General features: G+C 39.8%; 1 protein-coding gene across 5 annotated transcripts; it reads left to right on the top strand.

Annotated features, from left to right (window-relative positions):
• Positions 1-75174: 75174 nt before the first annotated feature.
• On the top strand, positions 75175-178847 carry SNX13 (sorting nexin 13). Of its 5 annotated transcripts, none has more exons than XM_059712487.1 (26): positions 75175-76223; positions 98190-98302; positions 101620-101722; positions 105002-105091; positions 106701-106822; positions 124885-125006; positions 125097-125198; positions 126669-126757; positions 128089-128172; positions 129461-129599; positions 130712-130800; positions 136150-136249; positions 137089-137282; positions 140691-140795; positions 141688-141820; positions 147399-147436; positions 151121-151190; positions 155239-155378; positions 159209-159316; positions 159752-159862; positions 167133-167294; positions 168420-168491; positions 170599-170744; positions 170991-171059; positions 172761-172873; positions 175317-178847. In XM_059712487.1, the coding sequence occupies exons 1-26, from the start codon at positions 75657-75659 to the stop codon at positions 175562-175564; spliced, it is 3429 nt and encodes a 1142-aa protein (XP_059568470.1). In that variant the 5' UTR covers positions 75175-75656; the 3' UTR covers positions 175565-178847. The 5 variants fall into 5 exon arrangements, with proteins under 5 accessions (XP_059568470.1, XP_059568469.1, XP_059568471.1 ...); XM_059712486.1 differs by having other exon boundaries at positions 155206-155378; XM_059712488.1 differs by lacking the exon at positions 167133-167294 and having other exon boundaries at positions 155206-155378.
• The last annotated feature ends 109511 nt before the right edge of the window (positions 178848-288358 follow it).

Genomic DNA, 288358 nt, shown 5'->3' with positions numbered 1-288358 from the left:
GATACTGGGGAAAAGATTAATAGAATCATGAAGTTAGAAATCACAGAATTCTACGTCTTTGTTTTGACAGAGGAGATCAGAATAAGGAAGAAATTGTTGGAACTGAAAAGATGAACTGGTGGGTGAGAACTGCAGTTCCCATTATATATACAGTTTACATGTATAAATATATCCTTGCTGCTATTTGTAATATCCAAAATCACATGATATTAGTCAGAAGAAACCATCACTATCAAATAATACTGCTTCTAAAGTTTGCATACTATAAGACAAAGACTTACTAGGTTAAGTGAACATGCCTGGAACTGCCAGTTACTTAAAGAAGGAAGACCAGGAAGAAAGAATCCAAGTATTCTGAAACCCATGTCAGTAATTTCATGTGGCATCATGTTATGGGAGACTTTAAAAAAAAAAATGTATTGATTTCAGAGAGGAAAAAAAAAAAATAGAAACATCAATGATGAGAGAGAATCACTGATAGGCTGCCTCCTGCATGCCTCCCACTGGGGATGGAGCCCTCAGCCTGGGCATGCGCCCTGACTGGGAATCAAGCCATGACCTCCTGGTTCATAGGTGGGTGTTCAACCACTGAGCCACGCCAGCTGAGCATGGGAGACTTTTAAGTGAGTTACCACATTAACTCCTCAGGAAAACTCTTCTATACAGTACCTGAAGTAGTACATTTCATAAATATGAAGTGTGGCTTCCATAAATCAATGAAAAAAAAAGATGTATTTAAGTTAAATTATTAGTCATAGTGATAGGAATAGAAGAATTTTGCCAGCTAATGATCATGTATCTGGGTGAATGATACAATTTATAAAAATTAGAAAATTTCAGGGTTAGAATAAACCTTAACCAATCTATACACACTGACTGGAACTACCATCTAGCCTACCCATAGGAAGATGGCAATAAGTCCAAGCCTCAAATTTCTATGCTTTTGGACTCATAAACTAAGCTGATTTATAAAAACAAAAGTCATTTTCTGAGAACTTTTATAACCCAGAAACCAAGCTAGCCCTTTATTTAAAATCTCATAATAACCTATGAAGAAGGTATTATTAGTAGCCCCATTTTACTGATGGGATCATTGAGTTGGGAGAAGTCAAGTAGGTTGTATACATTAACGTTACTTATAGGAGATCAGACTTCAATCTGCTTATATCCTCCTCCTTCCCATCTTATATGAGATCAGACTTTAATCTGCTTATATGCTCCTCATTCATATGTTATACAATACTGTGGTCTAGCTAGTCCAGCAAGGGGCATCATAGGCAGCCACAAAGGCCCGGGGGTCAGACTGCCTGGGTTAGATCTAGATCTAGCCTTTACTACATACTAACTGAGTGACTCTGGGAAAACTATTCAACCTCTCTGTGCCTGCCGTTTGCTTCCCTGTAAAGTGGCAGTGGGATTTTGGTGAAGAAGTCTAAGTATTTGGCATATAGCAAGGACTCAATAAATGCTAGCTGTTATTACCAAGGGCCAATTCAAACTACAGTAGCTCTCCTGGATGTGCTGGGCACAACAAAATCAATTCATTAACTCTACCATCCTTAATTTCCCTGCCCGCAGGCTCTCCGTCCGGTAGGAGAAAGGCAATCCCACTTACTGTGCTTCTCAAAGAAGTCATCTTTTTCTCCCTGAGGTGAGCAGGCTCAGACCTCCCTCCATGCCAGAACGTGCGTGGAGCCATCCTCCTCTGCTGCTCCCAGGGGTCATCAGTATAACTTTATAAACAAACAAAAAAGAAGAGATAAATATTTGAAGACAGTAATGAAATTGTAAAGTTGTGAAACAAATCAATGTGCATTGTAAGACACTCTAATCAAGAAATGTATTGTTTAAAGCAGCGGTTCTCAGAAGAGGCTAGGCATCAGCCTGAAAAGCTCTCAGGGTTCAGGTTAGAGTTAGGGTGACTCAGAACCAATTACATCCGGATCCCAGGCATGGGATGGTGATGAGACATCAGCTTTTTGTTTTTGTTTTTTAAACTCCCTGACGGATTCTAATGAGAAGCCAATGTTGAGAATTACTGGTTTAATGCTACCAAGTAAAAAACATGTCCTAGGTTGAGTCTGGAAAATGTATTTTCAGAAAACAACCCTGATGACACTGATGATTAGCCAGTGTCATCCGGTTTAGAACATGTAACACCCCAATAAAATAACTGAGGGCCTATTTTTACGGTTATGGAGTCTGAGAAGTTGCCAATGGAGCATTCTGATAGATAAATACTTGGTAATAGTTTGAATTCCAGATCTTGAAATTGGAAATAGATTCCTAAAATCTCTCTATTTACTAATCTATAAACAACATATAAGAGTTGGAGGTTTAAGGTGAAATTTAAATGTGCATGAAACATTTCCATTATATACTTAAAGCATAACCCTTAACACTGAACCAAAATAGCATGTCTGTTACCTACCAGGAACTCTTTTCATATGCAAATTGTATGAAACTCAGCCTTTATAATACAGAAGAGACAGCACAAAAGTCACAGCTATGTAGCAACCAAGCAAAAAACAGTGCTGATTTATGAAACTTCACAGACTTTGAAATAGAAACAAAGCACTAAATATTCATGAAATCTTATACAGTGCTTACCACATAAGTTACATCTCAGTGATTTGTATAAATGTATATGGAAAAATAATAATCTGAGCATATCCAAACATATGGAACCTTTCAAGTGTTAAGTTCACTAATTTTTGGTCTCATTTTATTTTGAGTCATAAATAAATTATGAATATGCTGTAAAAGGTTGGCCGTAATCTAAACCTTTCAAAGAAAAGTAAACAAAGATTTCATCAGCAAAATAAGAGAGTAACTATGGAAGGAAGGATTTAATAACAATCCTCTCTGATTGCAATGTTTTTAAGAAGTGGTAAAGCTCTTTAAAGACACCAAGATAAGTGAAATAAGTAAATAAAATTTTGTCATTAAACAAAGCAACATCATAACCTATCATGCAAACAGAGTTAAAATAAGAAACAATCTGGGCCATGTACCTTTTATATTAATCATAAACTCAAAGAAATAATCTGATAGCTAATACAATAATCAAGGGACTCTTAAATTTCACTGAGTTACCTTGCCAGTTTTGGTTCCAGTTTCATAACATAATTATCCCAATTGTATTTAACTATACTAATGGCAGATGCAGTCTTTAAACATAAACCTTGGTCTACAATCCACGTTTAAAGTGGAAAGATGAAAAGCATATCACTGGTGAAATCCAACAATTCAATCCAAGATTTACTTATTTATTTCAGAACAGTGGCTTTTTAAAAATTATACAATCCAATTAATTGCTAAAAATTCATTCTTTATCCTCTTTACACTTTTTTTTGGTGTGTTTTGTTTTTGTCCTTCAATTTATAATAAGCCATAATTAACTCCAAGTAGCTGTGGAATATAGTGCTGTTCTTTAACAATTGTTAACTTGTTTAATTAGAAAAAAATACAATTTTTTTCTTGTATGAAGGGAAGATATTGGTTTTCAAATGGCCTTAGTTTACCTGTGACACAGATAAATGCTCAGAGATAATGTATCACCTCCATTGAAATGCTTTTACTGTTCCTAAAAAAGCAAGTGTGATACTGGGATGTATAAATAGTAGTTGACACAGCCAGTAGAATACTACACTGGTCAGACCCAATAGGAGCACAAGTTGTTTAAATTCAGAGATTTAAGACAGAGAGATGGAGAACAATAAAAAAGATCAAAGGACTTAAAAATAGAACCTATAATGAAGGCCTTGACAAAATGAGATTACTTGGTAGAGGAATTTTTAAATAATGGTTCTCAAGTATATGAAGAGGGTGATATCAGCTGCTTTCCATTTTTACTGAAGAATAAATAAGTGAGAAAGAGATTAAACTTCAGGAGAGTAGACGTAAGAGAATTTCCTAAATGAGTTATGTATTTTTTAAAAAGCAAATTATCAAAAGGACCTGTAAGATTTCTTTCTCTGGAGATATTATAAAAAAAGCATATATTTCCTTGTTCAAAATGTTTCAGCAATGTCTTGCTGGGAGCAATAGTCTACTATCATAGAATCTCAGGATAGGACGATGGTGTTTTCTAATGTCCATTTATTGCTATAAAATATACTGAAAGTTGAGAAAATGTATAGTTATAAGAATTAAACATTGAAATATTCAAAAGATTTTATGATCTGTTATTAAGAGCTGCTTAATCCCTGTAAGATAAACTAAGAAAAATGAGGAAGCAATCCTCTTTTGGCTAACTAGTAATTTTCCACATGGCCTTATGCCTAAACTCTTTCTGACGGGCCTCGTTCTACACTTATATGTGGAGAGAGCCTGCTGTCTCAAGGACGCTTTAAGATGTCAGTGCCTTCCCGACTCCCACTTGGCCTGACGTCAGGAGTCTTTGGGTGAAGACTCCCGCTACTTCAAGGAGTCCAAGGGAATGATGCACTCTCTGGGGCAGGCATACTTTCAGCATGTGACCATCTCATCACGGCTCGCTCTACAGCACACGCAACCATCTCCCCATTCTACTTCACTGCTATTGCCCCTTCAGGAGGAAGGTATAGGGAGAATAAAGAACCTGGAGCAGGACTCTTTGCAGACATGATTCTGCTACCACTTTTTTTTTTTCTGCTACCACTTTTTAAAAATTTCATCACCTACCTGTATCCTATCTACATGAATAACCAAGATTTATAAAGTACATGTGATATACATAAAATACATAAAGTACTGTTTACTAATGGTTTATATTCATTCTGCTTATTAAATCCTCACAATCCCCAGAGGTTGGTAGTACTGTTACTGTCATCCATTGTATAGCTAAGGAAACATTGATCAAAATGAATATGCTAAGTGATTTGCCTAAAGTCACTCATATAGTAAGCTATTGAGCCAGGATTTGAACCCAGCCTGGCATCAGAGTCTGTGTGCAAATCCATAACATCAAACTACCTTCTGCAGTTGGATTAACCTTACAGAAAATCAGGCACCAACTAATGCCATCCTACTCCTCATACTTGGAAGTACCATTAATCACTATTTTTCTAGTCCCCAAGCACAGAGCAGAACACTCCAGAGTTAGTGAAAATAAAATATTTCTTTAAAAATACATAATTTTCAAGAAATAACATAATAGCTTATTGTCATAAATTCATTTATTCACTGGCAAAACCTTTTTTGTATGTCTACAAAAGGAAGAAAACAGATTGACGCTAATAAGCTGTTTCTTGCCTTTCATTGTTGTTTATCTGAAATGAGAGCTCATGAATTGAATTGATAAGAAGTAAATTAACATATAAGGATATGAAGCAGAATGTATTTATACAAAAATTGACTGTTGGCAAAGTAAACTGCTAAAGTGAATAACAATCACAAGAACATTTTTAAAGACAAATTACTAGGTAGTATATAGAATATATACTCATTATGTGTATGTAGTCTCTCTTATCACTAACCTTAAGTTTATCATAAATATAAGTGTGTAACCTTGATATCAGAGGTCCTAGCTGACATGGGAAAACCAGGTGGGAACTGTAAATGACTATAATAGCACAGGCTTATACTAGCTAATTCAAAAAATAAGCCCTGTCTCAAAATGTCAAACTACTGGTTTCTGTTAACTTATACAAGATCCTACAGATGCGCCCCGTCCAGGCTCTTCGTCAGCCACTGTGCACACTAGTCTTGCTGGGATGACTTCTCCCAGGGACAGGTGTTCTCTGCCAGTGGCAGTGGCTGCTTGCTGCTTCCACCATTCTGCCCTCAGGGAGGGGATGTGAGCTCATCCTAAATTCTTGATAAAGAGCTATGACGAGGAATAATTAGCTTAAGTTTCAGTTTTCTAGACTTCATGGGTCGAGGGTAATGGAATTTAAGGCCCAGGGCCTATCCAAGGTGAAGAGTATCATAGGAGACCTTCTACTCATTAAATTGGGACCCCAGAGCTCTCCATCTTCAGAATACTAATGGTGAAGCAGAAGTAAACCAGTCTGCACAGTCCATAATAGGGAGGGATGACTAATTGGTGAGCATAGCAGAGAAAAATAGTGTGAGAAAGGGGGATGAAAGGGTTGGGGGGGACACCCTGAGTCTCGACCTTAGGCTACCTTTGCATGGTTCTGCCGTCTGGGGTTATATCACCCAGATGGGCCAGGGAAACTTAAGCACATGTAAGGTGGTCCCAGACTAACAGCCATTCTGTAGAGGAGTCAGAAACAAATTATCTCTGGAAGAAAAACAACTTACAATTGAGGCTTCAGAGAATTTCCTCAAATAAAATTGCATATAACATGAGGGCACATAAACATAAGCAACCACAAAAGAAAAACTCATCATAAGCAAGAACAATGAACAACAGATACCGATTCCAAGAACTTCAGACATTGGAATTGCCAGATAGAGCTTATAAAATAGCTATTATACTATGTTTTAAAAAATAGGTTGAAAAAAAAAACATGTTTGGAGATATCTTCAGAGAACAATGAATGAACTCTAAAAATTGTCTCAGACAGATTGAAAGGAGACTAGACAAAATGTCTACAAATGAAAAATACAAGAACTAAAATGAAAAACTCAAAGATATGCACACCTATTAGAATGGCCTACATCTAGAACACACCAAATGCAGTGAGGATGTGGAGCAACAGTGACTTTCATACATTGCCGGTGGAAATACAAATTGGTCCAGGCACTCTGGCAGACAGTTTGAAGGTTTCTTACAAAACTAAATTTACTCTTACACTATGATCCAATAATCACACTCTTTAGTATTCATCTAGAGGTGAAAATTTATGTCCACACAAAGACCTGTACACAGATGTTTATAACAGCTTTATTTACAATTGCCGAAGCTTGGAAGCAACCAAGGTGTCCTTCACTGGGTGAATAGATACATAAACTCTGGTCCATCCAGACAATGGAATATTATTGAACACTGAAAAGAAATGAGGTATCAAGCCATGAAAAGACATGAGACAACCTTAAATCATATTAAGTGAAAGGAGTCTATCTGAAAAGGCTACAAGCTGTATGATTCCAATGATATGACATTCCAGAAAAGGCAAAACTATGGAGACACTAAAAAGATCAATGGTTGCCAGTGGTGAGAGAAGGGAGGAGAAATGAAAAGGCAGAGCACAGAGGATTTATAGCGTAGTGGAAATACTCTGTATGTTATTCTAATGATGGATACATGTCACTATCCATTTGTCCAAACCCATGGAATGTACACCAAGAGTGAAACTTAAGATATACTGTGGACTTTAGATCATTACAACATCAATGTAGTTAATCTCTGGTAAAAAAAAAAAAAAAAATACCACTGTGGTTGGTAATGTTGATAATGTTGATAATAGGGAGGGTATGCATGTGTGGGGGCAGGGGCTATATGGGGAATCTCTGTACCTTCCTCTCAATTTTATTGTAAACCTAACACTGCTCTAAAAGAATAGTTATTCAAAAACCCTCAATCACTGTTTTTATGACACAGTAGATCCAGATGAAAAGACAATAAAGGAAGCTGCAGGATAGGTCAGAAAAATGCAACGTAAAAAAAATGATTTTTTAAAAGAAACTATGAAATGGAGATTCATGGAAAATAGAATGAGAAGTATATTTTAAGTTTCATCAGAGTTCCAGTAGGAGGAAAGAGAATTTGACAGAGGCAATATTTGAAGAGATAATTAATGAGAATTTTTTTTCTAACTGATGAAAAACAACAATCCACAGATTGAAGAAGTCAAATGAATCTCAAGCATGTAATTACTTTAGACAATTCCAGACCTCAGCATATAACACTGAATTTGAATCAGAAGAAAAGGAGGAAGAAAAGAAGGAAGGAGGAAGGAAGGAAGGAAGGAAGGAAGGAAGGAAGGAAGGAAGGAAGGAAGGAAGGAAGGAAGGAAAGAAGGAAGGCGATAAAAAGCAGCTAGAGCAGTGGTTCCCAACCTTTTTTTGGCCATGCCCCACCTAAGCATCTCTAAAATCCGGATGCCCCCCCCCACCATGTCATATAATTCTTATTATTCAAAAGGTGAACTCCTATTCACATGGAGGAAACTTAAAAGGCCATTAACTTGGTCTAAGCAAGCTTCCAAAGAACAGGGCATCCATGAAAGAGGAAAATAAAAGAATGAAAGGACAGTTGAAGTACTGAGGAAGAAATCACTAAGAAATTATTTAAAAAATAATAATAATATGAAATGATATGAAAAATAGCAAACAAAGTTTCAAAACATGTACCAGAGAACTGAAATGCATACTTATGTCACAATATACATTTATATACTGTAAATGAGGCCCCTAGAACCATAAGAAATGCAAAAAAAATCACTGTTCATAACTCATTCTCCAATTGCCCCCCTTTAAAAATCAAATTGCCCCTGTAGGGCATGTGCCCCTCATTGGGAACTACTGAGCTAGAGGAAGAAAATACATTATCTTCAAAGGAATAACTTCAAAGGAGGCTGAGATCTAAACAGCAACAATGGAATCCAAAGAGAGAGAAAATGATGGCCTCAATGGGCTGAGAGAAAATAACTGACCACCTGGAATTGCATACCTAGTAAAAATACATGTAAGAATGAGAATGAAATTAAGATATCAGACCAAAAGAAAAAAAATAGTTTTTCCCTGGCAGTATCCTGAACATTTGTGAGGATATATGTGTATAGTTCCTAAAGGGTGATGTAAGATTTAAAAGCAATATTAATACATAGAAAAGAAGAATATTAAGAGAAAAGTTCTAGAAGCAAAATAAAATATGTCACATTATAAGGAATAGTGAAATATGTAGAAGCAAAATAAATCAACTCTACTTTTTATCTTCGCAAAGGGCAAAATAAATACTGGTTATATAATCTAGTGGTTCTCAAAAGTGTGGTCTCAGGAACGGCAGCATCAGCATTACCTGGTGTCATGATGAAACAAAGTGTGGTGCCCTACCCAGACCTACTGATCAGCAACTGGAGGGAGATGAGGCTCAGGAATCTAGATTCTAACACTCTCTCCTGCTGATTCTGATGCCCTTGAAGTTTGAGAGCCACTAACCCGTTCCAAACCACACTACACTCAGTTTTTACTTATGTGAATGAACAGATGGTCTTAATATTTATCATGAGGGTTAAATTAATAGTCACAATTGAAGGGAAAAGAATAAAATGTCTTTAAAATAGGTTTGAATAGCATAAGTGGAGCTTGTATTTTGTCAAAATATAATTAACATGAGTATCTTTTCAGTAATTTCATGCAACTAATATTCTACATGAGAAAGGAAAGATCCATTATCAAAACTGTTTTAAAATATTGCACATAAACACTAGGGAGATATTTTCTTATTTGCAATCTAGAAACCTCTCCATATATTGATTCCTCTGTCACTGTATTGATTCAGCGCATGTAATCTCATTGTTATTCTAAGATTATTATTTCATACTAAGATTTTTAAGTTCACCAGAAAATTAAAAATACAATTCCAAAGTGTGCTTCAAAAATGAGTCTACAGAATTAAAGTTGCATTTCTGAACCACAAAATTTTCTTCCTTTTTCCCCCTATTTGTTTCACTCAGCTTTATTTACCTAATCACTGTCTTCACATCTATTGTATAAAGGACAGGTCTCCAACAAAAAGCTCAGTAAAAACACGCAGTAGTCAACTTCAATTATAAGCAATCTCCAAACAAGCTTTAAAGCATTCGTACCGATGTAAAGCTCCGTGGGAAATGGTTTTCTCAAAGAATTGTGGATGATGATTATGAACAATAAGTGAGGGGAGGTGATATTACAATAACGATCTGGAACTGTGAGTCCAATGAGTAAGATTAAAGGCACAAAGAAACTCTTCCTAATAAACAAGCAGATAACTGCTGGAAAGAAAAATATGTTCCTTGTTGGAAATTAACTGCCAAACATTCTCAACCTACACAAAGCTGTCATAAAGGACATCTAAATCTTTCCTTGTTTATAAAGTGTGTTGTGACAAGATGTGACAGTTTATCAAAGAACTATAATTGCCATCTAAACATCTAGCATTTTGTCAACTGCAAGTATGTTTAGGAAAGCATTTATTTTACTTAAAATACTACAACCATTTTTCTGCACTTTCTGAAAGAATTGACTGAATGTCTTTTCTCCTAAGCTGATCAAGCTGCATCAGGGCTCTTTTTGAATTATTATGCCAGACTTGTGAAGGGTAAAAGAATCATCAGTAAAGCAAGAAACTATTACCAAGGTAATACATATATTCTGGGTATTGATTCAAAGGACCTTCAAAATACAAAAATTCCCACAAATCTGGAGAAATTACATTTAAATATGCTTGCCTTGGGAGGAGAAAGATAAGGCATTTTCTCTAGATCACAATTTTTATTTTCAGAGTAATTTATGAAGAAACAATGTCTTAAGCTCTGTCCCAGTTGCTCAGTTGGGTACAGTGTTGTGCAGATACAGGAAGGAAGGAAGGAAGGAAGGAAGGAAGGAAGGGAGGAAGGGAGGAAGGGAGGAAGGGAAGGGAAGGGAAGGGAAGGGAAGGGAAGGGAAGGGAAGGGAAGGGAAGGGAAGGGAAGGGAAGGGAAGGGAAGGGGAAGGGGAAAGAAGGGGAGGGGAAAGAAAGTCTTAGAGAGAATGTGTTGTTCTAGGCATCATTCCTACCTGTAGCTTTTGCCAGAAACAGCCAATGATGAGATAGATGTCTCACAACCTACAGAGACCCGAGTAAACAGTAGCTAAGTCTCCTTTAAATAGATCCATGTAGCAGAAATGTCAGAGTAATAAAGATATTTCCACGACCCTACTAATGCTCCATTTCTTTCCAGAAATAATTGTCTAAAGTAAGAGAATTTTCCAACCTCAGGTTTGGGGTTTTGTTCTTTTTGTAGTTAGTTGTTTGATGAAAGAGTAAACATTTTCTGCAAAAATTTCGGCACAACTTTTTAATTGTTCCTTCATTCTGATAAACCTCAAAGAAAAGACCTATTAGTGGGACAGTGAGAAAATCCCTGTTTGAAAATTCAGGAATCCCATATTCTAGTCCATATTCTGCCTCCAATTAGCGGTTAGATCCTAGGCAAGTTGCTTCATTTATCTGGGCCTCAGTTCCCTGTCTGTGAATTGGGATGTTAGACTGGTGGTCTCCAAGGCCATTTTCATCTTGAACATTTTATGATTCTAGACAAATCCTTGAAACTATGAGATGTTGAAACAGTGAGAGCTTGAAGCAAAAATAGCAGCAAGACAAAAACTTCTCCTACTTAACACCTCAAGGAAAATGCAACCAACTATGGGTTTTTAATGTTTACATTAGTATTCAGTCCTATTTAGGTAATATTAAGTCTATTTAAAAGTCTGTTTTGTTTTTCTTAAACTTTAAGAATGTGTGACACATTGAGAACACTAAGAGAAAAATCACTTTAATTGAAGCTGCAAGTACTTTTTAGTGCTGCTAAATTAAGCCACAGTATTTTCTTTAAAAATCACTGTATTGCCCAGCCGGTGTTGCCCAGTGGTTGAGCATCAAGCTATAAACCAGGAAGTCAGGGTTCAATTTCTGGTTGTGCACATGCCTGGGTTTGGGGCTCAATCCCCAGTTGGGATCATGCAGGAGACAGCTGATCAATTACTATCTCTTATCATTGATATTTCTCTCTCTCCTTCTCCCTTCCTCTCTCTGATATCAATAAAAAATGTATTTAAAAGAAAAATCACTGTATGTGGTCTGGCTAGGGATAAGAAGTATGTGGTATTGGTGGGTCTGTTGATTTTACGATAGGAAAGAACATGAATGAAGGATTATGGACAGAAATGAGCTGGCAGGCACTGTCGACCATGAAGAGTCTGAAATGAGGAGACAAGCATGTTGATGTTGGGGAAAGATGTGATTGGATCAGCTGCAGGACATTTTGATGTAGTTTTTTTGACACAGCCGCTTGTTTAGCTTTGTAAGAATAGCACATTCTGTATATACAACACTTATTTTTCTGCAAAGTAATATTTTACAGACATTACCAAATCTTACCATTTTTCTTGCCTACTCCAGTCCTGAGCTTATCCTATCCATGAACCCAACCCAGTGGAGTATCTTTTCTGGCCCAGCCATTACCCATATCAATAGTGCATGCTTTCAAGTGGTAGTAGTTGCCAATACCATACCTCAGGAGGATGAGGTGAAATATTGCTCTAAAACACAGGCAGTTGGCATCTCCATGACCTTTGTAGAAGCCATCAGGAGAACTCACAATGGGGAATCTGTTTCCTACCATGTCCCTTTATAATAGAATAACTTCAGGGTTATTCTATTTTAAAATAAAATAAGAAAAAAATTCAAATATAACCTTCCCATTGTTTTCCTTTGATATTTGATTAAAAGTTCACCAGTGTGGCTTTCTACATCCCACATCAGGTATATTCTAGTTTATTTTTAATTGGGGGAAAACACATTGAGAATAATCACTGGGATTTCTTATCTGGGTTGTCTCAGTGATTGAGCGTTGACCTATGAACCATAAGGCTACAGTTCAATTCTTGGTCAGGGCACATGCCTGGGTTTCAAGCTCAATCCCCAGTAGGGGGCATGCAGGAGGCAGCCAATCAATGATTCTCTCTCATCACTGATGTTTCTGTCTCTCTCCCTCTCCCTTCCACTCTGAGATAAATAAAAATAGACTTTTTAAAAAATAAATAATATTCAAATTGCTGTCAAACTTCTCATTTGATCTCCCAGGTAATAAGCAAAATGAAACAATATTTTTGCCTTTCTAAAGGAATATTATTTTTAACCTAGATTTCTGTGCCTAGCCAAATTATTGTTTAGAGGGCAAAAATAAGACATTTTTATATATTAAAGGACTCAGAAATGATCACCATGAATGCTTTCTGAAAGTATCACTTCAAGATGCTGAAAATGAAAATGCGTACAACCAGAAAGAATATGTGGAATAGGAGATAATAGTGAGCAAAGAAAGAAGTGAAACTGACAGAAAAATAGTTTTTTGTGGTTATTGTAAAAGTTATCACAGTCTATAAGATAAAATTCACATAGGAATTGAACCACAATGTAAAGCAAATCATTTAAAAATCTGTAAGTAAATACAGATGATATCCACAGAGCATGGGAGGTTAGGAGAGGTTAAGGATATGAAAGATTTTATCTAATTTGGGTGAAAACTTATTGACAGCAATGATTGGCATTATAGAAAAACCTGAGTTAAAATAAAAACAAGCAAGAGAAGAAAATAATGGGACAAATTATTGCTAAACTAGACAGAAAAAAAAATGACATAGGCAAAACCAAACAGATCAAGCTGGAGATAGGAAATAAATGAGGAAGAAAACATTTGGTATATGCATTTGGTATTTTCTATTTACTATGTTTTCTTAATATTATTGCAATTAAAGTCAAAATGTTAGGTTAATCTTATAAAAGACATTATTATATTGGGTAGCAAAAATATCTAATGATATGCTGTTTACAGGAGACATATCTAAAACAAAAATTTGGATATAAAGGGATGATGAAAAATATACCAAGTAAGTGCTGACAAAGAGAGACTAGGAGTGATACTTAGAGTCAAAGTAAAATGGAATGTGTTTTGTTGATTAATCTCCCCCTCCCCTCAATAAGGTGCAACCATTATGAATCTTTATGTATCTATCAACTCAATTGAAATTCAAAAAGAAAAACAAAACAGTGAAAAGGTAGGGAGAAATGTATAATCTATATTAACAGAGGAAAATTTGAACAAAATGTTCTCCTAAATAGTCAAAAGATATAGGATTAAGTAACTCCCTAATCACAATTTAATAACTGTATGTGGAAATTAACAAATAATTCGTCTTTTCCCAGAATGAATTAAAACATTTATAAATATTAACAATAGGTCACAAAACACTTCATAAATTTTTAAAAAGGAATTTATATAGACCATATATGTATAGTAACATAGAATCACTAGTCATCTTGAAAAAATATAACACTAAAATACAAATAGAATGAAGTTTGCTTGACCTGATCGAGAAAATGCACTAGAGACATACAAAGATATACTTAATGATAAAACATTGAGAACCATTAAAATCAGACAGACTTCTACACCAGTGGAATAATGCAAGAAAAAGAAGAAAGGTAGCAATGCTGGGGGTGGGGTGGGGGGGAGGCTAAACTGTCATTTGCATATGTCACGATTGTTAACAAAAAAATCCAGCAATCAAAAGGAAAACTGACCCACAAGAGGTCAGTAAAGTGACTGCATGTAAGGTAAATAAAATAGTTGTCTTTCCTAAACACCAAAACATAATTTAAAAATATAATTTTTAAAAGTTTCCACAACTACAGCAATTAACTTTACAAAATAACCAGTAACAAACTATAGGACTTGTATGATAAAAATTTACTAAAGTATATAAAAACTACCTAAATATATTATGAACCAGAATAGGAAAAACAATATGAGAGTTTCCCCAAATCATCTATTCAGTATAAGCTCAATGAAAACACTGATAGAACTTTTTAATTTTAAAATTTATTTATGAAAACTTGTCAAGTTTTTCTTAAAGTTCATTTGGGAAAATAAGTCATCAAAAATATTCAAGCTCTTTCCCAGCTGGCATGGCTCAGTGGTTGAGCGTTGACTTATAAACCAAGAGGTCACAGTTTGATTCCCCATTAGGGGACGTGCCCGGTTTGCTGGCCCAATCTCCAGGTGGGACATACAGGAGGCAGCCAATCAATGAATCGCTCTCTTTCTCCCTCTCCCTTCTTCTCTGAAATCAATAAAAATATTTTAAAAAATATATTCAAGCTCTTTCTGAAAATTTCTTTAAATTATATGTGAAAAAGTGTCAGTAATTAAAACATATTGATGGACACATAAATGGACACATAAATTAATACTGCAGAATTTAGATTCCTGAAACAGACCCATGTGTACTTACGGGAATTTGGTACACACATACCCTTCTTATTGGAAGGACTGTGTTACTGTAAAAAGGAGCATAACTGAATCAATTCTATAGGAGAATCACTATTACCAAGTCCCTATGGAGATGCTTTCCGGATATCCTGCCTTGGCAGCCACGCCTGCAATCTACTTAGAGCCTCTGAAATGAGGACAAGACTCCTGCCATGGCTTTTTTCTAAGTATCTTCATACAATTGTATGGTCAATCCAGGTCATTGTGATGCTTATGATGAGCTTCTTGATGTTAATTGTCCCTTGTCAATATCTAGCTTCCTGATGATCTTAACTTTCTGCTTTCTTGGTTATATCCTAAAAGGCAACTTCATCCTCTTCAAATGTTCATTTCAAGGCCTATTTTAACACTAACACTTTGTTTATATGAAGTGTAGCTCATATTAATATTTCCACTCATTTAACCAGCCATTGTTGGGCAAACTGTTCTCCATTATGTAAAATAAGGGAAAAAGAGGCTACAGCATCTTTTAAATAACACATGCTGCAGAAAATATTCATCTCATAGTTAGCTAAGTAGCATATTCCCAAACTGAAAGCTATTGTATACTTATGCTTACTAGCTGAGAGTTGTTGTGTACAGTGGATCTCAGTACATACCAGCTCCTGTTGGCTGAGAGTTCACAACAGTACTTGGAGGTTGAAGAGGGGGAAATATACATAAAGAGAATTACCAAAGTGACATTAAGTCAAGTATGCATATATTTGATAAAACTGCTATGTCACTATATAAATAATGCACTGGTCCACTAATAATGCTAGATAACTAATGATTGGGAAACCAGTTTTTTTCTTTTCCTTAAATAATGCACAAAAATACATTTGAAAAGACACTTCTCCAAAGTGGACATACAGATGGCCAAGAGACATGAAAAATGCTCAAAGTCACTGATCAGCAGAGAAATGCAAATTAAAACAACAATGAGGTATCACCTCACATCTGTCAGAATGGCTACCATCAACAAATAATCATATGACAAGTGCTGGTAAGGATGTGGAGAAAAGGGAACACTCGTGCATTGCTGGTGGGAATGCAGACTGGTGCAGCCACTATGGAAGACAGTATGGAGTTTCCTCAAAAATATTAAATATGGAATTGCCATTTGACTCAGTGATCCCACTTCTAGGAATATATCCTAAGAAACCAGAAACACCAATCAGAAAGAATATATGCACCCCTATGTTCATAGCAGCACAATTTACCATAGCTAAGATCAGGAACCAGCCCAAGTGCCCATCAGTGGGTAAAAAAAAGCTGTGGTACATTTATACCATGGAATACTATGCAGCAGTAAAAAAAAAAAAAAATGGATCTCTTACCCTTTGAGACAACATGGAAGGACCTACCTGGAGAAACATACATCTCAATATCCATTCTCTTTCTTCTCTTCCATAAACTCCTGATGTCTGCATCATGCTTTACAATGTTGCCTTCTCTTATTAGGTTAGTTTGGATGGTCCTTAAGGATTGAAAGTATTTTATATATTTTTTTGTATCTTCAAGATGCCTTATATAATACTTAGTATATACTAAGCAGTTGGTTCTTATGCTTTGGTTAATTATTATAACTTGATATAAACCTTACCTGATAATGAATAAATCTAGCAATAGCTAAGTAAGTATGTGTCTTAAATACCAACCTAAGGATTTTAAAATGTATTCAGAAAAGCAATGGGGAGCGATGGTAGCATTTTCAGTGTATGTTCAGGAGGTGGCTGATGCAGTGAAAGGCATACTTTCTGAAGAGACAGCAGCAACATTGTGCAAAGTGAACTGGACTGGAAAGAGCCTGCACCTGCGAGACCAAATGTGTCTCTGTGAGTTCCATTTTGAGAAATTATGCCTATCTGATATTTTTAAAGATTTATAGTAAACAAAGAAGCCTTCATTGTCCTAATCCCTAGCACACATGCGAGGGATATTTACTGGAATTCAGTCTGAGTATAAATTTCTAAATGTAACACTGACAGCATCTCTTATCAGATGACATGATTAATGATGTTTTCTTCAGAGTTGCTCCAGTTAGTGCTTATAAAGATGCTTCCCAGCTCCTAATGCTATTTCAAAGATACAGTCAGATGATTACACTTATGAGCACCCTGCAAGGATCAGGAAAGATAAGGCAGTGATTGAATGGCTTTAAGGAATATGTTTTATCCAGGTTTAATTATTATGCAACTAGTGACTTTCTTCTTTCTTTTTATTCTTAGCATTCTGTTTTTTTCTTTCTGGGAAAGCCATTATTTTCCATGCCCCGATTCCATTGAAGATGCTATGTGATGACTTTCATAACTCATTGCTTATAGCTAGGAAAGGGATCCTCCCTTTTACAAATTAAAGAGTCTCTGGTTGTCAGATGGGCAATAAGTAGTGTCTGCTTCACAGTCTTAAAATTGTGCTTTCTCTTTCCCCCCTTGCTTACCAACAGGCTCTTTCACTTAATAGCCCTACAACTTAACAGAGGATTAGAGGCACCAGCCCTGAGAGGGTCTCCGGGAATGACATCCCATGTGGGAGAACTACCAGGACAAAAGCTTTGAGGTGAGACTTTGCACTTGTTAGAGCAACAGAAAGACTAGTGTGGATGGAGTAGAGTGAGTGAAAGGAAAAGCAAAATGAGATTAAGTCAGCAATTTGGCTCAGTGGTTGACCTTTGACCTATGAACCATGCAGTCACAGTTCAATTCTGGTCATGGCACATGCCCAGGTTGCAGGCTGGATCCCCAGTAGGGGGTGTGCCAGAGAGAGCTGATCAATGATTCTCATCATTGATGTTTTTCTCTCTCTCTCCCTCTCCCTTCCCCTCTGAAATCAATAAAATATATATATATATTTTAAAAGTCAGCAATTTGGGCAGAGCCAGATGAGGTAGGTAGGCTGTCAAGTGCTGTGAATTTCTCTGACCACCGGTTCATCAAATTGATCCATTGTTTGCCCCTGGCCTATATGGACTCAAATCTCTACTAAAAAGATTATACCTTAAAGCATCACTGCTTAATAAGTTAATGTTTGTCCTTCACAGGGACTTTCAGAGCACAAAGGCAACTTGAATATTCCCAAATTTGCCAGATCATAAAATACCTGGCCTCCCACTGTTAGCATCCTGAATCTCCAGAAGAGGCCCAGGGAATAGTATTTTTAAATAATAAGCCTAACTGATTCTTACAAACAGGCCAGCTTAGGAAACACTAAGCCCCAAAAGTGAGATTAAAGAGAGAATTTTGAGTGTGGAAGGCAGTTTTGAGCAGTTGCATCCCAAATCACATACTATTTTACTAATAATTGTGACAGCTCTTGCCAACACATGGCACATGTGCTGCTGTCTCCTCTCCCATGACCATGGACGTGGTCTCTAATGGATCCCAAGGCTGCTTCCTGCATGGGCTCAGTTTCTTCTCCACACAGAGATCCAGGCAGCCACTACCAATTGATAAGACGTAGGAGATGAAACTTATCTGCCATCCCTCCTGTGGGGTCATCCGTACACCAGGGGCCTTCCCAAGCTGATTTTTCTTCTGAGCAATACTGAATTATTACATAGGAAAATATATTTGTGTTTGGGGATTGATATGTAGGGTTTTATGGAGTCAGTGTTATACGGGGCAGAGTGGAGGGGCACAAAAGTAGGTTTATAGTCATTCATATAAAAAATAATTGCAATAATTATTAAATAATAATATAAGAATAAACTATTTCATGTACTTAGAACCATAAACTTGTATATTTCCCCACCCTGTATATTGAAATAGATTTCATAACTGCAGCACTATCTGAAAAAAAATGGATTTCAAAATTTCTTTGATAAAAGCTTATGCATACAGACATTTCTAAAGTATGTGACCGTGAAAACGAAAGCAAGCTTTAGAATTAGGAATTTTAATCCTAGCTGGGCTGCTTACCCAGTTAATATATATACCCAGTTAATACATATCTTTGACACTTTCATTCCTCATTTCCATAATGGAGACAAAATGTCACACACAGTTGCTATGATTCAATGTGAATATATGTGAAACAGCTAGAACAGTTTTGGTTACATGGTGTGTACATGAAATAAAGCCTACATTTCCTCTTCTTCTTTTGCAATAAAAATCTCCCTCTATTAATAGACATGCTTATAAGACTTTTTCCTGTGTTCCTCTACTTGGTAACAGATTTGGATAGTATAATGTGGAAATTTGAAAAAGTACTCTAAAATTTTATTTATTCAAAGTTTGATAACTAATATATATTCAGACAAGCAAAATCTTCAATTAGTCTTTTTTTTTACATGTATGGGGGTATGTCCTAGACATGTAAGAAACCAAGGAATCATAGTTAAATGGGACCCCCACCACAGTTAATATAATATACTGAATTCCTACAGTCATATGATAAGAAAAAAAGTTCAAATTAGGGACTTGTTTGCAAAAATCTGCATACTGGAATTAATAAAGACTTATTTAAAACTGTACTTAATACTTCTTCAGTAGAGTAATGATTATGAGTTATGGACAATCTTCAATTATTGAAGTAATTTATGCTATGTGCATTATACTCCCATGATAAGTTAGTAAAGTTAAGCTACTTTAAGAGAAATAAATTTAAGAAAAGTTTATTCCCAAGAAATATTCTACATAGCTCAAATAATCAGAAATCTAAATGAATCAGAACAATTCAATACCTGAACAAGGTAGTTATTCATCATTTTATTGAAGTTGAATATAAATGGCTCTCAAGTTTTCCCAACTTCTCTGTTTCTTCTGCCCCTCAGGCATGTGTACTTTTTCAAAGCGTATTAGGCTAAAGTTTCAAAAAGTTCAATTACAGGCTTTTACTACATGTATTATCACATCAGTTCAAGGGTCAATCAGTGTATGTCTCCTATCTGTCCTTCCTCAGCTACTCTCACAGCGGTTTGCTAGTTTCTGAACCAGTCCTAACAATATCAGAATCAAAAGCTTGAGTCTGGCCCTGACCAGTTTGGCTCAGTGGATAGAGTGTCGGCCTGCAGACTGAAAGGTCCCAGGTTCGATTCTGGTCAAGGGCATGTACCTTGGTTGCGGACACATCCCCAGTAGGGGGTGTGCAGGAGGCAGCTGGTCCCATGTTTCTCTCTCATCGATGTTTCTAACTCTCTATCCCTCTCCCTTCCTCTCTGTAAAATATCAATAAAATATATTTTAAAAAAAGCTTGAGTCTGCAATCTGGTATAAGTTTCGAATTATTTGCAGCAATTCAACAGCTACGCACAATGATTGTAGCTGGGCTACACACAGGGCTCCCACATTCCTGCGTCTTTTTCTTTACCATCAATGTAGTGCAGCCCAAGGTGTGCTATATGAAGACCAGGCCTCAGGTTTGAACAACAAACATTTACTTTTCACAGTTTTGGAAGCTGAGCAGTCCAAGATCAAGGTGCTAGGGAGAGCATGCTTCCTGGTTTGCAGCCTTTGTGCTGCATCCTCACACTGTTTTTCCTCCTCTTGTTATAAGGATGTTAGGCCCATCATGAAGGTCCCACCCTTATGACCTAATCTAAGCCTAATTAGCTCCCAAAGGCCTCATCTCCTGGTACTATCACACTGAAGGTTAGGGTTTCAATGTATGAATTTTGAGGGAGACACATTCAGCCCACAGCATAATCATTTTCATATAAACAATAGAAACAGAGGATGATGGTCTGTGGCCAGCATTGGGGGGCAGGAGGAAGCTGAGGGAGGGTAAGCTCAAGCTGAGAGCCTGGTAGGAAGCTCAGTTTAACAGAAAAAATATATATATTTCTTCCTCTGAGGCCAACAGGGACAATAACCTAGCTATAATAGTTTTAAGAAAGTGAAGGTAAGAAGCCATTTAAGAATTAGTTGACCAAAAGGTAAGTAAATTGATCTAGCTAAAAGTTTATAAAAATACATGGATATTAGAATGATCTATACAAAAGTTTAGACAACTCAGATTTATTTAAATGAATAAAAACAAAATGTTAATTTATGGATATAATTCGGTAGGCTAATTAGTCATGCAGTACAGCATTGCCCTTCGACAGTTTATTTCCATCAGCAGAATTAATCACAGCAGAGCAGATGTAGTAGGGACAATCCAAGGTTAAAACAAATGATACAAAATAATGAACTAGAGCACAAGATGATAACCTGGAGAAAGTCATGATTTATTATTCTGCCAGAGCCTTCTGTGGATTGTGCAGCCACTTTATGCAAGCCTGTCTCCCTTTTAAGCAGATATCTCTGATTGTAGCGATCTTTTACTTTGCATTAATTTTATCTGCCTTTGAAGGTAATGTAACTGTGATAACAGCCAATTAGTTTTGCACCATCGAGAAGCACAATGAAATGTGACTTAAGAAAACAAAGATAAAATTAACTGTCTAAATGAGACTACAAGGCAATCTCATCTTTGCTATTTTCTTATAGGGCTGGAGCGCCATAGGTTCAGCATCATAAACTGAAGGACAACTATAAGGATATTTGAGTTGTTTCAAAGACATGCTGTAAGGAACACGATTCTTCCAGAGGAACATTAACTGGTAACTTAATGCTAACTTTCCAGGGGACTTGAGATGTCTATGCACAGATCACATTACAGACAAACACAAATGTCAGGGTGGCGCTATGGGAAACCAAATCCCTTTTAAACTTTATGTTTAGGATTTTGATTATGAAATAAAATGAGCAAGACGGTCTTCAATTGAACATCATCTGGCTTTATTACACCATCATCGTTGTTCCCCTATTGTTTTATTACCCAGGAAAATTACAGTATTTGAAATGCAGAGATATGGCAAAAAGGAAAATCTTTGGTGGCGTTAAACTTTTGCATGTCCTTTGTGTTTTTTAGCTTATGTTTCTGGTAGGAAATGGATGCAAATAACGGTGAAATAATACAAACTCATTATATTGTTCTAGGTTTTATGTATTTGTCATAAAAACAATAAATTTTATTGATAAAAGTTATTTTAGGGAGGTTAGAAAATTAATAACTAAAGTTTTATTTTTTAAGTCAAGAAACTGGCATACATAGGTCAATGAAACAGAATAGAGAACCCAGAAATAAACCCACACCTATATGGTCAATTAATTTATGATGAAAGTGACAAGAATAAACAATGGGGGAAAGGTAGTCTCTTCAATAAATGATATTGGGAAAACTGGATAGTCACATGCAAAAGAATGAAACTAGACTCCCATCTTCCACCATACACAAAAATTAATTCACAGTGAATTAAAGACTTGAATGTAAGACCTGAAACCAAAAAACTCCTAGGAGAAAACATAGGCGGGAGGAACCTTGAGATCAGTCTTGGCTATAATATTTTGGATCTGACTAAAAGCAAAGGCAACGAAGACAAAAATAAATAAGTGGAACCACATCAAACTAAAAAGCTTTTTGCACAGTAAAAGAAACTATCAACAAATGAAAAGGCAACCTACTGAATAGGAGAAAATATTTGCAAGTCATATATCTGAAAGGGGGTTAATATCCACAATATATAAACAATCATATAACTCTGTAACCAAAAAAAAAATCCAACTTAAAAAAATTTGCCAGTGTTCTTTAAAATAGTGAAAATGTGACAAATCCTTAAAGTATATACATTGAGAAAATTCAGCGTGAGGGAAAAAGTAGGTTTACAGCTGTAAGTATGCAAAACCCAGAGTTTATTCTTATACTTTGTTTATTAATTATTGTATTATTTTCCATACAAACAACTATAAACTTGTTTTTGTCCCTCCCTGTATTCGTTAAATAGTGCATCCATTCAAGGACACTCTGCACAAGCCCTGGTTCCCAAGCTTGTCTGCAATTTAGAATCATCTGGGGATGTTTTAAAAATTCTAAAGCCCAGGTCACATTCCACACCAATTAAATCATAATTTCTGGGAATGAGATTATGATATTTTTAAGTTCCCCAATTGCAATGTTATTTGGAAACCATTGCATTAAGGTGATATGAAAAATATTTATTATCATGAAAGAATGTTCACAATATATTGCTTTGTCAAAAAAACAACAAGATGCAAAACAGCTGTGTTCTACAGAACACCACTAACTTGTATTCTGTTAGCAAGGCCGATCATCTCACTGAAGGGACAGCCTCATTGTCACCTTCGTCACTTTGGTCTGGTGACACGCTCCACCGTTACCAAATCTGATTGGACCAAAACTAAGCTGCTGACCTAAAGGAAGACAGTCTGTGAGTGGGCCAGAAGCTCAGGTTTGCTTGGCATCAAAATCTCTGACCAAGCAGATAAAAGCTGGGCAATCAGAATCTTGTTCTAAGGAAACTGCAATTGTGAATTTTGAAGGAATCAGGCGCTAAAATTGAAATTCAAGGGAAATAAAAAAGGTTTTGAGGCAGAGAAGGAGCCAAGAGAAAGCTAAAACAATGGAAAGGTTGAAAACATTAGTAAACAAATGCTGTGAAGTAGTCAGACACACTGATGGGTCAGCAAGAGGAGGGAGGGGAGATAGTTTGAAAAGACATGCAAAATGGGGAAAGACCAAGAGAGTACCTGATATGCGGTACCTGACCCACTTGTTGAGGGTCTCCAGCACTTTCTTGGATTCAAGACTCACCTGGGCCAGGCTCCATGAGACCTAGTAGAATCCCAAAGATAATTGTCAAGGTAAGTGCTGTCATGGTGAGGAAAGTCTCTAAGAAGTTCCTAGGAGAAAAGAAGCTAAAGACTCCAAGGACCAAGAAGGCAAACACCACAGCAGAAACCAAAGAAGCAGGAATTGGTCAAATCCATGAAGAATAAACAGATACGGTGACATCTCTACAAGGCAGGGTCTGTGAAATTTAGACCAATTTCCTGGCAAGAAGCTGGATTTCAGAGCAGCTCCTTCATGGGGGTCTTTGTACCTGGCACTTGGAAATTTTTGAATTCTAATTTGCAACTATGTTAAGCCTGGACTTTAAAGAATAAATGCAATAAAATTTATTTCTCGAGCACTATGCTTCATAAAAGAGGGCACTTGAGTGCTAATCCCAATTACTATGTTACGACTACCTGTGCAGGTGACATGGGGAGAATCCTTTCCCTTTCTGGGCATCTCAGCTTTCCACCTATCATCAGGTAATCCAGTGAGTTTCCACCAGCCATAAACTGTGATGATTTTATTATTATGTAACTTAATCTAGGATTTTAGAATTCCCTCTCTCTGAGTAACCGTCTAAAAAACAAGTATGTTTTAATATTAATCACTTGGCAATGTATTTAGGCAAATGTTTTGCCAATGATGTCCAACTAAAGGTTCAGTAATTGAAGTCATTTAACATGGAATGTCAGTATTGACAGTTTTAAGAAAATCAATTTCCAGGTCTTTATATTTTAAGTGACTTTTTCCTAAACCTGAGAATGTGCCTGTGGTCAAAGTATCATATCTATTTTCCCTTTCTACCTTTACTTTCCCTACTGCCTTTTTCCACTTTATCAAAGAAAAAAAAGCCAAGAACACCTCTTGCCCATTGTGAACTTAGGAAGGTTGCATTTCCCTAGATGTAAAGACTATGGGATGGCAAACAAAGGGCAGTTCAAAATTTTGATGTCTCTGAAGCTTCCTTTAATCATTAAGACACGTTTTGGGTTTCTGTTGCTTTTTTTTAAGATTTCAAGGAAGAGGGGATAAAATATTCTGTTTTAACTTTCTATGAGTGTTTGAAGTTCGAGTGGAGATAAGTTTGTGAGATTTTATTATTTTTTAGCATATTCTCAGACTCATAGAAGAAATATTTTCATTAACATTTGCTGAAATATTATTGATACTGTAAGTTCACATGTGTCTTCTTTTTGAGCAGGTCTCCTGCCCACCGTCACACGTCAACAACTTTTCTGCTTATTTTTTTCTTTCTCGCTACATACTTATGTGATTTGGACTAACTTTAAAGGGAGTGTTGTAGGTTCTTCTGCAAATAATGCACTTAGAAACAATCATTAGAAAATTTCACGTAGCTGTCCACTTCTTAGTGACCTTTCAGTTAACTTGCACTAAAACTCGTCTCATTTTAGAAATAAGGCATACTTATCCATAGACATACCCTTTATTTAAAAACTGCATCTATCATATTAATAAATGCATTTCTGTTAAATCTACTTTAGTGGATAACAATAATTTATTAAAAATATAATGTATTCAGGTTTCTTTGATCAATTAATATTAAATATAATCACAACTCAATCCAAAAAAAATTTATTTAACACTAAGAGCTTTGTGGTAACAGACAATAAATGAGTTTTCAGATGTCATATTATGTATATATTTTGTTTCAGAAAGCTAGAAAGGTATAATCAAAACATAAAGACTTTAACCAAAAAAATCAGTGAGGTAAGTGTAAGGGGAATAAGGAGGAAAAGGAACAATGTATACTTTCTGACAAAAGAACTTATTGATGTGTCTTTTAAATATACAATTGTGGGTATCAAATCACTATGGAATTAGATTCCAGTATCTATATTTAAGAGCACTGTAATAGTTTTAATTTAAAATGTTAATATTTAAATATTGTAGAAATGGCACATTTGGTAACTATTAAACCCATAATGAAAATTTTAAATGTTGATTTTAAATAAGCAATTGGTCAACAATAAAGATTTTAAAAAAAGAGAGAGAGAGAGAAAGAAAATAATAAAATGAGCAATTGAGTATCTAAAATTTTCAAAATGTTTATAAGGAGTAATAAAATGAGACATTGAAGATTTATAAAAGATACACTTATATTTAGTCTTTAATATTTTATGCCTCTACAGATAGTCTTATTGAAGTCATGAAAACATTCAAAATATATTGCTTGCTAAATGACAGTCATAATATGATACATTTCAATTTTTAAAAATGTGTTTTTATTGATTTCAGAGAGAAAGGGAGAGGGGAAAAGAGACAAAAACATCAATGATGAGAGAGAACCATTTATAGGCTGCCTCCTGTATGCCCCACACTGTGGATGGAGCCTGCCGCCAGGGTAGGTACCCTGACTGGGAATCAAACCATTATCTCCTGGTTCATAGATCAATGCTAATCTATAGGGCCACATTGGCCAGGCCGATACATCGCAATTTTTAAAATCTACAAATGTCATTAATTTTAGCATGTTCTGTTAATTATTGGAAATATATTCATTAGACTATAATATTAATATTAAACATGAAAATATTAATAATGGTTATCTCTGGATGGTGCAATTATGAGTGATTTTTATTTTCCTTTTAGTATATCTGTTATATACTGAGCACATATTATTTACATTATAAGAAAAAATTATTTAAAACAGTAAAGTGTATTCTTTGATCTGGACATTAACCGCTTTTCTAAGCAAAAATAAAAAGAATAACAAAAACAAAAATCGCTGCAGAATTCGATTCTCTGATAGTAATTCTGAAGCTTTAGCTACAACAAATGCTAAAGTAAAACCTTGTTTCTTGATCCTAAATTCAGCTGTCTTTATCCAGGATTCTCAGGACATTAATTCTGAACAAGGAGTGCAGAATCAGGCCCCCTAATAGCAACGGTACTACATCACTAAAAATGTGCTGGATAAGTCTTTGTAAAAAGGCCAATCAGCAGAAAACACATTCTATAAAGGCACCTCCTGCGTGGTCGTGAATTATCCTTGCCTTAACTGAAAAAATATAGGAAAGAAAGAACACAGAAATAGTAGTCAACTTACATTCTACATTAAGTTTGAATTATTATTCTTCAAGGAGTTCTGAGGCAGCTTGGTGTGTATTAAATCTCAAACAAGTTACAGGTTTTTGGAACCGAACAGTAATTGGTTTGTAAAACTGGCTTAAGCATTTCCATCTGCACACATAAAATTTTGATTAATTTTCTTCCTAGCTATGTGGTGAGGCATAGCAATGTATTTTGACATTGAGCTCTTATCCACATTTAGAAGACTGAAACGTCATTATACTTTCTGTGAAGACATTTCTAGATAAGAATAGACTATACAAAAATAGTACCAGGTGATACTTGGCTGATAGTCAAATGGAGCTCCACTTTGTCTATAAATAAAATTTTCAAAGAACTCAATTCTACAAACACTTGAATGAACATTTTGGTTGTGTTAGTTTCATCTTGCATGTTTCAGAAATATTCTAACCAGAAGATATCCTGATAACCCTATGTCAATACACAGCTCTTCCCTCAACTCCAAGGTTTCTTCTTAATTTAAGACGTAGAAAACAAAGTTTTGCAGGGAGTATAAATAAGAACACTCTAATAAGCAAAGAATGATTATACTTAATCTAGCTCAGTGGGTTAGTGAAATAGAACTTTGAATGCCAAATGGGATATTAAGGCAAGACCCTCATGTCTTGAATCTACACTTATTTCAAATGTACAACTTATGGCAATTCTATAGATAATATCTAAATATTTAAGAAAGAGAATACTTGAGTTTTATGGGATGGGAGCTTTACTCCCTAAAAGTGGGGCTTTAGTTGAAATAGAAGCAGCTTAAAGTGATGGACAATTCTAGTGCACTTGGATTTGAAATGAGGTTCCTGGAGAAAAGAAACTGTTCTAAAGTTTGAACTGCCCACCAAATCAATCCTGACCTACAAAAACAAAATATTTCATTTTAATATGAGATGAATTTGTCTAAGATATTACTATTATTTATTAACATATAATTATTTTTAATATTTTTTATTTATTTCAGAGCGGAGAGACAGAGAGATAGAAACATCAATGAGAAAGAAACATCGATCAGCTGCCTCCTGCACACATCTCTCTTGGGGGTGGAGCCCACAACCTGGGCTTGTGCCCTGACTGGGAATTGACTTGTGACCTCCTGGTTCATGGGACAACACTCAATCAACTGAGCCACACCAGCCTGGTGAAAATTACTCATAAAATCAGATTTTTGTGCTAGATTTTGCTCTCTCTTCTATGCTTCTCCATCATACTCTCATCCTGTAATTGCTCACACAGTGCCCTTGCAAAAACTTGTCTAATTTATTTAGAGACCAGACTAACATAATTCCACGATTACTTCCAATGAGGTGTTAGAAACAGTAGAGTTGAACACTAGAACTTGAACACCAGTGCTAGTACTACCTGGATGTTTCACATTTCAGACAAGTTACCTAAACACCTAAAACTTTTGTTTCATCATTTAAGTGGAAATAGTAATGTTCATCTCACTTTGGTGCAAGGAATAAATGAGGTAATATAGGAAAACAAATTTTCCACCATCTCTGATGCATACTAGTTCCTTTCTCAAGAAGTGTTCTGTTACACTGTACCCTACTGTACCACCTGTTGGGTTATATTTATTGAAAATCAGCCACAGCAGAATCTCTATAGACATCAGAATTATGTGAAAACAATATTCTTCTGGTCATGAAGTCCAGTGGATAAATTGGTGCATTTGTTTAATAATTTGGTCAATGTTGTTTACTCTAAACTTTTTAATTGCCTTTGGACTTCAGTTAGCACATTGTTGTAACATTAAATTAAGAATATAATGCTTAAGAACTTCAGTGTTAAACAAATGCATTTTGATTTGACTAAAAGTCCAAAGACAAATGGTGAAAAAAGAACTCACTGCTATGGATAGATTTACTTTTAGTGAATGTTAAATTATTGAAAGCTCACTGCAAGGGGAAATGTATTAATAAAAATCTTCTTGCAAATGTAGGATTAACCACAAAGCAATTAATGGAAAGTGAATGTCATTCATGTGGAAGAAAGTATTAAGTAGTCATTCAAAACTGTAGTGACCTTTGTTTCCCCAGGCATTGACAAATTTGGAAGCAATCAAAGCTTAGGCCATAATCACATTAGTAATTGGGTCCAGTTGTCATACAGAATTTTTCTGGGGACTCCAAGTTCTCTTTTCCTGGTGGAGCTATTAAAAAATATATTAATAGTGCCAGTCAATTAGTCTATGTAATGCTACTCTGAAAACTTTCATGGATATTAAAAAAAGGGCAAGTTAATTAGAATAAAAAGAAACAACTACTGGTTTTCTTCATCAAGTCCCATCTGTTAAAAATTCATACTTACATCATCCTTTCACTGATAAAAGCACAGACAAATAATTGGGAACAGAAGGGAGATTTACAATGGCTTTTCCTACTGGGAAGGTTCTAGCTCAATTCTCCTCTAACTGGAACACTGAGTAGATGAAAGCTTAGTGTAGTAAAATCTCTACTTATGTAGTTCAGCATCACCATGGAAACATCTCCCCCTCAGTGAAATAATGAGATGGTAATGAAAACAGCTGCCACATACTGCACCTAGACACAAGCAGAGGCTGTTACTCATGCCAAAAAGTGAGTGACAGGAGGGTCCAATAGGCAAGGAGTGGGATGGGCAAGGAGGAAGAAGAAAGCCATCAGTGGGTCTTATGAAAAAGTTGGGAAGAACTGCATAAAGTTCTAATACTGAAACTCAGTATTTGAGTATCGCAGATTTTGGTACTGAATTTGTGGCATTCCCATGGCAGAGACACTGGAGTATGGAAAGTGAGTTGTGATCATCTGTGTTCAACCTGATGTTTTACACATAACAAATAAAGCTCAAAATATGTAGCTTGACCATTAAGGGTTCAATATTCTGCTGAATTCTAAGGCACAGTGTAAAACAGGAACAATATCAAGGTGCTTGTTGGGGGCATGAAAGGATATGATGCCCTCCACTAAAGAGCTCTCAAGTGATTAGAAATTATACCCTCCTCCTCCAAGATGACCTGGGCTCACCAACTTCAAGATTAAGAGCAGAAATAGGTTGAAACTGGTTAATAGATTTGGATACATAGAGCAAAGAGACAAATGAGAAACTGTTTTGTGTGTGTGGGGGGGGGGGGTGAAATCACATTAAAAGGCATGAATCCAAAAAGTTGGGGCCAAGAATGAGAAATGAAGAATATAACAACAAGGAAAAAGAAAAAAATACATATATAACTTATATTGTGTTTATCACATATATGCATATATACATACATATATGTATATAAGCAATTGGTCTAAAAATTCTCCTTAAGAAGAAAGCCACTTTTGTTGAATGAATTTGTTTGATTAGCCCTGGGAGGCTGGGTCTTCAGAACTGCCAATATAGCTGGTTACTAAAAGTGACCAGAAAATCATGGATCTTGACCAAAATTTCATCAAGAGATAGAATGAAAACTTGTCCAAGAAAAAAAAAAAACATTTCCAAGGAGAATGGGAGACAAAGATAAATGTTTTTATTACTATACTATATAAGCTATACTTTTTTGATGCAATAGTTTTACCTGGTAACTTGCTGCATATATGGGATAAGGGAAAGGAAGCTGTTACCAAAGGAGAAATAGTCATGAAGAAGGAAAATAAGGAGTTTAATTCAGATGAAGCAAGAGTATCAGAGTTTTCAAACACTTGTTGGTGATGAAAATCTCCATTTATTTTTTCAATGCATCCATTTATTAATTGAATAAAACTTTAACAAATTCCTATTAGTGCCTCCACTGTGCTAAGCATGGAAGGTAAGTGGGTAAAGCAGTAAACAAGATAGACGTGGTCTCTGCCCTCATGGGTCTCCCAATCACGAGAGTTGAGACCAGAGGCATAAGCTATTCTTCCATGAAGCTTGGCTATGAAAGGGAAAAATAGAAGTACCTAGAAGGAATGATCAGGTTAATCTTTTTTTTTTTTTTTTGAGAAAGCTTTGACCATGCTTATATACCCTATGAGGTAATTGCTAGAGGGAGAAGTTAAAATACAAAGAAGGATTAAATGATAAAGTAAAACCTAGAAGAAGACAGAAGGATCTAGATTTGATCTTCTCACATAAATACTGGGTGAAAGATGGTGGTAGATACTGGAGTAAGGGGAAGGAGTTATAGTTGCTTCAGTAGGTCAGCATGTACTCTGCAATGGTGTAGAAAGTAAGAATGATTGCTGAAAAGAGCTGGAGGGCAGGAGTCCTAAAGAGTCTCTTTTTTTCTTTTTCTTTTTCTTTTTCTTTTCTTTTTAATCCTCGATGTGATGAACCTGGACCAGGGCCTGGGCCAGGGATGAGCCTGCAACCAAGGTATGAGCCAAACCGGCTACATACCTAGAGGGTCTTTAGGAGAGAACAGTAACACTTAGAATAGCCTGTTGAGAAGTATGCAGAGCCGCCTAGTGGTTAAAATGCATTGTTCTGGAAACAGAGAGGAATTGATCTGAACTGGCTCTTCTATCTACTAACTGACTGGGAGCAAATGGTTTAATGTCTCCAGTCCTAAATATCTTCCCTGTAATATGAGATCAATAACAGTACTTGTCATGGTGTAATTGTGAAAATTAAATAAGATGATGCTTGTAAAATGCCTATCACGAGTGTTCAATAAATATTAGCTTGTATTTATTAATATTAAGACAAGTAAAAGGGTTGACAGATTAATAGAGCTCTGGAGAGAATGTATATTGACATATAACATTTTGAAAAGGATTTTCATGTGGTATTGAAGTTGGAATATATTTGAAATGGCCTCATTCTCTACAGTTAGGCAATATTTTAGAGCTCTCATTTGCAGCCTGGATATAACAGGAGGAAAAAACTAAGACAAATTGTACAGTTGATACAGAATTGAGAATTTGCATGCAGGATTGGCAAAAGAACTTTTAAGGGTGTTAGTGAGAGAAGATTTGTCATCTATGTGAGGTACCTTGTCTGTAGAGAAACAAGTTTAGTGGGAAGAAGTTGGATAAAAGTGAAGATATTAAGTGAATATATGTATCCTTGGGTTGAAGGGAGGTAGAGAAAAAATTAGAAGAAGTAATCTAAGTGTTGAAGAAAGAAATTGGTTGGTGGGAATGGAGAGTAGCAACTCATGAGAGCCCTGACAGAAGCAGTGTGCCTTTGAAAGCAGGTAGGGCTGGTTGCAAGTCCAAATGTGGTCAATAAAACCCACATCATGAGATCAATTTCCTAGTTCCTCTATACTTTCTGTCTCCTATTCCACTGGAATTCAAGCAACTTCCTGAGATGGCTCAGGGTCCTTCTCTTTGGTCATCCATTATTGGATCCTACTCTCCCCATTGTGAGAACCCCCTAACATAAGGGGTTCTGTGAGTGTCCTCTCTTGGGACCCTACTATATTCATTGCTCTGCCCCTCAGGTGCTAATCAAACCATTCATTTCAGACCCCCTCTGTATCCCTGTCTTATTCTTCATTAATAGCTTCCCTATCAATAGGACTTTCTGCTTTCTTCTACCGCAATCTAACTGCTGTAGTGCCCCCAGCTGCCACAAGAGAGCATGCTCAGTGGCTAGTGCAATGTCTCCTGACTGACCTTGGTTGAGATAGACAGGAAGAATACCAAAATTTTCATCCTTATATGTATCAGTGAGAAAACCTCTGCTGGTAACAGGAATGGAGGATAAAGGACACTAGCCATTAATGTATCACTTTGGCAGTTGTTGGTAGGTTTAAATTTTGAGGTCATTACTTAAATGTGCAGAAATGATGGTGGAAATCTTGTACTTTTGCCATTCCCATATCTTAAAATGGAATGTCTTTCAGGCATTAGTAAAAAAAAAAAAAAAAATTAGTTTCCCTTCTGTTCTTCCTCCTCTTCAGTCTTCCCTTCCCTCTCCGCTACGTAAACTAAGTTCCCAGGGGATTTATGTATCACCCTGGTGTATCTGTGTGAGAGGGCGAGGATAGGCATATCTGTGCTGTCTCTTGTCCCACCTGGTCTTCAGGCACCGTAACATGACATGTTCTGGGATTTAGCCACCCATACTAGGCTGTGGGGTATCATGAGCTGGAATGTGCTACTGATACATGTAATGCCTATCATGGTGCCTGGTCACAAGATCCTATGCGTTTGTAGGTTTTCTTCATTTCAGGCCTCTTTCAGCCCCTGGGCCTCTCAGCAATTCTATGTGCCTCTTGAGAACTGAAGGACACTCAGCTATTTTCCCCTCCCTTGCTGGAATGTGTGGGCCTCTCTGAGTGTGCCTTCAGGCTCTGCCGCCCAGACACCTCCTCCAGAGGTGTTCATCAGAGTCCTACAGCACCGAGGCTCCTGCAAAGCTTCTCTAAGGGGCCTGTGTCCTTCTTCACTATTCTCCTTGAATCCCTACTCAACCTATTTGAGTTTTCTAGCTAAAGAAGGATCTGAATCTTAGTCATGTCTTTTATACCCTCTTGATAGCTGGCTGAAATTTTTATCTCTTTTCATAGTGGTGAGAAAGGTGCCCTGACATTCGGTAATAAATTCTTCCCATTTTACAGTTTGTAGCATAAACCATCAATTTCAAACCACAAATTATGATTTATTTATATGTTATAAATAAATTTATTTTTATTTAAATTACATAGAATTAAACAGTATAGAAAAGTAATAAGGATAACTATTGTTTTGTAAAACTTCTGTTGTGTGTGTGTGTTTGTGTGTGTATGTGTGTGTTTATTGGATCAAGATGTAAAACATATTTCTGTGAATTATTATTAAAAAAAAATTTGAAAATCTCAGGTATAAACTCTTCTCAGTTCTACAAACTCTGACTTTGGGGGCCTAAAATATTTTTCTCCTTCAAATTCTTTGGCTCTTGCAAATCAAAGTGCTTTGACCTATTATTTGTCTTTGCCATAAAATTTCAGAATAAGTATTAGCTCTTTATTCCAGATTCTGTTATATCTTCCTCTGAGGCAATGAATAGCACTAGAGTTTGGGTAATGATGCTTATGAAAAGAAGAAAAGGAGGGGAAAAAGAAACCTGAGGCTGAAATTTAAAATATTTCTATTGTATAGTCTCAGAATGCATGCCGACTTCCCAAGTGGATGGAAATAAAGAATTCATGCAATTCCATGTAAACGAAGGGATGGTCTTTTTACACAATAACTATCTAACATTTATTGAACATCTAACATGTCAGGGATGGGAACACAGGGCTTAACCAGAAATTTCTGCTCACATCCTAGGGCGGACAAAAATAATTAATAATTTAATGCAACACGCTAAAGATACACAGAGGAAGAATGTCAAATTTCAGAATTTTAGAATGTCTACTCCATTTAAGCTCTGAAGATAAAAAGATGTTTTCCAGCCCTGGCCGGCGTAGCTCAGTGGTTGAGCATAGCCCTATGAACCAGGAGGTCATGGTTCAATTCCTGGTCAGGGCACATGCCTAGGTTTCGGGCCAAGTGTGGGGTGTGCAAGAGGCTGCCAATTGATGATTCTCTCTCATCATTGATGATTCTATCTCTCTATCTCTCTCCCTTCTTCTCTGAAATCAATAAAAAAATTGTTTTAAAGAGAGATGTTTTCCAAGCAAAGAACGGGAGGAAGAACAGCAAACCTAATGCACAATGCATGTTCTGGGTGACTAGGAAGAAGGTACAAGGCAGAAGTGTAATGAGATCAGGCTGGACACAAAGATTGAGGCCAGGCTGATAAAACAGGTTCCTAACTCAGTCCTGGAATAGCATTCATTTTTAATTTTACTGTTATGTGCCACGCTCAGGAATTTGTACTTAACTTTGTAGGCAGATGGGAGCCAGAAAGTTTTAAGCAAATATGTGATGCAGCAATGATTTTAGAAAGATAAGTCATTGGAGAAATGTTGCAACATGAAGAAAGTTGGTAGAATCAAAAAGAGCATGGTTACCAACGGGTAGTAGAGATTGAGGCAGTAAAGGGCATTCCAAATTCTCCTAGCTTACATAAGTGTGTGGATGCTGGTAGTGGTGCCTGAGATAAGAGAAAGAGCAAACTTGAGAAACACGGGACCACAATGCAGTGGCATAACAATAGACCTGGCCCAGGGGGAGGTGAGTGGGGAGGGGGGTGACTATAAAGGTCAACAGATTAAGGGAATTTACTCTAATGTGGGCTTCCAGGAATGGAGAACTGACAATAAAATGTATGCTTGTCACAAATACATTCCTTTTCATGAGTTTGATGACATCTCTGGCTGCATTACAATGGAGCAGAGTGGGAGAATATGTAACCTGGATATACTGTAGTCGGGCATGTGATGAGGTGACAAATCCAGTTGAAGGCTGAAGAAGTCTGTGGCACCCGGAGTGGATAGAGACAGGTAGTAGGTGGTAGTAGAGGCAAACCCATGGCAATGGGAATATCTATTGTGATCTTAGGAAAGGAGTCCAATGGCAACCAAGCATACTGCTATAGAATTCAGGGAAGGGAAATATCTGGGAATCCTAGCAGGCAGACAACTATTGGGGGAATGTCTGCCAGCAAGTGACTCATTCACTGGGTGAGGGATAAGGAGAGATAGCTAGTGCTTGAGAGGGACACCAACAAGGCAAGGGACGACAGACCTATGGGAAATGGATTTCTACATGGGTATTAAGTAGGGACCCATTTAGAGAAATAAAAACCAGGTTCAAGTACAAGGTGCTGGGTGTAGTTTTGCAAATGGGTCTTAGAAACAAGATAGAAGCCTGTTACCAGCTGATAAGGAAAACCATAGAGAGAGTTGCTGACAGAATACTGAATTCAAAAGTGTCAGCCAGTGTTTCTCCACCTGGTTTGTACTTTATAATCACTTGGGAGAAGTTAAAACAAATATCTTTGCCTACCACCCAACCTAAACCAATTAAAATCAGAATCTCTGGAGTGGAGATTGGGCATTAGAGATTGGGCACAAAAGTGTTCCAATCCAAAGTTGAGAAACATTAGTCAGGGTTCTAAACCTTGGCTGTCCATTATAATCAACAGGGTAGAGTTAAAAAATATTCTGAAGCCAGGTTCTATCCCAATAGAGTCTAATTTCATGAATCTGTTGTTTGGCTTGGACATCAGAACTCTAAAAAGGTCCCTAGATTATTCTAATGTGCAGCCAAGGCGGAGATTCAAGGTCTAGAACCACACTGTTCAATATGGTAGCCCCTAACCACATGTGGCTATTTATAAAGCACACGAAATGTCATTGGTCTGAATTGAGATATGAGTGTAGCATACTCACTGGATTTTAAAGACTTCCTATGAAAATAATAATGTAAACTATTGATTAAGCATTTTATAATTACATGTTGAAATGTCAATTTTTTGATATATTGGGGTAAATACAATTACTTTTTGTTCCTTTTTAAAATGTGGCTAACATAACTCAAAAACATAATGGCTCACATTATATTTCCATTGGACAGTGCTGGTCTAGAACTTCTTACATGTTTCCAGCCTGAAGTCCAAGTAGTCCAAGAACTGCAATTCAACTTAGCCTGGAGTAGACATGTTATGGGAGGCAAAGGGCCTGTGATCAAAAGTAGCTTTTCCTTATACAACCCCGGTTTAGTCATAAAATAAAGGAACATCAGAGCTAAAGGAACATTGAAAGTCATCCAGTTTAACTCCATAATTTTACAGTAGGAATTAACACACAAAAAAAAACACAATAATTCAAACGAATTCAATCAGATTCGTTTCCCCACACTACCTAAAGGAAGGCGGTGGGGGAGGAAACTTGAGTTTGGACTCCAGTAGGGGAGATAAGGTAACTGGGAACAGTGGATGCCCTAGAATAGCATGGGCCTTAGGTCCTGTAAAGGGCACTTAGAGCAGGAAGAAGACATAGCGAATCTGGACTAGTAGTAGATAGTGAAAAGAAAAGATACTAAAAGGGAAGCAGGAAGCATTTTATTTTAAAAATGTGCCTGTTTCCAAGGAAACCAGGGAAAGAAAACTAGACTTCCTGTTTTGCAGTTCCCATAAGTCTGACTAATACGATGGTATTAAAGTTTAGTAATAATGAAAGTTAAATAGGCTTTTAAAATTTAAGAATTGCCCATGTATAACACTGAGTGCTAAATGGAAAATTCCTCACAGAACTTAGCTATACACAGCATCTGGGTTTTCTAAATGGTAGCACATGGAATAAATCTGAACAGAACTAAGCATACAATGCACTCAGAGGGCGATAGCTTTATAGCTTGGAGTTCTTGCAACTTTGATGGCTAACAGACTTAAGTTGGATACTTTGGGCAACAAGAAGAGTGTTCATTTCCCTTCCATATACCAGAGTCTGCCCTGATGGGCAGCTCAGAGAATCAAGAAAGTAAAATGGAGAGAAACCAAGATGATGGCATAGGTAAACACCAGAGATTGCTGCCTTGCACAACCACTTCAAAAATACAACTAAAAGATGAAACAGACATCACCCAGAACCACAGGAAGGCTGGCTGAGGGGAAATTTTACAACTAGAAGGAAAGAGAAAAGCATACCGAGACTCAGAGGAGGCGCAGTGCGAAAGTAAAATACTAAGGTGCAGAGGTGCATGCAGAGCGGGCTGGCGGCTGAGGGCACGGTTGTCTTTTTCAATCGGGAGGGAGTCTCAGGCTCTGAGCTCCAGTTCCGGGTGAGTCTCTAGGGACCCAGACTCATATGGGAGAAGCAGGACTGTCTGGCAGCAGTCGGAACTCAAGGGCAGCTTTCTCTCCGAGGGGCTTGCAGCGATTACCGGGACATTGAGAAGCAAAGCCTCTGAGGGCAAGACTGAGAGCAGCCATAACTTGCTAGCCCCGCCCTGTTGATCCCCTGGGACCCGCCCCGCCCAAGCCCTGCAGGGAGGCTTTTGCTGGATAGCCTCAGGCAAAGGCTAGATTAGCACCTCCCTAGAGATCCAGGAGCCAGGAAGCCCAGAGGTCAGAGTGGGACCATCCAGTTTGCAGCTCCGTGGAAACATAAAGGACACACTCAGGGGGCAGACTCAGTGAGCACCAAAGCCCCATTGAAGCAAGTCTTGCCCCAGAGGGATGTCTCCACCACAGAAGTTCTCCCACTGCAGACACAGCTGATTCTCACAGCCAATTGGCCTGGAGGCCAATTCCTCCCAGTGATACCTACAACAATCAAGGCTTAACTACAGCAAGACTGTGCACAAAGCCCACAAGGGGGTGCACCAAGAGTGTCCTCCTCAGGTAATTGGGGAGGCTGAACCACTGGGCCCTAGAGGACACTTAGCACAGAAAACCACTGTATCAACACAGGGAAGCATAAAAAATGCAGAGACAAAGAAAAAGGACACAAATGACAGAAATGGAGGAAAACAAACTACTGGATATAGAGTTCAAAACCACACTTTTAAGGTCTTTCAATAATTTTCTAGAAACTGCCGATAAACTTAATGAGATCTACAAGAAATCTAATGAGACCCTCGATGTTGTGATAAAGAACCAACTAGAAATTAAGCATACACTGACTGAAATAAAGAATATTATACAGACTCCCAACAGCAGACTAGAGGATTGCAAGAATCAAGTCAACGATTTGAAATACAAAGAAGCAAAAAACACCCAACCAGAAAAGCAAAATAAATAAAAAATACGAAGATAGCGTAAGGAGCCTCTGGGACAGCTTCAAGCGCACCAACATCCGAATTATAGGGGTGCCAGAAGAAGAGAGAGACCAAGATATTGAAAACCTATTTGAAGAAATAATGACAGAAAACTTCCCCTACCTGGTGAAAGAAATAGACTTACAAGTCCAGGAAGCGCAGAGAACCCCAAACAAAAGGAATCCAAAGAGGACCACACCAAGACACATCATAATTAAAATGCCAAGAGCAAAAGACAAAGAGAGAATCTTAAAAGCAGCAAGAGAAAGAAACTCAGTTACCTACAAGGGAGTACCCATACGAATGTCAGCTGATTTCTCAACAGAAACTTTGCAGGCCAGAAGGGAGTGGCAAGAAATATTCAAAGTGATGAATGCCAAGAATCTACAACCAAGATTACTTTATGCAGCAAAGCTATCATTCAGAATTGAATGCCAGATAAAGAGCTTCACAGATAAGAAAAAGCTAAAGGAGTTCATCACCACCAAACCAGTATTATATGAAATGCTAAAAGGTATCCTTTAAGAAGAGGAAGAAGAAGAAAAAGGAAAGATACAAATTTTGAACAACAAATACACATCTATCAACAAGTGAATCTGAAAATCAAGTGAATAATCTGATAAACAGAATGAACTGGCGATTATAATAGAATCAGGGGCATAGAAAGGGAGTGGACTGACTATTCTTTGGCGGGAAAGGGGTGTGGGGGATGCGGGAAGAGACTGGACAAAAATCGTGCACCTATGGATGAGGACAGTGGGTGGGGAGTGAGGGAGGAGGGTGGGGTGGGAACTGAGTGGAGGGGAGTTATGGGGGGGGGGGGAAGAGGAACAAATGTAATAATCTGAACAATAAAGATTTAATTAAAAAAAGTAGAATGCACCTAGAAGTCCGAACCTGATTAGTAACTTTGTGACAGCCAAGTATTTCTTTTTTCTTTTTTATTTCTTTTTTAATTGATTTCAGAGAGGCAGAGAGAGGTAGAGAGAGATAGAAACATCAATGATGAGAATCATTGATCAGCTGCCTCCTGCACGCCCCCTACTTGGGATTGAGCCCGCAAGCAGGGCATGTGCTCTGACCTGGAATCCAATCATGACCTCCTGGTTCATAGGTCTATGCTCAAACACTGAGCCACACCAGCTCAGTATTTCTTAAATAAATTGTTTCATGTACCTTGAGAAAGGTTCCTCTTTCTCCTATCACTTCCTTCTATGAGATTGTTATTACTCAAAACCATTCTTCTTTAAGGTGAAGCATTCTATTTTGGGGTACAAAAATAGAAACTCAGTAGTGTGGTAAAAAGAAACTCTAGCCAATATAAAGAAATAATTTGGAATTGATAGTCTTCTCTAAATGTATTCTTGGCTCACATATACATGCTCACAAATAATATTTGCAAGATCCAAATTTGACTGAAAATTTTGACAGTAAGAGAAAAGTCTAAGATTACAAGATCAATGTGTTCAATCATTAGGTTTGTAGATGTATAGGTTCTCACTTATATCTTGGGAGCTTTATTCTTCCCAGCTTATAAACCAAGATCCGCTGCCCAGAACTTCACATATTAAGCTGCTTTCTGACTGAGTTCCAGAAATGGCTCTTCCTTTAGTGCAGTTCATTTAAAACCCTTAGGCTTACTATATTCACTTTTTTTCATTTTATAGCAGTAGTTCCATCTGATTCAAATGAGCCAACTGCCCCTTTTCAAATACAAACACTTTATAGCCTCCAAATTATAGATCTGTGAGTTTAACAGTTTTTTCTTCTCAAATGTAAACTGATTTCTTTCTTGATTAAAAAACAAGTCTGTGATTCTCAGAGTTTATTAAGAACTAGAATTGAGGAAGAAAAAAAGCAACTGGAAGAGGCACTGAAGAGGCTTTTGTGACTTTTGTAGACTTTTAGCATCACTAAACCTCACAAACACCCCAGGAAGATGTGACAGTTATGGAATCTGCTGTGTGCCAAATTCCTAGCAGGGCTTTTACTAGTACAGCTCCTGCTTCATAAGAAGTTACTAGTTTTAGAAATGCTTATAATTCATACAAGTCTAACTTATTAAAATAATATTGACTCACATGGGCAGTATGTTTTAGTAACATTTCAAAGCAATTCTTTAGTAAAACAATATCACTTTTACTGTGATTATTACTGGAACTCCTGGTTTTTAACTACATACATGGTCACCCAAAATAAAGACTACATTTCTCAGCTACCCAATGTAAATAATAGTATGGGCACTAAATAAGCTCTATTCAGTGGGATAAAAGTGGAAGTGATGAGCACAACTTTCAGGAAGCATTACTAACGTGAGAGACTATAATTGATAAATTGTTACTCCCCAGAAGGTATGTCCACCTGGAAACTGTAAGTGTGGCCTTCTTTGGAAAAAGGCTCTTTAAGGATGTAATTAAGTGAAGGGTCCTCAGACAAGATCATCCTGGATTGAAGGTGACATTTAAATCCAATGACAAGTGTCCTTATAAGAGAAAGGCAAAGGCCTTCTGTGACCTAAAGACACACAGAGAAAATGGTAATCAGAAGACAGAGTGGAGATTGGAGTTATGCAGCCCCAAGCCAAGGAATCCTTGGAGCCATCAGAAGCTAGAAGAGGCAAGGACGGATTCCCAAGTATCCCTGAAGGAAGCAGAGCCCAATCCAAACCTTGATTTCAGATTTCTGGTCTCCAAAACTGTGAGAGAATATATATATTTCTGTTGTTTTAAGCCACCAGTTTGGTGGGAATTTGTTAAAGCAGTCTCAAGAAACTAATACAGAGGGTACACCATTCTTCTTTCCCTTCCCCTTTCCTGCTGACTGGTCATGAAGGCTGAAATCCGCCAAAGCAACAGGAGGCCAAAAATAAGCCTTGAAAATGAAAGCCAGGCACAGCAGAGTAACCCTGCCAGAAGCATGGGTACTGACCACCTCTAGATTTCTTAAAATGGAAGTATCTTCTTTAAGCCCTTGCTATTTTGAGTTTCTCTGTTACTCACATCTAAACCTAATACTAACCGATACCTCTTGTATATTTATTTTGTGTGGCTCCCAGAGAGCCAACCTGATATGCGGTCCATCTCTGCATTCACTTTAGGTGTTTATGTTAGTGTCTTGCATATTATAGCCACTCAATCAATATTTGTTGGATTAATGGGTGGATTCAATATTAAATCTTCCTATCAGTTTACAGAAAATTAAACTTCTGAATTTAATTGAAACCTAATAAATTCTAAGTTTTAGTGATAAAGCCTGCTCTATAGTGAGAGGCACATAAATGAAGTCAAAGAAATTAGTAGGTTGTGGCTATTTTTGAGAAAAAGTAAGAGACAGAGGTATAACTTATTTTTAAGTTTCCATAGCTTTTTAGTCCTACTCCCTCTTCCTATTATTGCCCAAACGAACAGCCCTTTTCTCACAATAGTGTGTCTGTGTGTTTTTAAGGACATGCTTTAAACCTCATGTGAAACATGATAAAAAGGTCGAAATAATGACCCATAGAATGAGAACTAGAAAGTAAAATTCAACAATCTTCTACCCAAATCACAATCTGATAATGGAATACAAAAATCAAATTATAGTGCATGGGACCTTTACAAGATATGTCTTAATTCCTCCAAAGCCACCATCTTCCATTGGTGGTAGGAAAGAGTGGAAGGGAGTATTTGAGGAAGCTTCTTCTACTCCAAGTACTATTAGTGACAAATTGACACAACCTGTCACTGGCCTCAGAGAGAAAGGAACAACAAGGAGAATGACCTACATTTCTTCTTCTTTTAATTTATAATTGACAGTCCCAATGCTTCCAATAATTAGGTAGGGTTAGGTTTGTAAACTTCAAATACATGCCCACGCAGGTAGTTGGAGTGGAGCAATGACAATAAGCTTACCAATGATGACATTTATATTTGGTATTAACACAAGTCTAATATACATGATTTCCAGGTTCTTGTCGCCAAAATATTTATAGAGTAATCTCTTTTCATTTCACTTCCCTATATTTAAATATCACTTTGGTTCTCAATGCCCCATCGTAAAGTGTATATAAAATCAAGTCCAGATAAATTCAAGCTAAATATTAAATGTTACTTGCAATGACTGGGCCAAGAAAAGAACAGATGACTAATATGCTCATACCTTTTCCTTATGCATGTATTTATTCATCTGATATTAGTGGATATGTCACTCTTCCTTATTCCTGGATTACAAAGTTAATTCAAATATGAATCTATCTTTTAAAAAGTTTATATTCTCGTGGAGAGATTAATAGTTGTCCCCTATATTATCTTCTTTCTCCTCTAATAATATAATCCCTATATTTAAAGAAAATAGGCATGTGGCCATGTGGAATAAATGTTGCATTTTAGCTGGCCTGGTTGGTAGATGTGGATGTGTAATTCAAATCTGGCTAATGGAATATAGGTGCAAGCGGTATAAACAACTTTCAGAAAGGGTCTTCAAAGTGCAAAGATAGTACTTGTCTCTCCCTTCTTCATTCAGCTAGTTAAATTGCCCCAGGTTGAGCAACCATCTTGGACCATGAGGGTGGAGCCATGTGTCAAGGAAGGAAGAGCAACAACATAGAAGAACCAAGGTTAGTGACACTATGAAGCACTGACATAGCTCTTAGGTACCTCCTTCTGGACTTTATTTGTTTAAACTCTTATTATTTTGAATAATTTGTTAATTTTAAAGTACATGGAGCTGAGCTTAATCCTCATTAATGCTGGAATATAAAATGCTTATAGCACATGGAAATGGCCATACAGAGAGAGAAGTAAAATGTTGACGTTACTTAGAAAAGGGAGGAATCAAAAAGGCTATATAGAGACAGTTGTACTTGAAATGCATAGGATGTGGTATATGGAAATGAGGTGGGGAAAGTGCATCACAAGGTAAGGTGTGAAAGGCAGCCTAGAGCCAGAGTGTATTGAGCTTTGCTTAATAAGCTAATGGGGAGTCATCAAAGTTTTTGTATATGATCAGTGCTTTTCTTTGGGATGATTATTGACAGGTCATATAAGGATGGAACATATTCAGCCCTTGATAATGAGAATACCTGGTTATGCTAGGATAGTACTTTCTAACCTCTTTCATGTAAGAGTATACATAGAAGTAATAATATTTGTATGGTGTCCCATGTTAAATGGGTGAGGCTGTTGACTGCTGAGGACCCCATGCACAGATGTTCTAGGCCCCACCTGGCAGCCCTGACACCTTCTAGGATCAATTTGTCAGCATACCTATTGCCTATTTTCTCTATGGCATTCCAATTACAAAGCTCTGCCATAGGGATGTTGTATTTAGACATATTTTTATATGACTAATTTAGAAATGGAACTTAGTAAAAAAAAAAGATTACATTCTATTATTAGGGTTGGTACCTTTGATTTCTACATAAACCCTGAAGATCATTCAATAAAATGAGAATGGAAATGGTGATGACATTACAATGCATATTTCTCTCTTCATCCACATATAATATATATATATATACATATATATATACACACACACATACACACATATGTGTGTGTTATATATTATATATGTGTGTGTGTATATATTATATATATGTGTGTGTGTGAATATTATATTTACACATATACAGTATATATTAAGGAGAAATGCAGAAACCACTTCAGTTTTGCCAAATATATTTTATATAATCATTTTTATAAGCAATTAGAGACATGGAAATTGTTCATTTTCCCACTTCAGTAGCTAATAGCCTCCTCACCCCCTACGCCCATGCCATATGGCTTTTTCCGATGTTCCTTTTATAGGTAGAGAGTATGGAGACAGGGCTAGCCCAGGAGCCAAAGGTATGCAACGCCATAAATAAAAGCTCTATATGAGTTTGTCACATTGAGCAGTCTCTTTGCAATTCTAGTTGATACCCTTTAGTAATTAAAAATAGGAATAGTAATAATAAGAATACACACATAACTAATATTCATGTATGCCAGGTAGCAGTTACTGTGTGCAAACATTATCTTATTTCATGCTCACAACAACACAGATGGGTACTATTATCCTCATTTTAAAGAAAATCTAATTTTAGGATAAAGTTTAAATCCTTATCCATTTTCTCTTGCTAGGGCTAAAAAATGAGAGCACTATGAAGTGTGGCAAATTATTTGAGTGGGGTGTGACTGGAGTTTTCTGCATAGATTTTTGTTAGGGCCCTTACAAATATAAAACAAAACTCATACAGATGTATTTAGGAGAGTGGATGGGGAGAAGCACAGTTTTTAATTGGGCAGCCTTAACATTTTGGTCCTTGACAACCCAATTGAACTGTAGCTCTGGCTGTTTCCATCAATGAGATGCAAAGAAACACAGATATGAGTCATTTTCCTTTTTGTAGAATACATTTTTTCTTATATAAATCAATACTGTTAAACAATTTTAGAAAATCCAGGATCTTGAACATCCTTGATATTTCTGAAAATTATTCATGAAAAAATTATTCACACTAAATTCTATTCTGCATGATAGAAACACAACCTTGTCATAGAACTGTAGCATGATATGAGGATTATAGTTTTAAAAATTGGTTAAAACATTCATCTTTATTCTTTTTACTTCATCCAATCAACTTAATGAAACCAAGGATGACAAGATACATGGAAAACCTGCATCTCAAGCTATGATTTTATTCCTAAAATCAAATCTATTTTTAACAGCTATTGAGAGCCATGGACTACTCTTTACACAAATTATGTATTCGTGGAAAAACTGTGAATGAATCTACTGCTTAATAAATGAACGTAAGTGATGGAGTAAACTGCCACCTAGAGTTGAGATTTTAATTCAGTTCAAAATACTTTATAGAAATGATTCTATTAATCTCAGATCTTTTAATGTCTCAATATTACATGTACACAGAAGTCCTTTACTTGTGAAAGTTAATGTCTCTATATATTTGGGAGTTGTGCCCAAGAAAAGGAGTAATATTTTTATGAGGAAAATACAAGGCTACCAGAAGTAAAATATGTTGATGTTCATTGGATATAGTTATTTAAAAAATGAGTCTTTGGGAAAATATATTTAACAGATTAACACAGGTTAGTGCTTCAAAAACAAAAAAGTCAAATTATTTAGAATGTTATGTTATAAATTCCTGGAACAAAAATATATTCAGGCCAACTCTTCCATTCATAACCTATTTGATTTCCTACTTCACTTACAGCCACACTGGGAGCCAAAGACTTCTATTGTTCACAAAGATCACTGTCAAAATCTGAGTGAACTATTCAGATTTAAATATGACAGTTATTTGTTCTGAGGTCTGGAAAGCTGATATTTTCACTTCCTTAACTAGGTTGCTCTAAAATCGTACCCTTGTCAGAAACCCTGAAATTAACATAGATGCCATAATAGAACCTATGCAGTGTCAGTTGTGAATAGCACATTCTCATCCTAAATTTCTACCTGCCCACAGTGTGAAAAAGACTTCTACATCCTAACCACTCATGTGTAGCATGGATGAAGCTGTAAGTCTATGTATGTCTCACGGTGAGTATGGGATTTCTGGGTGAGGAAGAGAGTGCCTATGAGATAAGGGTTTAGAAATAAGGTATATAACTCTTTGCCAACACAACTCTGTGATTGTAGGTCTATCACATGACTACTCTCATTTTTCAACCCTAGCCATGTAACTGATTTATCTTGAAGTCTCTTGGTGCATGGAAAAATAGATTGTTGACTCTTTTCTGCCTCATATAATGTCCTACTTTTTTCTCCTACTCCAATACTTCCTCATTCTTATTTTCCCCACCCACTTTCCCAACACACATTTTTTAAAAATATTTTTTTATTGATTTTAGAGAGGAAGGGAGAAGGAGAGAGAGATAGAAACAGCAATGATGAGAGATAATCATTGACCAGCTGCCTCCTGCACACCCACACTGGGGATCAAGCCCACAACCCGGGCATGTGCCCTGACAGGGAATTGAGCCGTGATCTCCTGGTTTATAGGTCGACACTCAACCACTGAGCCATGTTGGCTGGGCCCAACACACATTTATTATCCTCATTTTTATCCATAAAATTTTCTTTCAACACACCTTTCCTTTCCATTTCCATTATTTTTTGTGTGACTTTCATGGCCCATTCCCCTGAGGACAACTTTGTGTTTGAACCTACCTATTTCTTAGAGCTTCCCTCTCTCCTCTAAGCTTTCGCCGGGGTCTTTGCATCTCTGTTTCCTCCAGGAAGCTCTTGCCTCCCCTGCTTCTACAATCAGCTACAGAGGGGGCTAGAGAGGTTTCCTTCCCACTCCCTAGCAACTTCTGTTATTGTTAAACTGAAATTCTTTTCTCATGTCTTAACATTTCCACCTTAATCCTTTGGTTCAACGTGCCTACAAGTCCCTCTGCGCTTTCTCTTTTCTCTTTTTTTCTCTTGCTTCCACTAAGCTGTTGTCATCTACTTTAGAGAATGTCAGTGCTTGAGCTCCAGTTCAATCATAATATTAGCATTTTGCCATTTATGTTGAAACATCTTGCAGCATGAATTGAACACTCCCTGTGCGAAGGGCATTATTCTATGTCCTTTGCGGTATTTATTACTTCTTGTTTTCAAAAAGCTCCATAAACTAGGTATTGTTATTGTTTCAATTTTGCAAATAAGGAAACTTACACATCAGAGGTCTAAGTCACTTGCCCATGGGAACACAGGCAACAAGTAGTAAAGCTGGAATTTGAACCCCAAAAGGTTAGGCTGCAGAGTTTACAGACTGAGTCACTAGGCTCTGCTGCTTCCACACCTCAGCACTTAGCCCTTCTTCCTGTTTCCACTGCGCTCGAATCTCAAAAGGCATCAGAAAACCTAGATTTAGGTTGCTTTGAGAAGAGGCTGAGAAAGTCAGCTCACTTCAGATTGCTACAAGGGATTTTAATCAGATTGGGATTTGACTTCAGGCTCTATCACCTGTGTGGTTTTGTGTGGTTATTTGACCTTTCAAGTTCATCTTGTGTGAAATGGAAATTTAGATAACTGTCGTTAGCCTGTGTTATGATTCTAAAACACGAAGTTAAGTCTCTTTCTTTTTGCCCCCTTTCTAGTCCCAGTCATGTCTCTTCCCATCCACTGCTGTCTTTTGGCTGGCTGCTAGCGAAACTGACAAAGATCTGGGGCTCCAGACCTTATCTTTCCCCTCTGATCTCTCCTAATTGTTCACTCTTGTAATTTTTGACTCATGTCAACATCTGCTAAATTCCAGACTTTAAAGGAAAATAAAATTTGCCCTAGCCAGTTTGGCTCAGTGTATAGAGCATCGGCCTGTGGACTGAAGGGTCCAGGGTTCGATTCCCAGTCAAGGGAACATACCTCGGTTGCAGGCTCCATCCCCAGCCCTGATCCAGGGCCCTGTGTGGGAGGCACTTTGTTCCAGCACCTTGCTCCTGGAACAACAAGGAATCCTCTTGCCCTGGGGTCTTCACACTGACTATTCTTCTTAGCTGGAAAGATCTTGCCACTGGATACCGGCATGGCTAGCTCCCTTACTTCTGTCCCATCTTTTTTCAAATGTCATCCTTTTCAAAGAAGCCTACTCTGACCATCTCATTTAAAATGCTGCCCCTCCCCCAGCGTCCTCCCTTCCTTGCTTCAGTTTTTTTCTTAATGGCACTTACACCTTCTAACATAAATTCTTACTGTTTTACTTATTGTCTGTCTTCCTTCCACTAGAATGTAAATTCCATGAGGTCAGGATTTCTCTGTTTTGTTCTATGATATTTCCTCAGCACCTATTCTTCAAGAATAGTGCAGTGGCACATAGTAGACAATAAATAGTTCTCTTTTTTAATATAATTTTTACTGTTGATAGTATACAGATGTCTCCCATTTTCCCCCTTTTAACCTCTCTCCTGCCAGCCCTCATTCCCACCCCCACCCCCACCAGGTCTTCACCACCCTATTGCCTGTGTCCATGGGCTATGCATATAAGTATATAAGTTCTCTGGTTTATCTCTTCTTGTGCCCCTAAATATTTCTTAAATGAATGGATGAATCACTTCCTAAAAGACCCCAAAAGGAAAAGGCCTAATTAAAACTAATTTTTAAAAAATCCTTGATATTCAAAGATTAACTTTTTGAATTGCTCATTGTATGTTCTTATCTTGCAATTATGGGAAAATTACTTTTATTGTCACTAAGAATGCTGGAGAGAAGTTTATGTCATTTGTTAGCTATACACCTTATAGACTGCATATATTTTCAGTGGTGGTAATAGGAGTGGGAGATAATAGAGATAAAATATATTAAAAGCAAACCTATTTTAAGCACGCATCAAAGTGAATTTGCTAGCAAGGGAAGCAACAAAGTGAATAAGAGATGTCATTTCAGAGAGTTATGGAGATTTAGGAGTTACATAGTTGGGAAAGAATGCTTACAGAAGCAGCTAGCTTTTTTAAAAAGTAAGCACCTAATTTGGTACAGATTGCAGTTTTATTCTATGTGGTCTTAAAAACATCATATCAGTTATAGAGGAAACCTGAGGCAGGCTGATCTGAGATGCTGGATTCTTTGGCTGTCAATCAGAAATGTAAAACAAAACAAAACAATTCATCTTAAGAAACACATGATAAGGACACAAGTGTGTCTATCATTTCAAAAGGTTTGATTCTCCAACAGTGTGTCCAATCTGTCCACTTAACACAGGAAAGGATGACAAAATAGGTCAGGGGCAGCAGATAGAGAATCGGCCTGTGGACTGAAAGGTCCCAGGTTTGATTCCAGCCAAGGGCATGTACCTCGGTTGCAGGCTCAATCCCCAGCCCTGTTGGGGTGCATGTGGGAGGCAACCGATGTGTCTCTCTCACATTGATGTTTCTCTCTCTCTCTGTCTCTCCGCCTCCCGTCCACTCTCTCTAAAAATCAATAGAAAAATATCCTTGGGTGAGGAGTAACTAAAAAATAAAATTCACTAGAAATAATAAGTAAACCCCTAGAGAAGAGAGTATATTTTCTGTAGGAAATAAGTGATAAATCGATGCAGGGTGACTAGAAGAATTTTCATAGTTCTCATAAAATCATACCATTGAGACAACTATTTAGTGTACACAATGGTAATGTTAAGCAATATACACAAAAATTCTACCATTTATCAGTATACACAGTATATATGTGTGTAGATATATATATGTCATAAATTTTTTAAATATTAGATAAACTAATGCAAGTCAAATGATTAGCATAGGGCCAGGTACATAGTAAGTGCTTAATAAATATTAGGGATTGTTTTCATTACTGTCCTATAAGTGAATTTATCACCGAATATTAAAAGCCTGACTAATATTCTATTCTGCTTTTATTATTGTATATCTTCAGATTGATGTGATACTACTCTCTTACCACTAATTATAATTTATTTGAGGTTTGATCTATATTATTTTTTTATGGTGTACTTTGAATGAGGCTCTCAGAATATATGCTGTCAGGGTAAACTTAAAGCAATATCAATATTGCTTTAAAAATGTAAATCAGCACCAAAAGACTTCTAGTTTCCTATATTTTCTCCTGAAATTTGGTAGGGCAAGAAATTCTGTGACACAGCCTTGATGATCTCAGGGAAAAATTCTAGCCAATGTGTGTGACCGTATCAAACCTTGATTAATGGGCATAGAAATTCAGGATGTAAAGCCAGAAGCAAGGGGTTTATTAAAATGGGATACCTCAGATTGTATATTTTTTTCTCTGGGAAGAAAAGTTATTGAATATCAGATAAATACAGAGTGGTTTGTTTAAAAAAAAAAAGATGATAAGAATATTTCCATACATTGATACATCTGAGAACACTGAAAATATATATGCTCTAAGGGGGTACATGTTCAATGTGTTCAAAAAACAAAAATATGTTTTCCTAGGGGATTATTTTGGTGTGTATTTTTGCTTAACGTCATATCCTAACATAGGCAAAGAAGAAACCTGGGAAGTGGTCTGGTCAGTAAAATGGGCCTATGGCACCGAAACCGGTTTGGCTCAGTGGATAGAGCGTCAGCCTGTGGACTGGGGGGTCCCGGGTTCGGTTCCGGTCAGGGGCATGTGCCTGGGTTGCGGGCACATCCCCAGTGGGAGATGTGCGGGAGGCGGCTGATCGATGTTTCTCTCTCATCGATGTTTCTGGCTCTCTGTCTCTCTCCCTTCCTCTCTGTAAAAAATCAATAAAATATATTTTTTTAAAAAAATGGGCCTATGGCAGTTTCTGGTTCTGTCTGAGTTCTGAGAAGTGACATCAAAAAAGGTGGGCAGAAGTTTTAGGAGCAGTTGTACATCAAAAAGTACATACCCACATTGTTCTGGAGGAAAATAACCAGAAATCCCCCATGATCTTGATGGAAGCTGAATTGGAAAGTAAGTGGAACAACTAAGTATTGTCAACAAAAGTGATGGGCGGGGGGTGGGGGCAGGTGCGGGGAGGAGGAAAATGCAGATTAAATTTTCCATATAGTTTGCCTTCTACAGTAACTGTTTTTATTAATCTAGTCACATACACAAAAGTTTTGGTGACACCTTAATGGCATTGTTTTGCCCATGAGACCTACAGGGAAATTGTAGGTGTCATAAGAAGATGTAGAGAAACAGCGTTCCGAGCCATGAGTACTCAGGAATATGGCTAGAGCCAGAGCCACCACGGTTACTGAGTGACCCTGGCCACGTTAGTAAACTATGTGACTGCATTTCCTTATCTGTAGGACAGGTATAGTAATAAATCTATTGCATAATACTGTCCAGAGAATTTAAAAAGATAATCATTGGAAAAGCACTTTGAACAGTCTAGAAGATAGTCTTTGCCCATTGGGTATGACTAGTAGTGATCATCAACATCATTGGCATTTACATTTTAAAATGGGCCATTTGAGTACATGTCCCTGGGAGCCTCTTCCAATGATGGTCACTTTTAAAATATTCTTGCCCAGGCATAGCTAGTTTGGCTGAGTGGATAGAGCATCAGCCTGCGGTCGGAAGAGTACCAGGTTCAGTTCTGGTCAAGGGCATGTACCTCCGTTGTAGGCTCTTTCTCAGCCTGGGCCCTGGTGGGGGCTCATGTAGAAGGCAACTAATCGATGTGTTTCTCTCACATGGATATTTCTCTCTGTCTTTCCCTCTCTCTTCCACTCTCTCTAAAAATCAATGGAAAAAATATCCTTGGGTGAGGATTTTAAAAAGAAGGAAAGAAAATGTTCTTGCCCAGCTGATGTGGCTCAGTGGTTGAACATTGACCTATGAACCAGGAAGTCAGGGTTCGATTCCCAGTCAGGGCACATGCTTGAGTTGCAGGCTTGATCCCCAGTAGGGGGCAGGCAGGAGTCAGCCAATTTATAAGATGATTCTTTTTCATCATTGATGCTTCTATATCTCTATCAATTTCTCTCTGAAATCAAGAAAATATGTATTTTTTAAAATAAGAAAAGAAAATGTTCCCATCTTCTGTGAAATGTTTCAACCTTGTCATGGAAGGATCACAACTTTACCATTTTCTTTAGTGCAAGATCATGAAACACATAGCAGTAGAGAGTCTCTTAGTACTAGTGAAAGGGAGCCGACAAGTATTTTCTTCTTTACACATATTTCAGTCTAAAGATTTAAATGTCATTCTGCTTTTGTCAGCACAGCTCCCCAGGAAGTTCTACTAGTTCTTCATGTTTGAGAAGGGCTTGATATTTTCAAAGCAACTTCAAATATTAAACAACATCCTTATGAAGCAAGTCAGTACCTTCATCTTTCAGAGGAAGTAAACAGGACACGGTGAGGTGAAATAATAATTTGCCTTTGGTCATGAACTAGCTCATCATTTGAATGGACTTCCTGTCAGTGAACTAGCCTGTGGTTCAATCTGATAGGTCAAGTTATAACAAACAAAATAGTAAAATACTAATTTGTATGCTGCTATATTTAGTGAGTCATCAGTGCTTCCTGTCTCATGAATCTGAACTTTGCCTCTCATGTTCTCCCTACCTGAGGTGACCCTCCTTCCCTTGCCTCCTTATTTTTCTAGCTAATTGCTACTTATGTTTTATAACTTAGTTCACAAACCTCCTCTAAGAAGCCATTCCTGCCGTGCTGTCTGCTTTAGAGTCTCCTGTTCATTGTTCCTATAGCACTCTGGATCCCTATTATGGTACTAACTATACTCTATTGTAACAATGAGCTGTATGAGGAAAATTTTTTTCCTCCTTTCGTTTTTGTATTCTCTAGCATAATACCTAACACATGGTATTTGCTAACAAACATTTAAAATATATATATTATTATATAAATACTAGAGGCCCAGTGCACAAAAATTTGTGCAGTCGGGGGGAGGGGAGGCCCCTCAGCCTGGCCTGTGCCCTCTCACAGTCTGGGACCCCTCGGGAGATAATGACCTGCTGGCTTAGGTCTGCTCCCGGGTGGCAGAGGGCAAGCCCAATCCCTAGGTGCAGCCCCTGGTCAGGCTCAGAGCAGGGCCAATTGGGGAGTTGGGGCACCGCCCCCTGTCATGCACAGAGCAGGGCGGATGGGGAGGTTGCGATGCCACCCCCTGTCACGCACAGAGCAGGGCCAATCAGGGGGTTGGGGCGCTGCCCCCTGTCACGCACAGAGCAGGGACCATCAGGGGGTTTGGGGCTCCATACCCTGTCACGCATAGAGCAGGGCCCATCAGGGGGTTGGGGAGCTCCCCCCTGTCACGCACAGAGAAGGGCGGATCAGGGGATTGGGGCGCTGCCCTCCATCACCTACAGAGCAGGGCCAATCAGGGGGTTGGGGCACCGCCACTCTCACACTCAGGGCAGGGCCGATGGGGAGGTTATGGCTCTACCCTGTCACACACAGAGCAGGGCCCATGGCGGGGAGGGGGTTGGGGCGCTGCACCCTGCCACACACAGAGCCGCAGGGCAATTGGGGTTGGGGAGCTCCCCCCTATCAGGCACAGAGCAGGGCTGATCAGGGGGTTGGGGCACCTTCCTCTGTCATGAACAGAGCAGGGCGGATAGGGAGGTTGTGGCCCCGCCCCGTCACACACAGAGCCACAGGGCGATCAGGGGGTTTGGGCGCTGCCCCCTGTCACACTGATCCCAGTGCCAGGAGGCCTCTCAGCTCCACTGATCCTGGTGCTGGGAGGCATATTACCCTTTTCCTATATAGGATAGAGGCCTGGTGCATGGGTGGGGGCCGGCTGGTTTGCCCTGAAGGGTGTCCTGGATCAGGGTGGGGGTCCCCACTGGGGTGCCTGGCCAGCCTGGGTGAGGGGATGATGGCTGTTTGCAGCTGGTCACACACCCTTCAGGGTGGGTGTCCCCACTGGGGTGCCTGGCCAGTCTGGGTGAGGGCCTGAGGGCTGTTTTCAGGCTGGAGAGTGACTGAAGCTCCCAACTGCTCCTTTTTTTCTTTTTTCTTTTTTTATTCTGGGCCAGATTTAGCTCTGGCTCCAGCTCTGAGGCCTCTGCTGCTGAAAGCAGGTATCTGGTTTGTTTGGGTTCTATAATCGAAACACTGTATCAACTCTAGCTCTGAGATCCTGGCGGACTGAAAGCAGGTTTCTGGGGTTTTGTTTAGCTTCTATATTTGTAAGAATGTTTCAAACTGCAAGCTCAGAGGCTGGCAAGGCAGGCGGGGAACGTTGGATTCCTCCGTCACTGAAGCAAGCATGCCTCATGTTAACTTCAAGCTGCCTGGCTGCCGGCCACCATCTAGCCTGGCAGTTAATTTGCATATCTTGCTGATTAGCCAATGGGAAGGGTAGTGGATGTACGCTAATTACCATGTTTCTCTTTTATTGGATAGGATATGTATATTATTGAGTTCAGAGAGAAAGAAGAGGGAGAGAGAGAAATATCAATGATGACAGAAAATCATTGATCTGCTGCCTCCTACACGGCCCATACTGGGGATCAAGCCTGCAACCCAGGCATGTGTCCTGACCATTGAATCACGACTTCCTGGTTCATAGGTCAATGCTCAACCACTGAGCAATGCTGGTCAAGCTACACTAATTTTTTAAATATTCTGTACCTACCCCAAACCAACTCTGAGAACAATGTTTCCTCTTGGTCCCCATTGACTTCATTATTTTTAATTTCTCAGCTAATTTCAGATTTAGAGGATAGTAGAAAAGATGGTCCAAATGCTTGTGGTCGGGGCTAGGAGTGGAACTTTTGGAAAAAGAAGAGATGAAATTTTAAAACTAAAATGGACTGTAGAGTTTTAAAAATTAGACATATATTGGGGTAAACTTTGGCCTCGTATGTACTTCAGCTTGACCTGGTGCAGCATTTGCATGTCTTTCTCCTCCTTGCAGGCTCTCTCTCTCTCTGTCTCTTTGGTCTGGGGCATCTTCAATTTTGAAGTTACTCATTAATCAGAAAAGATAGAGAGATCAATATGAGAAGAGAAAACACAAAGGTGGTGGCCTAGGACTAATTCTAGATGTATTTCAGGAGGGACTAGTAAAGAGGATGTTTCTAGCTTACTGACCTCTGTCGATTAAAATGGAATACAAACGAGAGTCCCAGGGCACAGGCTCTTTCCGGAGCGTGGGTTATTAATTTAGCCGGGCTGTTAACTTGCAGGAACTAACTTGCAAATAAGAAAGAGGTGGAAGAAGCAATCCATTGGAGGACAATTCAACAGGTGCCTAGCAGAAATGCTGTCGGCTGTGGAAGATGCCACATTGTCTTTCTTCTGGATACGACAATGTTATTGATGAGTTTTTGCCTTTTATTTTCAGCTTTTTATATGTAGGGCAAAACTTATGCAGTTATCTAAGTAATTTGTGTGAAATAGGAAATTGTATTTGATCATTACTCTTCTGAAATATAACATTAACTTCCTAAACATTCGGAACTCTGTTCATAATTTATTTTTTGATAGTTTCTCTACACTTCACAGGGTATGTGTATTAAGCATGTCAATGGACTGTGAATATCATCTGCTCATAATTTTCTCCCTGATAGTATAAAGGTGAAAATATCCTAACTCTTTACTGGAGCTATGTATGGGTGAGTGTGTGGTGTTTTATATGCTCCTTAGTACCTATAAGTCTTTGGCGAGGAATTGTTACATGGATCTATTGGTTATATATTTTTGCTTTTTCAACTCCATCTCCATGTCACTTAGGATAAGTGCCAAGCTCAGTTTTACAGCATTTTGTTTAGTTTGGGATAAAGTTACTATTTTTGATGTCAGGGTAAGACATCAAAATTAAAATGAAATGAAATGATATTGATAAGTACATGATAAAGAATAACAAGTCACATAGTTCTTATCCCAAACTAGATTTCTTTGCATCTAACTTTTTCTTCTTGATGCTGAACACCTAGAGCAATGTTAATTTGCACTTCTATTATAGTGAGCTATCATCATGAAAATCTGAGGGTTTTTTTTCCTAAACATCCAGGGACCAATTTTTAATCTTACTGTACCCAAACCTTTCTTTAAGCTATATATGAAAGGATAGAAAAATATTTCTGTTTGGTGATCAGGGTCTTCATAGCTTCCTGTGTCATGCTTATCTATCAATCTATGTGTACACATGTTTGGATAATATTATAGCCAGTAGCATAAGACGTATTTGTGAAGATGATATATAGACAAAAATATGGATTCCAAAAATGTGAGCTAGCCTTAAAGGTCACACCAGCCCACCTACCCATTAAACAGGTATAATCTCCGGCAGCATTAGGACTAAGAATAGAATTTCCTTCTGTGCATCATTCTCAACTGGTAACTTGATGGTTTATATTATTTAGAGAAGCAACAATAAAGTCCAAGTAAAAGTGAAGTCTAACTGTTGTAAATTTGATCTCTTTAGCTCCTAAACTCTCATTACTAGACTTACCAATTAACCTGACATCTTAGTCTAATTGTATTCAGTATAAGCCTTAAATTGTTTATTCACTTCAACCCTGACAGGATATTTATATTTTCTATTGACTGTGAGTATAAGTGGGCTGTTGTTGTTTTTTTAGAAACTTAAATATACCACATCTTATTTTTTAAAGTAATTTATTTTCTAAAGTAATTTATTTTGACTGTATTACTTTATTCTGTCCATTATATTTTAAGTGATATTTAAATAATTTATTTTTGGTGCAATAGGTACAATCAACCAAAACTTTCAGAAAATATTGCTTCAGTTCAGTAAGCAGAACCTGCACAACCTTCTGTTTCATGCTTATCCAAGCAATAAATTACTTTTTAGACAAAAATCATCCTCTGAAATTGCTTTAGCTTTTTCTGAAGTAAAAGGTATTGAATGCATAGTATTGGGAACACTTTATTTTGCTTTTTATCAAGTAAAATTATGTTTCATGTGATAGCTAACATCACAAGAGAATAAGATGGGTTGCCTATATTTCACGGTCCTCTCATTCCTATGAGTCCAGTTTTAATTTGTCCCAATAAAGATTCCTCCTGCCTTATAACTTAATGCACTGACCTTTTAACATAGAATCATTTTGCATTTTAATCTTAAAACATCTGAGATGTATTCATCAAATTTGAATTTAATGCCTGGTATTATTTCCTTGAAAGTTATTCCTAAAGATAGATTCCTTTTAAGGTTTTGATAAAATATAAATACTTGCTTCTTATTAGATGTTCATCTTCCTTGAAGTTTTATAAGTCAAGTGAGTAACAAATGCTTCCCATTTTAGCCTCTCTTGAGAAATATGCTAACAATATCACACATATACAAATAGGCTAAGATGTGAAGAAAGTAACAAGAACGGAATTAAATAAAAATTAAGTGCCTTTGGGATTCAAAACTCCTAAGAAACCTTAAAATCTAGGTTAAAAACATCAGGCAAAGATATATTTGAATTCCTACTTAGTTTATTAACAATCTCCAAGTTGGAGTGGTATATGCTCAGCAAATTCTGGCACAGAGAGCTATCTGTTTAGTTTATTTTGATTCATATGAACTTAAGTCAGCTTTCGTGAGTTTATAAGTCTCTTTGCAACTCTGCGGGAACTTAACAAACCTTATTTCTGCACTTAAACACAAACACATAAAATCTTGCATACAATTTCAGGTATTATGCAGACTTGCTGAAGCCTGTCCATTAACTCTGTCATTAGGACTTTAATATTGCAAGCATGAGAAAAACAGCTCGTGTTATCTTAAGGCAAAGATAAATATAGTGGTCCATGTAGCTGGAAAGATGTTGAAATAACACACAAAAATGAATAAATGGCTATAGGAAGCAAGACGTATGGGAAGAAGTGGGCCTGGGAACTTAACATACTCTATCTACTGCTCTTTTCTGATGATCTACATTTCTCTTGGCACATTAATTTAATCTTCTCCTGCTGCAGAGATACCTTCTTCGTGTGATATAGAACATACCTGCCAGCAGATCCTGCTTAGCAACCCTAGGAAAAACAGTATTCCTGCGTATCCAGGTACCAGTCAGAGAAGGAATCTATCTCTGCTTAGGTCACTGTGAATCCACTAATCAGTTGCTAAAACTAATCAAATCCAAATTCCATTGCCACCTCTGTGGCAAGGGAAACAGAGTCTGTAACTAAAAAATGAGGCTAGATCACCCTAAATACTGTAACCAATATCCATGAGTCCCTGCATCAAAAATCTAAGACAACAGAGATAAGGGCCAAGGAATTAGCTTTTTCAATCTCATCTGAGAACTTTTTCAAGTCTTAACCAATTAATTGTGAAATGGAGGCGAGGGGAATAAGCTGACAACCAATGGGTAAATTGAGGCTCTGTGAGGGAGTGTTCATGGTAGACGGTGGTGAACTGGTAAGCTGGCTCTCTGGAAAAATAGTGTATGCAACTATTTGTAGATGCATATAAATTATTATAGATTTTACTGATATAAAGAATGAGTGGCACACAATTTATTAAAATGATACAATATTAAATATTTGCTTTCAGCCAATTGATTCTCTTCTAAATCTTTTGAGGTTTTTTTTAAATCCTCATCCAAGTTTTCCCATTGATTTTGTTTTTAGAGAGAGTGGAAGAGAGAGGGGAAGACAGATAGAAATATTGATGTGAGAGAAACACATCGATAGGTTGCCTCCCGCAAGTACCCAAACCGGGAGGAGCCTGACTGTAACTGAGGTACATGCCCTTGACCCGAATTGAACCTGGGACCCTTTGGCCCACAGGCCAACGCTCTATCCACTGAGCCAAACCGGCTAGGGCATGTTTTTGAGTTTTGCTGAAGTCTTATATCCTAGCTAAATGATGGTTGCAATTAACACAAGTGTCTGATAAATATGAATGTTGGTTGATATTTACTTCTTCATTAATAATGAAGATGTTAGAACTTCATTCATTTGTTAATGGTGTGAACAACTTCTTGCTGAATTGGGTATTTGTTTTTTAATCCTCAAAGGATAATTCCAAACTATTTTGGTGTTATTCACAATGTAACAATTAGCCATGATGCCTTTCTAGTTTAATATGAATTATTAATATATTCTTGATCACTTTCTTAACTCTAGGAAATCAACAAGACAAAAATTCAAGCATTGGTTTGTAATATTTTTCAATGTCCATGGTATAAATACTGCAACCAGAGCTCATTTAAGCTACCAACACCATGTCACTGAACAGTCTGGAAAAGATGTGAACTAGCACAGTATTCTATGTTATCTACACTAATAAAAGAGAAACATGGTAATTGGCGTACGACCGCTACCCTTCCCATTGGCTAATCAGGGAGATATGCAAATTAACTGTCAGCCAAGATGGCGGCCGGCAGCCAGGTAGCTGATGCGAACAGGGAGGCTTGCTTGCTTCAGTGACGGAGGACTCCAACATTCCCCGCCTGCCTTGCGGGCCTCTCAGCTGCACTCTAAGTAACTATGTTGCAAATATAGAAGCTAAAAAAAACCCAGAAACCTGCTTTACTCAGACGGGCTTCAGCCAGCCGGACCACAACATTGTATCAAATACAGACGGTAAACAAAGGCCAGAAACCTCTTTTCCGCAGCCGAGGCCTCAGAGCTAAAGCTGACCCAGAATAAAAAAAGAAAAAAAAAAAGAAAAAAAGGAGCAGTTGGGAGTTTCAGTCCCAGCCTGAAAACAGCCCTCAGCCCCTCACCCAGACTGGCCAGGCATCCCAGTGGGGACCCCCACCCTGAAGGGTGTGTGACCAGCTGCAAACAGCCATCATCCCCTCACCCAGGCTGGCCAGGCACCCCAGTGGGGACCCCCACCCTGATCCAGGACACCCTTCAGGGCAAACCAGCCAGCCCCACCCATGCACCAGGCCTCTACCCTATATAGTAAAAGGGTAATATGCCTCCCAGCACCGGGATCAGCAGAGCCGCGAGGCCTCCTGGCACCAGGATCAGTGTGACAGGGGGCAGCTCCCAAAACCCTGATCGACCTGCGGCTCTGTGTGTGACAGGGGGCGGGGCCACGACCCCCCCACCCCCCATGGGCCCTGCTCTGTGTGTGACGGGGTAGAGCCATAATCTCCCCATTGGCCCTGCCCTGAGTATGAGAGTGGCAGCGCCCCAACCACCTGATCGGCCCTGCTCTGTGGGTGTTAGAGGGCGGCACCCCAACCCCCCCACCACAGGCCCTGCTCTGTGTGTGACGGGGTAGAGCCATAACCTCCCCATTGGCCCTGCCCTGAGTATGAGAGTGGTGGCGCCCCAACCACCTGATTGGCCCTGCTCTGTGGGTGATAGAGGATGGCGCCCAACCCCCTGATCCGCCCTGCCCTGAGTGTGACAGGGGGTGGTGCCCCAACTCCCCTATCGGCCCTACTCTGTGAGTGACAGGGGGGAGCTCCTCAAACCCCTGATCGGCCCTGCTCTGCGCATGACAGGGGGGAGCTCCCCAACCCCCTGATCGGCCCTGCTCTGCGCGTGATAGGGGGGAGCTCCCCAACCCCCTGATCGGCCCTGCTCTGTGCATGACAGGGGGGAGCTCCCCAACCCCCTGATGAGCCCTGCTCTGTGCGTGACAGGGTATGGAGCCCCAACCCCCCTGATGGGCCCTGCTCTGTGCGTGACAGGGGGTGGCGTAGCAACCTTCCCATCAACCCTGCCTTGAGTGTGACAGGGGGCAGTGCCCCAACCCCCCAATCGGCCCTACCCTGAGCATGACTGAGGGTGGCATCGCAACCTCCCAATCTGCCCTGCTCTGTGCATGACAGGGGAAGGCACCCCAAATCCCCAATCGGCCCTGCTCTGAGCCCAACCAGGGGCTGCACCTAGGGATTGGGCCTGCCCTCTGCCACCCGGGAGCAGGCCTAAGCCAGCAGGTCGTTATCTCCCAAGGGGTCCCAGACTGTGAGAGGGCACAGGCCGGGCTGAGGGACCCCCCCCTCCCCACCGAGTGCACAAATTTTTGTGCACCAGGCCTCTAGTCCTATATAATAAAAGGCTAATATGCAAATAGACTGAACAGCGGAACAACCGTACAACTGGTTGCTATGACATGTGCTGATGACCAGGGGGCACGTGTGGAACATGGCAGCATCGGCAGCAGGCAGCAGAACTCAGAACATGGCGGGCATCAGCCACAGCAGGATGGTGGAGCAGGTGAGCGGGGGCACCAGACCAAGCTGGGTGCCAATCACTGTCATCGGGGCAAGCCTCTGGTGGTTACTGAAAATTTTTTGTTCCTGCATGCTGCAGTCCCGCCTGGCACTTGCACCCGCTGCCCCCGCCGGCCCTGTTCACACCCGCTGCTGGCACCCAGCACCAGTCCCGATTGCTCGGTGCCGTCAGGGGGTGCAAGCTGTGGCTGCCAGCCCTGATCGCCTCTGAAGTCTTCTCCATCTCCCCCTGCTCCAGAGGGGTGATTGGGGCAGCAGCCTCCGCTCGCACCTGCTGACAGCACCGGCCCCACTTGCACCCACTGCTGGCACTAGGCCCAATAGCTCTGGGCTGCCAGCGCGTATGAGTGGAGCCTGTGCCTTTAGCATGTGGGAGCAGCAGTGGTGGGAGCGGGGCTGCTGGCAGACAAGGGACCAGAGACCACGGCAGGCAGGGCCGGGCAGGGGCATGGAGGATGGGCCAACACCCGCCCCTGTGCCTACCACAGCCTCACAGCCCACAGTTCCTTTCAAGATGCACGAATTTGTGAACTGGGTCCCTAGTTTTACTATAAACATAATCTCAAAAACAGATAATAGTAAAAAGCAGTACAATAACTAGAAAGTGAAGATTCTGATTATTTAACTCCTTTGTTTTATATATAACTTAATTATAAGTTTATAGACTTTAAACTTTTAATAACGACTATATCTGAAAAATGGCTAATAAAATTTCAAGAATTTTAAATATTGCCCTAGCTCATGAGCCAGTCTGAGCCAGCTCCAGTATCCCACTAGTGATCGTTTGCATGATGCCTGTGACAGAAAGGTAGTTAAGAAATAATGACTTGAAGTTATTGTAATGTAGAGAGCTGACATGTGAAATCAAGGTTCTGTCATGGCATCAGTATGATTTATCTAAAACAATATGTACAATAAATAGAGCTAGCTGGATATTCAGCATCAGATACACTCAAATTTGAATGGCTTTACTTTATAGTTTGGCAGGTTTTAGATTATTCACCATTTTGGATTTTTCAAATCCACTCATCTGTTTTATTAGTGCAAGTGATTGAGAGGTTATTTTATCACATTTACAAAAAGTGTAATTTCCATAAGCTTTATATTTTAGTTAGAAAAGGAAGCAAATGCTGAATCTCAGAAAGCCTTTTCTGCTCCTTCATTCATGTGTGTGATTAAAATCTGACTTCCATTTCTTCACATTATAAACTCTATCAGAATCTCTTTCACGCTTTAATAATCTTCTGAAAAACTATACTAGACAAAGTGGGACAGTGAACACTAGGAATATGCTGTTTATCTCAGATATACTGCTGTCTTTCAGTGAATATTGAATATGACTTGGCTAAGAAACAGGAATAAAGGAAATAACAGTGAAAAACGCTTTTGATATTTTTACTTTATGTATTTGGCATTGAACGCAGAAGTGTCTGCTTGTTGGCTTTCTGGTGACCCAAATTCTTACGTGCTTCAAACAATGAAGCTATGGATGAATGAGAGTAATTGCTGAACAAATTAAATTGAAAACTGTACAGAAATAGTGTCATTTAGTAATTATTTTGTCTTTGATACTATGTTGAGTACAGATTTGTTACTTTTAAACATTGTGCAGTTGTGAAAACCTATCAGTTTTCTCAGTATACATTTTCAATTGCAGTGTCTTAATCTCTTAAAATGAGCAAAGAAAAACATATGTGAGATACAGTACACCAAACGTGTTTCTAAGGAGTTGGCTCAAAAGAAAAGAAATAATGAGTAAGACTAATAAACAAGAAAAAGATAGTCTGGAGCTCAGGAGAAAAATCATCAGCATTGCCTGAAAATAATAAAAATAAATCTACATTAGTTGTCTGCAATGTCAAAAATGGAAGATTTTGCAATTAACTCTGGACTTAACTTCTCGTCAATGTCCAGGTGCTGCAGCAATATAGGCCTGCTGTTGAAGTTAGTGTACCATCTGTAGGTGGTGGTTTGTTCTTTTTGGTGATTACAGAGCACAGGGTCATCCCTTTTTGCTCTAATAGGGCTCAGAAGCAGCCTGTAACCATGGTCACAGAGGATACTTGAGGGACTAGGGATTAGCCTAAATGAGAAAGAGAAAGATTTGATTAACGCTAGACTTATCAATGTCAGAAGCAGATGAGGAGTGGGAGATGCAATTGGTCTAGAAAAAGAGGAAAGCATAATCCTTTGAGGGAGGAAAGTAAAGGAGAATAGGACTGCTACAACTGGCAGCTCACATGGAAAGGGAAGCAGAATGAAAGAAATGGACCAGAGACCTTGGGTTACAGTCATAGGCATGGCCTGAGGCAGGGGCCAATAGGCATGAGGCAGGCATATGAAGTCATATTGATGTCAATGATAAAGACGCCTTGAGTGGGCTCAGTAAGACTGGCTGAATGTATAATACACGTCGATCAAGGAGAAAAAATAAATAAATATGTGAGATTAGCATTTTGCAATCAGGATAGGTAAAATGTATTTACATCAGAGTAGAACTATGGCTAGATTTTGACAAATTAACAGAAGAAATCATGAAACTATTGGACTCATACTCTTTTCTTATATAAGATGTGGGATGTGGGGGTAGGGAGGCAAGTGGGTAAACGGGAAAAAACAAGTCATCATGACAGTTTATTTCAAGAGACCCTCATGAGATCTGGACTGTAAAAAGCAGGAAATGCTTGGGGAAAAGCGATAAACTTTTATTGGCTATGCAAAAAGTAGATTAACTCCTAGGTCTGAGGCTGAGCTTGTGAGAGGAATAGTAGGGGGAAAAAGTGAGTTTCAAAGTCAGGAAAGTCTAGACTCAAATTGATTTGCTATTTATTAGCAGAGAACTCTTCGGAAAATTGAATAATCTGAGCATTGATATCCTCATTTTAAAAATGGGACTAAAAATAAAAGTACTTACCATGAGGATTAAAGGTAACCAGATAGGCAGTGCACCTGGCACAGAGGAGGAGTTTAATAAACAGTTCCCTTGTTCCTGAGTGGACTGTTCAGTGTGGGAGACTCTCTCCGTCAGAGGTGAGGAGCACTTTTAAGACATCCCCAGGGCAAAACCTGCCCCACAGTCCAGGTGATCAGAAATTCCTGAGCCAAACACCTCACCGTACTCCCTTTTTAGTTCCCAACTTGGGCCCTTCCTTTTGTAATGGCTATTAAATTCTAGAAAGGCTCAGGATTTTCAGAGCAACTGGTCCTTGATTGTGGTTCATGCCTGTCTTATTCACTCTTTTTCCTATTCCATTAATTTCCCTAGTTTTCTTCTCAGAGTTCACTGGATGAAATGAGATCTTCGACCTGTCCCCTACCCCAGAAATCTTCAGGTGCTCTGTGAGTGTGTGTGTGTGTGCATGCATGTGTGTCTAATCTGTAACACTCAGGCCATGACTTATTAAAGCGGTTCTCTTTTATTTTTTAAAAAATATTTATTGGTGAGAGTATTACAGAGGTCCCTCTTACCTCCCCCTCATCACCCCATTCCCCCCTGCTCCTGCCTGCCCCAGGCTTCACCACCTTACTGTCTGTATTCATAGGTAATGCATATATGCATATAAGATTTTTAGTTAATCTTTTCCAGCCCCTCCCCCACGTTTTCCCTCTGAGATTTGTCAATCTGTTCCATGTCTCCATGCCTTTGATTCTATTTTATTTATCAGTTTATTTTTCATTAGATTTCTTGTTCACTTATTTTGATTTTTAGATTCAACTAGAGGCTGGGTGCACGAATTCGTGCATGGGTGGGGTCCGGCCGGCCCGCACCAATCGGGGCGGATCAGGCAGGGCTGGCCAGGGAAAAGGAATGTGGGAGATTGGCTGGCCGGCCCTACCACTGTTCAAACTCCCAGTTGAGGGGACAATTTACATATTAGCCTTTTATTATATAGGATTGTTGATAGATATGTATTTATTGCCATTTTATTGTTCATATTTTTTATCTCTCCTTCTTCTTCTTTGTATTCATCTTCTTTTTCTTTCTCTTCTTAAAGAATACCTTTTGCCCTAGCTAGTTTTGCTCAGTGGATAGAGCTTCGGCCTACAGACTGAAGGGTCCCAGGTTAGATCCCAGTCAAGGGCACATGCCGGATTGTGGGTTCAATCCCAGTAGGGGAGAATGCGGAAGGCAGCTGATTAATGATTCTCTCTCATCATTGATATTTCTATCCCTCCCTCTCCTGTCGCCATTGCCACTTGCCAGGCCCTGGCTCCGGTCTCCCTCCGGCGGCCACTGCCTCCCCACTGGCCGCTTCCTTCGTGGTTTCCCTTCCACGCTGCTCGGTGGCATCGTGGGTGTCTCCATCGTGGGTGGAGAGAGAGAATTGCTACATTCCATGAATCTGAGCTAGTTATACTACTCCACCTAGATAGGCAGGATATGTAATCTCCCTCAATGCCCAGGAGGAAAATGAAATGACTAGGAAAGTGAAATGAAAGGTCAGCACAGCATCATCATGCCACAAAATGATTCAGAGAAATATTCTGAAATATTCCCTCTTTCCCCAAAGCCAACGGCTTATAGCATAACAGCTTGCTTCTGAATACAAAATGAAATTTGGAAGACAGAAACTCAATTATATTTTCACAGCATAGTGTTCCAATGCACCCGAAATTTCTGGCATAACCATAAAATAAAAATTTGATGAATTACCCAGAGACACAGCTTCAAAAAAATAAAAATAAAAGCTCTTATTTAAAACATCAACACTATTTTGACACAATTAAGATGGAGAGAATATACAACTTAATTTCAGGTTAATAAAATTACATTAGAAATAATTCTGTAATTCTTATTTTAAGCTTAGGATAGCCAGAATGGCCTCCCCCCCCCCATGTAGTTTTAAGTGTAGAATATACTACAATAATCTTTTGTACAGATTTGCTTGCCTGTGATATTTCCTTCATCAGTCTCCTGGCCTAGACAGTGCAAACAATAATACATAAAGATGAAGAGCAAGATGGCTTGTATTGATCATAAGATTTGAAGGGAAAGCCAGATCTCATCTATCTGCACCCAGTTTTGAGGCTAAATTGTATCAGACAAAAATGTATTATATCAGACAAAAACATAAAGATGATCAATATCCTCTTTGTACCTTCTAACCACTAGAGGTTGAATGGTAATAGAGGTTTCAACATGAATTCTATAACCCTCTGATCTTTAAAATTTGAATAGTTAACCCATCTAGGGTTTAGTGAATAAAATAATGTGTAAACGAATAAAATTTCATGATTATATTAAAAGACTCTCTGGTAACTAGTCAATCATATGCATTTACCCAGAAGGAAACATCTAACTTACAGAAACACAGTTTTTAAAAAAATGGCTCCCTTCATTCATCCTTCTACCACACCTATCTATAAAAACAAACACGTCCCATTCAAGGAAGAACATTTAGCTCTCTGTTAGCAACAGAAAGAACACTTCCCCAGCAACAGGAAAACCCGAAAAGGACATCTATTTTTAAAAATAAAATGTGAAGCCCTCAGCATTTTGCCGATTTAGTGAACAAGATAAATGTTATCCATTTAAATTAGGTGAATGTCCTATAGCTTTCAAGAATAAATAGCCTGATTTTACATACCTTGTATTTGATTATTTAGTTTGGTTTTTATACACTAGACCTTTTCCTGACATTTCTGCTGATTTCTCTGTTCATGTGTATTTACACACATGACCATGATTAGGTAGGAGGTGTTTCATTTTAAGTGGAAATGTGGTAAGTCAAGTTCATTACCGTATGCAAAAACAGTTCACAGCAGTGTGTATCTGTGCTTGGTGGCAAGGTTTTTTTAAAAAGGTGATGATGAATATACTCCTTGAAGGAAAGAGACAGGAAAATGATCTGCAACTTACTTACTATTATAAGCAACACAGTTTTAAAATTGAAAGAAACCTTAAGGATCATTTGATCTTGAGCCACAAGGCATTGCCCAATGCTTCAAATAACAACCGACCTCTTAATGTATGTAGCATATTAGTGTTAATCTAATTACAAGTTTAAAGTTCTTAACTTTACAGAAAAAGACACTGCAGCTTAACCAATGATGAATTTTCACTCTAAGGTTTAATCCTATTTAACTGCAAAGACAGAACCAAAATGCAAATCTTCCCCAGCTTTTATTCTTTTCATTCCACAGTCAATATTACTGGGCATATCTCTATTAGTTCTTCCACTTAATTGTGTGTACAGATATTACAAATAGTTTTAAATTAAAAATTTTTATTGAAAACGGAAAGATAGCCATATATGTAAGGATGAAGGCAGGTCAAAGTAACTTTGTTTTTTTTATTACCATTTAAAACCAATAGTGATTCTTAGAACAATCTTATTTTTTTGCCTTAGTCATTAAGTTTAGTAAAGTAGGAAGCAATATAACAACAGTCTTTGATTTCACCCTTACTCTGTAAAGATGGAACTAGCTGAGGTAAGCCTTAAATATGGGGATGTACTAGGTTTTGTCTTTGAGCACTGATTCCTTTTCTCATTTCCTCCTTTGGCTGAAGGCAAAAACAGGTCAAAAGCTCATTACAATTCTTATGATTCACATTAGAAATTGGGGACAAGATCATTGAAAAATTTTAGTTTTATAAAGTTAACTGATTCATTATACTTAAAGACACATTATATACATATATAATTCTGAATTATGTAACTATACAGCATATATATATTTATATATATATACATATATATGTATATATTTCTTTTTTTTCATTCAATATTGACTCTACTACTAGTTGTGTTAACTTGGACAAAAAAAAAATTAACTTTCTGAACCTCAGTTTTCTCATTTGTAAAATGGGAATAACAGTTCCTATCTTATAGGATTGTTATAAAGCACTTAGCACAGAGTCTGGCACATGGTTAAAACTTAATATTAGTTATTATAGAGAATTATATATGTACTAGTAGCCCTATGCACGAATCCGTGCACCAGTAGCTCACCAGTAGCTTGCTGCAGCCCTCCAGTAGCTCTTAGCCTGCTGCTGCGCCCTCCTGTAGCTCCCCCTGCCTCCCTCCTCCCTGCCCCCCTCATAGCTTGCTGCCTTGACCCCTCCTGTAGCTCTCCGCCGCCCTCTTGTAGCTCGCTGCCCCACCCTCCTGCTGATCCGTGATCCTGTCGTTATGCGGTTGGTCATTATGCTTCACGGTGCAACAACCATTTGCATATTACATCTTTATTATATAGGATTATATATGTATATATATATATAATATCCTTATTTATATCTTTATATACAAGTGAAGTTTTTCTATAAAATCATCAGTTGTTTGAGTATGTAGATAAAAATGTAAAAGTAATTTTATTATGCATTTCCCTTTATGTTTTAGGGCTATGAAACTAGTCTGTATGATATAACATACATTTATCAAAAGTCAGCACAAAGAGTGACACAATTTAAAAAAATCAAATCATTTAGGAGGTTGGGGAATCTCAAGAAAGAAAGTGGACTGCAACAAGAGAATCTAACAGTTTTACAAATTTATGAAACAACCTCACTGAAGAGGGTGGGGGAAAAGGCGCTAAAGTAAGCAATTTTTGGAAATGATTTAAGTTTGTAAGACAAAAACAAAAGGAACTGTATATAGACATTGTACTCTGGTTGATAAAGTTGTTTTGCAAGGGGGTATTGGTTATCAATTCTATTACTCCTATATACATGTATACTGAAATTGAACAATTAAGTAAATGGATGGCAGATGGTAGGAAACAGGTTTGTCACTGTTGGAGTAGGATTTTACAGATTAGCAAAGGGGAGGTGATCTGTCCTAGAATGATTCTTCTGGTAATGGGTTCAAGTTGGATACATCAGTAGAATGCATGTTTAGCCTAATATAGATCCAGATAGTTCCATACAGAAATATTCACAGGTAGGTGTGTACATGTAGATTAGTGTACATCCATATATTTCCTTGTCAACTGCAAGGGCTGAAAAGAAAGGACACCCTGAGTAGTAAAGAACACATCTAATCCCTACTATATCTTGATTTCTAATGCCATCTACATATATAAAAGACTATGTGACCAACCATCCATCTGTCTGTCCGACCGACCTGTACATATGATGCATGCTGACAATCTCTCTATATAAAAGCCTAAGCAATCATCCAACCATTCAACCATTTGACCATCTGACCAGTAGATATCACATGCAGTGACCACCAGGAGGCAGATGCTCAACTCAGAAGCTGCCAAGCTGTGGTGATTTGGCAGCTGTGGTTCTCGGGTGATGCACCCAAAACGAGAGAGGAGGGAGTCCAATTCCAGGGTGCATCACTTGAGAACCGCCCTCTCACAATCCTGGACCCCTCAGGGGACGTCGGAGAGCCAGTTTTGGCCAGATCCCCACAGGCCAGGTCAAGGGAACCCACTGGTGCATGAATCCGTGCACCGGGCTTCTAGTTTAAAAATGAACGTTGACTCACTCATGCATGATACATATAAAGCTGTTGCTGGTGCCAATCGCACACACGTGTTTCAATTTGTCATTGTCGGTCATGAATTTGGTTGTTTTTGTTGACATTCTGAAGCTGAAAGAAAGTGTCATCATTGACAGAATATGTCTAAAGACCAACTATTGGCACAAAAGATTGCGAGCTAACATAATCGATGCTGAAGTATTAACAGGATCTGTGGGTGGAGAGGTTATTCTGATTTCAAGAATTGATTTTTCCCTGTCTTACATTGGTCTTCCATTTAAATTAATTCCAAGACAGTTTCCCATGATGCCAGCATTTGCAATGACTATTAATAAATCACAAGAAAAACTCTAGACAGAGTAGGAATATTCCTACCTGAACCTGTTTTCAGACATGGTCAGTATGTGTTGCTTTCTCTCAAGTTCGAAGGGTGTGTGATGTTAAAATTAAAGTTGTAAATACTTCATCACAAGGGAAATCAGTCAAGCACTCTGAAAGTGTTTTTACTCTTAATGTGATATACAAGAAGATATCAGAATAAGTTTAATCAATTTATCAGTCATTGTTTTTATCAATGTTGTTTTTATATTATTTTTTGTTGTTTTTCATCATGTCTTTGTTGTTATATCATGTTGTTATTGTTTATTAATAAATTTATATATTATTTTCATTTTCATTTTACTAATTTTCTTTCATCTCTGACACTTCTATTATAGAGAAGTGGCAAATAGCAATATTAAAATATTTTTTCTAATTAATTTCCTTTCAATGTGCATGAATCCATTCACCGGGCCACTGGTTTTGCAATAAAACAACCAAAGTGCCCTAGAGAAATGGTTGATTCTAGGATTGGGGCATGATGTATTACCAGAAAGTAAGGAAGTGCTCAAAAATCAAAACAAACAAAAAACCACCTCACATAGATGGATATTTTAAAAATATAGGACAACTGAAAGAGCTCCCAATGTCCACAGCTGGGACAATTTGAGTAATAAAATAAAATAGTACTGGATTTAACCCAAAATCCTATATAATAAAAGGCTAATATGCAAATCGACTGAACTGCAGAATGACCAGTTGCTATGACGTGTACTGACCACCAGCGGGCAGGCACTCAATGCAGGAGTTGCCCCCTGGTGGTCAGTGCCACTCAGCCAGAAGCCCTGAGCCGGGCTCAGGGCTTGCAAGCGCAGCAGCGGTGGCAGGAGCCTCTCCCACCTCTGCAGCAGTCGGACATCCCCTAAGGGCTCCAAGACTGTGAGAGGGCAGAGGCTAGGCTGAGGTTCCCCCCTGAGTGCACAAATTTCATGCACCGGGCCTCTAGTATAAAATATCTATAAGTCCATACTCATATAAACAAATTATTGAATCCATAAAATGGAAAAGATAAAATTTTCCTATGCAAAATAATTCCAAATAATTAATGTAGATTACCCTCAAGGAGGAGGAGCATAAATCCCTGATCATTAAGTGTGGGCTGCACAAAGTGAATTCCTTCCAAGGAGTATAGTATGGAAAGGGAGAAAAAAGAGTAAGTTTGCAGTGGAGAAACCTGGCAAACACTACCTCAGCCAGGTGGTCTAAGCAGTGGTTGGCAAACTCATTAGTCAACAGAGCCAAATATCAACAGTACGACGATTGAAATTTCTTTTGAGAGCCAAATTTTTTAAACTTAAACTATATAGGTAGGTACATTGTTATTAACTGAATTAGGGTACTCCTAAGGCTTAGGAAGAGCCACACTCAAGGGGCCAAAGAGCCGCACGTGGCTCGCCAGCCACAGTTTGCCTTAGCCTAAGGCAACATCAAGAGTGATAAATCGCCGAAGCCGGTTTGGCTCAGTGGATAGAGCGTCGGCCTGCGGACTGAAAGGTCCCAGGTTCAGTTCCGGTCAAGGGCATGTACCTTCGTTGCGGGCACATCCCCAGTGGGGAGTGTGCAGGAGGCAGCTGGTCGATGTTTCTCTCTCATCGATGTTTCTAACTCTCTATCTCTCTCCTTTCCTCTCTGTAAAAACTCAATAAAATATATTTTTTTTAAAAAAAAAAGAGTGATAAATCATGTTGATAGTATGTATCCTTGATAGGTAACTTGGGGCAAGTTACTAAACCTCTCATGGCCTCTGAGGGTAACATCTACTGTGATGGTCTTTTTCAATTGTTAAATATATGTAAAATGCCTCCCACAGCACCTGGAGCATAATAGATACTGAAAAATCTACACTAATAAAAGAGAAAAATGATAATTGGCGTACGATGATACCCTTTTCATTGGCTAATCAGGGCTATATGCAAATTAACTGCCAACTATGATTGGCAGTTAACTGCCAACAAGATGGTGGTTAATTTGCATATGTAGGCACAATGCAGGGAGGCGAAAGGGAAAGCAGGAAGAAGCCCCTGCCACTGACAGTGATCGGAAACCCAGGGGGGAGCTAAGAGCTGGGGGGCAGGGCAAAGGCGGCCCTGGGGCCGCCTTTGCCCTGCCCCCCAGCCATGATCAGAGAATCAGGTGCCTTTTCCGCCCTGGCCAGTGATAGCAGGAAGTAGGGGTGGAGCCAGCGATGGGAGCTGGGCATGGTCGAAGCTGGCAGTCCCGGGAGCTAGGGGTCCCTTGCCTGGGCCTAAAGCGAAGCCCACGATCATGGGGCTGCTGCAGCTGCGGGTCCCCGCTGCCCGGGCCGGATGCCTCAGCCAGAGGCGTCAGGCCTGGGCAAGGGGCCGATCCTGCGATTGGAGGGTGATGGGGGTCAACGCCTGAGGGCTCCCAGTATGTGAGAGGGGGCAGGCTGGGCTGAGGGACACTCCCCCCCACCCCACACCCAGTGCACGAATTTCGTGCACCGGGCCCCTCGTAATATTCATAATTGAGAATTAAATGTTTGAAAAGTGCTCTAGGTCTAATTTTAGTGATGTAATAATATTTTATGAACCATTGACTGAGGTTGCCAGTGATTTAGTAATACTTTTGAAATATACTACAGACCTCTACATACGTATATGTATATATATATATAAATAACATGGTCCTTTTGCTTTAGATCTTGGTATCGTTGTGGAGCTATTGAAGACACTTGTGAACATTATTATTATGGCTGCATCTTCATATTACTCATCTATGTCTTTTAGGCTTAATTTGCCTCAATATTTCCTCAAAAAATACAAGAAAAAAGTGCATGCTGGGCTATTTGAAGCTAGATATCAGATCACACATAAATGCCCTGAGATTTCTGCTTACTGTTGCCCTACTAAAGCAATAACGAAGAATCGGGATGTCCTGCTGTTGTCTGTTCCCGGACAGTGTCTCCTCTGTTGGCAATGCATCACTTCAATACTGACTCACTGGCTTTGATACTGGGCCTTGTCATTGGATGCATCCTACTATTTAATGCTCAGTGTTCAGTAGAGGTGGTAAATGACTCTGCATTATGAGAAACTGGATTAATAATGTGGCTTAAGAAATCAAAATATTAACTGTGACAATTGTTTGATAGATGCAATTTGCTTGGAAGGTTGATTCTACACTTTTCCAGTTTCTCAAAGTGAGTTATAGCAAATTTGTGACACTATGTAGAATTCTTTTGTTTTAAAACTAAAAAATTAGCAAACTGGACATTGTAAATTGTTCTTTGGAGGTTTAGAAATCACTGGCAGTGACCTATTTGAAAGCATCAGACGCTTGATCTTTGCCCTGACCTCTGTTAATCCTCACCTGAGTGAGGATTTTTTCCTTTGATTTCCAGAAAGTGGAAGGGAGGGGGAGAGACACAGAGAGAGAAACATCAGTGTGAGAGAGACACTCAATCAGTTGCCTCCTGCAAGGCCCTGGCCAGGGCTGAGAATTGAGCCTGCAGCTGAGGTATGTGCCCTTGACCAGAATTGAACCTGGGACCCTTCAGTTCACAGGCCGATGCTCTGTCCACTGCCCTTGACCTCTTTTGTCATCCTTTCCTGTGTTAAGTGGACAGATTGGACACTCTGTTGGAGAATCAAACCTTTTGCAATGATAGACACAGATGTATCCTTATCATGTGTTTCTTTAAGATGGATTGTTTTGTTTTGTTTTAAATTTCTGATTGATAGCCAAAGAATCCAGCATCTCAGATCAGCCTGTCTCAGGTTTCCTCTATAACTGATATGATGTTTTTAAGACCACATAGAATAAAACTGCAATCTGTACCAAATTAGGTGCTTACTTTTTTTTTTTTTTTTTAAAGAAAAGCTGTTTCTGTGAGCATTTTTTCCCAACTATGTAACTCCTAAATTTCCATTAACTCTCTGAAATGACATTCCTTATTCACTTTGTTGCTTCCCTTGCTAGCAAATATCTTTGATGTGTGCTTAAAATAGGTTTGTTTTTAACATATTTTATCTCTATTATCTCCCACTCCGATTACCACCACTGAAAATATATGCAGTGGAAAAGGTGAAGGGAAAGGAATAGGTAACAAATGACATAAACTTTTCTCCAGCATTCTTAGTGACAATAAAAGTAATTCCCCCATAAGTGCAAGATAAAAACATGCAATGACAAATTTTTTAAAAAAATTAACCTTTCAACATTAGGACTTAAAAAAAATCAATATTAATTAGGTCTTTTCTTTTTGGGACCTTTTAGGAAGTGATTTACCCATTCATTTAATAAATATTTATTGTCTACTATATGCCATTGCACTATTCTTGAATTGTAGAAAGGTGCTGAGGAAATATCTTTGAACAAAACAGAAAAATCCTGACCTCATGGAACTTAACATTCCAATGGAAGGAAAACAGACAATAAGAAAAACACTATTTATGTTAGAAGGTGTAAGTGCTAAGAAAAAAAAAAAAACTGAAGAGAGTATGCTGGGGGAGGGGCAGCATTTTAAATGAGATGGTCAGAGTAGGCTTCCTTGAAAAGGGTGACATTTGAGCAAAGATGGGGCAGAAGTGAGGGAGCTAGCCATGAGGGTACCTAGTGGAAAGATCTTTCCAGATAAAGAGAATATAGTGAGAGTAAAGACCCCAGGGCGAGAGGATTCCCTGTCGTTCTAGTCTAGGAGCAAGGTGCTGGAACAAAGTGCTTAGTAGAAATGAGGTCAGAGAGGTGACTGTAGGAACTCGGTAGGAATGTTTTTTAGGTCACAGAAAGGACTCTGGCGGAAAAAGCTGGGAGCTGATGATTTTGGCTTGATCTAAGGTCCACAGACACACTTCTAAATGCACATCCATGTCATGTTACAGGTTGATATAAACCTCAAGTTGTGTCTAGATCACCCTTAAAATAAGTGAAAATGCCTTGCTTGTGGAATTGGAAAAACATGTAGAAAATTAAATATCAGGTCAGACACCTAAATTACAGTTTTAATTCACTGGCTAGGAACTTAAATATTAATGCGCCTTCTGCTCTGTTTTATTTACAGGTTGGAAGAGTATCTTTTTCCAGGTTCCTGTTGTCTCTAGTGTCTCTTGGTTTCCCTTAATATCTTAATCCAGGTAGTATTTTCCAATCCAATTTCCTATTCATGGTTTTACTCTGTCACATTTTACCACTCACACATTTTACTGTGTTGCAGAGGCCAGCATCTTTGCTGGCCCAGAAGTATGGAACTTATGGATCGGATGTAGAGCAAAACAACAAAGCCTACTTGTCCTCAATTAGTAGAATCAAGTAAAATCAGGACTTTCCTTTAATTTCTGGCTCACTACAGAACCATTTTGTTTCCTTGGTGAGGGCACAACAGCATAGCGATGACAGCCGTGTGTTAAGTAAATTTCGCTTTCCCAGTAGCGCTAGTGTCAAGGAAGGGGGACTGAGGTGGGGAGACGCTGGCGCAGGGGAAGGAACCACCCGGCCTGAGTTTTGCAAAATGCCCTGTGCATCCCTTGCAAATAGGGCCTGGAAAGGTTCTCCAGACCAACTCTGGACGCGTACTTCCCAGTTCCTGGGAAAAACGGTTTCCACAATCGGGTGACCCGCTCGGGCAGCAGGTCCTGGTCAACCACGCACATCGCAGCCAGAGGCAGGTCCAGATGGAGGGGCTCCTGGGCACACAGCGCTCCAGAGTCCAGCCCCGCAGCAGGTGGGAATGCTCACGATGACACCTGCTGAAATCGGCTCGCCCTGGTAACTCAAAAACATCCGGTGCAGAAGCCGGCGAGGCTGTGGAGACTGCTGGTAGGAAACAACAGCGTCTTTAACTTTTTTTCCAGAAGTCTGCAAGCCCCCACGGTCGGGCAGGTGCTGGCCAATCCCCTGATCGGCGACCGTGGGGATCCGGGTGAAGATGATACGCCCGTATCACTTCCACGACCTGCCGCGCACCCCAGCAGCGCGCTCGCCGAGGGCTGGGAAGGACACAGGAAAGTTTCGGTCCAAGTTCAGGAGAGCGTGGCGGAGCCGGGAGAAGTTTCGGGTCACCGGCCGTGGAGGGAGCCGAACCCCCCGCGCGCTCCTCGGTCGCCGCCCAGGGCAATGCGCAGGGGAAGCTTTTCGACAGGACACCTGCCGCTCGGTCCCCGAGACTCGCGGGCTCCGCAGCGCCGGCCGACCAGGGCTCGGCCTCTGCCGGGCTCGCTCCACCCCAGGGCCGGCCGGCCCCGGCGAGCGGCGGAGGACGAGCGGGCCCTCTCTCCGCTCCCCGCGGCCCCGAGTCGGCCTGAGCGCCCAGCTCCGGGGCCCCCGTCGCCCCCGCCGCCGCCGCCGCCCCGCGGGCCTCCGGACGCCCGTCGCCGCTCCCCCACGCGCCGGCGCTATGGAGACAGTCACGAGACGCCGGCGGCGCCCGCGCCCGCCAATGGGAGAGCACGTCGCGGGGAGACGCGGACGTCGCTCTTCCAAGATGGCGGCGCGTCCGTCGCGAGCAGCCGGGCCGGGGGGAAGCCAGCGAAGCCGAGTAAAGCCGCCGCCCGGGAAAGGACTGAAGGGGCTGTTGCCGCCGTCGGCGGCGGCTCGGGCAGTTTCCGCTGCTGCTACCGCTGCTGCCATGCGGCGAGGCTAGGGAGGAGCTCACTCCCCCGGGGTGTAATGATGTTAACGGAGGTAAGCGGCGGCGGCGGCGGCCGGTGTTTACCTGTGCAATGGGGAAGGGGCCGGGCCGGCCGGCCGGAGGACAGCCTTGCCCGCGCCGGCCGGCCGGCCGGCCGACCCTCGGCCGCGGGCCGCGGGGCCGGAGGAGCCGTGGGGATCCTACAAGTGCCTCCTGATGGGAGCCGTGCTGACTCAACAGAGCCCCGCCGCCTCCCGCCGCCCGCGCGCTCCTGTCGCCGTTGCCACTTGCCCGGCCCCCGGCTCCGGTGTCCCTCCGGCGGCCGCTGCCTCCCCACTGGCCGTTTCCTTCGTGGTTTCCCTTCCACGCTGCTCGGTGGCATCGTGGGTGTCTGCGCGGCCGCCGGTCCCCGCTGCCCCCGGTTGGCCCGAGGTCTCCCGTCCCCTCCCCTCCCCTCCCCGGCCTCGGCCTCCTCCGCGGCCCTCCACCTCCCTCCGTGCGCGGTCAGCATCCTGGGCTGGTCCCTCGGCCCGGCCGGTTCGTGTCCCCCGCACCCTGGGCTGCTCCGTCCTCCGGCGCGAGGGAGCTGGGTCCCCCCGCCCCCGCCCCCGGGCGCCGCTCGCTCGCTCGGACCGTGGGAACGAGAAAGTTCTGCCGCACCTCCACCCTCTGGGTGGCTCTCTCGCCCTCGGGAACCCTTTCCTCGGACCCGGACGGGAAACGGGCAGCTCTCGCCAGCCAGCCAGCTTCCCCTCCTGGCGCCCAGTGTCCGTGGTAGAAAGACTTTTTGGAGAAGTCGAGTTTGCCTTTAACCAGCAGCAGTACGTTCAGGACGCCGTTGGCGTGACCAGCCTGGACAGTGGACACAGCTGTGTGCAGGGCACGTGCTGGTGTGGGCGTCGCGGGAGAGGAATTCCCGAGCTTGGGGGGTGTTGCAGCGGTCGAGCGACCCTTTCACAGGTCTCCTAAGACCATCCTGCATAATCAGATATTTACATTACGATTCATAACAGCAACATTGCAGTTATGAAGTAGCAACGAAAATGATTTTATGGTTGGGTCACAACATGAGGAACTGTGTTTAAAGGGCCAGAAGGTTGAGAACCACTGGTAAGGAAATACCTTCAAAGCGTCTCAGTTGTGAGGATGCCGGGGTCAGCCCAAGGGGACTAGTTTGGGCTCTTTGGGGGCCGAACTAGGGCAGGAAACGATTGAAATGGGCAACAGGAAGGATTTTTATTTGCGCCCAAAAAGGAAAATAAAAATATTGGTAGAGGAGTGTGAGAACTGGACAGTAAAGGACTTAACTTGCCTTTCCAACTTGGCCGACTCGGAGGAACTTACTACTTTGGTGGTTATTGGTACTTAATCTATGCACAGACCCTGGCATATGATTTGTTTATGAAATACTTGCTGGTTGATTTTAATTCGTGGGCTACTTATTTCTAGTAGTTTCTAGTTCACGCTGTATTTCTAAATTCCACAGATTTTTCATTCCCGGAGTCTATTTCATTCCCGAACACTGTGGTATAGCATAAGCTTCCGTTGTCATTAGCAGTATCAGGTTAGAAAAAACACCTTAAAAGTAGCAGAAGTTCTGTTTTTACCTTCAGTGTGATATTTTGGTGGGAATAATTAGCCTTGTAAGTTTCACTGTTGTCTCTAATGTACGATCTTTTATGAGATAACCTTTTGATTAAAGTTGGCTTAGGTTAGCACGTGAACTCATTGCGTTTGCTAGTACAATAAATAGTGTCTTGATTTGGAAAGATTGAACTTTCTGAGCTTTTGTATTTTAAAATAATTTTGTTTCAGCGATATATTTTAGGCAGTAAGTCAGTGACAGTGGTAAGATGCACGATAGTGCCTTGTGTGTACAGGGCATAACTTCTAGGAGGCAGTGCCAGGGTTCCAGCACTGGCAGTCTGTGCGAAGTCCGCTGACCACTACACTGGAGTGGCTCTCTAAAGTGAGGTCTAGAGTAAATGGTACTTGGGTCTTATCTATGGTGTTAGTAGTCATTTTATAGATTATGAAACTGAAGTCCAGACACTTGTCCAAGGTCAAGCAATTACTAGTGGCCAAGGTGAAACTAGAATCCCATCACCTGACAGTACGGAACTCTGATGTCTCTCAATGAATAGTTTTCAGCTCTTTTAATAGGTTTTAAAATAGGCTCCTTCCTTGTCGGAATATGGTTAGTAGGTAAACTGGAAAGTTGTCATTACTTGAGAAAAACTTTTTGCTTTACTTCTAGCTTTTTTTGTTTGTTTGAACAAGGCTCAGAAATAGTCCTAATTTGAAATATTTCAGATATAAAAATTTTACTCCTTGTTAGTTACTAAAAAATTAGTACTGTGGGACTCCTTTTTACTGCTATCTTTAGGTAAGCAAATTTTAGGAGGTGTGATTTAATTTATGTTAGATATTAAAATGTATAATTAAAAACTATTTTTTGAAAGATTCTTATGTTCAACAAGCATATACTGTGCTCAGATTGTACCATCTGCTTGGTTCTTTTACATTTTGACATCAAAGTAGGTGATATTATCTCCATTAGCCCGATTAGAAGACCAAGATTGAGAGTTTAAAGTGGCTTGCTTGTAGCAAGTGGTGGAGCCAGCAGTCACACCTAAGTACTCTTATTCCAAATTGTGTGGTGTTTTTGTGCTTAATATGGAATGCATCATTAAATTTTTGTGGCTGATAATCAGCAGTTTACTATTTTTAGTTGTTTTTCTTTTTAACCAAGGTGGGGATTCCAAGTATGTAGACAAATAATAACATAGTGATAAACATTTATATGAAACTTCAGTTTTGCTTTTTGTCAAAATTGATCTCTGAAGCCTTTTCAGAAATGAGAAACCATGCAAGTGATTAACTAAGGGCTATTAAGTTAAAAGAGAAAATTAGTCAATTGAGCAAATATGTACAATGAACTTTGAAAGTTGAAAATATGATAGATTAGCCCTAATAGGTTTGGCTCAGTGGATAGAGCGTTGGCCTGCTGACTGAAGGGTCCCAGGTTCCATTCCTGTCAGGGGCATGTACCTTGGCTGTGGGCACATCCCCAATAGTGGGGGTGCAGGAGGCAGCTAATCAATGTTTCTCGCTCATCGATGTTTCTAACTATCCCTCTCCCTTCCTCTCTGTAAAAAAAATCAATAAAATATATTATAAAAAAATATGATAGATTAGTGTGAATTGAAAATACAGCTCCAAAAGGTCATCTTGCTGCCCCCCCCCCCCCCACCTTTTTTTTTAATGTCTGTTAAAATTTCCTCCCCTACTGTCTTTGCCCCTGTTAGGACTTCTTACTCTTAATGGTACTCTTATGACATTTGACAAAAAATTTGTCACAGTATACTTGAAAGTTATTTGTTTAATCCCCACTCACCTTCTAAACCCTCATCCCCATTTTTGAAGTAAGAGTTAACTTCCACATATCAGAATTAGTTAGCTGTGGGATATTTACCTGATAATTTATTTCATCCTAATTTTCACAACATTGAATATAATAAAATATTTATCAGTGAGTTTTTGTTAAACACACTTTAAACTATTTTTTAATGTCTCAAAAGCTATTAGGGTTATTCTGAGCATTTATTATCACAGAGAATGAAGGTATAGAAGATGTAGGAAAACATGCTAAATTTGTACTAATGCTCTGAAGGTTGTTTTTGCATAAAAACCAATTACCAGCCTATTGACACTTGCCTTGTGCTTTTAAAAATAGTGAATAAAAATTGTAGTTATTTAAACTTAATGGTTTGGGTTGTGTGCAAATGTGGGGCATTAGTTAATGTTAAATAAAAATGGTTTATGTTTGTGCTACTTCTATCAGATTTAGTGATTTTTATATATTAGCACTAATTCTTGATTTTGTGGTTAACAAATATGATACAGATGGGAAAAGGTATAAACGGCAGCACTTTTATTTATTTTATTTTTCTTATGTGTCCAAAGACAGGAAACCACAGGCAAGCCCTTGTAGGAGGGTTAAACTGCAGCTCTTATAGAAGTACCAGTTTAATAGTTGTTAAGGGGGTAAAATTTTGTGGTTCAAATATATTTGGAATATATTTGCCTGAAAGAAGTTAAATAGATTTCTTGTCTGGAGAAGCGCAGAGCTTTTGATAGGTGATTTACTTTCAAAGATGGTGATAGAATTTGCATTATGTTGCACAAGTTGTTTAACTTACTGGTTTTGGCAAACTGACTAACATGGAGAGTTACAGAATTTCTTGTATTTTATTTTAGGAAATCCCGAGTTTTGAAGAGTTGTTCATCAAGGAAGGGGCTCTGGACTTGGGCACAATCTCTCTCTCTCCCCCCCCCCCCCCCCCCTCTCTCTCTCTCTCTCTCTCTCTCTCACACACACACACACACACACACACACACACACACACACACACACACACTTGCACACACCCCCAACAAGGAAAACACCTTAGGTCCACTGGCATTCAAAGGATGTTAAGATCTAGAAAATGTTGTGAGGAGAGGGAATGTTTAATTAAAGCAAGTGGACAGCTCTTAACATACCATTTTTTAAAAATTGGTTGAAATTGAGTAAATAAACTGGATTCATAGTAATGCATACTTATATCTATCAACATATGCTGCCTACCACAGTAGGAAGGTAACACACAAATGATCTATATGTTAAACATTATAAAGATGAGTCCCAACTTCACTTATTTATGATGTGACATTGGGGAAGTTGTTTGAACTTTGAGCCTTAGTTTCCTTCTGTGTAAAATTGGAATAATAATAACACCTTTCTAAGCTGCACTCTCATTGTTGTGAAGATCAAATAAAATGAAATAGGGTATATAATTCTTTGTAAACGGTCAGTCATTATACAAATATCAGTGGTTAGTACATCAGGTTTTTCTCTATATGCCTTGTACTAATGTGAATTCAAGTCCTAGGTTCTGTCTAGCTTTATGGCTTGCTAGCTTCTCAGTTGTGGATGGATCCCAGGAAAACGGTGTGCCTTGACCATTGGTGTAATTACAGGGGAGGTGTTGTAGGTCTCAGGAATGGCAATAGAAGTAATTCCTAAAATAAATGAGCTTAGGAATCAAGTTATAGAGGTAAAGTATGGGCCCTTGGAGCTTGGGAGTGAGGAACCTAATGGTAACCTGTCTGGGTCAGGAAGCGGGTGGGGGAATGATAAGGGGAAAGGGAGAGGGAAAGAAAAAGGCACTGGTGTATTCCAGGGAAGGAGAGCACACTGGGTCCTTGTCCTAACGGTTTGAAAGGTGGAGATTTTAGGGTCGGTCCCAGGAGAAGATCCTAATAGAATATTCAGCAGTTTTCCAGGTGTGTCCTTTCAGGATTGTGGTCTCCACTCATGATTGGCCGGCACCAGGGTCCTGAGGTCAGCCTTGGCTGGTTTTGTTACTTATCTGGGCCTGGACCTGAAATATAACCAAGGCCTAAAGGCCTAGATATTATCTCTAGCGAAGGAAGGTCAGAGGATCCAAACCACCAATCCAATGATATGCTAGGGGAGGAAAAGTCACCTGGGGGTGAGGTCCCACCTACAATTGATAGTCCTTACTGGGCACCTGGGGCTTTCCACCCTAGTGACTTTCGGTACCTAGCCCATTGGTCCTTGCTCTGCTCATGTCTGTCTAACTGCCTACCTCAGGAGGCAGGGAATAGACTTCAAAAAGAAATTGGGGGGGGCGGGGAATAGACTGAGAGCATGTCCTGAAAACTAATAATGAGGGTAGTGTATTGTGTGGTTGGTAAACTGATGCCAAAGAATTTCTGAAAGGGAAGTTCCAAAACATATTTTGTAGAAAGTTACTTATTTGAATGTTAGCAATGATTTGTGTGTACATTGAGAAATATTTGTAGGAAATCATTTATTTTTAACCAGTCCTGGTAATCCTAAAAATCGCGGTACCATTCTTAAAAGGTGAAGCTGTTGTTCAGGATAATTTTTATAAGGCTTTGGTTATGACTTGTACTGGACATTAATTTGTGTGCATTAATTTGTTCACCAAACACAAACACACCTACTGTGTGGTAGGCACATGCTAAGTTCTGCTGCTGAAGTGGTGAGTCAGACCTAAAACCTGCCCTCAGGTAAATTGTGCCAGTTTGGCCATCATTCTACTAAAGAGTTGAGGTCTTTTCTCAGAGTAAAACAAATAGCATAATTAAAAGGTGAAAAATGAAGAGGAAGAAAAGGTTGGAGAATGTAATTAAAAGGTAATTACTTGTATTAGTTATGTAACTACAGGTAAAGCTACCAGTTTGGATGAGATGGCCACTTTGAGATGAGCTTCTTAAAACTGGAGTCAGCCCACCTCTGCTGTCTGTATTTGCCCCAAGCTAATTCACAGTGTGGCATGAAAGAAAAAGTGAGAACAGAGAAGAAAATCTGTGAATTTATCATTATTTCTTTTCCTAAAAAGATTTTTAAATCTTAAGAGGTCTACCAGATTTTACTGAAAAAACCCAGCTGAATTCCATTTTTCCTGGTGAAAGTAATACTTGGTCCCGACCCACCTTTCATTTATTTGCTGATTTTTCACTTCTTCCCAACTTGAATGTTAACTCCTGAAGATTGGGCTTGCAAGTTGTATTTCCAGGCCTGGAACAGAGTTGCATGCTAGTAGTCCTCACTCAGTATCTGTAGAATGAACATTGAGTATTTTCTGTAGTGAAGTTAAGGTAAAAGTGAAAAATTACCAAGACAAACATTGTTTATGGTAAATTTAAACTATCACATTAATTACCCGTCAGGGATTATTTATTATCAGTGTCCATTAGACATTTTTTAGTAGTGCACTGTGGTTTAATGTGTTTGGGATCACAAAAACAAATTGACAGAAAAGAAAAGTTGGATATCAAACTTTTAGTTAGAATGGAAGTCTCTCAATTTTTCTATAGGAAAAAATCTGATTAGATTGATGTTATTATATAACCAATTATAAATGCAAGAACAACTTGGATTTTGCTTGTATCTTGTACTGTTTAAATTTTATTATGATTTCATGTGTACCACTTAAAAATGTATTCCTAAACTAGATAAACTGAAAGCTTTGTTTATAATAATATTGCTGATTTTTGTGGCACTTTGTTGAATGTTTCACAGTTTGTAACCTTTTTTAAAAAAATATATTTTTTATTGATTTCAGAGAGAAAGGGAGAGGGAGAGAGAGATAGAAATATCACTGATGAGAGAGAATCATCGAGTGGCTGCCTCTTGCACGTCCCCCACTGGAGATCGAGCCCTCAACCTGGGCATGTGCCCTTGACTGGAATCGAACCCAGGACCCTTCAGTCCGCAGGCTGACGCTCCATCCACTGAGCCAAACCAGCCAAGGCAACAGTTTGTAACCTTTAATGCTATTTTGAAAGTTGCAAGTATAAGTAAAAATTTGGTCATGGATTTCAACAAGTTGGAAAATTTGGAGGCACATTTTTAAGGAGTGCAGCTGCTACCACAATCTCTCCACTAAAATGCCTCTCAATGTTGCATTATTAGGTCATTTCACCGACATCCATAATCCCATTGCATATTTAAAAATAATGTGAGCTGGAAAAGTTCAGTAGTAATTTCTCTGTTCAACTGTGAAAATTAAATTGTTCTAATGATCTTTAAATTAGTTCCAGAGACTCATATATATCAAGTGGAGTAATTCACAGTTGTGGGCTTATTACACTGTTTCTCCAGTTTCCTGAGGGACCTTTTTATTCCGATGCCTCTGTGAAATCCCTAAAGTGAATGCTGCTTTGCTTTTGACCTTAGCCCTGCATTGTTGAAAGACTCCTTGGATGTTACTCTATTTAATCCTGAATTCCTTTGCTCCTGGAACCCTGGGGCTATTTTTAGCCTGGCTGTGCTTTGGCACATGACTATGTGATTCTTTGTATTGTGACTTTTATTTTCAGGCTAGAGTTGTGTGACAACATGCATGTGTGGAGAATGGCTTTTAGATTCACTATCATAATTTCAGGCTTGGAAATTATAGAACTGATTGAAGTTGTACAATTTTAATGAAGGAGTTAAGTATGAAGTAAAATTTCATCTCATTTTAGTTATCACATAAATTTTGGGAAATAAAGGTCTGATTTTAAGGTTTTATTTGTTCTCCAGTATTTCTTTAAATCATAATATTGTAGTTTAGAATTTGTTCTTGATTTCTTTTCTTGAGTTTGAGATGACATTTTTGTTAGGTTAGGTGGCTCAGGAGGCGGCGCAAGAAATAGAGTCCAGTGAATCAGAAAAGAAAGGAAAGGAAAAGGTTTATTCTGCATCCCCGGGAGACCCACGTACCCCCAGGACAGGGCACGTGGATTCACACCAACAGGAAGGGGGGCGCTTTTTTTATACTGCAGTTGGGTGAGGGGCAGGGACATGAGCTGAGGAATTCTCTGCCGCAGGGGATGGGCGGGGGTATTCAGAAGAAGTCCCTATCTGTGTGGGGGTATGTGGATTCAGGGAGAAGAAGCTGGTATCTGTGTCTGGCACGGTGATCTGTGAGAAATCCCAGGGGAAGTCCATTGTCTCATCACATGTCTGCATGTATCTGATCCTGGGCTCTCTCCGACCTAACAATTTTGTTCTCAGAATTTTTCTCAGGGAGTTTAATCAGTTTGCAACTATTAATAAAATCAGCTATTTTTATATCCAGTGTTATTTTACTTACTAACATCTGATGCTTTTTCTTGGCTAATAGTACCTAAATGCTCAACACTTAAACTGTTGGAATATTCTAGTCCTGGTAAAAGTTAGCAGAGTAAGAGTGTTGTAGGTGGTGGGAATGGCACCAGTTGTCTGACTGGTAAGGGGTCAGACCAAACCTGGGTTCAGCAACCTAGGTATTTGGGTTCTGGCTAGGAAAGAATTCAAAGTCCAGACCCAAACTGTAAGAGAACATTTATTTGGTGAATTATAGAAGTAGAAAAAGTAATTCCTAGGATAGGCTAGAGGTAAAGGAAGGGCCCGTGGAGCTTGGGTGTGAGGAAGCTAATGGTAATGTGCCTAGGGGGGAAGGGGTGGGAAAAGAAAGGGAAAAGCAGTACTCCAGGGAGAGAGAAAGAATGCACTGGGTCCTCCATCCTAAGGATTTTAGGAGCAGAAATTTTAGGGGAGGTGCCAGGGGAAGGTCTCAATAGAATATTCAGCAGTTTTCCAGGTGTGTCCATTCAGGGTTGTGGTCTGATTGATTGGCAGGCACCAGGGCAGAGGGGACATTATTCAATGGAGCTGGTCCTGATATCAGCCATGGCTGGTATTGTTGCTTATCTGGGCGTGGAGCTGAAATACAACTGAGGCATAGATGTTATCTCTAGGGAGGAAAGATCAGGGGGACCAGGGATATGCTAGGGGAGTAAAAGTCACCCAGGAGGCAAGGTCCCACTCTATAATTGATTATCCATTGCTAGGCACCTGGGGCTTTCCACGCTGATGACCTGTACCTAGGAGAGAGAGAGAAACATCAGTGATGAGAGAGAATCATTGATTGACTGCTCCTGCACGTCCCCTACTGGGGATTGAGCTAGCAACCCAGGTTTGTAACATGCCAGTCTAGATCCCCAATAGGGAGGGTGGACATGCAGGAGGCAACCTATGGATGTTTTTCTCTCATCCATGTTTCTATCTCTCTCTCCCTGTCCCTTCCCCTCTCTCTGAAATCAATAAAAATATATCTTAAAAAAAAAATAGTCGAGCTGGTGTGGCTCACTAGTTGAGTGTCAACCAGGAGGTCATGGTTCAATTCCTGGTCAGGGCACACGCCTGGATTGTGGGCTTGATCCCAGTGTGGGGCGTGCAGGAGGCAGATTATCTATAATTTTCTCTCTACATTGATGTTTCTATCTATTTCTCCTTCTCCCTTCCTCTCTGAAATCAATAAAAATATATTTAAAAATAAATACATAAAAATAAAGTATTTTTAATAGTTTTTCTTAAAAATATTACAAGCTTCTTGAAAAGCAAATCAGTGCAGAAGTGTATTTAGTGAAAAGTAAAAGTATGATTTGCTTTCTACATTTTAAAAACAGTCTGGGTACTTCCATACCATTCTTTTTTAAACACATATGAGAGAATTTTCATTCAACTTAAAAAAATTACTCTTAAAGATAGTGATATGAATTATCTTTTCCTGCTTTGATAAGTTTCTCAATTGTTTACTTAACTTTTACAATAGTTTTTATTTATTCTTATATTTCATACTCTTCTCCCCGTCTCTCTGTCCTGTGAATAGTAGTTGCCCAATGAATTGATTTGACACAGACCAAGGGCATGTGGAACTTGAGTGTTAAGATGCCAATTAATTAATGATCAGAAAGGAAGATAAACTGGTTGCTGGGGTCCAACCCCAGCAGGTCCAGGGGTCCCCAAAGGTGTGGTCGGAGTCGGCGAAGAAGGAAGGACACGGAGACAGTGTTCAGTTGATCAGCAGCCTAGCCAGGATCTCCAGCCAAGTTCTGTTTCAGATCTCCAGAGAGGTTCTGGTTAGGATCTCCAGTCAGGTTCTGTGTCCATGTTCTCTTGCTAGGTTCTCCAGGTTCTCCAGCCAGGTTCTGTAGCCATGTTCCCTCCTAGGTTCTCCAGCCAGGTTCAGTCACCAGATTCTAGTCAGGTTCTCTTGCCAATTTCTGTAGTCAGGTTCAGTCCAGGATCTTTTGCCATGTTCTCTCCAGCGAAGTTCTTCTGTCTTCTAAGTTCTGTGTAGGTTCTGTCTTCTGAATTCTGTCTGTTGTTGTCTTGTTGCATCTGTATTTATACCAGTTGATTCCAATCCTATCAATCTCTATTACAAAGGTTAGGGCGTTTCTTATCTCCATTCCAGGGAATAAAGATTATGTAGCTTAAGCATGATTGTTCATAGTTAAAGTGATTAATTACCCACCTGGCACTTAGTTAAGGGGTTTTATTCCCTCCCTAACTTCAGGGGAAAATCCTTACCTGGGGAAACAACCTTTCTCGGAGAGGTGACCTTGGTTAAAACACAGCGCCAAGAAGGTGAGCAAACATATTAAGAACCGTATGCTATATATGTCAGGTCCCTTGAAACAGCAAGGATGGACCGGTTCCCAACAACTGGTGAAGATTATCACTGGGGAAAAAAATCTTGATTTACATAACATTGATTTAGATCAGTGGTTCTCAACCTTCCTATTGCTGCGACCCTTTAATACAGTTCCTCATGTTGTGGTGACCCCCAACCATAAAATTATTTTCGTTGCTACTTCATAACTGTAATTTTGCTACTGTTCTGAATCGTAATGTAAATATCTGATATGCAGGATGTATTTTCATTGTTACAAATTGAACATAATTAAAGCATAGTGATTTATTACAAAAACAACATGTAATTATATATGTGTTTTCTGGTGGTCTTAGGTGACCCCTGTGAAAGGGTCGTTCAACTCCCAGGTTGGCAACCCACAGGTTGAGAACCGATGATTTAGATGATTCCAAAGATCTGTGTATTCAATAATACTTACTGTATGTGTCACATGTTATACTTGGTACTAAGAATACACCATTGAACAAAGCATATACAATTTATGTCCTCATGTGACTTAAGGCATATAGTATATGCAGGAAAATAAACAGGCAATTACAGTATAATGTGATAAATGAGGATATTGGCAGTGATGAACCATGGAGTCCAGTCTCATTAGGGAAGTGAATATACTAGTAGAAGTGGGTAAAGTAAGGAGAAAGTAGAAGAATCTAGTGTAGGGGTGGGCAACCTTTTTGTGAGTGCGTGCCAAAACCAACAAAATCTCTGACTCAAAATTCTTCTGCATGCCAACCCTAATTTTTTGAGAACATGTTACGCCTACTTGATATCTCTTAAGGTGTACGTATGTGAAGAACCTTGAAGAAATAATAAAATTCATTCGAGCGACAAAAGCACAGTATATGACGATGAAAAATACATTTATTTTTTAATGTATACATGTACACTGATAGTGCGACAGAAAACTTTATGACTCCGTTTGATATTATCAGTGGGACTTTTGCTGCTGCATCACTGATGACAGAGATTTTACATCAGGTTTACATTTCGTGACCTTCAGAGATATGCACGAGCTACTACTTTTCGTCCGTCAGGCTACTCCTGTTACGAGACTTAACAAACTTCATCACTGAGAACAAAGATTCACAAGCATATGTGGATGAAACCAAAACACTGGTCGGATCTAGGAAGGCAGGAAGAGTTAAGGCAGAGGCATAGAAATTGCTCTTCCCCTCTCTCGTCAATCCATGTCTATGGTCTTTAAGATAACTTATTATGTAAAATTATTTATTTATCTAAGATGCACCTACACTGAATTTATCTGAAAAATAAAAAAGTCAATATTAAGAAAAAAATTGTAAATGGAAGATTATAAGAGAGGGTTTCGCGTGCCAGCAAAAGTTACTGGTGTGCCATGTTTGGCACGCGTGCCAGGGATTGTCCACCCCTGATCTAGTGTCTACAACTGTGAATGTATATGAAAAATAGAGGCAGTTGGTGTAACTAATGTAGAACTGGAAGATTGTGGCCAGGGAAAAAAGATTTTAATTTTCCAACTTCTTATTCAGAAGAATATAAGGTGGTGATGAAGTTAGAGTGTGGTCTGTAGTGCCTAAAGTGGAATTGCATGAAAGATGGTGGAGGCGAAATGCTTTATGATATAAATAGACTGTTGGATGTATTACCCTTATATATGTTCAAGTAATTCAAGGTATGTAGTACTCGGGATAGAGAAGAATGTTGTGTGCCACATGTCAAGAGTTTTGAGTCCTTTGGGGATCAGTGGTTTTCACAATGACTGCATATTGGAATTACCTGGAGAACTTTACACACTACTAATGCTCCATTCTAACTTTGCTGCACAGTGGGAATTCTAGTGGTTAGCTCCCATCCCCAGCTATTCTGATTTACTTTGTATAGAGTGTAACCTGGGCAGTGGGATTTTAAAATGCTCCCACGTAGTTCTGTGTAGGAATTGCACATGGAGGACTTTTTTACAGGAAACTGGCTGGGAGCTATATTTGGGACTGTGATCCTGCATCATGAAGTTGAGAGAATTGCAGGAGAAGCAGCTTTTACTTAAACTGAAAAATTTGAGGATACTAATGTGTTTGTTTTTTATGGAACAGAGTAAACTTAGAGGGAAGCTTTGGTAGGGAGGGAAACAGTGGAAAGTTAGAGGAGGAAAAACAAGAACAGTATAGTGATTAGAGTACATGAGAAGACTAATAAATTTAGCTCTTGGGGGTGACCAAAGATAACAGGGCATATTAGGTTCAGAATTAGCCTGGAAAATACTTTCAGCAATCCCATAGTGGTTGATAGACCTTAATGGGTTGCACTTCATTGAAAGTCCTAGCCTTGTACTCTTCTCTTTGTTAAGGGATTTGGCTTGATTGTGAAGGTGGTTGGATCTTTAAGACCCATGGTGAGGCCCAGAGTTCCAGGCTGAAGTGGTTAGAGGCCCATATGTTTTGACACCAGCAGGCAGAGACTAGACTCGCAGGGGTGGGCAAACTTTTTGACTGGAGGGCCACAATGGGTTCTTAAACTGGACCTGAGGGCCCGAACAAAAGCATGGATGGAGTGTTTGTGTGAACTAATATAAATTCAAAGTAAACATCATTACATAACAGGGTACGGTCTTTTTTTTTTTTTTTTTTAGTTTTATTCATTTCTAAGGGGCCGTCCAGCCCGCTTGCCCACGGCTGGAGTAGAGTGTCAAGGCTTGGTCAGTTTAGCATAGCATTGCTCTGCTCACTTTGACATGCTGCTTGTGAGAGTTTGACACTGCGGTACCTAACAAAGCCTTTACTATTTCTTTACTTTTCCACTACATGCTTTTTAGGAACATTTTTAATTCAGTTTCAGATTTCTAAGCAACGACTGATAAGTGTCATTTTTTTTAATGTATAAGAATTGTTATAAATTTAGAAAAGTGAAAAGGGACCTTATATATTACCTAAGCAAACTTCTCTTATTTATTTATACATTAGAAATTCATGCATAGAGAATCAAAATGAGTTTCTCAATGAAACCACTCAGCCTAGATTAGAGTATAAACTGTACCTGAGCCTAGAAATTTATAATTGTTAAACTGATTCAAATTTGTTTTAGGAATAAATTGATTAACTCATTTTATTAATTTGACATGTAACTCAATTTTTTTGAACTTATAAACTTGGAAAATGAGAAGAACATCAGACATCACTCAATAATGTACAACAAATTTAATTTTCTTTTAAAATTAAAACAAGCTATTTGAAGTATAATGCTGTCTTCAAGAGCTACCTTAGTTATGCAAATAAGCTTTGAAATAACCTTTGAATGAAGAATTAAAAATTTTTCAATATATTTTTGGTCAGGATAAGATAAATAGTAAAGTAGTAAATTTGGTAACAGCTTAATATAGAAATAAAAATTATATGCTAAGTGGAAAATAAGACTTTTTGCATGATTAAAGTATATCTTGTTAACTAGTAATTAAAACCCACTGCTTTTACTAAGCAAATATATGCTTTTTTTTTCAAGTATTTTTTATTGATTTCAGAGAGGAAGGGAAAGAGAGAGAGATAGAAACATCAATTATGAGAAAGAATCATCGATCCGCTGCCTCCTGCATGTTCCCCACTGGGGATCTAGCCCGCAACCCAGGCACGTGCCCTTGCCTTGACTGGAATCAAACTTGGGACCCTTCAATCTGCTGATGCTCTATCCACTGAGCCAAACCAGCCAGGGCAAAGCTCTTATACTTTTTAAAATTTGTACGCAGTGGCGTTATTTCATGTGTTTGAATTACGAAACTAAAGGTAACTTTTCTAGGCTCTGACACCAAGTAGATGAAGCCTATGATGGATCATGGGGATTTAGGCTATATCAAAAGGATGCTTTAAAAAAAATTTGTCTATCGATCCATCTATCTATCTATCTATCTATCTATCTATCTATCTATCTATCTATCTATCTATCTTCTACCTATGTATGTATCTATTTGAGAGAGAGTAAGGGAGAGAGCATTGGGGAGATGGAGGGAGGGAGGGGGAGAGAGAGAGACAGACATCAATTTGTTGTTCTACCCTTTTATGCATTCATTGGTTGATTCTTATATGTACCCTGACTGGAGATCAAACCCGAAACCTTGGCACATCCAGACAACACTCAAATCAACTGGTTTACCTAGCCAGGGCCAGCGTACTTTTAACAGCTGGGTTAAGACCTGCATTTTTGTATGTATCTTAATTTCTCGTTAAGCTAGGAATAATAGTAGTAATTAGCCTAACATTGATCATTGCATCATGGACTCGTTTACTCCCCACAACAACCACATGACAGAGGTGAGCAAATAAAGGCATACAGTGGCTACACGGCTAATAAATAAATATCAAAGGTGAGATTTGCACTCTGAAAACTCTAACTCCAGAGTCCATACTTTTTGAGCACTATGCTATACTAACTTTATTTCTTCTTAAGTTTTGAGAAGTAAATGAGAATAGGATATGTAGAATGCTTGGTACAATTTTAGTTTTTACAGCTTTTTGGGGTACAGAGTTGTGAATACAGTTTTGTAGACCTAGAGGTTAATTTGGGGAGAGTTTAAGTAGTCATACTTAGTTCTAAACAGTACTGGTAGCTTGTTAGAATGGAAGAGTCACAGACCCCACCCTACCCTAGACATCCTGGAGCAAAATCTGCATTTAAAAACCTAAAAGTTTGAGAACTTCTGCCTTAGATGATGTTGAAGGTTTCTTCCAACTCACAGTTGGGTAGTCAGTGAATCTCGAACAGGGGTGGGCAAATTTTTTGACTCGAGGGCCACAGTGGGTTCTTAAACTGGACCGGAGGGCCGGAACAAAAGCATGGATGGAGTGTTTGTGTGAACTAATATAAATTCAAAGTAAACATCGTTACATAACAGGGTACGGCCTTTTTTTTTTTTTTTTTTTTAGTTTTATTCATTTCAAACGGGCCGAATCCGGCCCGCGGGCTGTAGTTTGCCCACGGCTGATCTAGAACACCTGCCAGTGTGGATATTTCAGTATTAAGTATTATATTTAGAGAAGAAAATGGTAATCTATCAAGAATTACTTTAATGTAAATCATTGTAATGTAGATTTATTCCTGTTTTGGTTTTTTTTTTTTTTTTTGCTTTCATTTTAAGTCCGCTCCTGGAGTAATACCTGTTTGAATTTGTAAAAGGTTTCTGATATAGTACCAAATTGTCCTAAATTTTATCCTGTATTATCTGAGGAAATAATTATAACTTAAGCTTTTTAAATGGTATTAATACAAATGTTTTTTTTTTAAATATATTTTTATTGATTTCAGAGAGGAAGGGAGAGGGAGAGATAGATAGAAGCATCAGTAATGACAGAGAATCATTGATAGGCTGCCTCCTGCATGCCCCTTACTGGGGATTGAGCCCACAACCAGGCATGTGCCCTTGACTGGCATTGAACCCAGGACCCTTTAGTCTGAAGGCCAACACTCTTATCTACTGAGCCAAACCAGGCAAGCATTTAAATAAATGAGGCATGTACCTGCTGGCCACGAGTTTGACATGCTTGGGGGCAAGGCAAATGTTTTTCTTAATCTCACCAAATAAGATTATAATTTCAGGCAGTTATATATATTACTAGAGGCCTGGTGCATGAAATTCGTGCACGGGGGTAGGGGGTCCCTCAGCCCAGCCTGCACCCTCTCCAATCTGGGACCCCTCGGGGGATGTCGACTGTCGGTTTAGGCCCAATCCTGCAGGTATTGCCCCTAACTTGCCCCCCTGTGGGCCTGAAAAGAGTTTGCCCCTCCCTTCCCCCCCTGCCAGCCTGATCGCCCCTAACTTGCCCCCTTGCAGGCCTGATCGCCCCTAACTTGCTCCACTGCTGGCCTGATCACCCCTAACCACCTCTGCCTCGTCCCCGGCCTAAGCCGCAGTCTGGCCTCCCTTTGCAGGAGGCGACCTGGCCAATCGGGAAGGCACCGCTGCTCCCATCACCCCGCTGCTGCTGCCACTGCTGGCCACCATGGCTGCCTGAGCCCAGGCCCTCGCAGCTGCCGTGGCTGCCTAAGCTGCGGCCTGCCTCTCCTTTGTCCAGATGGATGCCCGGATGGACGTCTGGAAGATGTCTGCTTTAATTAGCGTATTACCTTTTTATTAGTATAGATATACTATATATTCGGCTGGTGCACAAATTCATGCACAGGTGGGGTCCCTCGGCCTGGCCCAGTGATCAGGACCAATCGAGACCAGTCAGCTGCGGGGAGGGACCGTGAGAGGTTGGCTGTGAGAGCGCACTGACCAGCAGGGTGCAGCTTCTGCATTGAGCATCTGTTCCCTGGTGGTCAGTGCGTTGTCATAGTGACCGGTAAACCAGTCGTAACAGTCACTTAGGCTTTTATATATATAGACTAGAGGCCCGGTGAACAAAAGTTTGTGCACTTGGGTGGGGAGAGGGGGTCCCTCAGCCCGGCCTGTGCCCTCTCGCGGTCTGGGACCCCTCGGGAGGTAACGACCTGCTGGCTTAGGCCTGCTTCCGGGTGGCAGAGGGCAGGTCCAATCCCTAGGTGCAGCCCCTGGTTGGGCTCAGAGCAGGGCCGATTGGGGAGTTGGGGCGCTGCCCTCATCATGCACAGAGCAGGGCAGATCGGGAGGTTGCAATGCCACCCCTAGTCACGCTCAGAGTAGGGCCAATTGGGGTGTTGGGGCACTGCCCCCTGTCACACACAGAGCAGGGGGAACCAGGGGGGTGGGGTGCCGCCACTGTCACACTCAGGGCAGGGCCGATGGGGGGGTTGGGGCGCCGCACCCTGTCACACACAGAGCCACAGGGCGATCAGGGGGTTGGGGTGCTCTCCCCTGTCACGCACAGAGCAGGGTCGATCAGGGGGTTGAGGAGCTCCCCGCTGTCACGAACAGAGCAGGGCGGATAGGGAGGTTGTGGCCCCGCCCCCTGTCACACACAGAGCCGCAGGGCGATCAGGGGGTTGGGGAGCTCCCCCCTGTCACGCACAGAGCAGGGCTGATCAGGGGGTTGAGGAGCTCCCCCCTGTCATGAACAGAGCAGGGCGGATAGGGAGGTTGTGGCCCCACCCCCTGTCACACACAGAGCCGCAGGGCGATCAGGGTGTTTGGTCGCTGCCCCCTGTCATGCTGATCCCGGTGCTGCGAGACATATTACCCTTTTACTATATAGGATAAAAGCCTGGTGCACGGGTTGGGGCCGGCTGGTTTGCCCTGAAGGGTGTCCTGGATCAGGGTGGGGGTCCCGCTTGGGTGCCTGGCCAGCCTGGGTGAGGGGATGATGGCTGTTTGCATCTGGTCACACACCCTTTAGGGTGGGGGTCCCCACTGGGGTGCCTGGCCAGCCTGGGTGAGGGGCTGAGGGCTGTTTTCAGGCTGGCGGGTGACTGAAGCTCCCAACCTGTCCTTTTTTCCTTTTTTTAAAATTCTGGGCCAGCTTTAGCTCTGAGGCTTGGCTCCAGCTATGAGACCTCCGCTGCTGAAAGCAGGTTTCTGGCCTTTGTTTACCTTCTGTGTTTGAAACAATGTTGTGGTCTTGCTGGCTGAAGCCCGGGTTTTGTTTAGCTTCTATATTTGTTACAATGTTGCTTAGAGTGCAGCTGAGAGGCCCGCAAGACAGGCGGGGAAGCTTGGCTTCCGCTGTCACTGAAGCAAGCAAGCCTCCCTGTTCACGTCAGCTGCCTGGCTGCCGGCCGCCATCTTGGCTTCCAGTTAATTTGCATATCGCCCTGATTAGCCAATTTGAAGGGTAGTGGTCGTACGCTAATTACCATGTTTCTCTTTTATTAGATAGGATAGGTGGGAACACTAAGAATAACATAAAGCTTTCTTATTTTTGAACAGTTCCCTATTCTGATGTTTCAATGAACAGGTTACCTGAGTAAATGAGCACCAAACTTGCTTGATTGGAATTTTTTAATTTTATTAGTCTCTAGAATATGAAAATTTCTCTCAAACTTACTTAAGGTAAGGGTTGTTTCAAGATTTAAAAGAAGCTGAAACCGGTTTGGCTCAGTGGATAGAGCGTCGGCCTGCGGACTGAAAGGTCCCAGATTCGATTCCGGTCAAGGGCATGTACCTGGGTTGCGGGCATATCCCCAGTTGGAGATGTGCAGGAGGCAGCTGATCGATGTTTCTCTCTCATCGATGTTTCTAACTATCTCTCTCCCCTCCTCTCTGTAAAAAATCAATAAAATATATTTTTAAAAAAAAGATTTAAAAGAAATGTGACAGTAATGTCTGTTTTGTTTACTGTTAAATGACTACCATGGTAGGTATTTACAAATATTTGTTCAGCGAATGAATAAGAGTTTGTTTTTGGTGAATTTGCCACTGTTTTGAAGTGCATAACATACTTACAAGATTCTGAAAAGGAATTTTTAGACAGTTGAGCATCTTCATATTAACTAATTTTTGCATTAAATAATCTTCCCCACATTAACTTAATTGTGGTTCTTTTTTGATAAGTTTTTTAATTGTGGAAGATATGATTCAAATAGAAGAGCAAAACATTTATGTAGTTTAACCAGTTAACTGCCATAAGCGTCTATAGATGCAAGAGGCGAACCTTTTTTAATTAAATTCAAAATATCATGTTAGTTAACTGGTTAAAAAGCAAACACTTGGTTAAGCAGAATACTATGAGTATTTGAAAAGCCCTCAGGTGTTGTCCTCCTATTGCAAGCGCTCTTCCTTTATCCCCAGAGATAGCCACTTTGCTTGGTTTTATTTTTAAGACCTTTGAATATATCAAAATTTATCCTTAATTAGTTAATTTTGAGAAACGGACTAGCAAGCATAAATTTTAACTGTAAAGAAAGAGTAATATTGCTACTATGAGATGAAGTCTCACTGAAGGAGGTAGGTGAATAGTCTCATTTCTGCTTTCCTGAGAGTTGACAAGAACTCTTTTCAGAGAAGTCCATGGATAAGACTTTGAGTGGATCCTGGAAAATAGCATCTGTTTCCCATAGTTGGACATCTGGCAGTACTGTGGTACCAGTACTATATAGAAAAAGTAAAACAAAAACAAAAACAAAAAACACTGAGTGACATAAATGGAAAAATAGGAAGAATCAGTATTATAAATTCTCTTTAAATCCTGTCTAAGATTTCTGTTCATGTATCATCTAATCTTTGAGAGCTTCTTAGATCAACCAGATAAAGTTGCTTTATTTTTCACTATAATGCTTATCCCCATCTAATAGAAATATATAGTTATTTACTTATTTGTCTTTTTTCCCTTTCTGGTGTGTAAACTTAAAAAGATATGTATATATCCTACACCCAGAGTGGAGGATGGCAGAGCCCTAACTGTCCCAACCCACTTCTGCCTCCATTCCCTTTTTCCAGAAGATTGGGGGGGAAAACACATCAAAATGATATGCCTGTGAAGAAAGTGCAACATGTTTAGAAACACTGGTAAGAAAAGCTTTGAAAAACACCATCAAGGGAATCCCACTACAAGGTAATCAGATTCCCCTTTTCTGGAATTCCTGTAGCACAAAGGAGGTCGCTTTCTGTTTCCCTTTCTAACAGATCAGACTTCTGGATTAGGCATTTTGGCTGCCTATGGACTAATAATTGCAAGACCACAATACAGGACCCAATTCCAGCTACAAAATTACTCAGTGACAATGAATGATGTGATGGTACCTTATAATCCTCCGGGAAAATTTTCCCATCTAACCCCAGAGGTGGGAGATGCAGGACTAGGACATATCCAGGCCCAGACCAAATGGCAGTGCTTGGACTGCAACCAAGTAATCACTGCAAAGTAGTTCCAAGTAGCAAGAAATTACATCCCGATTCTCATGGAGACTACTGTAGGATATAGAGTAGGAGCATGAGAGCAGTCAAACCTCGTGTAAATAATGTTGCTTTGCTTTTTAAAAAAATTAATGAGGGTCTGCTCATTTTTCTCCCCTTATTGAATGTAGACTTACAGGATATGTTTTATGCACTGGTTTCCCCAGCACATAGGAAGCATTCAATGATGGTGAATGAATGAATGAAAATGAATAAATTAATACTAGTACAACTGTCCTTTCTCTCATAATTCACAGCACTTACTGTCTATTCCATAGTTTTTTGGTCATTAATTTTGTTCAGTTTAGCATCTTACAATGCTTTGTATTATTTTCTTTTGGTTCAGTGTCTAATTGTTTCATTCCTATAAGACAGTCTTCTCTGTGCTCCTTGAGGGAAAGAGACAAATGCTTCCCTGTATACCTCACAGTGCAAGGCAGATGGATATAACTTGTTGAATTGAATACATGTATTTATTCATAATGACTTAAATTGCTAAAATCCAGTTTGCCTTCAACAAAAGTATTTTTATTGGATTCTAAATGAAATAGGGTTTTTTGTTGTTTTTTTAATTATGGATAATTTTTGGAGATGTTTTGTTGCGCTCATGATAAATTTTGCTAAGTGGAAGTTGAAAGTTTAGTGATTATAATTTTACAAATTTCTACACACAGTTTGAATTGAAAATAGCACAATTTTCAGTGAGATACGGATTTCTTACCTGGAAATGTTAATTTAAAAAATAAGTTATACTATTGTTATATTTCAACTTAGCTTTGAAATGAAGCATTGAAAATAAGCACAAATTTAGTCTACATTTTACATATGCTTTTGCATATATAAATACACAAATGTTTTTATAAATACTTTATCATTTCTCATTACAGCATATTATTTAACAATGTGTATAAGTATTTATTTTTGTACCTTTACATTTTCACCAGATTTTAAAAAATCATTACTGTTGTTCTATGAATAAATCTCTTCCTACATTCAGGTTTTGTATATGATTTCTTGGAGATAAATTTCCAACAGTGTACTTAACACTTTCAAAAGTAAATATTTTAACAGTAATTAAAACAGTACTATAAATGTACAAAAGGAGAAATTTAAAACTATATAAACGTTTTGTTGGTTCCTTTATAATTCATATTTATTTTTAAAAACTTTTTTTTTTTGCTTTATTTCAGACCAGTCTGTCCATATGGGGATGGGGAAGCCTTGGCGTTGTCCTTTCTCTAATAACCTTTGGACCCTTTGTAATATTTTATTTGGCATTTTATATCCTCTGCTTTGTGGGTGGGTAAGTATAATCAGTGATAATTTTGCAATTCATATGTCATGTTCTGTTTTTCAAAATTGAAAAAAATAACCAAGAGAAATGGAAGTATAGTTTATTATGAATGCTATTTTTACAAATTGTTTTTACCAAAGTTTAAAAATAAAATTGACACACTTATAGAAATAAAATGGTAATGGTCATTATTTGTGCCAGAAATATGGTTAGTCATCTTCAAAAATAAAATAGTTGATACAAACTTCTTTGTGATAAAGGAAAATTTTTACGATTTTTAAAAATTCCTTTTGATTTTATTACTCCTTTAAGGTTGAAATTACTTTATTATAAACAGTAACAAGATAAGTAAGTTATATGGATAACACATCAAGTTTTACATGGAGATAGTGTGTTATTGATTAGACTTCTAACACTGTTAATTGTTTTTCTTTTGTTAAGAAAATTCAACGGGGGGGTAGGGGGGGAAGGACACATGTAAATTCAAACACCTGAATTTGCAGTTTTTTCCTTCATGGTTATTTGGTTTGCAGTTTATACTTTTTACCTTGCCTTGATAAACCTTTACAAGAGAGGTTTCAGTCATGATTTTGTATAGCTTCCCATGCAGAACATTTGATATCAGACATGTAAGAGAGTGTATAGATGAGAGATTCTTGTTTTAGGTATTCTAATCAGCTTAGCTGAAATGTGCATTTTGTTGTTAACACATATGTGTGCGTGTGTGTGTGTGTGTGTGTGTGTGTATACATATATATATATATACACACACACATATATATAGATGATACATTCCTGTAATTATTTGTGAAATAAATACCTATGAGTTCTTTTAAAATATATTTTGAGAATCCCCAAATTTGGAGGAGTTATTATAGGTTTAACGGACTTCACTGAATTGAATAGCATGTATAAACCGTGGCCTGAAAGAATGTATAAGACACTAAAGGGGTGGCTTCTGAATATATCAACTACCTATTACCTCTTTCAGGATATGGGTTTGAAAGTAATGCATAGCCATTTTTATAGGGAGTGCACCATTGACTGTTGAACAAGTGAGAATTAAAGGACTATTCATAAAATTAATTTTTATTTTAGTTTTAGTATTTTTATTAGAATTGCTTAGATACTATAACTGTGTATTGAACAATTAAGAAATAAGTGATAGGAATCAGATAAATGGAGTCCTGAATATCTTTACTGATTATAAAGATGATTGAAGACTATAGATCTGTAGCCATTTGGCTTCTAAATTACATTCCTTAATCGTAAGCTAAGGCCAGAGCTGCATGGTTGCACCTTTCCTGTGTAGGGTTATAACTGCTTTTACTTATTAGAAAGGAGATTGTCTTGAGGTATTTCTTTGAAAGAAGAGATTTCTTCTATTTCACTAATTGAATAAGCGCTTGGCAAAAGTGAAGGAGAAGGAATTTCCAATACTTCAGAGAAGAAGGAAATTTTAGGTTTATAGAGGAAGGTAGGATCCCTAGGAACCCTTGGAAGATGGAGAGGTGGAGAATTACTTCTTTTTGACTAAACTATTTTACATAAAATTTAGGAAAGAGAAAAGGGTGAAGAGTGCATTCATTTTAAAGTCACGGGAGCCTCTGCTGTTTCCTCTTTGCATCTGCTAATTTTTTAAGGAATAATTTTCAAAAACATTTTTGGACACTTGTAAAGTATGTAAACATCCTATATAATAAAAGCTTAATATGCAAATTGACCAAATGGCGGAACTACTGGTCACTATGATGTACACTTACCACCAGGGGCAGACGCTCAACACAGGAGCTGCCTTCAGCCTGCAGGCCCCAGGCCAGCCAAGGCAGGTGCCAGCAGGGGCCTCCCCCCCTCCCCACCCCCCCCTGATCGCCCTGCCAGTCGCCTTGCAGAGGGAGGCGACTGGTGGCAGTGGTGGGGGGCAGGGCTTGCAAGCAGGTGGCGCCAGGTTGGCCAAGGTGGATGCCAGCAGGGGCCCCCCAATTGCCCTGCTGGTCGCCCCACAGATCGGCCCTGATGACTGGCCAGGCCTAGGGACCCTACCTGTGCATGAATTTCGTGCACTGGGCCTCTAGTTCTTAGATAAGATGGGACATTGGAAAGTGTGGGAGAGCCACTAAAAACTCTTTGGATAATATTAAGTCACATGGTAGGGTGTGAAATTTCAAGTTCATGCTGTTACATAAATTGATGTTCTGTTCCAGATCCCAGTGAAACTCACTGCCACAATAGGGGACTTCTACTTACATATTAGCAATCCTCTCAGAAGGAGATTAGTTAACTATGCACTTCTAGGTTATTCAGTTATGGGCACTGGGTACCATAATTCCTGAAGGAAGTCTTTCTTATTTTGGCAGTAGTTATGAAGAATATTGTCCCTTCTTTAACTTAGTATAGTTTAATGGCTATGAATTTTAAAAGCAAAAATATGCTTTCAAATAACAATCTCAAGTAAAAACATTTCATATAATTAAAATAATTTCTTAATTTTAGTAGGCTTATTGTGTAAGTTTTAAAAAATACGTTTTTGTTCTTTTTTTACTTAAAATGCAAACTTGAGAGGAATTAATACATTTTTCTGTGAAAACCACTTTTTTATTTTTTGCTAATAACACTTAAGTTTTTAAGTTCTGCAGTTTATTTATAATGTTGAAAATGTATATATTTTGCATATAGTTAGAGCTAATCCCTTATTTTCTAGTTATAAGAATACTTTTGGAAAGAAAAGCACTGATGAATTTGTTTTGTTTTTTATTGTCACTTTGGCATACCATTTATACTGTATTATAGGTTATTTAATGGCATTCTATTATGTTTGTTTGGTTATGCAATCATTTGTTCTACCTGTTTTTACTTAACCTCAGTGCTAAAGCTATTAGGTTCTTTGTAAGATCAGACTTTTCTTTAGCCTACTTCCCTAATTTCATACTCTGGGCAAAGATTTATATTTTATTAGTCTGTCCCAAGATGATGTTTTTAGAAGTACATTGTTTACTTTATATAGTGTCTGTAACTGTGCTTATAACCAGGTAAAACTGAAATACAGAGCCAATGTGAGGGCTGATTTTCCTACAGTTTGAAAATGTTGCCTGAGATTTTTTGATTTTTTTATTCTGGATGAAAACTTGGAAAGGCATTACTGTCTAAATTTACAAATTTTGATAGTTAATTTAAGTTTCAGAGCATAGCAAAATCTGTCAATTCCTTGCCTTGTCAAAGTCACAAACTGATATTTTAGTGAATGATAACCTATTAAATCTGAAAAAATAGATGTGTTAGAGTATAGTAAAATTTTGTTTTCATATCTATAATTAAATTTTTTTCAGGGGTTTTGTGGTTACTCTTCTGTTTGGAAAAACAAACTCAGAGAAGTACCTAGAGCAGTGTGAACACTCATTTCTTCCTCCAACATCAACTGGAATTCCTAAGGTAAATAGTGTAAAGGAATGTGAAACCTCAGTCCTCTTCTACATAATGATAACTACAAATGTGATCATCCATTTATGGCTTAGCAGATTTTTCTATAATTCATTCATATTCATTATAAATTTATGGGAGACTTTCTGATTGTGCCTAGAAAAATGCATTTTAACAAGTTACCTTTTAAACTTTGTCAGATGTTAAAAGTGCGAATACAAATTTGGGGGAAAAACAGAAAATTGGAATGTTTTCTTCTATCCTTTAACTGGACTTTAAAAGTATCACATATATGATTTGTGTCAATGAATATAATATTTTGAATGAAATAAATAACAAAGGAACCAGAGGGAGAAAAGGTATACTTTTTAACTCACTTGAAAACTGTAGCTTGCAATTAGGCTATGCATTATTTATAATTTTAATAAGTTAAGGCCAATTTTATATCATCTTGAATGTTCTTTTTTAAATTCTTTTTTCAGTCCTATATAATAAAAGCCTAATATGCTAAGTGTCTAGTCATTCGGTTGTCTGTTCAACCAATCAAAGCATAATATGCTAATGATATGCTAGGGCCGCTCAACCACTCACTATGATGTGCACTGACCACCAGGGGGCAGACAGTTGACCAGTCGCTATGATGTGCACTGACCACCAGGGGGCAGACAGTTGACCAGTCGCTATGATGTGCACTGACCACCAGGGGGCAGACAGTTGATCAGTCGCTATGATGTGCACTGACCACCAGGGGGCAGACACTCTGACCAGTAGGTTAACTTGCTGCTGGGGTCCAGCTGATTGGAACTAAGCAAGACAGGCCAGACACGTTCTGGAGCCCTCCTGCAGTCCCTCCCCGGCTGGCCAACCTCCCGCGTCCCTCCCCGGCCCCGATTGTGCACTGGTGGGGTCCCTCGGCCTGGCCTGTGCCCTCTCGAAATCTGGGATGCCTCGGGGGATGTCAGAGAGCCAGTTTCGGCCCAATACCTCAGGCCGGGCCAAGGGACCCCACTCGTGCACAAATTCGTGTACTAGGCCTCTAGTGTCATATAAATAAAATTGGAATTGAATAAGATAGATAGGCTTCAGTTTTGCATTGTCTCAATTTTTATTGTAGGATGGGGATAGTTTCACCTTTTATAAAGAGAGACAATTGGTCTGGAGCTGCTGCTAGGAATTTAACTTTACAATTATTATTTTGTTCAATTTGTGCTAAGGTGTAGGAGATGCAGAGAAAGTAATATATAAAGTATTATTTTACATTACTGAAATAACCCTATCCCACTGATTTTCATATTAATAATTTTTTCTAATACTGTAACTTTTAAAATAATCTGAAACTTTTTTGTCCTTCTTTATGACTCCTATTAATGTGTTCTTTGAGTTTGCTCACAAATCTTTCTGAGGAAATGAACCTTTTCTTTTTTTGAATCAATTCTCAGCCATTTGTAGTTTCCATTCATTTGAGTGATAAATAGAAGATGGGAATGTTTTATAATTAAGATCCCAGCCTTGGCCCCTGTGGTTGGACATCATTCCAAGCACTGGAAGGTTGATTCAATCCCCTGTCAGGTCACATGCCAAGGTTGCAGGCTCCATTACCTCTGGGGGGTGTGCTGGAGGCAGCCAATTGATATTTCCTTCTCACATTGATGTTTCTCTCTCTCCCTCCCTTTCCCTTCAACTCTCTAAAAATCAATTAAAAAGTAAGATCCCAAACAGTAATATATCATAGTCAAGACTGGTATTCATAATGTATTTTAGTAGATGGTCTAAAAAATAGTGATTTTGATTTGCTTTTTCTAAATGCTTTATAAGCAGGTTTTATGAAAAATTCTTAGAGGTTTTATAAACATGAACCATATGTTTTATATGTATAAATATATACATCTGTGTATATATATATATATATATCAACACTAATAAAAGAGAAAAATGGTAATTGGCGTACGAGCTACCCTTTTCATTGGCTAATCAGGGCTATATGCAAATTAACTGCCAACTAAGATTGGCAAATAACTGACAACTAAGATTGGCAGTTAACTGCCAACAAGATGGTGGTTAATTTGCATATGTAGGCACAATGCAGGAGGGCAAAAGGGAAAGCAGGAAGAAGCCCCCTGCCACTGACAGTGATTGGAAACCCAGGGGGGAGAATCAGGTGCCTTTTCCGCCCTGGCCAGTGATAGCAGGAAGTAGTGGTGGAGCCAGCAATGGAGCTGGGCACGGTCGAAGCTGGCAGTCCCGGAAGCTAGGGGTCCCTTGCCTGGGCCTAAAGCGAAGCCCACGATCATGGGGCCGCTGCAGCTGCGGGTCCCCGCTGCCCGGGCCGGATGCCTAGGCCAGAGGCGTCAGGCCTGGGCAAGGGGCCGATCCTGCGATTGGAGGGTGATGGGGGTCAACGCCTGAGGGCTCCCAGTATGTGAGAGGGGGCAGGCTGGGCTGAGGGACACTCCCCCCCACACACACCCAGTGCACGAATTTCGTGCACCGGGCCCCTAGTATATATATATATATAAAAGCCTAAGCAAACAAACCACCATTCGACCAGTTGCCATGACGTGCATTGACCACCAGAGGGCAGATGCTCAACACAGGTTCTCACCCTGGTGGTCAGTGCACTCCCACAGCCAACCTCCTGTGGCCGGCCATCGTCCCGCAGTCCCTGCCCTTGGTAGCCGACCCCAATCTCCCGTTAGGCCAAAGGATCCCACCCGTGCACGAATTTATGCACTCGGCCTCTAGTAAATATATTATAAGTAGGCTTTGGTTTGTATTTTTAATTGAAGAGTGAACCACTACTTTTCATTTTGTTTCCAGACAACTGATCTTTCTGAAGACTACAGAGAAATGAACAAATTAATTTTCTTTAGTTGTTAAAAAATCATCCCTAAGTAAAATTAACTTAATGGATACTGTTGCCAACTGTTTTGGGCTGGGAGGGGAAAAAGGGAAGAGGAAAATTAATAATTTAACTCAGGTAAACTAACTTATGGTTTAAAGTTTCATTGAAATATGTCAACATTATCTCTGTATATTTTCAGTTTTCTCAAATTCTAAATAATGTTTTCAGATTTTACATTTTTGAAATTAAGAATAGATTTTTATTTTTGGTTAGTAGTTTTGCTAACTTGAGAAGTAGTGTTTGGTTTTTACTAGAGTATCAAGAAATAAGGTTATTTATGTACTTGAAGATAATGACAGGAAAGTTACAATGAATATTCAGTTAGAAGTAAACCACAGGGATTTTAAATCAAGAAACTATGCAATAAGATGTGATGGTTTTCTTTTAAGTGTTTAGAAGAAATGAAACGTGAAGCCGGGTCTATAAAGATCGATAGAAGATTAACTGGTGCCAATATAATTGATGAACCTCTCCAGCAAGTGAGTTTCAGTATGTGGTATTTGAATTCCATATATTGTGTGCTAGGTGTATTTCTTTTGAAAATAATTTTGCTATTTATGTAACATGCTAGAAATATAATTTTACCCTTGGTTCTAAATTTAAAGATGCTGCCTTATTTATGAACTAATTTATAATGAGCTACTGTATTTAATAGTAAGCCTTTTGATTGATTTTGCATTTAGAAAAAAAGTTTTTACTGACATATTTGATAATGTTTTTAGTTATTTTATAGTTAAAGTGTAATCTTTAGCTAATGAACAAACTTAGTGCTTTGATAAATCAGACATAATTCCCTACTAGTTTTATTACTTGGTAAAGTGCATATACTTTCTTCGATTCAACAACATTCAAAAGATAGAATTAAGCACTGACTGGTTTGGCTCAGTGGATAGAGCATTGGCCTGTGGACTGAAGGGTCACAGGTTCGATTCCGGTCAAGGGTATGTGCCTCTGTTGCAGGCTCAGTCCCCAGCCCTGGCTAGGGCCTGTGCGGGAGGCAACCAATCGATGTGTGTGTCTCACATTGATGTTTCTCTCTCTCCCACTTTCTCTCCCTTCCACACTCTAAAAATCAATGAGAAAATGTCCTCAGGTGAGGATTAACAAAAAAAAAGACTCTAAGTTTGCCCCAGCTGGTTTGGCTCAGTGGATGGAGATCAGCCTGCACACCAAAGGGTCCCGGGTTCGATTCTGGCCAAGGGCATGTACCTTGGTTGCAGGCTTCTCCCCAGCCCTGGCCCTGGTCAGGGCTCCTGCAGGAGGCAATGAATTGATGTGTTTCTCTCACATCGATATTTCTGTCTTTCCTTCTCTCATCCATTCTCTCTAAAAATCCATGGGAAAAAATCCTCAGGTGAGGATTAACAAATACAAACAAACAATAAACAAATAAAGGTGATTAAATGTTTTTTAAAAAAGTTAGAATTAAAAATATTCTCCCCCCAAATATTTTTCATTGATTTTTAAAAAATTACATGATTATTATAAGTAATGTGTATCTTAAAATTCTAACAGTCATTTGATAGATAAACCCATGTTTAGTTTATCTGAATTACAAAAACATTATAAATTAAGTGGTATTATGTGTGATTTATTGGCTAACTTAATACTGCTGGCAGTATAGAAGGTGTTAGAATTAAGTGAACTATGTCATTTTTGTAATTTGAAAGGAATCTGAAGATATAATCTTGGAAAAATTCTGGGGTTTTTGTGGAGAATTAGGGTCCATTGGCATTACTTTTCATCTTATTAAATCAAACTGCTTAAAACTCTTCATTATATAATAACATTGAAAGTTTACTTTTTTGCAGGCACCATCTTTGTGAATTTGGAGTGGGCTTGGCCATAGATAGCTAATTAAAAAAAAATTTGGGAAGCTTATGAATTGGGATACCAAAATAATTTTAAAATTTTTGAAATAGTTTTTGGCATATTGATGCTTTTAAAATAAAAGCAGTTATTTACCACCACAATTTAGTGTATAGAGAATAATTATCAATTGGCAAATAATCCTTTAGGTTTTAGTTTGCCACTGTTACTTTGAAAATCCTAAATAGTTGTATTTTTCCCCCAATATTCTTGTTTTAGGTTATCCAGTTTTCCTTGAGGGATTATGTCCAGTATTGGTATTATACACTAAGTGATGATGAATCTTTTCTTCTTGAAATTAGACAGACTCTTCAAAATGCACTCATTCAGTTTGCTACTAGGTAAGGTCACTGCATATTTTTTTTTTTTTGTTGTTGAAAAATTTATATTGTTCGTACCAATAGTGAAATAACTTAAGTAGGAGGGGAAAATTAATTATAGTTGACCCTTTAATAACTTGGGGGTTAGGCATGCTGACTCCTGCACAATTGAAAATTCGCATGTGACTTGACTCCCCCAACCTGTAAGCCTTACCAATAACAAGCAGTCAATTGACACATGTTTTGTTTGTTATATATCACTAGTGGCCCGGTGCGTGAAATTCGTGCATGGGCGGGGGGGTTGTTCCTCAGCCCGGCCTGCACCCTCTCCAATCTGGGACCCCTCGGGGGATGTCTGACTGTCGGCAGTCGGACATCCCTCGCGCAATCCGGGACTGCTGGCTCCTAACCATTCATCTGCCTGATTGCCCCTAACCACTCTGCATGCCGGCTTGCTTGCCTCCGACTGCCCCCTCCCCCGCCTGCTCGCTTGCCCCAACTCCCCCCCCCCCCCCCCGCCAGCCTGCTCGCCCCCACCTGCCCTCCCTGCCGTCCTGCTCTCCCCCAACTACCCAACTACCCCCTACCGGCCTGCTCACCCCCAATTGCCCTCCTGCTGGCCTGATCGCCCCCAACTGACCACTGATGGCCTGCTCACCCCAACTGCCCCCCTGCCAGCCTGATCACCCATAACTGCCCTCCCCTCTTGGCCCCTAATCACCTCTACCTTGGCCCGCCACCATGGCTTTGTCCAGATGAACATCCACAAGGTCTCCTGGAAGGTCTCCCAGTCTAATTAGCATATTACCCTTTTATTAGTATAAATAGAGGCCTGCTGCATGGATGGGGGCCAGCTGGTTTGCCCTGAAGGGTGTCCCAGATTAGGGTGGGGGTTCCCTTAGGCAGCAGCGTGGCCTGGGCGAGGGGCCTGTGGTGGTTTGCAGGACAGCCATGCCCCCATTGGGGTGGGGGTCCCCACTGGGGACACATGGCCAGCCTGGGTGAGGGGTTGAGGGCTGTTTTCAAGCTGGCCACGCTCCCCATCGGGGACCCTCACCCCATGGGGGCGTGGCCAGCCTGGGTGAGGGGCTGAGGGTCGTGTGCAGGCCTCTCCTTCAGTGGCTGGCCCAGGCAACCCAAGCCTCCTGTGCACTCAGGCTGGCTCCCTGGCCGCTGCCCACAGGCCCCTCCTTCAGCGGCCGGCCAGGGCAGACAGGAAGCTTGGGTTGCCGGGGGCAACCCAAGCCTCCAGCCCGCTCCAGCTGGCTCCGTGGCCACCACCATCTTTGTCCTGTAATTTGCATATTCCCTCCTGATTGGCTGTGGGCGTCGTGGAGGTACAGTAAATTTACATATTTATCTATTATTGTAGATATTTTTACAATAAAACTATAGAAAAGAGATGTTATTAAGAAAATCATAACAGAGAAATTACATTATTAGTACTGTACAGTTTTTTTAAAAATCTGCATATCAGTAGGCTTGTGCAATTCAAACCCATGTTGTTTAAGGGTCCATTGTATTAAAAGGTAAGTTGAAAAGTAGATTATAGATAACTTGGATTATAGAATTAGAACCCTAAAAACCTTTAAATTATTCCTTTAAATTTAATCTTTACATTTACAGAATGTTTATTTTGATTAAGCCCTGTTCTCTTAGTCTCTAGGTCTGTTTCTTCCTGGGTTCCAGTCATGTTTCAAAGTCTTTCACCCCCCTTATTGATAATTTGTTCCTCCTTACCCAGATACTCTGTTTTATTTGAGTGCTGAGGAAATTAGTTTTTCTTACTTTTGGCATATACCTAATGGAAGTCCTCTTAATGAAAGAAGAAACCAAAAGAGCCTAAGTTATTGGAGACTATTCAGTTTATTACTTGTTTATAGGAGAGAAGTGTGTTTTGGTGATTTTGCTTTAAGATACAGCCACTTGTATAGTATCTCCCATATAACAAAATATTTTGGTTTATATCCTTGTAATTGATTTTTTGAAGGGGCCATTTCATACCCAGAAATTACTTACTTTTGAAAGAAAGGATTTGTTTTTCTTTGAGTTTACAATCATTTTATTTTTTTATTTTTATCAAAGATTTTGCTTCCCAATACACATAAAGATTTTCTTACTAACCTGTATCATCAAGTCCTTAGGCTGCATGTCATGGCCATGAGTACACTCAAATCTGAAAGTTATTTTCTAGCCAATCCTTCTTTTTTCTCACTTAGATTATTGAAATACATTTTTGAGAATCTTGGAGATTTTTCCCCCCTAGGACTCTTACTGTGTTTTTATCTCTGTTAAATGTATGTTAGCTGCCTTACCTTTGAGTGGGCTCTGACTTTTGGGAACACTGTGAAAGAGTGAAATCGACAATGTCCTGTCCTCAACATTCCGACTCAGCTCCTGTAGACTCATGCCTTCTTTTATGCAGTCAGTCCGCCTCATATTTGGTCTTCCTTTTTGCTACTGCCTTCTCTTTTTCCTAGCATTATTATCTTTCCCAAAGAACCCTGTCTTCTCATGATGTACCCAAAGTAGGACAGCTTCAGTATTGTCATTTTTGCCTCTAGCAAAGTTTCAGGCCTCATTGGCTCTACAACCCACTCTGCACATAGCGATTTTTCCAGCTCGTCTGCTCTGTCAAGACTTTTCCTCTGTAACTCAGTTGATTCTAAGCTTGAGAGTGGGAGGTTAATTCCTCAATCTTAGGGAGGCCTGCTATAAGGCTTATGGCTTGAACAATAACCTTACTTGTTGAGATAGGTTTGAACGTCTCCCTTATATTTAACACCAAACATTTGCAAAGTAGCCAGCTCTAAATATGAGTGTAGACTCATTGTGGAACACAGAAAAGAAAGGGTAATCAAAGAAGGTCAGAAATTGAGTTTGATCTCCTTTATTTTACATATGTAACACTAGTGAGTGGTTGGTATTCTTTCAGTCATTTACTGCTTTCTGTAGTAACAATATCCTAATGATTTTTCTTCAAAAGGGTGGGAACAAGAAGAGTTCATTATTCTTGTGTCTGACTGCCTAAGAGTATATTAAAATGTAGCAAATTATTGACATGGAAAGAACTTTGAACTAGTAATTGAAAGACTTGTGTTTGCATCCTCTTCTATCCCTTTTCTGTGGAACTATGAGCAAGTATTTTAAACTCTTTGAATATTGGTATTTCTCATCTATAATATAATAATAAAAGCATAATATGCTAATTAGATGGGGCAGCCGAATGACCTTCTGGACATCATTCCGGACATCCTTCTAGACCAGTGGTTCTCAACCTTCCTAATGCCGCGACCCTTTAATACAGATCCTCATGTTGTGGTGACCCCCAACCATAAAATTATTTTCGTTGCTACTTCATAACTGTAATTTTGCTACTGTTATGAATCGTAATGTAAATATCTGATATGCAGGATGTATTTTCATTGTTACAAATTGAACATAATTAAAGCATAGTGATTAATCACAAAAACAATATGTAATTATATCTGTGTTTTCCAACGGTCTTAGGCGACCCCTGTGAAAGGGTCGTTCAACACCCAAAAGGGTCACGACCCACAGGTTGAGAACCGCTGTTCTAGACGCAGCCACAGCGGTGGGGGCCGAGGCAGAGACAGTTAGGGGTGATCAGGCAGGCAGAGTGGTTAGGGGCGATCCAGGCAGGCAGGTGAGCCGTTAGGGGCGATGAGGTAGGTAGGTAGAGTGGTTAGGGGCAATCAGGCAGGCAGGCAGGCAAGTGAGCAGTTAGGAGCCAGTGGTCCCTGGATTGCGAGAGGGTGCAGACCGGGCTGAGGGACACCTCTGCCTGTGTGTCTCTCCCCTCTCCCCCGCCCCGCCCTCCCTCCCCACGAAGTTCATGCACCAGGCCTCTAGTATGTAAAATTAGCATAATACTACCTACCCTGTTCTGTATTCCTCACAGGGTTATTGTCAGGATCAAATTCATATTTCAGCTAGTATTTTGTGCCTATTTTGTACCAACCAGGTGTTGTGGATACAATAGTAAAACCAAATTCCTGTTCTCTGAAATATAATGAAAACAATACTTGTGAAATGTTTTGAAAATTGTGAAAGAATTTAGAAATTTAAGTTGTTATGCCATCCAGCATCTACAATTTTATAAATCAAGAAGCTAAGGTCCAGAAAGATTAACTGGTTAGTTAGGGACACAGGAAGAATTATCATTAGATTGTTCTTAGTCCAGTGTTCTTGTTTCCCCCCATTCCCTATCAGATATATCACGATCTAGATTATTCATCTTTGTCTCCCCACCTTTCTTTCCTCTCTTTGCACTGCTTTTCCTATTTTTGATTCCCCAATCCCTTTTCCTTAAACTTCATGTCATAATTTTTCCCCTTTCTGTATCAGTCTATGCTATCAAACTAAATAATTGGGCGATTACAGGCTAAGAGCCAGATTTCTTCCATCCTAGATTGATCTGAATTTATCTTTTTGCTTTTTCATTGGCCTTAAGCTTTGGGCAAATTAATCAGCTTCTTATAAGCCATGGTTTTGTCTTCTAAAAGACTGATAATAACTACTTTAGAGGCTATTTTCAGGCTAAAAATAATATGAAATAAAGCTCCTAGCATACAGTAAGGCTCTGCAGTTGTTTGTGCCTTCTCTCTGAATGGTTTTATTTTTTATAATATATTTTTATTTACTTCAGAGAGGGGAGAGAAACGATCAGTGATGAGTGAGAATCATTGATTAGCTGCCTCCTGCATGCCCCCTATTGGAAATTGAACCTGAAACACAAGCATGTGCCCTGATCAGGAATTGAACTGTGACCTCCTGGTTCATAGGTCAATGCTCAACCAGTGAGCCAAACCGGTGGGGCTGAATTACTTTATATTTGTCTATCATTTGTCCTTTCTTCTTTTCATCATTTTTTTATTACTGCTAAAATGTTCATCTTAATAGAAACTCTTGACTGTTTCCAATGTCAATATCAAGAAAATGGACTTTTTACAATCATTCCAATATTTCTTAATCTTGTTCTGTGCTTTCTGCTATGCACTGGGAAGCATACGACAAGAGCATAAGTTATCACCCTTATCCTTCACATAATAATCTTATATAGGGTTATTGACCAGGGGCTCATGAAGACCTGAAAATGTATGCAAAACTTTTTTTACCCTATTGAGTGCTTCCATAGATTTCATTTTTTTAAAAAGGGCTTATACTTAGAAAAAATTTAGAACTTAATATTTATATTTATTTATCACCTTGGAGAAACAATTACAGAATATCAACATAAATTGAAGGGAGAGGGATAGAGAGTTAGAAACATCGATGAGAGAGAAACATCGATCAGCTGTGTCCGGCACACCCCCTACTGGGGATGTGCCCGCAACCAAGGTACATGCCCTTGACCGGAATCGAACCTGGGACCTTCCAGTCCACAGGCCGATGCTCTATCCACTGAGCCAAACCAGTTAGGGCTAATTCAATTTTTTAAGACTTTTATATGTTATACTGAAGAGGATGCACCCTTAGCCCCAGGTTATTTTTTCCTTTTCTTGTAGCTCATGTATGGCTTTCAGCTGTGTGTTCTTTATATTCAACCCCTAAAGTAGGGAGTGTGCTTCATGTGTTTCCTCTACCTAAGTTGTTCATTATATACTGAGGTCCAGGTCGTCAAGATATTTGACTTCTTTGAAGCATTGGGACATAGAACTAGACTTTTTATGTGGTGGTGTAGAGCGCTAAGTACCATTTCTTTAATGTGGTTAGCTAAAGCTGCATCCTTACATTTTTCTGCATTTCCACCATTTAAAAAAAAATTATGAGTCAGGAAGTTTCATGTTGTTGAGGTGTTAGTAGAGAAAACACTAAATTGAAAATTAGGAACCCTGTTGGTTGTTTATTTTTTTTTTTAATGTTCTTTATTGATTAAGGTATTACATATGTGTCCTTACCCCCCATTACCCCTCCCCCTCGCTACCCCCTTTTTCCCCTCACTCATGCCCTCACCCCCCTGGTGTCTGAGTCCATTGGTTATGCTTTTATGCATGCATACAAGTCCTTTGGTTGATCTCTCTCCCTTACCCCCACCCTCCCCTGCCTTCTCTCTGAGGTTTGACGGTCTGATCTATGCTTCTGCGTCTCTGGATCTGTTTTTGTTCATCAGTTTATGTTGTTCATTATTTTCCACAAATGAGTGAGATCATATGATATTTATCTTTCTCCAACTGACTTATTTCGCTTAGCATAATGCTACCAAGTCCATCCATGCTGTTGCAAATGGTAGGAGTTCTTTCCTTTTTACAGCAGCATAGTATTCCATTGTGTAAATGTACCACAGTTTTTTTATCCACTCATCTGCTGTTGGGCACTTAGGCTGTTTCCAAATCTTAGCTATGGTAAATTGTGCTGCTATGAACATAGGGGTGCAAATATCTTTTCTGATTGGTGTTTCTGATTTCTTGGGATATATTCCTAGTATTGGGATCACTGGGTCAGATGGAAGTTCCATTTTTAGTTTTTTGAGGAAACTCCATACTGTTCTTCACAGTGGCTGCACCAGTCTGCATTCCCACCAGCAGTGCATGAGGGTTCTTTTTTCTCCACATCGTCACCAGCACTTGTCATTTGTTGATTTGTTGGTGATAGCCATTCTGATAGGTGTGAGCTGGTACCTCATTGTCGTTTTGATTTGCATCTCTCGGATGCTTAGTGACTTTGAGCATGTTTTCATGTTTCTTGGCCTTCCCTGTGTCCTCTTTCAAAAAGTCTTAATCTCACTATGTAATCTAGACTAAGTAAATTAACTTCTGGCTCTGCACTAATCGGGGTTTATGGTAATTATTTCAGATCCCATTCAGTTCTAACATACTAAAGATTCCCAGGTCAGGTGGGTACTGATCTTGATTTGTTTGTTTCTAATCATACCTCCTACTCAAAACACTCACATATCCCTGTCACACCCCACATTTAGAATACCATTTGGGGAGTTATTTCTTTCTTTAATTTTTAATTATTTTTTTATTGTTTAAAGTATTACATGTGTCTCCTTTTTCCCAGTTGGTTCCCCCCCCCCCCCCGCCATTCCCACCCCTGAGAATAAGCCCCCACCGCCCCAGTGTCTGTGTCCATTGGTTATGCTAATATGCACGCATACAAGTCCTTTGGTTGATCTCTAACAACCCCGTCTCCCCTGCCTTCTCTCTGAGGTTAGACAGTCTGTTCAGTGGTGGGAGTTTGTGGGTGGGAGTCAATCTCTGGATCTATTTTTGTTCATCAGTTTATGTTGATCATTATATCCCACATATGAGTGAGATCATATGATATTTATCTTTCTCGGACTGGCTTATTTCACTTAGCACAGTGATGGCGAATCTTTTGAGCTCGGCGTGTCAGCATTTTGAAAAACCCTAACTTAACTCTGGTGTCGTGTCACATATAGAAATTTATTGATATTTGCAACCATAGTAAAACAAAGATTTATATTTTTGATATTTATTTTATATATTTAAATGCCATTTAACAAAGAAAAATCAACCAAAAAAATGAGTTCGGGTGTCACCTCTGACACGCGTGTCATAGGTTCACCATCACTGACTTAGCATAATGCTCTCCAATTCCATCCATGCTGTTGCAAATAGTAAAAGTTTCTTCTTTTTATAGCAGCATAGTATTCTATTGTGTAGATGTACCACAGTTTTCTAATTCACTCATCTGCTATTAGGCACTTAGGCTGTTTCCAAATCTTAGCTATTGTAAATTGTGCTGCTATGAACTTAGGGGTGCATATATCCTTTCTGATTGGTGTTTCTGGTTTCTTGGGATATAGTTCTAGAAGTGGGATTACTGGGTCAAATGGGAGTTCTATTTTTAACTTTTTGAGGAAACAGGGGAATTATTTTTTATAGTGTATAGCAGGGGTCCTCAAACTTTTTAAACAGAGGGCCAGTTCACTGTCCCTCAGACCGTTGGAGGGCCGGACTATAGTTTAAAAAAAACTATGAACAAATTCCTATGCACACTGCACATATCTTATTTTGAAGTAAAAAAAACAAAACGGGAACAAATACAATATTTGTATTTGCATGTGGCCCGCGGGCTGTAGTTTGAGGACCCCTGGTGTATAGGGTTGATAATTAGATTTAATTGACTTTGGGATTAAGCACTCCTCTAGTCTATTTTATTAGGAGACCTTAAAGTAGGATGATAAAGTTTATTTAAACATTTCATTATATTCCTACATGGTCAGATAGTATGCTTGACCTCAAACATAGAAGACATAGTACACTAATCTTTTATTTTTTCTTTGAGAAATAAAAGCATTTTATTAAAAGTATTGAATTGGCAAAAGTGTCTTAAAATTAATATTTCTGTTTTCCAGTCCTTTCTGAGTATATCATATTCAACAAGGTCCCTAAAAGTAAAGAATAAGGGGTATAAATAATGACTCCATAACAAATCCAGTTGGAAGTCAGGTGGTTTTCATTCCTTAATTTCAACAAAATTAGAGGAGGACCTAATCAGATTATCAGCTCATATATTACTAAAACTAAATTTTGATGAAATATAACTGTGATTTGGATGCGTAAGTTGAAAGGAGTTCAAAAACTCATTGTTAGTGATACAACAAAATTTCTTCTACTCTTGTATACTTATTTTGTGGGAACATGGCTTTGGTGGTTTTATCTAGAAAACAAAAAATATAGCCCAACCAGTGTGGCTCAGTGGATGAGCATCCACCTATGGACCAGGAGGTCATGGTTCGATTCCAGGTAAGGGCACATGTCAGGGTTATGGGCTCAATTCCCAGTAGGGGACATCCATGAGGCAGCCAATCAATGATTCTTATCATTGATGTTTCTATCTCTCCCTCTCCCTTCCTCTCTGAAATCAATAAAAATATATTTTAAAAAAAGAAAACAAAAATATAAATAAAAATGATCTTCAGCTCTATTTCTTTTTTATTCACTATTATTTTGTATTAATTTCAGGTGTACAGCATAGTGGTTAGACTATCATATACTTTATAGTGTTGTTAAAAAATCAGTTTATTTTATAACTAAATCCTTATAGGTTTTAAAAGGGAAACAAAGGTACTCTAGAGATATGTAACATAGTATTTATGAGTGAATTGAGGTGTTGGAAGAAGGGGTATTCTTTTAATTTAGCAGCAAGCTTATAATTCTGTGCCTTTAAAATTTGACTCAAATTGAATTTCAGGTTGACGCTTTTGACATTGTAACAAAGTAGTTTCTCAAGTACTCTAGAAGGATGGAAACAAAGGTTTCTGTATTTTATTTTCTTATTTATTTTTTTAGGTTTATGTATTTACTTTCTTATAGTGAATTATGAGGGGGAAGTTATGCCTGATTCAGTGGCTCAAGGAGGAAGAAATTTCTTCTTTCATAGATAGGCCACTGCTTTCCATGAAACATGCCTGTAGGTCAATTGATTCAAAAATCTTTTAGTGGAATTAAACTTTTATCAACATCTCCTCAAAAATACTTGTTGAAATCTACCCAGAAAAACTATGAATTTTACTACGCTAATGATATTTTTTTAAAAATATCTGATTTTTCTACATAAAAAAGCCTTATATAGGAAATTAATACATATTATTTTAATTTTATGTGATTGGTTATTATATCCTTTATTGATTAATGTATCTTTAAATCTCTCTCTCTCTCTATATATATATATATATACACACACACACACACACACACACACACATACACTGTTCAGTAAATAGTGTACTGTGACATTCTTAACTGTTTTTAAATAAGGTCTTAGTAGTCATTTCTCTGAACAAATATGTAGCATTAGGTTTATAATAGGATTATTTCTATGGGAAAGTCAGTATTTACTTTTATCATTTTGACAAAAGGACCTTTTCCAGGAAAGTATTCTGCCAAGAATGTGAAGATTGCCTTTACTGCCAAACGATCACCCACTTCTCTAGTCAGGCAAGTCTACACAATGACTCTTCCATATACCATGTTCATTCCATCGCCTTTGCTCATTCCTATACTGTTTCTTTCTCCAATTAAATACTGTTTATTATTTAATCGTATTTAAACTACAATACTAGAGGCCTGGTGCATGGGTGGCAGGGCCTCCTTAGCCCAGCCTGCACCCTCCAATCCGGGACCCATTGGGGGATGTCCGACTGCCGGTTTCCCGATATCCCTCTCACAATCCAGGACCACTGGCTCCTACCTGCTCGCCTACCTGCCTGATCATCCCAAAACGCCTCTGCCTGCCAACCTGATTGCCCCTAATTAAAACCCTGAATGTCCTTAGAGAAAACAAACCTTGGGGAGTTATGTGACTTGCTGAATTTCACAACTAATGAAATGATGAACCTTTCTTTAATTAAGGATATGTGTGTGGGTGTGTGTACATGTATGTGTTTGTATATGTCCAGTGCTTTTTACATAAATTTGTTGATTTTGGAGGTGTGTTTTTTTATGTGTGGTTGTGGGATGATAAGCTGTACACTGCTTAGAATAGATAGAACCAGTGAAGTAATTTATATCAGCTCATTCGCAGCCCACATATTTGGGACATTCATTGCCCTTATTAGGCATTAGCATGAAGTAGCTTAGGGATTTCAAGAGGCAAAAAAATGCTTAGTTTATGTTTTATTTCAGAACTGTAAGGAGTAAAGAAGCAACTGTTGTATGTGTCTTGTGCTATTTTTCAAGCACCTGACCCTGAAAAGACAGATTTGACCTTGAAAGAGGGATCATTAAATCAATATGTATTGAGTGTTTCCAGATGTTCAATACATTACTTAGCCATCAGGGATACCATTGTGAATAAAATGATCACAGAATAGAAGTCCCTGACTTTCCTAGATTTTTACCTCAGTAATTGAATTTATTTCAAGCAATTGAGTTATTTAACTGCAGTTTAGTCAAGCATGCCAAACTCAAAGGCTAACACGGGCCAAATAAACAAGATTTAAGTCTATGTGGGCCACACACAAAAAAAAGATTCAATTTTTAGAGAAACGTAGGTTTATTTCGATAGAGACATGCTGAATAAAATTTTTAATTGCCTGAAATAAATGAATAATCGTTAACAAAATAATAGAACATTTTAATAAAAATTAATATTTTTTTCTTGAACATTAACTTACCAGACACTGAATAATTGCACAAATTAATAAGCATAATGCAAATAAACCTATTTTTTTTTGTTCTCCAAAAGTGAAATACTTCCTGTGGCGCACACCAAACAAGTCAGTACAAGACTAATGACATGGCAATCAGCTGCTAAAATATTCGCTGCTAGTATTAGTGGAAATGGTGAACCTGAGCATAGTCACGTAAGGGAAATGAATGCAACACGATTATAGTAATCAGTCATTAGCGAACTTTGTAGTTTGTTATTAATAATTATGTATAGCAGGATATTATAAAAATTAAGTTACGAAATTTTCTTATATACTGTCACTAGGGGCCCGGTGCACGAAATTCGTGCACTGGGTGGGTGGAGGGGGAGTGTCCCTCAGCCCAGCCTGCCCCCTCTCACATACTGGGAGCCCTCAGGCGTTGATCCCCATCACCCTCCAATTGCAGGATCGGCCCCTTGCCCAGGCCTGACGCCTCTGACAGAGGCGTCAGGCCTGGGCAGGGGACCCTCATTTTCCCCCATACTGGTTCTGCCCCCAGCCCAGGCCTGATGCCTCTGGCCCAGGCGTCAGGCCTGGGCAGGGGACCCCCAGACCCCTCTGATTGCTGGCTCTGCCCCTTGCCCAGGCCTGATGCCTTGGCCAGAGGCGTAGACCCCCATCACCCTCCAATCGCCTGATTGGCCCCTTGCCCAGGCCTGAAGCCTGGGTCAGAGGCGTCAGGCTTGGACAGGGGACCCCCATCTCCCCCCGATCACTGGTTCTGACCCCCGCCCAGGCCTGAGGCCTCTGGCCCAGGAATCATGCTGGGGAGGGGACCCCCATCTCCCTCTGATCGCTTGCTCCACCCCCCACCCAAGCCTGACGCCTCTGACCCAGGCTTCAGGCCTGGGCAAGGGGACCATCATATCCCCCCAATCCCCGGCTCCGCCCCCCACCCAAGCCTGATGCCTCGGCCAGAGGAGTTGACCCTCATCACCCTCCGATCACCAATCACCGGATCGGCCCCTTGTCCAGGCCTGAGGCCTCCGGCAGAGGTGTCAGGCCTGGGCAGGGGACCCCCAACTCCCCACGGTTGCAGGCTCCGCCCCTGCCCAGGCCTAACGCCTCTGGTTGAGGCTTCCGGCTCGGGCAGCAGGGACCCGCAGCTGCAGCGGCCCCGTGATCGTGGGCTCTGCTTTAGGCCCAGGCAAGGGACCCCTAGCTCCCGGGACTGCCAGTTTCGACCGTGCCCAGCTCCCATCGCTGGCTCCACCCCTACTTCCTGCTATCACTGGCCAGGACGGAAAAGGCACCTGATTCTCCCATCATGGCTGGGGGGCAGGGCAAAGGCGGCCCCAGGGCCGCCTTTGCCCTGCCCCCCAGCTCTTAGCTCCCCCCTGGGTTTCCGATCACTGTCAGTGGCAGGGGCTTCTTCCTGCCTTCCCTTTTGCCTCCCTGCATTGTGCCTACATATGCAAATTATCCGCCATCTTTGTTGGCAGTTAACTGCCATCTTAGTTGGCAGTTAATTTGCATATAGCCCTGATTAGCCAATGAAAAGGGTAGCGCCGTATGCCAATTACCATTTTTCTCTTTTATTAGTGTAGACTAGGGGCCCGGTGCACGAAATTCGTGCACTGGGTGTGTGTGTGGGGGAGTGTCCCTCAGCCCAGCCTGCCCCCTCTCACATACTGGGAGCCCTCAGGCGTTGACCCCCATCACCCTCCAATCGCAGGATCGGCCCCTTGCCCAGGCCTGACGCCTCTGGCCTAGGCGTCCGGCCCGGGCAGCGGGGACCTGCAGCTGCAGCGGCCCCACGATCGTGGGCTTCGCTTTAGGCCCAGGCAAGGGACTCCTAGCTCCTGGGACTGCCAGCTTCGACAGTGCCCAGCTCCCATCGCTGGCTCCACCCCTACTTCCTGCTATCACTGGCCAGGGCGGAAAAGGCACCTGATTCTCTGATCATGGCTGGGGGGCAGGGCAAAGGCGGCCCCAGGGCCGCCTTTGCCCTGCCCCCCAGCTCTTAGCTCCCCCCTGGGTTTCCGATCACTGTCAGTGGCAGGGGGCTTCTTCCTGCTTTCCCTTTCGCCTCCCTGCATTGTGCCTACATATGCAAATTAACCGCCATCTTGTTGGCAGTTAACTGCCAATCTTAGTAGGCAGTTAATTTGCATATAGCCCTGATTAGCCAATGAAAAGGGTAGCTCGTACACCAATTACCATTTTTCTCTTTTATTAGTGTTGATAGTGGCTGGGCCACAAAAATATTTGTTGTGGGCCACATGCCGCGAGTTTGACATGCTTGTTGTAAGTGCTATAAAATATGAAAATTTCTGTGCTATAAGGAACCGGGTAGAGGGGAGCTATGCGGGGTGGGGGGCGGGGGGAGAAGAGGAACATCTGAAATAATCTGAACAATAAAGATTTAAAAAAGAAAAGAAAAGAATGTATCACCAGAGATCCAGACCTGATCTGAAGGAATAAAGCAAAGGGAGAGGGTCAACAAAGGCTGACATGTGGAATTGATGTTTTAGATGAATTAAGTAAAAGTGAGAATTGTCAGTTGAATGTGTGAGAAAGAAGGGGAATTTGTGGAGAGTGGGTAGGGATGAGCAAACCTGTCAGAGGGGATAGATTGTCCAGAGGCACTGAGATAAGAAAAGGCATACTCAAGTTTGAGAAATGGAAAGAAAGCCGGAGAGTGTGCAGAACAGAAGGGAAGGAAGAGGGTGGAACAGGTGATGATAAGGGAGTAAGCAGTATTCCGGGTATGTAAGATTTTAGAGAAGGAATTTGTGCTCAGGCCTAAGATCAATGGAGTTATTGAAAGATATTTAAAGCTTTTATTTTGTACTATCACATTTGTATTTTTAAAAAAATCACGCTGCTCTATGGAAAATAGAATGGAGGGGAGACAATAGTGGATGTGGGAGACCAATTAAAAGTAAGGAGATGATGCTGGTGTTAGAGATGGAGATATATGCATGCAAAATATATGGTCAGAGAGGTACACATTACAGCTTGGCTTTTGCTTGTATGCTTAAATTATAACTTCATTGCTTCTTTTCATCCCTCATTAAACTGAGTAATTTTTACACCCATTCTGTCAGGTATATAAGCTTCAGGACCTTGCTATAAATTTTATATTTTTAGGGTAGGGTTGAATACATCACTTATACTTTTGAACGTATGGGAAATATGCTCTCTTATTTTTAAACTAGAGGCCGGATGCACAGAATTCATGCAAGATTAGGCCTTCCTTCCCCTGGCTGCTGGCTCTGCTTCCCTCTGGCACCCAGAACCCGGGCTTCCCTCCCAGCCCCGGCTTTGTCTGGTCTAATTAGCATATTAAGCATTTATAATTATAGATTCACATGTAAGTAATAATAAAATGGAAGTGTAGATAATAGGATTCATTGTGTAATCCTTTTGTTTTTATTAGAATAGGAAACGTATGGGGAAATATTTTAAACAAAGTGAAAAGAGCTTTGAACTTAGGCATAACTTAAAAGTAATGGATATTAAGAAGTTTAATAGAGAATTATATGTGGATCAATAGAACAAAGTATGGTGTTTACATAAGTTGAATATTTTAAAAATTTATTACATATTTATCATAGACCATAAATTTAGAAAGCACTGTCATCAAAATAGTTTCAAATTTTGTTATTATAAACTAGGGGCCCGGTGCACGAAATTCGTGCAATGGGTGTGTGTGGGGGGAGTGTCCCTCAGCCCAGCCTGCCCCCTCTCACATACTGGGAGCCCTCAGGCGTTGACCCCCATCACCCTCCAATCGCAGGATTGGCCCCTTGCCCAGGCCTGACGCCTCTGGCCTAGGCGTCCGGCCCGGGCAGCGGGGACCTGCAGTGGCAGCAGGGGGCGCTGCGATTGCGCGGGCTCCGCCCCTGCCCCTGCAGGATGCCTCTGGCTGAGGCGTCCGGCCCAGGCAGCGGGGACCCGCAGCTGCAGCGGCCCCGCGATCATGGGCTTTGCTTTAGGCCCAGGCAAGGGACCCCTAGCTCCTGGGACTGCCAGCTTCGACCGTGCCCAGCTCCCATCGCTGGCTCCACCCCTACTTCCTGCTATCACTGGCCAGGACGGAAAAGGCACCTGATTCTCCCATCACGGCTGGGGGGCAGGGCAAAGGCGGCCCCAGGGCCGCCTTTGCCCTGCCCCCCAGCTCTTAGCTCCCCCCTGGGTTTCCGATACTGTCAGTGGCAGGGGGCTTCTTCCTGCTTTCCCTTTCGCCTCCCTGCATTGTGCCTACATATGCAAATTAACCGCCATCTTGTTGACAGTTAACTGCCAATCTTAGTTGGCAGTTAATTTGCATATAGCCCTGATTAGCCAATGAAAAGGGTATCCTCGTACGCCAATTACCATTTTTCTCTTTTATTAGTGTTGATACTACTAGAAATTGTTAGTAGATATTTTCCTAATTTATAAATGGGAAGCAATATATTACTGTTGTTCTTATCTTTCTAACCTAGAAAAGTCCCTTTTAGTTGAGATTTACATTAGGGTTTCATGTATTCAGTGGAAATGAGTCAAGAAGAGGGAAACAAATGAACTTGGATAGAGATGCAGAAAACTGTATTCCCTGTTCTCCCCACCCTACTCATATTTGTATATTGAAAGTAAAAATTTATATTTAAAATTATTTTTATGTAGTTGCATTGCTTTTTGATTTTCACTAATTTTATTTTTTACTTTTGTGATTTTCACTAATTTTAAATGTCATTACCTCCTCTATAGTGATGGGTTATAGAATTGAATTGGGTTTAAAATACCTTTGTACATTTTATTTTGTTTGAAAATGTCACTGTTTTATATATATTGTACCATGAAATGGAACGGCTCTAACTTTGAAAGATTACAGCTCTAACTTGAAAGATTACTTTCTTCTAAATTTGCTAGAAGGAACCTTTTATGGGTTAAATGAACTAATGCAATGGCTTATACCAACCAAGTAAATTCTGTTTTCATAAAATTTTCAGTGTGTATAATTTTGTACAAATATTCATTTTAAAGTTTTTCTTGAAAGATGCTTATATAGATTGTGATTTTTTTTTAAAGAGACTCTAGAGATTCCTAGATTTAAATTTTTATGTTGAAGCTGAATGTTGTTACCAAGGTTAATATGTGCTTATATACATGGTGCTTATATTCTAAATAATGGTAACCCTCCTCAGATTCCTGAGTTTAGGTTACCATTAAATGTTACTCTTCCTTTCCATATATATAACAAAATCATAGTTGTATAAATTTTAAAAAATAGTATATGAGTGCTAATAACTTATGTGTTTTTTTTTATTTTAAAACAGCCATTTGTTATATTCTTCAATGCCCTTATCTTTTGAATGTATTCTGTAAAAAAAATGACAGTGTAATCAAGTCAATTTCTTCACTAGCTTCTTTATTATACATATGTGGGTAATTAACATAATGAGTTAGGGTATACTTTTTATGGCCCCTCCATTGCCTAGCATCTTCATGAATAAACACCTAAAAGAGTAAATTAATTTTAGTACTAATTTAAGGAAAACAGCGTTAAAAACATTTGTTTATAACTAATACTTAATTTGCCCTGGCCAGTTTTGCACAGTCGTCAGAATCTCGGCCTGCAGACTGAAGGGTCTCAGGTTTGATTCCTGGTTAAGGGCAAGTACCTCAGTTGCAGGTTCTCCAGCCCTGGTAGGGGCACATGTGGGAGGCAACCAACCAATGTGTCTCTCTCACATCAATGTTTCTCTTTCTCTCTTTTTCACCCTTCTCCCTCCCTTCTACTATTTCTAGAAATCAATGGAAAAAATATCCTCAAGGATTGAAAAACAAAACAAACTGTTACTTAATTCAAGGAGAGGTGTAAACTGTTTTTGATTTATCTGTTGTCTTTATTATTTGCTCTACTTGTATACTAAATTAGCAGTGTCTCTTGTGGTGTTTTGCTTTTGAGATAGAGTACTACATAATATAATTAGTAATCACCTTTTTCATGGCCACATTCTTTGAACCATTTTTTTTGTTGTTATTTTGAATATACTAGTTTTTAAGTGCTAGTATATGCAAGCAGAAACCAATCAGGCTCCTACCAAAGGTATTTATTTAGTTTAGAACTTGGCCTATATAACTAAAAGAAGAATGTGAAGATTTCAGAAATGATTGAAAAAGAACCAAGAAATATTTCAAATGTTCTTTTCTTTTTTTAATTGAATTTATTGGGGTAGCATCTATATATATAAAAGCCTAATGTGCAAAGTGTCCACTTGGGAGTTTGACCAACTGGGAGTTCGATCGCTTGCTATGCTGTGTGCTGACCACCAGGGGGTGGCGCAGAATGAAGGCAGGCCCCTGCTGGCGGCCCACAGCTGGGGAAGGGAGGACCCGGCCCACAGCTGGCAGCCGCTAGGGACCCTACCCATGCACACATTTCGTGCACTGGGCCTCTAGTTGGTTAATAAAACCATACAAGTTTCAGGTATACATCTCAATAAAATATCATCTGCATACTGCATTGTATGCTCACCACCCAAAGTCAAGTTTCTTTCTATCCCTATTTATCCCCCTTTTGCCTATTTTCACTTCCCCCAAACCCCCTCCCCTCTGACAGCTCTTAGTCCGCTCTTTCAAAATCAGGCAAAGTTCTGAATTTCTAATGTATTCTTAGGTCTGGGATGAGAATTTGCATGATCTATCTGTTAGATTCACTTCAGATTTAACTGGAAAAAATATCATTTTTTTCTATTATAATCTTTAAGCTTTGGCACATAAAATGCTTAGTATGCTTAAAGTCTTAGTCAAATAGATTTGATATACCTTGGGTCTTATGAATGAAAGATAGTATTAAGATGTAATAGTAATTAAATGAACAAAACCTCAGTATAAATAAATTCAGTCTCTGATAATGATGTCTTTTAGTAGTCATTAAAATGAATTTATATTTCTTGATTAAAAAGCATTTACATATGCTTCTATGTAATATGTTTTTTATAAGGTCAAAAGAAATAGACTGGCAACCTTATTTTACAACACGCATTGTAGATGATTTTGGCACACACCTACGAGTATTTAGGAAGGCTCAACAGAAGATAACAGAAAAAGATGATCAAGTAACAGGTAATATCTTTATTCCTGAAAATTATGATTTTAAAATCTGTTTTGTGTATATCATTCAGTATAGCTTGAATTGTTCTTTTCTTTCTGCAGGTACAGCAGAAGATCTTGTAGAAACCTTCTTTGAAGTTGAAGTTGAAATGGAGAAGGACGTTTGCCGTGATCTAGTGTGCACTTCTCCCAAAGATGAAGAAGGTTTTGTTTTCAATTTCACACTTTTGAGAACAGTAACTGTTCAAGTTGATCAGAGATGAGTTAGTAGGACCAGTGAACAAATATAAGGGTGAAATTATTCTTTTAAGACAGGTAGCATAGTGAAGATACTGTTACTATTCACTTTATTTTATTTTTTAATTCCTAAAAGTAATTTCCAGTTGTTTTTTCTGTTTTGAAGGTTACCTTTAAAAGTTAAAGATGGTAATTAAAGATTACCCCTCTTCTTGGAAAATATAATAAGCATAAACATTTTGTAATTGAAATTTACTTTTTTGATCGATAGTAATTTTATCTTCACCTTGATTTATTATATCTAATTCAAGAATATATCTGGTACCCTAAAATATTTTCTAAGATAATGCTTATAATAATTTTAAAAACAATTTTTAGGGTAGAACAACGAGCTTGCCTTCTTTTTGGGAGGTTATATCAGATAAGCTTTAGTTGAGGGTGTTGTGATTTTCCCTAGATTTGCAATGACTAAGAGTCTTTTCTACTTGGCACATTTTTTTATTAATAGTATCAGGTGTATAATATATTCCTGTGAAGTGTCAGTATGTAACAAGTACAGTAAAGCATTTCTAGTTGTGGAAATTGTTTTATTTTTATAATGCTTAACATTTTTATTTCTTTACTTTTGCTTTCCTTTCCTCTTCTTTTTATATATATTGTGCAATTCAGTTTTTAATCACCATTATATTAGCACTGATCTGAAATAATTAAATGTAAGAAATAGATATAGTGATGTGCAGTACTTTTATGTAAACTGAGCTCTCAAATATGTAAATTAGAAGAGCATATTCTTTTTTCTGCCAAAATAGTGGAAGTTCTTTTTGGAAAGAATAATTACAGGTAATTTTTAAATGTGCAAATAATTTTTAAGTATGCAAACATAATTAGTGTGGTAGAGTACAGAATACATGGTACAACAAAAGTTGTTTTGGGAGCACTTTTGTAATTCAAATTTTTCAGTCATCCAAAGAGTGGGATGTAACTGAGCAGACTTAAAAATACCATTTTGATTATTGGGTAGTTACTATTTGGAGAAGAATGAAGAAGTTTTTTGTTTGTTTGTTTTTTATATTTTTATTCATTTCAGAGAGGAAGGGAAGAGGGAGAGAGAGATAGAGAAACATCAATGATGAGAATCATTGATCAGCTGCCTCCTCCACACCCCCTACTGGGGATCGAGCCAGCAACCTAGGCATGCCCTTGACTGGAATCGAACCTGGCACCCTTTAGTCCTCAGGCTGACACTCTATCCACTGAGCCAAACCAGCTAGGGCAGAATGAAGAAGTTTTTAATGAATACTGATATGTACTAATTACTAAAATAATAAGCCAGTATAATCAGAAAACTGGTTATTTCTACCTTTATGTGTTTTATATCAAGAGTAGACGGGGATTTCATATTTTCTAATGTTATTATAGCTACCTTTTTTTTTCTAGGATTCCTAAGGGATTTGTGTGAGGTCTTATTATACTTATTGCTACCTCCTGGAGATTTCCAGAACAAGACCATGCGATACTTTGTCAGGGTAAGCTTAAACTCATACCAAATAAATGGCTGTAAAGAAACTTGGAGTAGTACTTCCCAAAAGTTTTGGTCTCGGGTCCCTGTGACTCTCTTAAAAATTATTGAAGACCTCAAAGAGCTTTTTTTTTTTTATGTGGGTTTTATCTATCAATATTTACCATATTATAAATTAAAACTAAGAAATTTAGAAACAGAAGAATATACAAACCCACATTCCATTAGTATCAACACTAATAAAAGAGAAAAATGGTAATTGGCGTACGAGCTACCCTTTTCATTGGCTAATCAGGGCTATATGCAAATTAACTGCCAACTAAGATTGGCAGTTAACTGCCAACAAGATGGCGGTTAATTTGCATATGTAGGCACAATGCAGGGAGGCGAAAGGGAAAGCAGGAAGAAGCCCCCTGCCACTGACAGTGATCGGAAACCCAGGGGGGAGCTAAGAGCCTTTGCCCTGCCCCCCAGCCATGATCAGAGAATCAGGTGCCTTTTCTGCCCTGGCCAGTGATAGCAGGAAGTAGGGGTGGAGCCAGCGATGGTAGCTGGGCACAGTCGAAGCTGGCAGTCCCAGGAGCTAGGGGTCCCTTGCCTGCGCCTAAAGCGAAGCCCATGATCATGGGGCCGCTGCAGCTGCGGGTCCCCGCTGCCTGGGCCGGACGCCTCAGCCAGAGGTGTCAGGCCTGGGCAAGGGGCCGATCCTGCAATTGGAGGGTGATGGGGGTCAATGCCTGAGGGCTCCCAGTATGTGAGAGGGGGCAGGCTGGGCTGAGGGACACTCCCCCCACACACACACCCAGTGCACGAATTTCGTGCACCAGGCCCCTAGTAATGAATAATATAATAGACATGTATGTACCAACTACTCAGAGTCAACCAGTGTTATATTTTACTATAGTTGCTCTGTTCCTCCCTTGAAGATAATCACTATCCTAAAATTGCTGTGTATCTTTTCCTTTTCTTCTTTGTTATTATTCTTTAAATATAGATATAGGAATCCATAAATAGTTATACTGCAATGTTTTGTCATTTAAAAATTAACAGAAATACGTACATAGTAGAGCTATATTTTTGCTTTTCTCCTTTGAACTCTAGGTGTCATTGTGGACATGTATCCATATAGATCTAGGTAGCTGCATCTCAGTTTATTTAATTTATTTATTTTAACTGTGGCAAACTAGCTCACCTAGCTTATGGTGGTTATTAAGTTTTAGTTTTATGTGTATTGTACTTTTCTTAAGTAACAGGTTATGTTAGGGAATTTATATTATGCTATTGATTTGAACAGTGTATTAGATTAAATTTGTTTGTCTTTTTTAAAATTTTGTCCAGGAAATCCTTGCACAAGGAATTCTTCTTCCATTAATAAATCAACTCAGTGATCCTGATTATATTAATCAATATATCATATGGATGGTATGTACTTTCTAAATTACAACTCTTTAAAACAATTTTTTTAAATATAGAAATAGTACTTAGAGATTAGAATGATTAAGAAACAATTAAATAAAAATGTATCTAGAGATAATCTTTATATTTTCAATATTTCTGTTTGCTATATGTGTTAGTCAAGTTCTCTTTAAGAGATGAAATAATCTTGACAAGTTTGGTGTTGTTCCTACTTATTTAAATTTTAAAAAGGATGTTTTACTCCCTATGTGTATAGACAGATGACCAGTATTTTTTAAAGTTAGACCCTTTCATGGAGGCCACCGAACCTGATTATTCTTTTCTTTTGTTAACTTTTATAGATCCCTACTAGGTTCTCTACCAAGAGTTTTAAAAATATGCAAATCCACATCATTAAAAATTTTTTAAATGTATATCCCTTGGTTAGGAATTCTCCTGAAATTTATTCTAAAATGATGATAAGCAGATTTGCAACAACATTTAAGGCCACTAATGCAAACATTGCATATAATACTAAAAAACTGAAAGCAATTTAAGTGTTTCACAGAGGATTAGTTTAATAAATTATGCATATTAATACAATAGAATATTATGCAGCCATTAAAAATGATGATGGTATATCCTAAGTCTGCTACCTTCGCATAGCTCCCTTTACTGCATTACTTGGTTTAAATTTAATTGGCAGTCATAATGATTAGTTCCTTCACATCTTCATATACCGTTTCTCTCTCTCTCATTGTACTTGCTTGGTGAAATGACACTGTAGTTAAATTCAACTTAACCATCCATCTACTCTATTTCTATTCTTAAACAGCAAGTGACTGGAAAAAAAGACAAAATAATAGTGTTCATATAATCATAGTGATTCTGTTAAATTTAGGTTGGAGAATCCCACTTTTCTGTTTAAAATCCTCTAGTAACTTTCATTCCACATAGAATGAAAGTCAAAACATTTATTGTAACCTACTGGTTTGCTCTTCATCACCACTGATCTTGTTGTCTACTCTTCTACCTTTCTTTGATATAGCTCAACCATCATGGCTTCCTTGTTATCATCCATCAAACATTCTGAGCATGCTTTTCTACTTTCTAGCCTATTGTATATTTTATTTCCATAGTTTAGTTTGTGACCCATGAGAATTTAAGTACTCTGAGTACAGAGATTTTCATTTTGTTTTGTTATAAGCATTAGGAATATGTCAAGTTGTGCCTTTCACATGGTAGTCACTCAAGATTCTGTTTTCCCTTAATAAGTGAGTCCCCCTCCATCTGTTTTTTAAACTTTATTTTTTAGATCCGTGAGTCTAATTGCAACTATGAGGCCTTTATGAACATTATTAAATTGAGTGACAATATTGGAGAGTTAGAAGCAGTCAGAGATAAGGCAATAGAAGAATTACAGTATCTTCGATCTTTAGATACAGCTGGTGATGGTAAGTAATTTAAGTGAAAGAATGTTTTACTTCTTTATTGTTTACTGTATCTTCAAACAAAATTGGAATTTACCTAAATGTCATTTTATGCTATTAGTTATTTTTGCCTTAACTAAATTGAAATCTAGCTTATTGTGTTATAACATGTATTAAGAATACATTATAGCTGTGGCCATTTGCTCAGTGGTTAGAGTGTCAGCCCACAGGCCCAAAAGTCACAGGAAAGGGGCACATACCTCAGTTGCAGGTTCCCCAACCCTGGTAGGAGCGTTGTGGGAGGCAACCAATCGATGTGTCTCTCTCATTTCCCTCCTCCCTCCCATCTTTATAGAAATCAATGGAAAAAATATCCTCTGGTGAGGATTTAAAAAAATACAAAAACAAAAAACAAAGAATAAGGTATTATAATTTTGAATGTGAGATTATTATTGCAGTTATCTCTAAAGTAAAGAGAATTGGTAAGGTTTAATATTAACTAAATAATTTCATTATATAATTTTAGGTTATTTCATTATTAAATATAATAATTTTTTAATGCATTGGCTATTATATTAAACTAGGGGCCCAGTGCACAAATTTGTGCACCTTGAAAGGAACTGTGGGCCACGAAGCTGGGGTGGGCACAGGGTCAGGTCTTGGCCCATCCTCCACGCCCCACCCAGCCCCTCCCGCCATGGCCCCACTCCTGCTGCCCCCACATGCTGACGGCGTTGGTCCTGCTTGCACCTGCTGACAGCGCAGAGCAATTTGGGCCAGCAGTGGGTACAAACGGGTCTGATGCTGGCAGCAGGTGTGAGTGCCGGGTGGGACCGCGGTTCGTTGGAGCAAAGAATTTTCAGTAACCACCAAAGGCTCGCCCCGATGACAGCGACCGGCGTCCCACCTGGCTCCCCTGCTCACCTGCTCCACCATACTGCTGCAGCCAATGCACACCATATTCCACACGTGCCCCCGGGTGGTCAGTGCACGTCATAGCAACTGGTTGTTTGGTTGTTTCACCATTCTATTTGCATATTAGCCTTTTATTATATAGGATAACAGTAAGGGCATGTTTAAAGTATTTCACATATAACTATCACTTTCTAGTTCATAATCAATTTGTTTGTTTTTAGATATCAACACTATAAAAAATCAAATAAATAGCTTATTATTTGTAAAGAAAGTATGTGACTCAAGAATACAACGGTTGCAGTCAGGCAAAGTAAGTAAAGTACTTTTGAGTTAACATTCAGTTATAAATACTCTTTATTTATTAAAATGTTTAGCAGGGTGGGGGCATAGGTGAAAAAGGTGAAGGGAATTGAGAAGTACAAACTGTGGCCCGGACAGCCTGGCTCAGTGATTAAGCGTTGACCTATGAATCAGGAGGTCTTGGTTTGATTCCTGGTCAGGCCGTATACCCGGGTTGCAGGCTCGATCCCAGATTCTTTGTCATTGCTGATGTTTCTATTTCTCTCTCCTCCCTTCCTCTCTTAAAATCAATAAAATAAAATATATATATCCAGTTATAAAATATGTGGTGGAGAAGTAATGTATAGTACAAGAAATATAGTTAATAATATTGTAATAACTGTGTAGGGGCAGATAATTGCTAGACTTATTGTGGTGATCACATCATAAGGTATATAAATGTCTAGTCACTATAATTATACATCTGAAACTAATGTATGTGTAATATAAAAGTAAATTTTTAAAATGTCTAGCAAATAACAAAAAGTATATTCACCAGTGCACTATGCTACAAAAGAACTTTAAGAAAAAAACTTCTCTGATATAATGTAGTATAAATATTTTTGAAATCAAGCTAAAGAGATTGAAATACTGCCTAAAAAATGCTAAAGTAATTAAAGATTTTTTATTCCTTAATTTATTCATCTAGCCGTGGGCAAACTACGGCCCGCAGGCCAGATCCAGCCCGTTTGAAATGAATAAAACTAAAAAAAAAAAAAAAAAAAGACCGTACCCTTTTATGTAATGATGTTTACTTTGAATTTATATTAGTTCACACAAACACTCCATCCATGCTTTTGTTCCGGCCCTCTGGTCCAGTTTAAGAACCCATTGTGGCCCTTGAGTCAAAAAGTTTGCCCACCCCTCTATCCACTTTTACTTATTAAAAAATCTATTTATTGAATTTTGTGCATGGGACACCATGGTAGATTGACTAATAGACAAAATATCTACTTTCATGGAGCTTACATTTTAGTTGCAATCAGAAAACAAGCCAATAAATAAATTGATATATAATGTAAAAAAAAAAAGTAGAAAATAAGTAAAAGTGTGGGGGGAAAAGAAGTAAAGCAAAATACAGGGATAGAGAATGTCCAACAGTATTTTGTATAGGTGCTGAGAGATCTGGTGACATTTAAGCATAGGAAGGCGTAACATGAGAGAGTCCTATGACTTTTTTTTTTTTTTTTTAGATTATTTTTTAAAGAGTCTTACAGGCAAGGTGAAAGCAAAGGCAAAGGTCTAGAGATAGGAAAATGATTGGTGAGTTCATGGAGGTCAGTGTGGCTGCTATGGAGTGAATGAGAGGAATTGTCAATAGGAATGAAATTGAAGAGGAACCTTGGGGTTAGATTATACATGGTTTTACCTGCCATAGTAAGATTTTTTTTAAAGATTCTAATTGTAATGTGAATCCACTAGATATTTTTCTTGGTGAGTGATGTAATCTGATTTGAGAATTAAAATGTTTACTTTGATTCTTTGTGATGAATAAATTGCGAACTGGTGGGGCAAGAATGGAAACTAAGAGATCATTTACAAGACAATTGCAGTACAGTAATAGATGTCTGTAGAGGTTGTCAGAAGTAGAGACTGGATATAGGGCTAATAGGATTTACTAATGAATTAAATATGGTGTGATAAACTAAAAAGACACTTGGATGAGTTGAGCAACTGTATGAATAGTGTCACTTTTTACTTAAATGAATAAAACTGAGGGAGGAGGAGATTTGGAGGAGTGAATCTAACTTTGGATGTTTTAGTTGAGTTCCCTGTTCAGTAGTCAAGTAGACATGCTAATTAGTAAACTCCAATTCAAGGGAAAGTTTAGTGGTGGAAATATCTTTGAGAATTCTAAAGGTTATCAGATGTTTACCTAAAGTTAAGAGACTGGATGAGGTTACTTAAAAGAGTGAGTGTAAGAAGATACCAAGAACTCAGTCCTGAGGCACTTCAGTTACTAGTGTTTAAGACAAAGTAGAAAATCAAAGGTACAGAGTTAAGTGGCTGGTGAGATTGAGGGAAAACCTGAGAGAGATATCCTAGAAGCCATGTAAAGAAAGTGTTTAAAGAAGTGAGAGATCAGGTATGTCAAAGGCTACTAATAAGTTGAGTAAGATGAAACTTTGAATTGCCCTTGGATGTGCCACCAAGGGGATTATTGGTGATCTGATGATAAACAATTTTGGTGGAATAGAGAAACCTTAATGAGGGGAGTCAGTCCAGGAGGAAATGGGAAGAGATGAATTAGAAATAGTGATTATTGTTAGTTGTTTAGAAGGGTTTTACTATAAAATAGAGCAGAGATTTGGGGCTGTCAGAGAGGAAAAAACATTTTTAATTAAATTTACTTTTTAGTGTAGTCACTTTTTTGGGCTGGTTTTCTATTTTGGAAATTTATTTGTGACTCTGATCATGTAATTTTGCAATTTTTCTTAAGGAATACAAGACATTTTTAAATAACTTTAGTTTGCTAGATTAATTTTAGCTCACAGTACTTGAGGTCCACATTTCATATACGCAGGTACGTGCATTTGTGTGTATGCCTGTCTTTGTTTTATCTGTATTAAAATTAGTTTAATATACCCATGCAAATTCAGAATAGAAAAATGATATGGTTTCACTAGTGCTTATTGTTTCTTTTAAGTAGTTGCACTATCTAGATCAGGGGTGGGCAACCCCTGGCACGCGTGCCAAACATGGCATGCCAGTAACTTTCGCTGGCACGCGAAACCCTGTCTTATAATCTTCCATTTACAATTTTTTTCTTAATATTGACTTTTTAATTTTTCAGATAAATTCAGTGCAGGTGCATCTTAGATAAATAAATAATTTTATATAACAAGTTATCTTAAAGACCATAGACATGGCTGACTTTGAAATGCAGTTGGTTGAATTTCAGAGTAGCTCAATTTGGAAGCAGAAATTTATTGACCTAAGAGTTGACTTGGAAAACATTGAAAAAAAGCGATTATAGACCAGGAGTACCAGAGAGAAGTGTCGAAAACGAACTATTGAGGACTTGGAATGCCATTCCAGAAAATTTTTTCTGTTTAAAAAACTTTGCAACAGCGTTACTCTCCATGTTTTCATCCACATACGCTTGTGAGTCTTTGTTCTCAGTGATGAATTTTGTTAAGTCTCCTAATAGGAGTAGCCTGACGGATGAAAGTAGTAGCTCGTGCATATCTCCGAAGGTCACGAAATAAAAACCTGATGTAAGATCTCTGTCATCAGTGATGCAGCAGGAAAAGTCCCACTGATAATATCCAACAGAGTCATAAAGTTTTCTGTCGCACTATCAGTGTACATGTATACATTAAAAAATAAATGTAGCCGAAACCGGTTTGGCTCAGTGGATAGAGCGTCGGCCTGTGGACTGAAAGGTCCCAGGTTCGATTCCGGTCAAGGGCATGTACCTGGGTTGCGGGCATATCCCCAGTGGGAGATGTGCAGGAGGCAGCTGATCGATGTTTCTCTCTCATCGATGTTTCTAACTCTCTATCTCTCTCCCTTCCTCTCTGTAAAAAATCAATAAAATATATTAAAAAGAAAAAAAAAATAAATGTATTTTTCATCATCATATACTGTGCTTTTGTCGCTCGAATGAATTTTATTATTTCTTCAAGGTTCTTCACATACGTACACCTTAAGAGATATCAAGTAGGCGTAACATGTTCTCAAAAAATTAGGGTTGGCATGCAGAAGAATTTTGAGTCAGAGATTTTGCTGGTTTTGGCACGCACTCACAAAAAGGTTGCCCACCCCTGATCTAGGTCTTAGAGTTAGTGGTCCATCATCGTTATTTAAAGTCTTCTTGCCCAGATGCTTTTTAATATTGAATCCTTTAACAATCTCAATGTCTTGTTTGGAAACCTGTCAGTTCTGTTTTGAATATCAAACTTTATCTCTTTAATAGCTCTGGTCATGCATCATCCTTTGGAAATAACCTCAGAATCTCCACAGAGCTGTTTTTTTAAACATGCTACTCATCTTGAAATCTTAGAAGATCTTTTATCATACCTTTTTATTACAAATAAAGTTATAGTGAACACTCTTCCCCATCCCATTCTTTGTGGAGCTGCTGCTGGGCAGGAGAAATATAGGAGAGAAATCATGTGCTGACACTGGGTTGTTTTATGCCAGATATTTTAAGTCAATTACTCTTACTTTCAGTACTTATATGAAGGGATACTAATTATACAAGAAGTTATTTTCCTCCTTCAAATTATCTTCCTTCTCCTTTATGTATCACCTATGCCTAATTTAGTATCTGTCCCTGAATAATATAGCCTATTTAACTTCTAGAGAACGTCTGTCTTTTAAAATCGAGGGTTGTGAGATATGGATTTGGGAATATATACAGAGAAGCTGGTTAAAATAGTTCACAGAAATATTGTGGGTTTTAGAAGAAAGGACAGCAGGCTAAAAACAAACTCATTCTTACTTGCTTTATGGTCATAGGTAAACAATTTTGGTATTTAGCTTTCTTATATGTTAAACTAGAGGCTTGGTGCACGAATTCGTGCACAAGGGCATGCAGCCGACCTGGGGGAGGGGCCACGGGCAGTTGGCTGGCCGTCCCTATCCCCTGGTCAAATTTGCATATTAGACTTTTATTATATAGGATGGCTTTGGTGGTACTTAATCCAATAGAATTGTTGTAGAAATTAAATGAAGTAATGTGTGTAATGTACCTAGCATAGTGCTTGATATGTAGATTTTGAACCTTTTTTTTTTCTTCATTTGTTTTATATGTAGGTAGTTATCTTGCTTTTATAACTCCAAAAAGCATACATAATTAATTGTTTACATAGTCTGAGAAGAAATACATTTTCTAAATTTATATTTCTATAAAATACTTTATAGAAATTTTACTCTCTTGGGAGCAAAATTATTCTTTTGGGAATATTTTCTGTTTTCCCAGTAGATAGACTTCAATCTATACTTAAAAATGTTGGGATTTGTTTATTCTTGGACATATTAAGCATTCTAAACATCCTCCTGAGCCTCTAAAATGTCCGTTTTCATTTGGAGTATTTAGAAAGAGGGAGAGAATTTGAAAACACAGTAATTTAGAATTATTTTGTATTGGAAGAAATTAATGCTTATCATATTTAATATATATATACTAAGCAACTCTGAAAATAACATTCACTGAACCAAGACTATTCTATTGGGAACTCACATGTATGAGAAGGGAAATACTTTATTTTTATTCTATTTTAATTTGTAATTTGATTTTTTACACCTATATAAAAATCTTTAACCTAATGAGTGAATAGATGAAATATTAACCTACATTCGCTTTTATCTATAGGAAATAAATACTGTGAAACTGGCAGCAAACTTTGGGAAACTTTGCACAGTCCCTCTGGCCAGCATCCTTGTAGACAATGTTGCACTACAATTTTTTATGGGTAGGTAAATCCATTTTATGAAAATAATATAATCCTTGAAATTTTTAATAATTGTAACTATTATTAAATTTTAAGTACTCAGTATTAAGCATGCCAGATCTGTCTCACATCTTTCTCTTATTCTCTGAAATGTTCGTTTTTTTCCACTGGAAAACAGAGGTAGAGATTTATTTTGTTTTAAAGAAACAAATGCTTATTGTAACTCTTATGTGCATTTGCTAAACTGCTTTTAAAATAAACCTTGGAAGGGTCTACTGTGAATTTAAATTATTTGAGGAAGAGTATTTTATGAAGAATACGTGACATATATAACTGGTTTGTATCACTTTTTTGTGTGAATGGGGAGGGAATTTTTTTACAATTACAGCATAATTCCTTTTATTTGGAGAACATTTTTACCACAACTTTCTGATTCTTAATTTTCACGATAAAAAATATAGATACATGATTTGTTGAAAAGTTTAATTTTTACTCTTACTATTTATGTAAATATTAATACATATTATGATTATTAATGTTTATTGAGAAAAAAGCTGAATGCTAACAAAATGGTTTATTTCTGAGGAAACTTTGTGTAGCAATTTTATCCCCTAAAGATTTTATTATGAAAGGTAGATTTTTTTTTAAATGTGCTTTTATTTATCTTTCCTACATAACTGGTCTTTTTTAGCTTAACTAATTAATGATATAACTATATTTTCACTTCAGACACTTTTTATGCATTTTAAAATGTCAAATTTTAAGTTTTTGAAACTTTAATTTTTCTTAACTTATCATACAGCTACATGCACCCAGAAATGTGTGACACTAATACCTATGGTATGGATTTTATTCGGTAGATTACATGCAGCAAACTGGAGGTCAAGCACATCTCTTCTTCTGGATGACAGTGGAAGGGTACCGGGTTACAGCCCAACAACAACTAGAAGTTTTATTAAGCCGTCAGAAAGATGGAAAACATCAAACCAACCAAACCAAAGGTCTTTTAAGAGCAGCTGCTGTTGGAATTTATGAACAATATTTATCAGAAAAGGTGAGGATATATTTTGGTTAATGTGCTCTTATCTTCTTTGGCAGTATCATTAATAATAATTTTTATAGTGCTTATAAATATCTATTACTTATGCTAGGCACAACTTTTTCACAAATATTGTCTCATTTAATCCTTATCACAGTCTTATTTTGTATATTATCTTTATTTTGAAGGGAAGAAACTAATGTTTAGGAAATTGAATTAACTTGGCCAAGGTCATGAAAATACTAAATCAATGGTTCTCAACCTTCCTAATGCTGCGACCCTTTAATACAGTTCCTCATGTTGTGGTCACCCCCAATTTCATTGTTACAACTTGAACATAATTAAAGCATAGTGATTAACCACAAAAACAATATGTAATTATATATGTGTTTTCCAATGGTCTTAAGCGACCCGTGTGAAAGGGTCGTTTGACCCCCAAAGGGGTCGCGATCCACAGGTTGAGAACTGCTGTACTAAATGATAAAGTCACACACACTGTAGATTCAAAGACACAATAGTTGCAGGTAAAGAATGAAAAAGGTAAATTATGCAAATAGTAACCAAAACAGAGCAGGAATGTGTATGCTAATAGATTTTAGTATAGACAATAGATTAAGATAAAAATTGTTAATGAGAAAAGAGGAACATCTATATAATAAAAGCCTAATATGTTAAGTGTCCGACCATTCGTTCGACCAGTCGCGGTGATGCACACTGACCACTGGGAGGCAGACGCTCCACTGGTAGGTTAGCTTGCTGCTGGGGTCCGGCCGATTGGGACTGGGTGAGACAGGCTGGACATGCCCTGGAGCCCTCCCGCGGTTCCTCCCTGGCCCTGATCATGCACCACTGGGGTCCCTTGGCCTGGCCTGCCCTCTCTCCCAATCCAGAACTCCTCGGAGTATGTTGGAGAGCCAGTTTTGGTCTGATTCCACAGGCCAGGCCAAGGGACTCCAGGGCCTCTAGTCTATCCTATCTAATAACAGACAAACATGGTAATTGACCATACCTTCACTACACCTCCCATTGGCTAATCAGCAAGATGTGCAAATTAACTGCCAATGAAGATTGCGGTTTATTTGCATATGTAGGCACGAAGAGGCGCAGTGAAGACTGAAGGCGGCTCCGGCTGGAGCGAAGGCCTGGGTCCCAGGTGCCGGAGGAAAACCGGTGCCGGAAGCCAGGGGAAGGGAAGGCCTATCTAATAAAAGACAAAAAGGGTAATTAACCGTACCTCCGCTATGCTTCCCATTGGCTAATCAGCAAGATAGGCAAATTAACTGCTAACAAAGATGGCGGCCAGCAGCCATGCAGCTGAAGCGAGCAGGAGGCTTGCTTGCTCCAGTGATGGAGGAAGCCAAGGTTCCCCGCCTGCCACGGACTGCTCTAAGCTCCGAAAGCAACAAAGTTTCAATTATAGAAGCTAAACAAACTCCAGATACCTGCTTTCAGCCAGCCGCAGCCTGAGAGCTGGGAGCGCCAGTGATGGCGACAAAGTTTCAATTATAGAAGGTAAATAAATCCCAGAATAAAAGAAAAAAAGGAGAGGCTGGGAGCTTCAGTCGCCGGTCAGCCTAAAAACAGCCCTTAGCCCCTCACCCAAACTAGCCAGGCACCCCAGTGGGGACCCCCACCCTGAAGGGGGTGTGACCAGCTGCAAACAGCCATCAGCCCCTCACCCAGGCTGGCCAGGCACCCAAGCGGGACCGCCACCCTGATCCGGGACACCCTTCAGGGCAAACCAGCAGGCCCCCACCCATGTACCAGGCCTCTATCCTATATAGTAAAAGGGTTATATGCAAATTGACCCTAACAGCAGAAAGACTGGGAATGACTGGTCACTATGACACACACTGACCACCAGGGGGCAGATGCTCAATGCAGGAGCTGCCCTCTGGTGGTCAGTGCGCTCCCACATGGGGGAGCTCTGCTTAGCCACAAGCCAGGCTAATGGTTGCCAGTACAGCGGTGGTGGGGGGAGCCTCTCCTGCCTCCTCAGCAGCGCTAAGGATGTCCAACTGCAGTTTAGGTCTGCTCCCCGCTGGCAAGTGGACATCCCCCAAGGGCTGCCGGGCTGCCAGAGGGATGTCTGATTGCCAGCTTAGGCCCAATCCTCCCGGGGAGCAGGCCTAAGCCAGCAGGTGGTCATCCCCTGAGGGGTCCCAGACTGTGAGAGGGCACAGGCCTGGCTGAGGGACCACCCCCCCCTCCCGAATGGACAAATTTTTGTGCACCGGGCCTCTAATATATATATAAAAGGCTAATATGCTAAGTGTCCATCCCACTGGTAACTAGAATTTATAGGAAAAATTAAATAAATATAAAATGTTGTTTTTAAATTTGCCTCTTATTATTTTCTAGAAACTGAGTTCAGAGAGCTTAGAGGATAAATGAAAGGACAGAACCAACTAACATCATGTTCCTCTCTAATCTTTGTCACATACTCGGAGTTGTTTAGCTCTCCTATTCCTGTTTCAGGGGAAAACATAAACACACACACTACACCACACAAACAACAGATAAACACCCTTCTCTCCCCAAAAATGAAAATCACTATACAACCTGCTTGGACTTACGACCTGCTTGGACTTACTAACAATAATGTTGAATTAACAAGGGAGCATTATAAATTCTATAGCCCTTTTTCTATACCCTGCTGTATACTTTTTCTTCTTTTATTCATTCTGTTCCTTAGATACTTTATTGGATAGCGTGGAGAAATTATTTAAACTATGCATTCTTTTGCTAGTTTTCTAAGAGTTACCATCCTGATCACTTGATCCCCGGAGCTTTCAGAACTAAAACTTGGAAGTTGACATCATAAAGATGACCATATTCCTAGATTTCAGCATTTTTTTTTTTTTTCAGTAAAGTAGTTTTTCACATTGAACATCAGATTTTAGAAGTTTTTGGAACAGATGAACTTTTCAGATAAATTTCCTCTCATATCACAATGGAACTTCGCTGCAGTTTTATAAAACCAACTTTAGGATAAAGGTAGTCTCTTTTAAAGGGCATTCAAAGAGTCATTTCTATTGTTTAGTGGTAAGTAACAAATGGCTTATTATTTTGGCAGTTGTAATAAATACACACCCAGCAGGACTACTGAATGTTCAGAACCATCTCCTAATGAAAGTATTTCCTATGTGCCAGACATTGTGTTTGTATGGTTTACATAAATCTCTCTTAATCCTTGTAACAACTTTAGTAGTATTTCCATTTTGCAGATTGAGTAAATGTTTGTCTACCAGGCTATTTTACGCAATAACGAGGAAATTCTAGCTCTTATATCAGCCTTCTTAAACATCAAGTTATCATTTACAAACTAAGCATTTTCCAGCAGTTACTTTCAATAATATCAAGGTTTAAATTGTATTTAGAAATTCCAAAGATAATTATTACTGTAATTTTTGTGTTTGTTAGGCATCTCCACGGGTTACTGTTGATGATTATTTGGTAGCGAAATTAGCAGATACCTTGAATCATGAAGATCCAACTCCTGAAATCTTTGATGACATTCAAAGAAAGGTATTCTATACAACATTTATTATTATATCTTTCTTGAAAAATATGTATATTTCCACATGCATGTAATTTGTTTTTAAAAAACTTACTGAAAATTGTAAAAAATTGCTTGGCTGGAGTGGCTCAGTTGATTGGAGCATCATCTCATGTACCTAAGTTGCCTGTTTGATCCCGGTCAGGGCATGTACCTGACTGTAGGTTCAGTCCCTGGTCGGGCATGCACTGAAGGCAGTCAATCCATGTTTCTTTCTCACATCAATGTTTCTCTTTTTGTCTCTCCCTTTCTCTCTCTAACCATGTCCTCAGGTGAGGATTTAAAAAAAAGAGAGGGGAAACTAATGAGTTATGTTAATAATACTTTTCAATTACAAAAAAGGTGGGCCACTTTGCTAGTTTATTTATTTATTTAACAAGTGAGGGAAATCCTTATTTTAGGCTGTTTTATATCGGTTTGACTGCAGAGCCAGATATACAATCTTAGAATTTCATGAATTGATGATGTAAATAAATAATGTCACCCATATTTATTTGAATGTGTTTGAGTCTTTGGGTGGACTTGTTTCTTAGAGAATACCACTTCCTAGAACATCTTCTATAATAATAAAAGTGTAATATGCTAATTAGACTGGGCGTCCTTCTGGACGACCTTCTGGATGAAGCTGGGGCTGCGAGGGTCGAGCCCCTTGCACGAATTTCATGCATCGGGCCTCTAGTTATGTATAATCTGCTATCATATGACATATGTTGTAGTGGGACCCTTTTCAGTGCAATTTCAGTACTGGTAGACCAGAGAAATCATTAGTTGTGACAACATCTTGTAAATATGGAGCCTGCGATTCGTTACAGCAAGACCATTTTCTTTGTTAATGATTGAATATCTTCATTTATTCAATAGGTGTATGAATTGATGCTACGAGATGAAAGATTTTATCCTTCCTTCAGACAGAATGCACTTTATGTGCGCATGTTAGCTGAGCTGGACATGTTAAAAGATCCTAGTTTCAGAGGATCAGATGATGGTGATGGAGGTATGTGGCACACATTGCACATTTATATGTGTATGTATTTCTATATGTTCTTTGGTGTTGTTAATCTTTACCCGAGGATGTTTCCGTTGACTTTCAGAGAGAGTGGAAGGGATGGGGAGCGGTAGACAGAGGGAAACATCAATGTGAGAGAGACATATTGATTGCTTCCTGCATGCTCCCCGACCAGTTCCAGTGATCAAGCATGCAATTGGGGTACATGCTCTTGACAGGAATCAAACCCAGGACCCTTCAGTCCACAGGTTGATGCTCTATCCACTGAGCCAGACTGGTTACGGCTGTATTCCTATATATTCTGCTTACCAAATAAAGGACCTTTCAGACAAGATAAATTTTCTTGAAGGCCAAATATAAATTGTAATATATTTAAAAACCTACAAATGAGTGACAATGTTCAGTTACCATACTAAATTAAAATGTTGAAAATACAACAGTAGATTAAAATGTGAATCTGTAGAAGCCTTGAATTCTTAAATAGAATTTTTTTGAGTTTTTTCATGCAAATACTTTTATGATAAATAATATTTATGACTAAGATGTAACAGTAGGATTAGTGAGAAGATTAAATGAGAATTACAAGTAATGATTCTAGAGTATACCATAAACTATAAAACTTTATTTTAAAAAAAAATAGTTTTTTTCTCTCTTTAATTATACTTTTTTTCCAAATCCTGTACAGTTCAAGCTAGAAAAGCTGTAGCAGTCAGTCATTTATTGTATTCTTATAGTTTTTTCAAATGAGGTTACTATCAGCTTTGTATAGTGAGAAAAGCAGATTGTAAGAGTCAGAATAGTTATATTTTACTCCTGTTCTGCTACTTATTACCTGTGTGATGTTCGCTAAACAATTTCTTTAAGCCTCATTTTTCAAAATTGTGAGTCTGGATTAATAGTCTTCTCATAATAAATGTCTTACCTCTGACTTATTGTCAGATTTAAATGGAATTATGTGTATGAAAATTATAAATTAAAACACATCAATTTTTATTGGTAGTAAATAGTCAGTTATTTACTAATAGTGGGAGAGGCAGCCCTTAGAGCACAAGGTTCCAGATTCTTAGGTCCAGTGTTTATTTCACTTGTGATTCCGTTCCGAAGTTCTTGTTAAACTCTGGTTAAATATCTAGGGTTTGATAAACTTTCTAGTATGTTCTAAGCAAATAAATAATGTAAATAAAAAGTAAATGGGAAAGATTTGACTAAGTAATAGTTTAAGAGAGTACTTTAATTATAATCATTTACTTATGAATAAGTTTATGAATAGGACCATATGAGGTCCTATATTAGTGAGATTTTACTTTTCAAGTAATCTAAGAAATCTATTTACAGATGTTTGCATTTGAGTTTTAATACCTTTTGTCTTAATTATTGACCTGATATCTTGGGTTTTTAATTTGCTACTCTTTTTTTCTTATTTGTAAAATTAGAATAATATTTAACTGAATTTTATTGCATAATTAAGGAAGTTTTTTTCTTTTTTTTCTCACCCAAGGAATGAGGATATTTTCATTGATTTTTTTTTTTTTTTTTATAATCAGAGTAAAGAGGGTTTGGGGAGAAGAGATAGAAACATTGATATGAGAGAGACACATCAATTGGTTGCCTCCCACACACTCTGACTGGGGACGGGTATCAAACCTACAACCCAGGTATGCACCCTTCACCAGGAATCGAACCCATGACCCTCTGGGGAGAGCAGGCTGACACTCTAACCATGGCGCCACGCTGGCTAGAGCCAGAAAGGTTTTTTTTAAGGAGTACTTCTATGGGAGCTGAATAGTAAAATTCCGTTTACCTCAGGTTTACTGTGTGATATATCTGTATGTAGTGTGTGTTGGAAAGTCTTATAGAGCCGCTGTGAAATGTGCAGTAGCAACTCTGCTTCCAGAAGGATTGCTATAAGTATTTTAATTTTATGGACTTTAGAAATTTCTCAGTGTTGTGAAATGTATTTGTTATATTACTCAGAATGAAGGGAGATAGCCTGTATCATAATTCTATCATTTAAAATGATGATAGTAACAATATATCCTATGGGAGTAGTTTTTGATGCTGTAGTGTAAGAACTCTTTCAAAGTCATCTTGACTTTTAGCTTCCGTATAGATCTTTTTTTAACCAGTCTATCCTCTTTTATGCAACTAACAGAAAAAATTTATAAGCCATTTCAAACTTCTTCAAAACCTTATATTTACTTAAAACATAAAGAGTATTTTTAAAAAGTTTTTCTACGTACTTCTCTTATACATCAGTTATTGAGTAATCCCTTGCATTGGAATCATTGATTGTAGTTGGAATTGCATACATATGTATCTTTTGTCTTTCTAGACATTGCTTTTTAACATTCCGTGTCCTAATTAATGAGCTTTTATATATTTTATCACAAATAAATTGCCCCTCCCTTTTCTTTTGAAATCATTTGAAAAAATCATGTGGAATAGTGTGTATAATACAAACTATTATAAAAATAGCTGTCAGACCCTGGCTGGTGTGGCTCAGTTGGTTGCAGGTTCAATTCCTGGTCAGGGCACATACCCAGGTTTTAGGTTCCATCCCTGGTCTAGACTTGTACACAGTGGGGTAACTGATTGATGTTTCTCACATTAATGTTTCTTTTCTCTATCCTTCCACCCTCTCTAAAATAAACATATCCTGGGGTGGGGATTTGAATGATTAAATGAATGAATGTTAGGTGTATTATCCTTGTCAGTGTTTAGGTTTTAGGCAGTTGCAACTTTTTCAAATAATAATGCTTATCTTTTCTTGTCTTTATAAGATTATTTAATAAAAAATAGGCCTTCCCCAATTTTTTGTTTCAAAGTTATTTCCTGACTTTAAATTTAAGTGCACTCACACTTGGTGTATATTATACATTCTGAAATTTTGGCTACTTGTCTCAAATTAATAGAAATTTGATTTTAAGATCTCTTTAGAGATCTAAATTCATAATCTTTTAAGTGCTAGAAACCATACATATTAACTTTAAACTATAAATGAATATTGCTTTATCATATATTTACTTGGTAACTTAATTTGCTGAGATGTAGATAAAGCCTGAGGCAAAAGACATTAGCCAGTTAACTGCCACGTGTCCAAAACGAAACCATACCCACACACCATGATATTTTGAATTTAATTTTAAAAAAATCATCTGACTCTGGAGTTGAATAAAGGATGGCATTTTTTTTGTGTGAGGTGCTTGGTTCAATTATTTCTTCATCTGATGCCATTTATGGGGATTGAATTTTATTTGCACAGTATGATATATTACAGCGATAAATTCAGTAACAAAATAATTTTCAGTTCTACGGAAATATCAACAAAAGTGAGCTCGAAATAAAAATAAACCATCGACACAAAAAGCCTCGAAAACACTAAATTTTATTGATGCTCCAAAGAAGAATGCACACCCTGTTTACCATTTTAGGCATTTAATTCATGATTAGAGGCCTGATGCACGAAGATTTGTGCAAGAATGGGCCTTCCTTCCCCTGGCTGCCGGCACCGCCTTTGCTCCAGCCGGAGCCGCCTTTCCACCTTCCCACACTGCCCAGAGGCCCAGAGTGGCTGGTGCTGAATGCCTGCGTTGTTGCCATGGTGACGACGCAAGTGTCCCGCCCCAGCCGCTTGGCACCTGCGTGTGCAAATTAACCCGCCATCTTTGTTGGGTTAAGTTGCATACCCACTCCTGAATAGCTAGTGGGCATCTCAAAGGTACGGTCAATTTACATCTTTTTTTAAAATATATTTTATTGATTTTTTACAGAGAGGAAGGGAGAGGGATAGAGAGTAGAAACATCGATGAGAGAGAAACATCGATCAGCTGCCTCCTGCACACTCCCCACTGGGGATGTGCCCACAACCAAGGTACATGCCCTTGACCAGAATCGAACCCAGGACCCTTGAGTCTGCAGGCTGACGCTCTATCCACTGAGCCAAACCAGCCAGGGCCATCTTTCTTTTTTATTAGTGTAGATAACACAAACAAATTTTAAGTGTCACAGTGAACAAAAGAAGTCTCAAGTGTTGCAGTGTTTATCTCTCATGTGTCTGAGTGACAGCCCTATATGTTGATATTGGAATTTCTTCCATATGCGCTGGAATATCTACAAATTTAAGTTACCATAATTTTCTTGACAAAACCAGAGATGTCACTAACAAGTCTGATTTTAAAATTGACCAGAGTTGATATGCGAGGTTTGCAGCTATAGACGTGCGTGGTGTGTGGGGGCCGATTCGCCATTTACGTCTATAGACACTTCTGGTGTACAGAGGGTTAATTTTCATAAAGTATAATTTACTTATTTTCTAACATTTTAAAAAATAATTTTAGTTGCTTTTCAATTAAGTGGCATTGCATATGGAATTTTACATATATTTTGTTCTATTATTTACAGTGGTTTAAAAATCTAGACTTATAATGTTTTTGAACCAAATCTACCAAGAATAAGTATACTTAAAGATACGTTAAAAATCAGTCTGTTCTTCACACTAAAGAATAATTTTATTTGTAACATCTCTTAATCCAGTGAAACAGAAATAACAAAATACTTCTCACATATCGAACACTCAGTCTGCTGTATTTTCCTCATGTTTATATTGTATTAGGCAACTTAATACCACACTATGAGGATAAAATAATTTAATAGTTGCTCTCTCTGTACATGAATGCCTGTGTGTGTGTGTGTGTGTGTGTGTGTGTGTGTAGGCAGCTTAGGTACATACAGAGTGGGGCAGAAGTAAGTTTACAGTTGTGAATACACAAAACACGTTTATTCTTACATTATTATAATTGTTGTATTATCTTCAATATGAATAATTGAAAACCTATTTTGCCCCACCTTGTATCCTATATAATAAAGAGGTAATATGCAAATTAACCCTCATGCCCTCACAAGATGGCTGCCTACAACCAGGCCAGCAGGGGGGTTAGTGAGGGACAACCAAACGACTGAACAGCAGGCTGCGTGGGGCGACCAGGCCAGTGGGGGGGGCCATGAGGGGTGACCAGGCCGGCGGGGGGCGGGGGCAGTTAGTAGGAGCAACCGGGCCAGCAGGGAGTGGGCAGTTGGGGGCGACCTGGCCGGCAGCAGGGGGCAGTTAGGACCAATCAGGCCAGCGGGGGGGAGGGGGGGAAGTTAGGGGCAATAAGGCTGGCACATCAAGGCAATTAGGGGCAGCCAGGCAGGCAAGCAGGTGAGCAATTAGGAGCCAGTGATCCAGGATTGTGAGAAGGCTGTCCGACTGCTGGCAGTCGGACATCCCCCAAGGTGTCCAGGATCGGAGAGGGTGCAGGCTGGGGTGAGGGGATACCTCCACCCCCACCACCATGCACGAATTTAATACACCGGCCTCTAGTATATATATTCACTGAAATTCCTGGCTGGGAAAACCATAGGGCTTAGAGGAACAGGTGTATGGGAGTAGTATATGACAGTTTTCTTTTATCTTCTGTTATGTCTTTGGCTTGGCTAACTTTCATTCTTGGTGTTTGAACCTTAGATAAAGCAACCGTTTCAAAAGTCTTTTACTGTATACTAAGTTGAATTTTCTTTCCCACAGAATCTTTCAATGGGTCCCCTACAGGAAGCATAAATTTGGTACGTACTGTTATGGGTACTTAATTATTAAAGTGGCTTGAAAATAATATGAGCTTTAACATGAAAATGAATAATATGTTTAGAAGCCCCCAAATCATCCATTAGTGTTAATAGGAAATTGTACTTTTAAAGAAATGTTAAATTCAGATATAAAACATCTGTGAATTAGAATTTGAAAATGAAACTTATTTTCATTTAGTATTTTTAAATTACTTAGCAGAATGATAGGTAGTAAATTTGTGACATTAATACTTTACATTGGAATTAGTTTTCTTCTTTTGTATTTAGAAAATAAATATAAAACTAGTTGGGATATCTGAAAACTTCTAGATATTTCTTAAAGTCTACACTATAATAGATTCAGGTGGTTATAAATTTTTTTAAATGTAGAGAGTTTTATAGTGAATTAGGCAAGTATTCTATGATTATAGGTTTAAGAATGACAGGTTTTTAGCATATGAGCTCTCATTGATATTTCAAGTTATACAAGGTGAGCTGTGAAGTAATGAACATTTCAGTACTTTTATAGTATGTCCATTGAATAACTTAATTCATAAAATGCTAGTAGGAAGAAATATTAGTATTCTCTAAAGTTTCAGTCCAGAGTTTGCAGGGTGTCCTGGGAGATTGCTTGGTTTTTCCTTCCACCTACATAACTTTCTCTCAGACTTTTTGCAATAGTTAAGTGGTATAGAGGTCCATTATCTTATGTTGTTTTCTATACTATACACTTATTTCTAAAATAACCTCACTGAGTAACTGCTCTATTACCATACAAAGTATAACCTTCAACAAAATATTGCAACAAATCAGCCAGAGCGTTATGTCAGATATTTTGTAACATTTAAAATGTTTTCCTAAATCATTTAGTATCATTATCATTTACTTGTTATATTCTATAGCTTTATAACAAAAAGGAATAGCTCCTAGAGCAGGAAGAAAATGTTAGCAAAATTTTCATTATATAGAATAAGTTTCCAATGAAACAAAACCTTTGGTTGGTTTTAAAGAGAGTGGAAGGGAGGGAGGGAGGGAAGGGGAGAGAGAGAGAGAGAAGCATCGATGTGAGAGAGACACATGGATTGCTTGCCTTCTGTACATGCACGGACCAGGTTGGGGATGGAACCTGCAACCCAGATATGTGCCTTTGACCAGGAGTTGAACTGGGACCCTTAGGTGTGCAGGCCAACACTCTATTCCCTGAGCCACACCAGCCAGTTTTATGTTCCCTGTGCTGGTTTGTAATTTGAAGATAGCATAGATAATCTAAATTTTGTAGAATACTGTTTCCTCTGCGTCTTTTCTTTTTCATATAAAGGTAATATTAAAGCAAAGATTGTGCTATTTCTACTGCAATATTTTATTATAGGTCATATGAGCACTTAAAAATAAATTCTATTTCTTTTTAAAGTATTTTTATTCATATTCTATCCTAGTGGTCGGCACACTGCAGCTCGCGAGCCACATGCAGCTCTTTGGCCCCTTGAGTGTGGCTCTTCCTAAGACTTAGGAGTACTCTAATTAAGTTAGTAACAGTGTACCTACCTATATAGTTTAAGTTTAAAAAATGTGGCTCTCAAGAGAAATTTCAGTCGTTGCACTGTTGATATTTGGCTCTGTTGACTAATGTGTTTGCTGACCACTGTTCTATCCTGACAGAGTTTAGAGCTGGCATTATATTATTGGGAAAAGTAGATTCGGGAGAGACTAGGTGATATGGCTAAAGTCTCTTATGGTATCAGTGGTGAAGCTGGACTAGACCTGATTTAATTTGAGGATCCTCCCACTTGACTTGACCAGGGGAGTGCAGTGATATCTGTATGGATTTATCACATTTGCCTCTCTTAATGATCGGTCTTTAGTAGATACACTTTTGGCTGTCTAAGAGTGCAATAGCCTTAATTTAAATGGTTTTATGTCATCGATACGGCACATTCTAATTAGGTGACTCTTTTACTAATAATTGGTAATATCACATTAGAACTTCAAAGTTCATTCAGTTCATTTGGTTATTGAAGTGTAAAATATGTCACAACCATATGTTTGTGTGTCAGCGGTCCCCAGCACCACTTCTATGATCAGTGATTTACTAAGAGGTGTCACAGACCATGACATAGTCATACTCATGGCTAGGATTTATGACAGTAGGTCCTTGGGTTAAGTGGGAGATCCCTTCCTACGGCGTGGCGTAAGGCGATTTTCTCCGTAAGTTGGAACCCACCTACATAAGCACCTACCTCACTCACATGGAGCACATACACAGCAGTAATGAAGTGAAACAGTAAAAAAAAATTTTAAAGAAAGATAACAATTCCTGACCTTTACTTGTGGTAAATAAATAATAAAACACGTAAAGCACATATGTACATATGTCAAAATGACGGAACTTTTTTTATATATAAATAAATGGGAGATGGCAACGTAACCACGGAGCGACGTACGTCAAGTCTGACGTAACCCGAGGACTGCCTATAGCGAAATGATATAACGCAAAATCAGCCAAGGGAAAAGTCACATGGAGTAAAGCCTAGAGTAAACCTGGCACAAATTTTCAAGAATCCTTTCCCATGGAAATCCCATGGCACAAACTTAATTCCCCCATGATGAAAGTTACAGTACAGGTGAAATGCTGCCACTAGGGAAGCTACCAAACTAAGTGCCTAGGGTTTTTATTGGAGGCAGGTCATATACACACACACTGCCTAGCATATGCCAAAATTCCAGATTTCCAGAAGGAAAGCAGGTGTTCAAGATAAACCACATCCTTGTATAAACAATTCGTGTAGTGTGAGCCACTCTTAGCAGTTAGGGAATGGCAGGAACCTTCCCTAAATCAAATTCCCAGTTGCCATCCAAGGGCCAAGATTGCAAGCAGTCTCAGGCAGTTTCAACCCTGCTCTATTAACTCTTTTCTGTACAGTGTGTCTTCATTATATGTTTATTTTCTTTTCTCTGTATGTGTGGAGACTATAAATATATATATAATTTTAAATTTAGACCCAAAAGCCATAGTTATAAAAGATCTCGATCAATTAGTAATAATTTTTGTTTGTGAAATTAATTTTGAAAATTAATTATTTAAAATCCATCGTGGGCTATGGATTCAGTCCATTTAATACATAATCTTAATAATAGTTAACATTTTTTGGGTTAGGCAGTCTTCTAAATGTTTTACGTGTCTTCTCATTTAATCCTCACATAATCCTGTGACGTAGGTGCCTTTATTTTATTTTATAAAGAATATAAATTAACTAAAATTATTTTTAAATTAACAAAAGTGCAGTTAAATAATACAGAGTTGGCTGTAGTATATTTCAACATTTTAAAAAAATCAAAACATTTAATTAAAATATGTCCACTTATTTTTATCCACATTTTTCCTTGCCGTGTATTGAATATAACAGACAGGTAGCAAATTTTAGCATATGGACAAGCAATGAAGGAAGAAATAATCTGATTGATTTAAGAGTATTTCTAAATTACTTTGTTTTATAATTTCTTAATCTTGGCTTTTCTTTTTCCTGTTGGTGTAAAAGTGAGGATTATTGTTGAGGGGGTGGGTTTACAAATAATATAAAGATTATGTGGGGCAAAGGTGAGTAATGCATATGTGATGTGGAATTCTTTAACACTTTTTTCCTATGAAATTAAAATCTTGTTTCTTGATTCCCCCTCTTCCCCAAGTCTTTAGATGACCTTTCAAATGTATCTTCTGATGATTTAATACAACTTCATGCTTACATTTCAGACACAGGTAAGAAACTTAAAAATTTGATTATTATTACCCTTATATTATTTTCCACATTTATTTTTATAAGCCATTCTTCTATAGTCATATTTTTAAGTTAGTTTTTCCCCTGCAGCATGTTCCTCATTAAATTCTTTGAAATTTACTTACTTGTGTATATAGGTATTTTCTTTCTGTAAGGTTGTCACTGTTAACATTTTAAAAAGCTCAAATTCTAAGTATTTTTCATTGCTAATAAACTCGAACCAATCTTTCTCTCTTTTTATTTGCATCTAGCTGATATTTGTCTGCATAATTCTCATTAAATCATTTGGGAGACAGATTTTAGTTCAAAATTTGTTTTCATGAATACAAAGCCAATTAGATAACTGAATAAATGAAGCTTGTAGAGGTATAGGAGTTTACAGAAGTTCAAGACATGCTTGGATTAGGTGAGAAACCTCTAAGATTTTGTATCTCAGTCAGCAATATGGTTAGTGAACTGAGAAAAAAAATCAATATTCATCATTGCCATTAGGTTATTAGATAAAATCAGTAAGTAGTAGATAATGACATTTTCCTACGTCGTCTCTCCCTGGTCCTAGAATATAGGAGTATTGTGATAGATTACATATTAAAGTATAAACATACTGAGATATAAATCTCAGTTCAATTTAATGCTTACATTTTAGATACTGAAATGAAATTTATAGTATAAGTGCAGTTTAAAAGATAATTGGCATTTTTTTTTAAATCTGTTTTCTTTTGCTTTTACTGGAGCTGGAATCTCATTTTGCATTCTGTTCTCTGCTAAATTTCTGTAATAACTTATCTATAATTTCTGTCTCAGTTCCTTTTTTTTTTTTTTACAAGTAGTTGATGTACACATTACTTTGCTCTTAAAGGTCTTAGATAAAAACCTTGTCAATAAAACCATGTTGCTTTTCTTTCTAGCTTTTGCTAGAGTTGCCCCACCTTTTCCTTCATTAAAATTTTAAATTATTTTATAAACCTCTATTTTCTTGGTTGGCTTGTCTTCCAAATATGAAAGCCTTTATTAAAGTGCAAACATTTAGTATTTGTGCTTTTACTTCTTTCTTGAAGACCTTAAGCTTTCATGTCTAGAGGAAGATGCTCATGCCCATATTTCTTTTGTGGATCTTTCTCTTCTCTGAGAGTTCTGATTTTCCAGCTGCATTGTCCATTTATTTAGCAAGTATTTATTAGCTTCTTGTAGGAAGCACAATGCTAAGCATTTTTAATAAATTGTTATTCTTGTCAGACAAACATTTAAATACTAAAAAAGCAGCATACGTAGTAGTTAGGAGCACAACGTTTTATCTGGATTGCTTGGGTTGAAACCCGAGCCTTGCCACTTAATACTTGGGTGAAATTGGGTGGGTTCTTTAACTTCTGTTCTTCAATTTCCTTATATGTAAAATAGGATAATAATACTAATTATTAGTATGCTTATCTCATAGGGTTATTATAAGACTAATGAACTCATTACAATAGTAATAACCTGATGGGGATTTTATATTAGTTCTTGTTCTATAAATATTTATTCTATCAACTAGAGGCCTGAGTGTGGTCCGGCCGGCCCACCCCAATTGGGGCCCATTGGGCCAGGCTGGCGGTGGGGAGGGGCAGCGGGCATCCGGGGAGAGGGGTCCGGGGTGGTTGGCGGTTGGCCCCGCCCCTGATCGTGGTGTTGGGGGCAGATCAGGGGCAGGGCCAGCTGGAGGGGGGGGTGGACAATAGGGCCCCGGATCAGGCTGGTTGGCTGCCACAGTGCGTGTCATAGCCACTGGTGGTTCTGGTTGTTTTGCCGTTCCGGCCGCTGGGCTTTTATATATATAGATTGGCCTCCTGAGTCTCTCTGAATCTAGATCTTCACACTCTTAACATCTTCATTATAGGAAGAACTGATAGTCTAGTGTAGTGCTGCTCAAAGAGTGGTCCATAGACAAGTGCTTACTGCTTCCTTCATTGCAAAATCTTGCTTTAAAAAATATTGGCTAAATTAAGCAATATGCTTAGTGATGAGATTGATTTATATTCTGGTCCTACATTTTTATCTCGCTATAGATTAATAACAGTTTGCACATCACCTGCTATGAGTAACATGGTCCTAATGAAAACAAAACCTATTTCCACTGTTATATCTTACCATCATCCCAAAATCAATATATGTAACCTCATTTATCTTCTTTAAAACCAAATTACCTTCTGTATTCTGTGCTGCTTTTATAATAACCTCATTGTTTTTCCTATGGTGCAAACATCCTGGCCATGATCTCTGTGCCTATTAATTTGTGATAAATCTGATTATTCTTTTGTAGAATGCTTTCTTAACATTTCTCTTTCTTTTTCTATTCCTTGCTATTCTCCTTGCTGTTATTAACTCCTAACTGGTTATGGTTTGGTGCCTAATTGACTTCTGTTTTCTATTTTCCTTTCCCAAACCTATCTTAAACACAACAGATAAAGCCATTCCCTTATTTATATGCTAACTCTATTGAATGAGGGCCGGTTCTCACATGATGAAAAAGTGTATGGCAGTTTGTTATACATAGGTCTCTGAGAGAAGGATGATCGGAAGAGGAGAGCAGTGAAATATAGTGTTACCTACAGTTTAAGCTCCTGAGAGCAACATAACCAGCCTTTCTCCGGTTTTATATTTAGTCAAATTATATCTTATATCCCAACATAGGTATGTCTAGATTCATCTATCCACAAGTGATTGTGTGCCACAGCATCTCCTAGCCTGAGAGTATGTATAAAATATTCGTAGAGATAAGAATACAACACGATGAAATAAGAACCAAGTAAATTATAGAAATTAAAATATAGTGATTGGAATTAAGGTCAGTGGATGGAATAAGACTAAATACAGATGAGGAGAGACTCAGTAAACTTTTTGGAGACCTCAAGAAATAATCTAGAAGAGCATATAATGCAGAGAAATAAGAAAGTGGAAACTAAGAAATACAAAGAAAAGGATTGAAAGGGCATCTCTTTTCATAAGATTAGTACAAAATGTGAACAGGTTTTGATTTTAAAGACTGCTGGACTTGGATAGTTTGTGGGAAATTAGTAGGAAAATGCCTTTAAAAAGTCTCCAAAATAACTACAGTTGTGAATTGTTGATTAGAAATGAGTTGCCAAAATAGCAGATAAGTCTTATTCCATTGCTTTTGCTTTCTGTTTAGCTGAGGAGATTTTAATTGAAATATAACTAAATAGTGAAGGCTAGTACAAAAGGTTATTATTTTGTTTCTGTTATTTTTCCTCTATTAAATTTCAGGCTCTAATGCTATGCTGTGAAGTTGTATCGTGGTATCCTAACTATAATATAGGTAAAAGTCCTTGGGGAGATTGTTCAAAGTAGACATTACTGTATGGTTGGTTGTGTGGTTGGTCATGGTTGGTCATGTCATCATAAACTTGTAGCTTGTTTTGCAGTGTAGCCATCTATATATATAAAAGCCTTAAGTGACCATTATGACCAGAAAGACCAGTCAACCAGTTGCTATGATGCACACTGACCACCAGGGGGCAGACACTCAATGCTGGAGCTGCCCCCTGGTGGTCAGTGCGCTTCCACAGCCAACCTCCCACAGTCCCTCACCCCATCCGGCAGGTTCCAACTGGCAGGCCCTGTCTGGCAGGCCCTGTCTGGCAGGCCCCCAGGCCCCATCCAGCAGCTGGTAAGCCCCCAGGCCCTGTCCAACAGCCAGCAGGCCCTGGCTGGCCCAGCCCCAATCAGACTGGGAGAGATGGCCCTGCTAGGCCCTGATCACCAGCCAGGCCTAGGGACCCCACCTGTGCACAAATATCGTGCACCTGCCTCTAGTCATATATAATACCTTATGGGTGCGAGTACAGATGATGGGATTCTGTTTTATCCCCTGGTGACATCCTTTTGTCTCAGTCTGTCATTTCAAATTCTTCATTTCATGTTGTCCTTTTTGTTTTTGTTCTTCATCTTCCTCCTTTTTTTGTGTCTTTTGTTCCTCTTCATTTTGTTTTAAATGACTAGTATATGCTGACTATGACCCATATGCTGTGGCAGGCGTTTGTAATGATCATGGCAAGACATATGCATTGTATGCCATCACTGTGCACCGACGCAATCTAAACAGTGAGGAGATGTGGAAAACCTATCGTCGTTACAGTGACTTCCATGACTTCCACATGAGAATCACTGAACAGGTAATGAGGTTTTGAAGTGTGTGCTTTAAATTGTTTCCTGAGTCAATGTTTAATTCTAAATAGTTCTGAGGATGTTAAGGTATTGACCCAAGCCAATGAAAGAAAACAAAGTAAGAATTTGTGTATAATCAGTATAAACGTTAGAATGATTTTGAACATTTAACCAATAAATCAGACTTTAATTATAACCACTGTTGACTAGACAAAATATTCATGGTATACCTTGACCGGAATCGAACCTGGGATCCTTCAGTCCACAGGTTGACGCTCTATCCACCGAGCCAAACCGGCTAGGGCAGCTATAATCATTTTAGATGACATCCTTATTTTAATCGTTTAACAGTTAAATCTTTGATCCAATACATTATTTTAAGAACCATAACCTAAATTAAATTTAACATTAACCAAATTTGTATTAAATACAACCCTCTTGTTTTATGGAAATATAAGGACTCTTAAAGATAACAAATTATTTCTGTTCTACTTTTTATTAAATATTTTTTTCTTATCCTTAATTTAGAAGAAAATAAACTGTCACCAGATGGATGGAGTAGGTGATCTATGAAATTTATTTTAACTCTTGAGAGTCTTTGATTTCATTCAAGGCTTATAAATATACAACTGGTATTAAGCCAATACAAATTATACTGATTAATGGTGACATTTGATTGGGTGGACTAAAGCTTTGAAATGACATTGTACTAGTTTAGTAATCAGAAAATGCCTTTTTCATTTAAGAGAATAGAGGGAAAATGGTTGGCATTGGTAATCTCATTAAAATATTTTTTTAATGAGAGTGACATAAACTACTAATAACTTTAAAATGATTAAAAACAGGTTAGTGTTGACTCCAGAAGCCCATATTAAAAAGACTATTTTGAATTTATTTAGATGAAATTAATAACTTAGGACATGTTTACTTTTTCTGTTCATGTTGAGTACATCTTTATGAATAAAGATGTATAAAAATAAAAGGAAATAATTAAAATGTTAAATGTCATATTATTTTAGAAATGGGTTGAACTCCCCATTCATTTATTTAACAAATATTTATTGAACTTTTCTTATATGCCTGGCGCAGTTCTCAATGCTGCAAATATAATTGTGAACAAGACAGGTCCTTGCCTCTAGGAGTTTATATTCCAGTAGATACTATGCATGTCTTTTTCATTGGGTGAGCTGTAACTAAGTATAAATAAAAGTAATGATTTAAAAGATATTAAGTGTGCATTAAAGTAACTGAGTGAATGTATTTTTGTGCCTGGATATAAACACATTTTGAATCCTGATATAAAATTTCAAGAATGTTTTTTAAATTTTCCAGTAATGTGTCTGGAATCTAAACATGACATATTCGATGTAGAAAAATAAAATCTTTGATTTTGGAATGTCTATGATTTACATATAGTATTTGACTTTTTTGTGAGCATTATAATACTTTTTATTATTTTTGTGAGTTCTTTAGGTAAATTTCCAATTTCTTTTACATGCCTTTAAAAATATTTTATGAATTTTTGGCATAGAATTATATTACTTTTCAGGAATGGCCCACCTTCTACTTATTATAAGTCAATATGAAGTATAAAATTTTCCCATTTTTTCCTTTTATAATAATAATAATAATACTTTAAAAAGCTATTAATCATCAATGCCTCTGTTCCAGACAGATAATTTTAAAAGGAGTTTGATAATTTAGACTTTGAGAAAATAACTGTTATTGTAACATTTATTTTTTTCTTTTTATTAATAATGTTTAATATTTTAAAGTTTCTGAAATAAATTGTTTTCTTGGATACTGTTATATTCCCATGGTGTATTTCATCCTAATGAAATACTACAATATGGGTGGCTTAAACAACAGACACTTACTTTCTCATGGAAGGCCAGATCTCAGTTTTGGGCTTATTTATCCCTGAGGCACCTCTTTGGCTTTCAGTGACTGCCCTTCTCATTGTGTCCTCACATGGCCTCTTCTTTGTGGGCTATCATTCCTGGTGGCATTTTGTAGGTCCAAATTTCATCCTCTTAGAAGCACAACAGCCAGATTAGATAAGGACCTGCCCGCCCTAATAACTTGTTTTAATTTTATCACCTCTCTAAAGGCTCTTTCTTCACACATAGTCACAGTCTGACCTGGAGGTTAGGGCTTCATGTTGGGGAACTACAGTTCAGTCCATACCATATTGGTAATGCCAGAGTAAACTGCGTTCTGTAAAATTGAGTCCATAGTTTAAGATAATGTAGGTAATATTCCAGGAAATGAAATATTTATGACTCCTTGAAAACTTTAATTTACATCTATTAGGTGTGATTAAAAAATTTAATCCATTGGCCATTTGAGATCCAAGAAGGACATATTCTAATAGTTTTGTGAATCGCCAAATTTATGAATATTACTACAGCATAACTTCTCCCCTGTAAATTGCCTCTCCACTTTCTCCCCTACCTTGCCTGGGGCAAAATAACTGCTTTTAACTTTCATGTGTAACATACAATCAACTTGTTCACATTATAGCTCCAAGCAACCATCTGATTTGCCATTCCATTTAATAATTTATCAGAATCTTCCAGTTTGTGGACGAAAATTATCCTACACCTTTTCATTCCTCTTCTCTTTAATCTCTGCTCCAGAAATGAATGAGTTTTTGAACATAGAATGGTTTTAGAAAATGGTTTCACTTCAGAATATGTATCACATGGGAAAAGCAATGAGGCTGCTTGACGTTTCAGATGCTAGGCTATTGGCCGGGCACAATCACTAGCTAAATGACTTCCATCTTAAAATGTTTGTTAGTAGCTAGTGTGGTTAAAACTGCTTCAGTGAGGCACAGCAGCGTACTGCGTAGCTGGGGCTTTGAAGCTGCACCCAAGTGTTAAGTAGTCTAGCACTTTACTTTTCATGTGGTTGGAGGGAAAGTATCAGTGTAGTACTCCAGCTGTGTATATACAGAATTGTAATACAGCTGTAATCTATATTTAAAAATTTCCTTTTCTCCTCTTAATAATTAGCCATTACAAGAATTAATTTATTTGAAGTCATCAATATAAAAATATTTCTTATAAGATTTTTTAACAAGCCAGAAACACATAACTTTGATCACTAAAAACTTATTTGCTAATACTTTATTTACAAGTCAAAGGATTATTATAGATAATATTTTTAAAACTTTTTATTATAAAGAATTTGAACAATCTTAAAATTAGAAAAAGTATTAAAATGACACCCCATGTGAATATTGCCCATCTTCATCAGCTGTCCATGTTTGTCATTCTTTATTGAAATTACTTTATAATATATAACATTAGAACTGTGGTTTGCCTTTGCAACAGCATGGATGGACCTGGAGGACATTATGCTAAGTGAAATAAGCCAGTCAGAGAAAGACAAGTACCATATGATTTCACTCATATGTGGAATTGAAGAAATTTCCAAGCAAAATGGAGACAGACTCATACTAGAGACCAGGCAGATAGCTCTGGGAGAATGGGGGTGGGATGGGAGAGTGGAGGGATTGAGCAAAAAAGAAAAAAAGAGGGAACTCGGGGACAACAACAGTGTGATTGTTGTGGGGGTGATAGGGGATGGGTGGAGGTGGAAGAAGGCATAGAGGGGATAAATGGTGATGAGAAAACTAAAATAAATTTTAAAAAGAACTGTGATTTGGACATATTTGGAAAATAATTTTCTATTTTCTGATTTTTGCTTAATAAAATACATTGCAAAATAATCTGTTTCAAGATGCTTTTAATATATAGAGAAATTGTTACTAGGAAAATTCTTTTCTCTTTTATTAAAAAATTAAGATTATTGAATGTATTTTATCTTCCAGTTTGAAAATCTGTCAAGTATATTGAAGCTTCCTGGGAAAAAGACTTTTAATAATATGGATAGGGATTTTTTAGAAAAGAGAAAGAAGGATCTTAATGCATATTTGCAGGTAAGTTTATGTTTATTTTTGCCCATAGATTTTCATTTTAATACAGCTAATGAACTCAGTATGTCAAAACGTGTTTCATTGAAGGAATTAAGCTAGAGTGATAGGTTATATCATGAAATATTGTTGGTGAAAACAGTATTTAAAAGTTTTTGCCTGGATTTTTTAATGTACTTTCTATTACTGTTAAATTTGAAATTAGTATGTGAATAACATAATAATTTACTAATGTGAATTTTAGGGTTATCTGTAAAACCTGAAAATGGAATAGTAAATATATTTGGTCAACTTTCATATTAGATGCACTGAAAGTCAAAATAGCAGATGGAGAGAATAGTATATATCCTAATGTTAATAATCATAGAATTATTGATGACTTTAACTGCATAATTGTTTTTTAAATGTAAAATTAAAATTTTTACCCTTTTTTTCTGTTAGTTACTATTAACTCCTGAAATGATGAAAGCATCCCCAGTTTTGGCTCACTATGTGTATGATTTCCTTGAGAATAAAGCCTACAGTAAAGGGAAGGGGGATTTTGCTCGCAAGGTAAGCAGACTATTGCATTGATTTTCTTACAGATCTATTTTCATACTTTATTTTCAATGTAAGGAAATAAATTTATACTTATGTATGTTTTAAAACTAGAAAATGTTATTAAATGTAAAATGGCATGTTTATCCTCTGTGCTTTACTAAGCCTATCAGTAGGTGTACCTAATAAGCATAAAGTCCTATCTTTACATGTGGGTTAAAGCCAGCAGTAGCTTCAAAGAAAGGGGGGAAAAACTTAGAAATGATGCATTGATGAAGATTTGCCTAAAACAGGTCACAAGCTTTTCATTAGTTTCAGAAGGAACTGTTTCTTACTAAGAGGAAATGTCTTAACTTGGAGTAAGAATAAGAAAAGTGTTAAATAGGATATGTTTTTTATGCTTAAGTGAAATCCTTATTATTTAAAATTTATTTTTGGATGCAAAACCTATACTTGGAATAAGATACTAGGTTAAAGCAATAAATGATTAAGTGCTAAAATTGGGCAAGATGCAGGGGTTCTCAACCTGTGGGTCGCGACCCCTTTGGGGGTCAAACGACCCTTTCACAGGGGTCGCCTAAATACATCCTGCATATCAGATATTTACATTAAGATTCATAACAGTAACAAAATTACAGTTATGAAGTAGCAACGAAAATAATTTTATGGTTGGAGGTCACCACAACATGAGGAACTGTTTTAAAAGGTCGCGGCATTAGGAAGGTTGAGAACCACTGGCTTAGTGGGTGAGAACACAAACTTTGGGATCATATAGCCTTTGGTTCAAATCCCTGCTCTTCCATTTGCTAGCTGTTACCTGCAGCTTAACCTATTTGGTCTTTTATTTTTCTCAGAAATGAAGATGTTAATCTTCACTTTAGAGCATTATGTGAATCAGATGAGATAATCTGTGTAGTAATTACAGTGCCTGGCAAATAACTAACCTGAATAAATGTTGGGTCTTAGTAGTAGCAAAAGCAATTACAGCAGTTGGGGAAGCTTGGCGAAGGAACTCTGTATTATTTTTGCTACTTTTTAGAAGTGTGAAATTATATGAAAATGAAAATTCACAAGAAAAAAAGACTTCCTTGCCACTCCCTCTGCCCTGCCTATTGAAAATACTAACTTTCAAAACATTAAGGATTACCTCAAAAAATTAAAGATGGAACTGCCTTATGCCAGTGATTCCACTTCTGGGTATATATCCGAAGAAAACTGAAACACTAGTTCAAAAGAAGGTATATGCATCCCTATGTTCACTGCAGTATTATTTACAATAGCCAAGATTTGGAAGCAGCCCACATGCTGTGTCCATCAGATCAGTGATTTTCAACAGTGTGCCACAGCACACAGGTATGCCAAAGAATTTTAAAACATGCAACACCTGACTAGTTAGTTAGGGGCACTTACCTCTTTTCCCTTAGATTGCCAGATTAAAAAAAAAAAAAAAAAGACTAGCCATCCAGTGTGAATGAATCAAAATTATACCTATTATGATAGTTTATGTGAGCCATGAGAAGAAAAAGGTTGAAAATCGCTGAGTTAGATGAGTGTATATAAAGCTGTGGTACATTTACACAATGGAATACTATACAGCAGTAATAAGAAGGAAATCTTACCTTTTGCAACAGCATGGATGGACCTGGAGAGTATTATGCTAAGTGAAATAACCCATTTTTATGTGGGATCTAATGAACAAAAGATATTGCTTTAATAATAACTTCCCGGTCATGTACCTTATGTTAGGAAAAACACGGGGTGGTCTTATCTTTGTATTTCATGATTGAAGTGATTGAGTTTAAATTATCAATAGAGATGGTTTTATTATCAATAGAGATGCATTCATGTACTTAATCTTTTTCATGTTTACCTTACTTTCTCTCTCATAAAATTGTATCAGTTTAAGCTCTGGCCAGGTAGCTCAGTTGGTTAGAGCGTTGTCATGATATGCCAAGGTTGCGGGTTTGATCCCTGGTCAGAGCACATACAAGACTCAATGAATGCATAATTAAGCAAAACAACAAAACAATGTTTCTTTCTCCCTTCTCTCTCTCTCTCTCTCAAAATCAATCAATAAAATTTTTTTAAAGGATTGCATCAATTTTAGGATGCTAAGTTGATAACAGCTTTTTGAAATAAAAGAATCATTATATTAAATGTATATAATTTCTTTTTACTAACAAACTGTTTTTATATATCCAAGCAGTTATATATCAGTTTAAAAAATATTACCACTGCAATCTAAAGATCCTTCTGATTCATTTTTGGAAATCCACAACACATACTTATAAAAATAATAAATCATTGCAGTAATTACCAGGGTCATTTGATGTCCTTTAGATTGTCAGAATAATTTTTATGCCTATCAAGAATTAGGGGCACCCGTCTGGTGTGCCTCAGTGGTTGAGCATCAACCTATGAATCAGGAGGTCAGGTCACATGTCTGGTTTTCAGGCTTGATCCCCAGTAGGGTGTATACAGGAGGCAGCCAATCAATGATTCTCTCTCATTGATGTTTCTGTCTGTCCTTCTCCTTTCCTCTCTGAAATCAATAAAAATATATTAAAAAATAAAAAGAATTAGGAGTTTTCAGCTGCCTTTTTTTTTGGCTAAATTATAGTTTAATATTTTTTCTTAATTATATTTTACTAGAAATTAAATAGCTATTAGAGAAAATTATTTGTAAACATTTTATTGACTATTTAGAGCTTGAAGTAATATTTTATAACACATTAACTTGATCATACAGTTTGTCTAGCTTTGCAAAATATATGGGCCAGTTTGCTAGAAAAACTAACTTTCAACCAGTCTTCTCTGTGCACACACAGTGTCCTTCTGTCCAGTTTTATATCATGGTGTGAAGGCGTTTCAAGCTATAGTTAGGGACCTAAATTTAAGTTAAAATTACTTTGTGTTGTTACCAATACAAAAAACTCAACCTAGGTGGTAATTAAATGACTAGGTAACTTCTTTGTAAGGTAGGCTAAGTGCCATTAACCCATAATTTACTCCTCTGCTGGATAATTTTCAAGTTTCTTTTTCTGTTTTAAGCATCTGATTTAAGGCAAATCCTGTTGTTAGAAATGTTATTATATGGTGATGGACTCCATTTTATGTATCTAAATTCAACTTTCTTTAAGGTTAGGCATCACAATCTTAAGTGTTTTTTCTATCATGCTTGGCTCTCCCAGTCTCCATCCCAAAACAGATGCTTGGATTTACCCTCAGAAATTGAGTGAAGAAAAAGGGGGTGGGGGGTGACGAGAGAAAGAGAAATGGATTCTGTAGGTAAGGGATGGTGCACAAGCAACTATATATATATAAAGAGCCAGGGGCTATCACATCTGAGAAAACCACATGGACGACCGAACAGACTGAGTGCGATGACAAGACCAGCAGGGGCGTTAGTGAGGGACAACCAAACGACTGAGTAGCAGGCTGCATGGGGCAACCAGACCAGCATGGGAGTTAATGAGGGATGACCAAATGACTGAGCAGCAGGCTGCATGGGGAGACCAGGACAGAAGGAGGGTTAGTGAGGGATGACCAAATGACTGAAGAAGCAAGCTGCGTGGGGTGACCAGGGTAGTAGGGGGGACAGTGAAGGGCTACCAGGCTGGCAGGGGGAGCAGATGGGGCAACCAGGCTGGCAGGGGCAGTTAGAGGTGACCATGCTGGCAGCGGGTGAGGCAGTTAGGGGTGACCAGGCCAGCAGGCAGAATTGGTTATGGGTAATCAGGCTGTCAGGGGAGCCAGTTAGGGGCAATCAGACAGGCAGGCAGGTGAGCCAGCGGTCCCGGATTGTGAGAGGGGTGTCCAACTGCCAGTTTAGGCCCGATGGCAGTCGGTCATCCCCTGAGGGGTTCTGGATTAGAGAGGGTGCAGGCTGAGCTGAGGGGATCCCCTGCCCCCATGCATGAAATTCATGCACCGGGCCTCTAGTTTTAAATAGTATTCTAATTGATGATATAGATTTAGGTTCTGTCAGTGACAGTTTATCCTCATGTCTAGATAGCATGTGAGATTATATTCATTTAATCAACTCTAAAGGTTGTATTAGTTGAATCCACATTTCTCCTAAACCTACATTTCTAAACTGTAAGATATATAAAATTCTAAAATGTTTTTGAGGATATTCAAATAGTGTTTTTACACATATGTGTATGTTTATTTTTATTATTTTACTTTTCAACTACAGTTGATATTCAATATTAGTGTCAGATGTACCGCATAGTGGTTATACATTTATATATCTTACAAAGTGATCTCCCAGATAAGTCTAGTACCCACTTGACACCATGCATCCTATCTAATAAAAGAGAAACATGGTAATTGGCGTACGACCGCTACCCTTCCCATTGGCTAATCAGCGAGATATGCAAATAAACTGCCAGCCAAGATGGCGGCCGGCAGCCAGGCAGCTTGAAACTAACATGAGGCTTGCTTGCTTCAGTGACGGAGGACTCCAACGTTCCCCGCCTGCCGCTGCAGGCCTCTGAGCTGGCAGTTTGAAACATAGCTACAAAAATAGAAGCTAAACAAAACCCCAGAAACCAGCTTTCAGCTAGCCGGGATCTCAGACCTGGAGTTGATACAGAGTTTCGATTGTAGAACCTAAACAAACCAGATACCTGCTTTCAGGAGCAGAGGCCTAAGAGCTAGAGCCTCAGAGCTAAAGCTGGCTCAGAATAAAAAGAAGAAAAAGAAAAAAAGGAGCAGTTGGGAGCTTCAGTCCCAGCCTGAAAACAGCCCTCAGCCCCTCACCCAGACTGGCCAGGCACCCCAGTGGGGACCCCCACCCTGAAGGGTGTGTGACCAGCTGCAAACAGCCATCATCCCCTCATCCAGGCTGGCCAGGCACCCCAGTGGGGACCCCCACCCTGATCCAGGACACCCTTCAGGGCAAACCAGCCAGCCCCCACCCATGCACCAGGCCTGTATTCTATATAGTAAAAGGGTAATATGCCTCCCAGCACCGGGATCAGCGGAGCCGCGAGGTCTCCCGGCACCAGGATCAGCATGACGGGGCAGCGCCCAAAACCCTGATCGCCCTGCGGCTCTGTGTGTGACAGGGGGCGGGGCCACAACCTCCCTATCGGCCCTGCTCTGTTCCTGACAGGGGAAGGCCCCCCAATCCCCTGATCAGCCCTGCTCTGTGCCTGATGGGGGGAGCTCCCCAACCTCCTGATCGCCCTGCGGCTCTGTGTGTGACAGGGTGCAGCGCCCCAACCCCCGCACCCCACGGGCCCTGCTCTGTGTGTGATGGGGTAGAGCCATAACCTCCCCATCGGCCCTGCCCTGAGTGTGACAGTGGCAGCGCCCCAACCCCCTGATCGACCCTGCTCTGTGGGTGATAGAGGGCGGCGCCCTAACCCCCTGATCCGCCCTGCTCTGTGCGTGACGGGGGAGCTCCCCAACCCCCTGATGGGCCCTGCTCTGTGCGTGACAGGGGGCAGCGCCCCAACCCCCTGATTGGCCCTGCTCTGTGCATGATCGGGGGCGGTGCCCCAACCCCCCAGTCGGCCCTACCCTGAGCATGACTGAGGGTGGCGTCTCAACCTCCCGATCCGCCCTGCTCTGTGCATGACAGGGGGTGGCGCCCCAATTCCCCAATGGACCCTGCTCTGAGCCCGACCAGGGGCTGCACCTAGGGATTAGGCCTGCCCTCTGCCACCCGGGAGCAGGCCTAAGCCAGCAGGTCGTTATCTCCCGAGGGCTCCCAGACTGGGAGAGGGCACAGGCCAGGCTGAGGGACCCCCCCCCCCCCAGGGGGAACAAATCTTTGTGCACCGGGCCTCTAGTAGTTATTATAATACTAGAGGCCCAGTGCACGAAATTTGTGCACGGAGGGGGTGGTTCCCCTCAGCCTGGCCTGCACCCTCTTGCAATCTCGGACCCCTCAGGGGATGTCTGACTGCCCACAGGGATTGGGCCTAAACCGGCAGTTAGACATCCCTCTCACAGTCCAGGACTGCTGGCTCCTAACCGCTCTGCCTGCCTGCCTGATTGCCCCTAACTGCTTCTGCCTGCCAGCCTGATCACCCCGAACTACTCCCCTGCCAGCCCGATCGCCACCAACTGCCCTCCCCTACTGGCCCGATGGCCCCCAACCGCCCTTCTCTGCTGGCTCTATGGCCCCCAACTGCCCTCACCTGCCAGCCCGGTTGCCCCCAGCTGCCCTCCCCTGCCAGCCTGATCGGCTTCCTTCCCACGAGGTGGTGGAAATGCCGGGACTGGCCTCCTTCGTGCCTTGAGGCGCTGTGGGACCCCCAGGCCTCACTGTGCAGAGCGGCCGCTGGTCCCCGCCTTTGCTGTGTGTGCGGCCATCTTGTGGTGGCGTCACGCGTGAGGACCACCTAGGCTTTTATTAGTATAGATTAACATTATGCCATGTTTCTTAAACAGTGGGGTTCAGTTTTTCTACCATTTGCTTTTTTATTTATGCATGGCACATAGTTTGTTTCTGTGGTAGTTTTTATGAGACTCAGCATTTTCTGAAAAATATTCTTGTAATTTGGTATGACTAGTTGTATGTCCAACCCTCCTCCCCCCCCCCCTTTTTTTTTTAACCTCAGATAGTTCCATATTCAGCTGCTTTGGTTCTTTAGATGTTGCTCTCTTTCTTCATTGAAATTATTTAACATTTGTACAACAACATGTCTATTTACTGCTCCAAATCCTCTGGAGATTATTCCATTTTTTATCTCTGATTATAATTTCTTTTATAGTTTTTCTGTTCTCCTTATTAAAATATGGTTTACATGTCTGGTTTGCAACTTCTTTTTTTCTTCTTCATAATGGATTTCAAATTCCCTACATAGAATGTATATATCCTAAAAATTATTTTTAAAAATTAAATTTAAATAGTCATTTGTTAGTTATTTCAGCTTTCGGTTTATCTTACCAGCTTGTTTACTTTTCAGTATCAAAATATCTGTCATTGTTGCCTTGAATTGTGGCAGAAGGATGTGATAGCTAATTCCAATTGCGTCAGTTTTTGTTTTGAAAAACTTTATTTTGAGAATTTATTAAATAAGGCAGCCATAGTTTATATTGATTTTCTATCAACATTTTCATTCAGATTTTTTAGTTATACATTTGTGTGTGAAGATACATTTTTAAGACACATTGAAGACACAGTTACATACTTTTTAAATGAAATGAGCTATTATAGATTGGAAAATTATTTCATCTTTCATACGTTACACTCTGTTTTCACAGACTTCTCAGTTGAATAACAGATCTGATACAATAAAGTCATGATATAACATCTTTTCCTCTTTAGATGGACACTTTTGTGAATCCACTTCGAAATTCTATGAGGAATGTTTCCAATGCAGTTAAATCCCTTCCTGATAGCTTGGCAGAGGGAATGACTAAAATGTCAGACAACATGGGCAGAATGTCAGAAAGACTAGGTCAAGACATAAAGCAATCATTTTTCAAGGTAAGATAATTTGCATTAATGTCTAAAGCAAATTATTTTTAAGTCACCTAAGATTTATTGAGCCCCTGCTTAGATTCACCTATTTCTTTCAGAAGTTCAAAGCCTCTAACATATAGTCTCATAAATAATTTAAAAAAAAAACAAAAAACTAAAGAGAATACATTCTTACCAGAAATGTATACTATAAAATCCAGTCACTTCTCAGTTTCTGCTATGGTAGAATTTTAAAATCTATGTAAAACAAATATTTTAAACTGGTTAAGTACAGGTAGTGGACCAAGTAGTTTGTTGTTTCATAATTTGTACCTTCAAATTTTGATCTAGATGTTGAAGGTTATAATTAAGATTATGGAATAAAACATATAGCTATTACAGTTTTCATTAGATCAGTTTGAATGAAGAGGAAATATACAGAAACACAGAATTTTTTTTACTGTAAGAGCCAACTCCTAAAATAGTGTGTGTCAGTCATACTTCTCTGTTAATTCTCATACTTTCTCTGATGCGTCACCTTTATTTCTAATCACGGGAAGTACACTCACTGAAATGAGGATTTCCAGTGCCACTTCTGTGACTTCATACAAAGTCACTGAACTATTCCAGGCTTCTTTTCCCACATCAATAACATGAAAGGGTTATAATAGGTGATCTTGATGGTTCCTCCTGTGATGATAAATGATTATCGGCTAGCACTGTTCTTTCTGTCCTTTTTTATCACAATTTGTCCAACAGGGTTAGTTTTTTTTTTTTTACCTTAGTAACATACTATCAAGCTCTCTGTGGTAAAAGAAAAAGATTGGAGTTTTATTTCATGTTTGTGTTACTAACTTTTGGTCTTTAAATCATTTAACCTTTTTTAGCTTTAAATTCTTCAGAAAGGTATGGGATTTTGATTTAAGTAATCTCCCCTTCCAACTAAAAAGTTAAGCATTAAAAAATATATATATATTTTAATAATGAAATAATCACCCTTGGTTTCTAATTATAGATTGTGAATACTTGTTAAATACTATATATCAAATCAAATGCAATTTATTATGTTTGGTAATTGTTTTGTTTTATTATTATATTTTGTTCTTTCACTGTCTATGGGTTTACTTTTTTTTTTCTCTTTTTTTATGTTAGATGCCTCCTTTAATTCCAAAGACTGATTCAGATCCTGAACATTGTCGAGTTTCAGCTCAACTTGATGATACTGTGAGTTAGTTTTATTTGGGGTAGTACTCAGTTGTGATTTAAATCACACTTGACAGATCTTTTTAACTGTTTAATGAAGTATAGTAACATATAGCTACCATTAATGTGCATTTATTGTAAGTGTTGAATTTGATGAATTCTTACAAGCTGAACATGCCCATGTAATCAGCACTCTAAACAAGAAACAGATTGTTGTCAGTACCCCAGAAAGCCCCTAATGCTCTCTTCCTGTCACTATGCTCTCCCCCACCAAGGGTAATCACTATCCTGACTTCCACCCTGCTTTTATACTTTATGTAAATGAAACTATGAGGTACGTACTTCTTTAAGTCTGGCTTCTTTTTGCTCAATATTGTGATATTTGTTCATGTTGTTTTGTGTGATTGTAATTTCTTCATTCTTGTGTCCTTACAGTACCCCATTTTGTAAATATAGTACAATTTATTTGTTGTATTATGAATAGTATTCCAATGAATGTTCTGGTACATGTCTTTTGATTAAAAAAATAAAACATGTTTCTGTTGGGGCTATACCTAGGAATAGAATTGCTTGGTTAGAGGGTATGCAAAAGTTCAGTTTTAATAGACACTGTCCCATAGTTTCCCAAAGTGTTTTTTCCACTTTCACTGCAACCAGCAATGCATGAGAATTCCAGTGGTCTGAGCCTGCCAGTGTGTGTCTTTTTATCTTTAACCATTCTGGTTTTTGTATCTCAAGTGGATTTTCATTTCTCTTATGAGTGAAATGTTGAACCCCATTTCATATGTTCATTGGCCTTTTAGGTGTCTTGTCTTTTGTGTCTAGTGCTTTTCCTTATTTTTCTGTTGGCTTGGCTGTCTTTGATTAGTAAGAGTGCTTTATATGATCTAAATATTAATTCTTTGTCAGATTCTGTACTGCTTTGTGTGCTTTTGTTAACTGTATATACAGTCGTACCTGCTGCAAGGTCACAAAGATATGTGGTTTTCTTTAATACTTCTTTTGTTTTGCCATGCTGAAACTTATATTTGGCATTCATCTAAGATTGATTTTTGTGTATTGATGAGGTAGGGGTCCAGTTGACCCAAGCACCAGTACTGAGAAGGCCTTCTTTTCCCCAGTTTCTGTGCTTCTCCTTTGTCATAAATCAGATTATTGTATATACTTGGGTCTGGGCTCTGTATTCTATTGTATTAGACAGATTTATTTTACAGTTATAATTATTTTCCTTCATTTTCTCATTAAACTTCTTTATGATAAACTATCTTTAAAAATATAATATTTTAATCTGTTTTTAATACTATTTCAGAATAATTTATATTATGGTATAATATCCATAACATCATACCTCTTGTTAAGGGTTTTTACAGTTTAACCTTTTATTAGAATTGTCATGTGGCACCAAACGTGAATATACTTGATCAGAGAACAGTTTTTATTTTGCCTCTATAATGAAATGTGTCCCTCCTCACCTCCCCCACTACCATGTGCCCCTCCCCTTGGTTAAACTATGAGCTTTTAGTGTGTCGTGAAAGGAAAGATACACTAAGAAAATGTTTACAGCACAACAGTGAAAAATATATAACTCATGCTGTTTTCTTATTGCCCCCTGGTGGTCAGTGCACATCATACCAACTGGTCAACTGTCTGTCCCCTGGTGGTCAGTGCATGTCATAGCGAGTAGTTGAGTGGCCTTAGCATATCATTAGCATATTACGCTTTGATTGGTTGAACGGACGACCGGACACTTAGCATATTAGGCTTTTATTATATAGGATGAGGAATGTTGAGACTATTCTTTTGAAAAAGATGCTTCAGGAAATAGGCAATAGGGCTAGCATTTGCCTTATCCAACTAGTACAGACTCTACTAAAAGTAAAAGCCAGTAATCTTTTCCCAAGACCATTATTATAGTCATTGAATTTACTCATTATTATAGGGCTGTAAAATTCTGTATTTGTCTGTTAAAAATGTCTTTTCTAAATTAAAATGAAATGCCAGGTTATGCAAGCTATAATATAACTTGTTCTCTGACCTGTGAAATGGTAGCAATAATTTTGTAAAGTGTCCATTTATGGTAGATAGGTAACTCAATTAAACATGCTTATTTCTTCTCATACTTTGTCAGGTGGATGACAATATTCCGCTTAGGGTAATGCTGCTTCTCATGGATGAAGTGTTCGACTTAAAAGAGAGAAATCAGTGGTTGCGAAGAAATATCAAAAACCTACTTCAACAGCTTATTAGAGCCACATATGGTGATACTATTAATAGGTACCACATTTTTTTTATTCTTCTTCCTTCATTTATTACTTAGCTTTTCAACTTTTACTTCTAGAAGTAAATTGTTCAGCCTTCTTAGGAGAATTTCCTTCTCTGGGCCCTTTAAGAACATTATTAAAGCAGTCTATTTCTCTCAGAGATTATTTATATGCAAATTAAGTTGCTTATTACTCCATGAAAGTAGTTTTATTTTATTCACCTAAAATTTTGACTGTATATAAATTTCTTTACTTTCAGAAAAATAGTCGACCATGTTGATTGGATGACCTCACCTGAGCAAGTAGCGGACTTAGTGAAACGTTTCAGGTATATCTAAGACACAGTCACTTCTTTCAGGTAGTACAGAGTTTAGCATTGTTATCACTAATTAACTCTGATTGCTTTTCTTTTCTTCCTGGCCATAAAGTTGTTTTTAGTTATCACTGATGAGCCAAAAGACTTGTAAGAATTGTAATAAACATTTTTTACATGGGTATGTTGATCTTTGTTTTCTTTAAAACCAGAATAGAAAAAAGCATAAAAGAAAATTCTTAAGATGTTAGGCTGCATTTTGAAGTGGCTTTAAAATTATTGAAGTACCAGTGTGGACAAGGCATGGCCATATAATCCAGTACCTAGTGTTGGGGATTTCTTTTTCTTGCTTGTTTGCTAACCTTGATTTTAAATGAAAACTTTAAAAAGTATGTATGTCTCTGGCCATAGTCTAATTTTTTAACTATTTGAACCTCTGAAAAGAATACACATTCGGAGCAGTGATACTCCAGTGTATATGTTCATTTTATAAAAATATTTCGAGCCCCTCCTCTAGGCCTAGTGCTTTGCCAATCACCAGGGACTCAGATGCAGGTCCTTCAAGAAAAGCATGGTGTACCAGAGAAATGGACCTCTTTTCTAGGAGTGAAAGATAAGCAAGACATCAATATTCATGGCTTCGTGTATTTCAAAATAATGGAAGCAAGAAGGGAGCTATCAGTATTAAGCACTATTTGCTTGGTACTATGCCAACTACTTTATGCACACTTTCTGGTTTTATCACGTTTCACGAAATAGGCATTTTGTCTCCGTTTTGTTAGGAGGAAATTGAGGATTAGACAAGTTAGGCAGCTTGCCCATGGCTTGTGTGCTGGAAACAGGGAACTGGGTTTCTCTAATCTGAGGCTGCATTTTCCTCTGTACCATACTGTTTCCAAAAGTTGGACCACTATCCTGGCACATTGATTCTGTTTCAGGATAGGTAAATGGTGTTCCTCAGGAGCAGTGATTCTCAGCCTTGGCTGCACAGTGAAATCGCTTGGAAAGCTTTACAAAGTGCTGGTGCATGGGCCCCTCTCCAGAGTCTGACTTAATTAATCTGTTGGAAGGCCTACACATTAAGAGTTTTAAAGCTCCCAGGTGTTTCTAACGTGTAAAGTTAAGAACGACCGCTCTGGGGATTCTCTCTCCCTTAGACCAGATTCCCTGAGGGGAGCTTAGTTATTGTGCTTGAATTCCTGCTTTTGGCCTCATAAATAAGGAACAGGAATTACGCATGCTGTGAAAGTGAAGGAGAACGGGTTATATGTGTGAAAGGAACGTTGTACTCAATCCAGCTGTAAGGTGTGGGTGCAGAGTTTGTTTTATGTTGGCTTAGTGATAAGGGACCTGAGGGAGATTAACTCCATCCAAATTCAGGATGTTGTACGTTGTATTTAGATGAGATGTTCAATCTCAATGAGAGGAGAGGCCTACTTTGAATTTAAATGCTGTGTATGTATTCCGTTTTGCTATCTTTATCATTTGTCAATGTTTATAAGTTATATCAGGGCAGAATTCATCTGTATCTTTCTTGTGTATATCCTTTTATAACTAAAATTGAACCTTGTACTTAGTTTCTATTTGTTGAATATTATACTTTTATAAAATTTCAGAAACGTTTCCTATTTGTGTTTTCTGTAGAAAATTGGAATAATTGTACCAACTTGTATTTTAGAAAATAAAAATAGTTATAAATTTAATCTTTTTAAATAGAGATGCCTTTTGGCCAAATGGCATTTTAGCAGAAGCTGTTCCATGCAGAGATAAAGCTATCCGAATGAGAACAAGAATTGCAGGAAAAACTAAACTACTTTCAATTATGCCAGGTGAGTGAACATGTTGGGTAAAAAACTCACTAATTGTAGTTTTTCTGAATTTTTGGCATTAGGCATGCTAGTTTGATTATATCAACTACCATTTGATTACTTACCATATATGAGGCACTGTTCTGGCAGCCCTCATTTTTTCTTAACCAGTCCTTATGACAATCTTATGAAGGTAGGCACTGTTAATGTTGCAACTTTATTCGTAAGGAAACAGAAGCTCAAAGAGATTAAGTAAGGTACGCAAAGTTTATAGCTGGTAAGCAAGAGTTGGGATTCTGAATCAGCTCTGAATGACATGAAAGCCAGTTCTTTCAACCACTTGAAAAAAAGTGCTACTTTCAAACCCCTTCACTTTGCTGCCTTGAAACATTATGAGGATAATTTGATGATAAATAAAATATGTAACAGACTTAAGGGCTAATAAGAGAATCTGAAGTTTGAGATTTTACGAAGAATATTGAAGAGAACAAACCAATTTTTTCAAAGAATCCCTTTATATAGGAACAACTGATTGATCCAATATTAATCTTTATTAAAACATGATCTCAAAGAGAGTCCACATAATGGCATTCTGTTGGTCTAATTTGAGTTACTTCTTTAGAACACTGCTGTTCACTAAGTTAAATTCACTTTATCCCTTGTCTTCTCTCAGTAAGAGAAGGTATGTAATATGACAGGCAGTATGTGTGGCTGCGTGGTTATTTGGTCCCTTCTTTGGTTTATGAATATCTCTGAAATACCTAGGTATCTTCTCTTCACATTTAAATTATGGATGTAGAGAATCTAGAAGATATATTTGTTAAGTTGTTTAATATCATAGAATACCTATTTTTCTATAATTTAAAACTAAGTTTCCATCATAGATTTTAATAATCAACTTTCTCTTTTGTCAGTTAAGTTGGAAACTTGCCACATGGCTGTTAATTCTGCCCTATAGACTATACTGTTGCATTTGGATATAAAAAGCAAATTATAGAAATAACATTTCAAAAAAAATAAAAAGATGCAATAATTTAAAATATTATGTTATAAACTACTAGGATACATTAGGTCTTGCTATAGACTGACTCAGTTATGCAGCTGAAAGAATCCTTAGTGCATTTATTCAGTAAGTATTTTTTGAGAGCGTATCATGTGCCATACACTATTCTTTGCACTAATGTACTAATGTTTGCATACTTGGAGTAAAACTTTAGTGAAGGGACACAGAAAACAGACAAAACAGTAAATATAGCATAGTATGTTCCATAGTGGAAAGTGCTGAGACAACAGAGAGTGCAGGACAAGGGAGGTGTCAGGTGAGTTGCAGACGTAGATGGGGTGACCCGGGAAGGCCCTGAGAAGATGACATTTGTGTGAAGATTTGCAGGAAGTGAAGGTAGATATAAAAATATATGTACATAATCCCTCACTTATTTTAAATTATATTGTACCCCTAGTTAGAAACATACCTTTTGAAGTTGTGTGTTTCTTTCACAAGCACCAGAGTAATATTTACTACTATTGGGGTCCTAATTATGAATAACTAAGAATAATCATGTGTGTTGTTCCCATACTCAGATATCTCTAGTGACCTCATGTTGTTGCCTGTGAGTAAACTCCAAACTCGCTCATCCTGACAGTCACAGCACTATCAGTCCCATTCTGTTCTCCACTTTCTCAAGGGAAACCCTAGATTCAGCCAATGGCACCACCCCTGCTCCTGGCATCTTCCTGGTTTTGTGCCCTTAGTGCTCACTCACTGATGTTTCTCCACCAAAGCCAGTCCTTCATCTGATTGTATCTGTCAAATTCCTGCCCAGGTAGCAACATCCACTTCATTTGTTACTTCCTGGAACAGACCTTGCCTTATATTCTCATGTAGAATTCTACCCTCCATATACATTTTTATATTTTTTGTATTTTGATGGCACTGTTACTGTGTCTTTAGGTTTTTTTGAGATCATATGTCAGCTTTCACACATGATTTCCTTATAGTGTATTTCTCACTGTGCATTACACATAGTAAGAATATGTTTTTGAGGTTACAGGTCACTTTTCACATTATCTAATTAAAGCCTTATAAATCCTTAGAGTTATAAGGATATTGGTTATTATAAATCCCCATTTTACAGATAAACAAACTCAGGGTAGGTGAGTATCATATAGTATATGTGTTAAGGATTGTAATTCTCATTGGGGTTTCTGAGCTGGGTCCTACTTCTTTCTCATGTGCTGTCGTGTCTCCCAGTATCCATTGCATCAGTGATTGGAGGCATGCATGCACATGTATAAATTTTAAATCTCAGTTACAATACATGGCTAAACGCATTAACTGAACACCTACTACATTTTAGTTACTCTGCTGTGTTCTCTGCATACTTGGTTTAACGTAGAGCATAGTTTAGGCCTTGTGCTTCCTTTATTTGAGTAATGAATTGTGTTTCTTTTCCCCCCTGTGTAGATGAACTGAAGCACATTATTGGGGCTGAGACAACACGGAAAGGTATTCTTCGTGTTTTTGAAATGTTTCAGCACAACCAGTTAAATAGGAGAATGGTTTATGTCTTCTTGGAAGGCTTTTTGGAAACCTTATTTCCGCAGTATAAATTCCGTGAACTTTTCAACAAACTGCATTCACGGTCAGTGCAGATGCAGAAATATAAACAGAAACTTCAAACATCTCAAGCGCCTTCTTTACAGAAAAGGTGACACTCCAATCTGTGAAGCTGGTGTTCCTTTTGTCCAGAACTAAAGTGTGGACAGATCTTCTGGGGCTTAACTCATATACTGTTGTGCCTGCACCAGTCTCTTAATGTCTCAAATAGATTATTAATACATCCACAAAACTGAGGTATTTTTTCATCCTTGTCTGTAATCCATCACTACAAGAGAGTTGCCGTGTCTTAAATGATTTGGTGCATATTTTTGCAACATTGAGAGGATACTGCCCCCATCTCAAGCAAGAACGACATCCATTTTTTTCATTTTAAATTAATCAGCGTTCTGCAGCAGTGACACAGTGCCAGAGTGTATGTATGAGAGCCAAGGAAAGCACAAAGCAACGGTTCACAGATATATTCGCTAATTTGTCTAAAGTGGGAGACTGTGCAATGTATGATTTGGAGGGATTTGTTTTGCATAATGATTTTATAGGTCTCTTGGAATTTTGATATATTGTGGGTTAGCCAGAAGAATGATCTTTGGAACATCTATTTTGGGTCTGGGGAAAGTGACAGAGTGCCCTTAAGGTATGAGTTAACCTTATACCCAAATTTATAGTTCTATGACATAAAATAAAACCTAGTATAAAATAAAACCAAGCAGAAACAGAATGATTGGATTTGTTCACTGGTATAAAACTAGCTTTAATTGATTCTAATGTGCTTTAAGGGCTCTCTTTTGCTCTTAAGAGTACTCAATCCACGTTTTCTTTTGGTATTCTGTACGCAAAAAAAAGCATATGGTGGCTCTCACTTAAGTTTCAAAATTATTGCAGTTTTCGTTACCTTTAAGAGATTACAATTATAAAGTAGGGGTATAATTTGTTGAAAGACTGCCAAAAAATTCTGTCCCTCTAAAATTAATGAAAATGTGAAAGGAAACAGCACTCTTTTGAAAGTTACCATTTGATAATTTTAAATTGTGTGATCTAGACATACCTTAGGTGATTTTAAAAATATAAAATAAAAGGATTAAATGAGTTTATTAGTCATGTAAACATACAAATTCCTAATTCTATTATAGTGTACATATATGAATATAATGAAAACAGAACTATAATATTTTTAAAAATATGCTTTTATTTATATTTTGCATAATGTAAAATTCTACTAAGTAAAACAAGTTGACAAAACCCCTCAGTGTATACATTTAAGTCCCTCAAATAATTTTATACCAACAATAAAGTACCTTTTCCAGTTTTGGAGCCTCTGCATTTCCCATAGTTTTCTCCTCCTTGTGTCCCTCTTGGAAGTCTTTCTATCCTTTGTATGCAGGATTTCTGCATAGTTTTAAACACTTCCACTGACTAAGGGTTTGAGTGTGTCAGCATTTTTTGTTTTAAAAATATTTAACACTAAAACCTTAAAATAGTGAAGCTACTTACTGGTCCACTGAGCCAAGATCCTGGTATTAAAAGAACACCCGGGTGCTTAAGATAGAGGGACAAAGTATTGGTATCCCAGTTATTTGGGAGCTTTGAGAATGGAACAAGATATTATCGTCTTGTTTTCACTGAGGTCCTACTTAAAGAGTGAAGCCTAATAGCAGAATAAGGCCTTCCTGCAAAGCTTTATAATAATAATCGTATTTATATTAATGATGCTGGTGTGCATACTTGTATGCATCTATTCATCGTGTGTTGCATGTCTTCAGAATTACATAAATGAAATCCCTTTCATTTGCAACTTAACAAAAGAGAAAAGATCCTTATTAACTCTAATGGAAGAAACAATATTTCTTCTCGGTGTATCTCCCTGCCCTGGTCCTTCCCCATGCCCCAGGCTTTAAAAATGAGGCTGTTTGAAACATGTCTGTCAAAAGCATCAGCATGGCCACAAGTGCAGTGATTTTCAAATATACCCCTGCCCAGTTCAAGGATATTTTTGACATAAATCTAAGGATAAACAAGAATTCATGTAAGTCCAGTGTGTACATGTAAAAAAAAACATTTCTAGATAATGCGAGGCGCGCTGGCTATCTACCAGGGAAAGAAATGTTGTGCAAGACTGCAAATTTTCTTGACAGCCCTGCAAGATACCTGCATTATACCAAAAAAATGTTTGAGTAAATGGGTTTTTAAAATAATTTTTGTTAAGAGAGTTTATATTTCAAAAGCAGGAATGTCAAATAGTAGTCTATGTAAACAGTTGTGCATCTTCTCCATGCACATCTATCTTTTACATCAGAGAGAGCTGTGGTCATGCTAAAATTAGAGATATTCTTTGAATGACTTGGTCAAGCTGGGTGTAAAATATTTAACCCATAAGTACAATGTACTATGTTTAATGAAGTTATTACATTTAATGCATTTATTGCATATATGAATATACATGAAGAGGCTTTATGTCTTCTGATATTTGATTTTTGAATGTTTGTTAAGTCAGTGGTGCCTGTAGGCAAAAATCATAAAAGTTAATCATTCTTTGGGTTTTCTGATTTTTCAGGTAACAAACTATTTAGAAACCATCATCATTAACTTTTAATAGTTTATTCACCTAAAAAAAATTGATTGTATGGTCTAAATATAGCAGTTAGACGGGCATTTCCTATAATTTGGGTGTACTGAATAGTTGCTGAAAACAATTGTGCCATTGACCAGTGGATGCACTTGGTTAGCCTTAATTTTTTTTAAACAAACATTAAAACTTTTTTTCTATTTCAGTTTGCTCATTTTAAGTTGTATTGCTGGTGTTTGGGGAAAACAGTTAAGTGCTACCAGAAAGTGTACCAATTTTTAAAAAACTAAGAACAATATAAATTTCACAATCTAAAATTTTAATTTTGTGCAATATTTTCATTTAATGCATGTGTATTTGAGTAATTGTAAAATAAATGAATTTTTAATGTTTTGAGATCTGTTTAAACTAATGTCTTCTTAACCCAACAACTTACATTCCGTTGTTGCTGCATCCTTTTATTTAAGGACTTGTTTTAAAAGTCTTTTTGTCACTCCTTGTAAATTCTTTTGTTAATAGTAAATTTTGCTTATAGGAGCATGGCTCCTGTATTACAAGGGAAAAATATAAAGAGCACATCTTAGGATTATAATTGTTAAAAGATAACTTGTGCATATCATTGTACAGCAAGTGTCAACTGTGTGCCTAACTACTCTATCAATACTTTCCTTCTTTAACAAAGAAGAAACAACAATCAGAATGTCAGTTATTTTTATTGAACTTACAAGAAGAGTAAAAATTTTATTTGGTTTGTGTTATGTTCTGTCCATTAGAAAATACTAATAAAGTATTAACAAACCTTTTTGTTGAATTTATTTAGTAGTAATGCATTTTTATTACTTTAAAAAATGCTTGCTCTGTGGTCTTATTTTTAGTATCTCTGTGTATTTTTTTTTTCTTTTCATTTTGGAAATCAAGCAATGCAAGATCCAGGTTGCTAGATGAGCTATTGAGTGATTGACTTACAACTAACTGAATTTAATTTTCCTTTTATGGGGCAAGTAACTTACTACCACTGTGTTAAAGCAACTTCATACTTCCCAGTCATTCAGAATTATAAAGTAATTTTCCCATAGATCTGTAATAACCTATTAACAATTTTTACTTTATCTTGTTTTTAATTTATAGTTTGCCTAATGTTTTAGATATTTCAGTTCTAAAAGCAGTTGTTCATTACTCAGCAATGTAGCTATATCTGGTTGGTCATAATATTTGCAGCCTCCCTGGATCTGTATGCACAGACTTCCCAGACATCAGGTGTGATTACTGTCACCTTACCAGGGACAGGCACAATATTTCTCAAAATACATATTGTAAAATATTAATCCTTCTATGATGTTCTTGGGAGAATAATTTTATACTTTTATATAACTTATGCAGATGTACATGCTAGCCAAAATCCTAAAATGTTCACAATTCAAACGATTATATCAAAGGTTCTGAAAAGTTTTATAATAAGTAAATCTGTTTAACCTTATTTACCCAACTTCCCAAACTTAGTTATCCATAGGATCTTTTGTCATAATCAACTATTAATAGCTTGAGGATAACATTACTAATATTCAAACCTAAAGAACATGGTTTGAAAAACAGTCATAGGAGGAGACTACTATCATTAGGGAATATTAACTCTAGACAGAAAAAGCAGTGGATTGGGGACACAAGATTTTATTTATATATATTGCCTATCATTCCAATGGAAAGTTTAGTTTTGGGAATAAAAAGAATATGGAAAGTTAATGGTTGATTATATAGTAGATGTTAGAATTGAATTTTGCCCTGGGTATCAGAATAATGAACTCAGTGAGGGGAAATAAAGTGGGAAAGATACTTGCCCAGGGCCTTGCTGATGAGATCAAAAGAGAAGTAACTAGGAAATGGAGGAGGGAGAGAGAGAGATATAATACTGTACAGTCGGTTTTTAAAATGTGTGCCAGACGTTGCCCCATATGTAATGGTGGGCACTGTGTTTGATCTAGGAAAAATTGCAGCAGCTGCAAGCCTAGTGTTTCACAAGGAAAAAATTAATAGATTGAAAATTAGAGTCAACTCATGTCATCAACCAGTGCACAGTGTATTGAGATGTATGAAATGTGATATTTTAAATTGGTAAACGACCTTTTACGTATGATCAGGTAGAATAAATCAGTAGGACTGTGTGTTGAAAGTCCCTAAGACCATCCCCTGGGGCTTTACTAAGAGGGCTCACAGGACTCAACGTAGAGTTATACAGCTAAGATCTGTTACAGCAAAAGGATGTAGAACAAGATCAAAGGGAAAGGGTTGGTGGGGCAAAGTCAGAAAAACCAAGCCTGACCTTCCAAGATTCTTCTGGAGTCTTGAAGGATACACTTAGTCCCCCCCCCCCCACACACACACACACACACCCGCCAAGCAATGAGTTATGACGTGACATGTTGCCAACCAGAATGAGGTAAGCTCATTCAAGACTGCCTATGAACAAATACATGCAAAAAAATGAAACTAGACCACCAACTTACATGATACACAAAAATAAACTCAAAATGGATAAAAGACTTAAGACAGGAAACCATAAAAATATTAAAGGAGTCCACAGCAAAATCTCAGACATATGCGAAGCAATATCTTCACCGATACAGCACCCTAGGGCAATGGAAACTAAAGAGAAAAACAAATGGGACTACATCAAAATAAAAAGCTTTTGTACAGCAAAAGAAACCATCAATAAAACAGCAAGAAAGCCCACTGCATGGGAAAACATATTTGCCAATGTTATCACCGATAAGGATTTAATCTCCAACATTTACAGGGACTACAACTTAATAAAAGGAAGATAAACAACCCAATCAAAAAATGGGCAATGGACCTAAGAGGACATAGGGAAGGCCAAGAGACATGAAAACATGCTCAAAGTCACTAATCATCCGAGAGATGCAAATCAAAACGACAATTAGGTACCATCTCACACCTGTCAGAATGGTTATTGTCAAAAAATCAACAAACGACAAGTGCTGGCAAGGATTCGGAGAAAAAGGAACCCTCCTGCACTACTGGTGGGAATGCAGACTGGTGCAGCCACTGTGGAGAACAGTACAGAGTTTCCTCAAAAAACTAAAAATGGAACTCCCATTTGACTAAGTGATCCCACTTCTAGGAATATATCCCAAGAAGCTAGAAACACCAATCAGAAAGGATACATGCACCACTATGTTCATAGCAGCACAATTTACCATAGCTAAAATCTGGAAACAGCCTAAGTGCCCATCAGCAGATGAGTGGATTAGAAGACTGGTAAATCTACACAATGGAATACTACGCTGCAGTAAAAAAGAAGGAATTCTTACCATTTGCAACAGCATAGATGGAATTGGAGAGCATTATTCTAAGAGAAACCAGTCAGAGAAAGATAAATATCACATGATCTCATTTGTGGAATTTAATGAACAACATAAACTGATGAACAAAAACAGATCCAGATACAGAGAAGCATCAATCAGACAATCAAACCTCAGAAGGAAGGTAGGTGAGGGTGGGGGTAAGGGGGAGAGATCAACCAAAGGACTTGTATGCGTGCATATAAGCCTAACCAATGGACACAGACACCAGGGGCGTGAGGGCATGAGTGAGGGGTGGGGAGGCAATGGGGGATAAGGACACATATGTAATACCTTAATAAAGAAAGAAAAAAAGACTGCCTATGACTTTAAAATTTTATTTTAATCTTCACCTGAGGGTGTGGTGTGTTTTTCTGTGTGTTTGTGTTTTTTTTTGGTTTTTGTTTTTGTTTTTGTGGTGGTTTTTTTTTTTTTTAGAGAGGAAGTGGGAGAGAGAAACATTGATGTGAGAAACATCGATCAGTTGCCTCCTGTATGTGACCTGACCAGGTATCAAACCTGCTGCCTTTTGGTGTATGAAACAATACTCCAACCAACTCAACTACCTGGTTGGGACAAGACTGCCTATGATTTTTATAGGGGGCAGTTCATGTAGGCACCCTCTGCCTGGCATATACCAAAATCCCGGACTCTTAGGAGGTAAGCATGCATTCTGCATAAATTATATATATATATATATATATATATATATATATATATATATATATATATATATATATATATATATATTGTACAAACAAGTTTAGGCATAGTGAGGCACTTATATCATTTTGGGGAATTGTAGAAATATTCCCGAAATCTAAGTTCTCAGTATCTGAGAATGGGCCAACCTTGTAAGCAAACCTTTCAAAGAAAGGCAGTCACCTGCTATGTTAACTTCTGTACAGCTATATACCTTGATGCAAAGAAATGGCTGATAGAAAGTGTTAAGTTGCACTGAAGCTCAAAATGGTCTATCCCTGTGTAGAAGCCCCCATGCCTAGTAGTAGAAACACAGAAGAAAAAAAAAATTTAGATGTAGACTTTAAAAGGAAAAAAGATAAAGTGATATTCATATGCATATGTAAAAAACTGGAGGAACAGATTCTTGTGTTTCCAAGAAAAATTCCCATAGCCAACAGTTACATAGCACTTACTAATCTCAACTTTTTGAGTGTAGGTACATTTCTTTTTAGTTTATGGATGGGGAAGCATCTCAGGCTCTATTTACTAGATAATGCCAGTAGCACCCATCACCCCCACCCCCCAGTTGTGATAAATATGTCTTCAGACATGGCCAAATGATGTCTGGGGCAAGATTGCCACTAGTTGAGAACCATTAATCTCTGCTCTCAGTCACAACAGCAACGTCAAGCCCTAGCTGGTTTGGCTCAGTGGAGAGAGCGTCGGCCTACAGATCAAAGGGCCCCGGATTCCATTACAATCAAGGGCACATACCTCGGTTGCAGGCTCTTCCCCAGCCCGGGCCCTGGTCTGGGATTGTGAGGAAGCCAACCAATCTATGTGTTTCTCTCACATCGATGTTTCTCTCTGTTCCACACTCTCTAAAAATCAATGGAAAAAAAACCTCAGGTGAGGATCGAAAACAAAAGCAAGATCAAGTAGGGACTGAAGACTAATTATGGACATCTGTGTATTTATGAGCAAACATCTGAGGACTTCGTGGCTTGCCTTGTAGGGAGAATGTAAACAGGGTGCCTGAGTCTGCCTTAGGTGTGGGAGGCTGCCAAACCAAATATTTTACCTTGTCTTTGTTAAGTGAGCATCTCATAGTTGAGGAGGCGGTGGTAGTGGAAGAGAAGGGCTTTGCAACCAAAGATAAAACATCTTTCCCTTGGAAGATGTGAGATAAATGATGATATGAAAACATGGCTGTTTTACTCTCATGATCAGGCTACGAACTTGGCATCATTGATACGTGTGGGATAGTTTCCTTTCAAATCGTTATTGTATGAGCCAGACCTTTCAAAACTTAAAAATTCCCTTTCAGTCTTCTTTGCAAGTGCACATATTTCCTAAATGTTCTTGTTTCTGAGTGTCCCATTGACACCATTCCCTGGGGCCCACTGAGCCAAACCGGCCAGAGATTTATTTTTATTTTTATTTTTACCTAAGTGATACCTCTCTCCACGAAGCCATTGGTCTCCTGGTGAAGACAACGTTTATGAGTGGGGCTTTGCTTTCTGTGCATTAGCCACTACTCACGCCACTCTTCTCTGTGTAGTTCGTCAACAGCATCAGAGGCAGCCTCTCCTAGGTCCTCCAAGATTTCATGACTTAGCCATCTCCCCTGCCATTGCATTTCCAGAAACCAGGCCCAGGCACCGTTTCTGCCACCCCTCCACAGGCCGTCAAAGCTCCCACACTTTCACCCTCAGCCATTCCCTTGCTTTCCCTGTTGCTGTGGTTTCGCGGTCACCCAGGCCCTGCAGAAGGGACACACACACCTTTGTGATGTCTGTTCCATTGCGATCAGTATGGGTGGATGGGACAGAGACGGCCAAACGCCTCTATTATAAAATCAGAGGCCCGAGCCTAAGCAGAAGGGGTGGTTTGGGGAGGAGCCATGAGGCACAGAGCTGACCCAGCTCCCCCAAATCTTTAAACCAGCGAAGCCACGCCCCTTTCCTGTGATGCCTGGAGTGACCAGGAACTGAGCTGAGGTGTCTCAAAACCTTTACCCACTGGCTAGAGCTTGCTGATACCCTTCTGTTTTCAGAGGGGGAGACAATCACATTGATTACAAACTGCAAATGGACATTCACTGCTTCTAAGGCTTTAGCATAGTTCGTCTTTCCCTCTTCCACAGACTTATGGCTGTATGTGCACACACACGTGTGTGTGTGTGTGTGTGTGTGTGTGTGTGTGTGTGTGTGTGTGTGTATTGTTTGAGCTCCAATCCAAGCACGTTTGAGTTTGGATAGAGGTGAACTAACTGCAAGTTGAATGGCTTTGGCATCCTGATTTTCCTGTTTCTAATGGTGAATTTCACGAAACAAGGACATTAGAGCTATGCAGTGAGACGCAGTGACTGCAGGTTGTCTATGCTGTACCTGGAAATGCAGTACAGAGAGTGCGGGGCCTGAAGCAGGGTTCTTCTCGATGGTGATCACCCCTCTCCTGGGAGGGAGTAGGTGCTGTTTTTCTGTCTGTTTCTCCGTGCACAAGAGCAATCAGGCCAGGAGTGGCCTGGGCTGGGCTGCCCAGGTGGCTCACCTGTGCTGATGGCCTACAGGGATGAAACGCAATTAGAGCTTTTATCCAACAATTAGAGCTGTTATCCTTGCTGACCTTTTACCCCGCCCCGCCCCCCCCATTCTTTTTCTGGGTCTTGGGCAAATCTGGTTCTGCTTTTGATTAGTGCACAGCTGCTGTATAAATCCATTGGTGGAAGCAATGTTGGGAAGCTGGGTTTTGCTGTCTGCACTTCTGATTCTCCGTCACACCGCCATCTGCCTTCTTGTTTGCCCGTCTTGAGGATTCTTGTATCTACTGGCATTTCAGGCACCAGCGTAGGCCAGCCGCTGGTTTCACCTGTGGGGCTGTGAAGGCGGTCACGTTGCAGCCTACACCCGCATGGCATTTCTCCTGCCACAGGTAGAATGCTCTGTGCTGTTTGTCTGGTTTACATGGTACTACATGCTAAAAAAATTTTAAAGGAAAATTTTTGTGCCTGCGGCAAAGAAAGCAGCTCCCTGCAATCCGCTGTGTCTGACCTCCCTCCTCCCAGTGCTGCTGCAACACATCGGTGAGTTTTGTTCTTTATTTTTGGTTCATGGATGAAGTTGTAAAAGTGAGCCTGTTCCCTCTCTCTCTCCATTTTTCTGTGTGTAAATAGAAATAAAAATGCCTTATCTCTCCCGGTAAAGGAAAAATAATTAGCCTTTTACAAGAGGTTCGTTTATGACTGTAATATTTATTGGGCTTGTGCCTGGCATTCACTTGCTTTCTTGTGTCTCTCAACTTCGGGAAACTGAGCATAAAAACTTATCAGTGAGTGTATGTGTGGTGTGGGCTGCAGATCGAGTGGGGAAGATGACTTCCGACTTACTAGTGTGAGGCGCTTCAGAACTCCCTGTGCAACCTGAAGGATGCTGAGCAGCTAAATTTTTTTGTCATTTATTTAAAAAAATGAAATGTCACAATGAAGCAGATGAGGATATGGAAAAGAGCTTTGTGCTAAAAACAAACCAAACAAAATACACACACGCATACAATAGGAGAAACCCTAGCTTGCGCAGGAGTTGGATAAAGTTAGTTTATTGCCTCAACATGAAATATTTTATAAATGTGTTTGTTGATAGGCATGTTTTATGCCTCTGATTATCTCCTAACTTATAATAAATCAGGTTACAAAGTCTCAAATTTAATGGGGCTCCTGTTTTGATGGAATTAAATATACTAAGTGGGACTTATACATTTAAAATAAAAGAACCAAATAATATCCAGAGAGAAAATTTTTTAAAAAATCGAATGGGCAAGTTTGCTAGCTCTTTTAGGAAACTCAAATGCTTGCTTAGATGATAAGTATATATTTAATTTTAGTAGAAGCTGTCACACTACTTTCCATACTGGTTGTAGCATTTTACATTCCCACTAACAAATTAAAGGAGCCGGTGGGAAAAGTTAGCAATGATTGTGAGGCTACAAAATAAGAGACAAAGGCATACATGTGTTGTCAGTTAAAAAGAAAATGCTAAGACCGTTTTAGTTGTGTAATTAGATATGCAAATATAGAAAATAGATAATATGATTAAACAAAGTGAATACTTGGACAAATTAGGCAGTTTTAATAATTTTGGTTTAAACCCACTAGATGTCTTTGCCCTAGTGTAAGAAGTAACATTAAAGTTTCTAATTCATACCACACAGTGGTGAGTTTCCCCCTGACACCGTCTACGGGGCTGCCCAGGTGGTTCACCTGTGCTGATTGCCTCCAGGGATGAACTGCAATTGGAGTTTTTACCAACAAAACTGGGATATGTTTTCCTATGGAAAGTCTCAAGGGAAAGCCATAAGTTTCCTACACTGATTTAATGGGTCAAGTAAGTTATCTTCATCTCCACAAAACATTTAAAATGTAAAGTTGTGTTTGACTAAATTAGTAATTTTCAACATGGGGTGAATTAAACCCTCATGGAACATTTAGAGCAGCGGTTCTCAACCTGTGGGTCGCGACCCCTTTGGCGGTTGAACGACCCTTTCACAGGGGTCGCCTAAGACCATCCTGCATATCAGATATTTACATTATGATTTGTAACAGTAGCAACATTACAGTTATGAAGTAGCAACGAAAATAATTTTATGGTCAGGTCACAACATGAGGAACTGTATTTAAAGGGCCAGAAGGTTGAGAACCACTGATTTAGAGATATCTGGGCATTTTTGATTGTTAAGATAGGAGAAGTTGCTATTCGCATCTTAACAAGTAGAGGCCAGGAATGCAGCTAAACATCTTTCAGCCCCCACAAGGAACTGTCTGGCCAAAATGTCAGTAGCACTGAGGTTGCAAAATCCTGAACTTAATGAAATTATTATGGCTTTATAAAAAGGATTGATTCCTCTGCTATTACAAATCACAAGATGATGCTATATAGTTCATTATTGCATTTATAATGCCTATGCAAAGAAATTATCATATTTTTGAAATTCATCTATGTTGTTGCATATTAATAACTCATCCTTTTTCTTGCTAATAATATTCCATTGTATGGACATACCCAGTTGTTCCCAACTACTCACCAGTTGAAGGACTTTTGGGTTATTTTAGGGTTTTGGTAATTGTGTATCTTTAATTGTATAGTAAAGAATGTGGCCTCTATTCTGGTTCCTGGAAGGTAAACTCTAAATCTATTGTCTTTCCTGAGTAATAGGAGTGTCTTTGCTATTCATAAGCACCTGAGTTTATGTTAATGAGATGAGTTGACTTAGGATGCCAGCTGGTCAGCAGATCAACCATATGATTAAAGGTTTGGGACTTTGAGCCAGCCAACCTCTAGGAAGGGGAGGAGGACTGGAGATTGAGTTCAAGCACATGGCCAATGATTCAATCTTGTCTTTCTGTAATGAAACCCCAGTAGGTCAGTTGGTTAGAGTGTCATCCCTATATGCCCAGGTTGTAGGTTCAATCCCTGGTCAGGGCACATACAAGAAGCAACCAATGAATGCATTGATGAGTGGAACAACAAATCGATGTTTCTCTCTCTGATCAATAAATAAAAATTTTAAAAGATTTGCAAAGTCATGGAAGGAGGTTTAAGAAAAAACCCCAGTAGAACTTTCTGGTTGGAGAATGCATTTCTGTGCCAGTAGCATGACCTCACCATGTATCTCTCCTCAATTGGCTGGTCCTGAGTTTTATTCTTTATAATAAAACTATAATAATAATTATGATGCTTTCCTGAATTCTGTGAGTAGTTTTAGTGAATTATCAAACCTGAGGAAATGGTTGTGGGAACTAGATTTGAAGCCAGTCAAATTGAATTTAATCTATAGGTCAACTTCGTGAGAATTGACATCTTAATATTGAACCTTTGAATCCATGAATATGGTATGATTTTTCTCCTCTGTGTGTTATAGTCTCATTGAACAAATCTTTTACATAGTTTGTTAGATTTAATCAGTATTTCAAGTTTTTTTTAATGTTATTGCAAATAATATTTTAATTTCAATTTCCAATTGCATTGCTAGCATATAGAAATACAGTGTTTTATATTGACCTTATATTCTGTGACCTTGCTAAAGTCACTTAAAGATTCTTTGGGATTTTTTTTTTTTTTGCATAAACCAGGGTATCATTTATTAAGGAAGACAGTTTTAAATTTTTATTTCCAATCTGTATGCTCCCTCCCACTCTCTCACTTTACTGGCTAGAACTCCAGTTTATTTGCTGCGTGGGAATGAGGAGCGTGGATATCTTTGCCTTGTTCTTTCACCATTAAGTTTGGACATTAGCTGTAGGCTTTTAATACAGGTTCTTTGTCAGATGAAGGGAATTGGCTGTCATTCTTATTTGCTGATAGCTTTGATTACAAATGAATGAGGTTTTCAAATGCTTTTCTGCATCATTTTCAGTGATCATATAGTTGTTTTTGGTCTGTTGACGTGGTAAATTACATTGCTGACTTTCTAATGTTAAATAAACCTTGTGTTCCTGGGATTAACCTTAATTGGTCATGACTTATTATCCTTTTACTATATTATTGGATTTGAACCACTATTAGAAAATCTTATGGCTGTGATCATAAAGGATATTAGTCACTGGTTCGCTTTCAATGTCTGGTTTTAGTAACAGGGTAACCATTTCTAAAGGGAGTTGACAAGTGTTTCCTCTTTTTTAAATATATTCGGGAAGAATGTGTGGTAAATTGATATTATTTCTTCCTATTTGTTAGAACTGATCTGTGAGTCCATAGGAGCCTGGAGTTTTCTTTTGTGAACTATGAATTGGATTATGAATTTGGTATCTTTCGAAGATATAGGACTATTAAGTTGGTTTTTTTTCTTCTAAGGTTTGGTAGTTGAGATTTTTCAAGGAATTTGTCCATTTCACCTAGGTCAGTGTTTCTCAACCAAAGTGACATCTGAGCAGGATAACTATGTGCTGTGGGAGGGTGTCCTGTGCATAGTAGGATGTTTAGCTGCATCCTAGGACTCTACTCACTAGATGCCAGGAGCAAACCCCCAGTTGTGACAAACAAAAGCATCTTCCAACATTTTTTGCCAAATGTCCTCTGTTGGTTGAGAACTATAGAAAGTGGGCCTCTGTGTTCTATCTTCAGCATAGACAACTTTTAATGGAAATTGTTGCTGAATTTCCCCAGGGCAAACAGAATGCAGGGAGTTGGGAAGAGGATATAAGAACAAAGAACCATGTATGTGAGCCAGCATCATGGTGGAAACCCCCGAGGCACCCAGGACGAAATACCTTGCCCGCCTCAACTATTTTTATTCATTGTCATTCAGTTCAAAAGGTATTTCTTTTTCTATTTGACGTTGTCTTTGATCCATGAGTTAATGAAAAGTATATTTAGTATCTAAACATTTTGGGATTTTTCTGTATACCTGCTATTTCTAGTTTAATTCTGTTTTGGTTAGAGAATGTACTTTATGTATATACATTCTTTTAAATTTATTGAGGTTTGCTTTGTGGCCCAGAATTTGATTGATCTTGGTGAACATTTCATCTTTACTTGAAAGAATGTATATTCTGTTATTATTGGGTGGAATGTTCACTGATTGCTGGTTAGGTCCTGTTGATTGGTTGTGGTATTCTCAACCATTTTATTTTTCTGCTTTGTCTCTCAATTACTGAGAGAGGAGTGTTAAAATCTCCAGTTACAATTTTGAGTCTATGTTTCCTGTTCTGTCAGGTTTTGCTTCCTGTTTTGAAGCTTTGTTCATACGTATTTAAGATTTTTATGTCTCTATAATGCATTGACCCATTTATCACAGCCTAATGTTCTTCTCTATTCCTGCTAATAATCTTTGTTCAGGTGTCCACTTTGTCTGATATTAATAAAGATCTTCAAAAACATGCTGCCAGCTGGACTTAACCCATGGAGTATAGTGTGTGACCCTGTTTAAAAGGTTTTTTGGCCTGACCAGTTTGGCTCAGTGGATAGAGCGTCGGCCTGTGAACTGAAGGGTTCGATTCTGGTCAAGGGCATGTACCTTGGTTGCGGGCACATCCCCAGTGGGGAGTGTGCAGGAGGCAGCTGATAGATGTTTCTCTCTCATCAATGTTTCTAACTCTCTATCCCTCTCCCTTCCTCTCTGTAAAAAATCAATAAAATATATTTAAAAAAAAAAGTTTTTTGTTGCCCTGGCCAGGTGGCTCAGTTGGTTGAAGCATTGTCCTATACACCAAAAAGTGTCGGTTTCAATTCCCTGTCAGGGTGCATATGGGAGGCAACCTATTGACATTTATCTCTCAAGTGGATTTTTCTCTTTCTCTGTCTGCCTCTCTCTCTCCCGCTAGTACTCTTCTCTCTCACCTTCTCCTCCTCTATCCTCATTCTTCTTTCTCTAAAATCAATAAACATATCCTCTGGTGGGGATAAAAAAAAAAAGGTTTTCTGTTGACAAAGACAAGACATAGTTGATTATTTTTGTTATTGTTCATTTTTAATCTCTGCATTTTCATTTAGGTATTTAAATCATCCATATTTACTTCCATTATTAATATAGTTGAATTTAAATTTCCATCTTGCCAGTTTTCTGTTTTTCTCATTTGTTCTTCATTCCCTTTTCCCTCCTCTTTTGGATTAAGTATTCCTTATGATCCTATTTTATCTTCTAGTGGCTTTTAGCTTTACCCCTTTTAAAAAAACGAATGGTTCCTCTAAGATTTAAATTATATAACTTCAACTTATCACAGATGCCTTAAAATAGCATTATACTTCTTTATAGTGTAAGAATCATACAATAATATATTTCCAATTCCTCCACTTTTAGCTTTACCTCTTTTTAAAAAATGAATGGTTCCTCTAAGATTTAAATTATACAACTTCAACTTATCACAGATGCCTTAAAATAGCATTATATTTCTTTATAGTGTAAGAATCATACAATAATATATTTCTAATTCCTCTCTCTATTGTTTTATTGTTATATATTTTATTTTACATATATTATAAGCCCTACAGTGCAGTGGTTCTCAGCCTTCTGGCCCTTTAAATACAGTTCCTCATGTTGTGACCCAACCATAAAATTATTTTCGTTGCTACTTCATATCTGTAATGTTACTGCTGTTATGAATCATAATGTAAATATCTGATATGCAGGATGGTCTTAGGCGACCCCTGTGAAAGGGTTGTTCAACCGCCAAAAGGGTCGCGACCCACAGGTTGAGAACCACTACCCTACAGTAAACTATTAACAGTTTTATGTTAGTCAAACATTTCATACAGTGATTACAAAGAAGAAAAAGTATATTTTAGATTTATGTTCATTTTTACCATTTATAATGCTGTTCATTTCTTTGTACAAATCCAAGTTTCCACCTGGCAGTAATACTCCTGCCTGAAAATTGTAAGTTTAACATTGTGATACACGTCTGTTGCCATTGAGCTCTCTCAATTTTTGTTGTCTACAAATCTCTTCATTTTTGAACACTATTTTCACTGTGCATAGAATTCTGGGCTGAATTTCCCGTAGACTTATGCTTCTCTGTGACTGTAAAAAGATCAGTGGTTGCCAGGGTTTTGGGAAGTGGGAAGGGAGGGATGACTAGATGAAGCAAAGGGGATTTTTAGATTGGGGAAACTGTCCTTTATAAAATAAATAGTGGTTACATGTCATTAGGCCCATGTCAAAATCCATAGAACGCTAATACAAAGAGTAAACAGTGTAAACCATGGACTATAATTAAGGATGTAATTATTAATATATTAATATGTTAATTATTAATGGAATAGGTATTTGGAACTCTATACTATCTCACAATTCTGGAATTCAAATATTATTATCAAAATATCTATTGATGATTTTTAAAATGTCACTGTTGTCGGTCTTGCTCAGTTTTCTATGAGAAGTCTGATGTAATTCTTTGTTTCTTTAGATACATTGCATCTTTGATTTGTCCAGCTGTCTTCGCGATTGTTTTCTTTGTCTTTGCTTTATGGCAGATTGGCTATGAGGTGTCCAGGTTTGTGTGTGTGCACATGCTCCTATGTGCCTGTATGTCATTTTCATCTTGTGAGCTTCTTAGAGCTGTGAGTTTATGTAGACTTGAGTAGAGCTGAAAGTCAAAGTGAATTTTACATTTGATTGTGTATTTTATTATTTTTGGAAAATTATCTACATATATGTCTTATTTCTTGCTCTCTTACTTTTTCTGGGACTCCACTTACCCATATGTTATTAGTTCAATCGATGGCGTCCTACCTTTCTGGGATGTGTTGCCATGCTTTTTTCTCTTTGTGTTGAGTTCAGGAGAGAGGATTTGATGGAGTCAACCAACATTCGGTTTAGGACACTTCTGTTGGATGGAGCTTTCAGGACAGAAAGCCTTGGGCTAGGAGCCCTTTGTCCAGTCACCACACCAGGGCTTCAGGGTGTAGAGCTGGAGGCCTGCAGCTGACTCAGTAGGACATCGGAGGCAAGGGGATGTCTGATGGAGAGAGGCGTGGGCATGGCCTGCATCCCAGGAATGGCAGACTCCTCTCCCACGTGAGAGAAAGCAACGTGGAAAAAGCATAATCATTCATTGGGAGAGGGAAATCAAGATAATTCTCATATTCCTGCCTTAAATGACGGAAATATTGCATAGACGCTCATCTCTGATTGTAGAGAGGGACATCTCTGGGTGTCCATATATGAGTTTGGAGGATATGGTTCCACTCTACCTAGAACTTACAGGAGGAGGTGGAGGAAAGCTTAACTGATTCACACCTGCCATCATGTAGATAGTGACATGCTGAAGATTAGACACCGGGTCCGGGTTCCTATTGTGACAGAATCACACATCTTCACCAAAACTATACCTGCTTGAAGTCCTACACCAGCGGTTCTCAACCTGTGGGTCGTGACCCCCTTTGGGGGTCGAACGACCCTTTCACAGGGGTCGCCTAAGACCATCGGAAAACACATATATAATTACATATTGTTTTTGTGATTAATCACTGCTTTAATTATGTTCAATTTGTAACAATGAAAATACATCCTGCATATCAGATATTTACATTACGATTCATAACAGTAGCAAAATTACAGTTATGAAGTAGCAACGAAAATAATTTTATGGTTGGGGGGGTCACCACAACATGAGGAACTGTATTAAGGGTCGCGGCATTAGGAAGGTTGAGAACCACTGTCCTGCACAGAAGAGTTAAAGGAATTCGCTAACTGGCGCCCTCTGCTGGAAGGTCCCTGGGAAGACACCCCTCCCAGCTCCGGTGAGACTTATCCCTTCCTCACCTACTCAAGCTGTTTCTGGGGGCAGGCAGCCTGCAGCGAGGAAAAGCAAACAGCAAAAGGGGTAGTTCCGTGACCCCGGCCCTGATCCTGGGCACTGAGGAATGGTTCTGGGGCAGGGCCAACCTTGGCCTCCGCTGGAGAGGCTGCAGACCTCCCTGGAAGAGCGTGCGTTCCTCGGGAAGGGAGCGGACTCCGAAGAGAAGCCTGGCCCCACTGCAGTGCCCCCGAGGTCCGAATGGAAGAACCACCCCAGGGCAGCATTTCGGAGCGGGGTCTTCCCGCAATCTCCGCCAGGCCTGGTGTCACTGGGTAATCATCTGGGACCCGTGTGACCACCAGTGTGGCTCAGAGAGGGAGCGAGAGGAATTCGCTGCCCTTCCCCACCGCGGCTTTGGTGCTGGAGCCCGGGGCGCATCTCGGGCAGCTGGGAACCGGCCTCTGCTCCCCACTCCTCGGGGGGAGTTACCTCCTGCTAGCCCCGGTCATTGCTTTTCCTCTCCCCTGTTAGGAGGTAGGCTTCCGAGGCGAGGCCCGCACATTCTTTCACAGAGCTGTTTCTACTGTCTCAAATGATTGCTGAGCTCACCCGTTCCTTTGGGGGTTTTCTTTTTCTTTTTTCAAAAAATATTTTTTATTGATTTCAGAGAGGAAGGGAGAGGGGGAGAGAAAGAGAAACCAGTGATGGGAGAGAATCATGGATCCGCTGCCTCCTGCAAGCCCCTCTGCTGAGGACGGAGCCCACAACCCAGGCAGGTGCCCTTGACCAGGAATTGAACCGTGGCCTCCTGGTTCATAGGTCAACGCTCAACCACTGAGCCATGCCGGCTGGGCTGGGGGACTTTCTTTTGTGGATAGAACAGCATCAAATAGCAAGAGGTAAAGGAATGAATGGTGCTGAGCTGTCGTCTTAGAGATAAACTTACCAAGAGTCAGTTTGTAAAGAAACAACCAGGTACTTCGACATCACATCCTCTAGCTGTACTCCAGAGCATCATTCATGAGCCCGTTTTTATGGAGGGCTAATAGCTGGCCTTTTCGTGAATAATAATAATCCTGGCTAACATTTAAGGAATGCTTAACATTTGAAGTGATTTCCATATTTTGCCTTATGTAATCCTTGAAAAATCCCCATGAGGTAAGCATTATTATTATTAATTATCCCCATTCTGTAGCTGCAGAGACTCACTGGGGGAAGGCGCATACCCGTGTAGTGTCACACAGTTAAGTCTTTGTGGCGCCGAATGCCATGCTGCTCTCAGTCACTATGCCATCTCACCTCCAAGTAGTGAGGGACGTGCCACTGGCTGCAAAGCCAAGCTTGAAAGCAAGGAGACTGGGTCAGAATTACAGTGGGGACAAATGGCCAGGTCAGGAAGACCCACCGCCCATGAAGTACAAGCACATGAACTTGAGACTAGTTCATGGATCTAGGAACCCTCACTATATAACACGGTGAAGTGGATGGCGCCTCAAAAACTGGGCTGGACCTAGGCATGTGGAACGTCATTGATGCTGCATGTTAATTAGTGTTTGTAGGAAGTGATGGTTACAGAGATAGACCATTGCCTTCGAATTGTCAGCTCTTGCTCCCCTCCAGCGATGGAGGAGGAAAGTCAAGTGACCTTTGCTATGTATCAGAGGTAGAACTATTTTCCCACACCCACAAGGATGACACATTCAGAGTGCCGATTTCAAGAAGAAATGAGATTTTCAAAGTTGTTTTACGTCAACGTTGCTTTTAATCTCACAGCAGAAGGCCTAGGACGTGGACACGCCCAAACAACTGGTGGGGCAGGCTGGCTGGGGTTCCAGGGGCACGGAGGACTGAGCCGCCTTCTGAGATGGAGGAGGGTTTTTAGAGCCTCTTCTAAGGGCAGAAGATTAGTGAGTGGTTGGCCTGAAGATGTCTGTCACTCATTTACATGGCCCGCAAGTCCTGTTTTCACTTTGAGTATTTAGGTGAAAGCTATAATGAAAGATCAGGTCAAGCCTGGATCCTGAGAGCACAAGGTGTCAGGAACTTGGGTGTCAGCACCAGACACCATCCCTCAGCGTGGAGGGTCCGGTATTTGCAAACTGGACACCGAGATTGACGGTGAGTCCTCAGCAGCCATGGGGGCGCCTTCTCCAGGCATCAATCAGCACAGCACAGCGAGCCAGAGCAGGCGAGGAAGAAAGGCCGGAAGCTCCAGGCTGGCCAGGAAGACCAGGCCAAGGAACCCCTGAGCTGCCTCCTAGGACAGTGCAGGGGGAATGTGAGGGCTCATGGGTCCCCCAGCAAGGACAAGGGCCAGTGGAGCCAGAGAACCAGTCACCGGTGGCTTTACTGCAACCCAGTGTTGACCTACAGGCTGTGCTGGCCAAGCCATTGTACAATGTCTGGTGTGTGGCTGTTCCCTAGAAATGTCACCCTTTGGGTCTCCTACTTAGAATTCGTGAATCATCAGGAGCACGTGAGAGGTGCTTTGTACTGTGACAAACCAAGCAGTACTAGTGTGATGCAAGCTTGCAACTTCCTAAGGTCTTTCTAATAGAAGTTTAGACTCCACAAGAGATAATCCTAAGAAAATAAATTGTCAAAATGACAATAAAGGGGCAGTTGTACCTGTCAGCTAGTCCTTGAAGATGCTGGTTTCTAAAAGACAGGCTCTTTCGATCCATCCACAGTGTGGGATCCACAGTGGGTGAGCTTGGGAGACGCTGGGAACAGTGCCTTGTCTCTTGGAAACCCTCTCAGCGACAGGTGTTAGTTCTTTCTCTCTCCAGGACATCCAAAGGTTAAAGAAGCATGACATTTCTCTGATGGCAGCTTAGCTGCTAACCATACACAAAGAAATGGAGTTGCAATGGAGTTGTGAACAAATGCTCTTTGGCATCTGTTTTAGCCATCTTGGTGGGTTTTCTTCCCCCAGCATTTTACACCTCCAAATGTAATTTGTGACTTGCCCCCCAGCCCCCCACCCCCAGCTGCTCAGGCCTGGAGGGCACGCACACACATTCCAACCATGGCAATGGGAGCTTATCACGGGGCAGGGACTGAGCCACGAGCATTGGCCAATCACACGCAGGTCTGGAGGCCAGCACCCCTGCTCTGCTATCTATCCCACCACGTGCTGGTAACTTAAGACGGGAGCCTTCTCTGGAGCCGCAAAGTTCAAAAGCTGTCAGAAAGCGCATCCCATTCAAACAGGGCTTCCTAGGGGTTCCAGGGGAGTTTGGGTCAGAGGGGCCCATGTGGGAGCTTTGTGATGTGAACAGTGCGGCACTCTCACCCTACTCCCCAGTCAAGCTGCTATTTTGTTGTAGTTTCGGGGGGATGTGGGCAGGTCTTAGGAGCCAGCAGCAGACACACACCCAGTTAGGAGTCTGGCAAATTGGAACGTTTGATTTGGATTTTGTACTTTCACACAATGTCAAGGGGGAGGTGAGTGGCCAGAGGTAGTACACTTGCTCTTTTGGGTGCAGATGATGGGAATTTAACCAAGCCTCCTGGCTGTTGTTTTCCAAAGGGCACCAGTAGAGTTGAGGGGACAGAATGATATGACTTTGAAGATCTCCTCAGGTGAGGGCCCAGTATCTTTATCAATAGGGACAGGTTCCTCTCGATCTGCTGGCTTCTCAAGCCACCACTGTTCATACTCCTGGAACTTCCCGGGATAATGAGGGATGCTGGCAATAACATGGTACATTAAACAGGTCATAAATTTAACTCCAGGACTGAAATAATATTTAAGTACAAAGGCAAAGGCCTCTGGCTGCCTCGTAAATCAAAAACATGGTTCCCAAAGGGACACAGCAAGTCCAGATATAACCCAAATATGCAGGAGAATCCACTTTGTGATAAAGAGGGCATCTCTTAGCAGGCAGCCAAAGGGCGATTTAATAGTGGGTATTGTGAGACTGGTGAGCTCATTTATACATCACCTGTATATCACAATAAACCTGAAATATATCGAAAAATCCCATATTTAAAAAAGAAGCCCTAAAAGCACCCAAAGAAAACACTGGGGAAATTCTTTTGTCTCCTTGAAGTGAGGAAGGTCTTCCTATTTAGAGGGTTCAAAATCTGAAAGCCATAAAGTGAAAGGTTAATTCAAGTACATAAGTAAAAGTAACTGTTGCATGGCAAATTATGCCATGAGCATGAAAAAATCAAATGACAAACTGCAAAAAATTGTAAAGCCAAAGGTTAAACTCTCAATACATAAAAGATCTAACAAAAATCAATTTGAAAAAAGCGATGTTTTAAAACATAAAGGCAGCATGTTTTACACATTCTGCATCTTGCCTTTTAGCTTAGTGATAACTTCTTCATACCTTGTTACTGCTATATTTCATTGTTTGGGAAAAATCATAATTTCCTTACCCGGCCCCCTATTGATGGATGTACAGGCTTATTTTTTTCCCCAACCTCTTGCTTTAAAACATGTTTTGAAGGAAAGAATTATAACGTTCAAGAGTTTATGAAATCCAGTTGCCTGTGGATTCAGATTTTGGCTATTATCAATTTCAAGCTACATGACCTTGACTTGGGCCTCTGTTTCCTCATCTGTATAATGGGTTTGAAGTCAACAGTATCAACAACATGAGATTGTTGTGAGTCTTCAGTGTGTTAATATGTTGGTAAAGGGCTTAGAATAATACCTGGCCTGTGATAATTGCTATGGAAATGTTAATTATTATCATATGTGACAATATACATTTTTTAAAAAATATATTTTTATTGATTTCAGAGAGGAAGGGATTGGGAGAGAGAGAGAGAGAAACATCAGTGATGAGAATCATTGATTGGCTGCCTCCTGCACACCCCCTACTAGGATCGAGCCCACAACCGGGGCATGTGCCCTTGACTGGAATTGAACCCAGGATCTTTCAGTCCACAGGTTGATGCTCTATCCATTGAGCCTAACCCGCTAGAGCCACAATATAAATTTTACTGGCTTTATAAACCTTTTAAAAATAATGATTAGGACTCATAGTAAGAAAGAGAGAGCGGCCTTAAGTGAGTGGGTGATATGTCCTAAAGGCACAATGTGGGACCCAGTGACGAGGAAAACACTGTTACTTGCCGTTTCTTGCTTTTTAGTGAAGAGCTGTTTAGACATGCAGCAGGGCAGGCCCAGGCCTGGAGCCAGTGCATGTGGGGGCAGCCCTAGAATCTGCATCTTAGTAAGCACCCCAGGGATGCTACTGCAGGTGAGCCGGACAGCAGTTTGAGAGAGCACTGCTAACCGTGCCCTGGCTGGATATTCAAACTGCAAGCATAGTGGCTTAGGGAAATTGGTCAGGTTCAAGTTTCTGGAGAGTGAAGCCAGGGTTTACTAATAATAAATATCATGACCCAGTCCAGGAGAGAAGAGGTTGACTTGATTGAGGCATTATTACTTCACACCCCCTTCCAGGGTCTGTTGCTTGTTTGCATGTTGCATCCTTATTTCTACTGCAAATCCTTGTGGTCAGTGAACTTGATTTCCAGGTTTGTCAATGTCTTCCAAGTCCAGTACATATTCTCTTAGCTCACTCCTGTTAATATTTCAATCCTGTGTAGAGCTGCTTGAGAAAGAAGGAAGTTCTGGTGCTGCTTTGAGATTTCTTGTTGCCCTGTAAGACGGAGACTTGCTGGCATAAAGGAAAGACCACAGGCTCATAATCAGTCAAATCTCAGTTCCTCAATTATTAAACTGAGAAACATTGAAAAAGTTACTGTGCTTCCCTGAACTCAGTTGGCTTATTTGTAATATCAGGATGGTAATACTTGTGCCCACAGTTATCCCAGTGACCGGAGTTAATACAGACAGGATGTCACACAGCAGGTGCTCAGCCAAGGGTAGATCTTTGGCTGAGACTCACTTTTCCAGGGGCTTCTCTGCTGGGTATCTGATGCCCCCTCCTGGACACTCCAGAGCCTGGATTCAGCAAGGGTCAGCTCTCTGCTTCAAACTAAAGGTCCCGCAGTTTCCTGAGACAGGGCATCAGGAAGAGTCTGAAATCAAAGCCAGACAGGCAGTCCAACCATGAAGAAAATCCAGGAGATAGGCGCTGGGGTGGAAACCAGAGAAACCAGCTAAGGGCGGAAGACGGAACCCCGAATTTTTCAAATGATAATATTAATTATGACCATACTTTCTGCTCTTATTTACATGCCCAGGACTTACATGAATTATCTCAGTTACTTTTCACCACAATTCTGTAGGACATAGAAGCAAATCTTCATGACCTTGGAGTAGCCAAAATACAAGGAACCAAAGAAAGAAAGAGATAAGTTGGGCTTCATCAAAATTACAAGTGTTTTGTTTCAAAGAGCACTATCAAGAAAGTGAAAAGACAACCCACAGAGGGAAAACAATTGCAAATCATACATCTGATAAGGGACTTGTATCCAGAATATATAAAGAACTCTTACAACTCACTAATAAAAAGGAAATTACTCAATTAAAAAAATGGGCAAAGGATCTTACCATTCATCCAAAGAAGACATACAGGTAGGCAATAGTATGTGAAAAGATGCTCAACATCATTAGGGAAATGCAAATCAAAACCACAATGAAATACTACTGCATATTCACTAGAATGGCTCTAATTAAAAAAAAAAATGGGACACTGAGGATGTGGAGAAATGAGAACTCTCATACACTGCTGGTGGGAATGTAAAATGGTACAGCCGCTTTGGAAAGTAGTCTGTAATGCCACATGGTCTGTAATGCCACTCCCACGCGTACACTCAAGAGAACGGAAAATGTGCATCCACACAAAAACTTGTACTCAAATGCTCATAGTGGCACTACTCATAATACAGAACCCAAAGTTAGAAACAACACAAATGTCCATCAGCTGATGAATGGATAAACAAAATGTGGCATATTCATACCATATGATATCAGTTGGTGATAACAAGGGAGAAATACTGGTAAGTGCTACAAACCTTGGGAACAAACTAAATGAAAGGAAGTCATCACAAAGGCCCATACATTGCATGATTCCATTTATATAAAATGTTCCAAATGGGGAAATCTACAGAGAGTGGGGGCCGAAGGAGAGATGTCCAGTGGCTGTTAATGGGTATGGAGTTCCTTTTGGGGCTGATGAAATGTTCTGAGATTAGTGGTGATGGTAGCACAACCCTGTGAATATGCTAAAGAACACGGAATTGTATTCTTTAGGTGTGTGAAGTGTATGGTATGAGAATTATATCTCAATAAAGCTGTTAGTAAGTGAAAATTTAAAAAATTCTTATGAAGTAGATATTCTATTTAATAGATAAAATAATGGAAGCTTGCTGAAGGCCACATGGGCTACTAATGAAACTGGAATTCAAAAGCAGTCTGTCAACTCCAAAACCTGGATTCTTGACCAGAATGTCTACTGCTGTTAGACCTTCCTGAGGTAGAGAGTGAGCCTGGAGTAACTTTTACAGGGACCTATGGTCAGGCCTGGTTTCTTTTTAAAATTAAATTAAATTATTTATTTAGATTGTATTTAATTATTTAATTCGATTTCTTTATTTAAAATATTACCCATGCTCCTAAGCCACATTGTTCTGACACGGTCTGGCTCACCACCTCATTGAGGAGTCGTCTCGGGATGCTGGATTTATTGGCTGGTTGTTGAGGACAGACTGATAGGGAGGGCACAGGAGGCTCTGTTCCATCGCAGAGACTATTCCCGGGGACGTACCGAGTCCAGATGCTCTGAAACCTGGGTGTGTCTCATCACCTGCGAATCTTGCTCTCAATGCAGACATCCAGGCTCCGCCCCAGATGTACCGAATTCAAAGGGGAACGTGGCTGCTCACTGAGTGCAACCAGCCGGTGGGATAAGGGCAGAGAATCTGGTGGCAACTGACAGGTTCCTGCAAATAGACATTGGAACTAAAAAGCTCCACGGGATGTTATTCCAGTTCCTGTCCCGGGTGCTCTTAGGAGCAGCGGGCTGTTGGTGCAGGACGCTGCGCCCTCAGCCGGCGTTGTCTGAGGCCGTCTGGAGGCCTTGCTGCAAGGTGGAACCACAAGAGTCGCCCAAGAAGCAACATTTCATTTCGGGAGATGCAGCCCTTGCTTTGACTATAATAATAAAAGGGATTTGTCTTTCCTGGAAAACTACTCAAACCATCAAGAACAATATGAAGTTTTGAGTAGCATTCATTTCACATCTTTCCACAGAGCAAATCATTGCCTTATACTTTGATGAACACAATCCCAGATGTGATATGACTCGAGCCTATGTACAAGTACAGACAGTCTTACACTTGCACATAAGTGTGCTAACACAAGCTCTTTGGGACCCCCCCCCCCGTTTTAGGGAGAAAATACTTTATTTTTAATGAAAAACAAACACCTAGTTTGTGTTTTATTCTCTACGGTTTCATAACAGTCACCATTTTATATGAAACATAAAAACAGTCCTAGTTGTGAAGTACAGATCCCAAATCAAGAGATCACAGAATTTTCATTTATGTTTATGTCATTGCCCTTTTTTCCTTTGTGTATTGCAAAGCTAATACAAAATAGATTGAAACAAACAGTTTATTTCTACCATCAATTTTTAGCAGTGTGGGAATATTACGGTTGTCAAAAAATTTCATGAACGCTCTCTCACAAATGTGCACCGAGAAACAAGACTGTGGTGTTTGAAAGTTTATAAATTATTTAAACATTTATAATTTTTTACATGCAGGACAGATGATTATTTTTTGTTGTTCTGAGTTTCTTTGCAATTCTGTAATTCCGCTGGGGCAAGAATCAACTTACAAGCTATTCCACAAACCTCGTATTTTGTAGTAAACACGCACGGAGAAGGTCCCAATAAATGTTCGCTGTCAGAAATTCAAGAATTTTTCAAAACAAACTTTATGCCTGGATAATCGTTTTTCCTATAATCAGGGAGTTGAACAGAATATTTTCTGCTTTTGCCCCTGGGAATACCTACATGAGACTGGAATGCTTGAGTCTAACTGAGAGCAAGAGGTAAATTAATCTAAGGAAGAAATTAGGTGAAAGAAATCCTGTTTTGAAACATGTTTTTTATTTCCCATGACGCGAGAACGGGCCCTAACGCCATTAGTTATTTCTCAAGAGAAATGCTCAACTTGATCCTCAGAAATAATGAGAAAGAAGCAAGTCTTCTTTATTCATGGTTAAAGGGACTATCAGCAGGAATTAAGGAAACATCTGGAACAAACGGTCAGAAATCTCTTGCACTAAATGATATCACAGTTAAATATAAAGAAAAGTGTTTGCCACTTTTTTCCTTCACGTGTAACTGCCTTTTCCCTCTGTTGGCATGAATCCACATTCCCTTTTTAGAAGTGTACTCTTCTCTCAAGAAAATATTAAAATTATCTTGGGATACCCATAAATAAGCCAGATTTTTCTTTAAATTTCAAGGGTTTTTGCACATACTGTGACTTTCCTGCTTGTAACCATCTCCATCCTTGTAATTTGACAGTTTGATAAAAGTGAAAATTAAAATTTCTCAAAAAAAGCATAAAAAATAACAATCTCTTATTAAAACCTTTTCTCTTGTATGTGCCTCAGGGGAGCATGTTGATTCACAAAGTCTGCTAATTCATAGCATAAAATATATATATTTTTTTCCTGAACCCGATGGCAATGCTGGCGGACAGGGCGACGGTGGGGTTCATGGCAGCTCCTAGTGTTTGAACAGTTAATGTTAGGAGTTCAACTATATATATTGTTTTTAGCAGTTTTATTTACTGACCAATTATCACCCGTAGGCAGGTGACAGAGCAAAGAAACCAAAGAGAGAAAACTTTGAAAAATGAAAGTGTCACTTGGCATGAATAGTGTTGGGCATGCCCTACTCTCCTTCCAGAACAGTGTCGGAGCACACTAGAGGGCTTTTTCAGATGGGCACCATGGAGACACCCCCATGGGACAGAAACTCCTGCTCATGCAGAAAGGACCTTGAGGTTTTCCTGTGAATGTCGCACCTCTGAGCCAGCAAATGCAGACCCTCGACCCTCGGATGAGAATTCGCAGCTAGATCGCCCCTCTTGCCGGTGTGAGTGCTGGGATAGCTGAATTGGAAGCCCGGACGCGGGTATTCAGTCCTTATGGATGCCACTTATTGAGAGATTGTGATTTTTCAGGAAAATGTCAGGCTGAGGTTATCTGATCCTCGTTGTGAGGCAGATGTGTTTGCACTGCCTGCGCTCAGAGGGCAGGTTCATACTGCCCCACGTCCACATTATGGCCAAAGGCAGTTACGTCACTGAAGGAAGTGTGGGCGCTCCTGAGCGAATCAGAAAACCTTGGAGGATGGCGCTGAGAGATGAGCAAGGTGAATGGATTCACCACTTCCCACTCCTACGAGGTGAAGTGTTAATAAGATCAGGGCAGCGGGAGCCTAACCAGAGCCCTGGCAGGAATCACAGGGGAACAGAGGCTGACCTCTGAGAACCACTAGGCCCCTAGGCAGGCCCCCCTCCCCTTCCCCCCCGATGGAAGGTCTTTCAAGACCACCTAACATTTCAGTTCAAAAAATATAGTTGGGTGTTGTGGAAAACAGCCTATATATCAAAATAAATAGATTGCAGTCCAGCACTTGAACCAGGAAATATAATGTCTTTGTGTCTCATTGACACTGTAGGAAATCAGCGTAAAAAGAGCTGATAAAGCAATGTCAAATTACAGAGAAATCGTTGTCTTTAAAGTTGCGATAGCTCTGTGAACCAGGGCGAGTAGAATCTTTGATAGCCTTCAGGCCTCCGGAGAGATTTAACAGCATCATTTATTACTAAGTCTTAATATCAAATGTCAAGATGGGACTTTGAATGAGGCCCTTAAGGGGACTTGCCATCACCATTGAGGCTCCATTGATTGCACCCCAGTCCAGAGAATGGAGGTCAAAATGCTGCTTGGTGCAGGAGAGAAGCAGGCTGAGCGGAGGAACTGTGAGGAAGCACTCTTTCCGGTCCGGGTGAGCAGTGGTGCTAGATACGGTAGAGAAAGGATGAGTCTGTCCGGACTTGTTCTAAGCTAAAATAGCAGGACTGCCCTTTGGCTTCTGGCAATGAACAGAGAAGTTCATGAGTGCCCAACACTCCTACTGAATACATCTAGAAATGCTGGACAGAGGAAACGAACATTGGCTTTAAGACATTAGATTACTACCAAGGCAATCAGAAATGGAGGCACCAAGATCCCAGAGAGCAGAGAAGGGCACCGACGTGCAGAGCTTCCCTGTCAAAACCCTTGTGGAGTTGTGACACCAAACCAGGAAGCTTAGAAGTCAAACAGCTGCTGCTCAGAAGCTAGAAATCTGCGTAGAGCTTGGCACTATCTCACAAGGTGGAGAGATAAACTTCCCCCACCCGTACACACGAGGATTTCGGGGTTCCCCAAAGAGCAGGAGCACTGGAAACACTCAAACGCCCAGTAAGGCTGTCAGAAAGGGCTATGCCCCAGGAGTAAGGGTAACTTGGAGGAATGTCAAAATAAACCCATAGTGTAACAGAACACGTGAATAACAAAAGTGTCAAGTTTAACCAGATAACACATGGTCATCGTGTTAGATGTGATAATGGAGTAGTAGCTATTTATTTTTAAAACTAGAGGCCTGGTGCACGAAATTTGTGCATGGTGTGTGTGTGTGTGTGTGTGTGTGTGTGTGTGTCCCTCAACCTAGCCTGCACCCTCTCCAATCTGGGACCCCTCTCACAATCCAGGACCGGTGGTTCCCAACTGCTCACCTGCCTGCCTGACTGCCTGCCTGCCTGATTGCCCCTAACCACTCCCCTGCCAGCCTGATCAACGCCTAACTGCTCCCCTGCTGGCCCAATCACTCCTAACTGCACTTCCCAGCCAGCCTGGTTGCCCCTAACTGTCCTCCCCAGCAGGCCTGGTCACCCCCAACTACCGTCTCCTGCTGGCCCAGTCACCACTAACAGCCCTCTTTTGACAGCATGGTCATCCCTAACTGCCCTCCCCTGCCAGCCTGGTCACCCCCAACTGCCCTCCCCTGCTGGCCTGGTCACCCCCGAATGCCCTCCCCTGCAGGCCTGGTCACCCCCAACTGCCCTCCCCTGCTGGCCTGGTCACCCCTAACTGCTCTCCCCTGCAGGCCTGGGTCCCCCCCCCCCCCAACTGCCCACCCCTGCTGGCCCGGTCACCCCTAACTGCTCTCCCCTGCAGGCCTGGGTCCCCCTCAACTGCCCACCCCTGCTGGCCCGGTCACCCCTAACTGCTCTCCCCTGCAGGCCTGGGTCCCCCTCAACTGCCCACCCCTGCTGGCCCGGTCACCCCTAACTGCTCTCCCCTGCAGGCCTGGGTCCCCCTCAACTGCCCGCCCCTGCTGGCCCGGTCACCCCTAACTGCTCTCCCCTGCAGGCCTGGGTCCCCCCCAATTGCCCACCCCTGCAGGCCATCTTGTGGTGGCCATCTTTGACCACATGGGGGTGGCCATCTTGTGTGTTGGAGCGATGGTCAATTTGCATATCATTCTTTTATTAGATAGGATATGCTTATTGGTTAGAGAAAAGGGAAAAGGCCCCCTGCACCATACCCTTAGCTGAGTAATGGGGAAGAGAGGACGAACTAGAGAAAAAATGGAAGCACAAGCTGCTCTCATGGGTTTGTGGCCACAGGACCAGAGGAGGAGTGGGAAACAGCCACCACGAGGACAGAGAAGTTCAAAATAGAATTTTCATAGCTGAGGTTGCTTGTCATTATGATTCAAAATATTTTAAGACTATGACAATTATATGAAATATCTAAAAACAATCTTCACACTGAAACTGAGCATTTCATTTATATCTGGTAATTTAATAAGATTTTGTTGTTAATCTGTAAAAACAGGGAACCCCCGATCTCTTTTGTTATAATGCAATGCTGCATTGATATTTTGCAACATCTTCACTTTTCAGTGGAGCCATTTTCAACCAAATGTGTAATTGGAAATGCTATAAATAAGTCATTGAGATCTTTCCCAAGAAGTATAAAAGTCTTAATAGATCCAATTCTTTTGTAGTTGCCCTAGTTAAATTATGCTTTACTCTCAAAGTCAATTTTTAGCTCAGTTAATTCTTTCTGAAATGCTGGCTAACACATTCCATTTCATTTTTAAAATGCATAAATCCCAGAAAATGCTATTGTAAAGATCATATAAATCTTTAAATGTCATCATCAAATCTTTTTAACAGCTTCCAAGTGGGAGTAGTATATTTTCAAATCAATAGTTTAAGCCGATCATTTTCTCATTACTGTAAAAACAGAAGCTCTGGAAATTCTGTGGGCAAGCTTACTTTAAAATTATGTAAAATTGTCTATTAACTCTCATTAAGTGTTTTTTTTCTACTTTAATAATCTCATTTCCTTCTGGCTTAAGAAGGATTTCATTTAAGCTTTTAAATCTAGTTTAAAAGGGTTAATATAATTTCATAATATTTTAGTTTTATTGCTTAATTTTTCATTTGGTGAAATAAAAATCAATAATAGTATTCAACAATAGTATCAAATATTAAATCAAAACACTCAAATGATTTCTTTTGGAAGGTCAACTTATTTACCTTTGTAGGATAAGATATACAAACTCTCCTCCCTATCACTGAGCATTTTATAAAATAATCTATCATTTAAGGGGTTAATCTCATTTTATAAATAGAGCTAGTAGCAACTATTGATTTGCTGAGTCTCTCAATACAATTCTTAGTAATGAATTGTCAAGAAATAACATCATGAATTCTTAAAATATTTGGTGCTATTTTTTAAAAACTATAAATCTATTGTTAAAAAAAAAAAAGACATGGGATCAAAATAGAGTCACACGTCACCAAAACAGGAGTTACAATTTTCGGTTTTCCCAGAAATGGAATCCTAAGCCAGCCAATGAGGAATCTCCTGCTCAGCAACAGTAAGAAGTCTGTTTGAAAGATCCCCAGCACCCCCTAAAGCAGCGATTGTCAGCCTCTGTCATCTCATAGCACACGATCTAATTACTGAAATTCTGTGGCACACCACAAAATATATTCTGACAAAAAAAATAGGTGTAATTTTGATTCATTCACAATAGATGGCAATTGTCATTTTTATATTTGGCAATGTAAGGGAAAAGAGGTCGGTGCCCCTGACTAAGTGGTCAGGTACTGCGAGTTTTAAACATTCGTGTGGCACACCAGCGTCCGGTGGCACACTGGTTGGAAATCGCTGCCTTAGAGGAAAGTAGCCTTGCAATAACCAACCCAGGGTGTATTTCTTTTTCCCTAATATAACTTGTCCCTGCTCCCGTCTGCCTATAAGCATCTCTCATTTTGTGCAACTTCTTGGAGCTCCTTTTTATCTGCTAGATTGACTTCTGCCCAATTTTTGCTCAAAGGAACGAAACATTTTTAACATGCCTCACTTTACCTTTTAATACTACATTCTAACCAATTAGAGTTGCAACTTTACCTTTGGTATAAATAACAAAGTTGGGAAAGGTAATACTTCCCCTAATTGTAAAGGTTTCAAGCATTGGCAACTCTTTTGTATCCACTGTCTGTAATTAAAAAACAAACATTTTTTCTCCTTAAAACTGTTACATAAGTAAAAAGCTTCATTATTTGCAGAATACATGTCCACCTGACTGCTAATTATCACATAGCTGAATTTTGCCATCTTTCACCATCTTATTGGTTACTCATAAAACAATATCATTCTTCAATGGAGGGCAATACATTATTTTGGTTAGGTCCTCCCCTCCCTTTGTCACTAAAAGCCCATCATACACCTGGTAAGATCACTTTCTCTAATAGTGGGTTTCTTACCACATCTGTTAATCATTAGTGCTATTTGATGATCTTTCTGATTAAAATATTGTTTAAAACTTCCAATGCAATATCAATAGCTTTCACACTTCCCTTTTGACTCCTACAAGGACGATCATTCTTTTTCGGCAATTCCATTAACATGTTTCTTGTAAAATGTTCAGTTGATCTTGGTGATTCATTGTAGCCTCAATTCAAAAAAGAAAGTGCACAGGTATATTTGCAGGGCTGATGGAGGGTTTGTTCCAATATGGATATATCAGTTGTTAAAATAATGAAATATTCCCATTCCAGTTGGGAAATAATTTCTGCTCTGTATCTCTGAGTTTTTAAAGCAGTGTGTTCATATGTACTTTGTCTTCATATATGAAACAATTGGGTCTTGGCTCAGATGTTTGTGAGCAGGTATAACGTATGTTTTTCTGATTCATATGAATGTCTGGAGAAACATTTGAACATTCAGAGGAATGTGGGGTTTTTGTTATTTTTGGTAATTCTGGACTGTCTAGCATCTATTGCTCTACATTAAATACCAATAGAATTCCTCAGATATTGGCACAACTAAAGATGTGCCTACAAGTTTCCAGAATTTTCCGTGAAGGGAAATGCTGTCGTTGAGGAACACTGGATAGCAGATATTATTGAATGATAGTTTATCTTCTGCTTTGGCCCATAGTGAGGGGCAGGGGAGAGTATGTAGAATAAGGACATTATCTGAACTAAACACATTGTGAGCACATGTGATTTTTCTACAACAAGGATAATAAAATAATGATAGTTTATTGAAGAATTACATTGTGCCAGCTCTATGATCATTGTTTGACAGCTTTACATTTTATTTAAAACCCTCCAAACTTCAGACGAAAAGTATACTCTCAGGATAGCTGCCTGTTGTGTGCTCTTAGCCCGATGGCTGGCTGCCAAGCCCACGGACTCTCTGAGGCCAGGGTTTTGGGGCTGGTGTCTAACGGCTACCACTTTGCTCAGATCCAGAGAATATATCATGTGAATGACCGAGAGCACAGCTAACGTCATCCTGGTGTTTTTCTGTCCCATTGTCTCCTGGGACCTTGATTTTATGTGCAGCTTCTATTTTATAAAAGTCTCTCCCTCTCCATTTTCAAAATTGAGCTATTAACTCGAGCCAACCATGTTTTTTTTTTGTTTTGTTTTATTTTGGGGGTTTGGGTTTCTTTTAGCATTTTATCATACCAGTCCTCGAATCCTTGGGCTGATCACCAGAGTTTTGTTTACATATAGGAGTGATTAAACTCTTTCTGTCTCTGATTATTTCTGTAAATAGGCTGAAATTGCTATTTAGAGATAAATGTTTGCTAGCAGAAACTTGGAGCATCAACATAGCGGATAGAACGAACCATTTCGTCCAAATCTTTGTTGGGGAAAACAATGTCTTTGTTAATCCCCATCATTTGGAAATGAAATGTTGATTCTTCTCCTAAATTCAGATCAGTTGCTGCATCGTTGGTGGTGATATTTGGGCTCGGGAAATGTGTGGGATAAGGCAAAAAGAGCATGTTATTTGCACGTTCGTCAAACGCATTCTAATTGTGTGATGGCATTAGAAAATAACTGTGAAGCCCGGCCAGGCCACTGAGTGGAGCATGCCCTACGAACCAGGAGGTCACGGTTCGATTCCCTGTCAGGACACATGCCTGGATTGTGAGCTTGATCCCCAGTGTGGGTTGTGCAGAAGGCAACCAGTCAATGATTAGCTCTCATTCTCTCTCTCTCTCTCTCTCTCTCTCTCTCTCTCTCTCTCTCTCTCTCTCTCTCTCTTCCTCTCCTTTCCTCTCTGAAATCAATAAAAATACGTTTAAAAGAGAAAGAAAATAACTATGAAACTGCAGAAGGCCTGTTAGAGCCTCGATAGGAGGAGTTTCGGCAGGGTAGCCTTGCCCACATTAACTGAGATGCTTCAGGTACGGAAACTTTTATTTTTTTAACCATAGCCAGTTTTTTACCTTAACTCTCTAACTTTACCTCTCCTATGGCAGGAGGGGCCTATATCAAAAAACAAACAATAACAACATTTAGTCACTTTATTTCTCATCAATGCTCTTGGAAAAATAGATGTTAGGAAGGAGAGGACATATTAGTTGGTACACTCATGTACAGATTTGTTATCTGACTTATTAGAAGAGATTAAGAAGCTCTGACACAGTGTGTTCTGGTGATGACATCTGCCACTGTCAGCTCAGTTCAGAATAATAATAAATAAAGATAAGATTGTCAAGATGGGCTTCCAAAGGCTGATATACGGTAATTGCAAAGGTCAGAGTCTCTCTCTGGAGTGGGGGCAAGGGGCGGGCCATCAGGAACCCCGAGATAAATTAGTCAAAGTACATGTGTGTGCATAACTGGAAAAGAAGTTTTATAAATAGTGAATTCTTTCCAAGTTAGGAGCCAAGGCTGAAATTTAAGAGGATGATTGGAAATAAGGGATCTATTTTTAAATATTGGAGCGTGTGTGTGTGTGTGGTGGGGGGAGGAGTATTTTAGCCCTGATTCTGTAGAAAATAGAGCCAGAAAAAGCTTCTGTTCAGATACATTACTAAGAATTGCAATCCACAGAAGCAGGAAGGAGGGAAACAGAAAATGAGGCAGAGGAGGGAGGGCATGTACAAGGAAGTGCATTACAGAACTGGCCACGTTTCCGTAGCAAGAGTGAATGTCTCCCCCTCCCTCCTCCAGAGCCATCTTCTGAGAGGCTGGAAGAACGATTGCATTTTAGGAAAGTTCTGAGAAGAGAAAGGAGAAGAATTTATCTGACAACCCCCACTTTCCATCTGTCAAAGATTTACCCCAGAGGATGTTAGCTCTTCATGGGATAGTAGCTCTATAGGTCCCGGGCGCACACACTTCACCACTAAGAGGCTGCCTGGCTTCCCACACTACAGTAGCAATAGCTGGAGAGGAGGGAGGGCATGAGGCAGGGTACTGTGGGCCTTGTGCCAGGGCATCTAATGCAAAAATAAATGGCCAAGCGTCCTGGAGGGCGCTGCTGCCCAGAGAACCAAGCATGAGTCCCGATGAAGGGGTCACTTGTGCCTGGACAGTCTACCCCTTGAATGCCTGGCCCCCCTCAATATGAGTCAAGACAAAATCCAGTTAGCACTGTGTGTAGAGAAGCTACAGGGTAAGGGAGGCAGGCTCTCAGGGGTCCCACTTTGGGCAGCAGGATGCATAGCAGGCCCTCAATCTTCTGCCGAACAGAGGAGGACCCGCTCTCCCAGCAAGCCGTTAAGATGGATTTGCTGGAAACTGACAGCAGCTCAAGGTGGGGTGATATAGGGAAGTGTATTAACTCGGATAAGAGGAAATCCCGAAGTTGGTGGATTTAGCAGATGAATCACGCTCGAGCTCTGCTTTCAAATTGGCTACCATCTGCCCAGATTTCCCCCCAACCCCTACCATTTTTTTTTGAGAAATAAGCAGTCATATGTCCCAACATCATACATTTCTTCTATTTCACTTGATCCAACAGCTTCAGCACCCTATGGTACAAAATTCGACTGTTGTGTCAGCCCTGTCACAATCTCCTAAGAAAGTTGCCATCTAGATACATCAGTTGGGTTCTTATTTATTTCTTCCCTATATTTTCCAGTCAAATGATCTACATCTTCCATTCCTCTGTTTGCCATACCTCCTTTTCACATTTTGTACTTTTTGTATCAGACTTTATACTTTTAGGGTTCCTGGTTGCAAACAACGGTGCAAATGTGGCTGATTTAAGCTGAAATTGAATCTATTAAAAGTATTCTAGGCTGACAGAATCTACGGGAAAGCTGGAAAAGAACTTGGGCAGGAATCAGGACAGGCACAGCACAGCCAAAATTCTGCCATCGTGGTGGCTGCTTAGGCTGTATGGGAGCAGGTGTGAGCATTGCTACCTCACACCTGCTCCCAGACAGCTGGACCCCCTGTCCCTGCCAAGCCCCTCCCCACCGTAAACCACCTCACTCATCCATTGGGTGATGAGTTATTATTATACAACGTTAATACTTGCATTTCAGAACTAGAGACCTTTAAATGGAACTGATTTTGTTTCAGTCCCTGTTGTTAAAGACCTGGATTTTCGAATTATGGGTCTTAAACATTATCCAATAGAAAACTTGCGTGAGCTGTTTCCCTATCGGAATGTCACTACCAATAATTGATGTTTTCTCCCCATTGGTTTCACATCAGTTTTAATCAAATAGAGTCAGATAATTGTGATTTTTCTGCCAGAGTATCTGGCATGTTTTCTGGCACTAAATGAATAATTTTATTGAGCGTGCATAGCTTGAAATTTTCTGGCGATAGTGTTTGATTGATTTGCTCTTTTGTCATCAAATCAAATAAGCTGACATTTCTAGGTACCCAGGCAGAGAGGACACGACTTAAACATGTATTGGATGGGATTTGTTATTTTGTGGAGTTTTGCTGATGGACACACTGAACCAGGAAAGATGAGATATGAAATGTAATAAGCCTCACATATTATGCACAGAGCAAAATCTGCTGTTATCTAAGCTGTCCAGATTTTTTAGCACCCGCTAAGGGGGGAAGGCCTGAGTTATGGTGGCTTATATCACCTGCATAAGTGTGATTACAGCTCGAAAAAATGAATTATTTTCAGCCTCGAGGGTCTTTCCTCCAAGGAACCTCAAATTGCAACTTCATTTTGCAAATTTTTCGTTGTATTTAGTTAAACAAAAACAGTAGAAATCAACCAAAAAAGTTAATTTTGGAATAGGAAAAACAGTTGACTGATTTTTAAATCCATAACCAGCTTATTTAAAATGTTATGTTGAATTAGTCAAAATTTTTCATAGATACTATACACCTCTATCGAGACTGGATTAGGGGCTTTCAAAAGGAAGAAACCAGAACACAAAAGCCCATAAACCACGGATGATATTCACACAATTAATCAACAACATGAACGACTAGATTCTTTTGCTTTTCATGATGTGTAAGGAAACAACCCCCGCCAGGCCCTGTGCCGTGACCACAGGGTTGCATAAGATACGCGGTTTGCCTGACTCCACTCTGCTGAAATTCCATATGGGAAATTCCGTCTAAATAAACCTAGAAACAGTCTCTTTTTCTCTAACCAAGAAGAGAGACCAGGGCTTCCAGAGTGCTGTTTTGAAACTGGATGTTATTTATAGAGGAAATGTTTAAAAATGGCACCGTTGTCAGATTGCCACCTGGTGCCCTGCAAAAGACAGGAGGTTGTCCCCTCTCTCCCTGGATAGAACCGGGACCCTCGGGAGCGCGCATCCTTCTTGATGAGCACTGTTACAGGAGCCCTCTGGCAGGCTGCTTGAGCTCCTGGAGCCCGTGGGAGCCTGTGGCCTGCAGGTTTCCCCCACCAACTAGACCCGGGCTGCGGGAGCCACCCACCCGAGTGTCTTGGGCTGGCATAGATTCTGCACTTGAATCCAGTAATGAAACTGGCCGCCTTGGATCCATTACAGACGCACGGAGTCCGTGGCTCTTGACCTTGTAAAGATCAGGCGCTCCCTTTCAAATGCCTGACACTGTAATCCTAGTTGAGAGGTACAGATCGGGGGTGACCTGTGATTTTCGGGTTTCCCTTTGATCTTCCAGCCCCCTCCTTTGCTGCCCCGCCACATGTGTGTTCCAGCACAGCCACTGTCCCTGCACCTTCCCCAGGGAGCCGCCCACCTGCACTCGCCAGCCGCCCCTTTGAAGTGAAGGCTTCATTTCATGGGGCGCCCCACCTTTACCCTCCCACTCCCGCCACCCCTCCTCGTCTTAAACAGACATTCACAGGCTGGGCTCCTAGGTCAGACCAGATGAGCTGATGTGGTCTCTTCACATGTTGACTTCCCAGGGCAAAGGATACCGTGGCTTTTAATGAGTTTGCAACTGATAAGGATGATACCATTAAACAAATATTACTCAGCGGTGTTATTAAATCGGGCCTCTGTTCTGTGTGATGACTTGAAGGTAATTTATAGGCAGAAACAACTCCACATGACGATGGAGCGCAGGAGTAAGTTTTAAGATCTAAGAACACTGTTGTGACGTTCATATGGGCTCACCCATAATCTTCAAAATTTTTAAATAATTTATCAGACCCTTTAACCATTTATCAAATGGCAGGATGCCTGTTGTTCTGAGTGCATCTTTTATAGAGCAACGGTTAATTGATCTTCATGTTATGTGTTAGTTATTTTAATAGCAAAACAAAATCCTGGTTTCTCCACTTCTTAATGACAACTGGAAGATAAACTCAAAGATCATTTTTTTTTCTTTTTTGAAAAAGACCCATCTCCTTCATTTCATTAGTATCATTACAGAATATAGAGCCTAGAATAATGCTGAATATGACCTTTTCCCCTTGGGACCTCCAACATTACTTTACATTTTAAAACATGTTCCAGTTAGGGGGATGACAGGATGGGGTCTTGCTTCATTTTGTTAGCTGTGGCAGTGTCTTCACTTGTAAGAGCCTCGGTTTCCTGATCTATAAAATGGTCATTTCTTCACAGAGCTGGATGAGAATCAGGCAGGAGCCTAAAAGTTTTGGAGCCTGCTTCTCAGTCAAGAATCCTGAAACGACTTGCAGGGAAGACTGGAGAGCGGCTAACCTGTGCCAACTCCCTCTCCCTGGGGAGTCAGTGAAAGTCTGTGAATCAGGTCTGCCCTCCAGTACCTTCTGGCGGGCCACACCCTCTAGGTTCCTCTCCTCCTTCTCCCAAGTGATTTCTTACTAACTGGCCAGGCATAGCCACCTGACCCAACAACTCCAAGGTGCAGGTTTTCAAAAGATAGTATTTGTCACATTCTCAGGACAAGTTTATAATATTCCCCACCCCCAAGCCATTTTGACCAAAGGAATACATTCACGCGTAGAGAGCCCCCCTTCCCTACGTACCCTAGTTAGACAATATAGATATTTGAACAAATGACTTGGTGACTACAATATTTTAATGGAATTGAGCCAACATTGAGGACTTTTCACAAACTTCTTTGATTCAATTTAATTACCTGGCCAAAAATTTTTATAGAGCATACTTAAAACCCTTCTGATTTTTTCTTATTATATCTCTTCTATTGAATTACTTTCACCAAGATCAGTTCTCTTCTATGGAAAGTTGACCACAAAAATTTTGATTTATTGATCATCTTGTTTTTCTGCATGCCATAATTTTTTTTAACCTTTTGCTATTATGGGGGTTTTGGTTGGCCATAATTTCTTTAATTTTAAAAAATGAACCTATTCTAACCCACAGAAAAGTTGAAGGAAGAGTAAAACAAAAGCTCATATACTTCTTTCATAAATTCATTAAATCGTTCTACAATTGGTCCAGCTATTTAAGACCTTTCCCTTTCCCCAAATCACTAATAGGATACATAATCATGGCACGTCACCCTAAATACTTCAGCATGTCTATCCCAAGAACAGGAGCACTGTTCTACAAAAACCAAATCCATAGTTGTTGGGTTCATAGGTAAGAAGGGAAAAATGATTTGATGAACATTAATTGAATAGAATGAACTAACATAAAGTCCATATTGCATTTTCCCAAATTATCCCCAAACATCCATTGTAGTTTCTTTATTTGTTTTATTTTTTGCATACTTTACGCATGGCTTTTCTTTCTCTTGTAGATACAAAACTGATACTCTTTAGTATCTTATGTTATGATTCACATAAGCCATCACAGTCGAGAGAAAAAGTACGTTGTCCTCTGAGATAAGCAAAAGTAACTGGTGTCCCTGGGTATTTCTGACCCTAACAAACAAACAAAATAAATTTGAACATCTACCAAAGGTCCCTAGCAAAAGTGAACTTTTACAGTGCTAATATTAGAATAGATTGCAGGACCTTTGTTAGTATGTTAATCAAAAGAAAAGTTGCTGTATTTCCATCACGAACAGATGAATGCATAATTGGTAACCTTGAGGAGTTTTGTACTTTTTTTAAAAAAATGAATTTGTGATTTTTTTTTTATAGTGGGATGATTCCCTTGGGCTTCTTTGCATGCCTTTGAAATTACATGCACCTTCAAATCTTCTTTGGTCCTCTTGAGTCTCCTTCAGTCTAGAACAGCGGTTTTTAACCTGTGGGTTGTGACCCCTTTGGGGGTAGAACGACCCTTTCACAGGGGTCGCCTAAGACCACTGGAAAACACATATATAATTACATATTGTTTTTGTGATTAATCACTATGCTTTATTTATGTTCAATTTAACAATTATGTTAACAATGAAATTGGGGGTCACCACAACATGAGGAACTGTATTAAAGGGTTGTGGCATTAGGAAGGTTGAGAACCACTGGTCTAGAACAATCCCATGACCTCCTTCTGTGCTTCAAGACACTTCAGGATTGTCCTGTTCAATGTGACAAAATCCATGGCCATCATTACTCTTTTTCATGCCAACATTGTTCCAAATGTAGCCCCCGTGTGCCACTTCAAAAGCCAGCTCCTACGTCCTTGCTTTGTGGTACAATGAGTTGTTCCAGGCTCACCCTGCCCTGGAATCAGTTATTTCTCCAAACAGTCCTGATCTCCTTTTAGTGGAGAATGATATTTAGAAATTAAGACCTAGGCCCTTTCAATAAATAGAACTAAGAAAAAATTTTAAAAGCTCAGTATTGATAGTTCCAGTGAAATTCAATAACACAGGAATTTTCTCCTATTCCATTTTATATCCCTTTCCTCTCACAATGAAACTGTGGGTTCCTAACAACATCATTGTATTTACTCATTTATCCCAAACTTCAATATACAACACTTTCAGAATTATAATATCAATAGTAACAAGCCTAGTGAGCAGGTAAGAGATTTTCTCATTCCTATGATATTCTTACAGAATAGATAACATTCTGTATATACTATTTTGAACTTCACTTGTTTGCTTAACAATATAACCTGGAAATGACTCCTCACCAGTTCATAGAACTTTCTTCATTATGGCCATTGCCACTCTGAAATTCAATTCTCTTGGCCTAAATGGATTTTCTTATCAATTTCAAGTCAGTAAATTTACTGTTTGTAGTCAGTGTCAATTACGCTTTTATGGTTTTCTCGTCAGTTTTTTAAAAAAATTATTTTATTGTCACCAAGAGATTATTATTTTGTCATTATTTCATCAAAAACAAAATTTTATATTAGGTTTCAAAGTTTTGATTATAATAAAACTCAACATTTTAAAATGATGGGATTATTTTAGAAATATTGAATTTTGCTTTGATCATTAACATGTGACTTGTATTTATTTTCCATCTCATCTACGAGGAGGTTTTAAACGGTACCCTGCAGGGTCATTCTGTTGTTCAGGAGAAGAGGACAAATCAGTCTTACACGCGTTCCATCACTTTGGTGATGCGGCGTCGCTGACTCCAGGGCTGGCTAATCGAAGAGCGAGTGGCAGGGTGACGCCTGGCTGAGGGCCCTGGTGTGAAAAGGCAAAGAGAGAGAGTGAGGTCTGTCGCCTGCAGACGGCTGGACCGACCGGACCGAGAGTCCCTGCTGGTTCCCTACACAGATCCTTCCCTTCTGATCTGTAACGCGGACGAGTCATCCCAGGTGGCCTTCCACATTCCACCGGAGGGCAGGCGCCTCCATGATCGCCACGGGCTGGAGTTTTCCAGTAGATTCTTAGCAAGAGGAATTTGGTGGCTTGGTAGCTCGACTGCTCAAGCCTGGAAATCTCTAAAACATATCCCGACGAGCACGCGTGCTGGGGTTTGTGCAGTTCCAGCGGAGCCTTTACCTGTTGCAGTGGTTTCTTCTGAAAAATGCTTTCTGTGGGCTGTGAGGGCTCCCTGAGCAGGAAAACCCCCAAGCACACCTTTGTGGCGATCCTTCCACTGCCTTCTCCTTCCTCCTGACACTCATAACTCCATCACAGGCCTCTCTATAAATAACAGGCGGTGCAAACGGGGGATGTTGGGAGTGAGCCAGGGAGAGCGAGTGGGGAAGGGGAGGCGTGAATAACCTGGGGGTCGATTTTCCTCCGCTCTGGTTCACATGGAGGCGTAACATACTTCTACAGAGTTCAAGAGACGGGCACTTATAGCCATCTTATCTCAGGCACTTTGTGTAACAGCTTTTTCATCTGTAAAATGGAGGTAGTAACATTTACCCTACCACCTTGACGAGGGTTGCTGCAAACATCTAAATTAAACCATGCCTCTCTGTAGACAAATGATAGGGATACTTTTAAGCCCATATGAATATAGGCAAGGCATTTTTATTTTTGCCGTAGCTGTAGAGCCCTATGACACCATCGTACATGTCCTGTATCTGGCTCCATCATGATATTTTTACTTTGGTGCCTGGTGGAGTTTGCCAGGAAGTAATTCTTGAGAAGTGAGTATGATCTTCAGAGTTTGATATGATGTAATACAGTGACTCTTTTCAAGTCATGGTTTATTTAGAAACTGGAAAGTGTCCAAGGAGTCACTCTTTCTTCCACAGCCAACAAATAAGTCATCGTGAATAGCAAGCCATGTTGACAGTGGCCTTTTCATGTTGGGGAACGGGCTGCTAGGAGCACATGTGTTTGGATCAGAGACCACTAGCCTCTATGGTAGGTAAGAAGAAGGAAAATCCAAGTTCCGGCCTTAGGATCTCCTCTGGGCTTTAGACGTGTCTGACGATGCCAGCTGTCATTCGGGGTCTCCTCTGGCTCTGCCCACAGACTGATGTCATGGGAAGGGGCTTTGAGCAGAGCGGAGAGAGGCGTTCACCAGAAGTCTCAGTGAGACCCTGGGACCCAGACTGCTGTGCTTTGGGATCTGTGTAGCACAAGCAGGTCAAACTCAAAGGCTAAAACGGGCCAAATAAACAAGGTTTAAGTTGATGTGGGCCGCAAAAAAAACAAAAGCTTCAATTTTCATAGACATGTAGGTTTATTTCAATAGAGACACGCTGAATACAAAGGACTGAAGTAAATGAGTAACTGTTAACATAAAATAATAGAACATTTTAATAAAAATTAATATTTTTCTTGAACATTAACCTACCAGACACTGAATAACTGCACAAGTTATAAGTGTAACACAGATAAACCTATTTTTCTTGTTCTCCGAAAGTAAAGTATTTCCTGTTGTGCACATCAAACAAGTCAGTCCAAGACTAATGACGTGGCAATCGGCTGCTAAAATATTAGTATTCGCTGCTGGTATTAGTGGAGAGAAATGGTGCACCTGCGTGTAAGGCAAGTAAGGGAAATGAACGCAACACGATTATAGTAATCAGTCATTAGCGACTGTGGTGGTTCGTTATTAATAATTATGTGTAACAGGATATTGTAAAACTTAAGTTATGAAATTTTTATTAAAATGTGTCTTACATACCGTTATATTGGTTGGGTCGCAAAAATACTCAATGTGGGCCGCGAGTTTGACATGCTTGGTGTAACAGGAAGAAGTAGTCTTGTGGTCTCCCTTTGGTGAATTGGGAACGCTGGGGCCAGGCGTGAGGGTAGTGATGGAACTTAGAGCAAGTGGCATCAATGCCATCGGGGAATCCTCTGGGACTGCAGAAATCATTGTGAAGTGCAGTGTGTGTGTGTGTGTGTGTGTGTGTGTGTGTGTGTGTTGGGGGCATGTGTGGGAGGAAGTACTTAAAAGGATCTAATAGTCCTAAGATGGCAGATGGAGATAAGAACCAGGCACACTATTTTGCTGTTATTATTGGGAGCTTCTATTTTTGTCCTAGATTAGTGCAGTGTTTGTTTAATAATCTAAAAATAAATGAGGGGGCACAAAATGTGACTGCATTTAATGCCCGAGAACTGCACACTTAATCATTAAGATGGTAAATTTTATGTTAGATGTATTTTACCACAATTAAAAAACAATTGTGTGTGTGTGTGTGTGTGTGTGTGTGTTGGGGGGGGCATTGGGGTATGTGGGATACAGGTGACGTTTCCCTTTTACAGAAAAAAAAGTGACTTAATTTAATAAACAGAACAACGTGAGGCAAAGAATAGCCTCCGAGGGGTTTCTGCCAGCCAGGCTGAGTAATAATCCACTCTGGCCGGGTCATTAGCTCTCCTATCTGGTCATTAATCCCTGTTCCTTAAAAATACAAGCGCCAACTGCAGTCCTTTCCAATAGGATATCTGAGTCACACTCACTCCACTGAACCCGTTCCAGACCAGATGTTTGAAGACTTTTCAGTCCTCTGGATAAAAACTGTCCTCTATCTTCTTGATTTATGACAGGCTTTCATTTGCTGATCAAACGGAGCCACTCATAATTCTGCTAGGATGTCTCAGAAGGCCCTCAGGAGAATATTGATACCCCATAGGCTTTTGGCCTCCAGTCCGCTTTATTCTATCATCTGTGCAGGTCTCAGCACGCGATGCACTTTCTTCCAGGTGGGAATATTATTTACATTATTGTTCTTTGCCTTTGATTCTTTTTAGATCGGGGCCTCTGTAGGGTGATGCTTGAAATGGCAGGCTCTTGGGGAAAAATGCCTCAGGGACTCCCCCAAGCCACTCCGGTAATTTGACCCTGCTATTCTTCTATTCTAACACCCACTGCGATGTTATGAAAGGTTTTCTGTTGAACTTGACGCATCAGGTTTGGGAAATGTAATTCTTGTGCAGTGAGAAATAAAGTGACTAGGCATTATTTTTAAATCTGTATTTTATTTCAGAAGAAAGAGTATGAAAGGACACCTTTAGAACGAGAAGAGTTGTTAAAGGGTTCAAAATAAGATGAAAGTGGTTGGGGCATTCAGAGAAATGCACATTTAGGAATATAACTTGCTATTTCGACTTGATTTCCAACCCCCCACTCTGGTTATAAGAATAGCACCTCACAACACAATGGAGTAGTCTAGTCAGTTTAGTCTTTTTAGACACTAAATCACACAGCCCAGGCATGATTGATTGGAAACACTTGGTTTGATTTGGGATCAGGAAACAGAGCAGTGAGTATTCATTCAAAAAGGTGGTTACAGGACTGGTAACCATGGAGAAGAATATATGCAATTTTGAGAGGCTAAGCTAAGGGAACCTACACTCCCTCCAGAATAGCTTTCTCATCTATTGTCAGGCGCCTGAAATAATGTTATTACCTTTTCTCATCTATACTTTAACACCTTCTGCACACATGTCTCTGGAAGGAGTTAAGCCACTGTTTCTAAGCATGGGGCTGTTTTAAAAGCACATAGGGCACTTGTTAAAATGGAGATTTGGTACCAAAACTCTCTGAACCAGAAATTTAGGGATGCACGTTTTAACAGGCCCCCAAGTTCTCTCCCCGCCCCCCCCACACACAAAAGACTGAAATCACCATTTTAATGTTATTAGTCATTTTGACATAATCGGGCTGTTGTACTGAGGGCACCTGTTGGTAGAGAGGATTCTTAGAAGGCATTCAGAAGGGAGGGATGGGGAGAATGGGAACACATGAAAGAGAAGAATAAAAGGAGGAAAAGATTGATGGGATATAGAGTCTGCTGGAAGAGATGTTTGTTCTATTTCACAGTTTGACCCTTGGAGTTAGACATTTGGAAGGGTCTGTGGGTGTTTCAGAACCTGCGACACAGAAGAGTTAAAGAGGAAAATACAAATTCAGACCACAGACAAACTGTGAGGGACAGAGGAGGCAGACTACCCAACAGTGGAGAAATGATCGCTTGAAATTCTTGGAAATAATCCAAGAAATCACAGATTGAAAGATGACTTAAAACACCATAGCAACATAACTTCTTTACATCTCCAAAAAGAAGATCATGAAGGCAAGTGACAAAAAAAAATATATAAACACATATTTACTGAAAATATAAAGGAAAAATTATGAGAGAAATCGAGTATATATTGTACACCTGCTCTCTGCCAGGAATGTGCACATATTTATCTACTTTAGTCATTACAACTGCCCTACAAGTCCCTTATTTTTATGGCCAGATTATAAAGATGGAAACAACAACAACAACTAAGGATTAGAACGTTTAGGTGATTTGCTCGACATGATAGTTAGATAGTGTCTGAGTCTCACCACAGAGCACAGCAGGTCTCTTCCTGGGGTGAAGACTGACAGCTGCTCACCCAGCCATCACCATCCTCTTCTTCCTAAGTATGCAGCTGGACTGCATGTCCCAGAATGTCTGTACCGAGTCCTCCATATGGCTGACTTTACCGAATAATTGACCGTGGAATAAGTGTTCCACTTCCAGGCCTGGCCTGAAAAAATCCCTCCTGTCATTCCCTCTTCTTGATGACTGGAATGGAGACGCGTCATGGGGCTACTTCAGAGCTTGTGGGGGCTAAAGGAGCCAGAGCTCCCACCGCCTGGGGTCCCAGTAATTAGCTGGAGCTTCACATGCATAAGCAAAGAACAGATTCCTCGTGTAGTTAAACCAGAACACATTTAGACCTATTGCTTACTGTGATTTTCCTGTCATAACTAATGCATGTGCGAAGAAATCGTGTAACACTGCTAAAACTCCAGAGACAGATGACCACATGACGTACAAACAGGTTGTAGAATAGGAGAAATACTCAGTAGTAAATGTACAGAACTGTATTCCTCTTGGAGAATAAAGAATCGTAAATTAAAATGTGAGATCTGCTGAGAAGACTGTGGGGCCAACATACTTTTACACCGCACTGAGGCATTATGTGTTGGTATACTCTTTTTTTGGAGGGAAATTAGACAATGTTTATTAAGAGACATTGTTATAATTACCCTTTTTGAATTGAAACCCAGTCCTTAAGAGTAATCCTAAATAATTATGTGGGATAAAATCATTGGTAATATCAATGTATTAGTCAAAATTCTCTAGAGAATGAGAAACTAAGATGGCGGCATAGATAAACACCGGGAAATTGCCGCCTCCCACAACAATTGAAAAATACCGCAAAGGACAGAGCGGACATCATCCAGAACAACAGGAAGGCTGGCTGAGTGTAAATTCTACAACTAGAAGGAAAGAAAAGCACACTGAGAGCCAGAGGAGCTGCGGAGGTGAAGTGCAGAGGTACGGCGGCCCATGCGCGCGGAAAGGGGGTGGCACCTGAGGACACGGCTGTCTTTTTGAATCACAAGCTCCCGACTGCTCTGAACTCCGGTTCTGGGAAGTCTCTGGGGACCCAGGACTCATACGGGAAGAAGCTGGACGGTCGGGCAGCGGGCGAACTTGAGGGCGGCTTTCCCTCAGAGGTGCTTGCAGCAATTATCGGGTCACTGAGACGCGGGACTCCTTAGGGCTGGGCGGAGAATCAGCCATAGCTGCTTGCTCAGCCCTTTGATTCCCTGAGACCACGCCCCACCCAGGCTGCGGCAGAGGCTTTTGCATGTGAATGTACCTAACTGCAGCCGAGCCAGGCAGACCCGGAACTTCCAAGAGAAGGCCCAAGGCCCCGCAGCTGCTTGCATTGCTTCACAGCTGAGCCTCTTCGTGGCTCCTGCTGTGTGGCCTCAGGCAGAGGCTGAATTAGCACCTCCTTAGATCCAGGAGCCACTGCACCCAGTGGTCAGAGGGGGACCATCCAGATTGCAACTCCTCAGATCCATAAGGGACACACTCAGGTAGCAGACTCAGTGAGCACCAAAGCCCCACTGAAGCAAGTCTTGCCCCAGAAGGGTGTCTTCGGCACAGAAGTTCTACTTCAGACACAGCTGATTCTCACAGCCAATTGGCCTGGAGGTCAATTCCTCCCAGTGATCCTACAACAACCAAGGCACCAAGAGTGCACCAAGAGTGTCCACCTCAGGTAACTGGGGAGGCTGAGCCACTGGGCCCTACAGGACACCTGGCGCGCAGGGCCACTCTATCAACACAGGGAAGCAGCCAAAATGCGGAGACAAAGAAACAGGTCACAAATGGCAGAAATGGAGGAAAGCAAACGACTGGATATAGAGTTCAAGGCCACGTTTATAAGGTTTTTCAAGAATTTTATGGAAACCGCCGATAAATTTAATGAATCCCTCAATAAGTATAGTGAGACCATGGAGGACATGAAAAAGGACCAACTAGAAATTAAGCATACACTGACTGAAATAAAGAATAATTTACAGAGATCCAACAGCAGACAAGAGGATCCCAAGAATCAAGTCAAAGATTTGAAATACAAAGAAACAAAAAATACCCAACCGAAAAAGAAAAAAGAAAAAAGAGATTCCAAAAATATGAAGATAGTGTAAGGAACCTCTGGGACAACTTCAAGCGTACCAACATCAGAATTATAGGGGTACCAGAAGGAGAGAGAGGGCAAAATATTGAAAACCTTTTTGAAGAAATAATGACAGAAAACTTCCCCCACCTGGTGAAAGAAATGGACTTACAAGTCCAGGAAGTGCAGAGAACCCCACACAAAAGGAATCCAAAGAGGACCACACCAAGACACATCATAATTAAAATGCCAAGAGCAAAAGACAAAGAGAGAATCTTAAAAGCAGCAAGAGAAAGACAGTCAGTTACCTACAAGGGAGTACCCATACGACTGTCAGCTGATTTCTCAACAGAAACCATGCAGGCCAGAAGAGAGTGGCAAGAAATATTCAAAGTGATGAATAGCAAGAACCTGCAACCAAGATTACTTTATCCAGCAAAGCTATCATTCAGAATAGAAGGTCAGATAAAGAGCTTCACGGATAAGAAAAAGCTAAAGGAGTTCATCACCACCAAACCAGCATTATATGAAATGCTGAAAGGTATTCTTTAAGAAGAGGAAGAAGAAAAAGGAACTCTTACCATTTGCCACAGCATGGATGGAACTGGAGAGCGGATAAATACCACATGTTCTCACTCATTTGTGGAATATAATGAACAACATAAACTGATGAACAAGGGCTGATCCAGAGACGGAGAGGCATTGATTGGATTGTCGGGCCTTGGAGGGAAGGTAGGGGAGGGTAGGGGTAAGGGGGAAAGATCAACCAAAGGACTTATATGCAAGCATATAGGCCTAACCAATGGACACGGACAACGGGGGGGTGAGGGCATGAGCGGGGGGCGGGGGGGCGGGTAGAGAGTAACGTGGGGACACGGACACATATGTAATATCTTAATCAATAAAAAATATATTAAAAAAAATTCTCTAGAGAAATAGAACCAACAGGGAGGGAGGGAGGGGGTGGGAGAGAGAGAGAGAGGAGTTGCAATTTGAGCCCAAAAGTAGTCTGCTGGCAGAATTCCCTTTTTTTCTTAGGAGATTGGTCTTTCTATATTAAGGCTTCAACTGATTGGATGAGGCCCACGTATACGTGGAGATAATATGCTTTACTCAAAGTCTACTGAGTTAAATGTTAATCTCATCTGGAATACTTTAAGAGAGTTATCTATAATAATATTTGACCAAGTATCTGGGAACCATGGCCTAGCCAAGTTGATACATAAAATTAGCCACCACAACAGGTTTAGTTAAATATTTTAAAAAATGAGAATTACTTTATCAAATGATGGCACTTAATTTAGTGAGATATCATAGTCATTCAAAACTATAAACTTGAAAACTGTATAGAAACATGGAAAATGTCGCTTTCTCACTTCATGGAAGCTTATCGAACGCCCTGATTTCCAAGTTGTGTGTGGGAGGATGGATAAGCCATAGTTCTTCATCTTAAAATGAAGATTCACAGCCCAGTGAGGCAGGCACCCTGGGAGCAGCGTTTAGGGGGAGGCTGTGCTGCTGAAGATGGGGGCGTTGGTAACAAATGAAGGCAGGGGGTGGACAAAGAGCAGCTCAGGACTAGATGTTACTGAGGCATTTGGGCTTTATCCGGAGCAATAGGGAGCCCTGACGTGTGTTTAAACAGAGCAGCTGCCTTTATAGAAGATGATTTTGGTCGCGAGATAGGGCTTTGTGTGTAACAAGGCCCAAGGCCAAGAGACTAATTCAATAGGCCTGGTGAGAAATGACGTGAGGTTGAATTAAAGTGGTAGCAAAATAGAATGGAGAGAAGAGGTTCCAGGGAAATGTAGGAGAAGCAGAATCAATGGAATTTCATAAGAGATGAGCTAGAGAGGTTCAGGGAGAAGGAACACTTTAGAAAGCACTCTTAGATTTCTGGCTTGGTTGCTTCCCAACAGAAATAAGACTAGAGGGAAAAAAAGTAATTTGGGAGGGATGTGAAAATGAGATCTTCAGTCTATTTTTAAATATGTTTCACTTCTTTGTTTCACATGCCTTTGAGACAACTGCCATCAGAGTCCAGTCAGAAAGCAGAAACCAAAGCAATTACTGCAGCAGGAGGAAACTAATTGAAAGGATTAGTTAAGCAAGACAAAGCCAGCACGGACACTTCGATAACGCACAGCTGGGACGTGCAGGAAGCAGCTTCCTTCCCAGGGCGGAGGGAACAAAGGGAAGAAACCGGGGCTTTAGACCAAGAAGTGGGAAGAGATACTCTGTGGATGCGGACGAGCTGAGGAATGATGACCCGGACTGAAGGTCTGGGAAGAAGTTGACTAGGACCAACAGGTGCTGCTGGGAGGCAAGGCTGTTGCTGGGGCGATGCTGCCAGGACAGGAAGGGGACAGGAAGGGGACAGGAACGAGACACTCCCTTCTCCCTCCTCCAGCCTGGCTGTCTCCCTCCAGCACCCCCTCTTTGCACAGTGTAACCCCCTGGGGGAGGCGAAAACGTGGTTTGCATAGTGAAGTCCCAGCATCACAGAGTATAGAGTACAGAAGGATGGGTTTAAAGATGAAAAACGTAATTTTATTTAGAAAAATTAATGTTAGAAAGAAGAAAGGTTACAAATCAATGATCAAGGCATTAATCTCCAAATGAATGTCTTTTAGGAAAGGCACCACATTTAAAAAAGGAGAATAAAATAATATTAAAGGGCAATAATTAATGACATTGAAAATCAATGTATAATAGAGAAAATCAACGAAGCCAAACGTGTTTTTTGTTTTGTTTTAAATAGCAAAATTGGTAAACTTAGTAGGACTGGTCATGAATAGAAGAGAGAACTGGGCAAAATTCACCAGTATCTTGACTGAAGAAAGAATATTGCTACATATTCTAACAGCATTAAAGAGAGAAATAGGCCTGGCTGGTGTGGCTTGGTGGTTGAGCTTTGACCCAGGAACCAGGTAGAAACCAGAATTGTGGTTGCCCTCGCAGAACCAAGGGCTGGGATGAAGCATGGTAGAGGCCTTCAGGGTGCTGGATCAAGATGCGGTCATGGGGGTGTATTTGATTTGAGACAATTCATCAAGCCTGTTATACTTTAATAAAAAATATGCATTGCAAATTCAAGTGGATAGTGACGAAGAGAGGGATCCTAGCTTGCTTTAGTCTCCTTTCTTTCCTGTTCTTACCTGACCTTGCGTCATCTTCTAATTTGCTTCCCAGCTCCCCTTTCAACCAGGTCAGCAACCTCTCTAATCAGGAAGGACAGGAGGTCTGGTTTGCAGAGCTTGGAGATGTTGAAATGCAGACACACGTTTTGGTTTTCATTAGGAAGCCAACATCGGCTGCATTTCATCTGCACGGCCTGTTCCTGTGGATCACTGTTACTTTGCAAGGTTGTCAGTAAGTGAAATGCAGGAAAGAGGGACTCAATGCGCTCAGCTAAGACCTTTGGCACAATTGCAGGTTCCAAATGCTGAGCAGGTGGACATTGCATGAATCTCTCCAGCTTGAGACAGGAAAGAAGATGCCTCCTGACTGACCATCACCCAGCAGTCCTTTCTGCTGTGGGAGTTTTCTAGTCTATCACTGACCAATTCACCCCCTGCCCATTAGCAATCACTCCCAACTCACCCCTCTACCAGCCCTTGAAACTACTAATTCACTCTACATGGCTTATTTCACTTTTCACAATACTCTCCAGGTCCATTCATTCATTGCAAAAGATAAGACTTCCTTCTTTTTCACGGCCGAGTAGTATTCCATTGTGTAGATGTACCACAGCTTTGTTCCACTCATCTATTGATGGGCACTTGGGCTGCTTCCAGATCTTGGCTATTGTAAATAATGGGGAAATTAACATAGGGGTGCATATATTCTTTTAATTAGTGTTTCAGATTTCTTCAGATATATTCCCAGAAATGGAATCACTGGGTCAAAGGCAGTTTAATTTTTAATTTTTTGAGGAAACTCCATACTGTTTTCCACAGTAGCTGCCCAATATGCATTGCCTCCAGCAGTTCACAAGAGTGCCATTTTCTCACCAACACTTATTGTTGATGTATTGATGATTGACATTCGTAGAGGTGTGAGGAGATATCTCATTCTTCAGACTTCAGTCATAGTAATTCTGAGGTTTGATTAGTGTGTTTGCATTTGTCCACAAAGTCCGAATGCTATCAGGTTTTAATTGCTTCTGTAAGACATACTTCCGTAAAATATGTCCTTGTATCCCCTGAGGATAGGACCATGTCACAGACCCTGTACTAAGCTCTTACATGTCTCTTATGAATTTTTACCATCCCCAAAAGTGCCGAGAAAGTACATTAGATCACCAAAAAGGATTTCATTAATCCAATGTTCCTGTCCCCAACCACATGATCCTCTTTCAATTCCTTCATTTCCAGGGTTGAAGCAAGAGAATTTGTGGCTATTCTGTCTGGATCACGCAGTCAACTTCTGAGAAGACCAAAGGTAACCTTTGCTACAAAACAAAGTTCTTCGGTTGTACCCCTGCTGGGCTAAACAGTTGGGGCGCACAGCCTGCTTTCCCCTGCCGCCCTCTCAAAGGCTACAACTGTGAAGCAGCACTGCCCTCTTGTGAGGAAACTTGAGAAACGATGTCCAGAAAAGGTCCCTTGAGTGCAACTGCTGCCTGGCTGTCGGCAATCAACTGTAGCCTAATTGGAACTTGCATTTTGCAAACCACCTGTTTTTACCAGATTTCTACCACAGTTCACAGGGCCCCTGATATTGTTTCATCCTGAAAGAACATTTCCAGTGCTGTAATAATCAGGGTCCCCCACATCCCACCTTTCCAACCCCCAAATTATTTCATGTTTCTTAGGTTTGGAAAACCTTCACCTGTTTCATCATATGAATGTAATTAAATAACATCAGGTATGGTTTTTTCCTCAGTAATGACAGTACGGATTTGACCATATGGATGAAAGCAAGAAAATCCATGTAGATGGTCAGATTCTTTGGGAGGTGGGGCTCCTCCTTTTATGGTTGAGAAACCAGAGGTCCAGAGAACTGTGGGAATTCTCAAAGCATGTGATTCCGGATCCCTGTCTCTCGTGCCTGGGTCCAGCCCCACTTTTGTGACACGATATGGCAGGATGAGGTTCCTCAAGGCAGCTTACATAACACTTCTATCAGCCTGACAGATTGGCAGTGCTAGGAGCATGGAACATGGAGATTCTCTGACCCATCAAATTTGAATCTCATTTTTGTGGTTGTTGTTGTTAATCCTTCATTGATTTTTTAGGTTCTCATTCTTAATCTCTATTACTTGAACCTTATCCCTGCTCCCCATGAAAACACTGATTTTTTTTTTTTTAAAGAAAGAAGATCTAAGAAGGTAGGAGAGTTAAGAAGGAACTAGTGAACGGGGCATTCTGCAAGTCTGTACCTCACTTGGAGCTGAATGTGGTTTTAAAATAAGCAGTTGACATAGTCACATCATCTTTGACACAATTACATCATCTTTTCTCCAAATGAACCATATTTGTTTGCCTTCCCCCATTCTCCTACTCCAGTGGTTGGCAAACTCATTAGTCAACAGCCAAATATCAACAGTACAACGATTGAAAATTCTTTTGAGAGCCAAATTTTTTAAACTTAAACTATATAGGTAGCTACATTGTAATTCACTTAATTAGGGTACTCCTAAGGCTTAGGAAGAGCCACACTCAAGGGGCTAAAGAGCCGCATGTGGCTCAAGAGCCGCAGTTTGCCAACCACTGTCCTACTCTATCTCCCAGTGCTGCACCTGGTGAACAAGCACGCTTCATAAGCTTCAGTTGAAATTTACATATGACTGGTTCAGAATTTCGGGTTGGTTCAATGATATTCTATGATGAAGGATTAAGATTAAATGTTAGATTCTCCAGCACTTCATTTTATTTATTCACTCAATGGTATGTATTGAGAATCATTTCTAGGGCTGTTGCTAATAGCTGTGTGGATTACATATGCACAACACTACTTAGTGATCCATAATAAAACACTATTCTTATTAACATAGAGCTTATAGTCCAGTTCAGTGGTCGGCAAACTGCGGCTCTCGAGCCACATGCAGCTCTTTGTCCCCTCGAGTGTGGCTCTTCCACAAAATACCATGTGTGGGTGCGCATGTACAGTGCGATTGAAACTTCGTGGCCCATGCGCAGAAGTCGGTTTTCGGAAAGGAAATAGACGAAACAAGTATACAAGACGAGTGTGGATGGGAGAGTTGGAAGGGGTCAACCTCAGCGAACGTACCTCAATTAGATTGAGGACGTTTTTAGCAAAGGCCATCTTAGGAGTACCCTAATTAAGTTAATAACAATGTACCTACCTATATAGTTTAAGTTTAAAAAATTTGGCTCTCAAAAGAAATTTCAATCGGTGTACTGTTGATATTTGGCTCTGTTGACTAATGAGTTTGTCTAGTTGAAGGAGAACATATCTGACAGCCTATGAATGTCTTAGACACCTTAAGTCTCTCAAGACTGTGTCCACATGTGACTTTGCTCCTAGCATTAATTATCCTTGTAAAGTAGTTGACTTCCTGTGTCCTTTTGGAATATCATGGGTGCTCAAGAAATGATTATTAAACGAATACACTGACTCTATGTTAACAATGTTAGAAAAATCTACTCCTGCTTCTTCAGAGCTGTGTCAGAGAGAGAAAGTCACATCAAGAATGATTGTTCCAATGGAAACACTTGAGTACAAATAGCCATACCAATCAAATGAAAGATATTGGGTGGGTATGTGCAGGTGGGCGGAGCCAGGGATAGTATCCCCAGTAGACAGACTGATCGTATGCTTAGATCACCAGTAGATGGGGACACACAAACAAATAGAAAGAATTTTGGGGAAAAATTTTTTATGTTTGATAATGCATTGCATTATTATCATAGTAAGGGTTTGAACTTGGTTGACATTTCTTTACTTCAGGGTTTAGATCTTTTAAGAACTATGATAGTACATATGGTAGGTAGTGGAGGAAGTGGGTAGTATCATCTCTAATGCTCAGGACTTCTGAATAGTACCTACTATCCAGCCTTGGGAGGGTGTTGCATCCAATCGTGGTCAGGATTTAATTTCTCAGCCTCAAATAAATCTTCTCTCTGTTTCTGAGCTCATATGGCAGGGCAGAATTTCATGCTTCTGGAATGAAACTCAAAGGGGTTGGAGCTACAGAGGGCAGGCAGTACACATCCTTACATTAAGGCAGAGCATCTGCTTCAAGCACTAGGCTTTGCTGGTGACCGGTGAGCACTCAGGGACAAAGCCCCAGTGGAGAGGAGAGAGAAGTCCTCCCCAGCTGTGACCTCCACTCAGCTCCTCCCAGTGCTGGAGGTCAATGTTATTGGCTTTCCTCTTCCAGACACCCTTACTGTCTTCAATCAAGACTGCTCTGGGGGTACCTTCTAACCTGATAACTTTGTACAGAATTTAACGAATGCCCCTGCCATGAGATTTATTAAGGGCCAGAAATTTCTAAAGATGCCCTTCATTGAAATGATTTCTGTTTCTTGAAGAAAAAAAAAATCCCAAATTATGACAAGCAGTCAGATGTGAGATCAAAGATCAGAGGAAAATAAGAGGGAGAGTTAACAGACTCGGTCATGATATGAATCAAAGATGGAGATGTTTAACTTTAAGAACAGAGGGGAAATTTAACTACTAGCCAGAAAGACAGCTTATTAAATTAACATTTCTACTGTTCATCATCTTCACCTTCCCTTTTATTGACAGAAGATTTCTCTCCGGTGAAATCATGTCAGTGACTAAGAAAGGCTCCACCCATTGGCTGCGGCTAGGCCGAGGGCCCTCGGGGACACCCGGCATTGTTTGCCCAGCTTGGTTTGCGTGATGCAAGACCCAAGCAGCAACCTGCAACAGTGCTGGCCTCTCCGAATGCCTTGGGCCTTGTTGTAGACAATATTTCTTTTTAGGCGAAGGGGTGGCAGGCTGCCCACATTGCTTTATTCCCAGAACCAAATGAAACCTTCCTTAAGTGTGACTACATGTTAATAAACATAGTCAGTGAACCCCACTTAAAAAGAATGACCTGTTTATGAAAGAAACCTTTTGAAAGGCAGAATATTTTTCCCTGTGGGCCAAAGCTTAGGCAGAAAAACAAAGAGCTCTTTCAAAGGCTTAAAACCTGATGGAGGATGGATTCTGACTTTCTGACTACAAAAAAATAATGATACTTTTAGCTCCAATCTGCTCAAGGGAGCTGTAAATATACTTTACGGGCACAGGTTGAACCTTTCCAACTTTCTACCTCAAATGCTATTCGAACTTGTTAAGGGAGAGTGATGCTGGCCCGAGCTTATATACCAAGAAACGGAGGCAATAGAAACTGAAGTGATCTGTCCAGCGCCCCCAGATAACTTACGGGCGTGGTCAAGAGTAGAGCAAGCTGAGCCTGAATGCTTCTGTGACAGGGGACACCTCCTGACATCAGGCCTACTTACCTTCTTTTCTTATGATTTTCTTCTTTTCTCTTTTCTCATTGTCTTCCATTTTGTTTCATCGATTCTTAACTCCTGCCAATGAGTAGGGTAAAACACGAGTGCTGGCACTTCCATGAGAAAGTGTGTTGGTCCAGGAGGCAGAGGACCTCAAGCTTGTATTGACCACCTTGTTCAATTTGTTGCTATTCCTATGAGCAATAAAATATTATTAGCAAAACTGATCTTGAAAATAACACCCATTGATCCTAAAACACTTTGCATTTCTGGGACTCTTACTGTAGATATATATATATATTCCAGTTTTTGATTGGCATTTTTCTGTAGAAAATATATCAGAAAGGGTTGTTCTTTTTCTGTCTGAAGAGTTCATTATATATATATATATATATATATATATATATATATATATATATATATATATATATATATATGTATATTGATTTCAGAGAGGAAGGGAGAGGGAGAGAGAGAGATAGAAACATAAATAATGAGAGAGAATTATTGGTTAGTTGCCTCCTGCACAACTCCTATTGGGGATCCAACCCGCAACCCACACATGTGTCCTGACCAGGAATCCATCATGACCTCCTGGTTCATAGGTTGATGCTCAACCACTGAACCACACCACCTGGGCTGAAGAGTTATTCCCTTATGATTAGTCAAATATACATTTACTCATTCATTAATGATTTTATTTGAGAGTTATAGATTTTAAGCTTACTTTTGGCACAGAACTGGCCTTCATAATGAATGTTGTAGAGCAGAACTAAAGTGATTCGTCTTTCTTAGATTTTTCTTAAGACAACTATTTAAGGAAGGGGAGCTTGGGTGTGGTTAATTCATTTTCCCCAGTTAGAGGATTGCAAGTTGGCTCAATGGAAGTAAGTGTTGCTTTGAGTGACCAACCAATATTAATGCATAGTCTAATACTCTTTTGAAATAGATTAATATGCTTTCTCCTGTGCATGCTGAGTAGAAAATCTTCACATTCAAGCCAGGACCCTGTTGCCTTTGGAAAATTAGGTTTCTAGAGATGCTTAAGAATAAGGAAGAATTTATGCTCAGCCATGACACAATAGGACCAAAATAAATCCCAGGACAGTAACTGTTAAAGCAGTGGTTCTCAACCTGTGGGTTGCGACTTCTTTGGGGGTCGAATGACCCTTTCACAGGGGTCGCCTAAGACCATCGGAAAACACATATATAATTACATATTGGTTACAGTAGCAAAATTAAAGTTATGAAGTAGCAACGAAAATAATTTTATAGTTGGGGGTCACCACAACATGAGGAACTGTATTAAAGGGTCGCGGCATTAGGAAGGTTGAGAACCACTGTGTTAAAGCTTTCTATTTGAAAGAACACTTGTGAGTGTATTTCAAAAAGATTGTGCAAACAAAAACCAAACCAGAGAATATACATTTGCACAAAAAACATGTACATGAGTGTTCATAGCAATAATATTTATCTTTGTCAAAAGGTGCCTGAAGCCCCAGGCAGAGCACCTTTGGCTGATAGCAGGCTTGTCCAGGTGGCCTCAGAGTCAGACCTAGCAGTGTGAGGCCCACAGTATCCCAGGAGGGGAGCTCAGTCAGCTGTATCAGCATTCATGGCTCTTCTGTCAACGAATTACTCTATGTACAGCCAATAGGGACTCTGCCATTTGTTCATCTTCAGAGAGGGACAGGCAGAGCCATGCCTATTATGGGTAAGTGACCCATGGCCTGTAGAAAGAAAGGGGATAGTTCATGTTCCAAGTGTCCGAATATGGACAGAACTCAGTCCAGGGTGTGGATGGTCAGTGGGAATTATGGGGCTAGGGTGGGCATTCTGGGCTGGCCTGCGGAGCGTGCTGATCTACATGCAGTCACATGTGTGTGAGACTTCTGTCTCATTTTAGCTGATGGGCTATTTTGATAGGATTCAAGCTCCACTGTGGGATGGCTCATCTAACAATGCACAAACTTTTGCAAATTAGAGCTTTATCTGGAAATACATGACATAAAAAGATCTATTGAATTCGAAGTCAATTTACATTAATATGGATAAAGTTAATATTTCTCTGTCAATAAAAGAAAGAAAGGCCCAGCTGACATGGCTCAGTGGTTGAGCATTGATCTATGAACCAGGAGGTCATGGTTTGATTCCTGGTCAGGACACATGCCCGGGTTGCTGGCTCGATCACTAGTGGGGGGTGTGCAGGAGGCAGCCGATCAATGATTCTCTCTCATCACTGATATTTCTATCACTCTCTCCCTCTCCCTTCCTCTCTGAGAGGTATATATACATAAAAAAGAAAGAACTGCACCAAAATGATCAATTTCTGTGTATGCCCTGATGTGGAGAGATATGTGAGGAAAAAGAAAGTTCTCAACTCTCAGAGTCTCAGTTTTCTCATCTGCAAAAGAAATATAATAGCTCATAAGTAATTTATGCTGAAGCTCAAGCATGACTCTTTTCTTGCCATGTCTTAAATTAATTAGTAGGTTCTTTTTATAAGACCTGAATAAAAAGTTCAGAATTCCCAGAGACTGACATCAGGTAGGAGGTTTTCTTTTTCTCCTAATGAAGTCTCTTATTTTATACTCAAAACATCAATTAATATCAGACATTGCCCATACTGTTTTCTCAGCCTTCAATTGGTGAAGTTTCCTCCACCTTGTTTCACATGTTAGAATAGTGACATTCTTCGCTCCAGCCACCAATCCCGGGAGGCAGACATGGAGAGAGTCAGCCACAGTCCAGCTCCCAGGACACGGTTCACTCAGAGCTGCTTCCAAGGATAAGGTAACTGCCTCCTCTCTTTGTACTCAAATTGATCTACAGTGATGGTATCTGGTTAGAAATGCTTTCCTTTCTCATTGGGGTTTTTGGGACATGATCTTGGAAAAACTCTCATGACACAGGGCGAAACAAAGACTGCAGCAATCATACACTTTCCACCCCTCCCTTTTTTATTTCATATAAATTACCCCTTGGGAGTGGAAAGGCCCAAGCCTTGCAGGATTACACATCCTGGTGATGTCAGCTACAGCCTTTGCCCTCTCAAAGAGAGAATTGTCACAAGACAAATAGCTGGGAAGCCTGGGTCTATGAGGACATATAAGAATTTTGTAAAAAAAAAAAAAAAAAAGAATTTTGTGATGGATAATCTTTTGGGAAACAGCATTATAGGGTTATTATGAGGTTCAAATGTGGTTGTGTGTGTGGGAGCACTTTATACAATCAAGCCTTATGTATGTGTACATGCTTTATTATTGTTTTGGACACAAGGTGACTATGAAAATCTTCTTCCTTCTTTTAAGATATTAGATTGGTCTGGAATGGGAATACTTGGGGATGTGACTAGAGGTCAGATAATGAAGGGTGATGGGCCAGAGTTGGGGCGGGGGGAGTGGGAGAGACCTGCCCTTCTCTTTGACATCATAACTTTGCCCGCTTGAACCCATAAAAGAGAAGTGATTTTAGATGATAACAAGAACCTTGTTATTATACCTCAAGATGGTTCCCATTTTTGAGGACTATTGAGCAGGATGACTGCTGCGATGAGCAGTCATGTTATCACAATGCAGTGTTAGTGGCCTTGGGTCTCCCATCCCAGACTTGGGTGAGTCACAGCACGGGGAAAAGCAGACACATTCAGTCATGCACACCACCATACCACTGGTGCCACGCCAAGAATAATTCTAGAAATGCCTTTCTGAACCACATTCCCCTTGCTGTTCTTCCTACCCTATGGGTGCTTGCATCAACTCTAGAAACGTACAGCAGTCTCAAGGGAGACAGGTGGGAGCTGGAGGGAATGTCTTTCAGTGGAGCCACATGAGAATTTCCCCTGATATAAGTATCCGAGGTTCAAGTTTTAGACTCATATACTGACAGAGATCATCTTAAAATGTGCCAGTGCCTCTTAATGCCTAGAAGACTTATTCTAACTTACACACATGTCTTCAAAGGAGGAATTTCTTTTTATATGTTGCCATTGTTTCCAACTAGCCAGGAGCTGAGTCTATAATCACCATTTCATCAGGATAAAACAGACAATGAGAGTCTGAGTAACTGAATCAAGACGCATCTTCTTGAATTTTAATGAACAGCAAACTATGAGACATGTAAATGCTACTACATAGTAGGGAAGGAGTGTGTGGGCCAACTAAATTATAATTCACATACCAACAACCTTGACCATTCCTGGAACCAGCATCAACAATAGATTAAATCCGTCCAATTTGGACTCAGGTCTTGTTGGAATTTTTCCCTGTTACTAATGGATGACCTTCGTATTTGGCTGGCCCAGACATTAGTTCATCTCTATGTGTTTATTGTTCATCTATATGTGTTACTCACAGGCTGAAGGAACACTGCGCTATTATTATTCCCTCATGTATAAAACAAAGAGTTGTGTTAATTTCACTCCACCAAACAAGGTGGAAGAAATGTCATGATTCTCTTATTTGTTTAAATCAAATTTAACCTATGTTTTTATTCTGCAAAATGGGTAGGAACTTCAATCTCTGTCATTTGAAGTCTTTTTTACCTTGACCCGAGGGTCATATAAAGATCCCATGTTCATCCATTGTCCAGAACATTTAAAGAAAGTCCTATAGTTCCTTGAATTCATGGGCTTTGGCAAGATAAGGAACCTTACTAAGCTATATCTCAGCCTTTACCTCCTTCCTGTCTTGAGATGAAACCATCAAAATCTTACACCTCCTTCTGACATGCCCACATCTTTAATTCCAAACCCTCTACCTTTCAGACCATCTGGCACAATTCTCCTGAGTGAGATAAGTGTTCCATAAAGAAATATCCAAGGGGGTGATGTAGATAGTGGTAGGATGTTGGTTCCCCCAGAATGGCCTGGAATATAGTAGCACTAAACCAATATTTGCATATTAAGTAAAAGAGAATCTAAGGCCAGAGTTGGTTTTGGGGGCAACAGGGCAGAGGCCAGGAGCATCTTAGGCACTGGCCCTAGTACAGTTAACGTCTGTTGAATGAATGCCAGGCACTGCCTCCAGACTTGGGTTGTATGAGATAATTTACTGTTTTGCTTCAGCCATGATGTGTTGGGTATTATATGACTTAGAACTAAGCAGTCTATTGTTTTCCTGATACACTTCCCAAGGTCATAGAAATAAAGGGCAGAGCTATTTGACTCTAAAAGCCAGCATACCGCACAAATGGCACAATTAAATGCCTAAATCCGCAGGCAGCACTGAACTACTTATGAGTGAGCAGAGAATAACCATAATTTGAAATAGAATAGAGAATAAATCGAGGAGGTATTAAGATATTCCTAGAGGAGGGGTGAAGGCCCCAGGGCCGCACCAAATCTGAGCGGAGCATGAATACAATGGTAAATGTGGCTGTATCTGGCTTCAATGGGAAAACGATTTTCGTTTATCGAAATCTGGGGGGGCAGGGCAGCATAGGCATCTGAGAACTGGTGGAGTGGCCACCATTTTCAACAAGGCTCTCTTTCTGGGTTTGAGTGGTTTGTCTGTCACCTGGATGGAGGTGGAGAACCTCAGTGTGTTTCATGAGCATCGGTGGCTGCCCCTGACATAGAAGGGATGGGGAAAACTGCCAGTTAATTCACATCTGCGGGCCACTTAGAATTCCTGCCAATTTATAGCCCTTTGGAGAGCATTTAGAGGCCCATGATTTCCAGTACAGTCATTCTTGTCATCTGCAGGGGAGCTTCCCTTGGCCCCACTCAGGGTTCCAAGCCTAGTATATACTAGCAATGAGCACTACAGGGCCCGCAGTCTCCTGGGGGCAAAGCTGGGGTCAGGAATCCTTTGGCTGTCCAGATTCACCGAGTTTCCCCCCCTGGCAGACCATGGCTGGAGCTCGTGGGCCTGGCCGGCTCTTTGGGACCGTCTCTGTCATTCCATGAAGTTTCTTTTCTTTCTGCTGCAATTGCCCCTTTACTGATAGTTTTGCAAATCCACACGTTTCAATTCTCGGTCTTCTCTGCACAGCAGTGCAACCTCTAATCTTTTTCGGATGTCCTGACCTTGGAAAAACAAATTTAAGTCAGTCACAAAATACCCTGGAAGAGGATGTTTATATTGGTTTCTAGCATTTTTTGGTCAACACTGCCACCTAGTGGTTAAATGATTCCTAACTGTGTGCGACTTGAAACTATTGTGATTAAATATTTGATTTTAAAGATCTTCGAAGGATACAGTTTTGAGCAAGAGGAGACCTTATTATGATCAACTTAAACGTACAATTTTGAACAAGAGAAAATAGAGGCAGCGAAAATCATGTGGTAACCAGTGTCCTGCACATTCACTAAGTTAATTATCGGGCTAACAGCAGACATTCTTGATTATTTGCTCTCAAGATTTAGGTTGCTCCCTCAGTTTTCAATCCTTAAAGTTTAAAAAAAATTGTATCCAATTTAGCCACTTTCTGGTGGTAATCCTAAACCAAAGCAAACAACAAAACAATTTCAAATGAATCACGCTCCCATAACTCTCCACTCTCTCCATGCTTGTTTTGCTTCTTCCCCCAGATCTCTCTCAATGATTTGTCAGCTTATGAGCATTTATTCCTTTCCTGTGTGTGTTCCAATACAGGAAAGATATTTTAATACATTTTGTGCCATCAGCAAGATTTATAGTTGGGGGCAGGTCTAGGGTGAGGCCTGAGAGTCTGCATTTCCACCAAGCTCCTCACAGATGTCCATACTGATATTAGGCTTTAGAGAGCAATGACTACATCCTCAACAATCCAAAATCTTTCTTTAGAATGAATCAGAAAACGAATGAGGAACCTAAGGACCAACCGTCTTGCCCTAAGCAGTATCTCCTAAGAGGTGGCTAATTCCCTTTTTGGCTGATGTAGGGGTGGGGGTTATGCAGCTACTGACACGGATGCTGCTTGCACCGCCTAATGAGACAAGCTCAGGGGCATCCCCGGCTCTCTGCAATGACCATTGGCCTCTCTAGGGGACCCGTGAGAGCTGAGTCTGGCAGAGGGCCTCCCCGCACTGTGCCGAGGCTAGACAGTCCCATTAAAGTGCTAAATTTGGTTGCACATTGGAATCACCCTGGACGCTTAAACACAGACTGGTATTTGGGTCCTGTACCTGGAGGCCGGGGTTTAAAGGCTCCCAGGTGATTCTGATGTACAGCAAGCCTGAGAACCACCATGAGCCTACAGGCCACCAGCTTGCCCGTCCTTTCCTTTCTCCTCGTCAACAGTTGACCTGAGACAGTGACTTGGGGCACCATCTGTTGGAGAGGGGGTTCGGCTCTGAGATGCGTTCTCTCAGGCCTGGACTCCTGCCTGCACCCCAAAGGATGGACACGCTTGACAGCAAGTCCAGTCCCTCCCCAGCGCCCCTGGGGCTTGGTGCACTTGTATAATATTTCAGTCACACCCACCTGCTAACCCCCTGGACGGATGGGTATGTGTTGGTAAAAGACAATAAACATAGGCTGGAAACTTTAATGAGTAGCACTATAAATTTCCAGGCAAGAAATGATTGGTTTTGTGAAATTATGGTTAAAGATCAAAAGAAAAGTGCCCTGGTTCTTTAATCTTGTCTTTTTCCATTAGCTATTTAAGGGGGGGCAGGGGAGGGGAGAGAGAGAGAGAGAGAGAGAGAGAGAGAGAGAGAGAGAGAGAGAGAGAGAGAGAGAGAGAGAGAGAGAGAGAGAATATGAATGAATATGATGTATGTGTAAACAACAGAGCATTTTCCCATCCTTATCCTCTGGGCTCTTCTGTATTTTTGGGCTCTGTTAATCCAAACTTCTTGAAACTGTTTCCTCTCCAGCTTTTATAGCATCACTGCCTCCTGGTTCTCCTTCAACTACTCTAGATTCTTGCCGGTCTCCTTTTCTTCTCCCTGAAAAGCACAAGGTCCCAGGAATTCATTCTTGGCTCTTTCCCCTTCACTTTAATTTCTCCCCTCGGTGGGACACTACTCGCTAGCCCTGCACCCACCGATACTCATCACTATGCTGATGACTCCACAGCTGTGGGCTAGCCCAAGGTTTCCTCCTGAGCCTGGGCTTCCTATTTCCTTTGCTTACTGAACTTAGTAAGTCCTGCGGAAACCTAAAATTCTGTATGTCCCAAACAGAACTTGTCATTCATTCACTCAACTGGTATACTGAGCTGCTACTCTGTGCCGGCACACAGTTCTCTGGAGATTCAGGAGTGAACGAGACAGATACTGTTCTTCCACGCGTGGAACTTACATTCTGGTGGGGGAGGCCGACAGAAAGCAGTAGAGTGCAATGCCAGGAAGGGATAAATGCTCTGAGGGAAAGTAAGGCAGAGGAGGGGATGGAGAATGATGGGTCACATCTGGGCAGGTGAGGGCAGATGAGGGAAGGCTTCTCCAAGGAAGTAAGTGAGAGAGTCACAGGTGGAGACCTTATAGGTAGAGAATTGTCTCCAGGTTGCTCCTTTGTCTACCATCTACCTAGTTGCTCAAGCAAGGAATTTGGGTGTCTCCGTAGGTCCTTCCTCATCTCTCATTTCCCACACCCATGAAACCGATCATTTTTGTGACCTGAATATTTCTCAGGGTTGTTCTCTTTTCTTTGTCCCCATTGCCCCTGCTTTAATCTAGTTCTTTATTTTCCCACCAACCTGGGTCGCTGTGATGGCCTCCCCAGGAGTAGCCATGTCCCAGTCATAATCCTGCAGTGTTTCACCCGCCACAGTGACCCATCTGGGCATCACCTGAAGACTCAGTGTTACTCCTCAGCAGCTCCCTCTGGCCTCCGGGGTGAAGTTCAAGCACCTTCACTGGGCACAGGAGGGCTTTGATGACTTGGCCCTGATGTTTGTCTTGAATCTTACTTTTCTCTAAAGCAACAATATTGCTCAATCTCCTAGTCATGCTCAGTGATTTTCCAAATAAGCAATATTCCTTTTTTCAGTTCCAGGGTTACAGTTAAATGACCCTGAACCTCTCGCTCAACCTGTGCTTACCTCTTTCAAAGGGCTTCACTGACTCAACCATCTTGACTTATTTAACTCAACCATCTCCAACTTATTTATCATGGAAGCTTCAGCGTATGACTCACAACAGGTCCTTTGTTGGATGTATGAAAAATAGATGTGCACTATACATTTTATGTTAATATTTAATTTTCAATAGATACTGTACTTTATATAGAATGCTAACTCATTTAACCTCAGACCAGCTCCTTTGAGATAGCTGCATTATCCCCATTTTACAGATGAAGAAACTGAGGTGCTGACCGGTCAAGTAAATTCCCCAAGGTCACACCGCAAACCCAGGCAGGCTGGCTCCAGAGTTCATACTCACAGCCTGATGCCTCGCTGCCTTTCTGTAGCATTAGAAAGGATCCTTTTAAAAAGCTGCAGAACTGTATGTGAAGCATACAGAATGTAAGCTTATTTATTTAGAGTTGCCTTTTGTTGGAATAGCAGCAGCAATCATTCCTCCCAGCTTTCTCTGTGCTGGGAGGGAGAGTAGAGAAGAGGAGAGCCTGTCTGCGGAGTCCACGTCAGCGTGAAAATGACTAACAGGAATTTGGAGATGGGTGAAGATGTATGCATAGATGGCCAGTGACCAGAAGGCTCCTCCTACCCTGAAGGTATCTTGGAACCAGGGAAAATGCCATGAACTCGTGCTAGTTTTGGCTGCATAGGGAACTCCGGTGACTCAGTTAAATTTTCCTGCCTGCATGGCCTAGTGGGAGCTCATCATAAAATTGAATTACTTCGCAGTGAATGGATAATTGCTAAAGTTCTGTGCAGTGATGGGCCTACTCTGCCCCTACCCTAGAGAAAGTTGTTTCCCTAGAGAGAATCAAATAGCTTTTCCCCCAGAAATTATAATTATTTTTCAATTATACATACATTTTCTTTTAATAGATGTGCCATATATTTAAGAAGGATTTAACATAGGAGCTATCATGTACTTAAAGAAAGGCAGGGTTTTATCGGACTCAAATCTTTCATGCAGGCAGTCAGCCATCAGATACATCATAAAACTAAAATAGAAGACCGTGTCATGGGGAAATGTATTTCAATCATTTATCTGCTGTAAGTTCCCCGGCAAAGCTGCCTGAAGCGTGGCTGTTTCTCTAAGAGCTAGAAATACTGACATTTTCCCACTTTGTATATTTTTGAGGTTTAATTCCTATTGACATCAAAGGGAAAAATGATGGCATGTACATCAAATTCTTGTTCTGAGGAGGGTTTCAGAAGCTTGTCTGTCTTTTTAGAGAAAACAAAAGCCGTTTGTTTCCTTACTTGCTCTGGAGCAGCTACCACCATAAATGTAAACTCACAGTTTTATGTTTTCAGTTAAGAACCCAGGATCTGAAATGTACTTGAGCTTTTTCTGTATCCTTTAATAACTTTATATATATATGATTTCAGGGAGGAAGGAAGGGGAGGGAGAGAGAGATAGAAACATCAATGATGAGAGAGAATCAACAATTGGCTGCCCTCCACACACTGGGGATCCACACTGGGGGTTCCAGGCATGTGCCCCCACTGGAATTGAACCATGACCTTCTGGTTCATAGGTTGATGCTCTACCATTGAGCCATGCCAGCCCAGGTGTATCCTTTAACTTTTTAAAGTAGGTAACCCCATAACACTTGATTTGATATCAAAAGAAGTAAAATGTATTCTGGTCATTGAACAGCTAATTCCTCTTCTCCGTTTGTGAAATCTCAGCTCGGGGGCTATCGCTGGGGGCGGGGCGGGGGGAGTGGAAGCCGCTTACTCTTCTGCTTCTCAGAATTCCTGACCACAAATATTACTGTGGGGGTGCTCCTGCCTGCCCTCCCGCTCTGGATCAGTGTGTGGGAGCAGTCATCGTAAGATGCTGCCACCACTTTATTTCTTCTGCCCTCTTAGCTTCAGCTCATCCTTTCTGAGCAGTCTGTAAGCTCTGTGATGATTACTAGTACTCACAAATGCTTTCTGTTTGCGGATCTCGATGAGACAAAGGGGAAATTCCCACCTTCTCGTTGAGTTCTGCTTCTGTCTTAGAATGCTAATAGATGGAATGCTTTCTTATTTCTCCCTGTCTCAATAAAATGTTTTATTTACATGTGCTCCTCCTCAGATTTTTTCCTCTCTGTGCATCAACGGCCCTTAACAGGGAGAAATAGTTCACTCCCTTTGCCAGATGATGAGTTTTTTCTAATAGTTTGTGACTAAGCTGTAATCCATAGAAGGAAGAGGGGAAATTCTTGGGCTGTTCTGTTTGGCTAATGAAAAAACACATGTTATCATTCAAGATGATACCAATGTGATAACTGTGGTTCTGGTTTAGATAAGTGGTTCTCAAGCTGTCTTTCTGCCACAACACACATGGAAATGGAAGTTCACAGATGTGATGCTCACTCATGGGCATAATCTTTGTTAAACACAATTCCCGAGGAAGTAGCTATAACCCCACCCCTTCCTCTCCTGTTCCAGAACACATCAGAATGCTAGTGTTTAAAGGGTAGCCTTACATGTATTGGCGTTTATTTTAAAATTATTTAAAAACTTTGGTCCTTTTTATTTTGATGTAGTCCCATTTGTTCATTTTCTCTTTCGTTTCAAGTGCCATCAAAATAAAAAGCTTCTGCACAGCAAAAGAAACCATCAACAAAACAACGAGAAAACCCACTGTGTGGGAAAACATATTTGCCAATGACATATCTGATAAGGGCCTAATCTCCAAAATTTATAGGGAACTCATACAACTTAACAAAAGGAAGATAAACAATCCAATCAAAAAATGGGCAAAGGACCTAAATAGACACCTTTCAAAAGAGGACATTCAGAAAGCCAAGAGACATATGGAAACATGCTCAAAGTCACTAATCATCCGAGAGATGCAAATCAAAACAACAATGAGGTACCATCTCACACCTGTCAGACTGGCTATCATCAACAAATCAACAAATGACAAGTGCTGGAGAGGATGTGGAGAAAAAGGAACACTTGTGCACTGCTGGTGGGAATGCAGACTGGTGCAGCCACTATGGAAGACAGTATGGAGTTTCCTCAAAAAACTGAAAATGGAACTCCCATTTGACCCTGTGATCCCAATCCTAGGAATATATCCCAAGAAACCAGAAACACCAATCAGAAAGGATATATGCACCCCTATGTTCATAGCAGCACAATTCACCATAGCTAAGATCTGGAAACAGCCTAAGTGCCCATCAGTAGATGAATGGATTAGAAAATTGTGGTACATCTACACGATGGAATACTATGCTGCTCTAAAAAGGAAGGAACTCTTACCATTTGCAACGGCATGGACGGAACTGGAGAGCATTATGCTAAGTGAAATAAGCCAGTCAATGAAGGAAAAATACCACATGATCTCACTCATTCATGGATAATAGAGACCATTATAAACTTTTGAACAATATTAGATACAGAGGCAGAGCTGCCTCAAACAGATTGTCAAACTGCAGCGGGAAGGCCGGGGAGGGTGGGGGTGCAGGAGGTAGGGGGGTAAGAGATCAACCAAAGGACTTGTATGCATTCATATAAGCATAACCAATGGACATAAGACACCGGGGGATAGGGGAGGCTAGGGGACTGTCTAGGGCGGGGGGAAAAAATGGACACATATGTAATACCCTTTGTAATACTTTAAGCAATAAAAAAACAACAACAAACAAACAAACAAACAAACAAAAAACTTTGGTCCTTTATCTCTCGTGATGAATCACTTTGCAACTTGCCCAGAGTTTAGAAGTTGAAAGATGTTGGTGTATGCAGTAATTGCTACCTGGATTCATGGTAGCCTGGGCCCCCCAAAGATACCCACAAATATAACCTTATCAAAGAGCCCGAGAGTGCCTCTGCCTCAGGCAGAAGGCATATCCTCTTGTGATTAAGACTGCTGAGGCTCCAGAGAAACACGTCTGTTTTCCTGTATTTCTTGTCCTAAACCCTTGATGTCTTGCATCCAAATGCCATGCAAATCTACAGCTGCATTCCTGCTGACATCAGAGAATGACACCACCCCAGAGTCAGAGAGAATCTCAGCTGCAGCCCTAGCTGCTTTGGCTCAGTGGGTAGAGTGTTAGCCTGTGGACCAAAGGATTCCGGGTTCGAATCCAGTCAAAGGCACATACCTTGGTTGCAGGCTGCTCCCTGGCCCAGGCCCTGGTTGGGGCAGGCAGGAGCCAACCAATCTACATGTTTCTCTCACATTGATGTTTCTCTCTGTCTTTCTCTCTCTCTTCCACTCTCCCTAAAAAACAATGAAAAAATATCCTCAGGTGAGGATTAACAAAACAAAAAAACAACAAAAAAAGAATCTCAGCTGCAGAAGTGCTTAGATCTGCCACACCCGTTCTGTCAGAAAAGTAGTAGGACTTCTCAGTAGCAGCTGAGCAGCCACCTGGCCACATGACTTGCTTGGCCCATTTAAATAGTAAGAAGTGACATATATGTCACTTCCAATCAGGAGCTTTGAGAGCTTTTGCACCGGCCATTGCTTTTCTCGCTTTGCCAAGAGCAGCACTCACTTCCCAGATTAAAGCTACCCTGGAATGGGTAGACACCGAGTTCAACGAAAAGTCGTCTGAAACTGACATTAACGAGCAAGAAGTAAACCTTTGTGTTTCTAAACCATGAAAATTGTGGGGTCATGTTTTTGTTTGTTTTCAACAAAGCATAACTTAGCAGATTTATTACCTATGGGATCATGGAAACACCATCAATTTTAGAGAGTCTTGGTTTCAAGTTTGATCTTTCATGTTTCATGAGCATGTTCCTTAACCTCTAAGAACCTCAGTTTTTTCATCAGTAAGATGGAATACAATATAACTTTTATATTGTTGCAATGAGAATAATTTAGAACATTATAGTTTTTTTTTTACCATCTAGTATATATTGTACATTATGGCAGGTACACTAGAATTTCAAAATTTGAAAAATCTAAGAAGTGTTTAGGGACTAACATTTGTATCAGTAGTTGATAAATGTCTTAAATTATTGATTATACAGCAGAGTACCAAGGAAGCGCTAACACCAGTATGAAACCGTGGAAATTAGCCTGAAAATGATCACTAGGTTTTATATAAGCAACAACATATGCTGCTGTTTTAGAATTTTTGGACATAAAACATTATAATTTAAAATATGTTATCAACTCAAAAAAATTTATAAATGTAAGGAGCAACTTCTCTTAGAAGGAAAAGTTATAAGCAAGAGGTAGACCGTAGGTCCACAATCCACCTCTGCTCCTTACTCACGTTGAGATCTTACACCATGTTACTGAAATACCTGGGAGCCACTTTCTGAAATGTAAAAAGCGAGTGTGAAAACTATGCAAAGTTGTTGGGTGATTACTGCTGGAAAAGTGTCTCTATCACAGAGCCTAGCATATAGAAAGAACTCATTTCACCACAGCTACTAGGATTGTGAGAACTTGGTTGTTCTACTGAATCTGTTGTAGATTCCTGGTATATAATCAACTACATTATTCAAAGTTTTGAGGGGTTGCACATTTCTATGATCCATTTAAAGTGTGTGGCAGCTGTTGCTTATTTTTTCTTCCAGAACCCTCATCTCCTTTATTATTATTTTAAAAATTTTGTTAATTCCCAGCTGAGGATTCTTTTTGCTCTTATGGTTGGGTGTTTTTTGCTTCATCATATTTCAAATAATTGATTTGATTCTCAGAATCCTCTACTCTACTGTTGAATCCTTGTATATTATTTTTTATTTCAGTCAGTGTAGGCTTAATTTCTGACTGGTCCTTTTCCATTTTTTTGAGGTTTCTAGAAGATTCTTGAGTAACCTTATAACCATAGTTTTGAACTCTATATCTAGTAGTTTGCTTTCTTCCATTTCTTTCATTTGTGACATGTTTCATTGTCTCTGCATTTTGGCTGCTTCCCTGTGTTTGTTTCTATGTATTGGGTAGAGCTGCTATGTCTCCTTGAGTTGATAGAGTGGCCTTGTATAGTAGGTGTTCTATAAGGCCCAGTGGCTCAGTCTCCCCAATCACCTGAGCTGGGAGCTCTAGGTGCACCCGTTTGTGGTCTTTGAGCACAGTCTTGTTGTAGTTGGGACTTGATTGCTGTTGGTGTCACTGGGAGGAATTGACCTCTAGGCCAATTGGTTGTGAGGACCAGCTATGACTACAATGGGCAAGCTGCTATGCAGGAGACAGCCCTATGAAGCAGGACTTGCTTCATTGGGGCTTTGGTGCTCACTGAGTCTGCCCCTTGAGTGTGTTGCTTATGGATGTGTAGAGTTGTAATCTGGTATGGTCTGACACTGACCACTGGGTACCCTGGCTCTTGGGTCTCCAGGAAGATGCAAAGTCAGCCACTGCCTGGGGCCACCCAGCAGGAGCTACAGAGAAATCTGCAGATTCCTCCTCTTTGTATTAGGTCTGGAAGTGCCCAGATAAGACCCAGCTATGAAGCAAGGCAGGCTGGTGCTAGTGCAGGGTCTTGGGACTTTTATTGATAGGTTTGGGGCTCCCTGACCCAGCTGCAGCTTGTTTGAGAGATTTTAGCCTGAGCAAGGACAGGCCATTCAGATGAAAAAACCACTGCACACAGATTGGGTGGGGTTGTAAATTGGATGAGGTGAAATCACCAGGGTGGAGAAAACAGAAATGGCTACCAGTTAGCTCTGTGACCATGGAGGTCCCAGAATAGGAACAATGTTCCATGCGAGCACCTCCATCTGGGAGAAAGCTGCCCCCGAGTTCCTGCCTTGAATCCAGACAATCCAGTTCCTCCTCATATGTTTCTGTGTTCTCCAAAGCCTCACCCTGGTGCTGGAGCTCAGAGGAAGTGGGACGTTTTAAGTTCAGTTTGTGGTGCTGGTCTTTTTTTTTTTTTTAATATATTTTATTGATTTTTTACAGAGAGGAAGGGAGAGAGATAGAGAGTCAGAAACATCGATGAGAGAGGAACATCGATCAGCCACCTCCTGCACATCTCCCACCGGGGATGCGCCCGCAACCCAGGTGCATGCCCTTGACCGGAATCGAACCCGGGACCCTTCAGTCCGCAGGCCGACGCTCTATCCACTGAGCCAAACCCGTCTCAGCAGTGCTGGTCTTTTAAGAGGAACATCTGGGTCTCCAGCAGTATTTGTGTCACTGAACCCCAATCTGCACTGGTTTCACAGCCCGTAGTTCTTACTGCCTGTAGGAACTTCTTTTCCTAACTCTGGGAGCCTGGGCTGGAGGTCTGGTGTCGGGCTGGGACCCCTTGCTCCTCTGGGCAGCCTCCGCAGAGATGATCTCCCTCCTAATTAAAAAAGCAGTCCATGTGGGTGCTAGACCAGTCTGTTCCTCACCTCTGCACCTTCTGCCAGTCTCAGTGTGCTTTATTCTTTACTTCTCTAGTTGTAGGACTTCCATTCAGCCAGCTTTCTGGATGATAGTGGTTCTGTATTTTAGTTGTAATTTTGATGTGGTTGTGGGAGGCGTTTACCTACACTGCCATCTTCCTTTCTCCATCAAGCCTCTCCATTTTTAACTGGTGTGGAGGAGTTCTCTTTTCATTCTTGCATGGATAAAGCAAAACAACTTCTTGGGCCAAAATATTGTCAATTAGTATAGCACATATTTTTGTTCTTTTGCTCCTCTTTTACCCCCTCTTTTTTTTTTGGCGATGAGCAATGATTACAAAGTGCTATTAAATGTCTAAGTAGCTCTTCCTTCCCTATGGGTCCTTGAAAAATTTTTAAATTTTATTTTAATTCATGGACTCCCTGTAGATTGAAATCTCATATGCCCACTGGGTCAGCGTGGCCTAAATCGAGGGAGATGACATTGGCTTCTACTAAGGGAGACCACATTCACATTTGATGTGGGTCTATAATATCTTCCACATGTGGCCACAAAGCAGCCCTAGCTCTCCCTCCCAGGAGACATGGTGGGGACTCGCAATAAACCCAGTCACACAGCAGGTGATGAGGTAAATAGAGCTGACTGGTAGCTTCTCCTTGCCCCTGAGGCTTCCATTTAATAATTAATATGATTTTAGAAGCCACTTAAAGACACTGTCTGGGGATTGTATTGATAATAGCAATGAGATGTACTATGTGTCTTGGTTTTTCTTGTCCATTTGAATTCCCTCTGCCTGCTGCTTCTTGCAAAGTCAGGGTGACATTATGGCCTCATGTCTTTTCAAGGGTGTGTGACTATGTGGTATATATTACATTCTCTGGTTCTAGTGTTTTCAGACCCTTTATCATGAATAAAGTCCAAAGAAAAACATTGTTCCATGTAGCACTTTTTAAACTGGAGTGTCTTGAGATAACTAGGATACCCAGTAGATTTACAGTTGGAGATGCCGAATGGCAGAATGACAATCTTCTAAGACAGCAATTTTCAACTGGTGTGCCACAAGAATTTTTAAAACATGCAATACCTGATTATTTAGTCAATGGCACTGTCCTCTTTTCCCTTAAGTTGTCAGATAAAAACAAAATGACAACAGCCAATACAACAATAGCCGTCTGATGTTCAAAATTATAACTATTATTTTTTTTGGTGTGCCACAGAATTTTGGTAATTAGTTTATGTGTGCCATGAAATGAAAAAGGTTGAAAATCATTGTTCTCAGAGAAAATAAATAAGAACGATACTCTCAATTCTCAGAAATCTCTAAGATTCAGCGGAGATGACTTTCAAGGAAGTTATTTTCTTCCCCATGAAAAAAGAAGGTGGAGTGGGGGTGATTCTGTTCCACTTTTTGAGGTTGTGGGGTTTGGTGTGTTAGACAAGAGTAAATGCCTTGTATTAATCATGTTTCCCTTCTTTTATTGTCAGTGTGGATTCATTTCATTATTCCTTATTTTTTTCTACTTTTTGTTAATCTTCACCCAAAGATATTATTTCCACTGATTTTTAGAGAGAATGGTAAGGAGAGGATGGAAAGAGGGGTGGGAAAGAGAGAGAGAGAAAGAGAGAGAGAGAGAGAGACAGACAGACAGACAGACATCAATGTGAGAGAGACTCATTGATCAATTGCCTCTGGCAAACACACAGACTAGGGCCAGGGATTGAACCTAAAATCCAGGTATGTGCCCTTGACCTGGAATCAAAGCAGCAACCCTGCGGTGAGTGGACTGATGTTCTAACCACTGAGAACACCAGCCATAGCCCTTATTTTTCTTTATTCTTTTATTTTTGTCCGTATTACTTGCTATCATCTGGCCTATACATTTACTTGATTGTCTCTTTTCTGTCACCCCAGTAAGACATAAGCTTCACAATGACAGGGACCATGTGCTCTCTTCTGTGCACCTATACTGAGCACAGTGATTGCAGTGACAATAGTTGACAATAGCTAATATTTACTGGATGTGCCTGACAACGTTCTAAAGCACTTGGCATTTATATTGCTTGATTCACACAATAACCTTGGAGAGAACTAATATTTTAATCCCCACTTCATAGATGAGAAAACTGAAGCTTAGAAAAATTAAGCAAATTTCCCCCTAACTCACATGGTTGGTGGGTGGGTGAGCCATGATGCAAACCCAAGCTGAGCAGCTCCAGCATTTGCGTTCACGGGGACAGGAAACTTGACTGCCTTGTGTCCTACTGAGTCCTCTGCCTGCAGCACCTAGTTGGCCCTCAATAAATATTTTTCGAATAGCTGGATGTTCAGCCTGAAGAGTGATGCTCCTGCCCTCATCAGGGACAGTGGCCATCGGAGACGGACAGGAGGCTGAGGCGTTGCTGGGACTAGCTTCTTCTCAAGCAGTCAGGTGTGATCCTGCTCTCTAGGATGATACAGGGGCTGCTCCCATGCCTCACCCTTGCTTCCCCTTCTTCACCTGCTGTCCACCCTTCCCTCACCTACAGGTGCTGGGGCGGGGGTTGCTCTGAAGTCAGTAAGCTGAGCTCTGGGGGAAGCCTCTCAGGGAAGATGTCCACATACATCCAGGTCACTCATTCCTCGAGGGTGCAGCTGAGTTGGTGGTGCCGGCAGCGCCTGCATGTCCCCAGATCAGTGCCCTGGATCTCATCCCAGAGCCCCACAAGTGGCTTAGCCCAGGCAATGTGGACCCCATTGACTCATGCTGGACTCCTCGGATGTCCTTCATTAATAGCTCCGTCTGGGGACACGCCTTTGACTTCTCCTTTTATTGTCAAACTGAAAAACGCTTTGATGTGTCTGTCTCTGTGGGTGTGTGCCTCTGTGTTAAATTACTGTGGCTAGGCCCAGAAACTATTTGCATCAGATCTTACAAAGTTAGATATAAAACATTCAATTTCCCTCTTCTCTCTTTTGGCACAGCTGTTGAGGTGTAATCTCTCTTATACCTCAGCAGCAGCTTTGGGAAAGAACATTATGTGTGAGTGTGTGTGTGTGTGTGTGTGTGTGTGTGTGTGTGTGTGTGTGTCTATACATGCGCGCAGGCTTGTGCACATAGGTGGGAGGGAAAGGGAAAGGGTGGAGAGCTACATGGCAGCCAGGTTTAACTATCAAAGCACAAAGGTGTTGCTTCAGTTGGGACTGTTAAGCTTTGCAGCCTATTAACACGCACAGTGGGGGGTCGTGCACTTGGAGGTAACCTAGAGCACCCCTACCTGGACACAAAGGCTGCCCTGGGAATCAGGTTGCTCACCACAGTCCAGGCAAGGCCTTTCAACAAGAAAGGAAATGAAAGAATAAAAGAGGCCTTTATTGGTGGGTAACTGACAAGCGGGACCTGCCTTTGTTATCAGGGAAATTGGTTTTAGGATCAAGGTCTGATATAAGCCCATAAAAACTGAAGGAAGACATTGAATTACTGTTTGACAATCAAGTTTCTGATAAATGTAAAAAAACATTTTGGTACTATTCCATGTTTCCAAACAACAAGCCAAGTATGTGATAGTGTGAACCACGTTTGGCAGCCAAATATCCTTATTTCCTATCTCATATTCTCATACGTGCGTTTGTGAGCTTTTGTTTGGCTTCATACGTCTAATAAGGAAATGTCATCTGAGCTTCTAATTGATATCAGTGTTTTTGGTTTTTAAGCTATCCCTTGATTCCAACATTCTGGTGTGTTGATAAAAGCCCCTTAGATGGGTGAGTTATAGCAGGCATGGTCGCCATAGACTCTATAGAACTTGGCACTATAAAATCTCAACAGCACTTTGAAAACCTTGACAACTATGATGTTAAATAAAGATTCATGTACCTAATAGTTAATAGTCCATGTTAACTATTTTTCATATGCTCAAAGAAGGTTATAATGATCTTTGTACGGAAATAAACTCTTTCTAGATTACTATTGAGCGCAGGGTAGTTCATTAGTCATTTTCTAAAAAACAGAGCAAAAAAGATGTCTTTTTTCTCTGGTAGTCTACACTTTTGGAGAGGCAAGATCTAATAAACAATACAAATAAATAAATAAAGTATGTCCTAAGTATCGCTAGAAGGCGATGAGTGCTGTGGAGAAAGAAAAGTATTATGGGGAAAGAGAGATTAGGAATGGAGGTGGGAGATCTATGGCAATTTAGAATATGATGCTCAGGTTAGGCCTCACTGAGAAGGTGACATTTAATCAAATGTAATAAGCAGGCAAGGGAGTAAGTTATATCGGTGAGAAGAACATTTCAGAAAAGCCAACAGCCAATGCAAAGGCAAATATGTGCACATACCCAGCATGTGTGTCACCAGAAAGGGGCTAGGCCAGGAGTGAATCTGCTTTGGGCTGGCCTGTAGTGGTTCTTGACTTCGTGCAGGAAAGATTTCATAACACAGGTCCAGGTGATGTTGAGGGTGCATTTATTAAAGCTGGGGACAGTGAAACCAAGGAAGGGCTTAGGTAGAAGAAGCAACAGGAGAGAGGCCCTAGGCAGTGCTCAGCTTTGGCTCCTTAGAAACAGTATAGAAAAGAAGTGAGCCAAAGAGGGCTGCTGTTAGCTCACTGGGAAGTTAGACAAAAAGGGGGCCTTGGAGACAGGCTCAGGGGGTAAGTTGGGGATGAGCTGCTACTGCCCACTGCTCCCCTGGCTGCAGGTCTCCTGAGGACCCTTAGAGTTTAGGAGAAAGAAGGTAAAAAGTTCATGCCCTAGAAAAGGCATGGGTATGCTCCCAGAGAGCTCATATCCACGTCCTTTGCCTTGAGACTTTTTATCTCTCTTCTGCAGGCAGGAATCTTAGGGGAGGTGTCAGGGGAGGGTCTTTACAGGATATTCATTGGTTTTTCTGGTGTGTCCTTCAATATGTTGATTCATCAAAATGAGCATATAAGGGAGTTTGGGGTTATTCTCTGGTCAGCCTCACTGCTTTACTTTTCTCTTGTATCTGTCTGGCTCGAATGGATTTTGTTGTTGTTATTTGTTCCCCTGACTTCATCTGTCCTTGGGTTTACCTGGCACAAATGGTGCTAGTTGGGTCTCTGTTACCTATCTCCCCAACCAGGGTGATTTAAGCTGTTTATTCTCTGGTCAGGGAGGAGAATTAAGCAATTTGCTCGCAAATGTCCTGCGTTAGGGAAGATAAGGTCTTGTGATTCACTAGCTGGCTGTAAATTGGTCAAAGTGTTTCTTCCTGTGTAATGATCTTGTCTCAGTTTCCCCATTCCACTTGCTCAGGAATTTTCCCAGCTTCTTACGATCCTGACTCATGGGGGGCAGCCAAGAAGCCCATGGGGCTCCGGTGCAAGCAGGAGAGTAGTAGGATTTGAGGTCAGAGCAGAAGAGAGTTGTAGGATCGTTTAGGTTTTGTAAGGACTTTGATTTCTCCTCTAAAAGTAAAGGGAGCTATTGCAGAATTTTGAGCTGAGGAATGACTTCACCAGGCTTTAAAAAAAGAAGTAATCTAGGCAAATTCTGGATGGTCAAGAGTAAAAGTAAGGATACCAATTAGAAGGCTATTGCCATGTCTATGTGTCTTAGTTATCTATCACTGTGTAAAAACTCTCCAAACGGTAGTTTAAAACAAAAACATGTATTATGTCACAGTTTCTGTGGGTCAAGAATTTGAGTGTGACTTATCTGGGCACTCTGGCTGAGGGTCTTTTGTAAGAATGCAATCAAGGTATCAGCTCAAGGCTTGATTGGGAAAGGATTCACTTCTAAGTTTACTCACATCAAATTTAGTTCCTAGTGGGTGTTGGACTGTGGTGTTTGGTTCCTCTCTAGATACTGATCAGAGAATATTCTTAGTACCTTGACATATGATCCTCTCCATAGGGGAGCTTTCAACATGGCAGCTTACTATAGGAAAGGAAATAAGAACAAAGAGAGAGAGAGAGAGAGAGAGAGAGAGAGAGAGAGAGAGAGAGATATCATAGTCACTTAACCTAATCTCTGAAGTGATAACCCATTAGTTTTTCCTATTGTTTGTTAGAAATAAGTCATTAAGTCCAGCACACACTGAAGGTGAAGAGATTGTACAAGGGTGTGAATACCAGGAACTGAGGACCATTGCCAGCCATTTCAAAAGCTGCCTAACAAACTGGGCAAGAGATTATTCTAGAGTTGCAGCTGTAGAGATGGTTAGTGGTGATGACAAAATACACAGAAAATCTTGGAGCTGTAATTCATGGTCTATTATTCTCTTGGAGACTTCAGGCACCTTGTGTAATACCTCTCAGATTCATTTTTCTACATTTAAGTAAAAGTCTGTTCACCTACTACTATACAAATACTAGTTAAATCATAAAGAGTTTAAGTAACTAGTCAAAGTTTACATAGCTTATACATGATAGACCCTGTATTTAAACCTTGGCAATCTGTTTCTACAACTTTAATCTGGGGAGGATACCAGAAAGGATAAAGTAGCTGAAACTATTCTAAAAAATGCGAAGTGCTATACAGATACAAGTAAATCGTAGTCACCACTATAAGCATAATAATAGAAATAGCTTAGTTTTTTAAAAAAATTCTTTATTGATTAAGGTATTACATATGTGTCCTTATCCCTCCCTTGCCCACACCCCCCCACTCATGCCCTCATCCCCCTGTTGTCTGTGTCCATTGGTTAGGCTTATATGCCTGCATACAAGTCCTTTGGTTGATTGCTCCCCCTTACCTCCACCCTCCCCTACCTTCCCTCTGAGAAATAGCTTACTTTTAAAGAATGTTCATCACAAAAGATGATGCCGATGTCAATTTTCCTGGGTGGAGAATTTTAGCAATGCTGGACAAAGGATGGAGCCCTTCTGTCTTTCCATGTGTCTCTCATGTGTTTCCAGGGGGCGTGGAAGCAGAAACGAATTCCTGCTCTAGCTTGTTTCTACACAGTATGGCAGCACTTAGACGCTCCCTGGGATAAAGCCACATTAATTTTGACTTAGTGCTCAGTAATTGGGGCTAAAGAAGAAAGGATGGTTGGAAACAGATGGAAAATTTGATTTAATGTGGGGCTTGTTCTGTTTTTAACCAAGAAGGCATGTGGCCCTGACAAGGCAGAATGGCCTCACAGGACCCTGCAGTGACATGAGTTCTGGTTCAAAGTGAAATGCACCAGGAGATAGGAAGTTCAGGGTAGAAGCTTAGGGGCTGGGCCAGGCTTGATAGTTGTAGTATAAGTAGAAGGTAAGTCTACAAAGTCATACCAATAGAACAGAATGAGGCAAAGCCTAGGTGACACTTGGGTAATGGAGTCAGTGACAGTTATTCTAATATCAATATAGACATTTCAGCTTTCTTGCACACAGTTTTTGCATGGTAGCTCTTTCCCCTTCCTTTTATGTTACACTATATCTATATTTTAAATGAATTTCTTGGTATCAGATAGTTGAGTGTTATTTTCAAAAATCTGGTCTGGTCTGACAATCTCTGCCTTTGAATTAGTGTTTAGATAATTTACAGTTAATGTAAGTGGTAATGTGATTGGTTTTAAATATACCATTTTGTTACATCATATACAAAAATAAACACGAGATGGATGAAAGATTTAAATGTAAGACCTGAAACCATAAAACTCATAGAAGAAAACATAGGCAGTCAACTCTTTGACATCAGTCTTAGAAATATATTTTTTGGTTGTGTCTCCCTGGACAAGGGCAACAAATAAAAAAAAAATAAACAAATGTGACTACATTAAAGCAAAACCTTGTGCACAGTGAAGGAAACCATCCACAAACTGAAGAGGCAGCCTATTGAATGAGAGAAGATATTTGAAAATCATATATCTGAAAAGGGGTTAATATTCAAAATATACAAAGAACCTATAAAACTCAGCATCATCCCCCAAATAATCCCATTAAAAATGGGCAGAAGACCTGAATAGGCATTTTTACAAAGCATACATTCAGATGGCAAGCTAACACGAAAAAATGCTCAACATCACTAATCATCAGGGAAATTCAAGTAAAAACCACAATGAAATATCGTCTCACACCTGTCAGAATAGTTATCATCAAAAAGAAAAGCAACAAATGTTGGTGAGGATGTGGAGAAAAGGGATCCCTTGTGCATTGTTGGAGGGATTGTAAATGGTGCAGTCACTATGGAAAATACCTGGAGGGTTTGCGGGATATTAGAAGTAGAACTACCATACAGTTCAGAAATTTCAGTTCTGGACGATTCAGGTTAGGTGGCGATTTCCTCAGCTTTTGCTTTTCTAAAAATAGCCTTTATCTTGCCTTCATTTTTAGATATTTTCACAGGGTATAGAATTCTACATGAACATTAATTACATTTTGTATTGTGGTAAAAATGCATGCCATAAAATCCACTATCTTTGCCATTTTTAAGTGTATAGTTTGGTAGTGCCAAGTATATTTACATTACTGTGAAACAAATATTCAGAACGTTCTTATTTTTCGTATCTTAAACTCTATACCCATTAAGCAACAGTTCCCTCTTTCCCCCTCCCTTTACCCAAGCCCATTTTTCTTTCCTTTTTTAATAAATTTTACTACATTAGATAGCTCATATACATTAAATATTAACCCCTTATTAAAGGTTTTAAAGTTTGATGTAGTCCAATTTTCTATTTTTACTTTTGTTTCCTATAGGTACTTGTTTATTATTTAGTACTTTAAGATGTCTTCCAATTTGTAGTTTCTGGTGAAAAGTTTGTGCTATTCTTATGTTTGTTTCTCTTTTCTCGCTTATGTGTTTTTCTCTTGGGCTGTTTTTAAAGATTTTCTCTTCATTACTGGCTTTAAGAAATTTGTTTATGTTGTCTTTTAATATAATATTCTTTGTATTTTCCTTCTTGAGTGGGGTTTGTTGAGCCCTTAAATTTGTGAGTTTATGGTATTTATCAATTGTAGAATATTTTCAACCATTATTTCTTTGTTTTCTTTCATTTTAGAACACTTTAAATCATTTTAAAAATTTCTTCAAATATTCTTCCATTCACCTTCCTTTTCCTTTTGAAATTCCAATTATATTTATGCTTAAGCTCTTGATATTGACCCATAGTTCACTGAGGCTCTGTGAATTTTTTCAGTATTTTTTCTCTCTATGCTTCTTATTGGATAGTTTCTATTGAGGTCTTCAAATTCACTCATCTTCATGAGCAGTTTCTAATCTGTTATTGATTCCATCCAGTAAAATTTTTATTTCAGATGTTATATTTTTCATCTCTGTTTCTATGATCCCCCCCCCCCCCCAGTTATGATTCGTATTTTCCTGCTTCTTTTTATCTCTAGTAATTTTTGTTTGGAACAAGTTTGTAGACTAGGTTTATCTATTTGAGTCCTTTAAAAATCTTTTTAAAGGACAGATCTAGACTAGTCTTTGCACTTGAGCTAATTTAAACTCACTTCTAAGATGTGGTTCTTCTGTGGTCTCTATTACATACCTCCTGTACTTCTTGAGATCTCTGTACTCTCCCTGGTGGCAACTCAAACTTTTCCTGTGTGATCTCTAGGAATTCTTTGCTCTGCCTCATGATATTTCCAGTGCCGTTGTTATTTAGTCATAGATTCTAGGGTTCTCCTATGCAGATTTCTGGAACTTTATTCTAGCATGTGAATTATAGACATCTTGGCCCCTTCCATCCTAATCTTTGCCTCCTCCACTCAGTGAGACTGCAATTTGAATTTTTCTTGCTCAGCAGTTCAGAAATTACCTTTAGGCAAAAAGTCTGGGCAATCATAGGACTTCATTTATTTCCTTTCTTGTTGGAGCACAGTTCTCTGTTGCTTACTGTCTAATTCTGGGACCCTCTATTTGAGAACTGGGTTTTTAAGTTAACTTGGTTTGTCTTTGGAGAGAAACACTCTTTCTTTAGTTGGGTTTATAGTTTATTCAAGGAATATGTCCTTGTTCTTCAAAGGGCCAATTGAGTTATGTCCCAAGGCAAGGACTTATAAGAAGAGACTTCTACCTTACCTTCATCAGGATAATCAAACACGCTGACCCAGCGGTTCTTAACCTGTGGGTCGTGACCCCTTTGGGGGTCGAACGACCCTTTCACAGGGGTCGCCTAAGACCATCGGAAAACATATAATTACATATTGTTTTGTGATTAATCACTATGCTTTAATTATGTTCAATTTGTAATAATGAAATTGGGGGTCACCACAACATGAGGAACTGTATTAAAGGGTCACAGCATTAGTAAGTTGAGAACTACTGCCATCTCTCTGACATGGCGTGGGGATCTCTCAGCAGAAATGTAGTTGAGCTCTTTGTGAGGAAAACACTTTCACTAAGGAAATAAGAGTGGTCTTGGTTGTTGAGTTGTGACTGTCATAATAGGCAGGGGATTAGGGAACTATAATGCAAGTGACAAGACCATATTGTGTTTTCACTGTTAAATGCACAAAATGGAGAATTAAGCTTTGCAATGACCTCCACAGGGAAAATTTTTTAAGGCCAAAGTGTTAGTAAATAATTAATTCCTTGCTGTGGTTTTTAGTTTACCTATTTCATAATATTGTACAATATAGAACACATCACACACATTTATAAGAAAAGGTATTTTATGGATAACCAGATTGCAACGAATTCCTTTAACATTATAGAATAATCACTTGTGAGGATATTCTGTGAGCTTCCTTCAAAGAATATCACGGAGATGACATGTGACCCAATAGGTTTGGCATCCTTGCTTCTCAAGAGTGCAAACCACCCTTAAATGTTGGTATGGGTGTTTACTGGAGAAGGTTGAATAGAGGATTGTTATCAGTTGAATTTTGACCCCCCAAAATTTATGTTGGAATCCTCACTCCAGTATCTCAGTGTATGACCTTATTTGGAGATAGCATCTTCACAGAGGTAATCAAGTTAAAGTGAAGTCATTAATGTGGGCCCTAATCCAATATAATAGTTTTCCTGATAAAAGGAAAATTTGGACACAGAGATACACATAGAAGGAAGATGATGTGAAAAGGTGTGGGGAGAAGATGGCCATTTACAAAGCAGGGAGAGCGGCCTGGAACAGATCCCTCACAGCCCTCAGAAGGAACCAATCCTGCCAACACCTTAATCTCAGACTTCCTGGGAGACAATTTCTGTTGTCCAAGCCACCCAGTTTGTGGTGCTTTGCTATGGCAGCTCTTGCCAAAGACTACGGAAGTTAATGCACAACTACTTATCACAGAGTGACGGGTAGGAGGAAAAAGCAAGTCAGGACAGTGGGCCACCGTGAAACTCCTCCGACTCCGTTCGAACGTTAGGTAGGGATCGGTGTGCAGATGGATACAAATGCTGCCCAGACTGGAAAGAATGGGGCAAGGCAGCAGGACTGGCCAAGGTTCACTAAGAGCTTATCACTTTGTGCTCATATGGGAGGGATTCGGAAGTAGAATAAGACTGGAATTTTCTCCGTGAGCTTCGAGGAGCTTTGATGGCTTCAAAAGAGATTATTCGGAGCACACAGATGGTTTGAAAAAAACAACACATAAATACTCTAAATTTTGCCATTGACGTTCAAGAAACTTAATGTGCTGCAACAGGCTTAAGTTCCATACCACTGCTCTGAAGGATTATTAAGTGTATGGAACACACACAAATCTCATCTCAATGAAATGTTTAGGACTTCTAATGATCTACCTTATTTCTCACTCTGCCTCTCTTTCTCTTTCTGAATTGTGTGGTGACAAGTGCAGATTTTTTAATTTATTTTTTATCCCTGGCTCATTCTTTTACCTACTTGCTCATTTGTTGATAATTAAAAATTTTGCGGCAGTCAAGATGGTAACTGTCCCAATATACAAAACAAAGAAGGAGGGCCAATGTTACCTCCCAAATCGTGAGACTTTATTAAGAGTGGAAGTAAAACGCCCCAAGACACTCACTGGGCAAGCGAGTGAGGCAGTTGGGGGTGTCCCAGGCCTGTCAACAACCTGTTAAAATTGATGCTGGTCCTCTTCCTCTGACCATGGTATAATTTAAAACTCTATTGGTCAGTGCTTCTTGACTTGATTACAACAGTTCCCGGGCTGTGAGGAGTTAAGCCAAAAAGTTTTCATTATTTGCCATTTCCCTGAAGATTTCAGGCTTGCTGTTCCAAAGAAAGCTAGATACCACGCTGGGCCAGCTATTTGGTGAGAAGTTTCTCTTCTGGGAGAAAGCCTGTTGCTCAGATTCCAGCCTTTCAAATGTCAAGTGTTACTCATCCCTGCTCCGGCTCTTGTAAGCATGTGTAGTCCTTTTTTATTTTCACTTGAGAATGTTTGCTTCCACTAGTAGCTCAGGGGACTGTTACTTGCTGTTTGAAATCTAACCCTGATATACGAAAAGAATGACTAATCCTACTTACTGGAATTTCAATGTTTTCATCAAGGCCGCAGTTTCCATTTCAAATTTTATATAATAAGGGCAAAATACCAACTGGCAGACACACTCTCTTTCTTTTTCTGTTGGTGTGCATCAAAGCATCTACTGTGTTATAACAAACACAGTTTCATAATGGTGATTTTTGCAAATGAAAGAAAACTGTTTCCATCTGTATTTAAGGAGGGGAGAACTCCTGATCTGAGTACCCAGTTAAGTTATTTACTCAATGAAGCACTCCACGTTCAGCTGTCAGCTGCTTTTTAATCTTCTGGACAACAGGGATGCTGGGTTATTTCTAACCATGAGGAATGGTGTATACACTGGAGTCATGGCCAATGGAAAGACTTTAGAACAACATACAAATACTCATGCCATAACAATGACTTAGTTAAGCAATCAATGTGATGGCCATTGAAAAGATGAAAGAACATCAGCTAACCAAAACCAAATTTTTGCCTTCTTCCAGAGTAATAATCTTTTATCACTTCCTTATGTCATTAGTTCCCCAAATATGGATTTCTGGAATGCTGTTGGGAAGAACTCATATCCGGAAGCTCCAGTGGAATTGGGATGAGATTACTCACCAGGCAGCTCTTTTTTAAAAATATATTTTTATTGATTTCAGGGAGGAAGGAAGGAGAGAGAGATAGAAACATCAGTGATAAGGAGAGAATCATTGATTGGCTGCCTCCCAAAGGTCCCACACTGGGGATTGAGCCTGTAACCCAGGCACATGTCCTGACTGGGAATCAAACCGTGATCTCCTGGTTCATGAGTTGACGCTCAACCCCTGAGCTACGCCAGCTGGGCCAGGCAGCTCTTTTAAGGCAAGACCTGACTAGCTGAAAGGGAATATGGATGTTCATTTGGAACGGCCTGAGACATTTCCAAACCCTTCTGCTAAAAAAAGAAGAGAATTACTTGGAGATTGAAAAAAAATCTAGATCCCCAGGTTCTGTTCGCAGAATTTCTGGTTCAGTGGGTCAGTATGTATATATATATTCATTTCCAGATTATTCTCTGCTCAATCATGATAAAGAAGCTCTGGCTCCATTTGCCAGTTTGCATAACTGTGGCAACAAAGAAATTATTCTGAATTATTGAATTACTTGTGTAGATCTGCTGAATTTGGCATGCAAAGGCAAACCTTTTTGTTTAATCTGTAGAAAAACTTCAAATCTCCTGCTGTTTATATGCCTTCTTTAATTCCTCGTGGTCACTTGTGTGTCAGTTGATAAGCAATCAGCTAAAATCTTTCTTGTCATGAACCGGGCTGGATATCAGAAACACCTGTGGAGCTACTTGAACATATATTTTCTCAAGACCATCTACATCATAATCATAATGAGGTGTCTGACCTCCCTTCTTACATAGACCACATAGTTGATTTAGAAAAACAGTTAATTTTGAGAATCTGATTATACTAATGGGGAGAAGCACTGGTGTTGGGTACTGATTGAAGCTGAAATGCCTATACAGAAATCCTATTTATTTTATTGAAATAACTAAAACCACCCATTTCACTGTTTCATGATTAGCTTCTGCATTTGATCAATAGATATTTGGTAATGGTCCTAAGTCCTATTGAGAAGAACAGGGGAGATCTGTAATACTTGAACATATATAAAAGCTTTCAAACACAGCTTACGGTGAATCTCGAGATGTGGAGAGGATCTGAATAGGTAGTGGAGTAGGGAGCAGAGAATTCCAGGGGTGGAGGAGAAAATGAGGGAGGCGACTAAGATATAAACTTGAATTTCATGCCAGTAGAACCGTGTTACAACATAGCAAAGCATATGTGGTGGGAATCGTGGAATATAAAATTGCTTAACGTTGAAAAAAATGAGAAACCATTACAACGTTTTGTGTGAGCACAGGAGTAAAATGGTAACATTTAGTAAGTAGCATGTGCCAAAGTTTGGGAGCCAGGGCTGTGGCAGTAACTCAGAGTGAGGCCATGGAACTGGACCTCGGGTAGTGGCTGGGGAATACAAGGACCGGTTTGGTAAATATAGAAGTAGCCTCCTTTCCTTGGCAGATATTTAGAACTTTTTGTTTAAGAGGAAACCATATGATGCAGAAGAAGGCATGGAATAACTATCTCCACAATCACAAAATAACTTCTTAGGTCAAATTGGCTGCTGATTTAAACCATCAGCCAAACGTTCAGAGATAGCATTAGCAAGATTTTTGGTTGTGTCCATGGGTGAAACTTAATATGTGTTCATACAGCAAGCAGACAGGCATTTAGGTATTTGAATATTGTGACTAAGCAAGTAAAATGAAGAGTATAATGAACTGAAAAGCTATTTGAATAGTCTCCCCCCCCTCCCCATTATGCATAATATTTGCAAAAGATTATGTACACACAGAGTAACATTTAAGTCAAACGATAAAGATCCTGGGTTTTTCCTGGCTTCACTACATTGTAATAATCCCCTGATTTATCTTTCAAAAGCCATATCAAAAATGGCCTCATGGGTAAATCTTTTCTTGAATGCTCCTTTATATACCTCACCGCCAATCTCAAGGCTTCAATTGCTCCTGACCCCTCCTCTCTCACTCCCAGAGTCCTGATACCAAAGGACTCCATCAGCCGCTGTCTTTGGCTCAAGGCAGCAGACGGCCTGTGTAAAAATCAGAGAACTCCTTCTGCTCTGACAGTGATGCAAGGGAGACCCAGACCAGCAGGGGTGGACCCCTGGAATCTAGATCTTACAGCAGAATGGGGGAGCCATGAGCTTGCAAAGAACTTGGGAAAATCTGCCTTGAGATACAGACATATCAGGTTTGAAAAGGATGAAAGTAGTTGCTTTCTAGGAAGAATAGCCCTGCTGTTCAGTTCTACAGACACTCATGGCCAGGCACTGGGAATACGGCATTGACCAAAGCTGGACACAGGCTTTGCTCTTGTAGAGACTTGCCTCAAAATGAGCTCAATTTATGAAAAAAGGGGGGATTTTAGAACATATGTCAATCCTTTACATTCTTTGACCCTATGCCAGTCATGTGGCAATAACCTGAGTCTTGCTGGAAGCAAAGTCTTCTGACTTTATGAGATTCAATACTGTGTTTCTTCATGTCCTTAAATGTGAAGATGAAATTGAAAAGTGGACCTATCTGAACATCAAAGATATCAGGGCCAGTTCTTAGAGTTGAAGTGAAAGACTATGGGGGTGGCTTTTTTTTTGTAGTCCAAGGGCTTTTCTCAGAAGACCTGCCCAATTTATAAAAAATTTTAAAATTCTCTTTGGAAATCCCAAGATTGTAATGTTCACTAATTTCTGGATTTTTTTTTTTTTTTTTTTTTTTTTTAGTATAAATATGTCTCCAATCACATGTCAAAGAATGAGCCTGGCCGGTGTGCTCACTGGTTGAGCGTTGGCCCATGCACCAAGAGGTAAGGTCACTGATTTTATTCCCAGTCAAGGCACATGCCCAGGTTGCGGGCCCGATCCCCAGTAGGGGGCGTGCAGGAGGCAGCTGATCAATGATTCCCTCTCATCATTGATGTTTCTATCTCTCTATCTCCTCCATTTCTCTCTGAAAAAACAACAGCACATGTTTATAAAAACAAAAAAGTGACCCAAATTATTACTATTAAACAAAACAGGAGAAATAAATGTGTCAAACATTGTTTCAAACATAATATCAGTTTGAATTTTCTGTAATGAATGGTGGTGAATGCTTCTACCTAGTTACAAGAATCTTTTTTTTAAAATTTCTTTATTGATTAAGTTATTACATATATGTCCTTATCCCCACATTACCCCCTATGCCCCCAATCATGCACTCACCCCCCTGTTGTCTGTGCCCATTGGTTAGGCCTATATGCTTGCATATAAGTCCTTTGGTTGATCTCTCCCCCTTACCCCCACCCTTCCTACCTTCCCTCTGAGGTTTTACAAGAATCTTTTGACTAAGTGGCTGCTGAAGATTGGACTTTGAGCTAATACTTAGGTTAATTGTATCTAATGTTAATATGTCTCGGTGGGGGCAATTAAGTAGAATTATAGTGTGTCCGTGTTATAATATGTTTTGTCTTCCTGATTCATCTGTGAACTCCTATAATTCGTCTTTCATTCAAGTGTCTGCTCCTCCATGGGAGAGAAAATGCTAGGAGACTCCATCCCAACAGGGTGTTCTTCTATAGGTTAGGTTACTTTGACAGGGACATATGAGAATCCATCTTAAGCATGATCATCTCTTTGAAGGCAGAGCCACTAGACAGGTGAGTGTCTTGCTGGAAGATTCATCTCCACGGTGCTTCTTCTACCTTTTACCATGGCCACACCCTCAACTGGGATTCAAGCGTGAGGTTAAAAGATGTTCTTCAGCAGCCCTTGAGGACGCCTGACTTCAATTTATAGCAGCTGTCCCTTAAATATAAGCTCAATAAATACTTCGATAGTTTTGAAAGAAAATGAACAATTTTCAACATTGAGAAACACTGAAGTATCAGCACATGCAGTAAAAATGTTATACATTTCAAACTTTTCTTTCCAGATGTATATTTAAAAGCTGGATAACACTGTGTTAGAAGGTTAATTTATGTGTTGGGTTCAGTGTCAAAGCTCATCATCCGGCATTTATTATGGGTTCACCTGAGATTTTATTTTATTTTTTAATTATTTTTTTAACTACAGTTCCCAGTTTAAAACATCATTTGTAACATCCACTCCACACTGCTATGCTCCCTTCCCCCTGGGCTGCGCTGTTAATATCAGATATTTGGCCTGTTCTGTCTTCCAGTGCCAGAATCTCCCAGCAGATGTCATTGTAAGGCAGATTTGTTTAGCAAGGGCTTTCTGGAATAGCAAACAGAACTGTTGCTTGTAGTGGTGATAGTGCACTGGGTACTGGATTTAATTCATTCTACTCTCTCCGGGGTGGGGATTGTTGTAATGATGTAAAGAGACTCCTGGGATTCCTGCACCCTTTCCATAATGTGAGGAAATGGTTTTCCCTCAGCATAAATCAGAGGACAAAGAAGGGCAGCCTTGCATTTCCTGGGGTACCCAGCTCAGCGCAAGGCATGGCTGTGCTCTTTGGTAAGCGAGAAAGTGGGCTTCAGAATGAAGTAGCCTCACTCACTCTAGACTCCATGCCCTTAGTGTTGAAGGGCAAATACAAATGGGTATAAAAAGATGTGTCCTTACTGTGCCCAGTGGAAGACACGATTGGTCCTTATCTGAAAAAAGAAGGGGGAGAGTTATTTTGGTACTGCCTAACATCTTATGGATGTCCACTTCAGGTAGAAAAGATAGTTTTCCCAGGGAAGGCCAGGGCTCATTTACTGACTTGCTGTAAATGTGGGTGCAAGTCAATCTAAACTCATTAATTTTCAGTTAGACCAATAGTGATAATTTTTCCACCTTTGCTGAGGTATAATTGTATGTATTAAAGTGTACAACATGGCCCTAGCTGGTGTGGCTCAGTGGATAGAGCATTGGCCTGCGGACTGAAAGAGCCTGGGTTTGATTCCAGCCAAGGGCACATGCCTGGGTTGCAAGCTCTATCCCCAGTTGGGGGCGTGCAGGAGGCAGCCAATCAATGATTCTCTCTCATCATTGTTGTTTCTATCTCTCTCTCCCTCTCTTTTCCTCTCTGAAATCAATAAAAGAAATATATATATTTTAAAAGTGTACAACATGACTATTTGATGTACATAGAAAAATTAATTAATTAAACAATTAAACAAGTTAATTAAACAATTAAGTTAATTAACACATTCATTATCTCACATAGTTACATTGGTTTTCTTTGAGTTTATGGTGAGAATGCTTAATTTATTATCTTAACAAATTTTCAGGACACAAATTTATTAACTGTAGTCACCGTGCTGTACTACAGTTAATAAAAGATCCCAGGACTTATTCATCTTACAGCTGAAAGTCTGCAACTTTTGATCAACATCTCCCCCATTCCTCCCATTGCCAAGACCTTGGCAACCACCATTCTACTCTGCTTTTATGCGTTTGTCTTTTCCTTTTTTTTTTTTTTAGATTCCACATGTAAGTGATAATATACAGTATTTGCCTTTCTCTGTCTGGCTTAGCTCACTTAGCATAAAGCCCCCCAAGTCCTTCCATGTTGTTACAAATGTCAAGATTTCCTTCTTTTTATGGCTGAATAAGATTCCACTATACAGGGTGGGGCAAAAGTAGTTTTATAGCTATTAATATGGAAAATAATAAGCAATAATATAAGAATAAACTCTGTGTTTCCTGTACTCACAGCTGTCAAGCTACTTTTGTTCTACCCTGTGTGTGTGTGTATGTATCAATATCACATTTTCTTTATCTATGTATCTATTGATGGACACTTAGTTTTTTTTCCATGTCTTGGCTGTTATAAATAATGAAATAATGCTGCACTGAACGTAGGAAAACAGATATCTTTTTAAGATACTAATTTCATTTCGTTCAGATATATACACAAATGTGGAATTGCTGGATCAGAATGTAGTTATGTTAGGGTTTTTTTTTTGCTTTTTTATTAAAAAATTTGTTAATGTTGACATTATTGCAGGAGTCCCTCCCCCCCCCCTTTGTCCACTTCCACCATCCCTGCCCACCCCTTCCTTGGCATTTAAAACATTCTTTATTTTTATTGATTTCAGAGAGGAAGGGAGAGGGAGAGAGAGATAGAAACATCAATGATGAGAGAGAATCATTGATTGGCTGCCTCCTATATGTCCCCTATTGGGGATCGAGCCTACAACCAGGGCGTGTGCCCTATCAGGGAATCAAACTGTGACCTCCTGGTTCACAGGTTGACGCTCAACCACTGAGCAACACTGACTGGGCGCTTCCTTGGCACTTTTGAGGAAATTCCATACTGTCTTCCACAGTGGTTGTACCATCTTACATTCCTTCCTGCAGTATACAAGAGTTCCCTTCTCTGTACATTCTCACCAGCAGTTATCTGTCTTTTTGATAATAGCCATTCTACCATATGTGAGGTAATATCTCATTGTGGTTTTGATTTGCATTTTCCTAATGATTAGTAATGTTCACCACCTTTTCATGTACCTGTTGGCCGTTAGTATTTCTTTGAGAAATGTCTATTCAGGTCCTTTATACATTTTAAAATTGTTTTTACTTGGTATGATAAAATTGTTCATTTTATTGCTATTAAGATATATAAGTTCTTTATATATTTTGGATAGTAAATACTTATCAGATAGGTGATTTGCAAATATATTTTCCTATTGCATAAGTTGCCTTTTCTAGGAATGTATCCATTTTTTCTAGGCTGTCTAATTTATTGTCATATAATTGTTCATAGTAGTCTCTTATCATCTTTGGGTTTCTGTGTTATCAGTTGTAATATCTCTGGTTTCTTATTTTATGCGTTTGAATTTTCATTTTCTCTTAGTCCAGATAATGGTTTGTCAATTTTACTTATTTCTTTAAAAAAGCAACTCATAGGTTTATTCACCTTTTTTCTTGTTCTTCTTGTCTTAATTTCATTTATTTTTGCCCTGATTTGTTATTTCCTTCCTTCTGCTAACTATGAGCTTAGTCTGTTCTTCTATTTCTAGTTCCTTGTGGTATAAAATTAGGTTGTTTATTTGAGATCTTTCTTTTAATGTGTTATATTACTTATACGCTATATACACTATAGCCCTCTCCCTTAGAAATACTATTGCTGCATCCCATCAATTTTGGTGAATTGCGTTTACATTTTCATTTGTTTTAAGAGAGTTTCTTAAATTTCTCTTTTGATTTCTCCAACCCATTGGCTGTTAGAAGTATGTTGTTTAATTTCCAAACATTGGTAAATTTCCCAGCTTTTCTTCTGTTATTGAATTCTAGTTTCATACCACTGTGGTGAGAAAAGATACATGATATGACTTCAATCTTCAATTTGTTAATGCTTTTTTTGTGACCTAACATATGATCCATCCTGGGGAATGTTCCATGTGTGCTGAGAAAAATGTATATTTTCGTGCTGCTGGAAGATGTGTTCTGTATATGTCTGGTCTTCTGATTTGAAGTACAATAATTCATGCAATTTTTGGGATGGGAGAGGTTCTACTTTTTTGGGGGCTCTATCTTGTGGTACCTAATTTAATCCAGCTTTCAAAATTGCTGCAAATATTAAAAACAGGTCCATGTTATGTATAATTCTGACCTTACATCTTAGCAAAATTATAACATTGGTGATGATAGTGATGACCAAAGAGTATTTTTTATTGGTTTCCTTCCATCAAGTTTAATTTTAGAATTGTTCATGTTTAAACAACTCTAAGGTGGGAAGCTACTATATTTCAAAGAGATGAGGTTTGAGGAGATGAAGGTGGAGATGACAATGGAAATGGAGAAAAGAAGATGGAAAGAGGAAGAGAAAGAGAAGGAAAACAGGCTGTTTCGAAAGTGAAAATAGCACTTCCTAGCATTAGTTTATTGCACTTTGATTCCTTTTCAACTCTACTGAGAAGACATTTGCTTATTTGCATTACTAGTTAAATTAAATAGAATAATATGTACGGATCATTGCATATTCATGTAGAGCTATACAAACCCTTCCTAGACAGTTTACATTAAAACTGCCTCCCACCCCTAATCATTTGGTTTTGCAAAGGAAAAAATGCTGTAATCCGCTTGAGAGTGGTAGTTGGACAAAAATATTTATCAGAGTAAGAGTATTTATCCTGTGGCAAACGGAGCACAGAAAACCAAATTCCAATTGTCATTCATTCTCCGTCAGAGAAATGTAATTACAGTGTCTATATAATTCATATTTCCAAGAAGGCAGCGTTCCTGAAAGGATAAGAATCATCACTCCCATGTAACTTAAAGACTTTTTCCATTGCTGAACTTAAACATCTGGGGAGAATTCCCTGAGCAACTTTAAGGCGCATCTGAAAATGGGGTTGATCTTTGAGCTTTGGGGCCACACGCCAAGCTTCTGGCGGCGGTCTTTCCCTCAGCGGGATATTGTTTTGGGGTGAGATCTTACATAACCTTGGCAGAGAGCCCCGCAATTTCTGCTTCTGGGTGAGTTGCTGGGGCTGAATTGTTGGTGTTCCTGGACTTTGTTCCGGCCTCAAAACATCATGGCCCGAGACAGCCGGGTGGGTAGAGAAGATGAGCCTCTTTAAAAACTTGATTTTGTGGGTCAGGCGGCTCCAAGTGCTGGAAAGGGTGCTGAGCTGGGTGTCAGGCGATTTGGGTTCTCATCCTACTGGGTGATCTTGGCTCCAACACTTTAATTCGAGGCCTCTCTCTTCAAGTCTTAGGAATGTGGACCGAATTTTAAAATTCTGTGGAGAAAAATTAAACCTTAGCTGCATTTTCTTTCTTAGGAATTCTTCCCAGGGTTTTTGAAGCTTGTTTTTTTTGGGGGGGGGGAAGGGGGAGGTGGGGAGTCAACTAGACACCTAAAATCCAGCTTACATGATACATTTTGGAAACTCTGACTCCAATTGCACGCTGGTAAATCCCGGATTTCATTACCATCCTCCCTGGTCAACTGTGATGGGCACATTTTTTCAGGCCGGGTTTGTTTCCCCAGAATCATTGTCAACAGCCTGAATAAAGCTGTAAGGAGGCAATTTCTTAATATTTCACCAAATTGGTTTTTCAGTATTAGTTTTGCTTCCTTTGTGTGTTGAAGTGTTTTTGACGTCCAAGTTTTTTACAGCAGAGTTTAGCTCCGACATTCAGTTGAAACATTTTGTCAAGTTGCCGTGTGGATCGGGGTGCACATCTTCCGAGGAGCAGGTCTGTTTTCAAAGCAGTTCTTGATGCCAAGAGGTTATAAACCTCTGTTTTGTAGAATACATGTGCTTGCAATTTGGAGAAGCAACGTAATGAAGTTAGAAGGGACTAGAAGAAACCACCTGGCAGTTCAGCCATTAAACCATCGGGGAGATAGGTTCCCCTTTGGTGGCTGTGGCTCATCCATGACTAAAGGGCACAGCTTTTCACCTGCCAACACCACTCGGCTTCAAGTCTCCCCAGACCAGAGAGCACAGTCAGGTTCTCTGATGGAGGGACTCCATTGCTGCTTATCACACCACCGAGGAGGTCGAACCATTACATCGTGCCCTGAAACTAATCTAGTATTGGATGCCAAGTTCTTAAAAAAAAAAAGAAGTCATGGAACAGCAAAAAGCATCTGTAATGTTACTAGAGAAACACCAGGCCCCTTTGAAGAAGCTCAGAACCCCCGATGACCGTGTTTTCTTGGATAGTTTCTAGCAGAAGCTGGGAGGCCCGCGGGTCTGGAGACTGTGGTTGCGTAACTGTCCCTGGTGGTTCCTCAGCTCCAGCGCCGCTGACCAGTGCGAAAGGGGTGTGGTGCGCACTGCCTCTTCAAAGCAGCAAGTGGGGAAACAATGACTCATATTGTCATGAGGAATGGAAACGACAACCCAGACCCAAACCGAAGCTATGGGTGGACTAACCTAACAGAACTGCAAAACGTGGTGGGGGAGTCCTCGTGGGCCCAGGGCGTCCCTGTTGGAGCTGCCGGGCTGATTGATGGAGCAGCTGCCAGTGCCGTGGCTCTGACTTTGGCAGGGTCCCTGCTCTCTAGTTCCTTTTATCCGTCAGGCCCTAGGGACTCAGTCAGGTTCTCCTTGCTCTGTAAGCCCAGGCCTGGCTGTGGAGTAAGAACAACCCACTTCCTCCCCAGCCGATGGCATTCTCCTGGTCTCTTTGTTTTTGTAGAAAGTTGGAAACAAGAACGTGTGCTAGTTCAGAACTTGCGTTCCAGGTGAGACAGACTTGGGGTTGAACCCTTTGCTTATTTATAAGCTTGGACAAGGCACTCATCAGAGAGAGAGCTTCTGTTTGTTCAACTGTAATAGTGCCCACCTACCGTATTATTGTAAATGACTCAATAAAAATATCCACAAGAAACACTCAACACCGTGTCTAGCAAACAGGAAGCGCACAATAAAGGTTAGCAAGCACAGGGGATCTTGTTACAAGTATTTGTTCATATATTTGTCTCTTCTAGCAATTCACTTTTCCAGGACAGAGATCGTGTCTCAGTCAAGTCTGGCATCCCATTTACCAAACAGCATAATTTGTGCATAGAAGTTGCTCAGTAAATCTTTGACTAATGAATAACTACATCTAGGTGTGCATACAGATTGTCTGTGTGTCCACACATGCAGAAGCATTTATAGCAAATGATATGACAAGGCCTTTTGAACCTCTATTGTTCTTATGGATATGGAGAGCATCATTAGGAAAATTCTATATGGCACTATTTAAACCATGGCTTAATTATTTTGGAGAATTTCTATCACCATAATTGGACCTTTTCAGAGTTTAGTTACTCTGGACCTTCAGGGTAAGACCCAATCCCCAAGAAAGGAGGAGCCTGCATATCCGTCTGCTAAGGAGGTGCTTTCTCTGGGCAGATTTTGGGTGGGGTGCTTCTGGACAGCTGATTTGGGGGGGGGGGCAGGGAGGTGCTGCGGGTCCCTGCATGATGCCAGAGTTCTCCACAGGGTCAGATTTTTTCAGAGTAGGAAATTTGACAGGTGATAACATTGACTCAAGCTGGAAACTCCAGAAAGGGGGTGGAAGAACCAGATTGGGGGGGGGGGGGAGAAAAGTTAACTACCGACATTCTGAGTTTTAATTGATACTGTATTTGAGTGGCGTATCCAGAAGACAGAGGTGATGATAATGTTATGGAGGTAAAGAACTGCCTGGCAACACCCACAGCTGTGAGAGATCCCAGAGCCTGAGGACTAAGGGAAGCTATTGGAAGTCGTTTAAGTCATTTCTTTCTGGTTATCTGTTCATCCCAGGTATGCGTGCTTTGCTGTTTGTTGACAAAGAGAATCACATAGTCTAGTTAACATAGAGCTTATTTTCATTCCACAAATAAAAATGAGGATTTGAGAAAGTGTTACCAGGGAGATCTACAATAGACCTCCGTCTCCATGTACAGGGCAGTGGCCACTGGAGCTCCCCATAGCTGCTTGCGCCCTCCTTTCTCAACCAGCAGTTTGCAGCAGAGGTCAACTCCTGGGAATGGAACTGAGGACCTTTCGGGGCTCGTTCTCATTTGTTTGCACTAACCCTGTTCAGCTGTTTGAGAGTTAAGAACCAGAAGTACTGAAGCAAGACAGGTGCCAAAAAGAGAGAAGTAAAGGAAAAAGACTTGTAAAACTATAGATAGACGATCAAGGGAAGATTTTTATGGAAATGACAAGCTAGAATGGAGATAAGAGAACAATGGAGGAGAGAGAGAGATGGCAGATGCTGGAGGAAGCAACGGGGAGCAAAGTCCAAGAAGGAAAATGAAGGAACAAGACCGAGAGATTGGGGGTTTAGTGTGGAAAATGATACCATCTTCCTCTGAGTCTTGAGGGGAGGATGAAATGGTATAAGGAGCGTCAAGGCCATTTTGCAGTGAACAGAGTATTTGAGAGATTGTCACATTATCCTATATAATACAAGGCTAATATACAAATTATCTCTTCTACCAGGAGTTCAACCAGGTGGCGAGGCCGGCTGGAACCCACCCATGCCCGAATTCATGCACCGGGCCTCTAGCTGTTATATAATCATCACTAACCACCTATTGAGTTATTACCATTTGCCATGCACTACATTCATATTCTCAGTGACGATCATCAAGTTGAATATTATTATTGTCACTTCATAGAGGAAGAGACTGAGGAAGAGGGAGTGTAAGTAACTTGTCCAAGGTTACATTGCCAAGCAGACAGCCTGAACCCACATATCTGTGCAACTTCCCAACTTGCCTTTTTGCCAGTTTAGAACAATCTTAAAAAATCTGATGAGAGTAGAAAGTTCTTTCCTGTGATTAAAAAAAACAAATGAACCCAAAGCCATATGTATACACCACATTTTACATGAATTTGCTAGAATTTCATGACTCTCCCAACCCCCTGAAACCCATCGATGGGCCCCCACAGATATCTTGACACCAAGTTAAGAGCAATGAGACACTTTTCAACAAAATAACCTTTAAATATGTATCAGCCTTCCAAACTGTCACAATATGATATGATTCAAATGACATTTCTGTGGCTCCAAATATTTCTGAATGGCTGGCTTCAGAATGTCCTCAGAATCCGTTTACTGGCCACAGAGGAAAATCAGTCCCAGTTACTTGCTTTTGTTTTCTCCAAACAGTATTTGTTGTGCTGCCCTGTTCATTATCTTTGGTTTGGAATGACTTTTGGCTATTTTCGAAATTAAAGACCATTCCCAAAGGATTCCATCATTAAAAAAAAATACAAAGAATGTGCAATAGGCTCAGAAAACACAACAATTCTAAAGGGACATTTTACAAGGGGTTCCATCTGAGGTGAAACCTTTGGATAAAGAACTATTCTCAAACCCAACCATATGTTGCTACGCATGCTATCGATGGTTATGACTTTAATAACAATAACTCATATTGCAGTGTATGAGGTAAGGAAGGTTTGCCTATAAAACTATACTAAGTTTAATTATTTTAAGTTACTTGGTAAAATTTACTGCTTTAACATTGCTGTTTTTTATTCTTGGAAGTAGAACTTGTCCTTTTGGATAGTATGAGTACACTGTAGTGTCACTTTTGCAAATCTAATCCTTCAGTAAACCAATGTAGAAATAGTACACATCTTAGTGTCACTTGGCTTGTTTCTATAATCCGGTTAATTTTCAATGCTCCTGAGGAGTTACTGAATAACTATACTTAAAATATGGTTTTTAAAAATTATTTCTTGCGGTATCTTTTAAAAGTCTGACTGCAATATATGTATATCGTTTAAAAATTAATTTCATTACTCCTTGGATCATTGGAAATAGTTCTAGAATTGTTTGTCTGAACTCACTTGGGATGTTTAAGTTATCAACTAGATTGACTACAGAAATTTGCTTCTTTTTAACCACATATACTTATGGTGCTTTAAAAGCCAGAAACCCTATATTTTGTACATATACTTTAATATGTAGAAGGGTATGATTAAAATTTGCAAAATCTCATCCGGCTCTGATCCCACTTAAATGATGACTGACTTTGCTGATGTATGTTTATACCAACCTGATGGGCTCCTTTTCTGGAATGGACTCTAGGGCCAAGAGATGAGTACATGTCTAATACTTAAAGCAGTGCTTCTCACCTTCGTTTCCTTTACCACCATACACTCATAGACACCCATTCACAAGTTCTTATGAGCAATGCATCCCCATCCCACATCCCCATCAGTAACCAATTGGTGGGTCATTAATACTATAGGCTGGGGTGCACATGGATGGTTTCAAGTCCAGGTACCTATGTTCTAATTCTGCCACTTTCCTTTTCATGGAGCTAGAGTAGTGTACTGTGGTAATGTGATTGAAAACCAGATGGTGTCCTTCATATCTTCTCAGTACACTTGGTATTGATTATTGCTACTCAAGGTGTGATCCAGGCATGTGTAGACCTGGGAGTTTAGATACGCAGAAGAGCAGGCCCCAGTCCAGACCTACTGAATCAGCATTTGCAGTTTAATGAAACCCACTGCCCCTGTGATTTGTGCTTACACTGGAGTTTGTTAGATGATTCTACATAAGCTCACACACATAAAAGTTGCAGAAAATACTGAGCTTCTGTGTTTTGGGTTATGCAGATTGACAAATAACAACAACAAGCGAACAAACAAAAAAACCCAACAACAACACACAAGCAGACTGAACAGACACAACAATTCCCTCTTGGTCAAGTGATGGGAATAAAAATGTGCAAAATGGTTCAATTCCAGGTATTTGGCTTATTCTCTTTAGACTTTGGAATTGGTTATTTTTCCATTTCTATAACCTTTCATGTTGAGTTTGGGCTCTGTTCAGACTCACATCGTGAAATTGACTAAAGCTAATCATACAAACCAGCATTTTAAATTTGCTTCTCCCGGGAGCAGGATTTGGTGGTTTCATCTCAGATGAACCACAGTGTTTGGGAAACAAGCTAGATTCATCCCAAATCAGTAGCAAGGTTAAGGACACAACCAAGTGACTAAAAATATATTATTGTAAATTCAAGATGCCACCGCAACTCTGTGTCAAAAACCAAGTGCTGTGCCTGGAACGTCACACTCCATGGAGACGCTGCAGAGCCCGGTGGGTGGGTCCGGCTGGAGCCTGGATAGCACTCTCTTATCTCCTGAGCCCTTATTGGTGGGATGTCCAAGTGGATCCCCCTTGTCCCTTATCTGCTGCTGAGGGTGCTAACTGGGGTAAGCCTTGTAGAAGACAACTGTGGTCAACGTGTATCAGAAGCCTTCAAAAATGCATATTCTCTGATCTAGCAATTTCACTGCTGCAAATTTATTTAAAAATAATCATAGACCCTGGCCAGGTGGCGCAGTTGGTTAGAGTATCATCCCGATATGCCAAGATTGTCTGTTAGATCCCCAGTCAGGGCACATACAAGAATCAATCAATGAATGCATAAATACTAGTAAGTGGAATAACAGATTGATGTTTCTCTCTCTCTCTCTCTCTCTCTCTCTCTCTCTCTCTCTCTCTCTGTCTCTCCCCCTCCCTCTTTCTCTCTCCCCCTCTACCTTCCTCTTTCTCTCAAAAAATCAATCAATAAAAGTAATCATAACTATGAATTAATAAGTGGAGTGGTATGTGAATTCTATGAAGACACGACTATAGTCAAAAGAGCCCTTCTGCTTGCCCCGCGTTGGTACCCCTCCTTCTGCTCTCTGTGACCACCCCCAAACCCCACGCCACTCAAGCCGTCTTCAGAGTAACTGAAGCTCTTTTAGTTAAGCATTCGATCCCACTTGGGGCTCAGTTTCTTCCTTTGGACAATAAGAAGTTTGGGATGAAGGCTGTGTTTCTCAGAATATTGTCTATGGGGACAACCCAAGCCAGAATCATGTCACCTGCTTGTGTGAAAACCAGGTTCCTGGGCTGGGGTGACCACAGCACCCTGTGAGGAGGGGTTATTTCCTTTTTATGGAGGAGGAGACTACGGCTCAGAGAGACTTTTGTTTTATACTTGGTGAGAGACAGAGCTGGGATTTGAACCTCCACTGATTGAATTCCAGAGCTTGTTCTCTCTCTCTTGGTGCCAAGGAAACAGGTAAACAGAGAGGTGCAGACCCTGCCTGCCCTTGTGAGCTCACATTCTAGAAGGGAGGATTTTGAAGTTTATTGTCATGTGCCCCACATGGTTGTTTAGAGTGGCCTTTTCAATGAAAATACTTTGTAAATCGTAAATTTACTACCATGGAAATAGTAGAAGATGTGGTTTTAGTTGTTTCTTTTCTTTTTTCATTGATAGAAATTGAGATGCTACTCTCCAAATGTTTAATACTCAGTAGCCAATGGAAATGCGACATCTCCCTCTTTAGCGGCGTGCCTGTTGCTCGGCGTGGCCGGATGCTGCCGCTGTGAACTGGAACAGGACTGACTCGATCTGTAGGCTACACAGGCCACGTCTGCACTAATGGGATGTCCAATCCTTGCCTCTTCTTCTAGGAAAGTCCCTGTTTCATGTCGAATGGTTGTAGGTTTGATACAGCCTTCATGATGTGCTCTTATATCTCCATTATACCTTCTGAATTGTTTCTCGACTGTTGAGGAAAAAACTAAAAATATTTTAAAAGCATTAATTACAAAAATGTTTACTGAGCACCTTTTACTAGTATGTGCTTTGCATTGGGCCAATTCAGGGAGCTCCCCAGTGAACAAATCCCCCAAGGACCAATGTCCTCATGAATCCAGATCACTCTGTTAGTGGTCCGCTTTCAAATTCTTTCCCCTTCATTTAGTTAAGCTTCGCTCTGAAATTTAGTTGAAAGAAAACGCTCAATTAAAGTGACATTTTGTATGTAATTTAACTCATTGGAAGGGCTAGAGTGTGCAACATCCTGTATACTTAAAGCATTACTTCCAAAGAGGAAGACCCACAGCATGTTAACTCCCTATGTTAAAACTGTGAGTTATTATTATTATTATTGAAAATAGAGTCACAGAATCTGGTTGCTTTGAAAATCCTGCCATGCTATTTAATGCGACTTCGTTATATTTGATCTTCAATTTTATGGGCTGCTTTGGTTAGTGATGGTAATAGCAGAGAATTCGTGTAGCCTTCAAGGGGATGGAAGGAGGAATGGAAGTGATTAAAAATCAGTTAGCTTTTTCATGTACAGGAAGCAGGAATAGTAAAGAAGCAGCAATTTATTCTTAAAATGATTAAATAATGGACTAGGGCATTTTGAAGCCTCATTAAAAGTCAACAAATTGATCTTAGTGCATCTCATCTCATGTGTCAGCTGGGTTGCCCAGTACTTCAAGGCTCTGGTAAAAATGGGCTCAGATGATGATTTCCACCAAATGGCAATGATCTAACATCTGAAAAGCATATTTCCTTTCTGTTGAGTATAGCGAGGCAAAGACAGAAAAAGGTGGGCCCTTCCTTAGAGTGATTTTCATAAAATGTTAATTTTAATTTATTGACGGCACAAAGTAGAAATCTGCCTGAGTTGCTGTTGCATCTGGGACTTGTAGGGTCACGCTGAGAGTATAAATGTCGTTGCTGAACACCAGCTATATATACCTACACCTAAATAAATTAGAATCAAAATTCTAGATCTCTATGAACTGTTTGCATTTGCCATAATAGTATGGAAGAAGCAAGATCAAGACAGTCTCAAGTCAGCGCTGTGCCTTTGTCCCATTTATTCCTGCTCAAGGAACCAGAGTCCGTTGGCTGTTTGTTACATTCGCATCAGCAAATCAAGGAGTCTGCTCTGTATTTCATCTCCATAGGACACCAAGCTTCTCTTGTTGTGCAGGCATCATTATTTCATATGCAAATCTATGATTCAGAGAATCATGGAATTAGGCAGTGTCCTGAAAGATTCTTATTCAAACCCATGCCTTTAAATTTGTTTCCATAGCCCCACTTCAGGCTACTAGCTTCCATGAAGGCATAGAACTGGAATAAGTGGAAGAGAGTCACACTAAGTCTCCTCCCTTTGCTCATCACTCCTCCCCAAAGCATTGATCATATCCTTCCACCCTATTCATTTATTCAACATGCAGCACACGCGTGCACGCGCGCACACACACACACACACACACACAGCATTCTCCACTATTTCTAGTTATTTATTTTTTAAGTGGAGGGGCAGTTTGATGATACTTTTGAAGCAATCTCCTAGATATGTCTTTAAAGCATTAAACAATTCCCCAGGATTCCTAATCAACTCATCCATACCTCATATATTAGCAGTAGTTTGTTCTAGTGGCCTGCATTTAGGAATCTTTGCAAGGCATCCATTTTAGTTTTTATAGGAATTATGGAATGCAGCTGTCATTTTCCACTCTTATTTCCTAGGTTTGCATAAAACTTAATTGGTTGTACATGATGAAATAATAAGTGTGATTGGAATTTGTAGTTTGGGGAGCATAAGCGATAACACACAGGTAGGAGGAGACATGTGCAAGGGTACCAGGGGTGGATGTAGTAGGCTCGAGTGCCCAGTGTTCCATGGGGATCGGCGTGCATCAGTTAATCTAGTGACTTGATTAAGAGGCTGCTAAGAGAGCTGTGATCACTTACATTTATAAAGGGTTTATTCGGAGCCGAGGATCAGTCTCTCATCTAATCTTTACTGGAACTATGAAGATTAGGCATTATTATCCCCATTTATACAAAAGCAAAGAAAATTTCCACTAAGTAGTTTGTCCAAAGTCACAATGTTAGTAACAGAATAAGAAAAAAATGCAGATCTGGCTGTTTGCAAAGACTTTATGTTTAACCATTGTGCTATATTATGACTGTTTTGGGCAATCTACACCCCCCCCCCAAAAAAAAACAAAAACAAAAACAAAAAACACAAAAAAACACAAAACAAAAAAACTATACCTACAGAAAGAACACAGATATCATCAATGACATCTCCATTTTAGTAAGAAACTATCATTTTCCCCTACTTGGTATCAGTTTGCTGCTATTTCGGTTATAGGAATTCACAAGAAAAGCTCTGTTGAGGGAGCCTGGGAAAACACAGGCAAGGGCTCTTGGGTGCCGCAGGAGGGCAAATAAACAAAATGTCTCCTCCTGCTCTACGTTATTTATTAGAAAGTTTACAATTGCAATAGTGAGTGATGTCAAATTTAATATGTCCTCAGGACTTGCAAGAGTCCTGGCAGCCTGCAGATTTCTAAGCTGGGAGCATGGAGACTTGAAGACAGACATTTGTTTTCTTGTGGTTTTTTGTGCTGTTGCTCCACCCTGTTCAGTTTAAGTCCTTCAGTTTTAATGAAAGCTTTGATCTTGGATGAGAGAGGATAATTAGGCTAATTAGGGAATGTTTGTGGTTTTTATTGGTGATTTAGACAGTGATATGGTAAGGTTGTGCATTTCATTTATACAGTCCCCCCCCCCCTTTTTTTTTCCTGCTCCTACCTTTAGGAATTAAAAAGTATTTAAAAATCAATTAAAAGTAGAAAATTGACCTTGGCTTTCTGACATAATTCTTTGACTAAGCCAAGCATTTGTTTTGGGAGGCTTCTAGAGCCCTTGAAGCAAACTGACTTAGAAGTCCTCGTCCAGTGAATCAGCCGGTTGCCTCTATTGCTCCTCGTTTGATTAATGGAGTCAAGATAGTCCTGTGCTTAATAGATGTTTCGAATCTCCTGTACCTACATGGAATGCTGCTGCCCTGAATGAATTTGCCCTGACTTCCCCAGATCACCTTCACCATCAGCATATTTATTTCACACCTTTCAATATTTTCATGCATTGAGAAATGCCTTCTCTCGTTCTTGCCTCTGAGTGATAACACAGGTCACGTAGTTTATCCAGAACAGCCTCTCCCTCACCCAGTGGTGTGCTGGGAAAGGCTTCACAACAGGCTCTCAGTGGGAAAAAACACACCCCAATGTCCTGGCTCTGATTGTTGCATTCGGTGATTTCTGCGTATCAGTGCTCCCTCCCTTCAGGGCCTGTGTGAAGCTGCTACCCTGACTCTACTGAATGCTGGGCTGGGAAGAGCTGTGAACAGGTAGCCCTCGAGAGCCAGTCAGCCAGTTCCTGAAGAGCCCTGCCTCACCCCTCTGTCCTTTAACCAAATGGTCAGTGTGGGCTCACTTCTGATGTTGTTGACCAAAGGGAAGGCAATAGCAAGTTCCTCTGGTAGCACTCCCTTGCTCAATTTTCAGCTTATTGCCTTATCAACTCTTTTTTTTTAAAAAAATATATTTTATTGATTTTTTACAGAGAGGAAGGGAGAGAGATAGAGAGTTAGAAACATCGATGAGAGAGAAACATCGATCAGCTGCCTCCTGCACACCCCCTACTGGGGATGTGCCCGCAACCCAGGCACATGCCCTTGACCGGAATCGAACCGGGGACCCCTCAGTCCACAGGCCGACGCTCTATCCACTGAGCCAAACCGGTTTCAGCACCTTATCAACTCTTTTACTTACTAGTTGAAATGTAGTTGTAAGAGAACTATTTTTTTGCAGGGCTGTTTGTGTGTGTGTGTGAGTGTGTTGGGCCCTATGTTTTCCCAGTGTTTTCAAGGGCCTTGTGCTTTGTCTGTTCAACTTGCTCCCTTCACCCTCCTGAATAATGAAATTAGGAAAAAGTAGTAATAAGATTGACCCAAGCACAAGCCCATCAGCCTTCAGCCCTTGCTCACAGTCCGTCCTCACAGATGGCCCTCCCACAGACTGTCACCATGGGGAAGACGTGTACCATGACTATGCTGTTTTACAAGAGGGAAAAACTAGGCCAAGATGATGCCAGCGTGGCTTTATGCACAGCCTTCCTAACAGTGAAGGAGGAGTCCAAGTGCCAGTGAGATGATTCAAATGACCTTTCATTTAACTTTCTCATGAAGCATCTTCTGCTTCCCCTGTCATGTTTGGAAGCTCTTGAAATTGAGTTGTATGACATCGGCAGGATAAAATATAGACCACCACCACGCCCTGGCCTCCTCAGGATACAATTTCCAAAGAAATGACCACACTAGTCAAAATGGTGCAGAGGTCACACTTTGCTGATAATCCCTATCACTTCAAACACATAGACATGCCAACAAAAATAGACATAACGGGCTCAAAATATGAAATAAATATTTTTGGGGGGAGCTCAAAATGTTGCAGAAATGCCTGAGAGTGGGCAAAGTGGATGCTGATGTCTTTGAAGTCTTCCTCAAAGGTCACCTCAATAAGGTCTTCCCTGGACACCAAGCTGCTTTCTCTCCTACCCGACAAGCCCTCTGTCTCCTCCTGCTTCACTTTTATACTTAGCACTTCTCGTCTTCTAATATGCTATATATTTTACCAGTTTATCGTATTATCTGACAAGGGTGTCAGCTAAAGAAGGGCAGACATTTTGCCTCACAAACATCTTAAAGGAATAGATGAGTAACAAATGTAATGCATTGAGAAAAGCACTAGCATGTAGTAAATGTTCAATAATCTTCTTGTTGGTATTTCTATCATTATCAACAGGTAAGTTTTACAGGCACGATCTGATGACTTCTACCTCATTTGTGTCTCTCTCTTCCATCCCTCTGTTGCCTTTGTATTTACTGCTCTCTTTTCTCTATTTTTCTGCACTATTCCTTCTTTTGTCCTCTCTGCCCTGTGTAGGATCTGGTACCTTGTGCTTGTGGAGAATAGCAGAGGCCACTGCAGGCCCTCCCAGTTCCTCAATTCAGGCTGCATGCAGGTATCTGGTGGCCAAGGGAGAGGTGGTTGGAGGAAGAGGAGGTTCATGCTAAGGATAAAGGGCAGGTTTCCTTCTTCCTCTCCACCTCACTTTCACTAACACGTCCACAAGGCTATTAAGCTTTGACTAGAGCAGAGCCTAAAGTTCTTCCTGATTCATATCAAACCACACACACCAAACACAACTTGCTGGTTTAGAGCTTTAAGGACACATGGCTTCTATGGAATGAAACCTGGAATTTGAAATGAAAATAAATAGAAATTTGTGTGATGAAGATTGTGAGATATAACTGAAACCGAAGACATTACAAGATGGATAGAGGGCATCTGGGATTTGAAGTGAGTGCTGAAAAAATTTCTTTTCCCCGCTTCAGAAGTCCAGTGTAGACAACAAATGCAGGCCCGCCCCCCCCCCCCCCCCCCTTAAAAAAAAGAGCCTCAAGAGAAATAAGGAACCTTGACATTGGCTTTCCTGTCTAAGGTTCTGATTTCTAGATCCTAGTCCACAGGGAGGGAGGGAGCAGTGAGGATGGGAGGGTGAAATGATGAGTGTCCTGCATTTGGTGAGAGGGAAGTTAGTAACTTTTGGTTGGTAAGAATACAATGAAACACGTGGCTTGTCCCTATTAGTTCTTTGTGACATTTGCCGCACCCTTTACGCTAGTCATCAGCAAACAGGAAAGATACTTGTGAGAAGCTATTGAGGGATTGTATCCCCCATAAATAACATGTAGTTGAAGGAATTACAAGATTAAGAGCACCAGCAAAACAAGGTGCTAAAGCTAAGCTGAACATTTCATTCTGTTTTGAATTTTAAAATGAAATGACAATAAAATAGCTAATTTTGTCATGCACATCTATCTATTACTTTATCAACAGATGTTTACTATGCAGATTTCTGAAATCTGAGCACTTCAAGGCAATGCTCAGGTTTGCTAAGTCTGTGTGAGGAGTGAGGAGGAGGTACTTAGGTCCTTCAAGGTCGCTGCAGGAAGTGGGAGATTTCCACCAGAGGCCTCTTGAATAAACAAAGATGCCTCCAGGGAGACATGTTTTTTAAAAGATTTTTAAAAATTGATTTTGAGAGAGAGAGAGAGAGAGGAAGGGAGGAGAGAGAGAGAGAGAGAGAGAGAGAGAGAGAGAGAGAGAGAGAGAGAGAGATAACAAGAAAACATCTGTCGGCTGCCTCACTACTTAGATTGTCCTCAAAGCTGCTGGAGTCACAGCTATGGGGCCTCCAGGTGGTAAGCATTGTTAAGGAATTTCATGAGCCCAGAACTCTTTCAATGACAGGTACCCCTGTGCTGTGGGGATCCTTGCACTTCAGAGCTGGGAGGAGCCTTGGAACATGCTCTGGTCTGCTTCCATTGCTGCAACCTTGTGGAAACAGCCCCGGCGCTGGGGCTACTCAGGATACTCTATTTAACCAGCTTCGTGACTTTCTTAGAGTCACTTAAACTTTCTGAGCCTGTTTCTTCAACTGTACAATGGGAATAATTGCTTGCAGGGTTTTCATGCCAGTGGACACTTAGTCAAAGTTCTTTTTATTAAGCATCGACTATGTGCCTGACTTGCATTAGAAGCTGGGGATACAAGAGTAAACAAAAGAACTATTCCCATTACCCTCAGGGGACTTATAATCCACCTGGAAAAACAGTGACTGGCACAGAGTAAGGTCTGAAAAAATAGTAACTACCTTATTATCCATTAAAAAGAATGAGGACATTGCAGAACCAAAGGTTCAGCGATGTGCTTCCAATTTCACAGTTAATGCTGGCCGAGTCCAGACTTTGTGCTGAGATCTGCCCTGTAAATCAAGTGCTTATCACAGAGGCTGGACTTGTTGATTCACTGGGAGACTGCATTTCCCAACCAGCCATAAGGTAGCTTAGGTCCCCACAGCATTTCCGGGTTAGACATAGGTCAGGTCAGCTAGGATAATTTAAAAGCCACAATTAGTTTATTCTATATGCCCTTGTAGGTTCTTGGAAAAAAAAAATCTGCACAATGAGTCCTGATCTGTATTTGACCACAGAACTGGTATTGAGCAGAATGTCTGTCATGTAACTCAATGACTCCCATGAAGGGACTCAGGTGAGAAATTGGAGAATTTAGAGCCAACAAAATTTTCACTTCCTCCTTTCTTACAGTGAGGAACTTATAAGTAAGTATGTTTACCTTTTTGCCCAACCTGCCCAAAGTCTTGGGTTCAGAATTAATGCCTAGTCACAGGGAATGCATAAACCCACGAGGTTGGCATATGTTTCCTTCTCATTTCCACGGCTCTGATGTGTCTCTTGTTTCTCTTATTTTATTGTTTGTTTGTCTTCTGATCTCAGCTAAATACCAAGGTAATGTTTAAACAAACTGCTTTCTCTTGATGGGCAGAGAATGCCTGTATAATGGGGGGCAACATGAATAAGGTTGATTTCTAGAAAATCATATAGTCAAAAACCCCTTTCATTTGGTAACAGATGGGCTTTCTGTTGCTTCGGATGGAAGAAAACCCAAGAACCTATGACCTCTTGGTTGACCTGGATCTAATCTCAAAACAAGTGCCTTCCAGCCCTTTCTTTTATCTCTGTGTTAATCCTCATCTGAGGATATTTTTCCACTGATTTTTTTATTATTTATGTATTTATTTATTTAGAGTGGAAGGGAGAGAGAGACAGAGGAAGAGAAACATTGATGGGAGAGAGACACATCGATTGATTGCCTTCCACAAGCCCTTACCAGGGCTGAGATCTAGCCTGCAACCGGGGACATGTCCTTGACCGGAATTGAACTTGGGACCCCTCAGGTGCTCTTTCCACTGAGCCAAACCGGCAAGGGCAAGGCACAGCCTTTAAAAGCTTTTGGTCCCATACTTACTAAGTGTTGCAAGGCCAGTTTAGGCTTGGCTTCCAGTAGCTTGGTTTGCTTTGATTAGGATTTTGTTCTCTGTGACCAGAGCTACCTTTATTTACCTCAAAGTTCTCTGCCTTCATGCACTAAGTTCACATCAGTTTTCGGCAGAAAGGCTGTTCTGTTCTTGTTGCTATCGAGAAGGGAATACAAATAAAACATTTGGACTCCACTCTCAAATAAGAGTATGTTTTGACTAAATAAAGCTATAAAAATATTATAAAACCCTCCAGATTTCCCCCAGATCTCCAGCCTGGGGACAAAGTAAGGTCACAATTAAAGTCACAGAGCGCTGGCGTTCTGGCCCAGCCCAGTGAGTGATTTTCCTGCAACTAAAGGTCTTTTCTAGTTGAAGGAGTCACTGGGGGCCCATGATATGCTCACCGAAGCCCACAATGACCTGCATTCGTTGTTGCCTCGGGGCCCCCCCCACCCCGTTCTCTCTGCGGCCCCTATTTTGTGTTCCCCCCGTGATCCTTTCCTGGCTGTAAGCTTGTGGCTCCTTAGAGGATACATTTTCCTGGCGCTCCATCCCCATGGTCACAGGCCTGGGTCTGTGATTGTAACCACTCCTTTTCTCCTGTCCCACAGTCTCTAGCCCCCCTTGACCAGAGTTATACCCTGTTACCAGGCACAAAGCAGAAGTACCCAATGTCCTCAATTACCTGCAGACCCTCTAGCAAGGCTCTTCTCTCACTTGATCTGCCTTTTAGTGAATTGGGCGAGTGTGGTGACTGTTAGTTATACACCCAGGTCTGTTCCCCCTTTCTTCCACAGATGGGTGCCTGGTTAGAGACTCCGTTCCCGTTCCCCCCAGTCTACCCTGCAGCTAGGTATAGCCGTGGAACAGCTCTCACGGATGGAATGTGAGAGTTTAAATTTTTGGTCACTTACTTAGAAAGAAAGTGTTGCCTTGCACATACTCTTCCCCATTTCCTCTGGGGAATGTTGGCCTCGCTGTTGAGCACAGGATCCTAGTCTAGCGGGTCTTAAAGCGCATTCTGCAGACACCGGGAGATTCCCAAGGCTCTTTCAGGAGTCTGAAAAGTCAAGCTAGTTTTAAACATGTTAAGATGTTATTTGCCTTTTTCACTGTTTTGCAGTTGTATTGTTGGTGCAAATGCAATGGTGCGTAAAACTTCTGGTGCCTTCGCATGAATCCAGGCAGCGACACCCAGCTGTCCCCAGAGTTATCTCATTCTTCACAGCCTCCTGCTTGCAAGGAGACAAAGCAGAACAAAATGCCAGTTTCCGTTAAGAATGTCCTTGAAGAAGTGTTACAGATAAGCAGTTTAATTAAATTGTTGCTGTCGAGTATGTCTCTAATATTCTGTGTAAGGAAATAGGAAGCCTGTGTAAATTCTCCCAGTGCATTCAGAAATGTTACTTTTTTCGGGGGTGGGGGTTGGGGATGGGGGTGGGGGGGGTGGAAATCAGCTTATCACTTCAAGGACAAAAATGGAGGGTATTTGTTTCCAATGATCAAATTTGAGTTTTCAAGTGAAGATTGGAATTTTGGGAATTATGTATCTGCCACCAGGAATTTGGCAGCATTTAAATATTTAAAAACTTTTCTGCTGTGATTGGTGATGATAGTAATGAGCATGATTTTTAAATGTTGGGTATAACGTGTGTTAATATTTGGAAGTTCTGCATAACTCAGTGAACCAATAATTTTTTAAAGTACTAATGCATAACGACACAAGATCATGCATTGGTTGAATGATCCACTGGAAGTGTAAAACAAGACACTTTGCTTGTTTGTTTAATAAATGTTGACAAACGTATTCAGATATATAATCGTCACAATGCCAATAGATTTTAATGTAACAGAGTATGAGAAAAGTTTATTGATATGATTTCAGATTCTATATTGAAACTAACCTTTAGGAAACGACTACTTGAGTTTGATGTAGTGTCAAAGGATAATAGTTACAATGGTCTGAAAAGGCTATTAAAATACTCTCCCTTTTCTCAGCTATATAGTTATATGTGGCTAGATTCTTTTCACAGACTTAGCTAAAACAACTTATTGCACCAGATTGATGTAGAAGCATTCAATCATCATCATCATCACCATCATGAAGTCTTCTATTATTGAGCCAGATATTAAGAGATTTTAAAAAATATCAAATAATGCCACTCCTTTCACTACTTTTTAAAGACATAGTTATTTTATAAAATAAGTTAGTTTTGTTAGCATGCAATGGTTTTATCAAAAATATATGTTTTTATTGATTTGAGAGGGAAAAAGATAGAAACATTGATGAGAGAGAAACATTAATTGGCTGCCTCCTGCATACCCCCAACCAGGGATCGCGCCCACAACCTGAGCATGTGCCTTGACCAGGAATTGAACCAGCAACCTGCTGATGCATGGGCTGACGCTCAACCAATTGAGCCACACTGGCTGTGCTTATCATTGTTTGAAAAATTAATAAACAAATATTTAAAATAAATTTTTAGTTCTAATTTTGAATACA

Source organism: Myotis daubentonii, chromosome 10 (assembly GCF_963259705.1).
Source record: "Myotis daubentonii chromosome 10, mMyoDau2.1, whole genome shotgun sequence".
Classification (NCBI taxonomy): domain Eukaryota; kingdom Metazoa; phylum Chordata; class Mammalia; order Chiroptera; family Vespertilionidae; genus Myotis; species Myotis daubentonii.
This window is presented reverse-complemented; position numbering and strand designations above follow the sequence as displayed.

Coding starts and splice junctions, on each gene's coding strand:
- SNX13 (XM_059712486.1), top strand. CDS start 75,657: ATGCGCAGGGGAAGCTTTTCGACAGGACACCTGCCGCTCGGTCCCCGA. Junction 76,224..98,189: donor GTGTAATGATGTTAACGGAG/GTAAGCGGCGGC, acceptor GCTTTATTTCAG/ACCAGTCTGTCCATATGGGG. Junction 170,745..170,990: donor TATGGTGATACTATTAATAG/GTACCACATTTT, acceptor CTTTACTTTCAG/AAAAATAGTCGACCATGTTG.